This window comes from Elgaria multicarinata, chromosome 3 (genome assembly GCF_023053635.1).
Source record: "Elgaria multicarinata webbii isolate HBS135686 ecotype San Diego chromosome 3, rElgMul1.1.pri, whole genome shotgun sequence".
Classification (NCBI taxonomy): domain Eukaryota; kingdom Metazoa; phylum Chordata; class Lepidosauria; order Squamata; family Anguidae; genus Elgaria; species Elgaria multicarinata.
The window spans coordinates 93,693,124-93,981,481 of NC_086173.1; the positions used below are offsets into that span (position 1 = coordinate 93,693,124).

General features: G+C 42.0%; 5 protein-coding genes across 9 annotated transcripts; 3 read left to right on the forward strand and 2 right to left on the reverse strand.

Moving 5' to 3' along the window:
* Positions 1–6,738: 6,738 nt before the first annotated feature.
* MED7 (mediator complex subunit 7) lies at positions 6,739–8,791 on the reverse strand. Of its 2 annotated transcripts, none has more exons than XM_063123330.1 (2): positions 8,704–8,791; positions 6,739–7,692 (listed from the first exon to the last, which is right to left on the reverse strand). In XM_063123330.1, exon 2 carries the CDS (start codon positions 7,673–7,675, stop codon positions 6,983–6,985), a length of 693 nt encoding a protein of 230 aa, XP_062979400.1. In that variant the 5' UTR covers positions 7,676–7,692; positions 8,704–8,791; the 3' UTR covers positions 6,739–6,982. The 2 variants fall into 2 exon arrangements, with proteins under 2 accessions (XP_062979400.1, XP_062979398.1); XM_063123328.1 differs by having other exon boundaries at positions 8,655–8,770.
* Positions 8,792–23,271: 14,480 nt separating this feature from the next.
* Positions 23,272–59,676, forward strand: ITK (IL2 inducible T cell kinase). Of its 2 annotated transcripts, XM_063123332.1 has the most exons (18): positions 23,272–23,409; positions 37,550–37,654; positions 37,916–37,997; positions 39,215–39,343; positions 41,543–41,583; positions 42,248–42,283; positions 42,378–42,508; positions 42,858–42,923; positions 43,480–43,534; positions 45,334–45,413; positions 46,709–46,845; positions 47,150–47,224; positions 49,030–49,201; positions 52,085–52,301; positions 53,042–53,106; positions 54,791–54,909; positions 57,478–57,635; positions 59,605–59,676. In XM_063123332.1, the coding sequence occupies exons 1-18, from the start codon at positions 23,272–23,274 to the stop codon at positions 59,674–59,676; spliced, it is 1,878 nt and encodes a 625-aa protein (XP_062979402.1). The 2 variants fall into 2 exon arrangements, with proteins under 2 accessions (XP_062979402.1, XP_062979401.1); XM_063123331.1 differs by lacking the exon at positions 42,248–42,283 and having other exon boundaries at positions 42,357–42,508.
* Positions 59,677–78,779: 19,103 nt separating this feature from the next.
* CYFIP2 (cytoplasmic FMR1 interacting protein 2) lies at positions 78,780–146,880 on the forward strand. Of its 3 annotated transcripts, none has more exons than XM_063120918.1 (30): positions 78,780–78,916; positions 80,590–80,679; positions 80,808–80,885; positions 89,188–89,289; positions 90,615–90,796; positions 91,072–91,168; positions 91,755–91,883; positions 92,734–92,838; positions 99,353–99,444; positions 103,793–103,910; positions 105,744–105,863; positions 106,359–106,484; positions 108,208–108,374; positions 110,890–111,037; positions 112,276–112,429; positions 112,800–112,956; positions 114,614–114,710; positions 114,822–114,898; positions 116,782–116,890; positions 117,681–117,800; positions 119,000–119,199; positions 119,617–119,704; positions 123,040–123,183; positions 125,333–125,423; positions 127,911–128,041; positions 132,969–133,041; positions 133,460–133,554; positions 141,976–142,214; positions 142,772–142,919; positions 144,354–146,880. In XM_063120918.1, the coding sequence occupies exons 1-30, from the start codon at positions 78,800–78,802 to the stop codon at positions 144,519–144,521; spliced, it is 3,762 nt and encodes a 1,253-aa protein (XP_062976988.1). In that variant the 5' UTR covers positions 78,780–78,799; the 3' UTR covers positions 144,522–146,880. The 3 variants fall into 3 exon arrangements, with proteins under 3 accessions (XP_062976988.1, XP_062976989.1, XP_062976990.1); XM_063120919.1 differs by having other exon boundaries at positions 99,356–99,444; XM_063120920.1 differs by lacking the exons at positions 132,969–133,041; positions 133,460–133,554.
* A 22,798-nt stretch (positions 146,881–169,678) lies between these two features.
* Positions 169,679–191,650, forward strand: NIPAL4 (NIPA like domain containing 4). Its single transcript, XM_063123333.1, has 6 exons — positions 169,679–169,748; positions 182,612–182,860; positions 187,565–187,621; positions 189,261–189,351; positions 189,905–190,065; positions 190,885–191,650. The coding sequence occupies exons 1-6, from the start codon at positions 169,703–169,705 to the stop codon at positions 191,487–191,489; spliced, it is 1,209 nt and encodes a 402-aa protein (XP_062979403.1). The 5' UTR covers positions 169,679–169,702; the 3' UTR covers positions 191,490–191,650.
* A 9,667-nt stretch (positions 191,651–201,317) lies between these two features.
* ADAM19 (ADAM metallopeptidase domain 19) lies at positions 201,318–272,588 on the reverse strand. The gene is made up of 23 exons (XM_063121562.1): positions 272,464–272,588; positions 268,004–268,089; positions 261,733–261,803; positions 243,297–243,375; positions 240,948–241,024; positions 233,704–233,896; positions 231,000–231,065; positions 224,511–224,582; positions 223,630–223,796; positions 222,419–222,503; positions 221,094–221,233; positions 219,762–219,939; positions 218,652–218,741; positions 215,903–216,098; positions 213,928–214,036; positions 210,818–211,022; positions 210,257–210,334; positions 208,469–208,577; positions 206,635–206,779; positions 205,517–205,598; positions 204,744–204,959; positions 202,735–202,887; positions 201,318–201,440 (listed from the first exon to the last, which is right to left on the reverse strand). Exons 1-23 carry the CDS (start codon positions 272,555–272,557, stop codon positions 201,318–201,320), a joined length of 2,814 nt encoding a protein of 937 aa, XP_062977632.1. The 5' UTR covers positions 272,558–272,588.
* Between the last annotated feature and the right edge of the window lie 15,770 nt (positions 272,589–288,358).

Genomic DNA, 288,358 nt, shown 5'->3' on the forward strand with positions numbered 1-288,358 from the left:
TCTGGCTGGTTCTAGCTGAAACCCAGAATGGATTTGCTGTCCCACCAAACTCAGAGCCACCCGCCTCCACTAACAACCTCATATTATCATAGAATAGTAGAGCTGGAAGGGGCCTATAAGGCCACTGAGTCCAACCATTTCCTATACGTCAATGGGAGCTTCTGTTTCTGAAACATTTAGTATATTCTTTAGTAGGTGTTATAATGTGACAACACTTGAGATCTGATAGATGGTCTTATTTCATGATTCGCTGTAGAAAATCTTTACACATTTACTTCTCTGTGGGGGCAGGAGCAGTATGAGTAAGCGAGAATGCTGAGAAAGATTTTTTGTTGTTGTTGCTCTTTTTTTTAACCAAAAGAAGTGCTGTTTTCCAGAAGTGAAAGTGCACAATCCCATTAGAACAGGTGGGAAGCCCCTTAGTAGTTACCAGTTGTGGTCTGATGATATTGGCATATATTAGTTTCTGTGAAATAGGATGAAATAGGCATTCATCATAGCTGTACTCTGGTGATCTAGACTGTGCCTGATGATTATTTATATATAATATTTTATTTTAAATGTTGGACTCTGTTCCAAGAGTATGTTACTCATATCCTCACAGTTCTTGCTATCAACATTTTCTGTTGAGCGAGGATCAATGCTTCTTCTTGAATAAAACTGAGAGAAATATCATAGCTTATATCATATACCTTACACCATAGCACAGATTCTGGTTTTTTTTTTTTTTTTTCAAAACACAACAAACTTACAAACACAAAATAAATATATATATATATATATATAGAAAGATAAAAAACACACAACACATACAAAGTTAAGATAGATTTCCAATTTTCTCCACAGCAAAATAAGTGACCATATCTTCTCTTAATCTATAATTACAAAAATCAAAATTCCCCTTTCTTTTATCTTAAAAGTTTTCTTCTTAATCATTGAATCCACAGATGAACAAATCATTTTTTCTTGTCCCTGCAAAAGTCTAAAAGAGGTTTATATTCAGTTCCCATAGCACAAATTCTATAACAAGAGATCTCAGCGTAAAAGCTAGACTGCTACTACTACTGAACCTTTTCGTTAAAACTACATATTCTAGAAAACTAGAATGCAAGTGGGGGTTGCACTTTCCATATGTCTAGGGCCTCTTTAGACAGCATGCTAAGCCATGGTCACTCCATACTAGAGTGACCAGATACAAAAGAGTGACCAGATACAAAAGAGGGCAGGGCTCGTGCAGCTTTAACTGTTGTGATGAAAAGGGAATTTCACCAGGTGCTGCATTCATACAAATGACACATGCTGAAATTCCCTTTTCTATACAACTGATACAGAAGTCCTGTCGCCCTTTCCATATTGTCACCCTACTAGCATGTCAATAAGAATCATAGAATAGTAGAATTGGAAGAGCACTATAAGGCCATCAAGTCCAACCCCTGCTCAATTATTATTATTTTATTATTTAGAATATTTATATACCGCTCCTCATTGAAAAAAATTCGAAGCGGTGTACAAGGTAAAATGAAAATAAAAACAGAATAAAACAGTTAAAACAAAATTTTAAAAGAAGCAAAAAACCCAACAATACAGAAATCCAAGGCTGCATGTTAAAGAAAGGCTTCTTGGAATAAAGATGTTTTCAGGAGGCGCCGAAAAGAGTACAAAGTTGGAGCCTGTCTGACCTCCAGAGGCAGGGAATTCCACAGGAGGGGCGCCACCACGCTGAAGGCTCTTCCCTTGGTGGATTCCAATCGGAGGATGGATCTAGGTGGAACCACCAGGAGCAGGTGCTCAATGCTGTCCAGATGCATCTTGAATGCATCTAGAGTGGGAGAGCACACTACCTCCCTAGGTAATACTACTCTTACAGTCAGGAAGTTTTTCCTGATGTCCAACCAGAATCTGGCATCCTGTAACTTCAGCCCATTATTCAGTGTCCTGCACTCTTGAGATGATCAAAAAGAGATCCTGTCTCTCCTCTGTGTGGCAACCTTTCAAGTATTTGAAGAGTGCTATCATGTCTCCCCCGTTTCCTCTTCTCAAGGCTAAACATGCCCAGTTCTTTCAGTCGCTCCTCAGAGCTTTGTTTCCAGACACCTGATCATCCTTGTTGTCCTACTCTGAATCCCCTCCAGCTTGTCTGCATCCTTCTGGAAGTGTGGTGCCCAGAACTGGATGCAATACTCAAGATGATGCCTAACCAGTGCCAAATAGAAGGGAACCAGTACCTTCCACGATTTGGAAGCTATACTTCTACTAATGCATTTCAAGATAGTGTTTGCTTTTTTTGCAGCCACATCATATTGTTGGCTCATATTCAGCTTGTGATCTACAACAATTCCAAGATCCTTCTCACTTGTAGTACTGCTGAGCCAAGTATCCCCCATCTTGTAAGTATGCATTTGGTTTCTTTTTCCTATGTGTAGAACTTGGCATTTATCTCTATTAAATTTCATGCTGTTGCTTTCAGTCCAGCACTCCAGCCTATCAAGAGCACTTTGGAGTTTGTTTCTGTCTTCCAGGGTATTAGTTATCCCACCCAATTTTGTGTGATCTGCAAATGTGATAAGCATTCCCTGCACGTCCTCATCCAAATCACTAATTAAAATGTTGAAGTGCCCTTTTGCCTTAGTCACCATGGTTAAAGCCGTGGTTTCAAGTGTCTTCAGAACACAGCCTGGCTTTCTGGCTTAACCACCATGGTTAAAGAAGTGGTTTAAGGTGTCTTCTTAAGGCAGCTTCCTATGTTGCGATCTCTGTTATCCCAAAAATTGCTAAATTGTGGTTTTTCCAACCACAATCAGAAATGTTTTCATGGAGTCATTATTTCTTCAGTTCATCCACAACTTGTGTGCATGTTTTAAGAAGACTGGCAGCAACTTCTTGATCCCACTAACTTTATTCATTCTGGCCACTCTTCAGGTACACTCACATGTCCAAGTATCTCTCCATCACTCTGATATTTTCCTACTTATTTCCCTGATGCTTCACTTAACCTCAAAGCTGCCCTCTCTGTATGATCTTTTCTTCCATCAATTCATTTCTTGGTCCATTTTATCCCCACTTACCCCAGCCCCAAATTTCAAAAGATTACAAATGACAGGCTTTTTGTGGGTAGTGAGAAGGATGGCTTTAGTTACATAACTAAAGCAAGTATCACTCTTAAATTGTTTCATAGCTTTTCATTCTATAGTTTTGTTTTATAAGGCTGGCACCTGCCCTAAGCCCATATAGTTGTGTAGGAACTAAGCAAAAAATAAAATAGAATTATATCAACGGAGGAAATGCATGAAAAAACAAATTATGCAGTTGTTTACACGGGTTTGAACCTAAGACCCTGTTCAGACGACATACTAAACCACAGTAATTAACCATTTTGAGCTAAACATTATGGCTTAGCGTGTCATGTGAACCATTTGTTAGTCATGTGAACCATTCCTAACTATGGTGGCATAATCATGGTTTAAAGACGCTCACTAACCATTTGTTGCAAAGGGGTTAGCAGCTAACCATGGCTTAGCGTGTTGCATGAGCAGGCCCATAGGCTGTTATTTTCAGCCTAGTTTTACCAGGGAGCATGTTGTGACCTCATTACAACAGCTTCAGAGGCTGGTCTGCTACTGGGCACCATTCAAAGTACTGGTCATAACCTATAAAGCCCAATACAACCAGATTGCATTCTCCTGTATGAATCTGCCTAGCTTTTATGATCTTCTAGGGAGGCCCTTCGTTCACCTTCACGATCATCAGAGGCATGTTTGGTGGGGATACGAGAGAGAACCTTCTTAGTGGTAGCTCCCAGATCCTGGAACTTCCTGCCAAGGAAAGCTAGGCTGGCAGTATCTTTATTATTATTATATTTATTTATATCCCATCTTTTGTCTAATGCTGGGCCTCAAGGCGGCATTACAAAATTTAAAACCTATACATTTAAAACCTGTAAATACAAATATACAAAGTTTAAAATATATAACAAATATTCCAATATTAAAACATTTAAACTGACAGTTTTAAAAGTCCTTTGCACAGAGGACTCAATTATTCGCCAAAGGCCTGCTGGAACAAAAAAGTCTTTGCCTGCCTCCTAAAGCACATCAAGGAGGGAGCCAGTCTAGCTTCCCTGGGAAGAGTGTTCCAGAGCACTGAAGCAGCCACCGAGAAGGTGGCTTCCTTGTTCCCTATCAGTTGGCAAATAGATTTTTATTCAGGCAAACCTTTGTTAGATGCTTTATTGTTGAAGGGAGTTTTGCCACATTGGATGCCGTTTATTTCTTTTACTGCTGTTTTTATATTTTTATCTAGTGATCGGACCTGGCTTTGCACAGGTTAGAAGAGCCCTTCAAGCAAACTTGCAGAGCTGCCAGAGTTGGACATATTATGTCTGCCCCATGAGTAAAACCATGTCTGCTAGAGATGGCACTTGTCATGGTGCACTCCCATATAGCCCCCAAAGGGAGGAGTCTGTGCACTCCATCCCCTGAGCAGCGCTGCCCCATAGCAGGGAGGAAGTGGCAGGCGTATAACCTACTAATCTCCCCTGGTGTCAAACTATATGCACTGTAAAGCCATGTATTTGTTAAGGAAGTCTCCCCCAGTGGCAGAATATGTTAATGCACACTTCAACCACATGAACATATTTAAATGAATTGAAATGAGTGCTTTTTAAAAACAAAATAATCTTAAGCATACCCATAGGGTCCCCTTATTATGCATGCAAAATATGAGGTAACAACATTTCAGTGTCTTGGCACTATGCATTGATTGATGAGCAAATGCCCTCTTCTTAAACAGTCACTTATTTTTATATTTTAATCAAAGTTCTGTTTTTATCTGTTTTATTATTCTTAGAACTATTTTTGGAGGAAAGGCAGGATACAAATTAAATAAAAAAAATACCACTGTAATATTGCCATTGACAGCAGACAGGAATAAACTTGATATATAAAACTGTTTTACTCATGTCCCTAATAAACGATTATGTGAATGCTTACTAAATATGAAATTTCACATGAGGTCAGCAGCATCTCACGGTAAAACCATAGGAAGCACATTTCTTGGAAGTCTTTACTAATAAATGTATTCTCACATCCCTATGAAAAAATCATTATAATTTGCTGGAGAAATGCTGCCCTCTTTTGCCACCTAATGCAAAAAACATTGTGGCCGTAACATCTGCAAGCATGAATGAACCTTTAATGTCACAAGAATGGCAATTAAGAAACTTGCCATGCACTGATGCTTGTAGAAATGTTTGTTTAATGCTTGCACTCTCCTAATTCATTTCTGACATAAAGAAACAATAGTTTATAAATTAATGATTACTCAAAACACAGCATTAGACACAGATCTACCCAAACCAACATAGAGGAGGAGAAAAAGGCTAGAAAATAGGCACAAGAGTAATTTAAGTCTAATGACAAAATTACATAGGAAATCTTTAGGCAAAGGGTCCGTAGACATTTACTGCTTTTACTGGTACTCACTGCCGTTCTTTCCCCATTCACTAAAGTAGCACCATTCACAAATGTCTACAACTGGAGCTATAAGATTGCCATCCACACTTAGCTGCTGGTTTAACTTCCCAGGTCCCTCTTGCCAGTGTCTTTTCTTGATTGTATCAATGTGGGCTTTGTAGTAGTGCTTACTCTTGTACAAGTTAGGACATCCAATTTTCACTCATGATTCCATGCATCTCGTGCAGGCCTCTACAAAGCTGAGCATTGAAGCACCCTCCAAAACAGTATATGATATGCCACAAAGGGTTGCAGTAGGTAGTAGTGTGCAATGAAAGATCGATACACCACCTTGTTTGAACATAAGTGCTTTCCACTAGTACAGAGCCACCACTGCCTACACACCACTGGAATAAAGCTTGTTAAGGGTGCAGTCCTCTGCATGTTTAGATAGAAAAAATCCTGCATGCCCCAGCGAGCCATGGACTTTTTTTTTCTGTTTGCGCCTGTTGAGATAACAGTAAGCCAATGCAAAGCAGGAGGAGCAGTGGAGGCAATCTTTGTTTCTGCTGTCCTCCTGCCCTGCATTTCAGCTAGATGGACTTTTGTACCTTTGCAACCTCGGAGAGGCAGCCGGAGCAGTTCTTTCCATGCCAGCTGTGAGGTGAAGCATGAAGGGGCAGGCAGCTCGGATTCCTGGCTCCGAGGTCAAAGCAGTGTCTCTGACCTTGGATCCAGGAATCCAAACTATCCTATACCCCCCCTCTGCCCCAGACTCTGTCTAGGGGCCATAGGATTGCTCCCTAAGCCAACATTCTATTCCAAGAGCAATCCAAGCAGGGAAACAATTGCTTCATAACACAATAGAACGTCAGATAGTAGGGTCCATTCTGAAAGATGCAAGGCTAGCCTGTTCAAGAGTTTTGTATCAAACAGAAGTGTTTTTAAGAAGTGCATTCATTTTAACAGATATGTTCAGGTATTAATACCTCTAAAAAAAGTTTTGTTATAAATACCAAAATCTTCATATGTGCAAAAGCAGTTAATTCAATTGATGATTTTTTTAATATAAAAACACATACCAAATCTTGGGATGCTTTTTTTAAACTTCTGTTCCATGTACATACCATTGTTGCAGTACTGTAGCATATTTCTTTTAGTTTGTATTTAACAATTAACAACATATGTTCAAATTTGTCAAAAAAACCTCCCCATATACATTCATAAAATCAGTAATAGTGGAATATGGGCAGTGCCCAATTACAAAGATGATGTTTTCTATACCAATAAAGCTGTCTATAACTTTTATGTTTCTTTAAAGCCAAGTCTACAAAAGTTAGTGCACAATGAAAAGCTACAAAAATAAACCATCAGAGTTTGACTCTTCCAGACTGCATTCCATGATTGCCTAAGTATCACTATCAAAAGGCATCATACAAGAAACACCCAACAAACTTTTTAGCATCAGTTTCATTTTCACTCTCAATAACTTTATTACAGTGACACAAAGAGAATCTCACAGGATCCTTTTTTTATGTCATTTCATCTATAATGCCACACATGTTAGCATCTTTTTCCAAAATTTGATCCTTCTTCATGCTAGAACTTGCTCTCTGCTGCTCATTCTGTCCAATGCAATTTATGCTGTCCTCAACGTCCATGGGTTCAGCTTTTACCCTCATCCCACCATCTGAGTGAGGCAAATCATCAGGCAGAGAGGCCAGACAGTTCTGGATCATTTCAATAACTCGCTCTAAATGCTTCTGGAATCTCTCAGCGGTTTCGAGACGCTGGCGTTTTTGCACTTCCATCATGACTCTCAATGTTTCTCTGGCTTGATGGGGCCGATATTCATTTATGAGATGATGCACATGAACAAACAACAGCTTTAAGTCTTCCAGTTTTTCTTCCCGCCTTATGTTGCCTGGGCTTCTAATCAATATATCCAAGAGGTCCAAGAAGTTGATCAGGATAGACATGTTGAGTTTCCTTAGTTCTTTCTTATGGTCAAACTGCATGGGATGCAATCGTTCAATGCCTTGGCTTTCCAATGGTCGAATAATTAAATCATCACATTGGAACTGGTTTCCAAACATCATATAGCTGTCTTTAATAGGTGGCGGAGGCTTGGGGGCCACACCTTTCCGAATGTTTTCATCAGTATATTCTTTAATATATTGCATTGGAGGTGGAGGGAGTGCACTCACTTGCTGAGGTTCACCCATTGTTGCAGATCAAGTTACTAGAATAAAAAGTCAAAATGAAGACTTAGAATTTTAGATTTAAAATAAATATAAACGTGACAGTACCATTTTTAACACCAGTGATTAGGCAGTAAAGTATTTATGAATTAGAAGAGACCTGGTTCTTTTTTCCTTTCAGGCCAGGTATACAAGACAAATGATGAAGACATTACTAGAAAATGTTGGGAACTGATTTGTCAGGCTGTTTTTTAAACCCACATTACAGAGGACGTAAAGGCACAATCCTTTGCATATTTAGACAGAAAAAATGCTAGAAGTCGTAGGATATTTTTCCTGTCTAAATATACATAGGATTGTGCCCAAAAGTAAATTATTCAGCAAAATTATACTTTGGGTCAGTACCTAAAATACCTAATTATTTTATTTTTTAAAAAAAGCAGACTTGGATAGCACCTTGACACAATTATCCATATCATTTACAGCAAAGTTGGGAACACACAATACAATCCTAGTGGATCCATGGGACTGCAGCCTGAATTGTTCACAAAAGCGCAGGCTATCCAGCATACACAGATTCGTTACACTTTGCTCTTACTTCCTCTCCTCCCGAAAAAACATCAAATTACACGTTACTTTAAAGGCATCTCTAACAGCACAGGTGTGTAGGAGGTCCTTAACCCGCCCACCCCTGCAGTCCCGATCCGATTCAGAGCCTACGATTTCCACTGACCCCTAAAAAGGATGCTTTAAGGAGCTGGGCCTGTCGCTGCTATATGAGAGGGAGCAGAGTGTGTGCTGCTCCTTGCGACTGAAAATATTCTTTTTCAGAAAGGCTTATTTCCGACACCTTACAGGTATGTCCCTGTGACGAAATGAGCCGTGTTCGTAAGAGGCGCAGGCAGGCAAGCAGGGACTTCTGAGTTTGAACGCACATGGAGAAGGGAGTCAATAATAGCCCTGGGCAGGCTTAGATTCCCTGAGCGGGAAACCTGCTGCTTACCTGACTCTGCGCACCCAGGCGGAGAAAGCGATCAGTGAACAGCTCTCACCTGAGCGAGATCAATGAACAGGCTCTCGCCGCAGCCACCACCACTTCCCTCCGTTCCTCCTCCTCCTCCTTCTTCTTCTTCTTCTTCTCCTCCCCCTGCCTCCCCTCCACTACCGGCATGGAGCCACTTCCGGCGCGTCTCGCTCAGGCGCCCCGTCTCCTATTGGCTTACCCACGGAGACGCTGGGCAGTAAGAACGGAAGAGACGGGGAGGGAAGGAAGCAATCATAGACTCCACCAAAGGCATAGAACCGCCTTGCTTTTTGATTGGTTGCTCTCGGTGTCAGTCAGTAGTTCTTTTAGTTTTCGACCGCCCTCTCGTCAGGGTCCTTCCTCAGCGTCAGGCCGACTTGGCTTTAAGTCTACGGAGAAAGTCTCCGCTGTAGATATTGAAAACGTCGGCAATTCCTTTGTCTGCCGCGGGCGGGAGCGGGAAACGGATGCCATGCGGGCAGGATTTCTCCCCCTCCCCTCTGCAATTTTTGTTTTCTCTAGAGGGGTAAAAGTGACAGGAGCTCATAGGAGTCCATGGAAAAATCCAGGAGTTGATTGTACTTCAAAGACAGTCCTTCATACCTTCTCAAACAAAATGTCATGCCCTCGGCAAAATGTCTGTTCATGGCTGTTTAACCGCAAAACAAAAAGCCGGGCCCCCCCCACCCTAAATTAGACAGTTAATTTCTGATCTGTAAAAACTCAAATGTTAGATTTGTACTTACATATGTTGGTGTGTATGGCTCTTGGGGTGGAACAGGTAGTTGACTCTGCCCTTTGAGACACTATTTTAAAGATGGTGTAAAGGCAGGAAATGAACAAATTAGAATGGGCCCTTTATTTAAACAAACAAAAACATGCCAAAAGCAACGGCATGTATTAGAGACACCAGGAAAAAGGATTGAAACCCTTGCAATATAATAATAATAATAATAATAATAATAATAATAATAATAATAATAATTATTATTCATAATGCCCAGAGCCCATCTGGAACCAAAAGGAATGGTCCAGATCATCAACCTCCAAGTGACTCAAACTAACCAAGGCAGGATCTACACTACTGCTTTAAAATGGTTTATAACAGTAGTGACAACTGTTGGGGCCCAGGACACACTTCATAGTTTTCAAAACGTTTTCAAAGTGTTATATCCTCTTGTAGGTCTGGCCTACACATCACTATGTAGGAGTGATGCAATCAACCACAGAAACCATGTTCTAGTACCTGTTCCAGGCAATAGTATATTCTGGAAAACGTTCCAGAATGCCAACTTCCAAGTGAGCCAAATGAACCAAATTTGGTAATCATACATAACTGGCTGGGAGGCAGTGGCATTGCCAGGCCAATGAGATAGAAATCTGCATTAAACCTGCATGTGCTAATTTATATGCAAATTTGGAAATAATTACTTGGATTTATTTAAATTTTAAAGGTGGCAAAACCAGTCAATTAATTTCTCATCCAAATAATTTCAAACAAAATAAATTCTTCAATTAATTCCCCGCCCCTTGCCCAGATCATCCCAAAGCAATGGAAAACTCCCCCACCCCCAAGTCTAATGGTCTTTCAGGGAAAGGGCTGGGGTGGGGGTTGCAGCATGTGCGAAGGGAGAGTTAACCCTTCCCTCCCCAGCTTCAATCCCCCTTGAAAATTGCCTCCTGCACAGCAATTAAGCTGAAGGGAAACAATTTCCATTGGGACCAATGGACATACAGAGTTCTTTGCATTGATTGGGGCCCCTGGGAAATAGATTTGGGGCTGGAGTCCCATCAGCCCAGGTCTAGCAATGCCCCTAATTGGAGGGATACTAGAAGCCATGAAATGTCCACAATGCCTGGAACACCAACTGTCAAGCCACATAACCATATTAACCAAACACACATGACTGTATGGGAGTGATGCAATGAGCCACAAAACATCCATAAAAACCACATTCTGATATCTGTTCTGGGTAATTGTGAACCACCAGAGAGCTTTGCTTATTGGTATAGAAATGAAATAAATAAATAATAAAATACACACTATTATGGGGAAATGGTCGGCAATGCCAATTTCCCAGCTGGTCAAACTGAATTCAGCTGAAATGTTAAGCCACAAAACATCCTCAGAAACCACATTCCAGTATCTGTTGCACATAATAATATTCTGGAAAAATTATCTGGATTGCCAATTTACCAGGTGGTGAAACCAATCAAATTTATATGTTGGACTAGACTCAAAATTATCCATGATTTTAAATAAAGTTGTTCTGGGCAATGGGCAGTTTAACAGGTCATAAACAGCTGTTTTCTATGCATCCTCATCATAAAAATTGACATGCTGTGTTGAATCAAACTGGAATAAATAGTCTAAAATGTTCAGTTTTAAAGCCTTCCAAACAATTAAACTTACCACTATCCCACTTATATACACAGGAAAAGATTCGAGCTACATGCTGTAATTGTTTTCAGTAGTAAATTGAATAATAATTATGACTTCAGTTATTTTAACAATAATAGACAAATTTCATTTGATGGTGTCATATTTTACACTAAGAGTTAAAGGCACGTTTCTGTAATTTTTTAGACGGTTATACTATTGTAATGGGCATTAAGGATGGCTTTTCATTGTAATAATGAGTGGTAGTGTTTGTTTATGGCTTATTGCTACACTCCCATCTAGTCACGTGTGACTGGTGAATTTGATTGGTTTCCCTCACTTGGAAGCTGGCATTCCAGACATTTTCCAGAGTATGGACTGTTGCTGGAATGCGTACTGGAACACAGTTGCTGTGGATGTTTTCTGGCTGATTGCATCCTTCCCATACAGTCATGTGTAGCTGGTGAATTTGTTTTCTTTTGCTCACTTAGAAGATGCCATTCCAGACTATTTCCCCTAGATATTGTTTATTGCCTGGACAGGTACTGCGATGTTGGCATTTGGAACATTCTGTTCTATTCTGGATGGGTTCTGGGCATTATAGGGTTAATAATATAATATTGCAAAGGTTTCAGTCCTACAATATTGTTCTCAAGTGTCTTTAGCATACACCATTGATTTTAGCATCATTATTTTTTAAAACAAAGGAGTTGTTTCAGCCAACCCTATTGCATCTTTTACACAGTCTCATCATTTTGTACATGGTTCTGGCTGCACCACTATTTTGCATCTTGGCTGTGGTTGGTGGACCTCAGGGTTTTAGTAAAAATGGGGTGGTCATCATAACAATCTACACTTGTTTAAATACCCTCTTCTACATAACTATTACAATTTTGGGAAACTTGCCGACTTTTGCATATGAGACCTTATGCAAAAGAAAAAGTGACCATGGCTGGATCTACACTACTGTTTTAAAATGTTTATTATTATTATTATTATTATTATTATTATTTATTGCATTTTTATACCGCCCAATAGCCGAAGCTCCCTGGGCGGTTCACAAAAACTAAAACAATTCAAAGTATAAAACAAACAGTATAAAAACATGATATAAAGATTAAAACATACCATACATGATTAAAACACCCTGAAAACATCCTAAAATTTCACTGGATAGGCCTGCCGGAATAGATCAGTCTTTATTGCTTTTTTAAATTCTAAAAAACTGTCAAGTTGACAAATCTCCTCAGGCAGGCCATTCCACAGTCTGGGAGCAGGAAGAAAAGGTCCTCTGGGTAACAGTTGTTAATCTAGTTTTTGCTAGCTGAAGTGGATTCTTCCCGGAGGACCTGAGTATGTGGGGCGGATTGAACTGGAGAAGGCGATCCCGCAGGTAGCCTGGACCCAAACCATGTAGGGCTTTAAAGATAATAACCAACTCCAAAGACAGCTTTCAAACCGTTTTCAAAGTGTCATATTCTGTTTGGTGTAGATCTGGCCCCAGTAGGGCCAGCCTAAGACATTTTGTTGTTTGATGAAGGATAAGACTTTCCATATGCAAATAAGGAAAAACATTGCTTGCAGCCCTGAAGGTGTGAGAGGTGGGTTTTTCTGACGTAGTGAATCTATGAATTAGAACCAGGGTCTCTAAGGGCTACGTCTACATGCTATCCACCGTATCACACTCATTTTATGAAGTATTCCTTATTATATAACATCACATCACTATAGAAAATAAGTCATTCTCTATATCTAACACAATAGAAATGTGATCATAAATTGAAGAGAAATGTGTAATCCAGCAGTATAATAAAAGTAGGGACATGTTTCAAGATGTACAGCTCTTTTCCAAAGGAGTATATAGTGCCAGATGTTTCTACAAGAAAAAGAAATTCTGATAGGAGCTACTGTCTTAAGTTAAGTATGATAGAATAATATTTGTCTTTATGCTATGCTGTCCTTAAACAATAGGGAGCAGCAGTGATCTTGGTTTGAGAGGAAGAGTCTTTCTATTGGTTTTGTGCAATGAAATTGTGTAGAAAGCACCGAACATATCATTTGGTTTGAAAATATGGTACAAAGTCTCAATGGAGGTATACTTTCACACTCTGAAAGGAAGTGGATGGTGTTTGGGTTTTTTTACAAAGTGAGGATGATTTAGCTCTGCAAAATGGCTGGGAGAAGGTAGAGAAACCTATCCCAAGTCCACTTCTTGGATCAAATTAGCAACTCTCCAGGGCTGCTTTGAGATAAGCAAAAGACTTTAGGAGATCCAATCATGGATTTCCCACATCACATAGCTTAGTCTTTTGTCTTAACTTTGAAACAACTTTTTTTTAACTATCAGTCATCTTTGCATGCAATTCAGAAAGAAAAGCCGTCTTAACCTTTACTGTTCATGAGAAATTCTGCACATTTTTGTTTTTCCACATCTGGGGGACTTAGTGGATAATGATGATGATAAATCACAACTATCTCATATAAGAATATTTATTTATTTATTTTATTACATTTATATAACGCCCCATAGCCGAAGCTCTCTGGGTGGTTTACAAAGATTACAGTACTGTAAGGCTTATTACTAGAGATCTGTCAGACCAATTTTGCTCATTATTATTTTATACTGAAGCTTGACCAGTGTAGATGTGCAGACAATTTTGAAACTTCAAAAAGGTCCAAAGCTTAAGTTTTAATAGCAATTTATTTCCTCCATGCCAAACAGGCAGGGCAATACTTCTGTTGCGGCCAGTGTGGCATGAAGGCAGACCCCTGTTAGGCTGTCGCCACCAGCAAGAAGGGGGAAGGGGATAAAGGCAGCCAAATGGAGTATGCGAGGCAGAGAGTGGGCTACGCTGCATGCGAATTTCATTTTCATTCACACTGGTGTAGTTTATGAGGTACCTGGGTGGGGTACAGGTTCAACTGGTGGCAGTAGAAGGGAAGGCAAAGGTTTAGGGTGCTGAGCTGAGCTGCAGTGGGGCCTGAAGAAAGGTCACATCACAGACACAGGATCAGGAATCACACTTGTAAGGGCAGATTTGGTGAGGGAGAGAAATATTTTACCTCACAAAACTGTGCAGAATAGAGGAATAAGTGGAAAACCTGTGGAAATTCCCTTGGCCAGAGAGAAGATATCATGGAGGGGCCAAGAGGGAGAGTTTACAGTAGGGTTGAGTAAAGAACAGGAGGAACCTGACATTCTGGGACATGATGTTATGGGGGTGGGAGCTGAGGAAACATTCATAGTTACTAGAAGCCAGACAAAATCAACATAAGTGACTGAAAATAAGGCTTCAGATACAGCAGGCTCAGAACCAGAAGGCAGGCAGGCTGAAGAGCAGCAAGACCAGGTTTCCAAGGCAACCACAGAGTTGGGAGGGGTTGCTGTAGCTCCCAGGGAAGAGACACCAATTTCTGACCCTAGTGAGTATAAACAGGAACTGCAGGCAGACACTAGCCTAGAGCCTGTTAGAAACCAAGCACAGCATTCTGTGTTACCCTTTAACAACGCAGTTAGGGAACAGATAGTGTGGGAGCATGACCTCCTATACCACAGGTGTGGACCCAAAAACTCACAGGCTGGCAAGGAAGCCATAAAACAACTTGTGGTCCCCCTGAAATTTAGTCATGGCCTCCTGAAAGTGGCGCATGACATCCCATGTTCGGGGCAACTGGGCATTAAAAAGACGTGGAAAAGGATGACTGCCCATTTTTATTGGCCCAGGATGTCACATGAAGTTACCCAATACTGCCTATCCTGTCCAATATGCCAGAGAGTGGAGGAAAGGGTTGCAAAACAAAAGCTCCTCTGAATCCCTTGCCCATTATAGGAGAGGCGTTTCATAGGGTGGGCATGGATATTATAGGCCCATTCTCCAGACCCTCAAACAAGGGTGGTAGTAGATTATACCACTAGGTACCCAGATGCCAAACCCCTAAGAACTGTAGAGGCACAAGCTGTGGCTGAAGGTGTGTTGAAGATTTTCTTGAAGTTAGGCTTTCCGCATGAAACCTTGACAGATCAGGGCAGCATGTTTATGGGGGTGGTCATTCAGGGCCTTTGGAGGTGCTGTGGTGTGAAACACTTGTAAACCACCACCTACCACCTAGTCACCAATAGCCTGACTGAGCAATTCAATGGGGTAGTAAAGGCTACAATCAAAGCCTATGTGCAGGAACACCCAAATAATTAGTATGATTATTTGGGGTGTTTCCTGTTCGCATACAGGGAGGTTCTTCAAGGATCCACCAGCTTTTCCCCATTTGAGTTAATGTTTGGGAGAAAAGTAAGGGGGCCTTTAGAATTGTTGAGAAGCTCTTGGGAAGGGGAGCTAGCCTAAAAGAAAACATCAGTGGTGGACTACGTGCTACTTTTTATTATTTATTTATTTATTTATTTATTTATTTATTTATTGCATTTTTATACCGCCCAATAACCACAGCTCCCTGGGCTGTTCACAAAAACTAGGTTAGGCTTCTGGGAGAAGCTCGAATCCATGATGAGGGTATTGCAGACCAATCTTAGCGTGGCTCAAAAGCAGCAGAGCCACTGGTACGACCAGCATGCTAGAGAAAGGTCCTATGAAGTTGGACATGTGCTTATGGCTTACATCCCCCAGCTAAAGAACAAACTACAAGCCAGTTGGGAGGGGCCTTACATTGTCCGAGAAGATTTTCTTGAATTACATCATTTTCTCAGACCACACCAAGAAAACCAAATGGTCCATGAAAAACATGCTCAAGCCCTACCAGGTCAGGGAGGAAAGAGTCTTGCAAGTGACACTGTCTCCCAAGAAAGAGGGCTTATGTATACCTGACTTGCTAGGAGACAGCAAAGCAGAGGGAGGGCTGGACCAGACTGCATGGAGTGATAGGGTAGTGGAGCCAATAAAAGTTGCTATCCTGACCATCTTGCACCAACATGAAGGGGTATTCATCAACAAGCCTGGGAAAAACAGCTTGTTTAGGCATGCCATCAACACAGGAGATCATGCCCCAATTTGATGCACACCTTACAGAGCCAACGGCAAGGTGTTAGAAACAATGAGGAGGGAGGTGCAAGAAATGTTAGAAATGGGGGTGATCAAGGAGTCTAACAGTCCATGGGTGTCCAGGGTGGTGCTGGTCCCCAAGAAGGATGGGAGCATACACTTCTGCATAGAGTATAGGCCCATCAATAAAGTAACTATACCGAAGAGCTTTCCGATGCCAATGGTGGATGACATGGTAGAGTTGCTAGGATCAGCCACCATCTTATCTACCCCAGACCTCTGCAAGGGGTTTTGGCAAATGGAAGTAGAGGAAGCTATAAGACCGCTTTTGTGACACCAGAGGGGCTGTATGAGTTCACCATGTTGCCTTTTGTGTTAAGGAACTCTCTACTCTTCTTCCAGAGACTGATGAACTCTGTGCTCTCTGGAATGTCAGACTTTGCGATGGCTTACATTGATGATGTAGCCATATTTAGCAGAACGGTGCCTGATCACCTAGAGTACCTCACCAAAGTCCTGAGAGCAATAGAGAAGGCAGGCATGACCATCAAAGCCAGTAAGTATCAATTTGGACTGTCAGAAGTTACCTACCTAGGCTATAGGGTAGGCAGTGGGAAGATCTCACCTCTATGGGACAAAGTAGAGGTGATCAGGAATTGGCCTGTCAGAGCCTTCCTGGGGATCATTGGGTACTATTGGAGGTTTCTGGAGAGGTGCAGAGACTTGGCTGCACCACTGCACAAGTTGACCACTGCACGAATTGAAAGCATGAGCCAGTGCCAGAGGGCTTTCGAGCAATTAAAGGAGGTACTATCCAACAGCCCCATCCGAATTGCTCCTGATTTTGAACAGCCCTTCATCTTGGCCACAGATGCATCAGAGATCGGGCTGGGAGCGGCGCTGCTACAGGAGAGGGATAGGACCAAACACCCCATTGCCTTCCTAAGCCAGAAGCTGACCCTCTGGGGAAAAGAACTATTCATTCATCCAGAAAGAGTCCCTCGCTATTGTATGGGCACTAAACAAGTTGAGGCCATCTGTTTAGGGCTGGAGGTTTATTGTCATCATAGATCATCAGGCACCAATGTAGATGGAAACCATGCGCAACACCACGCTGCACAGGTGGTCATGGACTCTACAGGAGTTCCAGGTCACCTATCAATTTATCAAAGGAAAGGACAATGTGATCGCACACAGCCTTTCCAGGGAAGGAGGAGAAACCAGCGGTATGGACTTACCAGGATGAATGAATAACACAGGGACAGTCTCCCTATGATGTCGCAAGGACTCTGCATACAACCAGGAACACCTGCCCTTAAACTTTGGACACTGTGTATGCCACCTGGGACTCAAGAGGCATACTCCGCTCAATATTAAGGGGTGGGGGGAGATGTGATGTTTATTTATTTATTTTTATTTATTATTTATTTATTTATTGCATTTTTATACCGCCCAACAGCCGAAGCTCCCTGGGCAGTTCACCAAAACCAAAACCATTCAAAGTATAAAACAAACAGTATAAAAATATGATATAAAATACACGTTAAAAAGTGATTTATAACATACCACACATGATTAAAACATCTTTAAAACATCCTTAAAACATTCTAAAATTTTGCTGTATTATGCTTATTTATGTAATGTAAGTATTAAAAATATTTTAGGAATGTCTATTGCTTTAAAGAATGTTAAATGATTATAAATGTATTCACTGTGTTTATATTGCAGGGACCAGGATGTGAGAGTGAGTGCTGATTGGCTGGTAGTTGGAATGGCTGGATTGGTAGACAGCAGGGAATGGGAGGAGTTAGCTGAGTGTGTGTGGCTATATTGAAGCGCTGTGCGAGTGAGAGATGGTTTTGGGGTTTAGGTCTGTCAGAGTACTTGAGGAAGGAACAACGTGGTTTATTATTTTGGTGGATTAGATTGAGGGAGGAGTGCTAGAGTGGACTAGAGAAGAGAGAGTAGGCAGGGTAACAATTAAAGTTATATTTGGAGCTGTTTTAAAAGCATTGAACTGAAACCATTACTCCTTGTGCCTATTGTAAACATTACACTTTTCACGGAGGAAACTAATATGCTTTTACAACTAAAACTTACTCCTTGTTAATAAACATTAGTTTTAATTCACACTGGTGTAGTTTATAAGGTACTTGGGTGGGGTACAGCTTCAATTGGTGGCAGCGGAAGGGAAGGCAAAGGTTTAGGGTGCTGAGCCGGGCTGCTGTGGGGCCTGAAGAGAGGGTGCTTCACAGGGACAGCACGCAGCAGCTACACCCTTTTTGATAAACCCTCTGGAGCTGGGACCTTGGATTCAAGTAAAAGAACAAAGGAGCAGGAAGGGGATGTACCACGGGATTCTCTATGCATGAGCCACATGTGCGTTATTCATGAGCCCTTCTGTGGTGTGGAGATTGAGGGGCAAAAAAGCAGGAAAAGAACAGGACTACTTGCATCCATGGTGACATGGGTTTTACACTAGTATCCAAGAGGATATCTCCAAGCTGTTTATAGCATTAAAGTTTAAAATATGAGATGTCCAGAGTTTAAATATTTATAAATAAGATTATTTTAGGTGCTACCTAGTTAATGAGTAGTTAATGCATAGTAATCTATCCAGCAGAATCATGGAATCATAAAATTGTTGAGTTGGAAGGGACTGCAAGGATCATCTAGTCCAACCCTCTGCAATGTGCAGGGAAACTAATTAAATCATCCATGAGAGGTTGCTATCCAAACTCTTTAAAAACCTCCAGACCCACAACCTCCATAGGTAGACTGTTCCACTGCTGTACAGATCTTACTACCAAGAGGTTTTTCCTTATATTGAATCAGAATCTAGGTAGCTGTAACTTATACCCATTATTTCGGGTCCTAATTTCTGTGGCCATGGAAAATAGTTCTTGACCATCCTCCCTGTGCCACCCTTTTATGTACCTGAGCACTGCTAACATGTCTTCCCTCAGTCTTCTTTTCTCCAGACTTAACATCCCAAGTTCCTTTAGCCTGTCCTCATAGGGCATGTCCACAAGAACTTGTATCACCTTTGTTACCCTCCTCTGAACCTTTCTAACCTTTCAATGAGCTTCTTGAAATGTGGTGCCCAGAATTGTACACAATACGCCAGGTAGGCAGTCATTTTTATTTATTTTTAAATTTTGACAATATTTTATTTCTCTGCACATAAAAAGCATAATCAAAATATTTGCAGCAAAATAATGATACTTTAGAATTTTTGGTAAAACAGAGTATTTTACCAATTATGGTTTAAATTATAGCTATGTGTCACTCATAATCTACAGACTTAATGCTATAGATAAAGCAATCATAAACATAGCAGCAGGAATATATAAACAGCAGGGGGACATAGGTCAGGCATCAAGTTTCATGGAGCCCTGACATATACCATACAGTACAGTATATAAGCTCCATCACACCTAGGAAGAACACTGGCTACTGTCGCTTCTCCGTCGTTGCTCAGTTACTTCCTGTTTGAAAACAGGAAATAAACAAGGAGCATGGGGCTCATTCAGTCCAGTGCTTCTCCCACACACAGCAGGAGAGAGCAGCAACCATACTTTTTTCTGATTTTAATTGTGGCGCAAGGAAAGCCAGAAGGGGTGGAAGGTGCACAAGAAGCAGACAATGTCATGTGAGGGACCTCCGAGAAATCCATAAGTGCCCAGTAATGAGCATGCAATAAAAAGCTCATCAGATGGAGCTCTACGACTCTATACAGTTAATTTGGAGAGCCTAAGAGATACAAGGGCACTTCACAACCCTTCACCATTTGGTGCTGGTAATTACAGTAGGTTCGACAGGGAAGGCAAAGGATAAGTATGCACTGGGCACACCAGGGGATCTCCATGTGATCAGTAAGTAGGAACGGAAGTGGTGAGAATTTGTACAGTTTGAGCATCAGAGACATTCCTGCCATTAGTGTTGCTAGCAAGAAATTCATTTCTGCACTACTTTTACTTGCAAGAGCACCAGCTGAAATAGTGACTGGAGGCCATCGATTCCAGTGAAAGGCTGAATAGAGCCCCTACAAACACCATTCTCTTTCTCCAACAAATGAAACCTCAAATGAAATATACACGAAGAAGACAAAATGAACACACAGTAAATAGGGATGGATATGAGAAGGTATGGGAATGAGGGAGGCACACAACTGGACGCATTCACATTCACTCAAGCAGCCCATAAAATGCAGGCAAAATGCAGTCCATAAAATGTAGCTGTGTACAATCACTATCTAAAATGATGAGCAATACCACATTTGATTTTAGCTCACTCCCTCTTCCCAGTGTTAATCTACAACACTTTGACTGATTGTGAGGATGGACATGATTGGACTTGGGGGTAATTTATGGTTTTCATTCTGTATAAGCATTTGTAATCTAAGTGAACATTGTTGTTTATTTGTTCAGTCGTTTCTGACTCTTCGTGACTTCATGGACCAGCCCACGCCAGAGCTTTCTGTAGGCCGTTGCCACCCCTAGCTCCCCCAAGGTCAAGTCTGTCACCTCCAGAATATCATCCATCCATCTTGCCCTTGGTCGGACCCTCTTCCTTTTGCCTTCCACTTTCCCTAGCATCAGCCTCTTCTCCAGGGTATCCTGTCTTCTCATTATGTGGCCAAAGTACTTCAGTTTTGCCTTTAATACCATTCCCTCAAGTGAACAGTCTGGCTTTATTTCCTGGAGTATGGACTGGTTTGATATATATTTTTCACAACTAAGTGCCAAAATCAACAGAATGTTAGGCACACCTACGTCTTCTGGAAACAAATGGCCTCAAGAACATGTAAATGTGGGCTGATTAAAAATCCAAACAGCAACAATATATAAACCCACCAAAAATTAATAAAGCTTTTGAATTCACCAGAGCTCTTCTTCAGGCTGGATGTAAAGCATCAAAACAAAGCATGTTGAAAGAGCTGTAATGGAATAGAATGAAAAGTCTAGCTCCGCAGTTTGTAGTATGGAGAAGGTATTGTGAAGATTTAATTAGGTAGAACATACCTGCTGCAATAAATACAATAAATAGAATAAAATAGGAATAGAATAAAACCTTACATTGCAGCAAGCAACTTGAAAAGCTGCTGTGTCAAAGAACAATGCTTATTTTGCCTTTGAAAATATTAAGCCGAGCAATTATTTGGACTTGTCTCTAGCTCTAACTAAAAATCACAGGTCACATGTAAGGCAGAGAGCACAAGTGAAGAAAAAAAATTAGGCAGAGATTAATTTGATGGTAAGAATACATGTTATTTTCTCCATTGACAATGCTGTTTCCCACATCATTAGAAGGATGTCTTGGCAAAGATTTTAACAATCCATTTTAGCCAACTAGAGATTCTCAGATTCTCTCTTAGATGGGTATATACAGAATACTGAATGGAACCATCCAGGATTGGAATCTGAGAATATCTACATGGCTAAAATGGATGGCCAAAATCTGGGTATCAGATATCCTTGTCAACCCATTTAGTCCATTAGAAAAATTAAAGCTGAAAAGCAACAGTGGCATAATACCTGAAGAAGAATTCTGATAGACTTGAAAATCTGTTCACTTGTTTTGTGTTTTGTTTTTAGTTCATCCTGACTTTCAAGTTCACCATGATTCTTCTTCATCAAAAAACACAAACCCAAGCAGGTGACTTGGAGAGAAAGGGTTGTTATTTACTGTCCTTTTTGCTTATCATTTACTATATTGGGGAGGTTAGGAATATGGTGAAAGCATTAGAGTGGACTTTACTTGATCATTTCCTCATTAAAGCTAAACCTGTTATTTAAAAAAATTGAAAACGAAATCTTTGAAAGAAAAAAAAGTAGCAGATGATAAACAAAGAAATGGCCTGTCTCAATGAAATGTGAGAAGCTGTATGATATGCAGCCCAATCCTACGATCAGTCATAAGTAAATCTAACTAGATTTCGGGGACAATCCTATGCATGTTTAGACAGAAAAAGTCCTACAACTCCCAGCATTCCCCAGCCAGCCATGGGGAAAGCTGACTGGGGAATGTTGGGAGTTATACGGCTTTTTTTCTTTCTAAACATGCATAGGATTGCACCCTTACTGAGCTTACTCCTGGGTAATTGTCTCTCTGGGTGTTACTTGGTTCTCACAATGTAAAATGCTGGTCTGCTCATAAATAAGGACACAATATAAAAGATCTTAATACATCTTTTTTAAAAAATAAATAAACAAAACCCCACAATCCTCATCTTTATTAATTTATATAATGGATGAAATGGTGATGACTCCCCCACCCACTTTTTTTTTTTTGCCTCAGGATGAGATTTCAGCCTCTGCATTGGAACAGTATAAATGTCTTATACTTGTACATTTCATTTCTGTCTTCATCATTGTACTAGAGGTGTCTAAGAAACTTTAATTCACTGGATGAATCAGGCCAACCCTTAATTGGCTTTGTCTGCTTAAATAAGGAAAATGGATGGAAGACCTACTTTCTAGAGTGGGCAAACTTCAGACTTGTGAAATCTATTTTGGTGTTTACTAGAACCATGAGACCCACCAACCAGAGCCCGCTGCAAAAGACATACACTGAATTCTGAGTCCAGGAATTTATTTTGACAATCAGAACTCAACTGAGTTCATAGTTCTTTCACACATAAATCTATCCCTGGTCACACACACACCTGGCCCCACACAAGTGGGGATGGATGGAGAATCATCTTCTTGTTGTTATTGTTAGACAATGGGACTTAGAAATCTTTGCCGATCTACTTCAGATCACCCAGATATTTACCAGCAGACCCTGATCTACATTCTGTCCAGACTAGAGGGTACTCCATCAGACAAATGTTTGCATTTATGATGCATTCATTTATTAGATAAATGATAAGTAAATGTTCTTCAACTTTTTATTATAATCAGGTGATTGGTTATAATTTCAAATTTCTTTTTCTTACTCATTTTTTTCCCTTCATAAGAACATTTGCCATCTACCTTAATGCAGTGTGCATTGTTCATAGAACAGTGTTTGAAAGGATGTGGTTATGGTTTTTTACATCAGAAAGGAAGCTAGCTGAACGCCACTGTCTGGATGACAGATGGAAAGATAAAGCACCTACGCTGCTTTTTGCGAAAGTCCACCGTGCCTGTCTCCTGACTTCTCTTTCTGGGCTCATGTGTGGAGTTCTGGTACCAAGGCAGGTGCCTTTCCGTCCTGGGATAGGACCATTGCTTGTTGAACAATGAACAACAGTGTTCTACTTCAAGAAGAGCTGATCAAAAAGTCCCAGCAAAAGAGAAGGACCTCTCCCTCCAACTTTAAAGTTCGATTCTTTGTTTTAACGAAATCAAGGCTGGCATATTTTGAACATCGCTCTGGGGTATGTGTACTATCTCCTATGTCTTTTTCAAAGTGCCTTATCAAATGATAAAGAAGAGTAAGGGAAAAACTGAGCAGAATGCTGTCTCTGGCCCTTTCTACACCATACAAGTGTAGAGGGGTGGGTGATCCCGGACTTACCTCCTTCCGGGATCATCCCTCGTGTACAAACGGCTAGCGTGATGTCCAGGATGGAAGGAGGGACGTCGTGTGAGTGGAGGCGGCCATTTTTTAAAAAAAGGTTACAGGAGCTGGAGTGCACTCGACCTTCAGCGAAAGGTAAGTGGGGGGGAATCGCTCCTGCTCCCTCACCCACCCCCTATTCCTCCTGGCCCAACTCCTTCCCTCTACTGATCCCCGCTACTCGCGGGGAGGAGGAATGAAGCTGGGACGGGCAAGCCACACACCTCCCACGGTCTCGGGATGATCCCGAGACCGCAGGAGGAATTGGGTTTTCCCAGGGATTATTTATCCCGGGGGAAATGTGTGCTCGTCCCTCCCCGCTCCCAAGAGTCCCTGTGAGTCATTTGGATGTGCAGGGACTCAGCCGTGACCAGCCCGCATTTTCAGGCTGGTGTAGAAACAGCCTCTCTTTGAGCCAAAGTAGACATTACTTTAAATTTGTAACTACAAGCTGCAACTTTTTTTTCATTTTTACTCTTAAAAGTTTGGATCTTAAAAGCCACTCAACCCCCATGTTAGGGTCCCAATCTAGATTGGGGGGCCTACACCCAATCTAGAGTAAAGATGAAAAAAGACATATCTCATAGATACAGATTTAAAATAATATCTGTTTTGGCCCTTTGTCATCAAGCTGAGCATTTCTGGTATTAATTTTTCTAAAACCAAGATTTAGCCTTTGACTACTTTTATTAATTTCTACATGCAATGTGCTTTATAGCCCCTGACTCATTTATTATCACAGCTGTCCTATGAAGGGGTTAGGCTATGGGATAGTGTGTTTCCCGTGGCTACCCAGTGAGCTTTATGTCTGAATAAATCTTTTCCTATGTGCAAGCCAATCCTTTATCCCATGTATTCTAGGGACATAGAAGTTCAAAAATGCTTGCTCCTTTGCAAGAGAACTATTTCAGGGCAGTCATAACTGGTAGTAACACAACTCTGCATTCTTTGTCCACTTTTGTATGTCTTTGGTTTATAAATGCCAAGAACGCTGGGCAGATTGAGGTGTATATGAAAATATTGACTCTCGGTGGTTTGGTACATGAGCTGAGGGTTTTCAAGGACAGTCTTTTAACTACAAGCTGCAAGCTTTAACAGGGCCCTTTATCTTCTGCGCCTTTGAAGGAAAGGAAATTAGCCTAGTCCTACAGAACCATACAGGACATCTTAAACACACTTACACTTCATACATGCACATAACCACCCCATTATTTAATCTCGAATAGAATCTGTCCCATGAACCTCTTTCAAATAAAGTCTCATTGTTCAGATAGTACTATTGTTTCAGGGAGTTGGATATCCTCAGAAGGGATCAGTATGGTTAGTGCTGAAATAAATAAATAAGTAAATAATTCAACTAGCCTATATTTATTTATAGTTTCTGCTAAGGGAGGTCCTATTGGCCATCTTCCTATATGTAGGGCTTCCACCATCTGCTAAACTTTTCTTTTTTTGTTTTATTTTGTTGAGGAGTTTGATGGTCATTGTTGAACTGCATTGCGTCCTAATGCAATGGCTGTTTCCTCACTGCTGCTTCAATATTGTGTGTTTCGGGGGGGTTCTGAAATGGTTTTGCTCTTGTTTTAATTCATATGTTGCTTTGAGCACCCTTGGAAAACCTTTGGAAAAACTTTGTAGATAGGTAGTTCAAGCACAAACATTTATAATAAAGTTGCTAAGATTGTATTGTTGTGCTATATCTTTACCACAGACATAGGTAAATTTCTGTAAAGGCTGTTGCCCCTTACATATCCAGCTGAAGCAGGAGAAAACGGTCTGTTCCATCTGCCCTTCTCCCTCATCCGCTGAACAACTTGCTTAGAGATCTGTTCACCACAGTAGGCATGGGGTGGTGGTCATGGTGGTGTATGACAGGATCTTGGGAAGAGTGTGCAGATGCAGTGCTTGCTCCAGGTTTTGGGGGGGTTCAAAGATAACACATTATTCAGGACCTAAGATAAAATAGTTAAGAGCAGAGACACCACACTGACAACAAAGGTCCGCATAGTTAAAGCAATGGTATTCCCCATAGTAACCTATGGCTGCGAGAGCTGGACCATAAGGAAAGCTGAGCGAAGGAGGATAGATGCTTTTGAACTGTGGTATTGGAGAAAAATTCTGAGAGTGCCTTGGACTGCAAGAAGATCAAACCAGTCCATACTCCAGGAAATAAAGCCAGACTGCTCACTTGAGGGAATGGTATTAAAGGCAAAACTGAAGTACTTTGGCCACATAATGAGAAGACAGGATACCCTGGAGATGCTAGGGAAAGTGGAAGGCAAAAGGAAGAGGATACCCTGGAGAAGATGCTGATGCTAGGGAAAGTGGAAGGCAAAAGGAAGAGGGGCCGACCAAGGGCAAGATGGATGGATGATATTCTGGAGGTGACAGACTTGACCTTGGGGGAGCTAGGGGTGGCGACGGCCAACAGAAAACTCTGGCGTGGGCTGGTCCATGAAGTCACGAAGAGTCGGAAGCGACTGAACGAATAATCAACAACAGGCTTATGCCTACAACTCCCAGCATGCCTTGGGTGGGAGGGAAGATTATCAGGCTTTGGGAGCCATCACCTGGAAGTGGCTCACCATCCTGGGCCTGAAGGGAGAGCACCTGGGTTGGCTGCCTCAGTTATTAGGCCCCATCAGGGGCAGATGTGAAGGAGGTCGCAGCTCTGAGCAAAAGGCATTCTAGGAGTTGTAGTTTTTGTTTTCTGTGGGGACAAGGAAAGTCATGACGACTACTTCCAGGCATTGAGAGTGAGAGAGAGAGAAAAGAAACTAATTTAATTTGTTTTGAAGTTACCTCATAGACCTAGGACAAGCCTACCTTGCAGGGTTGTCGTGAAGGTAAGACAGGGAGGAATGATTTTAATTTGTTAAGAGGCTAACTCACAGGACGAGCACGGGCCTGTTACTTTAAGATGCTTACTTCACAGACAAATAGCATATTTCTTTGATTCTAAGACACACTTTTTTCCCATATAAACATCTCTAAAAACGGGGTGCATCTTAGAATCGAGGGTCATTTATTATTTCTTAGAATCAAAGCTTTTTTCTGTTGGTGGTACTGAAATTAGTGTGTGTCTTACAATCGATGGTCTCTTAGAATTGAAGAAATACGGTATATCTTAGGGGACCGGAGCAAAGCTGGGTAGAAACTTGAAATTTGGCATGCTGATAGGTCTGGCTGTACCAGAAAAATCTAAAAACATGACATTTGGATTTTAAATATTTTAAATGTTTTTAAAGAATTTAATAAAAAACTGTTTATTAATTAAAAACTGAGGCTTATGCCTACAACTCCCTGCGCCAGCCAAGGCATGATGGGAGGTGTAGGCTTTTCAGGTAAAACAAAAAATGTGGTTTATCACGAAGCTTTAATTTAAAATACAGTTCTTATTAACACAATTTTCTTTTTATTCTAACAAAACAATTTACTAACTCAACCAAACTAAAAAAAACCAACCAACCTAAAGATGAATAAATTGCATAGAAATTTATTATATATTAATTAAACGTTATAAACATTATTCACGGACCCAAGCAACACTGGGCATATGTAGGAATACCTGCGATGTTTACAAATGGAAGATGATATTGTCTAGGTCCCCTCCCCCCATAACATTCTGTGAAGCATCTAGGGCAGTGGTTCCCAATCTTTTTCAGGTAACTGCCCCCTTGGTTCCACAAACTCATGCCCAGTGCCCCCTACCCTACCCAATTAATTGAATATTTATTCAAAATCCAATTTTTTTTAGTTTATTCAATTAAACATAATTGATGAACTTGATCCAGTGATAATATCTTTTCAAAGTCTAATAGTCATTTAGCAGGAATATTAGATATCACATTTAGTAACTAGGGTAGAGTACCTCTATTATGTAAATTCTTAATGTGATGAATGGGCTTGATGAAGTGATACCTGTTTCACAAAGTCTGGTTTGAAGTCACTTAACATGAGTCTTAAATCACCATATTTAGTAATCTGGAGTTGATTTCTTTGCTTGGAGAGAAGTAGGCAGACCACACTAAAACCACATTCCACCAAATATGATGTTGAAAATGCAACCAGGAGCTTCTGAACCACTCTCCATAGTGCTAGATAGCAATCAGAAATCTCCTTCTGTAACCAAAACTCCTGGTACAATTTCTTAAACTTTGACTTCAGCTCAATGTCATTTTGTAGCTCAATTGGCCCCTTTAAATGGAAAGCACCTGCTGCAGGCTTGCCGAGGGAGGGAGGGAAAAGAGAGCAAACGCCTCTGTTTTGCAGCCGGCATGGCAGGGCACACCAAGCAGGGTATGTCTCTTCATTAGCGTTTTGGTGCTTTTGAAACATTTCAATTCACCATTAAAAGGACTCTTCTTAAACGGTATTAATATATGTGTGGATTCTTCCCCTATATGGTTTGGGACCAAACTACCTTCTCCCATAAAAATGTCCCTGGGTTTTAAGACCTTCTGGAGAGGTGCTTCTCAGAAAAGACCACCTCGAGTGCCCCCCTGCCGCCCCTTTGCCTCTTAGCGCCCCCTGCCGCCCTCTTGCCTCTTAACGCCCCCCTATGCAATCCCACCGCCCCCAAGGGGGCGGTACCGCCCACTTTGGGAACCACTGATCTAGGGTTTCCAAGCTCCAACCTGGAGGACCAGCGTGGTACTCATGGGTAATGAGTAAGTTCGTGGCATTGGCACCTGCCATCCAACTGTCCAAAGGCCCTTTTGCCATCTTTATCTCCTGTCCGTTTTACAGCAGGAAGGACAGAATGTTGGACATGTATTACTGGGCCAGCGAAGTGAGATGCAGCAATGCTGACTTCTCTTTCACTGCCTCTGAGCTCTGAAAAGAGCAGGAAGAAACCCCAGCATCACAGTACTTTGATTATGTAGCTAGTAACTATGACTTTCTATTTTACTTTAAAGTAAGCATGGGGCAGGAGGCTAATGTAGATTGGGAACACCGTTGGGGTTAAAGTGTTAAAGCCCCCTACTCCCCCTTGCGAGGGACCTGATGTAGATCATGATGTAGGGGTCCTTGCACTTACTTTGGAATGAGAAAGAGCAAGTATGTCTTCATTGTAATGTGTAGTTTGGCTCAGAGTCTCTGAATTAAGATCTCACTATCCCCTGCACAAATTTTAACCTAGGTTCAGGGAAATGTGCAATGGAAGATTCAGTAAGATTTTCTTAAAGAAAAGCTATGTATAACATAAATCATATGGGGTTGACTATAGAAAAATTGTGAAGCAAAAGTGGAATCTTCCATCAGGGTCTTGAAATGAGCACATCTCTGAAAACGTTATGAAGCTATGAGCCCCATAGTAGAAAACATACAGTATATTTTCCTTTATGTTCCTAGTTGTAACTTCAGAAGGCAGGGAATGATTTAGGATCAAACCACATATTACAACAAAATACACATTTTAGAAAGCATGATTAAACTTATTTTCTGCCGCTGATTTTGATGCTGTATTTAGATTTTATGGATTGACCTTTCATGACTCTCTTATTGTAATCTGCTCCAAGAACTTTTATTAGTGTTATAAAACAAACAAACTGTTACATTGGCCAGCCCTGCTCTGGAATGTGCTTTTGATCCAGGTCCTCGCCGAAATCCCCTGCCCAGCTGCTTTTTGCTCCAAAAGGTCGGAAACTGTGCCATGGTGAAGCACACCTTCCCCAGCAGAATTGTTCTGGTCCAATTTGGGATGCATACACACCCATGCCATGACTGTCTTTGAGTTAAATTGTTGGGAGACCCTACCATAGAAGTCCTGCATCTTGTCTATTTTGGCCCTTAGGCAATGGAAACCTACTCTGTTTTGCTTTTGATAAAAGTTATTTATGTTTATAAGGGGCTCTGCACCAAATAGCATCTTTTTATCCATACATTTAACCTTTTTTCTGTATGTATGATATATGTCATATATAGATGTGCATCTATTTGAATTACTGTGCATTATCTGTAAATATAAGGACCACTTACCCACTTTTTGACATGGAGTAAAGACGGATAAATGATACAGTAAATAAAATGAAGCTTGATCCTATGTTTACTTTGATATAAGTTTCAGATGTGATATATAGTTCTATGATTCTTTGAGGAGCTGCAACAGAGGGGGAAAATACATCAAGCTTTCCCTGCCCCTGCACTAGTGTTCCATTTAAAATTGCAACCTCAATGGTTGCATTGTGTAAAAAACAATCCTCCCAAAGGATCACGGAAGTACACATAATATGTAGTTGTGCCCTAAGAATAAAACATCCGAAAGAGATTAAAGTTGGCTTATGTATGTCCATTTCTGAATTGGCTTTTTTGTTATAATGAGGACCGTGCTTGCCTTTTCCAGCTGCACAAGTGCAAAATCTGAAGTGTAGAATTCATCATCCTGAGAATCTCAGCTTTCATTTTATTATACAGTAAAGCTTCTAGACCTCATGATCATGAAAAGAAATTTGAATTGATATGGGCAATGATTTAACTAATATCAGAAGACAAAAAGTGGTGGCTGGTCGGTGGGGGTGGGGGGAGCTCTAGATTTCTGTCAGGTGGGTCAGGCTTTGAGCAACCAGCATATGAAGTAGAATAAATAATGCAAAATAAGCAAATACATAATCTGTTAATTTGCATAATTTATATGGTGGCAGAATTAAGTATTTCTTGATACACATACACTGGGTTACCATACAATCCAATAACTGATCTGTCTGAGGATAAGGAAATGAGATGCTGGTGTGTCTTCCTACAAACATGGGCATGGCCAGGATTTATTTATTTTTTTATTTTTTTACTATGAGAGGAAAGTGATTCACTCACTAACAGCCTGAGTTTAGGGTAGCTAAAGACCCACTTGCTCCCATGTGAACTGGCCCAGTAGCTGAGATCTCTGTCAGACACCTTTCTTTGGGTACTCTTGCCTGCTAAGGTTACATGGGCGGCTCTCAGTTTGGGGACCACGGAGGCATTGCCAAAAAAGAAAAGAAGAAAACATCACCAAAAAAGAGGACAAAAGAAGATGCTGATTTGCCTAAAAAATGGCATATGCTGAATTATATGAATAGTTGCAAATTTAGAAGTAAATATTATAATTTAAATAGAAACGCAGTACATCTCACCGTAGCGCAGAATCTGTGCCTAGGTGACCTGCATTCCTGCCTGTTTAGCCTGCTGTCCACATGCTAAGTACTGATGGGCAACAATTCTTAAGATTGTTTATCTCCAAAGCAGAATTGAACAGGGCAGCCTTTCAGAATGAGGACATTTAGCCAGGTTAGGATTAGGATCTGTTCTGCAGTTCTGCCACAACTGTGCACTCCTTCCCCAGGGAGATCACCTTCAGCAAGGTTTTTTTGGTCTTTTATTTCAGTGTGCTTGTCAGTTGGATTCATTTAGTTAATATGGCGGTACCATATATCTGAACTCTTGCTCTTATGGCTCTGCTTTTTTATTTTGCATGACTTACTTGGGTGGCTGTTATATATTTTGTAATTTGTACTTTTAGATTTTATTTTTTATAGTATTTGTTAAACTGCAATCTGGAATGCAATTTTTTACAGAATGGCAGCACACGTCTTTTTTAAAATCAAAAAATAAACTGAAAAGGCATATTTTGCTGGTGCATTTGTAGTCTTTGCTCATGGACAATCTCTTGTTGTCGGTCAGATCTCTGGAATATGCATAGTTATCACACATACGTCAGTATATGTGAGATCAGACTATAAGCCAAAAAGAGTTTTGTCTCTAGTTGTAATTTGCCTGCTATAATAAGGAAACTGATTATAAGATGCTGGCGGACTTACGTGGAGAGGGAAGCTTGAAAACACATATCTATTATGAGCGCTTTACTTCATGGTAAGATGGCCCCTCATTGTGCACTGTATAATGAATTTCCAAAGACACAGGCCCTTATTGTTGCTAGATTTTCTGGGGTTCATTCTTCCCCTGATGTATGTACAAACCTTTCATTAATGTTAATGGAAATTACGTACTAAACACAAGAAAGAGCTTTCTGTGCCAGGGATGCGAATTATAGTTAAACATGATGGCAAAACTTGCCTTTAAGAAGATTGAAGCTCTGGTAATGTTGGGTGTGATGATATAGTTCTTCTGTGATAAACAGCTTTATTTTTTTTCTCTCCTTCCTTTTAAAAAGCGGATATATGAATACAATATAACAATAGTGTGAACTGCCTTGGAGAAGCAGGGGTTGGGTTTTTGTTACAATATTCCAAAGAAACTTGGTTCCAAATGTTAAGCATGGCAGATTATGTTCATACAGTGTAAAAGCATGTAAAACCAGAACAAAAGCTTCCTTTTTAAAACTTTTTTTTTAATAAGTATCTTCCTGGGCTTCAGCCACACCTGGTCATTCTTTGTTGGAATCTTATTTTGGAGTTTTCTTCGGAACACTTGTGCACTAGGTCTGATGTTTCTTCAGCATAATGCTTTGAAGCAGCAACAGCTGCCATATAAAAGGAAATATAAAAGAGCAAAGCACAATGGTAGAGACAATAGTGAACAGTGCGGATTGCTCAGAGACAGAGAGCAGCTGATTCTGACACTGCTATTTATTGCCGATGCTGATCCACAGTTGTTAAAAGGCTGCCTACGTTGAGTCTTGTGTGGAATTAGATGCTATAAGATGCTACAAGAGACTCTCAGATGCTGACATTCCATGTGACTTTGCTTTCTCTTCCTTGAAATATGTACTTCAACACAACATGTAGCATGATGCCATTCAAGATGCAGTTTCCAATCCCCACCACCCAGTTATATGGGGCAGAGAGATACCTAGCCTGATGACATCTGACACATGTTGTACTGTAGTACACCCTTATGAAAAAGAGACATGGAACAGTAGTAACAGCAGTTTCATGGGTTTTTTTTATTATGTCTACTTAAAATTCTCAATTCTTTTTGTCAGTGTTCTCATGTATTGTAAGATCATGTCAATGTAGCAAGATAGCATGCCAATGTTGAAACTACAAGTATGATAAGCAGAATACCATCCCAACTCTTGTGCAAGTTTCTGGTGAGACATATGCCATGCTGGAAAATATACGCGAGGAAAAGTCAAATGGAATGGGGAACAATATGCTAAATGTTACGTACTAACATGAATAATGTAAAATATAACAAACTTTCTTATGGAATTATTGGTGTATTTTTCCACATACCGGGGGGGAATTATTATTATTATTATTTATTTATATAGCACCATCAATGTACATGGTGCTGTACAGAGTAAAACAGTAAATAGCAAGACCCTGCCGCATAGGCTTTCAATCTAATAAAATCATAGTAAAACAATAAGGAGGGGAAGAGAATGCAAACAGGCACAGGGTAGGGTAAGCAGGCACAGGGTAGGGTAAAACTAACAGTATAAAGTCCGCACAACATCAAGTTTTAAAAGCTTTAGGAAAAAGAAAAGTTTTTAGCTGAGCTTTAAAAGCTGCGATTGAACTTGTAGCTCTCAAATGTTCTGGAAGAGCGTTCCAGGCATAAGGGGCAGCAGAAGAAAATGGATGAATTGAATCCATCTGTGAATGGATGCTAGAATGAACGACAATACACAATCTACAAAACATTCATGGGACAGATTTCACAAAAACTGGACATTCCTAGTCATGGCTGTGCCCAAAGCAAGAAAAAGGACATTCCTAGAAATACCATTTTGCCTAATGTCACTATAAGATTATTTTAAAAAATGGATCCAAATGAGGTGTTTAGAAATAATGAAACATTATCCACACAATTCTGAATCCTTTCCTCCTTGGACCAGATTCCTACCATTATTTTTGCTTCTTTCCTCAAAAATCCAACTCCATTTTAATTGCTTTTTAATGAACTTCAAAATTGGCATATAACGGTACTTCAAAATTGGCGTATAATGGTATTGGTGTGTTCCGAGTTTGGAATGCTTTCCTATGGGAGGTGCACCTGGTGCTAAAATCTTTTTATTTGCCCAGGCATTTTAACATTTAAATCTAAACTTGTTTATGTGTTTTACTTATAAAACTTCTATACATTTAATAGATTAACATCCCTCAAATCTTACACCCCTAGACAGTCCCTGGGGGACATTGGATATTTCAGTTTCCTGACTCCGAGCTCAGAGACAGGAAACTGCCCTTCACCCCCTCACAGCCGGCACAGAAAGAACCACATTGGCTGCTGCTATGAGCTCACAAACCTGAGCTAGGGGGTAAAAGGGGTCATTCCCAGGGAAGGGGAGGAAATTAAGGATGTGGGGTTATGTCTCAATGGGACCCAACAGTTGTCAGTGCACTTCAATACCACTATAAAGCAGTAGTGTGGCTCCTGCCTTTTATATACTGCTTTCATAGCGCTTTCATAGTGCAATATCCTGCTTGGTGTCGATTAGACCTATGTGTGCTTCCAGACAAGCCCTTTATCACACCATCCCCATGTTACATTCAGAATTTTACTGGGAGTCCAGTTATTGTCATGCACTTGTATTCTTCCTATGATTTCCCATGTCTTATTCCATCTTCTTTCTTGCCACAGAAAATCTGATAGGACTTAAGAGATGGAAGAGAAGCACAATGCCTTCCAATGGTTAGCACTGGAAGCACTCTAGCACATACATATTATTAGAATATCTTATTTAAAATATTATATTATAATTTAGACTATATCAGAGCAATCCTAATTCCAATGAGCCTGGAATTAGGATTGCTCTGAAATTGCAGCTTTACACTGTTCTACAAACCTGCTTGTTGTGTCATTTGCCCAAATGTGCTATTATCAGATGGTTTGTGTATATGGGATACGGACTCCATTATAGACTTTACAAGCCAGTAATGTGCAGGTGCAGCATGCTTTTTTTAATTTGTGTTGCCTTCTTTGTTTCACTAAGATATACTTCACATAAAATGTGTACCTTGTGGCTTTTCAGTGCTAAAACCGCTGTGTGTGAGGAAGACTGACAGCCCTTGCTACTGTTGCAGCTCCTCTGTGGCTATGCATTGTTTGAAGCAAAACAGATGCCTAGAAAAAGGAGGGCAATCAATATTTGGCTCAGTGTCGTACAGCCTGAACTCAAGACCTGTTGCTCTTGTAAATTAGACCTTAGACTAGACTGCGGCGAGCACTGAAGTGTTGCAGGCAATAGCATCAGGGCCACCAGGCTGCAACTCATAGCACACTTATTTCAGATTAGTGTCAGAATGCACATTGACTTGAAGATGATGCCATTAGGAAATTTTGAGACATTATCTGCAGACAATGGGTTATTTATTTATTTAAAACATTTGCATCCCGCCTTATATCATTAAGATCTCAGGGTGGCGTACAGATAAAAGCATACAGTATAAAACAATAAATATGCACAGTTAAAAACAATTTATACCATGAACCAAGTTAAATCAATATATAATTTAAAAGTATTTGTGTGTTGTGTGAGTATATGTGACAGAGAGAAAGAGAGAGAGAGACCGTGTGTGAAGGGGAGGGGGATTCCAGGCCCCGCCCACCAACAGTATGTTTCGTCCCACCTCCCAAACTCCTGTCCACCACAGCATATGTCCCTATGAGGTAAAAAGGTTACCCACCTATGTTTTATATTGTAAACCTTTATTCCTTTATACTGTAAACTTTACAAAAAGTCCACTGAGTTTTCTAAACTTGAAAAATGGGAAATATCATTTAAGTGTATAGTTGATTCCATTCAATAAAGTAGCCTCCTCTATCCCTCAGGTGTTGTTGCCTGAACTTAAAGTTAGTGACATAATGTAAGAAACTAATGCGTTCTGCAAGACTGACATTAATTACCAATGACAGCCTTCATTTGTCTCACTGAATTTGAACACTTAACTTTTACTTAAATATATTTACTCCTTCTCCTGGGTTGAACCATTTCATAGAACTATGAAAGTTTGTGATAGTTTATGTGAGGGGAATGAGAATGGAAGAGACAAAATAGGAACGGGGAGGAGCCCTGAGGATGTCATGGAAGAGGGAAATGAGTGCAGAAAAAGAGAGAGAGATTTCTAGGGGCATGTCTACATGAATGGTTTCCTACTCCGAATCCATCCTAGTTAATAGGATCACTAGATACAAAAGAGGGCAGGGCTCCTGCAGCTTTAACTATTGTGATGAAGAGGGAATTTCACCAGGTACTGCATACATATAAATGACACCTGCTGAAATTCCCTTTTCTATACACCCGTTAAAGATACAGGAGGCTTGTCCTCCTTTTCATAGGGTCACCCTATCCATGCTAACAAGGGTCTCCAGGCAGTGTCAGAACATCTGTGCCTTGGAAGGGTGCTGGTAGCAGAGAGAGGACAAAGCTGCTGACAGTCTCCTTGTCTGCATTCCTGATAACTTTTACACAGTGCAACAGCTATGTAATTTCAAACCTTGGACCCAATTTCAAACTTTGGACCATTACAGACCCCCTTTGGATGGCCTTGTATATTACTTAATTTGTGAAGCACATACAGCCAAGATTTCTCTCTGCCACGCCCTCCAGAACTGCCATTTCATGCTTTACAATCACTCCTACATTCCTGAAACGTAAGAAGAAGAAGAAGAAGAAGAAGAAGAAGAAGAAGAAGAACAACAACAACAACAACAACAACAACAACAACAACAACAACAATTTATAATTCTGATTTAATAAGGAAAAAAACACTGATCACCCCTGTACAGCACCATGTACCTAATGGTGCTAAATAAATAAATAAATAAATAAAAATAGTTTTGCATTGTAAACTCACTTAAAGCACAGCACCATCATGACGTCAGGAATAAAGAGCGTCATCACACGGGGTGGGAGGCGGAATCACATTTGCTTACCTTCGCTTCTCCACCCACACGTTTGTTCCTCATTACTTCCTCTTTTGAAAAAGGAAGTAAACAACGTGCACGTGTCCCATTCAGTGGGCCGTTTTGATCCTGCTACTTCTGCACACAGCAGGAGACAGCGGCAACTTACAGCATTAAAAATAAGTCAGACTTGCTGTGGTGTTTTTGTGGCACGAAGAAGGCTAGAAGAGGCAGGAGGCATGCAAGAGGCAGACAACATTGTGAGAGGGACCTGTGAAAATCTGAATGCCCAGTAACGAGTGTGAAATAAAATGCTCATCTGAAGGAGCTCAAAATGGACTTTGCTTCTGTTGCCCTTTCTCTGAATGATCATTTGAGGGGTGCCCTGGGCTGTGGGGCTCTGGCCTTTTGCCTCAAGGTCCAACCCTAACTGTGCCAGTGCTTTTGATTACAGTAGTGAGAAATAACCACATCTAAAATCTATTTCAAATTAGATGCATCGTTAAACAGGACCTTGATCTTGTCTTCTAAAAAATTAAAGCAGGCGGCAGAGGAGAGGATTTTTGCCAGCAATGCAGTGCACAGGGGAAGTTTGATCCTTTTCTTCTCAACTACAATACTAATGAAAATAATCCCCCACTCCACCCAAAGCCTCTATGAGCCCCAGGGGGGGAAATGGAAAAAGACCCAACCATTACTTTACTTCCAAAGCATGTTCAGAAGCATTCAAACAGAGGCACTAGTCATAGTCAATAGTAGCATTTTTCCCCCAAACATGAATGTATTTCCTCATAGATCCAGCATTTGTAGCTGCTAGTTGATCGATTGGCGCTTCATTGAATCTGCATGGGAAAATGAGAAAAGAAATAATTGTATAGCTCAGGAAATAAAGCAATTGAGTGTTTAGAAGTTTAATTAAACATTTCCTCAGGGATCTTTCTCTCTCTCTCTCCCTATTATGTCTTTTAATTTGTTTCATACTGAAAAATCATAACATGCCTAATATGGATTTGCTTAGCCTTACCACTGTTCTTTTCAGACTAAAGGCATCATTATCGTGCCTGGTGCTGTAATATTAGCATTAAAGCAGGCACTACCTACCTACTTAATTATATAAATGTTTAACCATCATTAACTGGATTCTGTATGTGTGTGTTTTTATTTTGTAGAAAAAAAGAATTCTAAAGGGCTCTATTGAATTGTCCAAGATCAAATGCGTAGAAATGGTGAAAAGTGACATCACTATTCCATGTCACTATAAATATCCTTTCCAGGTAAGTGAATGTCAGTCTCATAAACAACATAAGGCATAGGGCTTATGCATGTTCAAATATCGCATAACTTAATTATACACCAATAAGTTAATATTGATAATATGCACATTTTCAATGTTATATTGGATCGTTTATTTATACTGCAGTTAATACACCCAACCCAGATTTTGATTTCTAGCAATGCAACAGATAATCTACATACAAAATGAGCAATTCCTATTTGGCCTGAATTTATTTTAACCCTTTTTTCCCCTGCCATAGATTTTTCATGACAGCTATGTGCTGTATGTGTTTGCTCCCAGCCAAGCAAGCTGTCAGAAATGGGTGTTGACTCTGAAAGAAGGTAACTGATATATTTATATATTATTTATATTTATTGATTGATTGCATTTATATACCGCCCCATAGCTGAAGCTGATCGCAGTAGAATCCCTCAAATCAATACATAATTCCAAGATCCGTGCATTTGTGGCACCTTAAAAGACTAACAAATATAGTGTTGCATCAGCTTTCATAGGTCAAAGCTCACATCCACTGATTTCATATCAGTGCAAACCTATGACACTTCCCCAGGGAGTAAATTCCATAGGACTCCATGGAACTTATTTCCCAGTAGTTGTACATAGGATTGCACTGTTGAAGTTCTTTTTGGGCCCCTCTCTTGCTCTTGGTATACGTGTATGAAAGACAGAAATGCAGCCTTAAATACACTTTTAACATATTTTAAATTAATTGGTGGCCATGCAGAAAGGTGAAATCACATTTCATTCTTCATGCTATTTTTGTGTCACCTTTGAGCAGATGCATGTGGTGGAAGAATTCTGGACTGTATCACTTCAACCCAGCTGCCTATGGGAAGCCCACAAGCAGGACATGAGTGCAATAGCAGCTTCCTGCTCATATTCCCCAGGAACCAGTATACAGAGGCGTACCACTTCTGATGCTGGAGGCAATATATTGCTCCCATGACTAGTAGCCAATGATAGCCTTAGTCTCCAAGAAGGTGTCTAAATTGTTTTTAGATTATGCTTTATATTATATTTTTAAGCTTTTGTAAACCACCCGGAGAACTCTGGCTATTGGGTGGCATAGAAAATAATAATAATAATAATAATAATAATAATAATAATAATAATAATAATAATGCCTTTTGTTCAGCCATTCAAATTGGCGATCATCACTACACCACATCACTAAATCTTGTGGTAGAAAATGCCATAGTTTACCTATGCTCCGTGCTGTGTGAAGAAATGCTCCCTTTTGTCTGTCCTCAATCTCTCCCGCCCCACCCCCAATTCATTGGATGATCCTGGGTTCTAGTATTATGAAAAAGGGAGAGATATAAACCAGTGTGCAGTTCTGCATGTAGAGTGTATGGCCAAGTGGAACACATGCTTCTATCACACCTTCTCCATTCAATTCCCAATCATTGGAAGTTTATATAAATTTTGGAGGGTCTGTAATAAGTGTTTTCATCATAACTTTACCTAACTGTAAAGGTTGTTGCCATATGCTGGGGGTATTTAACACAATCTTCATTTTTCCATCCAACTTTTTCAGAAACTAGGAACAACAACAATTTGGTGACAAAGTTTCACCCAAATTTTTGGATGGACGGACGATGGAGATGTTGCTCTCAAGCAGAAAAGCTGGCAACCGGCTGTGTGGAATATGTTCCAGCCAAGACTGGTATGTCATTAATTCTGGATGTCCTAATCCCCCTTGAATCAGTACTTAATGAATGGTTTAGCCTGGTGTAAGATGCCAAACATGTTCCTACCTCTGGTAGTAGATATCCAGAAATCTCTAAATATTAATTCAGTATATTCCCTAAAAAGACAGGAGTGGGAGAGAAGTTCAGCAATACCTGTCTTTTAAATTCCATAATGCAGGGATAGGCAACTGGTAGCCTTCCAGCTGTATGAGATGGGTTGATGGGAGTTGTAGGCCAAAATATCTGAAGTTACCCACTCCTGCCCTAATGTTTAATATTGCGACTTAAGAACATAAAAAGAGCCATATTGGATCAGACCAAGGGTCCATGTAGTCCAGCATTCTGTTCACACAGTGGCCAATTGGCTGTTGACCAGGAATCCATAATCAGCACCCTCCCACCCATGTTCCCCAGCAACTGGTATATATAGGGGTTACTGCCTGGGGGTAGCACTTGACTGGGGTCTTTGGCTTGGCTCACTTGTGCTCACTTGCACTCACTTGGTTCACTCAGTGTACAGTTTGAATCTCTAGCATAGATTTATTAATTGGCCTTGAGATTAGAAATTCTTAGCCTCAGTACTGCACATTTATAAATCTGGCAATTGACTACATGCTTTATTCCTCAATAATATTCTGCACAGGTGTGGGTTATACACCCATATGACTTGACATGCAGGTTGAATCCAGATTTAGTCATACTTTGAGTAAACCCATTGTCACCAATGTGATTTTTGTTATGTCTAACTTCAGTCCCATTGATTTCAGTGGGTCTGATTAAAGTATGGCTAAGTCTGGATCCAACCCAGTTTCTATGCATCTAGGCTTACTTTGCTCTGCTTGCACTTTTAGTTCTTGCTTTGTGCTCATTTGTAATCTGGATGATGTTAGATTGATAGTAATTTGTATTGGGTAGCTGGGGATTTGTGAGCACATGCAAGAGTGTGCATCCTAAATAAACAGAACAAGTTTTGTGGACTCCTTCCACTTACTACTGGAGTTCACTCTTGTGCGCACCAAATTCCACCCCTTCACTGCTAGGCCTGCTGTACTCGTGGGTACGTTAGACTGTGCCCCTTCCCGTGGCTTCATTCACTAGTACACAAGGCTCTGCCCTAGATGCAACAAGCTCCACCCATTTGCTGCTGAGTCCTGCCTCTGGATATAACTTTTAACCGCTCTGGACCCCACCTGTGGGCTCTACTGCATTCGGAGTTGAATAAATACCAAGCCGGTTACCTGAATTTTGTCTATCAAGAACTGGCAGTGCTACTATGAAGACAATGTGCCTCATGCAGGGAAGGATCGGGCCCTACATATCTTCCTCATAACAACACTGTATTATTATTATTATTATTAATAATAATAATAATAATAATAATAATAGTAGTAGTAATAATTTATTATTTCTTACCCGCGTCTCCATTCTGCTCAAGGCGGGGAACAACAGTAAATATAAAATACATAAAACTGTTTAAAACATCCTAAAATCCCACTAAAGAGTAAGGAAATTAGGTCCAAAGAAGCCCAGGTTTGAGTAACAGAATAGCTGGTGGCATAAGTATTTCTAATTTTGGAATGGTCGAATATGAATCTCACAAACAGAATTTGCAGATCTACTTGGAATTGATTCAAGTGAGTATTAGCTGGAGGTCAGGCAGGCTCCAACCTTGTACTCCTTTCGGCGCCTCCTGAAAACATCTTTATTCCAAGAAGCCTTTCCTTAATATGCAGCCTTGAATCTCTGTTTTTTGCTTCTTTTAAATTTTGTTTTAACTGTTTTATTTTGTTTTTTCATTTTATCTTGTACACCGCTCTGAAATTTTTCAATGGGGAGCGGTATATAAATATTCTAAATAATAAATAAATAAATAAATAAATGATGGTTACAAAGCATTACTGCACAGTAGCTCTAATCACATTGAGAACTAGTTGCTTGCAGTGTCTGCCAATATGGTTAAGTAATGATTATTATTTCGTCCCTTTCCTTTCTCAAACTCTGAGCCATTGAAGATGTGACCAGTGACTACGGCAAACATCCAGTTCTCCCTGTGAAAATATAGCCATCCTTTGGTTATTTGAAAACATCCAGATTCGTAGAACACCTATCATTTCCTCAACTGTTCTTTGTGCTTTGGCTCATATGTAATATTGTTTTTATTTATCTGTTTTCAGTCTCCAAGAAACCTCTTCCTCCAACTCCAGGGAATAACGGGGTAAGGACAGAAAAATGTGTAGTGCACAAGGGATGAGACATAACATTGCCAATATTCAAAACAAGGAGGCTGAAGCTCAGTTTTAAAATTTGATTTCAATTTTTACATTTCAAATATTATTGAATGGCTGCATAATTTTTGTTATATAGTTTCACTTTTATAGCATGTCTCTTCAAATATTTCTATAATATTTGCGTGTTTTCAGAAGAGCAGGTATACGTTATGGGGGTTTTTTACTTAATTTTTTTATATAGTGATTTGTTTTGGGTGGTGGCAGTGGGTGGGTTTAACAGCCTTTCGGAAAAAATGTAGTAATGGATTGTATCCAATGTGAGTCCAACAAGTATCATTTATTCCAATGGGTCTACTCTTAATTGGACAAACATTGGATACAACGCATGGATCCAGAATTGGATATTATCACATGATACTTTTTTCCCTTTACAGGTTTTGAGTGTAGTATTTCATAATATGGCAACTAAATAACAAATTTGTTTAAATAATATATGTGGTTTATTCACTCAATTCTACAAATACTATATATACATGAACAGTGGGCTACTATGTGTAATCCCACTGCACATATGATGTAATGCAAGAGGTTGCATATATAAATATATGCATAATTCTGGCAATCTTTTAACCTTAAAAGAGGGGTAGAAAGATTTCAGAAATCTGGCACTCGTTTATACATCCAGATGTATTTGTTGTAGTTCATTTCGTGTTTTTAATGTGTTTTGTTAAAAAAAATGTTTTTTGCTTCTTCTGAACAGAAATTATTTATTGACTCCAAGGAAACTCCAGTAATTGCCATTTATGACTACAGTGCCCAGAATCCCCAAGAGCTGCCATTACGGTGCAATGAAGAATATTATGTTATTGACAGCTCTGAAGTCCACTGGTGGTTGGTTCAGGATAAAAATGGGTAGGTATCACCTAGAAAGAAGCATCCAATTTCTTTGAATGTTTCTTCTATTTTTAATTACAGCTCTTAGTAAGTTAATAGCAACACAGTTTTCTCAAAGTCTATTGTGTCTTACTTTGCTATTTCCTCTAGAAATATTCTTGGGCTATTGTGCAATACATGAAGAATGCAATCCAACATAGATTTAAGCATTTACATATATGCTGAAATCACATGTTGGAGTCCTTTTGTAAACCCAACTTGAAAATTTACCCTCTGAATCCTCTGTTATTGTAAAGAAAGTTTAATCCGCACTTGTTTATGCCTGAATTTCTAATATTCTAATGTCAAGGTGTCTTATTTTGAACAGCCATGAAGGATATGTGCCAAGCAGCTATGTGGTAGAAAAATCACCAGAAAATCTGCAAATATATGAGTAAGATGTTTTTGTTTCTTTGAATGCAACATTATCATTACCAAAGCACGAGGCTTGATGCAAGATCCATTAATTATGTGGCTTTTAAATCAGCAAATGGAGGTGTAAACTCGTTCAAATTTCATTTCATGAAATAAATCAGCATTACCGAGCTAATGGCAAAATGTTAAGTGGTCAAGGGCAGAAAACTATTTCAAGCAATATTTAGTCTGATGAATGTCCTTCACTGTAGAGAGCATATAAAGGCAATGGCCATCCTAAGCCCCTTTTCATTTGACAGATATAGTTATAGCCACGCAGTTACTTTATGCACTGAACATTCAGAATCCTGTTTATTTGTGATGGCACATTAATTCTGAGTTGCTTAGTATATTCTTTCCAAATTAGCATTTATCACTACTTGTGGGGCCAGTTCCATTTTATGTGTAGTGTTCTTTTTTACTTTACTGTTCAGAGTAGGAAGATGTAGGTAGCCCTAATAAGGCTAAAGTGGAGGGTTTTAAAACTATAGCTGGCTAGCCAAACATACAATGCTAAGACTCTTTGGTCATTGCAGATGGTACAACAAGAGCATCAGCAGAAACAAGGCAGAAGCACTGCTCAAAGAAGAGGTAAGGCAGATCCACTTAGGTGGCAGTCCTCTTTTATTTTACATGGTCAGATCCCGCTCCGCCCGCCCCCCCCCCCCAGTGCTTCATTGACTTTGAACATATTGGAAGATGAAGTCAATGGGCAAATGAATTGAGCATTTCAAAAGCCACAACTATCCAAACTTATGTCACTTCTTTGCGCTAATCCCTTCTCAACCATGAAGCTGTCTGAGTAACCTTGTGCTTTCTGCCTGACCTGCATCACATGATGGTTGAGGAGATCAAGTCTGAGCATAACCACTACTACCTGACAATGCCCTGAATTTCTTTGGAGAAACATTGACGTTGAAATAGGAAATACCTATCTAGCACAGAGCAGGATGAAATTAAATGTCTTGCGCCAATCACGCACTTTGAAGATTTGCTCTTTCCCTTCTTTCTAAGATGTGTTCCTTTTAGCCAGTTCCAGTCCACAGTGGGGGCATCTTTATGCTCAGCACAAGAGGGGGTGGAGATATGAAGGAGGGAAGTGGTGGCATGGCTGTAGCTACTTGGTTTCTGGATTCTGTGTTGCTGGGTCACTGCTCGTTAGGTCAAACTTTCTGGGTGTTTAGCCTGGTCCTGGCTGGTTTGGGGTGAGGCCAATGATCACTTGATGCAGAAAAGGCTGTAGGACTTCTCTCTGCTGGTTCACTCACAGGCCACAAAAGGAATGTTCAGTGTTCTTGCTTCCTTCCTTCCTTCCCTTCCACTTTGGGGTATTATTATTGGCCTGTGTGTTGTGTGTTTTATTGCTTTGCTGTAGATTCTCATTGGCCCCTGACTGATGGAGTCAAGTAGGAGTTTTATCTGGCTCCCTACTGGCCATTGGGACCTGGGGGTAGGGGTTGCTTTCCTCATAGTAAACAATGTATGTATTGTATATTGTTTTTAGGCTGCCTCTGAGGGCATAATCCTCACAAGGCTGCTTACATAATAATAAAACACCAGAAAAATGCACTAGATTTGTAACAATCGTAAAAGAGCAGCATAAAACCAATATATAAGCCGGGTAATTCCACATATTATTTTTTAAAAAACCCAGCTGCTTCCAAGTCTAGTCTAATGAGTGTATCAAAACACTAAAACATTTTCCAATCTGGTTGTTAATTTCATACCAGCAACTCTAAAAGACTTATAGAAGGCAAGTTGAAACAGGTAATTTTAAAAAGTCTTGAAATGAGATGTATCATTTCAGATAACAATCGTGTGGTATCATATTGACTTCTACCTCTGTCATGGCTTTATTTGTTAAAAGCGGATTTCATGCGTGGGCAGAGACCATAATCTGAACCCTGCACACCTCTATGATGGGAGTGGGGGAGGTCCTTAAAAAGCCTTGCAGGGACAGGGCTCTTGGGTCAGGTTACTTTTGGTGACTGGCATGACATCTACACCTCCCTAGGTGAGTGGTTGCAGATGATCATAGAAGTCCACATCATCTGCCAGCAAGTCTTTTGAGGATCTTCAAGTAGCAGATGGGCTGTCAGATCCTCAGTGTGGATCTACTCTTGTGTTGCCAAATTCTTGGAAGTGTCACTGATAAAACTGGCCTGTTTAAAACCCGTTTTGGCGTTTGTTCTTGTCCTTCTTCACTCCTGCTTGCTTACCACCTCAGGCATAAATTCAGATATGAACTCACTGCCTTATTTATTATCACATGCAAGTAACCTGGAAGGGATTTAGGGGTTTCAGACTTTAAAAGTCCTCTTTGTACAAATGTAGCCTATGCAGTAATAACTTTATTCTGATAGGTTCTGCTCTCTTCTATCTCTTTGCAGAGCAAGGAAGGGGCCTTCATGGTGAGAGATTCGAGGCAACCCGGCACATATACAGTCTCTGTCTTCACAAAAGCTTTAAGGTAATTACAACCTTAGCCGGCATTTGCATTGATTCATTTATTTGAGAGGATATTTCAACATCTGTGTCATAAAAGTTTGCCATACATGGCAAGTTTCTGCACTTCTCTCCCCCTCCCAAAACATGCAGGTGAATTGTACATTTTTGTAAAAATTAGAGCATCAGTTAAAATATTCTTACATTTCGATTTTCAGCATGAACAAAGCAAACAACAACAACAAAAAGCCCATGCAGGATGTTGCAGTTTGAAAAATGCATACATTAATTTACTTGACACATTGCGCAAAGTATATATTTGAAAAATGGTAATTATACATCAGTTTGACCTAAATTCACATAATTTTAATTGGACTTCAAATACCAAACAAATGTACTCTGTGAGATTTACATTCAAGTAATTCATTTAGAATTGGATTATAAACCAGAAGACCAAGGTGTATGTATCTGTATTAAAATGCATTACCAGTTTTCCTTGCTAGCTTATACAGACCTTACTTTATTAAAGAGATTTCTAACAGAGACCACCCATCCTGCCAAAACTACTAACTTCCCTGGGCTTCTAATTCCCCCCCCCCCTTAGAAACACTTTCATTTCTGCCCATGTCTTCCCAGTAAAAAAAAAAAGATGCATATAAAATCCTCTTTATTATTTGATCTGATGTAGCAATAACTTTGCATGCCTTGAGAAAAAGATAAATAACTGCAGGGTGGATAGAGGAAGGGTTGTAGTAGATATAAGAGTCTGGGAATCTTTTTCTTACATTAGTAATGTGCAGATTCCTAGTAGTTAGAGGTATGAGATATTTGATGAGTGGGGCAGACTCTTATATCAACGTAGGTGATCACGTAGCTCAGACTTCCGACAGGGTTGTTTCATGCAACGTCTGGAGAAACACTGATTCCCACATGCTGAAATGGAGGAGAGCTGAAAAGAAGTGAAGCAACTAGCAAGGCTGGACAGGGTGGGGGCCTATCAAACTTTTAAATAATTAAAAAAGGTATGAAACATATCTCATCCCAGAGTTCCCAAAACTGTTAAGTTTCTAATAACTGTTTCAAGAGACCACAATGTTTTTATTACTTTTTGAAATACAAAGGCTGCAAGAGTCAAATAATATTATTTCATTTTCTCCAGAGGCGCTATAACCAGGATGTCCCCAAAGTTTTATCAATGCTTGGTAGTTTACACCTCAATCTACACTTGCTTGGAGTTTTAGCTGCCTCTGTTTTTGAAAACAACAATTGCATTCTCTCTCTCTCTCTCTCTCTCTCTCTCTCTCTCTCTCTCTCTCTCAGCAATGACAATAACCCAGTTATAAAACATTATCACATCAAGGAGACAAGCGACAGCCCCAAGAGGTATTACCTGGCAGAGAAGCATGTTTTTGACACTGTCCCAGAACTGATCAATTATCACCAGCACAACGCAGGAGGTATGTCCAGGCAGGAAAGGCAAGAACAAGAGGGAGGCCATTTTGAAATAATATTGTGCATATTTAGACAGAAAAAAGGCCTACAGTTCCTAGCATGCTCCCGCCAGCGTTGCTGCCTGGAGGGATACTGGAAGTTATAGGACTTTTTCAGTGACAAAAACATGGATGGTTATTTCAAATCAGTGTGTGAAATGTGGCCCTAATCTACCACCTTGATCTCTGTGCACTCTTGGCTCCCTTCCTACAATGGGCACTCCCTTCTGCCTCTTTCCTTCAGCCCTATATATTCTTCTCCGCAATGCAGGTCTTGTTACACGTTTGCGGTATGCTGTTTCCTCCTGGAGAGAAAAGTCCCCTATAACTGCTGGGTTAAGCTATGGTAAGCAGACCTGAATTGACTGTGTTCATTATTCAGTTATATTCATTTCACTTACATGATAGGTTCAATTGTCTAAATCAGGGGTGGGCTGAAGGTAGATCTCCAGATGTTTTGGACTTCAACGCCCAAAAGCCTTTGCCAGCATGGTCAGGAATGCGTTGAAGTCCACAAGTCTGGAGATCTCCTTTCTACCTACCCCTGGTCTAAATTACTGCAGGGGCAATTCAATTACCTCTGGCACTAAAGTAACTTCAAACAAAGAAGCACACACCAACAGATGGATCAAATCACAGAGATATAGCTGTGATTTGCAGCAAGTGTTTTATAGGATCTTAAAGACTAACAAATGTACTGTGGCATAAGCTTCCACACCTGACCATGAAGGCTCTGGCAGTCTTTAAGGTGGCACAAAACTCTTTGTGTTGTATCCAATGCTAGTTCTACTTAGAGTAGACTCATTGAAATAGGATAGACCCTTTGTTGTTTTCAGCAATGATTGGGATCATAGAATACTCCCTTCAGAGTACAAGACATAGAATTATAGATTAGGAAGAGACCAAAAAACATCCACCCATTGGCCTTTTACAAATAAATTCCTAGGACCTCAGTGTTTGAGAAGATTTGGAGGGCAGCCATTTTCATAGTATCATCAAATTGTTGAGTTGGAAGGGATCACAAGGATCATCTAGACCAACCCTCTGCAATGTGCAGGAAAACTAATTAAACCATCCATGAGAGGTGGCTGTCCAGCCTCTTCTTAAAAACCTCCAGAGATGGAGAACCCACAACTTCCGTAGGTAGACTGTTGTACAGATCCTACCATCAGGACGTTCCCCCTGATATTTAATTGGAATCTAGGTAGCCATTATTTTGGGTCCTAATTTCTGTGGCCAAGGAAAATAGATCTGGACCATCTTCCCTGTGGCAAGCTTTTAAATTACTCAGTCTAGCTAAAGATAATAACATAGACAAAAGCATCTTAATAACTTGACCAAAGGAAGTTTCTTCCCAATTCCTTAAGCTCAGTTCCATGTGCCAGCAGCAAACACATTTGTTTAAACCTAGTTTGCTCCAGACATATGTGTGTTAGGAGAGGGGGAATCCAGTTTTTAGATCAAGGTGAAGCTTGATCTAAAATTCAAGGTGAAGCTTGAATTCTCTCCACCATTTACTTCCTGTAACCTCTCCCTCAGGTGCTTTTTTCCCATCTGGGCTCCCATCTGGTTTCAGAACGCAACTAGGGAGAAACTGGGAGAGAGGTTTCAGGGTGGTAAACCACAGGTGAGAGGAGAATTTAGCACCCACCACTATCGCTCTAAAATTGGACCTCCGCTATATGTGCTTGGTGCAGACCTAAGTTTCAACAGGTGTATCTGTGGCCATCATCTGTAATTTGAACTTGTCTACTTAAAACACCCACCACTGAAGTCATGTTACACAGCCATTTCTGAAAAGTCACATGGCATAACAACGCTAGTAGTAGTAGGGGTTCAATCATCTCAAAATGTTCTGTATCCTAGCATTTCTGAAGCGGAATAACGACACCTTCGAAGGCAGGGGGGGCAGAGTAAATATTGTGACAGAGTGCTAGATTGGAAAGTGATGAATTACTATCTGAAACTAAACACATCCCATTACTATCATTAGTATGAGGATTACAAAATTAAATTTTAAATAAAATCACCCAGAATGTTTAAAATAATCGTCATAGCTGGGGTATACTGTAAGAGGCCCTCCGCTGCACGCTTTTTCTGTCATAAAGTAATAGCCAGGTTTTGATGTCTTCTTCTGCTGCCTCTTCCTAGGAAAATGGATGATAAATCCTCAAGAGCTGACATTTGAGCAGGAGATTGGTATTGGTCAGTTTGGGGTGGTGCATCTTGGCTACTGGCTTGACAGGATGAAAGTGGCCATCAAGACCATTCGCCCAGGAGAAATGTCAGAAGAAGACTTTATTGAGGAGGCCCAAGTCATGATGTAAGCAAAACAAATTACCTGCCAACGTCAATAACTTTCTGTGAAGTCTGGAGTTCAGAGCAATGTTGAGTGAACCTAATGTTACATAAAGAGGAAGCACATCATCTTGTACATGAAGTTGAATGTTAAGCAGAATCATGGATTTTGATCCTTTAGTGTGGCATAGCTAATGTAAGCTTTTGGATAATTAAAACACTGTTCCAGTTTTTTCCTTCCTCCATAGCAGAGTTAACTGTTGTCTGGAGCTGCCCCTTTCCAGCATGTAACTCCTCTGCTGAGGGAACTGCACTGGCTGCCTATTCGCTACCGGGCCAGGTTTAAGGTTCTTGTACTTGTGTACAAAGCCCTAAACAACTTGGGACCAGGATACCTGAGAGAGCGCCTTCTCCCTTACCAACCTGCCCGGTCACTGAAGTCATCCGAGGGCCTGCTCCTGGTGGTTCCACCTAGATCCATCCTCCGATTGGAATCTACCAGGGGAAGAGCCTTCAGCGTGGTGGCGCCCCTCCTGTGGAATTCCCTGCCTCTGGAGGTCAGGCAGGCTCCAACCTTGTACTCCTTTCAGCGTCTCCTGAAAACATCTTTATTCCAAGAAGCCTTTCTTTAACATGCAGCCTTGGATTTCTGTGTTGTTGTTTTTTGCTTCTTTTTAAATTTTGTTTTAACTGTTTTATTCTGTTTTTATTTTCATTTTTACCTTGTGCACCGCTCCGAAATTTTTCAATGGGGAGCGGTATATAAATATTCTAAATAAATAAATAATAAATAAACTGTTGTGCTTCAAAGGCAAACTGGAAAGCTGTAGTATATAATGAGTTCCATCACACTAGTGATTTATCACACTCTCACCATGCCTGGTATGTGTTTTTCAGTGTGGTACTCACATGCCATCGTCCCTGTCCTGCGCTCATCTTGCCTCTTCCATTCCCTTTTCTGTCTTATGTTGGAGCAGGGAAAATCTGTTTCCCCCCCGCTCCGTATGCAATAGAGCCACTCCTCCATCCCGTGTATTGCTGATCTTGCGCTATATTGGACCATCCTGTTTTTTGTTGGGGGCGTGTGTGTCAAAGGGTGGTCTCGCTGACAAAAGAGGAGGGTGGCATGGTTCTCCACTCAACTATGAAGGGGAAAGGAAAGAGAGTACCGAAACACCCCACAGAGAAGGTGAGTGAGACCGCCGCCCACGTCTGGGACTCGGTCTCATTCAGCTCTATGGTTCTTACTCCTGTGTAGGCATGTCTAGGTTTCCTGACCATAACACTGCCGGCTTCCCATTGCTATGCCAACGTTGACCACAAACTTCTCCAAAAACTAATTGTAATACTTTTCTTCACTTATATTGTTTAATATGATCTTAAGGGAAAGCATAGTGTGCTGCTTTACCGCAATTATGCAGTTTCAGGCTGCTGTACTATTGTATTTACACAGAAATATATATATATATATATATATATATATATATATATATATATATATATATTTAAAATTAACTGCAGGGGGAAGGAGAACATAGTGGGTGGGGCGAGAGATTTTGCCAGCATGGTAGCAATACAGGTGAATTTTGCTATAATTTTGAAATACTATATTTCTAGTCCTCATGGTCAGCAATGAAACACAAAGAAATCACATGATCACAAAGAAATGTGACCTCAACATTTCTAAAAGGATTCAGAATTCATAAAAGAACTCATAATTTAAATGGGCCAATAATTTGAATGGGCAATTCGCGATAATTGGGCAGTTCACAATTAAATTAAATTATTGTGAACTGTCCAGAAAGCCTTGCCTATTGGGCAGTATAAAAATGTAATAAATAAATGAAAATAAAGAGGTTAGCTTGCCCTAGATGATAAAAAGAAAAATCTTGTTCATTTTGTTTTCATTGTGACAGCTGATACTACATAAACCCCTCTTGAAAAATGAGAAAATGTTGATTTTGATGTGACTGGTTTTGATATTACTCAAACGAAATGTACAACTTGAAAATCATAATTACGCAATGCGTTGGATCCAGCATCTGCCTTCCACTTGTGGAAGGTCCCTCCACCCATTTTGGAGGGATCCCCCACATACCATAGCTCAACCCATTCAGCAGAGTCGCCTGGCTCTCTGTAGAATTTTCAGAGAACTGAGGGGTGGGCAGAAGGTAAATTGGATCTAATGGTTGATCTCTAGATGATTTATAGAAGATTGGCAAGTATTTCTGACTCCCAGTTGCTTAATATTAGCAGCAATAAAACGATTCCCCACTGCCCTAAATTATAGTTCTGAAATAAAGAAAGTTTGGGGTAGATTTGTGTGTGAAAGGACATTGAGCTCCATTCAATTTTGGTACACACAATGCTACTGATGCTACTGGCTCAAAATTCTAAGTATATATCTTTTGCACTAGGTGGATCTCAGGGTGCTCATAAAAAGCAAAGAAGCTCCTGCAAGCATCTGCCCATCCCTCTTCTGGCTCCTTCAACCGAGATCCCATGTTTACTTTTAGAGAGGTTTAGGTAATACATTTTCCTGGACAAGATTTGTTGAGGAAACTGTATGAGCACAGTGTTCTTCAGTTTTTAATCTAATTTCACCCAGGCTCTAGGCTTTAGCAGAAAATAGAAAAAGGGTCAATGAAATTTTGTTTATATGTCCAAGCAGTGGAGAATTGATTTTAGTTTTCCAGAGATGCACACAGAGGTGATAGAAGTGTAACAGAACATTCTCCAGGACTCACACTTTCTCTTCTTTAATTTGTTTATATGCCCTTCCTGTGTCTGGCTTTCTTAACTTCATATTCATTTTCTTGCTCTTTTCTTCAATTTCCTGTGGAATTTGCCCATATATCAGTTTTTGCAAAGGACTCGACAACACTGATTTCACGTTCTCTATCAACAGGAAGCTGTCTCATCCCAAATTAGTCCAGCTGCATGGGATATGCATGCAACAAGCTCCCATGTGTCTAGTGTTCGAGTTCATGGAGTATGGATGTCTGTCTGATTACCTAAAGGGCCAGCGGGGGAGCTTCTCAAAGGAAGACCTCCTGGGAATGTGCCAAGACGTGTGTGAAGGAATGGCTTATCTGGAGCAGGCGTCTGTCATCCACAGAGACCTGGTATGTCTGGGTTATGTCTGTGTCACATGTAAATAAATCAGTAGCTCCTAAAGGGAGTAGAACATGAAATGATTGCCACATGCAATCCTTAATTTTGAATAATTTGGGCTGCACCAGATATTCTGCCATTTCACTGTTTGGGCCAAAAGTAATGATTGTGGGGCCTGATATAGATGTTTCTAGGAAACTCATTCAGTTCTGAGAATATTTACCTTTTTGGGCTATTTCTTTTTTCTTTGGGTTATCACTATTATTATTTTTCTTTGGGTTATTACTTCTTTTTTCCTTCCTGGATTAACATGGATTAATCTAATTAGAGATCACTCACTGAATGGGATAATGTCTCATCACTATGAAGCCAATCATATTTAGCTATATGATGACAGCAGTGAGGGAAAACAGAATCACTTGAAAGGGAGGTCAAAATTCCATGGAACAATTCATGATCCAGCCAATCAGGAATCATGCAGTGAACAGGATGATCTCATTATGCTACCTAGCCAATTAGATTAGGCTATATGATGATGTCACTGAAGACAGATGAAACCAATTGAGAAAGAGAGAGAGTGTGCACGATTGTGAAAAGTAAATAGTCAAATATTTTTACAACTGCAGTTGAAAAATTGTCTAAAGGCTAGGATGCACTGTTATTTTTCAATATGGCTCAAAATGTTCCTGAAAAACAGTGAGTAGTTTCTGCTTAGCCCGGCTAATATCCTCCTTCTATCCCTTCTCCATAGGCTGCTCGAAATTGTTTGGTTGGAGAATTCCAAGTTGTCAAAGTGTCTGATTTTGGAATGTCACGGTAATTTGAATCTTGTATGCATAACTAGCCATTTATTTGATGGGTGGAAATCCACTGATGTTGTTCCTTCCTTTTGAAGTGCATCCAACATCAAGCCTATTGTAGTGGCAAAACCTACGTTTGGTCTGGACTGGAGCTCATCTCTGCTCCATTTTTGCTACAACTTCCTCTAACTCCTCCCTCCCTCGACAATCATTTTAAAGAAAAATGAAGGAATCATTCTCCATAGTTTAGCAACACACTGATTTCTTTTGCCCCACTGTCATCTCGAATCAAACATGTTTTGAAGCACTGTGAAAATCTATAAAAGCTGTAAGCTGAGACAATAATGGGATGCCTGTGAATACTATAGGCAATGACACCTCTATCATATCACATTCAACCTTCTGGGAAAAACACATACCCTATCATTTGTAAATCACTACCCTGCCTAGTATCATCTGCTATTTTCCAGGCATAATTTCATCAGTCACTAGCTAAACATGCTCCTGGTGGTTCCACGTGGACCTGTGGCCTGATTGGAATCCACAAGGAGAAGAGCCTTTAGTGTAGTGGCCCCTTCTCTGTGGAACTCTCTGCACCTGGAGGTCAGGCAGGCACCAACACTAGGCTGCTTCTGGCACCTCCTGAAAACATCTCTGTTTTGAGAAGCGTTCCGCAACTGCCAAGCCACTGTTTTTTATGGCTTCTTTGTTTTTAAATTGAATAATTTTAATTTGCTTTTTAAATCTTCTTTCTTTTACTGTTTATATCTATGTACACTGCTCTAGAATCTGTGTTAAATAATTGAGCAGTATATAAATGTTGTAAATAAATAAGTTGTAAATAAGTTGTAAATAAGTTCCAGTTGTACTCTCTAGCCCACCCAAATTCTTTCCCCTGACATAAACATTCTGAAGTTCCTGCTTTTCTAAATACAGTTAACAAGAGGTGAAGGAAAACTAGTACTCATAATGCCTGTGAATATCTTGACTATAGCAGAATTACAATAAGCAGTCTATTTGATTACAACTAATACTGCAGTACTGGTCATAGTACGAAGCCAGTTAAGTAGTAATATCACTGTTGCAATTGTTAACTTTCTTCATGACATGGTATCGGGGGCCATAGACCACGTAAAGCTCCATCTGACAAGCGATTTATTGCACGTTCATTACTGGGCACTCACGGAGTTTTCTTAGGTCCCTCACATGACATTGTCTGCCTCCCACACACTTTCTGTCCCTTCTGGCCCCTCATTAAGTCCGATGTTTTTTTTTTTAAATTCGGAATTGCTGCTCTCTCCTACTGTGTGCAGGAGAAGCAGCACCATTAGAACAGTGGACTGAACGGACCTCATGTTCATTGTGTATTTCCTCTTTTGAAAGAGGAAGTAACTGAGGAACGAAAACACGGGTGGAGAAGCGAAGGTAGGGAGCGCGTTAGCCCCCGGTGTGATGGAGCTTTTAGCCTGGTTTCTCATCTTGATAGATCTTACCAGTGTTAGTGGACCATGGCTACAAGGAGCCAGTTCATATTGTGTGAGCGTAGGAGACAGTAACAAATTCATGCTTCTATGATGTTCTGAGAAATGAATTTTATGCATGTGATCTGCCACTGAACTACAGTCTTTCCCCATGTACAGTAGCATCTGTGAAATGTGACACTGGAATTATGTGGCCTTAAGCATATTTGTCTGTTCTAGGTATGTTCTTGACGATCAATATACCAGCTCCATGGGCACCAAATTCCCCATCAGGTGGTCAGCACCGGAGGTTTTCTCCTACAGCCGGTATAGCACCAAATCTGATGTCTGGTCATTTGGTAAGAGTCTTTAATCTGAAAATTCCCATTCTCATAATCACTTTGAGTGTTATGCTTCAAGAACTTTTCCTTATACTGTTAGTTTTACCCTACCCAGTGCCTGTTTACCCTACCCTGTGCCTGTTTGCTTTCTCTTCCCCTCCTTATTGTTTTATTATGGTTTTATTAGAATGTAAACCTATGCGGCAGGGTCTCTCTATTTACTGTTTTACTCTGTACAGCACCATGTACATTGATGGTGCTATATAAATAAATAAATAAATAATAAGATAAGACGTTCTGGTCACTTTTGACATATCATTTTTGAATGAGAACACAGGAAGCGCCATGGTGGATCAGACCAAGGGTCCATTTAGTCCAGCATTCTGTTCATACAGTGCCCAAACAGATGTTGACCAGGAATGCATAAGAAGGACAAAAGATTTATTTATTTATTTATTTATTTATTTATTTATTACATTTCTATACCGCCCAATAGCCGGAGCTCTCTGGGCGGTTCACAAAAATTAAAAACATTCAAAGTATAAAACAACAGTATAAAACCATAATATAAAATACAATATAAAAGCTCAACCAGATAAAAACAGCAGCAATGCAAAATTACAAATTTAAAACACCAAGTTAAAATTTATTTATAGACTGTTAAAATGCTGGGAGAATAAAAAGGTCTTCACCTGGTGTCTAATAGCATATAATGTAGGTGCCAAGCGAACCTCCTTAGGGAGCTCATTTCACAGCCGGGGTGCCACAGCAGAGAAGGCCCTCCTCCTGGTAGCCACCTGCCTCACTTCCTTTGGCAGGGGCTCGTGGAAAAGGACCCCTGAGGATGACCTTAGGGTCCGGGCAGGTACATATGGGAGGAGGCGTTCCTTCAGATAACCTGGCCCCAAGCCGTTTAGGGCTTTAAATGTTAATACCAGCACTTTGAATCAGGCCTGGACCTGGACTGGCAGCCAATGAAGCTGGAAAAGGAGTGGCGTAATGTGGTCTCGTCGGCCAGTCCCTGTTAGTAAACGTGCTGCCCTGTTTTGTACCAGCTGAAGCTTCCGGACCGTTTTCAAAGGCAGCCCCACGTATAACACATTTCAGTAATCCAAATGAGAGGTTATCAGAGCATGGATAACTGTAGCTAGGCTATCTCTGTCCAGATAAGGGTGCAGTTGGTATATCAGCCTAAGCTGATAAAAGGTGCTCTTTGCCACTGAGTTCACCTGTGCCTCAAGTGACAGTTCTGGATCCAAGAGCACCCCCAAACTACGGTCCCGATCCTTTAGGGAGAGTGCAACCCCATCCAGGACAGGGCAAACATCACCTCGCCAGACAGATGAACCACCCGCTGACAGTACCTCCGTCTTGTCTGGATTGAGTCTCAGTGTGTTAGCCCTCATCCAGTCCATTACCGTGCCCAGGCACTGGTTCAGAACAGTCACTGCCTCACCTGGGTTTGATGAAAAGGAAAGGTACAGCTGGGTATCATCCAATAGGATTTACAAACCTATTGGAAACTACTCTTTTTAATGCCAAGTATTTTAAGCCATATTTGGTTTAATAGTTCCCATAGACAGAAGGAAATTTGCAGACACCAGCACTGTCCGTGATTTTTTATCGCTCCACGTAACATGGTTTGCATCTGCCATGGCATCATGCTTCTGGTGAGTTTTTATGTTTTGCTATTCGCCATTGTTCCTATTTTCTACTCGGTTATTAAACAACCATACTATGAGCTGGATCTAAATATCCCAGCCATGAGAACTAGCCTGCATGTATGAGTGAGTAACTCAAACTCAGTTTAATATTTTAGTTTATCCAACCATAAAGGCTCCTGGAAGAAATTCTCCTAAATGTATAAATGCTTTTAAAATGCATGAATCACAAAGATGTTTCTTGGCCTCAGACCACCATTGAATATGGCAGACGTGAATATGGAATTGACCCAGAGACAGAATAGCTTTTCATTTTGCATACAATTTTTGATTGCAATTAATACTTCTGTCAAAGAAAAATATTTGTTTGACTGAACTAAAATGTTTGATTTTTTCTTCATTTTAAATTAATCGATGCTGGTTTGGGGGGTTGTTTACAGTCATATAGAACAACATTTTAAAACGTTTGGTGCAAAGTTTTGCTTTAGTCCAAACTCAATCATGTCAGGGGTGGTGGGTTGTTGTTTTTTAAGAATTTTGGTCTGGTTGTTTTGAAAGCAACCAGTTAGCAGGCACTTCTTGATTACAGTGAAAAAGTAACCCTAAGATACAGAAAGTTTCAATATTCACATGAGATCATTGTGGCAAATCAATGGTAAAGTTTGGAATAATATTTTCTGGCTCTCATGTAATTGTAGTACAACGATTAATGTACAGGAAGAGGCAAATATACAGTGTACTGATAATCAGGGAACTGGTACAGTATTACAATAGGAAGCTCATTCAATCCCAATTGAAAAATATTTCTATGGTAGATAATGGATTAGGAAATGGGACATGAAGGCATCTATGGGAGAAAGGTAGATTAGGACATTAAAAGGGCTATGCTAGCTTTATATATCGCATGTTCCTTGTTTTATTTCAGGAGTATTGATGTGGGAGATATTCAGTGAAGGCAAGATGCCCTATGAGAGCAAGACCAATGGAGAAGTTGTGGAAGAAATCAGTGCTGGTGCCCGTCTGTATAAACCCAGACTAGCCTCCAATGCTCTTTACAAACTCATGAGACATTGCTGGAATGAGGTTAGTGCTGTAACACGTGCCATTTACTTCATGCAAGGAGATATACATCTACCTTGTATCAAAGGATCCAAAGCAGCGCTGACGTAATCTTAGGAAAGGTGTAGGGAAATTAAATTGACTCCAAAAGATTTCAATATTCTAAGAAAAATGACCTGCAGATTTAGAATGTGTAATTGATCAAATATTTGAAAAGGTGCAAGGATTGTTTGCGATGTGACTTTCACTGAAGCTTAATTTCAGAGGATGTCAGACTATGGACTACTGAAAATTGGGCAGGTGTTCTAGTGACAGTGTACTGTTATAATTCAGTCTGTGGACGCCTTACACAGGGATTCTGAGGGCCAAAACAAGAATTAGTTTAAATGTGTGCCCAATACATTTATGCCTTCTTTTTAATTTTACTCTAGAGTATATGCAGGGGCCTGATTCAGATCATAAAAGCCCCCTACCTCCAACAGTAGGGTCTCAATCTGGACCACGGCCCTTGCATCTACTCTACAGTAAAAATGGGAGAGAAACGTAGCTGCTAGACACACATGGGAAGTATGTCTGTGCTGATCCTGAAGCAGAGTGTGTTTGTGAGCAGTGGTGGGAGGGGGGCATATGGAAATAGTGGCCAGGAGGAGCTGGCCTCAGGCAATCTGTAATCCCTAAACCTACCCAGAGTCTTGTTGTTTGGGGAACAATTCATGGCCCATCAAAGAAGAAAACTGGATTTCTGATTAGTCCCTAAGGCCAAACTCTCAAACACGTTGGAGTCCAATCCTTCTGCTCTACCCACACACCAATTACCCAAGAGCCCTTCAATTCCCTCTATTTCAGACCTTTTCTACACAATGTATCTAGTTTCGGTTTTCTTGCAGAATTGAGATCCAAGCACTACACGAAGAACGTTTCCTTTTCTGCATTTCTGCTACATCAACTCAGGTGGCACTGTGGTAGAGTTGTTGTTGTTTATTCGTTCAGTCGCTTCCGACAATTCGTGACTTCATGTACACAAGTTTAAAAAAAGCATTTCCTTTCAGTTTCCCCATTAAATTCCACAGTCTTTGGACCAAGGTAGATCTCAGATGTTCCTGCCTCTGGGTGCACATTCTCCCAATCAGCTTGTTCTTCTGCCCCTTCTGATATGCAGTATTCCAAGATGCTCTAGGCTTCTAATTTGAGGGATCTGGCAGAAGTGTTAGCAAGAATGCGAGTCTGGAATCACAGAACCCAAGGGACAGAGGAATTTGTTGAACTTGCACCCTTCTCAGGTTGCAGGGTGTAAGAAATGGCAATAGAAAGTACATACATGACTTCATCTTTTTTCCACACTTCCAAGTATTGTGCAAAGGAGTAATTCACACATCAGCCCCCTTGTAGCTGTAACAGCAAAAGGAGCATAAGCACCTCCTCATGCTCTCCTTTTTTCAAGGAAAATGCCAAAATGCTATGGGCAATAGAGGACAGGAGGAAATGGAGAGAGCGGTAAGCAGGAGAAGAATATAGAATTACTCAATTGGACATTCTTTGGCTTAGTTATAATAAGGTATTGGGACTATATATAATGTTATCACATACTTGGTTAAGTATCAAGTGTCTGTTCTCTCTTTCTAGAGTCAGTCTGCCAATTTTCCTGTTTTTCCCAGTCAGCAGGGTAGGCACAGTAGAGATCAATTTACACAATCATTTTTGACACTGATTGTGGTGACTTTGGCCCATCATTTGTCTATGAATAAACGTTATGCTTCAGAATGTTCCTCCTTATATTTATATTTGAACCTGTGAAAAAGTATGCTCCATGACAGCGTTAAATATTTGTCTTGTAATGTAGGACCACATTCAAAAGAAAGCATTCTCTCAGATTTCTCATCTCATGGTGACTTCGCCCATCATATTTTCATTCAGCCCTTTATATCCTCATGAGAGGAACTTCCTTTGCTTCACAAAATAGTATTTAATCCCCCTCCCTGCTTTTTCCCTTCAGAAGCAAGACGACAGACCACCCTTCTCTATCCTGCTCTACCAGCTCAATGAACTCTCTGAAACTGATCTTTAACGAAAGCTTTAGAGGACTCTGAGAAGATGTGAAAAGCATGCCCAGTCTTATATAAGCATTGGACAGATGTACCCATCACTGAGATATTTTAGAGATAGCCCACCTGGGACAATAATTGCAAAAGGAAACCTGCCTCTCTCTTAAAATTGGGGAAATGAATAATGCAAGATGCTTTCAAGATTGCATCTAATAACCTGGCAAGCTATTCGTTGAAGATCCAGGGGCCTGTCTTACATTTGACATGACGACAGTGATGACAGTGGTGGTGATGACAGCAACAGAAGCATTTAGGATGAAGAGATCTGCCACTGCTTTACAGAGGAGAAATGGTCTCTTTATTGAAGAAAGTGTCCACATGAAGGGGAACTAAAATATATGACTTTGACCCTCCAAATGTGCTTGATGCTGAAAGAGAATAAGACAGCTATTTGTAAACAAATATTGTTGATGGCAGATTTAAAGCACAATCTTCTTAAAAGTCAATTATATGGATTAGCAGATTACATAGGGCACCACAGGAACAAGAGGGACCAGTCACTGCACCATTACTTTGGGAAACCTTATAACCTCTACTGAATGTCGTAGGTTGTTGACCTCCCCTTGTTGTATGACCTCCCCTTTCCCTGCTGTGCCGCACACTGGGTTCAAATGACATGTCAACCCCATTATTTCCCATGTTGTAGTGCAGGGAATAATGCAAATGGCGGTCACTGTGCATGCAGGGAGCAGCCACGCTGGTTTGTTCCCTTGCTGTGATCATCTGAACCCAGACAATGCATTAAAAGACCAGGGGCAGGATAGACAATTCTGAACCTCGTCAGAGTTTGCTGGAGGGAAAAGCAATTATACATATAAGGTCTGGCAACGCACCTGTGTATAGCATTCTCAAGAAAAGCAGCTGTGGAGAGCTTCTTATTGGCTTAGGATCCATTAATGTGGTAATGGAAACAATTGCAATTGAATCCCTTTGTATATGCACTTATATGCAAGGTGGGGTGCACCACACATTTAAAAAAGTGGACGTAAAGAGAACATGCAAATCCACCGCAACTGAGCATTAATTCGGGAGTCAGAATTAAGAACCTTTTACCTTCTGTGTTGCCTTCTGAAGACAAATCAGAATATTTAAATATTGACATGGTTACATATTGCTTTGTATGAACTAAATATTAGTCATTTATCGGAAAATGTATTCTTTAAGACTGTATTTCAAAAATAAGTTGTTGGGAAACTTCATTAATCTAGAGTACGATACTTAAGCAAGAATCAGGATTTGTGATAAAACATTCAGTGTCAAAGGGAAGATCTGGAAAAGACACCAACATTTTAAACTTTAACTCAGGTTATTTTTGTCTCTTGAGCATTACTTGGATGCCCGTGTAAAAATGATATTGGTAAAAGACTGGAAACTATGTAAATATTGAACTGGCTGATTCTTTTTCTCTGTGCCAAAAATAAGGAACTAGTGTTTTGTTTTTCATTTCACTTCTTGTATTTGTTTCTCTATATTACAGGATACTTTTTTTTGAAAGGAGCACCTGTTATAGTCTCCTCTTTTAGTTCATTATTTTTGTTTTCAAATGCCCTTACCCTGGAGGTATTCACGTAGAGACTAGACTACCATCTTGCAGGGATGCTTTCAAGTGGTTTCCTGCACTGAGTAGGGGGTTGGACTAAATGGCCTAAATGGGCTCTTCCAATTCTATGATTTGATGTATCCTGCTTGTAAATTCTAAGTCGACAGCTGATTGACCAATGTGCTATCAGAGTGCTGAACCAGATGGACCATTGGTCTGATCCAGCAGGGCTCTTTATGTTCTTATGTGTATCCCATTGTAGCGCAATGTGTTTGTCAAGGTGAATCATCCTAGAGGCTAAGATCAAAGGAATCTGATGGAAAGGTGAAATTATCTGATCTATCTAAAATCTGCCCATTTACAGATGTGTGTATGTCCTTTAGACGACGATGCCTGCCTTCCTCTCCTTCAGCTTGTTTTTTCGTCGCAGAATAGACCCCTTTTAATCCAACTTTTTTTTTAAAAAAAAAATGTGCTGCGATCTGCTGTGTGCAGGAAAAGTGGCATGATAAAAACAGCCCCTGAATGGGCCACATGGTCTTTGTTTACTTCCTCTTTCCCTTCCAGGCAGAAAGAGGAAGTAATAAGGGACAAAAGCAGGAGCGGAGAAGCAACAGTAAGGAAAAGCGATTTCCCCCCCATGTGATGACACTCTATATTTTTTACCCTAAGACTAAACTGAGGCATTTGTTTAGCCTACAAAGTTGTGGACACAACTTTGTATTATCTCTCAAAGACCCATGCATTCTTTTCTGAAATCTTTCTTTGACATGGTACTGCTGTAGTGGATCAGCCACACTGTTAATCAAGCTTCTTTGCATTTAGGTTCAGCCTGGCCATTCAGCAGAGTGAGGTGACCGCCTCAGGTGGGAAATGTTGAGGGCAGCAAATTGTCATTTATTTATTTATTTTTAAAAAATGGCATACGTGTACAACATTGGAATTTCTACCTCAGGAATGGAAATATCTCAAAGTGGCTCTGTTCCCATTAGTTCATTCCTAATGACCAGATAGATCATGGCCATTCCGCACACCCCAGATCTTGACATGCTTCCTTGCCAGCGTATTTGGCAGTGATAGCACAATACCATGTTTATCAAAAAGGACCTTTACATCAAGATTATAGAAAGTCCTGCCAAAGTCCTCAACAGGCAGTGCAAACGTATTTATTCTAGTGCACTTGGGTGATTCCTTTGAAATTTGGATTGGATTTAATGGCATCACTGTTTTGTGCTTTGTAAGTTATTATTACTGTGATTATATTTTATATTGTATTTGCATTTTATATATTCTGTTATCTACTTTGAGCATTTTAAAAATGCTAAACTAATATATATATATATATATATATATATATATATATATATTGTTGTTGTTCTTAAGCCAGGAAATGAATGAATAATAAAATAAATATATAATACTTATAGGAGATAACAAAAATATTAATAGATTATCAATTGTTCGACAGTAGCCTTAAAGAGCAATGTCTCAGTAATCTTTCATGTAACTACTATCTTTATACAATGTTTCAATGAACATATCTGAATTTAGTAAGTCTTCCACCGTATATAAAGAGCATTTTATTGTAAAGGAGCATGTTGACTGGTGGTCCTAAAATAAGAACTTAAAAACAACAAGAACATGATCCAGCAAGACATCTGTGGGTTTAAGATGCCCTCTGTGTGTGTTGTTAGTGTAAAAGTCCATAAACTACTAGGACACACTGGATTAAGGCCCAAACTGAATTCTTTGGAAGAACGAATTAACTCCAGAGTAATATTTGATCAATCTGAGCTAATAATCACATTTTGAGGGATCTTAATAGTTTCTCGTACTCTGAAAGGTTTAAATAATAATCACATCCCGCTCATAACTATTTCGAATGTATAGACAGCAGCTTCTTTGAGATCAGAAACCCACTGAGCTTAATTACAATTAACTTTTGTAATCCAGCGAGAGAACGGTTGTTATAGGGTAAATTAAAATAAATAAGTAAATGCTTACTACACACTTACTTAGTCGTTGGACAATTTCATATTTATGCTATAGCAAGCTATAGGAAATTTAAGAAATCTATACACTGGTTGAACACAATTTATGTACTGAATAGTCTTCCTGCAGGAAAGCACTTGTATTCAAAATATGTTGGGAAATTTGGAAACCAGCTTGTTAATAAAATCATTTTTATACCCTTTGTGTTTGTCTTCTCTTTAGCCCTCTTTCATACAGCCCTCTTTTTACTTCCATAACTTTCATAGCCTACATTGAAGATTTGTTTGTTTGTTTGTAAACCACTTCAAGATTTGTTTAAGATGAGAAGCGATATATTATTATTATTATTTATTTATATAGCGCCATCAATGTACATGGTGCTGTACAGAGTAAAACAATAAAATAGCAAAACCCTGCCGCATAGGCTTACATTCTAATAAAATCATAATAAAACAATAGGAAGGGGAAGAGAATGCACCAAACAGGCACAGGGTAGAGTAAAACTAACAGTATAATTATTATTATTATTATTATTATTATTATTATTTATATAATTTTTCTAGCTCTACCTGGAGATACTAAGGATCGAACCTGGGACCTTCTGCCTGCAAAGTATGTGCTCTATCACTGAGCTATGGTCTTGAATGGTAGCCTTGAAAGATCATGAGGTGTTGCTTAGGAATGTCAGTACAATTTGTTGTAATTCATTCTTAAAGGCTTCCAAAATACTCATGGCTCCCATCAGGCAAATGCATGTGTATGTGTTTCACTTCATACAAGGGGAATAGAATGCAACCCCATTACAGTTAATAGGATTATTCATCTGCATAAAGACAAACCTGTAAATCTTTTCAAGGTTAGATTTAATTCTCTTTCCCCAGGGTGCTGTAATGTGAGATTTAAATTGCCATAAAGCCTGACTCTGCAAGAGGCAAAAAATAGTAGCAGTATTAATATTTCACTATATCCACAGAATTGCAGGGCCAAAAGAGTCTGTGACGATAGGGCATTCACTTCATCTCTACTACAGATAGTTTGCTTCCAAATATATAACAAACCAGAAGAATACAGCCAGTAACCATTCAGGTTTCAAAGTGCCACACAAGCAAGAAAGCAAAGGTATAATGGACAATAAAGCTACCAATGGCTAATAGTAATAATGACTATAAATTTTCAAATCCTTCCCAAATCTGGTACCTTCTAGATGTTTTGGACATCAACCCCTAGCAACCCCAGCTGTCAGAGCCAATGATCAAGAATGCTGGGAGTTGTCGTCCAAAACATCTGGAGGACACCAGGTTGGGGAAAGCTGTATTACTCCAGTATGCCTCTGAATACTGCTTGCTGGGGAATACAAGCAGAAGGGTGCTGTAACTGTGCTCATGTCCTGCTTGTGGACTGTCCATCAGTTTCTGGTGAACAGAATGCTGAGCTAGACAGGCTGTGTGTCTGATTCAGCACAAGTCATAAAGAAGAACTAGAGAAATCTGGTGGATATTTTTGTTGTTGTTGTTGTGTTGAACAACCACAGATGGTTTAAGTCAGTAAACTGTAATACATTGCAAGCAAAAGCAGTGTGATGCTTTCTAAGAGACAATGTAGAGCTCTAAATGCACAGTGTTCTGTCTCCTTTTTAGCCCTTTCCAGGCATTCTTCATCCCTTGTTGAAGGAATGCACGAGGAGACCACATGTAGAACCTCCATGGTTACAGGAGGCTCTTCCGTTCCGACTGTCACACTCAATGCATAATGGGCAACAGAAACACGCTAGGAGGGGGCGGGGCTGGAGCACTCCTCTTCTCACGCATTCATTCATCACAGGATTAAGAATGCCTGAAGAGGGCTTCCAGCCAATGTACACCCTTCTAAAGCTGGGATTTCCAAAGCTGGGCCTGTGGGTACCAATGTGCTCATGGGCACCTCTTTTGGTACCTACCAAGTGCTCCTCCTGATTTTTATTTTATTTCTTAAGATTTTTTTATTATTATTACTTGGGAGGTTGGCATGCATGCTGCAATGCAAAGTGCTGCCCCCCCCCCCCAGTTCCATCTTTAGTTAGATTCAAATGAATAGTTTTGTATTTCATTGCTCAGATCCCACTTCTGCTTTGTATTTAGATTTTTGGACAAGTTACTCTGTTTTTAGTCTCACCACTTGCCTCTTGGAAAATGAGTGATTTGTGACAGGCCATGTCACCCCCCCCCCCCGGTAACCATTTTATACATGAGCAAGCCTTCCCCCTCCCATGGGAGCCATTTTGTAAGAGTACCTTCAACATAATCTCAACTTTCCAAATTCGGTCCGCTATTTTAAAGACGACTTTAAAGTCTAGACCCACTTCTTTAGCAAGGGTAATAGCTTATAGAACCCTATAGAAGGGTTTCCAATTTTTTTTACTCTACTAGCACATTCATGGGCACAATGATGGTCTTTCAGGGACCTGGATCCCAAGCCATTTAGGGCTTCACTGCAAGCCTAGCAATCTAGCAAACGTATTTTGGACTAACTATAATTTTCAACTTGTCTTCAAAGGCAAACCCACATACAACCCAATATATTACCCCACATACAGGTTGTCAGGGAGTGAATAACCATAGCTGTCTCTATCCAGGAAGGCCCCCAGTGGTGAACTAAGCTTCAACTTTTACAATGAGTAACTTGGATTCCTCCCTATAGTTTATTATTACATACTTGATTTCATGTAGCACCAAAGGGAAATTGTATGTTATATTATAATTATATTAGATTATTACATTATATCATATTAAAAGAGGAATGAACATTTACCCATTTTAGGAAGAAAAGTCAGCTCATCTTTCAAATGTAAAATGTATACAAAATTGTATAACTCCTCCTCCCCATCAGAAATTCCATCCATCTATTATTGGGCATCTCTTGGGGTGGGTGGGAAGTCAGCTCATCTTTCAAAGGTAAAATATATACAAGTTTGTACAATCCATCCCCACCAATCACAAATTCCATCCATCTATTATTGGTGGTGGTGGTGAGTCTTAAGGCTTGATGCTCTACTCCACGGAGGCGAATCAAAAACAGTCCCTGTCTGATTAACAGGTGCAGTTGCTTGTCGGGGAGGGAATAGCTGCATTGTGGGGTGGGGGGAGTGCATAGGGGGGTGGGAATAGGTTTCTCTCTCCCCGGTGGGCGGGGATGGTGATGAGTTCAGCAGAAGAGCTCAGGAAGTGCACGGGCTGCAGCCATTTCCTGCTCTTTGTGTGTGTGTGTTGTGTGTGTCTGTGTGTCCGTGTATGTATGTGTGTGCGCGCGTGCGCGCGTGACACAAATAGATTCAGGCAGCAGCGGGGAGGGGAGGGAGGCAGCAGCGCCGACTGTAGCGGCGGCGGAGGTGGAGACTGCCGGGCGGCGGCGGCGGCGGCAGCAGCGCCTCAGCATCTTTGCCTCCTTCATTGCCTGCCTGCTGCTGCTGCATCCCGCACTGAGGCCAGCCGCAGAGGCCGCCAGCAGCAGCAGCAGCAGCAGCATCCTCGCCGCCAGTGCCAGGTAAGAGGGGAGGATTTCCCCGCTCTTCTGGTCCAGGGACCCTCCTGGACATAATGGCACTGCGCTCGCCGTCTGGCTGGGGAGCCACCATCGAGCACGAGGCGGAGGGGCCGTGATTGCGGCTGAAGGGGGCGCGGGGTGGGATTGCTTCTTGGAGGCTTCTTTAGCCCGGGAGCTGTCTGTAGCCGCGCTGGAGAGAGAGAGGAGAAGAGAAGGGGGGAGGTCGGGCTGGTGCTGAAAACGGAGCAGCAAAAGGACGCAGGTGCGATTCGGTGGCTCCTTCTTCCCTAGCGACAGAAGCCGGGAGCTCTCTGCCTCCCGCCCCCGCTCCGGTTCCTTCATGCATCCGCTGCCAGCCTCCCCAGCTTCGGCCGACCGCGAGGAGGGCCTTTGGCTCTTTTGAGGGAGAGGAGGGCTGCCCGGGAAGGCTCCCTGGGTGCAAGTTAGGAAGCTGAATGTGACAGCTTTGCTGAGAAGGGCGGCTCGCGGCATGAGATTGCAAAGCCCTGCCATGATACAGACCGTTCTGCAACAGGCTTCTAGCCAGACCCCGGGCGTTTTCCCCCTTTTCGGCTTGGGGTCGCCATCTGCAAAGAAAGAGGCAAGAAGGGGATGGGAAGCAGAAAGTAGGTGCAGGTGCTGCTGTCATTCTTTTGCCAAGAAACGGCCCAGCTTGGCCCCCAAGGAAGGGTTTTACAAGAGATATCCCAGAATGCTTAGAGCTACCTGTGATATTCGAGGCCTCCTTGTTTATTATAATGCACCAAGTAACTACCATGTGATCGAGCTTTACTGGTATATATTTTTTGTGAATGAAAATCTGCGGGAAAGGAAATACCTATTCGATCTTTCTTAAGTAGCAGATTGGGTTTAATTAAGCAATGGCTTTGAGGATCAATTCCAAGCCACCCCTGTGACAGTTGTCCAGTAATTTAGTCTTTAGATATATGGGTTGTTGTTTTTTGAGTTGGAAAATAGAAGGTGTGGTGCATAGATCTGGGTGTGGGAGGTGAATGGAAAATGCTCAAAGGGAAATTGCTTGGATTCAGAGTAAGCATGCAAATTGTCAAAACAGAAATATAGGGGGGGAAAGATGACAGAGTGGCAGAGATGAAAGCATGAATAGATCACCAAAGTAAAAATATTTTCTGCAAGACATACTGAAAGAAAGAAAGAAAAAGGTTAGAACCAATGAGAATTATGGACTTGAACCTTGAGAAATTTAGAGGTATGACAACCTACTCAAAATATGCTTTGGATTGAGCAAAAACAAAACAAGCCCGATCTTTCAGTTCCTTCCTCTTCCATATCTACATTCTATCCTTGAGAATGCATTAAAACAACACTATACAGAAGTATTTGTCTGAGTCATACTTTTGAACCCACAAGGTGTGAGTAGGTTGGAAATGGGTTAGCTTGTTTGTAGTGCCAAAAAAGTCCCAAATGACAGAAGATAAATGGGTTTTGCAGACAACCGCTCCATAAGTCACAGCTGAGATCTGTGCAAAAAAAATGAGAGGAGGACAAATTGAAGTGGCTGCATTTTGGTGGGGATTCTCTGGGTTCTTTTTAATGTGTGCCCTGTAGAAGTTAAATTTAAACAAACAAAGAACCCAGAACTTGGATTTACAGACAAGAATGATACTGCTGGTTAGTGATGCAGCAGGGGCCCCTGACCCATCTGTTGCTGTCATTGTGGTGGTTGGAGCTGAAGGATTTCACATCACAAGAATTTCAAGTAATAAAGTGGAAGTGGTCTGTTGACTACAGGAAATGGAAAGAAAGACATGCATTTATCAGGTGTTATTTGTTTCGTTAGAGGAAAAACTGGACCTTTGTGCATATAGAGGATTTTTGGTTGGTGAAATGTATGGTATCAGCTGAGTCCAGCTATTTTTCTTTGTTCAACACAACACTTCTCAAAGTGGGAGATGCACTTCTCCAAGGAAGTGGCCAAGGAAATTGCCCTTACCAACTAACCACACACCTCTAAATTAATGTCATGGAAGTCTCCTGCTATATTAATTGGAAGCTTACAAATGTGTGCATTTGTGTTTATCATGTAGGCCAGCCTTCCCCAACCTGGCAACCTCCAGATGTTTTGGGCTTCAATTCCCATCAGCTCCAGACAGCATGGCCAATGGTCAGGATTTCTGGGAGTTGTATCCCAAAACATTTGGAGGATACCAGGTTGGGAAGCCACCATTTTTCTTGGAGATCTGTTTTGCTTTCTTAGGATCCCTCCCATTTTTCCCCACCCACTTTTCTTTGTTTTTAGCCTCTTATTTTATTTATCTAAATATTTTACCCCATCTTTTGGCCCAGGCCAACCCCCAAGGCTGCTTATAATAATGCAAAAACAATAAAATAGAGGACTTGTGGAATAGCCCTGCTTCCCCATTTCATTTCCCTCAGCACAGCCTGCAGGAATGGCTGCTGCTAGAGACAGTTGTGAAGGAGGGTTTATTTGTATCCACCATTGGGAGGCTCACTGTGCCAAATTTTGAGGCATTGCGTTGTTATTATAATTGATTTATCCAGCACCATCAGTGTGAATGGCACTTTACAGAATACAAGGACAAGTCTCTTCCATGAGGAGCTTATAATCTAATGCTTGAAAGGGAACAGAGGGAGAGAATAACACTTATCTTTTTTTTCAGTTGTAATGCTAAAGTATGTTTTAACATTGTGTGCATGAACTTTGGTCTAGTGCTCACACTTTTCCTCCTGCATGGCGACAAGGAAAAAAATCAGAAGGTTTTGGTTCTGTTTTCAATTAACTAAGATTTATTGTGTCTGAATCTAGATCTGTGGTTAAACTACGGTTTAGGGAAACAATCCATGATTGTAAACCATGGTTTGATGTTGGCTTTCCTCCCTAAACTATAGTTAAGACAAACCACTGTTTATTTGTGTTTACATATAATGAGTAACTATGGTTAATTGGAAATGGAAGTGAAAGCTTCCATTTTCTTGCTCATGGCTGTGCTAGAGAGGAGAAGGGAGAGTGAGCTCACGAGCCCAAGGCTTGTTTACATCATGCATTGTATTCAAATGCAGCCATTGCAATTTCACATACTTATATTAGATAGGTATGCTCTATTTTTTTCATTATGAGAAATCATCAAGCTTTGTAGACAACAACAATGGGAGAGATTTTCAAGTAATTGGGCTAATGTTTAATTACCTAAGTGTGCCATTATAAATAATGGTTTTATTATCATATGAAATATGGTGCTTCAATTGTATACCTTCCATGTTCCAACAACCAAAATTATGACTATAATAACTCACCAATTAAAACAACAGGTGTTTCTAAAATGCTACTTGGATCCTCTTGCTACAAAGGCATATGTCTATCTGACAACCTGCCCATGTGTTGCGATATTCTTGGGAGGCTCTTTCCTATGTATCCCTGCTCGGAGAAGAATCCTATGTGACAAGGGAGAGTCTTTTCTATAAACTGTTACTAACATTGCAATCCTTTTGTCACCAAGATAAAACTTTTTTCTTTGCCCAGGCATTTTAATGTCAGTCAGCTTGAATATTTTACCTGACTCTAAACTATTTGAGGACAATGCTGTTGTTTTATTGGTGTGACTATTTCATCTGACTAGTTACGATCATCTGACTAGTTACGATCACGTTTTTTAAAATATTTTAATTAACAAATAAATGAAATCCTAAATGGCAGCGTATGGTGGGAATGAATATTATCTCAGATAGAATTAAGAGCATCAAAAGTAATATCAAAAATGTTAAAGAGAAGGCAACTTTAGGCGCATTGTAGATCAGCATACAGTTGCCCTCCATGAGTAGCCCCCTCCTTATGTGTTTATTCAGTACAGGACACCTGAACAGAGGTCAAATGTGCATAGGATTGTAGCCAAAGTGAGATCATTGTCAATTTAAATTCTATTAATTTGGAATACATAGTATGTAAGAAGTTCTATACATTATTCCGAATGCACACACTTTGTGAGTTTCATTGGGAATTCAGAATTTAATTAAGTTTATTTCACTAGGGCCTGTTTAATTGCTTGTGACTTTTAAAAAATCCATGTAATGTACAGCATCCAATTTCATTTTCTGCTACTTAATTTTGCCAGATCAGAAATTACCTAAGCAAACAACACAGTTCCAAAATGGTAAATATCAAAGATAAAATTGAGATGTTGATGATTGAGAAAGTGAAAATAGTTATGCAGACTTTGAAATGGATATTTCTTGTCACCAGCAAAGAAAGACTCCGGCTACAGCTAGACCTACGGTTTATCCTGGGATCATCCAGGGTTCACCCCTGCCTGAGCACTGGATCCCCTGTGTGTCACCTAGATGAACAGGTTTGACCCCTGGACGATCCAGGGATAAACCTTAGGTCTAGCTGTGGCCTCCGTTTAGAAGATCTTGTAAAAAACACTTGTTTAAACCCTTAATACAGCACCAGCTGCACTGGTTATCAGTGTGTTTGTGAACCCAATTTAAAGTACTCGTTTTTACCTTTAAACCCTTATGCGGTTTGGGACCCAATTACTTGAAGGGCCACCTTCACTGATATCAGCCTGCCTGAACTTTAAGATCAACAAGAGAGGGCCTTTTTATTTGCCCAACTTTGAGAGCAGTTAGGTGACTGAATACACGAGTCAGGGCCTTTTCTGCATTGGCCCCACACTTCTGGGATGGCACCCCACCAGACCTCATCATTGCAGGTTTTTAAGAAAGCCCTGAAAACTTACTCCTTTATTTTGGCCTTCCCCTGATTATATTTTATTGGACTGGGTTGTAGCTGTAATTGCTTGTTGTAGGTTTTGTTTTATGCTGGTGTTAGTTGTTAATTAGAATATTTGCTGTTTTTATTATTGGATTGGTTTTTGTTATGTGAATTTTTGGGAAGGATCCTGAAAGATGCCCAAGAAATATTTTAAATCAATCAATCTCAAACATACTGAGGCTGTAATCCTATGCAGACTTACCTGGAGTAAGCCCCATAGAACACAGTGGTACTTATTTCTGATTAAAAATGCATAGGATTGTACTATGAGTATATGAATTAAAACCTGCAATTCATTCTTTTATCTTTTGTTTCCTTACTGGTTGTATCCCATCTTTCCATATTATGTTCAAGGTGGTTAATAAAACCAAGGTTCCAAAAAGGAATGTCTAAAAATCAATACAAAATATAAAAAAATGAGGGCTGGTACTTCTCTCTACTGTTGCCAAGGTTACCACTGTTAAAAAAAAAAATCTCTGAAACAACCTTGTATGTTAGCAAACAGGATATTCGCCTCCACTAACACATTATTTAGCAGATGTGGAGGAGGATTACATTTGCTTAGTATGAAGACATGTATCCCTTCTTCCTATCTGATTGCCCAGTTCACTTGGCATGAAGAACCATGGGGGAATTGTAATCTCTTCTCCTCCCATTTGTTCCCCTCTTGTGGCCATGACAATTTTGAATGTGAAAGTATATCGTCCAAAGCCTGTGTCAATACTGGGCCTTGGGCAGCCAGGAGCTCAAGGAACTAGAGTACAAGCTCTCACTCTAGCAAAATGGGCCTGAAGGCATGGCAGAATTTGCAGGAGAACTAGGCAAGACTGGAGACTAGGGCCTTAGCTAGACCTACCTGTTAGCACGAGATGGAGGAGGGAAGATCTCGTGATGTGTTTATCACGAGATCTCTCCTCCGTTTACATGCAATGGGTGACGACCTCAGAAGGAGAGGCATTGCGCCCACCATTTTTTTATTAAAAGGCCAGCAGTACACAAACGCTCATGCAAAAGGTTAGTATTTTTTTTAATTTAAGTTATTTTCCCCGCTCCCCCCAATCCTTATCTCGGGATTGTCCCTGTGCGTGACGCACAGGGGCTCCTGGGATCAGGCAGGGATGATCCCTCCCTTGCCCCAGGATCTCGCCCCCCCTTTAGCCCTGGTTTTTCCATGGTCTCGGGCTGAACCCGAGGCCGCGTAACGTGTGGCCGGGCCCCGAGGGTTGACCCTGCTCCTCGCGATCACCCCGGGATTTCGCCCCATATAGCTATGGCCTAGGAATAGGTAAGAAAACTAAGCAGCTACATAAGCTAAGCAGAGAAGGCTGGTTGCTGCCCAGGCAAAGGCCCAAGACTGACCTTGAAGCTAGGCCAGGCGAGGCAAGTGGGGAAACCAATGGGCAGCCTGGGTGGGTGCTGTGCGTCCTGGAACTGGGAAGATAATCAAGCTGTTTCAGACTTCCTAGTGTAACCTTCAGTGCTCAATGCAAGAGCTGTAAAATACTTAGCAGGAGGCCCCTGATTCTAGTCATGGCTGCCCTTGACAAGCTGGCGAATGAAATGCCCTAAAAGGGGAAATCGGTAACAAGTGTGTTTTGGGATTACTATTCTGGTCCCATAATTCTGGGTGGTTTGAGAGAGGTGAGGCGTGGTTCCCCCACCCTCTTATCTATGGTCTACCACTCCCACCCTTCTTCCTTTTTGATAACAAGTACAGGAAAAGGTAGGATGCTGTTGGTGTCCCAACAACATTTCCTTTGGCAGCTGATAGGTATATTTTGCTCATACTTATGATAGATGCTCAGGTTGGGAAGGAGCATACTTTCGGTCAGAACTGCTGATTATACATGGCTTTTAGAGCAGAGGTTTGCACTGTGTTTTGACTCACTTGCTTCAGTTATCTGAAACTAGTTTCTGACATGCTTCAGTTATCTAAAACTAGTTTCTTTGTAGGTATCGTTTTATGGTATCCTGTGGTTCTCATTTTGTGGTACCCTATGGTCTGAATTGCATAACATTGCAATCCAGACCATGGGTAGGTGGATAAAAACTGTAAAATTGCACCACAGTTGCTATTTTGCATTGTTTATTTGGCTTCTGCTAGTCATTTTCACTTTGACTCATGCTCCTGCACCTCTCCAATGTTTTTTTTAAAATTCCACAGGTGTTGCCCACACACTGTCAATGCCTTTCCCAACCTTTTGTATCCTAGGAAACAAGAAATGTGATTGTCAGGATGCTGAATTGCACATCAGTACCAAATTCAGCATTTGCATGACATGGTCATGGAATTACAGGATCTGCACAGCTCTGGACAATGCCATTCCATTGCTTGATTTGTTTGGTTGTTTGTTAGTTGAATAATTTTATTCAACTAACAAATACTAATAATATTGTAATATTATCATTGTTGGTTGTTACTATTGATATTATATTATATTATATTATATTATATTATATTATATTACACTGTCCTGGGATTCCATGTGGATGAAGGGCAGTCTATAACATTTTAAATAAAATAAAATATATAAGGGGCTCTTGTCACAAATTCATCCCCTGTTGAAGACGGAGCTGTCCTAGGTTGATATCTGAAACACATGGTCCTTGTTAAACATGGTAGAGGAGCTATTCTGTTGATCCCCAGAGGACAGTGATTGCACATTTATGTAAACAATTGCCCAGGCCGGTTGTGTAGCTTGTCTATGTTCATCAGAGAGCAAGTTCATTTCAGAGAGCAAAAGGTCAGCCTAGCGTAGCACAGATTTTATTGAGGGAGTTGCTGATTTAGCCAGTTTTGTGATGTCTTGAAATATTTAAATACTCTTCTCTGGCCTGAGTGGAGAAAGGAAAACATTGCATGGAAAATATTGTTTTAAAAGGAAAAACAAGACTCCAGAGTTATTTGTTTTTTAGAGATCGTGGTGGTTGTGCTTCATGTAATTTAAAGCATACGGTTTCCCGTGTGAAAGATAAAAATTATATTTTTGCAAAAATCCTCCTTTCAAGCTTGTTGAGATAACTCCACCTCTAGTATTGTTACACGTTGAGAGTTCGGTGTTGCAACGGTTGCTTCTCATACATGACAACGCAGGAAGTGTTGCACCTATACATGAACCACAAAGAATACTGTTTATTTCCCCCCATCCTGTGCTGCTCCCTTTTAAGCACCCGCTTCAGTCAACCCTGTCAACCTTGCCTGATATAAGCCCAGGAGGCACAGATGGCTTCTGTTGGCTAATACCCCATGCTGACCTTTTGATCACTGACCCAGTGACCCCATTGCCATATCATTGAAAAAGAAGGGCTCTCTTTGGCTTGGGCTGGTTGTGAGGATGAAGATAACATTAAGTAGCAGATGGTTTTGGCTTACATGAGAAAGCTTGGTAGATCCACCATTGGAGCAACAAAATTGCTCTTTAGAAATCATGAATTGGGGAGGAACGGACAAGAGATTAGTGTAAACTTTCTCATGTAATCAGTAGAAAGCAAACAAGTAGCTGCCAATATTTCCTTTCTGGCAGCACACCTGTGCCTTGAACATCTGCCTGATGGGAAGAAATTTAGTGGGAAGAATTTTTTCTGGTGTGAAAATCACATAAAGCTTCCTCTGGCCAGGTGTAGCTACTAAAGGCACAGGGACTCAGCTGCTGGGGGCGGGATGTTTGCAACCCTAATGTATGTACAGTATGTATGTACATTTTGTTTCACCATTATTTCATTTAATTTTTTTTTAAAAATAATATTTTTGTCTGTTTATAACAAAGGTATCTGAACTCGAGTCCCAGTGTGCTGTTTGAGAAAAAAAAGTTCATATTCCCCCATTCTGATATCCCAGTTAAACTTTTCTAAAAGAAGCAATATTTGAATGATAACTGTGGTGAACACCTATGGCTATCGACAAAGATTGCCAACTTCAGGCCTGCACTAGATTCCTTTGCTTTTAATAGCAGCTTCAAATAGAGGCTCAGTAAGTGAGGCTTTTCCAATCAAAGGAAGTAGTATCTCTAATCAGCCAGCAGCAGTGACAGGAGCAGCCATGTCTGCTGAACCTCTCACTGCCATGAATCTGTTAAAACACACATAAGTCTCCTTCATTCCACGAGTTGGCAACCTTTTTACTCCTGAACACATGCAGCATTTAGAAGATTCTGTGTCCGCTTTGTGCCTTCCCTGATTTGCAGCACAAGCACGGAATGAAATCTGTTATATTGGATGGAGTTTGCAATGAAGAGATCTCAGGCTTTTTTTTTTTTAAAGCAGCTTTCTAGCTCCATGATTATAAAGAAAAACTTGGGCATATATGTTTATTGATTCCCAGAAACCAAAGGGACTGTTAGAAATACTTTGAACATGATGTCAAATGTGGTCATAGGCAAGCACAAGTGAATGATGGCTTTTGTTTTCTGTGCTTGTTTGCATACTGTCAAAATTCCACAGATGAAAATGGGGATAGTCATGTTACACTTGTAATATTCCCTTTCTGAAACCAGTGGTCACTGTCTGGGGCAGTCTACTCCTTTTCTAAGCCTGCTGTAAATACTGTGTATGTATGTAAGTATTTATTACATTTTTATACCGCCCAATAGCCGAAGCTCTCTGGGTATTATCATCACAGATCAAGTACCATAAATAAATCCTTATCACCTCACGCATCACCTGAAAGACAAGGCTTTTCTAAAGAAGCATTTGGCACATTTATATGCAAGTCATATAAATGTGAACCAGCCCTCAAAGTAGCAGTAATGCATAGTATAAATATTTCACAGAATTACATTATGGGATGTAAACACATAATACAAGATTTCAGTGAGATAAACGAAGACTTGCTTCAGTATCTCTGAGGGAATATTATTGCAATGTGTCTATTCCTCAAGAGCATTGCTGCCCCTCCTTCCTTTAGGTTGCTATCAGGACAATGAAATTCAAGCTTTCCGGTTCTAGCAATGTATAAGAAATTTCAGATTAATTCCTTTAAAATGAAATAGGTAGGACCCATATGTCAGCTTTTGAGAAGTTTCTTGTTATAAATCCCTTTGACCAGGAAGCTTAGTCAGGCAGCTGCTTTGCCCTGACAGCTGTTTATCACACTTCTCCTAAGGACCATTTCAGAGTTACCTCATCTGATTTTTGTGTCCATCTGTTGTCTTTTCTGTACTTAGATTATAATCATAACGCCTCACTGAGTGTCATATGTTTCGATTTGCCACTGACCCACAAATACATCATGATAAATTGACATTCATAAGAATTCATGTACTTATATACCAAAACACACACATCTTCCTCTAAACATGGATGCCTTTGCATATCTTTTTTTTAAATTCTGTTTAGAAGGTTGTCTTTAAAAACTGCAGTAAATTTCCGTGTTCATATATAAAAAGCCCTCTGGGAACATGAGGGGAATCCTGCAGTTGCATTGTATGCTATGATCACAGCGTTTATGAACTCAGAAATAATAATAAGATGTTCAAGTAACTTGGGCATCCGTGCTATATTGATAGTGACCATACTGTGAATTGATAAAACTTATTATATACATATTAGAGAGAGACCTTTCATATGAATATCTTACTGAGCAATAAATGCACATGTATTTGCTGTGCAGAGACTGTACCCATTCCCTCAAGGTTGAGCTCCCTTTTATTTGCAGAGATAACTGTCTCTACCACTCTGCATATGGTTGTGAAAGTGTCATAGGCATCTGTTGGATATTTATTTCCTCAGCTGTGAGCTTTTATATGTAATGTAAGTCTGAGAGCCTCCTCAGTGGCTGGTCCCAGCCTGTGGGACTCGCTGCTAAGGGTGGCTCACTCTTTGCTGTTCATTCACTGGCAGGCAGATAAGTCTTTTTTTCCAAGCAGGCCTTTGGCGAATAAGTGGGGGCATGTCTATATGGGGCGATATCCCGGGGATTGCCCTGGGATCGTCCCTGTGCATCCACATGATGCACAGGGGATCCCGGGAGCAGGGAGGGATGATGCCTCCCTTTCCCTGGAAAATGGCCCTACACTTCCATCCCAATTTCCCCCGCGGTCTCAGGATGATCCCGAGACTGCGGGATGTGTGGCCCGCTATTGCGGTTTTGTCCAGGCACCTCGCAAGTAAACGTGAAGAGACAGGACCCGGGCATGGAGCTGTGCAAGCAATCCATGCCCAGTGGGGGTGGGGCTTTTTTAAAAAAACTTATTTAAAGTGATGGTGCGCTCCAGCTCCGGTTGCTTTTTTTTAAAAAAGGCTGCCATGATGTCCTCTTCCTCCTGGAATGTCGCGCGCCACGTGTAGACGAGAGGGGACATCTCATGATCATAAAATCGTGAGATCATACGCCTCCAACCCCCTCATCTAGCCATGCCCTGGGTCTGTTGGGTTGGGTGTTGTTTTTATTCTTTCATTATTGTGTTTTTAATTTTGCTTTTAATATATTTGTTTGATTATTGTTCTAATCAAGACTTAATTTATCTATGGTTGTAAGTCGCCTTGAGTGCCATTTTCTTGGTAGAAAGGTGAGGTACAAAGCAAATAAATAAACAATAAATAAATCATAATAATACCATTCTAGATACTCAGCATAATTTTTTTTCTAGATACCTGGTCATAAATTATCTCAAAGATTATCCTTAGAAAAACCTTCCTGGAGTTATTATCTAGTATTCCTATATAATAGATGTAGAATTAGGGCTGAGAGTGACTTGGGGTAAACCATTTGATCTTTCTGTGTTTCTCTTCTCCATAATTAACATTCTGTGAACAATAGGTTTCCTTCACCAAGAATATAGTAAGCATACCTTTGATGTATTTACTCATGCAAATGTTACCTTGATGCACCATAGAGGAAGTGACAATTTCATCTCATGAAAGGTTAGCAGAGGAGAACCCTAAGACATCCTCAGGTGGCTTCAGTGAGTTTGATCCTTCTTGTGGGGGATGCACTTCTGTATGTAAAGATAGTTTGCTCAGTTAAGGTAAATAACTACAAAAAGAGTATCTTAACACTGTTGGCTTTGGTCATGTGAACAATCATGCAGCCTGATCCACTGGGGCTTACTCTCAGGTAAGTGTGCATTCTATTGCACACTGAGGCTATGATCTAATCCATAGTTATAGCATGTTCAAGTCCTATTGCCTTTACCGGGTTATGTTTAACTGCATGTTGTCTAATTTGCTTCCGTTCATTCTGAATCGCTTTAATTTTTCTAGATTTGATTGTCTAACATAACCTTGTTTTATTTGGGTTTAGTGGTGAGACTAAAAGCTGAGAGCCATGACGACTCACGTAACACTGGAGGATGCTCTGTCCAATGTGGACCTGCTGGAGGAGCTGCCACTACCTGACCAGCAGCCATGCATCGAGCCACCTCCATCATCTATTATGTACCAGGTAAGCAGCTGCTCCTCAGGCATCATACCCCTAAAGGATGGCACAACTCGTTTCTGCAGTTCATGGTGTTTTGAAGACAAGCAGAAAGCACTGTCATTTGACAAAGATCCAGGACAATGAAAGCAAGAGGTAGAGAGCAAAGTGTGGGAGAAGGCAAGTGAAAGAAAAATACAGATTGTTGCAGCTGGGCCGGATCTACACTATTGCTTTAAAGTGCTTTATAACAGTTTTATAGCGCTTTAAAGCAGTTAAAGCGCTTTATAACTGTTATAAAGCACTTTAAAGCAGTAGTGTAGATCCGGCCCAGCAAGAGAACATGAATCATGGATGGGTCAGACGTATTGCTAAACCATAGTTTAGTGTTCTCAGAATATCTACCATTTAGTGTTCAGATGGCAGGCTAAAGTATGGTTAATCTAAAACAGAAGTATACGTTTCTGATCTTGTGAGCACTAGAAAAAGAAGGCAGCGGAATCCCTGGTTTATTGTAGACCAAGCTTATCAGTTCTCCTTTTTGTGTAGTGATTTTTTATTTATATAACATAAAGAAATCATTGACTTTTTATGGAAGTAGCATTTCTAAATTCAGCAGGGGAAAGGTAGTGGTAAAATATTTCGTAAACTTGTAAAGTGGCATAATCCTGTTAAGTTCCATCAAATGCATGTGGTGCAGTCAAGCTACACAATGTGGTTTTCTGCTAAAAGTGATCAGTGTTACACTGGTTGATATTATGTCACTGGCTTTTAATAACAAATCCTTTCCCTACTATGTGACATAGTTTTGCTTGCACAAAATGATGCATACAAATCAGAGATTTTGTCTCCCGTATTGGCCTTAATATTTATAACAGAGCAGGAAGCTGAGGCGTGGAGGAGGAAGAAAGATGAGGGAAAGTCTGTCCTTTGCCATACGTTCTTTCTGTTTTGACTGTTTAGGTAATAGAAGGTACCTACTTAAACTACTAACCCCCATTTGGGGTGGAAGAAGGCTTACAAGCAGATAGTATTCCAGTTCTTAATATAGTTTTCAGTATTTCTCTTTCATATATTTTTTTCTCACAAACATTCTATGGGAAGGTTTTGATTCTGAACACAGGGAAAGCAGTGAAACGTTTTTCTATATTACAGTTTCCATGCTTAGATTCATTGCCCATCCTTCAAAGAGGGTCCTGTTTATCCTGTGTTGTTGTTGAAACATAGATGTGCATTCTAGCCACACTAATTATCTAATAAGCATGAAATGCTTCAACTGTTTGTGTCAGCCACCACATTGTGACCCACCACATCATATGGTTTCTGAAAACCTCCCAGCATGGCTCCTTCCTCTTGGCATGAGGCAATACAAGGCAGCAATATTGAAACCACAGTTGGGCGATACCTTTATTAGAACCAACCAAACTGCCAGAAAAGAACACTTCATAAGGCTAGATCAGGGGTAGGCAACCAGTCGCCCTCCAGTTGTTTTGTACTACAACTCCCATCAGCCCAGCCAGCATGATCAATGATGAGGATCATGGGAATTGTAGTCCCAAACACCCTGAAGGCACTAGATTGCCTGCCCATGTATGTGCTTGATTTAGCAAATGGTAAGTGGAGCAGCCATGTATATAAAAATGTGTCAACTCTAATTCTAACTAAATTGTGTTAACCTTTGTCTCTTGATTTGTTCTCAGGCCAACTTTGACACCAATTTTGAAGACAGAAATGCTTTTGTTACTGGCATTGCCAGGTATATCGAACAAGCTACAGTGCACTCAAGCATGGTAAGTGTTACAAATGATACACAGCCAGCTTCACTAAAGTGGATCTGGTGTACACATTGATGAACTATAATTGGTTTTCTGTGTTGACCAGCCCTGTCATTCTGCCACAAGGTGTGTCTGTGTTTCAGAATGAAATGCTGGAGGAAGGGCATGAATATGCAGTGATGCTTTACACCTGGAGGAGCTGCTCCAGGGCCATTCCCCAGGTAAGAGGAACAGTTGGACACCAGAAATTACAGTCTGGTAGGAACAAGAAATGGGAATATTTAGGATGCTGATAGAGAACTCAGGCTAAGTTCTTTGAGTGGGGGTTCTGATTGAGCCCCTGGATGTTGCTGAGGATGCTTCAGGCTTCCTCTCCTCTCACTTGCAGAGTCTTCATGGAGTAGGTACTGGCAGAGCCCCCAAACCTCTGTGTGTGAGAGAGAGAGAGGGAGAGGGGTGGAGGAGAGAGAGAGAATATTTTGGGTGGCCAGATGGGGAACTGTTATTGGGTGAGGAGTTTGCAAGCTTTTATTGGGACCAAATCATTTTCTCAAGGTGTCTACTGTGGCTATAGTTCTGTCATGTTTAATAAACATGAATCTGCAATAGGACATTGTTACAAAGAAATCCGTAATCACTCAAATTTTACCAGCAGAAGCTCCAAGTAGCATGAAGGACCTAAGGAATAATGTTGCACTCAGAACTGTTAAAGATATTTATAGGCTTTTGTGATTAATTTTGACTCACCAAAATTTCAGAAGGGAGAAATCATTGACAAACAAGGAGAAGCAAGGTTAACAAAAACCATTTAAATCGCTTTTATATGGATAAATGGAGATGTTCATTCTAGGGAAAAGAAAAATGGAGCTATGTCTATATATAAGAACCAAATGCAGGATATCTAAGAAAGGACAATAAGTAATAAGGTTAAGCTGCAGCAGCATTGATACATGTTACATGAAATCAAACTCTTCCTAAGGCTCTGATCCTATTTATACTTGAGAGTAAATCCCATTAAACTCAATAGTACTTACTTGTGAGTAGAGCATGCTGTTTGCGTAAGTCTAGCAGTGAAACAAGTTGCCTGGAGAAGCTGTGGAATTAATTATAATTCTATATAAATACAGTATTTATAGATGACTTTCCGTAAGTGTTCAAAGCTCCTACTAATCCTATAGCAACCTTGTAAAGCAAGCTGGTAATATTATACCCATATTACATTTGGGTGGGGGGGACTGAAACAGAGAGATTGTGGTTTACTTAAGGCAACACAGTGGGGGCATGGCTGAGGTGAAATTTGAATCAGGAACATTCTGGCTCCCATCTCATGCTCTTAATCACTATAGTACAGCAGCTTCATACCAGATGTCCCCTGTATTCGCTTTCAGCTCTACTGATTCGACAAGACTGAATCTACTATAGTCTTATTGACAATTTCTTTATATTTTACGTTTCAAACTCAAATGACCCTTCTTCCCTGACGTTTGCTGTTTTGGTAGTCCTGTTAATTACAAATAAATTTCAGAAGAACTTTCAGTATGTGTTTTGCTTCATGCAGTATCAAGTTCAGAATCAATACCCTGTGCTAGTTTCGGATCATTCATAAAAATCCTTTCCAGAGTGAACTCAATATGATACCAGGTTGTTGTACGTGCAGCCTGAAGTCATTAAAATCCAGCAAATGGTTCTGATATTAGTGTCTTAAAAATGCAGTTCTCCTTAGGGTTATGTTCTGCTATTAGTCTCATGCGGCTGTGCTGCCTTAGCCTTTATAACTCCCAACTGAATATTTGCTTGCTTCCCATGAATTTTTGATCTTGTGCTCTAGTTTCTTCCTTTGATCACTGAAGCATGCTGCAGGCCAATTTTAATGGAGACCAAGTTAAAAGGCCACCGGAATATACTGGTGAAAGGAATAATGCTTAGGAGATTAACTTTTTCTTGTGCATCAATTCTTGAGGTTCTGACATGCAATTCTGTTGATCTGAGTAGCTGGCATGTATATGCCACCCTTCAGTTATCCACACTGAGGCTTTATCTGTCTTTATTTAATATTTTTACTTTTTCTACTCTACCTTTTCGGGCAATAAAACTGTCAACTTTTAAAACAATGAAACATTTAAAATAAAACAGTTGAACAAACATTATTAAAACAACAAGAGATAAAAACCATAAATAGGGGGCCAGCTATTTATTTATTTATTTATTATTACATTTATATCCAACCTTTTTTCCTCCAAGGAACCTAAGGTGGCATACATAATCCTCCCCCTCTCCATTTTATCTTCACAACAACAATTCTGTGAGGTAGATTGGGCTGAGAGTCTGTGACTGGCCCAAAGTCACCCAGTTAGCTTCCATAGCTGAGTGGGGACTAGAACCCGGATCTCCCAGTCCAACACTCTAACCACTACACTACACTATGAAGCTTGATGGAATAAAAAAGTCTTTAGGGATTGCTTAAAAGTGGCCACTGCCAAGCAGAGTTCTTAAGGGAGAAAAATCCACCATTGAAAAGGTCATGTCTCTGGCATTTTTGTGCTCTTGGCCTGCCAATCAGATTGGCCATAGTGGTGGGCTAGAAAGTAGGGTATTTGAGGACAAACTTAGAACCTGGGCAGGTTCATATGTGTATAGGCAGGCATACTGCCTGCGCAGGTATTAGAACGGGACGGTGTAAAAGCCGAAACGGAACGGAACAGGCCGGAACGACCCCATTATATTAAAAAACCATACCAAAAACAGTGACATGTGTTAGCAACACATGGGAACAATATTTTAAAACCATTCCAATATTATATCACTATTAACCCCAGAACTCCCAAAACAACATCCGGAACAGAATAGGATGGCCGGAATGGCCACTTCTGAACAAGCGATATCAACCAAACTCACCTGTCATGCATAACTCCATGGCAGGGATGCAACAAGCCACAAAACGTGCAAAGAAACTGCATTCCGAAAACCGTTCTGCGCACAGCGCATATTGCGCAGAACAGGTAGGGACAGCAGCTTCCAAGTGAAGTATGTTAACCAAACTCACCAGACACACATTACTAGGTGAGCCTGATGTAATAAGCTCCAAAAATTGTCCCCAAACCACGTTCAGATACCTGTTCCGGGCAAAAATGTGTATTGCGCAAAATGGGCCGTAACGGCAGCTTCCCAATGAGGTAAGTCAACCAAACTCATCAGACGCACATAACTAGGTGGGACAGATATAGAAAGCTACAAAAGTTGCCCGAAACCACGTTCAGATACCCGTTCCTGGCAAAAACGTGTATTGTGTAAAACAGGCCGTAATGGCAGCTTCCAAGTGAGGAAAGTCAACCAAACTTACCAGACGCACATAACTAGGTGGGACAGATGTAAAAAACTCCAAAAGTTGCCCCGAAACAGATACCCGTTCCGGGCAAAAACATGTATTGCGTACAACAGGCCGTAATGGCAGCTTCCAAGTGAGGTTGACTTACCTCACTTGGAAGCTGTCGTTACGGCCCGTTTTGCGCAATACGGACTTTTGCCCGGAACGGGTATCTGAACGTGGTTTCGGGGCAACTTTTGGAGTTTTCTATATTTGTCCCACCTTGTCATGTGTCTCTGGTGAGTTTGGTTGACTTACCTCATTGGGAAGCTGCTGTTACGGCCCATTTTGCGCAATACGCGTTTTTGCCCGGAACGGGTATCTGAACGTGGGTTCTGAGCAACTTTTGGAGCTTTTTACATCTGTCCCACCTAGTTATGGGCATCTGGTAAGTTTGGTTGACATACCTCACTTGGAAGCTGCCGTTACGGCCTGTTTTGCGCAATACGGACTTTTGCCCGGAACGGGTATCTGAACGGGCTTTCGGGGCAACTTTTACATCTGTCCCACCTAGTTATGTGCGTCTGGTGAGTTTGGTTGACTTACCTCACCTGGAAGCTGCCGTTACGGCCCATTTTGCCCAATACGGACTTTTGCCCGGAACAGGTATCTGAATGTGGTTTCGGGGCAACTTTTGGAGCTTTCTATATTTGTCTCACCTTGTCATGTGTGTCTGGTCAGTTTGGTTGAGTTTCCTCATTGGGAAGCTGCCATTACGGCCCGTTTTGTGCTATACGGACTTTTGCCCGGAACGGGTATCTGAACGTGGTTTGGGGACAATTTTTGGAGCTTATTATATCAGGCTCCCCTAGTAATGTGCGTCTGGTAAGTTTGGTTGACTTACGTCACTTGGAAGCTGCCGTTACGGCCCGTTTTGCGCAATACGGACTTTTGCCCGGAACGTGGTTTTGGGGCAACTTTTGGAGCTTTCTATATTTGTCTCACCTTGTCATGTGTCTCTGGTGAGTTTGGTTGACTTACCTCACTTGGAAGCTGCCCTTACGGCCCATTGTGCACAATACAGACTTTTGCCCTAAGCGGGTATCTGAACGTGGTTTCGGGGCAACTTTTGGAGCTTTATATATGTGTCTCACCTTGTCATGTGCGTCTGGTGAGTTTGGTTGACTTACCTCATTGGGAAGCTGCCGTTACGGCCCATTTTGCGCAATATGGACTTTTGCCCGGAATGGGTATCTGAACGTGGTATCGGGGCAACTTTTGGAGCTTCCTATATTTGTCCCACCTTGTCTTGTGCATCTGGTGAGTTTGGTTGACTTTCCTCATTGGGAAGCTGCTGTTACGGCCCATTTTGCGCAATACGCGTTTTTGCCTGGAACGGGTATCTGAACGTGGGTTCTGAGCAACTTTTGGAGCTTTTTACATCTGTCCCACCTAGTTATGGGCATCTGGTAAGTTTGGTTGACTTTCCTCACTTGGAAGCTGCCGTTACGGCCTGTTTTGCGCAATACGGACTTTTGCCCGGAACGGGTATATGAACGTGGTTTCGGGGCAACTTTTGGAGCTTTCTATATTTATCCCACCTAGTTATGTGAGTCTGGTGAGTTTGGTTGCCTTACCTCATTGGGAAGCTGCCGTTACGGCCCCGTTTTGTGCAATAGGTGTTTTTGCCCGGAACGGTATCTGAACGGGGTTTCGGGGCAACTTTTGGAGCTTTTTACATCTGTCCCACCTAGTTATGTGCGTCTGGTGAGTTTGGTTGACTTACCTCACCTGGAAGCTGCCGTTACGGCCCATTTTGCGCAATACGGACTTTTGCCCGGAACGGGTATCTGAATGTGGTTTCGGGGCAACTTTAGGAGCTTTCTATATTTGTCTCTCCTTGTCATGTGTGTCTGGTGAGTTTGGTTGACTTACCTCACTTGGAAGCTGCCGTTACGGCCCATTTTGCGCAATATGGACTTTTGCCCGGAACGGGTATCTGAACGTGGTTTCGGGGCAACTTTTGGAGCTTTCTATATTTGTCCCACCTTGTCATGTGCATCTGGTGAGTTTGGTTGACTTTCCTCATTGGGAAGTTGCCATTACGGCCCGTTTTGTGCTATACGGACTTTTGCCCAGAACGGGTATCTGAACGTGGTTTGGGGACAATTTTTGGAGCTTATTATATCAGGCTCACCTAGTAATGTGTGTCTGGTGAGTTTGGTTAACATACTTCACTTCGAAGCTGCTGTACCTGCCCGTTTTGCGCAATAAGCGCTGTGCGTGGAATGGTTTTCGGAACGCAGTTTCTTTGCACGTTTTGTGGCTTATTGCATCCCTGCCATGGAGTTATGCGTGACTGGTGAGTTTCATTGATATCACTTGTTCAGAAGTGGCCGTTCCGGCCATCCCATTCTGTTCCGGATGTTGTTTTGGGAGTTCTGGGGTTAATAGTGATATAATATTGGAATGGTTTTAGTCCTAAAATATTGTTCCCAAGTGTTGCTAACACATGCCACTGTTTTTGGTATGGTTTTTTAATGTAATGGGGTCGTTCCGGCCTGTTCCGTTCCGTTCCGGCTTTTACACCGTCCCTACTAGAAGCCACATAATATTCATTTAATATATGCAAAACAGTAGAAGGTATAAAACGTTCTAATAATTTGTTTTTATTAAATGAGGCATTTTTTCCTTTCTTTGAATGAAAATAATTGGGACACAATGTTTTTTATTTAAAATGTTCTGAAAGATAAATGTGCTTTTTACTTATTGCATTTTTATACCACCCAAAAGCTGAAGCTCTCTGAGCAGTTTACAAAAATTAAAACCACAAAAACCATTCAAAATATAAAACAACCAGTATAAAAGCATACTATAAAATACAATATAAAAACACAACCAGGATAAAATCAAGCAACAATGCAGAAATTTATTAAACAAAAAACCTACAGTTTACAAAACAATGTTAAGGCTCTAGTTCTCAACCAAGCACCAACCAAGTCAGTATGTCCCATGGTCAGAGCGGTCTAGCCCAGATGAAAGAGTGGCCTGAAGAGGTGTAGCCTGATTGCTCTCAGCAATTTCTTCAGGGCCTGAAGAGGTGTAGCCTGATTGCTCTCAGCAGCTGAGTGCTAGCTGCTGTTTTGGAAGAATGATTTTGAGTCAAGGTATAGACAGAGGCCCAGATTATTTGCCAAAGGCCTGCTGGAACAAAAAAGGTTTTGCCTGCCTACAAAAACACATCAAGAGCCAGTCTAGATGGCAATGATTAGAAAGAAAATACATGTGTACACTATGCAAAATACAGCACAGTTTAACTGTTTCTAAAGCTTATGAGAAAAACAGTGTGACTAGGCCGAAACTAATGTTGTAGGCTCAGAAGCACTTTGAAAGGTTTCAAAATTGTACTTAAAAACTTACTCTGGCCCAAACAAATTAAATGAAGTGTTTGAAGCTTTCAACTTCATAGCAGTATGGACCAAACTCTTAGAAAAAGGGAAAGGAACACTGTGTGTGTATGGGGGTGGGGGGGCAGGGGGATTAAAAGGAATGTAAAGCTACCTATTCCAAGGAGAAATCTGAAGACCAGGTTATCATGGATCCAGAGGAAGGCTGAAAGAGATCTCTGCTAAATTCTACACCCTGCTTCACCAGTGAGCAAAAAGCAAAGTGGCCCTGGGAAAAGATAGCCCCAAATACTCTCAAAGCCAAAGGAAAACATGTTCCAAAAGAGAAAAGAGAACTCTTCTTCTTTCAAAAGGGAGGCAAGAACCAGGCTGAGTCTATTTCTCAGAAAGCCAAGCCTACTTATGAACTAAAGATTCAATCCCATTCAGTTCCATAGTTTCCTTGTGGTGGGATCTGAAACCAGGCTGCTTAGTGGTTAAAGCAAAACCCAACAATCATAAGGAATAAATAAAAGATTCATATGAACGAAAAGGTAAAGGAAGCATGAGCAAAAGTGTAGTACTTATTTAAATATTTTTGTCCTACTTTTTGCAGGCTATAAAGACGCTTCAAAAAGTTGTTAACTGTAGGATTATTGTGCTGGAGAGGAAGTACTCAGTAACACTTCTCCTTCTGGCCGAGGTTCCAGACAGTTTTAATTAAAAAAGGCTACAATCCCCTACACACTTACTTGGCAGTAAGACCATTACACTCAATGGAAGTTACTTCTGAGAAGACACTGATGTTTCCCCTAAGAAAATGACTGTGCTAGAGGAGACAGGTGGCCATTTTATTTTCAGCATACATCTAGCTGAGGCAGGAGGGAACAGGAGAGCAGTGCTACTGAGCGCGTGTTGCGCTATGGTTGAAGCAGGCCTCTGTATTCACTCTAATAGGATGAATAAATATTCATTAAAAATCAACTGAAGGGAATTTAAAAAAAAGAAAAGCCATTCCACCAACTACAATGAAAGAGGAAGAAGACCCCACCACTGGATTAATGGGTAAGGGGCTCAATAGTCCAAATTTCATGTATAAAAAAATCACCTCCCTATATTTTCAGAACCATTTTGATTCAGAGATTTTTTATTCTTTTGTATTTTAAACTGACCTCCTTTCCTCAGTCTTTCACCAATCTTCTTGAAATTTTCAGGGTATGTAAAGCCAACATTTCTTTCTGGCACATGTAAATTTCAGCAAAATTCTACCAATTACTGCTTTACAATGATAGAATGCATAATCTACTGTCTGCTCTTAACTATGGGGACACAGTAGTGTCCCTGTAAATACAGATTACTAGAAAACAAAAGCTCTAGAAACCTACAAAACTAAATAAATAAATAAATAAGGAATGAACATTCATATTTACCCTATTTCTTCTATTCTAAGACGCACTTGTTTTCCCATATAAAGATCTCTAAAAATGGGGTGCATCTTAGAATCACGGGTGTGTCTTAGTTTTTTTTTTCTGTTGGTGGTACTGAAATTAGTGTGCGTCTTGCAATCAATGGCGTCTTACAATCGAAGAAATACGGTATATATGGGGCATCAGTCCATGGAAGCTGATGCCATAATAACATCTGTTAGTCTTTAATGTGTGCCACAGGAATCTTTGTTTTTGCTGCAACAGACTAACATGGCTTATCCCTCTAGAAATCATCTGACTCTGCGGCCCTCCTTATTATTGATTTTCTCTGTCATGTGTTTAAAAAAAAAAGTGAATGTTTGTCCATTAGAACTTCTAATGAAAATGGGTTGCTGTTGACCTTCAGGTAAAGTGTAATGAACAGCCAAATCGGGTCGAGATTTATGAGAAGACGGTGGAAGTGTTGGAGCCAGAGGTCACGAAGCTTATGAAGTTCATGTATTTTCAGGTATGTATTAATGAAGCTCCAAATTCCCTATGTTTCAGACATTATTGTTTCAGCACAAAAGATAGTCAAAGGCCCTTTCTATACCCAAGGGCCTTCGGGAAGGGAGTGGGGACCATCCCAGACTTACCTTCTTCTGGGATCATCCCTGGGCATCTAAACAGAAGTGCGATGTCCTGGAAGGGAAGGACATTGCGCCTGCCATTTTTTAAAAAACAACAACAGGAGCCGGAGTGCAATTGCGCTTCACCGAAAAGTAAGTTCATTTTTAAAAAAGGCCCAACCACACTCCCCCCTCCCAATGTCCTTGGACTCCCCCGGGCCCAGCTCCTTCCCTCTGCTGAACCCTGCTGCTCACGGGGAGGAGGGAAGAAGCCGGGACGGGTGCCCACACCGCCTGCGGTCCTTGGGATCATCCTGGGATTGCGGGGGGAAATGGGGGGAATGTGGTCCCAGAAATCCTGGGAAAATGGAGGGATTGTCCCTGCCTGTTCCTGGGATCCCCTGTGCAACACTTGGACGCACAGGGACAATCCAGGGATGTTCTCGGGGGAAAGGCAGGTGTAGAAAGGGCCAAAGTCAGAAGACATGAACCTACGTGATGAGAGCCTTTTGAGGCAGAAGATAGTATGACTAAATGTGACAAAGTTAAATGTAGCATCAGAAAGACTTTAAATTTAACAGCAATCATGGTGTGGTCTGCCCAAAGTACATAAACAAGGGTTACCAAATAGAGTAGTACTGTTGTGGTTATATTTGGCAGCCATTTTGTCCTTCACGTATGTCACATGCAGCCCTAACCACTAAGATATGGGTTTGTTTGTTTTCTTTTCTTATTTGAGACTGTTTATTGTCAGCATTCCTGAATTATTATTTTTTTTAAAAAAAATTAGAGATCTGTTATTTCTACCTGAAATGTTTTGTGAGGAACAAATAAAAGAGAACACTAATTTAAAAGATCCTCTTGATATTCTATTGTCACTTGCAATACACATACTCTTTTCCTCTAGCTCCTCTTGAAACATGGTTTTCAGTGGGTGAAACCACAGTGGTGCCTGCTGAGTAAGTAGGCCCTATTCAGAAATTTTTGCTATTTGAATTTCCTGGATGAAGAAACCTTAAAAGATCATGTTCTGAGATACTCATTTCAATATCCACTGACTATTGTGATGGGTAGAAACATGGCAATATCAAGGGTGGAGAAAGGGAGAGAAAAGTTTATTGGATCCCACGATTCTAATTAGAACCTAACTATTCCAAGAACAACTTGCTATAAGCTTTCCCCTTTTACCCAGCCTCTGACTTAACAGTCTCTTGCTGTCTTTTAGAGAAAGGCCATTGAACGATTCTGTAGCGAGGTGAAGCGTTTGTGTCATGCAGAGAGAAGGAAAGACTTTGTTTCTGAAGCATATCTACTGACATTGGGAAAATTTATCAACATGTTTGCTGTCCTAGATGAACTGAAGAACATGAAGTGTAGTGTCAAAAACGACCATTCTGCCTACAAAAGGTGAGATTGGTAAATGTCAGTGAACCTCTAGCTCTACCTTTATGAGAGGAGAAATTGTTGGAACCCTTGAAATGATGTCCTATGTTCTTCCTGAAATCTGTGAACATATTTAGCAGTTTCTAAATCCTTGTTCTCTTAACAATATATTTACAGTGAAGCAGAGATGTGTTAACTTTGTGGCATAGACTCCGTTTATAGGTCTCTGTTACATAGCCATAAGCCAGTAGAATATGTGGAAGTACTATTGACAAGATAAGACTTCTGTTGACTTTCAGAGCAGCCCAGTTTTTGAGGAAAATGGCTGATCCCCAGTCTATCCAGGAATCACAGAACCTATCTATGTTCCTAGCAAACCATAACAGGATCACACAGGTAAGATATTTTTCTCTTCACCATTTGTCCCACCTTGTGATCAATTAAAGTTACTATGCTTTGCTCTGTCGTATAACTTTTAATCCTTATTTTAGGACATAGACTACCTTTTTGAACACCATTAGAAGCATTTTACTTTGTTGATCTGTGTTTGGGGCTTTTGGTCCTACTGAAATGCAAGCTGTCTTTTCTAGGATTGTTAGCAACTTGACTATTTATGAATCACTGTGGGCGTTATGAAATAAACGCCTATGGCACTTGTATAACCATGTTCCACACAGCCTTCACAATAGCAGTGGGCATGTTAGACTAAGAATTGTGTTTCCCCAGCAATCAAATACTATGATTTGAAAGGGGGGAATGCAGTATCTTTGCAAAAAGACTGCAACACTGAGGTGAGATCTTTTTATTCTGTGCAATGAATAATGGTGCATGTACTGATTATATGGGAAGTCCCTGGGCAATACTTACCTAAATTAACTTCATGCCTATTACACTGAAGGAATAAAGCTTCACAGCCTTTCAAAACGTTTCTTTTATTCTTATTTTAATTTTTTGAGAGTCTTGTACGTTGTTGTTTTTAAAGTGCCTTCATCAGCAGCTGGAAGTCATCCCTGGTTATGAGGAGCTGTTGGCTGATATTGTCAACATCTGTGTGGATTACTACGAAAATAAGATGTATTTGACACCCAGTGAGAAGCACATGCTCTTAAAGGTAATGCCCACAACTGCTTCCAAGGATCAGTTATCTGCCTCTTGGATTTCCCCTCTTGTAAAATAAATGCCTTTGTGGCTGATCAGTTCATTTTTCTTGCACTTTTCCTCTTTCATTTTGTATTAGATTACATTTTTACCTTTCTGTGAAGAAACAGCCTCTTGTTTCCTAAACCAGGCTCTTAAATGTAAGGGGTATCCAGTCTTCTGCAAAGTCAACTTGATATCCCTTCTTTCCATATCTTGTATTTAACTATAAGGAAAATAGTAGAAGTATTAGCCTTTCATTCATCTGTGTCCTCCTTTTTGGGTTCACATATCATATTCATAGTGTATATGTGATTACCTAAGGACAACCTTCTCAAGGTCTTTAATATGTTAGGTAGGGGGAAAGCTGCAGCATTTTTCTGCAATTCCTCATCACTTACTTGCTGATATGTGGAAACAGCCTTCTTCATAGTCAGCAGACATGACTAGGAGAGAGATCATCGCTCAGTGGTAGGGCACATGTTTTGCATGCAGAAAGACTCCGTTCTAATATCTGACATCTCCAGTTAAAAAGGATTGATAGTAACAGTATCTCTCTCTGCTGAAGTCCCTGGATACTGCTGCCAGACAGAGTAGACAACATTGGAGTAAATGAACAAATAGTCTGACCTGGTTTAAGGCAGCTTCCTGTTGTTATTGGTGAATTTCAGAAGTAAAACTTGAATTGACAAGCCATAAATGGGCAAGCCTAGCTGTTGGATTAATTTCTTCTTCTAATTTTCCTAGAAGTAAAGATGTTCATATGTGATGCTTTCTTTACTGCTCCAAAGGTAACCTCTGGGATTATCTCATTTTTCTTTTAGGTGATGGGTTTCGGTCTCTATCTCATGGATGGAAATGTCAGTAACATTTACAAACTAGATGCCAAGAAGAGAATCAACCTTAGTAAAATTGATAAATTCTTCAAGGTCAGTTTCTGGCATTGCTTTGTTTTGGGATTATTTCCAAAGGAAACTAGGGTCACTTCGCTTGGATAACTGGAATAATACTTGAAGGATTGGCATGCTGGTATCAAACATGTTGTGGAAATTTTCTGAGTCTGAGACTACAGTAAGATTGATGGTGGCATATTTCAGCAGGTGCCATATTTGTGATATTGCTCAGCACTTTCTAAAGTTGCAGCCTCATCATGCCTCAGAATGGGACTCCCCTTACCATTTCCATCACTGTGATATTTCTGCTCATAATAACTGTTTTTGCGGGTTCAGTGCTTATGACCCTGTTCCACTTTTATAGCATGGCTACAATGTAAAATTTGGCTTCAACTGACCCCTTATTATGCTAAAGGTAGGCTGCAACTTCAGTCAAGTAGATTTTTTGAGTTGCACCTATTTTGTGTGCAAACAGCTAACATACTGAAAATCCATTTCTCAACTCATTTTGCATTGTCAATACTGCTTTCGTTAGGAAAGGCCATAGTTGGATGGTAGAGCACATGCTTTGCATGCAGAAGGTCCCAGGTTCAATCTTTTGCATCTCCAGGTAGGGATGGGAAAGATTCCAGTTTAAAACCCTTGATAACTACAGTATTGTGTAGACAATACTGAGCTGGGGTTGGTGAGTTCATTGTTTTGCCTGTTGATCTAACTTATGTACAAAATTATGCTGTGGAGAATGAGGATAGGGAGACATTTTTCTTCCTCTCCCATAATATCAGAATCTGGGGTCATCCCATGAAGCTGGTTGGTGGGAGATTCAGGACAGTTAAAAGAAAGTACTTCTTCACACAGCACATAGCTAACAATGGAATTTGCTGCCACAAGATGTAGTGAAGCCACCCATTTGGATGACTTTAAAAGGGTGTTGGATAAATTCCTTGAGGAGAAGCCTAGCAATGGCTATTAGTCCTGGTTGCTATGCGTTACCTCTGGTATCGGAGGCAGTACGCCTATATGCACCAGTTACTGGGGCAGGAGGGTGCAGTTGCACTTGTGTTCTGTTTGTGGGTTCCTGGTCGACAGCTGGTTGGCTGGACTAGATGGACCCTTGGTCTGATCCAGCAGGGCTCTTCTTATGTTCTCCTGTGAGCAGTAAAAGGACCAATGGTCTGACTCAGCATAAAGCAGTTTCCTCTTGCGCTTCAATGATGGATTGAAAAACCTTGGAATTATATGGCTACATGACTAGGTTACAGGGAAAATACTGAAGGAAAAAAAATATCACAGTATTCTACTGGATTGTTGAAAATTAAGTCTCTTGAATACATACTAAAGAGGCTTAATTTTCAATAATCCAGTAGAATATTGTGATTCTATCACTGTGCTTATTCAAGAGTATTTTTAACTACATGCTGCTCATAAAAGTTAGACCAGCTGGCAAGACAATGTACCCATCAAGTCCCAATTCCACTGATTAGGCATTGGAATCAAAATCATAGTGCTGTGTCACAAAAAGAAGGCAGGGACACGTGGAGAGGAGCTAAAAAAAACCACCTCTGTTATTCCGGCCAGATCTACACCAAGCAAGATATAACACTTTCAGAACGGTTTGAAAACAATATATAAAATGTGTCCTGGGCCCCAACAGTTGTCAACACCATTATAAACCATTTTAAAGCAGTAGTGTAGATCCTGCCTAACATAACCCAGCCATTAAGATCAAATTTTTGGGGTGCCAGTAGTGCCTAGGCAGCCAAAGTTTTGACCTCTGCTCAAAATACTTTAGCATTCCTTACTTGTCAAACAGTTCTTATCAGGGTGGATATTTGGCAAACTTCCACCTGCTGTGCTAGTGTGGACAGAACTAAGAGATATAAACTGGCAAAATTGATGACGAAGAAGCATGTATTAAACCCATTTCAGGCTGCCTGTGTTACTGAACTCCCCCTGAGTGGGCCCAGTGTCTTTTTGTAATTTTCTTTGTAACCTAGATTTAAGAACTCCTGAAGACCACTTCACACATGACAGGAAATATATGAGTTCTCATGGCTGTTTTCTCTGTGGTGAACATAGTAATGTCTGCAGGGGAGTCACATGTCTGAAAACATGTGGCAATACTGAGTCCAAGAATCTCAGCCAGTCACGATTTATGTTTACCACGTGTTTCCAAATATATGTTTCTGCCCTACCTCATAGCAGTTTCTTACCACAGAGTCACAAATGTGAACTTGATTTTTTTCAAAATACATGAAGGAATGTAGGTATTTTACACCTAGTATAATGCTATCTGCAGCGTGAATGGTCTTTCCGTTTTAAGTTATTCTGCTGGAATGAAGTTCAGTGATTCTACATAGATAAAACTTGTTTAATCTGTTAATTAAACCTATCACAAATTTGAGCTTTGGATACTTTTTCTGCAAAACATTCAAGTAACCTTTTAATAACTCTTAAGAGTTAATTCTGTGTTAACTCTCTGATTTCTCCTGAAGCTCAGATCATGAATGTATCTGTAAAAATAGTTATTCGGTGCTACGTAAGTATTGTACTGCCATCCCCCTACTCTGCTCTGTTGATTCTATTTTGGGACCATCTTCTTTCCCATCATTGGCCAAATTATATATGAGGGGTATAGATCTACCATGATTTATGCTTTGGTAAGTCCTGTTTATTTCAATACAACATGAGTTACTAGGTGCAAGACTATAATCTAGATAATTTTGCAATGACAAAACAAAGCAGTGATTAGGAGTGAATGCAGCAAAGAACAAACTCCTTTTGGTATTCACTTTGAGAGCTGGTTTTCTATTTCTATAAGATACCTTTATTGTTGACTTTAAGTTTTTTCAATCTATTCCACTCCATTCACTAGGTCTTAGACCAGGTTGAAACAGTTTTTAGAACATGTATATTAAAAAAAAATTAATGGTAGTATATAACCTTATTAAAAGCCAGCCCAAACTTGCAAGTGTTACAGTATTTCCAGGTAATAAGCTCAGACTTCAGTGTCTTTTGGTGCACTTTGTAAACAGCATTTCCTCCAAACCTTGAATGGGTCCCTAAACTTAATGTAGCTTAGAAGCTGGAAATTTTAATCCATCTTAAAAGAAAAAGAGAGAGGGGGGGTGGTTTGGGCTCTGAGTTTGACACCCTTACGTATGTTGTTCTTATATGAACACCGAAAGATGGAAAGCTGTTATCTATTTACCATTGATTGCAGGGTTAGGCCTGCTATCGGTTCTGTTTGCCTCTTTCTTAAAACAGTTTGCACACCGCTTCCCCCCCCCAACAATGGCTCTGGAATTTATTTATTACATTTATATCCCACCTTTTTTCCTCCAGTTAACCAAGGCGGTGTATATAATCCTCATTCTCTCCATTTTATCCTCTCAACAACCATGTGAGGTAAGTTGGGCTGAGAGTGTGTGACCGGCCCAACATCACCCAGTGAGCTTCCATGGCTGAGCTTCCAATGCCTCAGCAACATCATGTTGTTGAGGCATTGTAGAGGAACATGGCAGACCATCTGGCTGTTAACTACAGCTGCTCCACACCACTTAAAGCAGCAGGAAAACTTATTTTCTGTGAAGAAAAAAGAAGAGATTGCTGACACGATTTTACTGGTAAGCTCCCAACCTCCCCCAAATTCTCCAGAAAATATTCTGGTTTTCTCCTCCCATTTTCACCCACCCCGCAATCATCCTGAATTTGCTGCAGATGTTCACAGTGAAAGCTTCAGAACAGCGCTATGGGTACATGGCAATGCACAATTCCTGTGATCAAGGCAGCAGACAGGTTGTAAACCTTTGGACCCCCTTTCCCTTTAGCTGTCCCTTTAACAGCAGATCAATTTGCAGAACTGCCAAATGTATACACAAGGTTATGATACTAGCTTGCTGCTGTTAGCTAATTAAGGAAAGTCTTATCCATTATAAACTGTAACTTAAGTACTACATTTGAGCATCATTGCATCCCTTTAGCTGCACTCCATCTGTTGTGAAAATGTAACTGTCCATTCACCGATTGGACGAAGTAACCTAATCAGTTTGTGATAAGAGCTTTTGTTTATCAGTTTAGTCTTTCTCCCACCACCAAGTCCACCATTAAGGATTTGGACTAGCAAAGGGAGCAAACTTTCATTTAATGTATTGCAAAGATTTGGACCTTGCCATTCGTTGAAGCAATGGGCTGGTTCCAAAATGAATCCCAGAATGCACACACACGTGCCTGTGGGTGAAATCTACATGTTTCTCTTGTGTATGTTACTTTTCCCCTTGCACATAGATGACAGAGTGAATCCTGCATTTGCGAAAAGATAATATGGAAACTTATTTCTGTTAAAAGCTTGTGGCTTTAGCTGTAGTGCCTCAGAAATTAGAAGCACCAAAAACTAGAGTTATCAACATTGCAGTGTAAGCCCACTGGGTGCCTTGTCCACATTCTAATATTCTATATGTATGGATATGGCTGTATATCATTTTCTTCAGCTTCCTAATACAGATACTGCTGAAGCTTAAAGTTGTTGCTGGTTGTTTTTTTCTTAATGTGGGCATTTTCTTTGGTACATGCCTAACCATTTGCTCTATACAGTTGAAAGATACAGTCTTTCATCACTCAGTTCATAGTATGCCATTGGGATAGAGTATAAAGTGATGAAGCTGCAGCACCTGAGAGATACTGATGATTCAAACAAGTGAACCATGCCAAATATGTTAAGGAAAGTTGTAAAATACAAGTCAGAAATCAGTCCAGTCTGGAACAAAATTTCATCTTGAATATATGACTAAGCAGTGATTAAAAATAAATCTTTCAAATTCTGTTTCTCTTGTAAGGGTCATCATGGCTTCTCTGAATTCTAAGATTTGTGTTCCTCTCATGATTAGATGTGTGTCAATTTAATGTTGGTTTCATTCTTGGAAGAGCTGGCCCACCAGAAGTTGCTTGAAGCTGACATGTATCTAACCATCCTAAGGTCTTTGTCAATAAAATATGTGTATATATAGATACAGAGATATGTATATCCCTTACTGCCAGATGCTTCATGTCCAGTTATTGGTGAATTCATGTACTTGCTTTACTAGAACTTGTTACCTAACAAACTGTGCATTTCCCTCCTCATTGGCAGGCAACAATTTTCATTTTTCAGAGGTCTCAGTCTGATAGCTGAAGTAATAATATGAGCCTATTAGGCAGATAAAATTGTTGTGGTGGTTAAAAGGAAAGCATGAATTAAGTTCTGTATTTCCTCAGAAGAAGAGAAAAGAAACAATTGAACAATTGTCTTCCTGATTACAGAGTGTAACTTTTACAGAGTGTTGACATATGTTACTGGTGATGATAGCAGGAAGCACAACAGGAAGTTCCAGGTTAAGGAGATACTTTCTGTTACAGGGGTTTTGAATAGAGTGGCCGGATGCAAAAGAGGAGAGGGCTCACACACCTTTAATAGTTGTGCAGAAAAAGGAGCTCATCATGCAAGTACACCTGCTGTCATTCCCTCTTCTACACAACTATTAAAGATGCACACTTCTTTTCCTCTTTTGCATCTCGCCACCCTAGTTTAGAGCTACTGTTTCTGTTTTGGTGTGACAAGACACTTTGACCTATATTCATCTTAATTAGTCTATGTGGAACATGACTGCTCCCCACTATGTGTGCTTTGTGAGTGATTAGCACTGCAATATAGAGCACTGGTCATAGACACGCACATTGGGTGAACCACTGTCATTTCTCATACCGTGACACTTCATTTGTCATCAGCTGTCATTTGATGGCTGTTTCTTAGTGTGCTCCTATTTAGTAAGCTGAGTGAGTTTACCATATACCATACATGGGTATTTAGTTTTTTAATGCTCTCTAGGATTTGCTAACGTCTCGACCACATAGCAGCCTCATCAGAAGAAACGGTTGCCACGCAAAATGAAAGCCATGTCACCCCATGCTGACTTTACCAGGTCAAGAACTGTGTGAACCTGGTTTGAGTCATCCTCTAGGGTGACCATATGGAAAGGAGGACAGGGCTCCTGTATCTCTAACAGTTGTATAGAAAAGGGAATTTCAGAATAATAATAATAATAATAATAATAATAATAATAAGTGTTATTTGTATGTATGCAGCACCTGGTGAAATTCCCTATTCATCACAACAGTTAAAGCTGCCGGAGCCCTGCCCTCTTTTGTATTTGGTGATGCTAGGTAGGGCTCCTGCAGATGTCACTGTTGTGATGAAGAGAGGATTTCACCACCGGCTGAAATTCTCTTTTCTGTGCAATTGTTAAAGATACAGGAGCCCTGTCCTCCTTTCCATATGGTCACCCTATATTTCCTTTAGCTCCACCCCACCCCTTACATTTATCCAACTCATTTGGAAAAGCTCCTCATGCCCTTTGCTCACACAAGTGTTGTTGGGCCAACTGTTCCAGAACTTTATCTCCCTCTGGTGGTTAAATGCCCTGTCCCTCCCCACCCCCTGATCTCCTGAATTGCTCTCTCAGACCAAAGGGAACTTCTCTGCCTGATTTAAACCATCTTTTGTTTTTTCTTCCAGCAGCTGCAGGTGGTTCCTTTATTCGGCGATATGCAGATAGAGCTGGCCAGATACATTAAGACCAGTGCTCACTATGAGGAGAACAAATCCAAGTGAGTGCCTGCCATAATGTCTCTTGGCTTTGGTGTGTCCTGGTCAAGAGAGGAAGTTGCCGAGACATTTGCAACTCTCCTACTCTCGCGTGTGAGATCTGTGCATGGGTGCTTGTGAGCATGTGTCCATGCGATGATGTTACTGGGCATGGCTCCATAGGAGTGAGTGTTTCAGTGTAAGGTGTGTGTGGTTTCGTCATTTCTCATCTTTTCCTTACTGTACCTTGAATGACACTGATCAAAGATCCCAGTCCTATGCAGAGTTAGGCATGTCTAAGCCCATTGAAATTAATTAAATAGGCTGCTGTAGTCCCAGCTATTCTAGCTTCTCCTTGGTCTCCCAGCCTCCCAACAATCCTGGTGAAACAAAGTGGAAAGTTAAATCATGCAGAGAGAGTTCTTTTTAAACCTACATACCTGCACATTGCTTCATCTTTGAAATCACTTGCTTTGCAGCCTTAGTGATCTTTTCTGGGTTTGTCCCTGATTTGATCCAGTCCTCACACGTGTTAGTTTGTGACCTTAAGGTAAGCGAGTGCCTTAGTAACCCCAAGCTCTTTGAAATTGCCCAAGGAACAATTCAAGGGTTAATAACTGAAGAGAGAACATGGCGTCTTGCTCCACCTTTGAGATGGCAGCTTAGGCACAGAACGTGGACCTGCTCCTTTCCCAACCAGTCCCAAACTTGTGGTTTCTCTGCAAACCTCTTCCTGAAATGGCCACTCAAAGATGTGTCAGTGTGAGGACCAGCCGGGGCTTTGCTCCTTTAAGAGCCATCCACTCACATCTGACAAGTACCTTTTAGGCTCAGTGAAGCTCCCATTGGAGCTGCAACATACTGTATATTCCCTGGGAGTTCTCCCAGGTCACGCAGACCCTGTTCGAGATTTCTTCCCTGGAGTTTCCTACTTCCTGCTGCCTGCTACCTTGTGCTTGCTGCTTCCATCTGTTTCCACATCAGTCCTTCTTCATTGCTCAAGACCTCACCTAATCCTGCTGCCGCCTCCTGCCTGGATCCATCCTGCTTCACCCATCCTGCTTGAACCTGCATCCCATTTTGCTATCCTGCCCTAGCCTTTTGCTTGGACCCAGTCCTCCCTAGTTAGTACTCCATATCTATTCCTGCAAAGGCCTTCTCAATTACCCCCTGGCACTTACCAGTCAGACACACTTGCCGACTCCCTCTCTCTATGGAATAAACTACTCATAAATTGTAAACATGAAAATGTATGCCTTTGACGATACAAGGAGGTGACTGTGAGTGTACATCTGTGGTTTGTACTGAGAAAATATATGTACGTGTGACTGATTGCCAATATCTGAATGCCTGTGAGGATGTGTGTAGTACATGCAAAAGCGTATGACTGGCTGATGGGTGTCCATAAGTATGGGAGCAAGTGAGTGGTTGGGTATTTGCGAATCTAAGTGTTTATGTGTGAAAACCTTCACTGTGAATATGTTTGTGAATGTTCGTTCTGTGTCTGTACTTGTATGCTGAACTGTCTGTCCTTGTAAGCTTTTATGCTTGGGCGGCCATGAATGCAGGTGTGAATGCTAATGCTGGGAATGTGAATGAGGTGTTCCTGCTCTGGGTCGTTTTTATCCACATTTTTCAATAGGACATAAAATCCTCCAGAGCATGGACACAGCACTTTCTCTATCTATCCAGTCCGGGCTGCTTTTGAAGGGAAGATAGCTATGGGGCAATATTGTAACATATGAATTCTCAAACAGAGGGGGCTCTCAAGTGGGACAGCAGAGAAATATAGGGTGAAACCCACTGGTTCAAACTAGAATCTCTTTCAAGGGAAACAATGAAAGGGATTAAAATCGTATGTGGCGGTGTGTGTGTGCGGGGCACCAATTGAAAGTGAACATTGAGCACTATTGTATACGTACAACATGGCTTGGAGAGAATTGTCAGCCATTCCTCAACGAGTATCAGTTTAAATAGATATGTTGTTGAACGCTAAATTAAGGGTTCATTTGAAAATCTCCCAGATCATTTCACACACACAAGAAGATGCATGGATAGCCTCTCCAAGCAGTTGTGTTTCAAGCATCTATCCTCATGGTTACTTCCATGTGTGAATTGTAAAGGCTGCTGTTAATAGTGTTGCAAAGCTTGCTTAGAATAGTGGTCCAAATCTTTCAACTTGTATGTATTGGATAGCACCTTCAGTCTCTATTGCAATCGGTAAGCTGATGGAGTTCTGTGAGTTTTGTGAAGTGACCATAAATCCAGGCCAAGTCTCTGGAATTTATTTTGTGCCGCTGCATAGATTTAGATCAAGTCAAAGGCCTCAAGAAGTCAAAGGTCACAAGGTAATCACTTCTATAGGAAGTAATCACCTTTGCAGAAATCCAGGTTTCAGTGTAACTTGGTGAAGAAGTATCAAACTGTATATTTTCAAAACTTTCTGTGTTTTGTGATGGGGCCTCACTAATGGTTTTCCTCACCAGCATGAATGTGTGGCTTGTCTCTCACTAATCATCCTAAACTTCATGCATACTGCCAACTTCTGTTGGATCCTAACCTAAGCTAAATCCACAGATTTTAGGAAGCTGTTTAACAATGTATCTGTTTAATCCCAATTCTAATATTTTCAATACTTTCAATACTTAAAAAGTGAAATATGTCTTCTTATTGTCCTCACTTACTAACAATTCCTTTCTCATTCAGTTTTCAACCAAAGCAGGGTGTCTCCTGCGACTCTCTCCTTCCCTGGGGAACAGATTTTGGACTTTAAGTGGCTGCAAAAGAGTTTTCCTGTTTCCCTGCGCTTTCATGTCGTTCCCTTTACTATCCTCTCCCACCCTTGTGCCAAGATGCAATTAACTATGTTTTTCTTGTATGGCCTTTTAATTCTGTGTTATGAATTAGATTATATGTGGCAGGCTGGGCTAGCGCAGCAAAGTATCTGGGCATCCCTGTTAACCTGCCGATTCCTTTGGGACACTGAAAGGGTAAGAGTAACGTACTGGGATTGTGGATCATCTGGAGATACAATTGGACCTGATCCTCTACTGTCAACATAGTTAACAAAACTGCACCACCACATTGTAACCAAGGATTCCAAAAATGGGGTAAAAAAATATCCTGTGTCTTCATATGGTAATGGCGCAAAACAAGCAGTTGATTTTGAATAACAAAGCAGTTTGCATGGCACATAGCCAATATAGGTGCCATTGGCTGAAGGTTTTTTTGTCTAAAACATTTATATGACCCATTATTGTGAGTAATTCATAACCAAAGGAAAAGGAAGATGAATGGCTCAGTTCAGACATCACATGAAAACATGCTAAGGATGCTGAACTATTGGTTTTGCCAAACTATGGTCTGCTAGCAACCCAAAATCAGAAATCATAGTTAAAAGTGGGTTTACAAACCACTAGTGGGGCTAAATGTGATGCAAATCATAATTGCTCTGCCCTAGAGGCCTGTGCAGAATGGAAATGGAAATGCTGAGCACGTAGGCAGAAAAAAAAGCAGACCAGCAGGTTTGTTTGTACATTTGGAAACTCACACCATGGTTTGGGTTGTTAACTATGGTTAGTAAAAACCATGGTTTGGTGTGATGTTTAAATTGGGCCTGTTCAGACAACACTCTAAACCATGGTTAGGTTGCTAACCCTTTTGCAACAAATGGTTAGTGACGATGTTTAAACCATAGTTATGTAGCCACCATAGTTAGGAATGGTCCACACAACACGCTAAGCCATCATGTTTAGCTCAAAATTCTTAACCACTGTGGCTTAACGTGTCATCTGAACAGGGTGAATCAATAACTTGATTCCTTCCAAGTCTTATTTACGGATAGATACTGGTACTCTAAAGCTTTTTTTGGTGCCAGTTAGGTGCCTGAACAGACATCTTTGTTTTGTTTTTTATTCTGGACATATGACCTAGAGCTGAAATAAAATATTAAAGAGCCCCTTTCGTTCCCTGTTTTTGGTTTTAATGCTTTCTTTAAATGATAATTACTAAAAATCAGCCTTTTACTTCCATCATCCATTTATTGAGTAGATGATCATTTAGTTTGCTGCCTATGACAGTTAGTTAGTCCTGTTTTCCCCATGGCTGCAATATAAGTCCATTATAGGTATATAATAAGGTATGAAAGATGAGGCTACAGGATTGTCCTCAGTAAATGACTTAGAGTGTAACATCATATCAGCCAGATCTTTGCCTACAAGCACAGTTTGACATGTCTGTAACTGGGTGCGACAGCAAGCTAATGCTGGGTTAACAACATGCTTCTAGAGTGATGGAGCAAAGTTGTTTCGAGTAGTAGCTGTTGTTTCACTGCAATGACTGTTAACTTAAAGGCATTGGTTTTCTGCCCAGGTGGACGTGCACTCAGAGCAGCATCAGTCCCCAGTACAACATCTGCGAGCAGATGGTGCAGATCCGAGATGATCATATCCGCTTTATCTCTGAACTTGCTCGGTACAGCAACAGTGAGGTAAGCTTCCATGCAGAAGAAAAAAGCCCCAGCGCAATGCACAGGATGAGAGAGGAAGAACTGAGAAAATCTCAGATTGGTCATGAACTCAGTGGCGAAATCATGACCTTTCCATTTCTGATAACCTGCCCCTATGAGGATTAATTCAGTTGTCACTGTGAAGTGTGTGTGTGTGTGTGTGTGTGTGTGTGTGTGTGTGTGTGTGTGTATGCAACATTTATATACTGTTCCACATCTGGACAGATTCTGAAGTGGTGAACAATAACAAGTAAAATACTATATTTTAAATTTTGGTTTTAAAACAGAGTTCCAATAAAAACTGGCTGGTCAGTCAAGGAAGGCTTCTTGAAATATATATGTTTTGAGGCGCTGCTGAAAACAATACAACGTTGGTGCTTGCCTGACCGCCAGGGCCGGAATGTTCCACGGAAAGGAGGCCACCACTTCTCAATTAACTTCTCAGCAGGCTTATAATGCTTCAGAAGACCCTCAAAATTAAGCTCCGTGCAGGTGTTTGTTGTCTGTGAAGGCTCCACACACAAGCAGTGGGAGAGAGAGCAGGAGCAAGCATGTTAGCTCTGCCCCCTTCCATCATTGTTCTCCTCACTCTCCTCATGTTCAGGGCAAATGTCTGCAGTGAGGAGCCTTTTGTATTTATGCCAGCTCTCTGTGCGATGTGAAACCCTGATTTTCCAGGGTTCTACATTGCATGGGAAGGCTACATGGATTCAAAAGGTTCCCTCCTGAACACAAGGTGAGAGATGGGGAGAGCGGGCAAGGTTGGCAGGCTTGTCCCCGTTTCCCCTCATGTGTAGAGACAACACAGTGATACAAACTGTCACAAATAATGTTCCAAAACCAACTCAAATCAGTTTTTCTTCCTATTTTTATAAGATATATTAACATTATTGTCTTTAAATGCTGGATGAAACATACTGGGCCTTAAAGGACATGGTGCAGGTGCAAGATTTTTGCTCATCCTTTCCATACTGTGAAAGTTATACTGGTGAAAGGATTCTTGGGCCTAATCTACACCAAGCAGGATATAGCACCATGAAAGTGGTATATAAAAGGCAGGAGCCACACCAGGCAGGATATATGGTATGTGTCAATGGGTCCCAACAGTAGTCAGTTCACTTTAATACCAGTATAAAAGAGTAGTGTGGCTCCGGCCTTTTATGTACCACTTTCATACTGCTTTCATAGTGCAATATCCTGCTTGGTGTAGATTAGGGCACAGTCTCATGTCGAAGTTTTAATGCAGATGGAATGCTAAAGAATTTATTAAAAGGAAGACTCCTCATCTCATCTACATAGTCCATCCCCGTCTAACGGAAATCTCCCTGGCAATATAAACGTATTAATCAGTGTAACAAAATTGTTCCACAGTAGAGTCCCCAGCACTGCCCACCCCTTTTTCCCCATATATATATATATATATATATATATATATATATATAGTGTGTGTGTGTGTGTGTGCGTGCGTGCGTGCCTCTAGGCCTCCTTTTCTTCCATATAAAGCCATTAATTACTTTTGCCATTTTTTAAAGATATTGTCTGGGAGATGAATTGGAATGATCTGAAGCAGGAAATTAAGTTCGGGGAGTAATGTCATTTTGACAGCCCCAATCTATGTATCTTATCTCAACCATGTCTCTCCTTTTCTGGCACCCTTTTTCCCCCCAGTGCAGTCGTTTTCTTTTTTTCTTTACAAGTCTTTACGTTTTCTCAGTTAATGGAGACAGTAGCATTTGATAAAGATATGATTGTTTGAGATATTAAGCAACTACAGTAATGTGTCCCTCAGATAGATAGTTTTCTGATGTTCTCCAGGTTGTGACTGGCTCAGGGTTGGACAGCCAGAAATCAGATGAAGAATACAGGGAGCTTTTTGACCTAGCTTTGCGGGGACTGCAACTTCTGTCCAAGTGGAGCGCACATGTTATGGAAGTGGTAAGTATTGGCTATAGCCATACGTAGGTGCAAGGCGGGTGAGCATCCAAGATGAACACACAAAAAGGGAGAAGAGTTCAAGTTGCTGTAGAAAAAAAAAATTATTATTAAAAATGCCCGCTGTATTTTGGCCTCTTGCTTTCTGTTAGGCCTTCTTCAGGGGGTTGTAACAACATCTGCAGAAATTTATTACAATAAATTTGTCTACAGCATCCTGAGACTCTTCTCCCTTTTTGGATAGCCATACATAGACATCAGTAGTCTTGAAATGTTTTGGTTCACATTCAGCCTGAAGGCTGACCATAATCAAAGAATGTTTTATTGAGATATGCATGTATAAATATTAATTACCAGGCCAAAAACACTAGCAGTAAAAAGCAGAATTCCTACATATAGTGGAGGAATTGTGCGATCTTGAAATTATCCAACAAAAGTTTATCCAAAATAATAAAAGTTGGGGTCTGAATTATTTCTGCTTTTGTTTTCTCTGTTCAGTATTCTTGGAAGCTCGTTCATCCCACCGATAAATTCTGTAACAAAGATTGTCCAGGCACTGCTGAGGAATATGAGAGAGCCACACGATATAATTACACCAGTGAAGAAAAATTTGCATTTGTGGAGGTGGGTGGTCACATTGGCTCATTGTGTATAAAATATCAAGTGTCTCTTTAAAAGGATAATCAAAACACTAATGTGTGAGGTTCAGGAAATCTGGGGGCATGGCTAGACTAGGGTTTATCCCAGGGATCTCTCCAGGATCATCCCTGTGCATCCACATGACACACAGGGGATTCTGGGGGCAGGGAGGGATGATCCCTCCATTTCCCTGGGATATGGCCCTACAGTTTAATGCCATTTTTTCCTGTAGTCCCGGGCTCATCGTGTGGCTGGGCATCGCGGTTTTTCCCGGTTCCTTGCTGGGTGCAGGGCTTCTCAGGAGCTCCGTGCCCATCATGGGTGTGGTGGGGGGAGCGGGTTCCCCCACACACTTTACACTCTAAAGCAGTGATGGGCAACTTGTGGCCCTCCAGATGTTTTGGCCTACAACTCCCATCAGCCCAAGCCAGCATAGCCAAAAGTAAACAATCATGAGAGTTGTTGGCCAAAACATCCAGCAGGGCACAAGTTACCCACCCTTGGTCTAAGGACTTATATATCTGATAAAATAACATCAATGCAAACTGGACGCTACCAGTGTTATTTGCTTGCACAGTTTTTCTGATTATAGTTATTATTGCCAATGATATATCATTGGAAATGGCTGTGATCTGCTAGAAATAATCTTATCTGTGGAATAAATAGAATACAAAGAAGATTCCTTACCATCCCAGATCACAGTGAGCTGCGGGACAGCCATCAGTATCAACGATGTCTATATGCAACCCCTGGGTTCCGAGACAGTTGGCCACCAAATACCAGCTGCTGGGAGCAAAGCATCAGTGACTTCACATCATACTTGTAGCCTTCCCTGAGGCATCTCATTGGCCAGTCTAGGAAACAGGTTACTGGACTGGATGGACCTTTGCTCTGATTCAAATGGGTTCTTATCTTATCATATTTGTGCTCTGGTTAGGGAAAAGATACAGTGTCTCCCCTTCTTCCCAATAACATCTGCTTCCCAAATAAATTCAGAGAGTTTCATTAATTCGGATTCTTTGACAGGTTTGCCATGGACATCTATGATTAGTATCAAAGAACCATACAGTTCTTTATGGGACTTCAGACTTGTTTGTATTGGAATAACTGTCCTCATACTATGTGGGAAACTGTTTTTGAAACTGAGAATGGTTTCAAAAGTATTCTGTGATATGACTTTGGAGCTAGCTCCTCAAAGAAAGAAAAAAGCCACTGATTTACCACAGCCTGAGAAGCTCTTTAGATATGTCCTTATATGTGTGGAATCATAGAAGATAAATGTTTTCTTTATACAGTATATGAAATATCAGTTTTAATCTGGGTCACTTGTACTTCAATACAGGTGATAAATGCTATTAATTAATATGACTGGGAAATTCTCAGTCAGAGACCCCCTCAGGGGGCCATAGTTGTTGAATTAATATTTAAAAAGTATCCCAGATATTTTTATTTGATTTGAATGTATCAAGTTTTACCACAGAAACTTTTTTTTAAAATGGCTAAATAGTTTTGAAATGATATCTTCCACCGTTCCCCAGCCCAGCCCCTAAAATAAAATACCTTGTTTGCTGGAAAGGTGTAATTAATATGATTGTTAGGCAACCATCAAACAAACAAACTAATGTAACATGAAAGGAAAGTGTGTGTTTTCTTTACTACAAGAGGGCATAGAAGATCAATGTTCCTTTTTTCCTTTTTAATTATCCAGGTGATTGCTATGATAAAAGGTCTGCAAGTGCTCATGGGCCGCATGGAGAGTGTCTTCAACCAGGCCATCAGGAACACTATTTATGCTGCTCTGCAGGATTTTGCTCAGGTGACACTGAGAGAGCCACTGAGGCAAGCTGTCAGGAAGAAAAAGAATGTCCTAATCAGGTGAGGCCCCCTTCCCAAAGCAAAATTTCAGTCTGTCCTCTGAGAGAATGGAACTAGATGTTCCATTCAGCACAAGACCTCTGACAAAAACGGCAGCCCTGGACTGAGTTCCTCCAGAGTTCATCATGTGTAACATCATAATTTCCCCTCTGATGCTCCACGCCATTGGCGACTGCTGGTGAGGGTGGAGCAACACACAACTTAATGAGGTCATAAGAATGGTAACTGTGCTTGAACATTATGGGAGAAGGTGGAGAACTCAATATGGGTTTGCCATCATAGAATAGTGGAGTCCAAACCCCTGCTCATTGCATGTTTGGTGGTGGCAGTTATAACTCGTTTCCACGCTATGTATCTTTCAGCATTTGTGAGCAACCATGAGTCTGAACTGAGACCATGGGCATGGCTAGATGGGGCAATATTCCAGGGATCACCCCGGGATCATCCACATGACACACAGGGGACCCCGGGGGCAGGGAGGAATGATCCGTCCCTTTCCCCGGGATATCGCCCTACATTTTAATTGCGTTTTCCCCCGCGATCCTGGGCTGATCCCAGGACATGTGGTTAGACGTCCCGTTTTCACAAGTAACTGCAAGGAGCCGGACCCAGGCACGGAGCTCCTCAGGAGCTCTGTGCCCATCGGGAGTGGGTTGGGGGGGGAGCAGGAGGTTTGTTTTTTTTTAAACCTTACATTTTGCGCAGGAGCTGCTCCTGCACTCTTTTCTGATTTAAAAACAAAATGGCGGGCGTGACGTCCTCTTCTTTCTGGGACGCGCGCTGTGTGTAGATGAGGGGGACGATCTTGCGATCATAAAATTGCGAGATCATCGCCCTCAACCCCCCTCGTCTAGCCATACCCTATAACTAGATGTAAAAAAAATAAAAAATAAAAATTGAAGAAAGGCATGCATTCCAAAGCTTAGGGTGTTCCTAAATCTGAACACTATATGCGAACTTTTTAAAGTCCTCAGTGCACAGAGCTACTGCAGGTATATCCCAAGAGTTTGTGTGAAAACTCAGGACTTTTTTTCTCTTGGATTCATAGACAGACCCAAAATACCAGGACCATATCATAAACTGAGTGAGGTTTCAAAGTCATTAGCTTCACTCGCATCCAGTGCACAGAATCTGAAATGCCATTTCAGTAGCTCCAGCTATTGGGCGGAATAGAAATGTAATAAATAAATAAATAAATAATTTTCTGGATTGTGGGCATAGATCGTACAACCCTGAGAAGGTTGTATGGTTAACTTAACTCTACAACCCTCGTTTCAGTTTCCCTTCCTGGAAGCACTGATTCCATGTTTTTCTAAATGTCTGGTTCCAGAGTCAAATTGTTGTGCATGTTTCTATTTAGAAGTTACACCAATTACAGCTACAGTTCAGTTGTAGAGCTCATGTTTTGCATCCAGACAATCCCAGGTTCAGTCCCTGGCAACGCCTTTTTAAAAGGTCGCTGGGCTAGAAAAAAATTAGGTTGAAACTCTGGAAAGCTGCTGCAAAAGTAGGCAATGCTAGGCTTAGTGGAGCAGTGCTTTGGCTGTGTATATGGCTCCTTCATATATTCACAGTCCTTAAAAATCCATATTCATAAAATGAGCCTCCCAAGCAGCACTGGTATTTTTGGGCATTGGAAGTAAACTAAAGGAAAACATTTGTGCAAACAAGTTTGAGTTTGTTGTGTGTATACTTGTGCAAAGAACTAGGGCACAGAGATGATATGGAACACCTTCAAAGCATTACCCACCTCAATGCATTTTTTAAAATTATTTTTTATTTATATCCTGGTCTTCTTCCAATTCAGAGCAGCTTGCATATGGTTCCCAGGTGGTCTCCCACCTTTCAGATCATTCTCTGATCATTTATTGATCTATCGTTTACCTCAGTTATGTTTGAAGGGTCTCTCTCAGGATTGTCAGGGGAACTTGAGGAGTAGTTTGAAATTTCTTTTCTCTTGCTCATACTAATCCTGTTATTTTCAATTAGTTATCAGAAAGTTATATTTAAGGTATCTTTCTCGCTCCATTCCCCACCCCCATGTGTATATACATGTCATTCAAGACAACATCTCATACATATGACAAAAACATATGCCATGGATGGGGAACGTATAGCCTCTAGATGTTGGACTGCAACTCCCATCATCCCGCACCATTGACTATGCTGGCTAGTGCTCATGGGAGTTGCAGTCCAAAATATCTGGATGATGACATGCTCCCCACCCCTGGCTTATGCCATGATAAATGTGTTAGTCTTTAAGGTTCCACATTGTTTTTGTTGCAATAGATTAACAAAGCTACCCCTCTGAAATTTTTAATTATTATTGATGTTGGCATCATTATTTGTAACATGCCCTTACTTCAAAGAGCTTAGGACAACATACATGGGGTTATACAGTTTAATCCTTACAACAACCCTGTAAGGTAGGCCATGCTGAAGAGACAGTGACTTGCTGATGCCATCCAGTGAACTTCCAGTGAAGATTTTAATAAACTTTCTTTGTTCTTCCCAGCGTCCTTCAGGCAATTAGAAAGACCATTTGTGATTGGGAGGGAGGCCGTGAACCTCCAAATGACCCCTGTCTGAGGGGGGAAAAGGACCCCAAAGGCGGTTTTGATATTAAGGTCCCACGTCGAGCTGTAGGGCCTTCTAGCACACAGGTATGTACTTCCTTTCCTAGGGACACACATGTGTTATTTGTGTAAATGAAATGTTTATTATAGTCTGCTTTTGTACCGAAATACCTGGGCAAGTAGGACACTGCAATTTGCAGCTTTGTTTGCTGTGCTGGATATACTGCTAGTGGCTTGCAAGTCAGTCCTAAACACAGTGGCCCTGATACACAGAACGCCTTCTGTAACATTAGACCGCTTATCCATTCTTACCTGCGAAGAGCCTCCTTCCTCCTGCCGAGGAGATACCAGCCCGGACAGCTCAAAACAGGCTGGTCACATCTTACGTGGTTGGTTGATCTGGTTGATTGGGCTGTGATAGGGGCTATATATGTTTAGGGATATATATATATATTGCCCTCTCCACAGCAGTTCTTTGTCAGTGCAGGATTATATTAAAACAAGGCATCGTGGACAGAACCTTTTTTATTCTCATTGGAGTGGGGCTGTTTCTTGGAAGCAAATTTGGTTGAGATCCATCGGTCCTCCTTCAGCGTAATGCCTAGCTGTAGCCAGTTTTAAGGATCAACATGCCGGAGTTTCGCACAGGCTCGCTGCTTTCCATGCAGAGACAGAAGAAGAAGATGCATCCTAGCCACCTCTGCTGCCTAGGGCCAGATAACTTTGTATCACCAGCCTAGAATGCAATCAGGTCTCCATTTTTTTTAGTCAGCTATATTAGAGAAAATGACATAAATTGTGGCTGTTAGGGTGGATGGATGGATGATATTCTGGAGGTGACAGACTTGACCTTGGGGGAGCTAGGGGTGGCAACGGCCGACAGAAAGCTCTGGCGTGGGCTGGTCCATGAAGTCACGAAGAGTCGGAAGCGACTGAACAAATAAACAACAACAAAGGGTGGGATAGTAGCAGTGTTCATTTTTGGGGTGTGGGTGTGTCTTAAAGGTTTTGTTTATAGGTTTTGTAATGGAGATAAACTACAGATTTGTTCACCGTTGAGCAGTTATAGTTTTGAGCTATAGATGATGTGCTCGTAAAGGTTATTGAAATGTTAACAATCGTTTTTAGATATATGTTGTCCATGTGTGTGTTATTTGTTTGTATGTTTTCATGCAAATACTTTTTTGTACTTTGTATAATGCATTTTAAGGGTTTTTATTTTTTTGTGAGCCACCCAGAGAGCTTTGGCTATGGGGCAGTATAGAAATATAATAAATGAAATGAAATGAAAGGCTATAATAACAGTAGGGGACCTCTTCTTACAGCTCTACATGGTGAGAACAATGCTGGAATCCCTCATTGCAGACAAGAGTGGCTCAAAGAAAACTCTCAGGAGCAGCCTGGATGGACCAATAGTTCTGGCCATTGAAGAGTTCCACAAGCAGTCCTTCTTCTTCACTCATCTTCTCAACATAAGTGGTAAGTAGCAGTGGCCAGTTTGCTATGAATAGTACACGTCTGACATGAGTAACATATCAGGAATAACAGACACTGGGGCCAATTGTCATATATTAAGGGACTTTTAGATCTGGGTGTGATTTTTGTAAGAAGTGGCTAATACGGATGTTTTAACAGGTTCCTTGAATAATTTATGGTGATATTATTGCAAGAAAAACATATTTATTTATTTTATAGATAAAATTGTATAGAATTTGGTATTCTTCTATTGCAATTTGTAATCCATGATAATAAAAAAAAATTGCAGAAATGCCATTCTGTACAATAGGCTGTTTCATAAGCGTTGAACCTTTCTTGTTCTTGATGATGGGGAAATGTTATGTTTTTTCAGAAGCTCTTCAACAGTGCTGTGACTTATCGCAGCTTTGGTTCCGTGAATTTTTCCTGGAGTTGACGATGGGCCGTCGAATTCAGTTCCCTATCGAGATGTCTATGCCTTGGATTCTAACAGATCACATCCTGGAAACCAAAGAACCTTCTATGATGGAGTAAGAGCTCAATGAAATGGGGGTGTATCTATGGAAATATATGATCATGACTATTTTTGAGATAACATATTGAGGAAATTTGAGTTTATTCGAAGTCGGCATTCTAGCAAGTGAGAAGAAATGATCACTAGTGACCAAAATCAGGTTCTGATCTTTGCAAGGTATCTTTTTTCACTATGAGAAGGTGGGGTGGGGTGGGGACTGAAGAGTGTCTTAAACGATGAGTCAGAAATTTTGCTGACGTGGGATAATCTTCAGGTGTTATCTAAAACCTGTGTTCCTCTCTCTGGACTTTGGAGGGCATATGAAACAAGTGAGACAGGAAGTAATTTATCAACTGCCCAGAGAACATTTTGTTGATGAGGGGTATAGAAATGTTGCAAATAAATAAATACATTTATAACATTGGGGAGGTTCCATTACAATAGCTCTCACTACTTTTGTATCAGTGATATATTATCAAATTCAGTTTGTATGTATGAAGAAATTCTTTAATAGAGCCAAAGGGTAGTAAAATGCATGACCAATTGTGAATAAATGTTGATTTGTTTAATGTACAAAACCAAAATAGTTTCCTTCTCAGGTACACCCATGCAGATCATAATCTTCCATGCCACGGACAGTTCTCCTATGGTGTGTCTTTCATTTGCACCATTTTCTGCCACCACTGCCTCCCATTTACATCTCTTTCTGCCTCCAACACTGTTAAAAGCCTAAGTTCTTACTCATACTTTCCATAGATCTTTCCCCTTCTTCACACAGAAATGCTTTTGTGGGATACCTGAGCAAAAGAATCCCTACACTTCAGATTGGCTTTACTCCTAAATGACCAGGCGGAAAACTTAATTTACCTGCCCATGCATTAAAAAAAATCAGATAAGGCCCTCCTCCAAGTTCCATTGGAGGGAGAAGTACATCATGCAAGGAAAGGCCTTTTCTGTGGTGGTGCCCCAACTTTAGAGTATTCTTTCAAGGGTCCTTTCAGGGTCAAGTCAAAACGTTTTATTTGCCCATTTATTTATTACATGTCAATACTGCCCAATTGTCCAAGCTCTGTGGGCAGTTTACAGAGATTAAAACCTTTGAAATACTTTATAAAAACCATTTACATACAAGCATATAAACTAACAGTGAGACACATCTTTATCTCAAACAATTTTAAACAATCAACAATAAGAAAAAAATCAGGACATGATTAAAACCTCATCAATTGCTGCTAAATGCCTGAGAGAAGAGGAAGGTCTTAACCTGACACTGAAAAGATAATATTGTTGGCACCACACGGGCCTCATTGGGGAGATAATTCCATAATTGGGGGGGGGGACACCACTGAACAGGCCCTATCCCATGTTTCTGCCTTCCAAGCCTCTCTTGAAGGAGGCACCTGGACAAGGGCCTTAGATGCTGAACGCAGTGTGCAGGTAGGTTTGTGCTGGATTTGCCCAAGCATTTAGAATTGTTGTATTGTTTTAGCTTTCTGAATAGTTCTTCTTTATAGCCCCTTAGTTTCACTGTGATGGTGTTTAATTTTTATTGCTGTCTATTATTGGTTAAAGGTGCAATTTAGAAATGTTTTAAATAAATAAATAAATAAATGTTGTTTTAAAAAGAGCCTGAATGCCTGAACTTTATGCTGCGCCCATTTCCTTCATTGCAGGTATGTGCTATATCCACTGGACCTCTACAATGACAGTGCGTATTACGCTTTGACAAAGTTTAAAAAGCAGTTTCTCTATGATGAAATTGAAGCAGAGGTGAGTTACTTTCCTTTTTTTGTTTAGTTTTGTTAATAATTTGTTTTTAATTTCATAAACTTTTATGCATGCTTGTTCTAAAATCCACTCCTTTCACCCTTTTTCCGTCAGGTGAACTTGTGTTTTGATCAATTTGTGTACAAACTGGCGGACCAAATCTTTGCTTACTATAAAGCAATGGCTGGCAGGTATGAGACTTCTGTTGGGTTTTGGTGCTGTTGTCAAAACCTGCCTCTTCAGTCCAGCTAATGTCTGTCTTCCCTCAGCTGTTGTAATGACCTTTATGAGATCAGTTCTTGATCTGAAGTCCTGTGCAGGTGATGAGATCACAACAAGTAGACATTGCTGACAAATGAGAGGAGGACATCATTAGCACAGGTCCAAAATGATTGCTAATTGTAGTAATCCACACACTATGCTCTTGGCCTAGAATGATAGTATGGCATGTTGCTCTCTGGCCGAAATGTAATGTTTACCCACTCAATTCCCTGTGTATGTGGGAAAGAATGGAAAGGGGTGGCAGAAGGGGATTTAAAGCCTGGTTGATCATGCATTTGTGCCTACTATTGCCAGACTAGTGCTGTTTTACAGCTAAAGATTATTTCTTGGCTGAAAGGTGTTTCCTCAGCTCTGTGTCTAAAAGATATTTTGTACCAAAGGAAGCAAATTTCTATGTTATCAAAAGCCCAGATTCTGCTTTTAGAATATCTCATCTTTTCATGTACTCTGTGTAATTTATTAGCAGTTCACAATCCCCCTATGATGAATTTGTAAACTCATTTTGATTTCCCACTCACCAGGTGCTCCCTGCAGGGTCCCTTTTAGTCCCTGGTTCCACACATTTGCAAACTTTCCTGTACCATTATGCAACCAGGGATTCAAATCTTCAAATTTTACTGTTTACAATAATAATCATCATAAAAAACTAATTATCCTTCAAGCTCCCTTGGTTAGCATTGCATGGTAGAAATGATGGGAAGGATGTCAGGGAACCACTCATGAGATTGAGGAGTGGATGCAAGAACTGCATCAATGCTAATTTCCAACAAGCTGCTGGGCCTTCTCCATTTATTTATTTATTGCATTTCTCTACCGCCCAGTAGACGAAGCTCTCTGGGCAGTTCTCCATCCTCTTGCTGTGCCCCTTTATCCAATAACGCAAGTATAGAAATTTCTGCTGATGCAGGGATGAGTACATAAGAATCACTACAATAGTTGTGCAAATTTGAGAATCCCAAAGGCTATAATGCTGTAATATGGGTAGGGTCTGGGTCGCACATGGAGCATGCCTGCGTTTTCCAATAGGCCTGCACACAGGCTATTTTTAAGGTACTGGGTTATGGTGATCACTTTTGGCTTGAAATTAATACCAGTCTCATAATTCACCATGCTTGAGTTACCGTGAGAAGGGTGGAATGTTGTACGGGTTAGGACACAAAGCTCAAAAGCAGAATAGATCTGTTCACTTGCAGTCACTATTTCCTGTCATTAGCCAAAGATTATTATCTTCCCCATCCTGCTTCTCCAAGCAGTCATTATTTCCTCCAACCTGAATCCCTCCAGATGTTTTGGACTGCAACTCCCATAAGCCCCAGCCAGCATAGCCAATGGCCAGGGATTATGGGAGCTGTAGTCCAACAATATCTGGAGGGAAGGCTGCCTTATTGCACATATCTCCTTTCACAAGAAACATTGCTCATTTATGGAACTCACTACCATAAGATGTAGTGATGGCCACCAATTTGGATGGCCTTAAAACGGGGTTCGATATATTCCTGGAGGTGAAGGCTATAAATGGCTACTAGCCCTGATAGTTGTGTGCTATCTCCAGTATTCAAGGCAGTAAGCCTGTGTACACCAGTGGCTGGGGAACATGGGTGGGAGGGTGCTGTTGCACCATGTCCTGCCTTGTTGGTCCCTGGCCAACAGCTGGTTGGCCACTGGGTGAACAGAGTGCTGGACTAGCACTCTGTTCACCCAGAGCGTGGCACTTCTTATGTTCTTATAAAATTAATTGGGCCGGCCAGGAGGCATTCCAGAAAAGGTATTGACGAGTATTTTCCAATTGCAGCGTCTTACTGGATAAACGATTCCGGGCTGAATGTAAGAATTATGGAGTGATTATCCCTTACCCACCATCCAACCGCTATGAAACGTTGCTCAAACAGAGGCATGTCCAGGTACAACTTAGTGTCATCAGGATTCATTATTATTATTATTATTATTATTATTATTATTATTATTATTATTATTATTTCAATTTATACCCCACCTATATACAGAATACTCTAGGCGGCATTGTTTTATATGGGCCTGCCACTTGGGGTGGACTGTCTGTGGGTTTTTCTATGCAAGGCATCTGCACTGTTCATAAAGATGCACATGTGGAAGCCTTTATAATTTCCTGTAGCACAGCAAAAACTATATCTGTGGTTGCTTCAGCTCTGCTCCACTACATGGTGTGAAGCACCACATTTTTGGCACATAAATTGATCATGTGAATATGGTCAGTATCTTTAGTAAAACAACAGGCACTGGCAGAATGAACAGATATAGTTGGCATTTCTCATCAGTTCTTCTCACGTCCATGTCCACTTCAGTTCTTCTCATGGCATGTTTTCAAATATGGAAGTTTTCTTTCCCCCATCCCACCCACTTTCTCTTGCTTTTTTGCTTTGCTTCACATACATATGCCCTCAACCAGCAGTTTCTTACGGCTGCTGGGCTTTGCTGCATGCATATAATTTCTCCCTTACACACAGTTCACTACAGTGGAGGAAGCAGATCATCATGCATATTACTTTCTAAGCAAGGATCTGCTTCTTCCACTAAAATGAATGGGCTGACATTCTTAACTTCTTCTCTGTATAGACAAGTTAGCTAATACATTTGGGATCTAATTTGTTCTGGATTTGGGTTGACTTTTGAATCATCTCCTCATTTACTGTCTGCGTCTTGTGTCTTCCGCAGCTGCTGGGCCGGTCGATTGACCTAAACAGGCTGATCACCCAGCGTATCTCAGCTGCCATGTACAAATCACTAGACCAGGCCATCAGCCGCTTTGAGAGCGAGGATCTGACCTCCATTGTGGTAAGTATTGCCCTAAAGAGGGGAAACAGAAAGGAAAGGACTCCCTCCTACTGCATGGAAATTCTTATCACATGGGTATTACACACGATGTCGCTAACCACAAATATATTCTGTTCTCTTTCACCAAACTGTCCATGAAACTGTTTACTAATGTACTTGTTTACTATAGATTCAGTTCCCCTCGTGTCTATATCACAGGCAAAAATCACAAGGGTTTTTTGACAGTCTTACATACATTTGTTAATAATGACCCTTAACGGACTATCACTAGTCTTATTTGCAGATAGAAGATAAAGTGTCGGTAGTCTCCACATTTTGGTCATTCAGCATGAATAAAGATAATTTTTCTTGGCCCCCTCAAAGAGAGGGTGCGTAAATAATTGCACACCAGACTATTTTTTCCCAGCCTGCTGCCCTACAGGTGTTGTTGGACTTCCAACTTCCATCAGCCCCGGCCAGCATGGCCAGTGGTCAGGAATCCTGGGGGTTGTAGTCCAAAACATTTAGAGAACACTAGTATGAGGAAGGCTGTACCAGACCATGATGATTTTCAGGCAGTTCAGTCACTAGACAATTGCAGTGACAGCTAGTGTAACTTAATGATTAAGAGACTGCATTGTGGAAGTTCAGTCTTCAGTTTTGAACCCTGCTGAACTCTTGCCTTTGCCAGGAATTCAGTCAGGGGTCTTAGGAAAGATACTCTGTCTGTGTTTCCCCCTTCCCCTCTGATTTGCTCAGATAATGTATGTAAACAATATAAATGGAAGGTATACTGTGGTATGTTGGGGGTTGTTGTCAGTCCACAACCTTTTGAAAAGTCACTAAAATCAATGCAATAAAATTGCATTGTAAATCATCTTACAATGCAAACAGCATTATTGTCTGCTCACAGACATAAGCCCCATTGAGTTCAAAATGGCTTACTCCTAGATAAGTGTATATAGAGTTGCAGCCTTAATGATATTTTGATAGTAAAGATAATAGTCTGAAAAGATCATGATAAGAGAGGGACCTGTTTTCACCCACAGTAGGTATTCCTCTCCAAGTGTACCTGCTACCAATCTTAACTTTATAGTAAAGGTCACAACTGAGCATGTTCCGAATGCCTTAATGTCATGTTCCCACAGATATATGAGATGTTTCACTTGTGACCTTGATGATGCAGCCTGTCTTTTTGCTGCTGTTTTCTCTGGGTGCAGGAGCTTGAGTGGCTTTTGGAGATCAACCGTCTGACACATAGATTGCTGTGCAAGCACATGACCTTGGACAGTTTTGATGCCATGTTCCGAGAGGCCAATCACAACGTCTCAGCTCCTTATGGACGCATCACCCTGCATGTCTTCTGGGAGCTAAACTTTGACTTTTTACCTAATTACTGCTACAATGGGTCTACTAACAGGTAAGAAACAAATGTCAAAGTGGGGCCCATTGGACTCCTGCTGGAGAGCTATAGGTTTAAGTTCTGCTTGTTTGCTCTTTAACCTTCTGGATCAAAACCAAGTTGTAGTATGTAACGTATTTCATGCGACACAGTATTACAATTACAGCAGTTTTAGGCATATTTCATGAATTGGCCAGGTTTGGTGCATAATTGATCTTAGATTACAAAATGATGTCTAATCAAAATGCAGCTAGATTATAGAAAAGAGTCTAAATATAATTTATTATGAAGAACCATAAAGAAAACCTCCAAGCAACCAGTGGATTGTACCTATATTTTTGTCCGTAAAGCTGAGGGGACAGGGATGTTAAATGTACTACTCTCTGTCAATAGATTATGAAAAATCTATTTCCCTCTCATTTTCACAAAACCCAGATTTGTGCGGACAGCAATTCCATTCACCCAAGAACCCCAGAGGGATAAACCAGCTAACGTCCAGCCATATTACCTTTATGGGTCTAAGGTGAGTCAAGAAACAAACTTACCATTCAGAGCCCAGTTTGAAGGGAGTTGGTTTAAGCAAGTAGAATGTATAGAAGAATCACATATAACAAGTGATATAACTGGAACAGAAAGGTCCATGATCAAAACAAGAGAAGGAAGTATATGGTGGATTTTACTCGATGAATACTGATATTAGCAAGCAAACAGCTTCATTCTGGTTCCCTAGTATGAAAGTGCTTCTATGCTCCTACACCTGTACACATCTCTTTGCACTGTTGGAAATCCTGGTCACACAGAATGCTTGGAGGGAATGGGTGAAATTGGCTTTGTAAGTTGCCCACTGAATTCAGTGTGTCCAGTAAGTATGCAAAGAATTGCGGCCTGAGGCACCAGCAAGAAATTATCCTTATGACACTTAGTTGTGATCTAAAATCCACCCTTGAACAAGAGTCTCCTTTGCAGAACAGTCTGTTCTGACTGTTCCAGAGAAGAAAATGGGTTGACATCTGACTACCCATGCCACAACAAACCATGTTGAGTATTTTTTCTTGGTTGTAATATTGAAACAGCCTAATTCATATTCATACTGAAATACTGAAAACAGCACACAGCATCCCCAAACATATTGAAGACATGGTAGCCAGTTACTCTGTTTCACACCTCTAGCTGGGCTTTGAGCACCTTTTGTTTATTATTAATTTATAAAATGTATATCCTGGCTGTCTGCCAAAAATGGTTGCTCAAAGAGACTAACAATAGTAAAATACAGATTAAACCCAGAATCTCAATTAAAACATAAAAACAAATCAATTAAAAACAGGGCAATAAAAAGAGATAAACAGCACCCAACTTGTTTAAGTCAGCAAACCAGCCAACATGTAAAGGCCTGCTTGAATAAAAATGTCTGTGCCTGCCTGTGGAAGGACAATAGAGAGGATGCCAACCTAGCCTTCTGTGAAAAATAGTCTCAGAGCCTAGGAGCAACCACTAAGAAGGCCCTGTCTTGTGTCCCTGCAAATGTGCCTCCAATGTCTCTTATATGATTACTTCAAAAACTACCTAAATTAACCCAGATACACCACAGTAAATCTTTTTATTTAATTATTTTAAAAATAAGGCTTCTTTCTCTTAAATGTTTTCAAAAGGCAAATAAAACTTTACTGATGCAGCAGGTGAAACAAACAGAAGATTGAAAGCTCTTAGAGCAGTATTTTCTTCTATAAATCATGTAAAAATAGGTCAGCTGGCCAAAAATGGCCAAATGGTCATAATTTGTGAAAACTGTCTCACCTACACTTAGGTATATTAATGTCAGGGGAACCTACAAGGCAGTTGCTGTGCTTTGACATGTTACTTGGAACTGAATTTTAAGGACAATATTAGAAATTATGTTAAAGGTGTAGGAAGTGGCTACATCTTTTGGCCCTTTTTTTACTTTAGAGTAGTTGTAAGAACCACATTCTGCATTGGGACCCTAGCATAGGGGTGAGGATTGCCCCCCCCTTCTGCGTTATAGTGCCAAATAGTGATCTGGAAACTGGTTTAAATCCCCTTTCAAACCAGGCTTGCAAACTGGATTCAGATGTTTGACTCTTGTATGTTCTTCTGACCTATCCTGAGGCTTGTTTACAATATACATATCAAGCAGTGTCAGGGACAGTTGTATGTATGAGTGTCCACTGCGCATTCAGAGCTGCCCCCAAGGCTGCTGCGAACTAGGAAGCCTTTGCATGTTCTAGAGCTCTCTCTGTGCATCAGAGCATCGGTAGAGCTTTGAGTTGAGGTCAAGATGTAAAAGTATATTTCACTGGAGTCATCCAGTCTTACTATAGTTAATGGCCACAATCCAAAGAAGATACATGAACAGTAAGAAGAAATGGGTGTACAGGAAGAGCTTTGCTTGCTGTTCCTACCACTGCTAAAGAGACAAATTAAATTCTAAAGTAATGCATATCTGTTTGGCAGTAGAAATTGCTGTGGCATTAACAACAAAGCTCAGACTGCAGGCCTGGCCTGGCGTGCTTAGATCATTACTTTGGATTGTCACAGTGTATTTATGGTCCTATAAACAGAGATCATGCACTTGTTCTGTAGATGTTTGTAAAGAGAAATCTTTTTTTAATCATTTTTATTCCACTCTCTCTTTGCAATGACTAAAAAGTTACATTACTCAGAAATTTTGTTCTGTATGTTAGCCAAGGATTAGATCATTACTCGAGCTACGGACCTGTTGAAACCAAATGAAAAATGTCAGTTTCTTCATTTCGGAGAGGATTTCCATGTCTCTCAATACCACATCAGCAGTGATGTTCAGGCTATTCCACCACTGGCGTGGAGACCCATCACACAATTTGCAGGGTTGATGTTAAGTCAGTCTACAATATAGAGAAAGTGCAGTGTACAGCTGTCTCCACATGGGGGCCACAGTGAATAAATTGTCCCTTTGCGACTTTCTGTGTAGCTCAAATGCTTTCAATACTCCTCCACCGACTGTTACTTCACCAGTTTCTGTATATTTTATTTTCTTGACTTGAAAGCTGTTGTTGCCTGTTCCTGCGTCTTGTGTTAGTGTGGGTTAGAAAACCTAAATTCCCACTAGTGTGAGCTTGGCTTAAGTCTTAAGAAGGGTAAAGGTAAAGACGATTTTTAAAAGAAAAATAATGCTCCAGCGAAATCATTAATAAGAACTGCTTTCCCATAAATTTTATTTTAAAATCTTTATTTCTGATTTGGCTTTTCTATGCCTTCATTATAGGGCACTAATACTTAGATCATGTGTACCATGTAATTGATGAGTCGTTCTGTTTGACAAGACACCAGTGTACAATCATCATAACATGCCTAATATGCAAGTTGTGCTATGGAGATAAAGAGCAAATAATTAAACATTACCACCCTGCTCCAGTTTCTCACCAAGCCATGTATCACTTTCTTCATTTGAAAGCTGTTTGGAATACGTCTTCGCCCTGGTGCCTGGTGCCTTTAGGCATCGCTTGATGCAGTAAGCACTCAGGGACTTGTGGGCTCCGTTTCAATGATGCCCTTGTAAATGTGGATATTGACTGTGCAGTCCTAGACATAGCTTCTCAGAATTAAGATCCATTGAAGTTGGGGGCCTTTCCCCAGGTAAGTGCATATAGGACTGCAGCCTAAGAAAAATATTTCCAAACATGGCAAGGAAATACATGTTTTCCAAATAATACCACAAAGCTGCCTTCCCTGACTTCCTCATTCCTTGGTGCAGTTATGGCCATACTGATTTTTATGACTATACTGATTTTTCAGAGGCCCTGGTAATTTTTAAATATTTTTTTTAGATTGCCATAGTAACTGTTTTGCTCCTGTTTTTCCCAGCCACTGAACATTGCCTACAGCCACATCTATAGCTCGTACCGGAACTTTGTGGGGCCTCCACATTTCAAGACAATCTGCCGGCTCCTTGGATACCAAGGGATTGCTGTGGTGATGGAGGAACTGCTGAAGATCGTCAAGAGCCTGGTAACGGTGACATTTGAGATCAGGGATATAGCGCAGGCCAGGAAGTCAAACGACTTTCGCTGGAACATGATTTTTGAAATATATATTCTTTTAGAAATATATATTCTTTTAGAACATGCATTTAGAATATGTTTTCTATGGCATTTAGAAAAAACCTGCGTTGAAAATTACTTTGACATTTCAATGCCTCTTTTTGCTTGACATTAGTGTCTCTGTTGAAAATACTCTATTCTGGACTTTTATTGCATTGCGTTGCTTCTGCATATGAGAGCAAAATAAAGAAATCTGAAAATTCAAGACATTCCTATCTGCTCTACACATTTATAAAGTGTAATACCAATTTTATAGCAGTTTCATTGGCTGGCGTGGCTTTCCTCAAAGGATTTTGGAAACTGTCCTTTGGTGAAGATGCAAGGAATTCTGTTGGAGCAAACTTCCCCATCCTTCCCTCCAGATGATTTGGACTGCTACAATTCCCATGATCCCTGATGGCTGGGTCTGATAGGAGTTGTGGTCCAAAACATCTGGAAAGGAAGGCTGTGTTAGAGGTTCATGGCTCCCATCAGAGAGCTGTAGCTCCCAGAGTTCCCTGAAGTTTTGTTCAGAACCTCAGTTATGTAAAGTATCAGATCACCATGGCTATAATTCATTTTGATGTGCACATCTGCTGCTGGGATGTATCCACTTGTTAAGAGTAAGCAAACAAGCAAGCAAAAGTGTTTCACTTACTGAAATGTACAGAAGCTTTTAATAGGGCTGGTGCGTAAGTTTCAAGCTGTTTGCTAAACCCTGTATATCCACCCTTGCCAATTACCAGATATCTTTGAAAATGGATTTTCATTTGTGAAAATTTGTGATAGGGCATGGGGCTCGGATTTCAAAAGGCGGGGGATTTATATAGGGTTGCCATAAGAAAAGGAGGAAAGGTCTCTGTATCTTGAACAGTTGTATAGAAAAGGGAATTTCAGCAGGTGTCATTTGTATTCATGCAGCACCTGGTGACATTCCATCTTCATCACAACAATTAAAGCTGCAGGAGCTATACTAGAGTGACCAGATACAAAAGCAGGCAGGGGTCCTGCAGCTTTAACTGTTGTGATGACAAGGGAATTTCACCAGGTGCTGTATGCGTACAAATGACACCTGCTGAAATTCCCTTTTCTATACAACTGTTAAAGATACAGAAGCCCTGTCCTCCTTTTCATATGGTCACCCTATTTTTATATCCATTTTAGTGCACTTAAATTATTAATACTTCTATACTGGCTTTTAATGTATGTATTTTCTGCAACCCACCCCCAGCAATAAACTAGTAGCTCAGCTCACAAACTGAAAGGGGTCTCTTTTCAAGAGGCCAACCCTGGTCACCAGTCGTGACCATCTATTTTAATTCAGCAGGTGCCTCTGCTGATCATTAAAAGTACTCAGCAGCAGCAAGAAGAGTTGCAGCTTCCAGTTGGCGCCAAATGTCAGCACAACTGCAGTGTTCAGCTGCCCCCATCCCAGACTCTGCTTCGGAGGCATTCAGAAGCAATGGGAAATCTGAATGTCTCTAAATCCCAGCTCTTGATTTCCTCCTCCTCCCAAGCCTTGAACCCAGGAGAAGGATGGGAAATTGCTGCATATGAGTGTCTCCAAAGCTCAGAGACAAAATCCCACATGCCTGCATTTAAAAATAAATAAATTTTTAAAAACAAAATATGCATACAATAAGAACAGTACAGTATTATGTAGGACAATCAAAAAGGTGTCCTTTATCTGGTTTTTTGAAATAACATATATGCATTTTCACACTCAGTATATATGATACATTCTATGTTTCATATGCAAAATCCAAAAAAAACCAACCCAGTTATAAATATATATTCCCTATATATTCGTACATTTTATAAATGACGATCTGTGCAGTCCTATGCATGTCTACTCAGAAGCAAGTCCCACTGAGTCGGTATAGGATTGCAGCCTAAGTCAAGTTAGTGAAAAACAAAACTGAATGTTTGCAAATGTTCCTTTAATTCTGCAAACATTAAGAAAACATCTCCAATATTCTGCAAATGTGTCCCCTTCTTCATCTTTGTAAAACTGAACACACTTCCAGCTTTCAGTCCATCTTTTACAACTGACCTTTATCTTCCACTGTTTTCGCTAGTTGCAAGGGACCATCCTTCAGTATGTGAAAACCTTGATAGAGGTGATGCCGAAGATCTGCCGCCTGCCAAGGCACGAGTACGGATCTCCAGGTTGGTACTGGTATCACGTTATGACAGCCTTCCCCAGCCTGGCGTCCCTGCATTCCTAGCCATTGACCATGCTGGCTGGGGCTGATGGGAGTTGAAGTCCAAAACATGGAGGGCACCAAATTGGGAAAGGCTGTATTATGAGAGCATAAGACGCGCCATGGTGGATTAGACCAAGGTTCCATCTAGTCCATCATTCTGTTCACACAGCAGCCAGCCAGCTGTCGACAAGGAACCTACAAGAAGGACATGAGTGCAACAGCACCCTCCCACCCATGTTCCCCAGCAACTGGTGTACATAAGCAATACTGCCTCTGATACTGGAAGGAGCATATAGCCATCAGGAATAGACATGAGATGTCTAGCCTAGATGACTAGCCTTGATAGATATGAGATGTCTAGAGATGTTAATTCTTCCACTGTGAGCACCTTTATTTCTTTATGACATTTGTATATTCCCACCCAAGGGTGACTTGTGGGGTTTCCTGCTTTAGAGTAAGTTAGGCCAAGACTTGCCTAAGGCCACCCAGTGAACGTCAGAGCCGAACGGGGATTTGAATCCAGGTCTCCCTGGTTTAGGCACTACCATTTTTTTATTATTTATTATCCCACCCTGCTTCCAAGGAGCTCAGGGCAGTGTACATTGATTGGATTAACAGAATAACAGCCAACTATGGGCCATGCTACAGTACATTCAGCTATTTGTGGTCACCCCTGTGGTACAGCAGTCTCTGCACCTCTCAGCAGCCACCGCTGGGAGGCAAACCAGTTGAGTGAGCAGCAGCAGCACTCTGCGTTTGCCCAGTGTGGAGAGCCTGGGCTGCTTCGTAGGGCCAGCCTGCACTAAACGGAGCCTGGCGTTGCTACCTGAACCATTTATTCTCCCAGCAGGGACTGTCGTTACGAACAGGGGCACCATCCCGAGTCTACATCCATACCCTTCTCCCAGCTGCTGCAAAGAACCGTGTGCAACATCATTGTATGGATGTTGATGACAGAATTCTCAAAAAAAACCTGTTTAACGCACTGGCTCTTTGCTGGCTTTCGAGGAGATTTTCTATTTCAGCAGATCTTTTAAGGGTAGTTTTAAGTAACTTTGTTCGTTTTCTGTTTTCCTTGCAGCATTTATTGTAGTTTTAAATTGATTTGGCCAGCTTTTTGAATATTTGTTTTATTATTGGTCTTTATTTAGCTGTGTATGTTGCCTTGTTTGGGCCCATTCAGGTGGAGAAAATGGGAAAGAATGAAATAAATAAATGCTCTCCACTGGAGTTGGGTTTAATAATTGTGCCTATTATTCATTTTATTTTATTTAATTAATTTGTTAAATTCCTCAAATTAAATTTATCTAGGCGTTTTAGAATTTAAAACATAATAATGAAACAAATAAAATACCAATGAAAACAATCAATACAAAACTAATGAACATGCACTAGGAATCTGCAGAAGTGTTCATAATTTCTGGACACATTGTTCCTTTTTAGATACGAAAGTATTTGTTGTGCTGAAGCAGGAGTACAACAGTGCAACAGTACTAGGGACGTGTGAATCAGCAAAAGTCACATTTGTCAGAGTTCTTTGAATTCTACCTCAAAAGCTGATGTCCATCTCAGATTATGAGCTTCAGGTTTTTTCCCCATTTGCATAAAAATGCGTGCATATTACAGTGCACATTTTCCTAAATATACACCAAATACGCATTCCTAAATGTATACCTCAAAAATGTATGAATTTTTCTTCCCTTGGTTAACGTGTATAGTGTGCGTTTTCTCAAAAGTATTTTTAATGCACATTTTAAAAATGTATGCATGTTAGCAAATGCATTTTGGTGGGTCCACGAATCACATTGCAGGCTCAGAAATGTATGACCTTCGACCGCAGATTGTGTGGGAGCCTGCATTCAGATCTGAGAGGTATAAATTCAGTAAACTCTGGTCACTAGTGAACTGAAATGAATTTCTCATACATTCCCAAATAGCACAGATGTGGCCATAGACATCAAGGAGGGTTGAATTGAATGGAGAGCACATGAGGTAGCCACTCCAGGACTGCAACTATTTTATTTATTTATTTTATTTATTTATTTTATTTATTTATTTATTGCATTTCTATACCACCCAATAGCCGAAGCTCTCTGGGCGGTTTACAAATTTAGGAAAGGAAAGGAACCTGTCGTGCAAGCACTTGAGTCATTGCTGACTCCTAGAGGGACACCTGCTTTCGCTGACGTTTTCTTGGCAGACTTTGTAGCGGGGTGGTTTCCCATTGCCTTCCCCAGTCGCAGTTACCTTTCCCCCAGCTAGCTGGGTACTCATTTTACCGACCTTGGAAGGATGGAAGGCTGAGTCCTCGGAAGGATGGAAAGCTGAGTTGACCTGAGCCAAAGGCCTGAGTTGACAGCAACTTGCTCTTCTTACCTGGTAGTGTTCTTTTCTGTCATAACCATCCTTTAGATAATTTTCTTTCTCTCTCTTCCTTTCTTCTCCCAAGGAATTCTGGAGTTTTTCCATCACCAGCTGAAGGACATAATTGAGTATGCAGAGCTAAAGACTGATGTATTCCAGAGCCTGAGGGAAGTGGGTAATGCCATTCTTTTCTGCCTTCTCATAGAGCAGGCCCTGGTGAGTTAAAATGAATTCTTTTGAAAATTGGCAGGGCTAAGAAATACTTCAAACAAAGAAACAAAAATGAGCTGTCTGAGTTCAACAAGGCATTAATGTGGTTGCAATCTAAGAGAGTGGTGCCATTTAGATATGTATGATGCAGAGGATTTGGCATAAGCTGTAAAGCTCTGTAAATGAGAACAGAGTTTAACGAGGTGACACGATGCAGCCAGAATCTAAAAGTTGCTGCATGTGGCAATTATCCCAACGTGAAAGTGGTGCAGATTGTGGGTTGGTTGTACATCGAGGAGGGCTCTGTGTTTTGAATTTGGCTTGGAACAGGTTGCCATGAAGTTTCAGTGTAGATTGAGATGTGCTACATACAGACAGCGTAGAGATGCAATGGTGAAGGGAGGTTTGGGGTTGATATACATGGCATTTTGTGCAAGACAATTATGCACTCTGGAGCTAGTCCTAGCAATCCACATATATTCATGATCTCAGCCGTCATTAGTGCCCTGCCTGTGTTAATCCACGCCACTTCAGGTATGGCAGCAAAAGTGGTGTCAGTGCAGAATGTGTACTTTGCCTGACATTGATGTTCGAATCTCAAAAAGTTGCGCCTGTTTTCTCAAGGTACCCACTCTGTACTGCTTCTTGCACATCTGGTTTAGCACCCAACACCAAATGGAGGCGTAATCTACACCAAGCAGGGTATTGCATTATGAAAGCGGTACGAAAGCGGTATGTGTCTATGGGCCCCAACAGTTGTCGGTGCACTTCAATACCACTATAAAGTGGTCGTGTGGCTCCTGCCTTTTATATACTGCTTTCATAGTGCAATGTCCTGCTTGGTGTAGATCTGGCCTGAGAATGTGGGAAGCTGCTATCTTGTGTTTCCCATCTGCCATTAAAATGAAGAATGCTAGGATATTTGAACATATCATTGCTCTCTTGAATAGCGCCTTCTCCCATTGTGGTCCTTCTGATCTGCGTAATGTCAAACCTGTGCTTGATTGTGCGCAACGCCTTTTTCCTCTTACTTCATCCACTTAACTGCTTCTCATAGTAGTGACACATTATTAGTGTATTAGAGAGCCAATGTTCTCTTGCCGTAGCAGCAGGATGCCAATGGCAGCATGAAGGTGAGTCATATGCAGAGGGAAGGTATTTCAGGAAGGATGATAAGAAGAAATTATTTTGAATGTATGTGTAGAAGGTTATCTAATCATTCTCTCAGTTTTAAGCCATTCAGTGAAGATTTTGATTCTGCGTGTAAAATAATTAATTCCTTTGGACTTTCTGACATTCATAAAGCTACATAGTCAATGTGATACAAACTCAGTTACCAAGTACACTTGTATTATGATTTATTCATTTGTCCTCTTTGAGACTCTACTTATCTCCTACTTGTGACTCATGGGAGAACATTTTGACATGAGCTTATTTTGCTTATCTTCACGGTTGCAAAACAACAAATATTATTCTGGCTCGCAGGTCCAGAGCAGTAGACATTTTACCAGTACAAGTTAACTCCTGGTAGAATGGCCTTTGACGAAGGCCTTCAGAATTCATGATTTCCTGAACATCATAATGAAACTCAATTTCTAGTATAATTTTAAAAACACTTATCTCTCAATTTACTAATCTATTAACTTAATCAGGTGCTTGGAATATGCAACAGGGCACAGGCAGTTGATAAAAACCAAGGTATGGGTACACAAGGATGGCTTCCTCCTTGCCTGCTATGGAAGGAGAAGGGGCCCCACATGCTCGTGGAGTTCCTGCTACTGTAGCCAGCAATGAAAGCCTCCCTTCTATGTTTGACATTCTCAGGGTAAGATAGAATTGGACAAAAGCCCCAGTTCTAGTGTGGCCTTTCTTATGAAGTAAGAAGCACTTACATCTCATTAGGCAATTAACTGTTCATAAAAAATATTGCAGTAGAGTTGAAATGAGTAACTTCATGCCCATCTTCTAAGACGTTCATGAAGTTACTATTTGTAAACGGCTGAGGCTTGGATGAGGGACTGTGCACGTACTTTTGACACTATAAGGCATGGCTGGAGATTGGAGAATTGATCACAGCATTCCGAATGTGTCCTCACACAGATATATTGACACCTCCTCCTTTTGCAGTGTCTTGCCTCTTTGCATGCGGCCTGCAGCCATCATGGTTTACTTTGTTGCTCTACCGCCCTGTAGACTCATGCAGAATTTGCTGCCAACCATTACTCAAGTCTCCTCCAGCATTACTGCTTCCCAGGTCTTGCCTCTTTGTGTGTCTGCAGTTTAGATTAACTTTGGATATCTGTATGTGTTTTCAAGTTGCTTCTCATTCTGTGGTTCCTCTCTTGGCCTCTTCCAGCCCATTCCTAAGTATGGTTACTTGGAAATGTCCCCCTGCCTCTCCACCTGCCCTCTCCACAGTGGGGCTTTACTTCCAAAAAAAGTATGCTAAAGATATTCCTCTCTCCCCAGCGCCATTTCTAGGTCTTCCTGTTAGCATCAAAAGTAAATGCTTTACATAGAGTGATATAAAATAAAAAATATAAGATTATGTAAGACTTTTTTCATTCATACACATGCGGCTTACAACGACAGAACTACATGAGTCTCTCCCAGGTGTTGTGTGAACCTAGAAACAATTGCAATTAAGTTGTCAGGCTGCAATTTACATTCACAAGACTTGCTTCCAAGTAAGTGTATTTTATAAACAGACATTTATGTTCTCTTTGTTATGCATATACCATTGAATGACCCACAAGCCAGCTGTGTGTATCAAGATGACCCCCCCCTTTTTTTAAATAATTCTTACGCTCTTATGAGTCCTTTTTAATGAGTCTCCAAACTTAGTGTAGGTACAACCTGTAAAGGCACCCTGGACATTTCATCCACTTTTAGCGATAAGACATTGGGCCTATCTGCAACAGCTGTTTTTCCCAGGGAAGACCCTAGAACAGCCTTCCCCAACACAGCACCCTACAGATGTGTTAGAGTACAACAACCATCCTCCCCAGCTAGCATGGCCATCTGGAGGGCAACACGTTGGGGAAAGCCACCCTAGTACGTACCAGAAAGAGCTCATCATGCCAGATAGTGACCCTGATTAGGATCCCCCCTCTGGCCTTTGTACTGGGAAACTCAGTACCTACTTAAAATTCTCTGCAATGTTGTCCCCAGATACAGGAGGGACATTGGCTGCATCTAAGCCTGTAATTTCAAGCAGCAAGCTGGAGCGTTGACTTTTGAGCAAATACATTTGAATAAGTTACCACCACAGGCTGGAATCTGCACATTTGCATTCCTGTGTTGATCTTGATCCAGGTTAAGTGTCTATGAATCAACAGAGACCCAACAATGGGCAAACCGAGAAGTCAGATGAAGAGTGAGTAGGGGTAGCTACAGATAACCATGTTGCACAGCCTTGCAATGGCCATGCTGGATGGCGGAGGTGGTAATTGTAGTCCAACTCCTCTAGGGGGTACCAAGTTGGAGAAGGCTGATTTAGCACATGGCCACTTCCTATAAAGTTACTGCAGTGCATATGCAGTCATATGGTAAGTCAGTTGATAACTTCTAGATAGTCACTCAGTAACAGGTCCAGAGTATAAGCCACAGCTAAAAAACCAGACTCAGATGAATCTTGGGGCCAAACCAGGCTTCACGCAGGAGGTCTATGAACAAGATCTTCTGGATTGGCTTTGTTTGTTTAATTAAAAGCAGCAGTGAGAGGTGTGTGTAATTTGGACTACTGCTGTTGCACTGAGGCAAGAGGGTTAGCCAGTATGTTTTCCCCCATAACAGGCAAATAGTAGTTTTAGTGAGAGTCATTAGATCAAAATCTTCTTTCGCCCCCTCATGGCTGCTTTTGCATTTAAAAGCAACAATATGGGGATCTTTGAGCAGACGTTTTAATACCCTCTGGTTCTGCAAGACCTGGGATAACTCTCAGTGGAAGTGATTACGGAAGGCAGATGTAAACACAACAGTGCTTAAGAGTGCCCATCTTGAGTAGTGCCAGAAGCCTGCTTCTCAACCTGAGTTTCATGGAATGTATAGGGGCTTGAACCCTTATACAGTAGCGTCATATTGAATGGCCTGAGATTAAGTTCTTTCTTTCTTCACTGATGAGCCATCAGAAGGGGTGGAGGAGGCAACTCCTTGAGTGTTAGATGACCTAATTTAGTCTGTGAAAGATCTGAGTTGCCCCTCTTATATTAGGAGCTTTGTAAACTTAGCTTGACTTCAGAGAGGCTTTTGAAGAGGCCCATATTGGACTCTAGATGTGGTGGATTCAGGTTGCTTGAGACCTCCTAGACCAGGGGTGGATGAACTTTTGACCCTCCGGATGTTTTGGCCTACTACTTCCATCAGCCCTTTCCAATATAGCCAATGGTGAGGGATGATGGAGTTGAAAGCCCAAAAATCTAGAGGGCCACAACTTGCCAACCCCTGTCCTAGACAGAAGCAGGCACTAACAGAAGGGTCTTGGGGTCAGGTTACATTATTAAGCTTGCATGTTCACTGTAGTGATTTTAGAAGTGGAGACTACTCCTGTAATCATTTGCAGTACATAATAACATTGTGTCACACAAGGTAGAAGGAGCTTGTGTTAATAGTGAGCAGGACTTGTTTGGAATCAGAGTTCAGCACCGGAGTTTGTACAGCGAAGCGGACAGGCTATCCAGCCTCGCCTTAGATTCTGTAGATAGATGACGTCAAGAACCACTGCGAAACTCCAGATTTTACAGAAAATGAAGCAATCTTGGATGATTCAAAGGGCATTTTCTTCCAATTCTGTCATCCTAGAAATTGGGATATATTTGAATACGTCCTCTCGAGGCAAATAAATTAATATGCCCTTCCCAAGCCGACAGACAGCTGAACCATCAGTCCCATAGGGAATTTTTAACACCTTTTATCTTTCTTCCTCCTGCCTCAGTCCCAGGAAGAAGTGTGTGATTTGCTGCATGCTGCTCCCTTCCAAAATATTTTGCCCAGGGTCTACATCAAAGGTAAGGAGTGAAGAGATGGAGAGATGTCAGTCATTATTCCCAGAGATGTGTAACACCTATGAAGTTGCATATATATATTATATATATATTTGCGATCAATAAGTTTCAAAGAGCCTTAGGACTAGCCAGTGATTCATTGACCTCAGCTTACCAGGGGGCTCACTGAACATTTCACATGAAGTGGTCACGTTGCATAACCTTACAAAAAAAAGCAAAACCTTTGCTTTTAAAACAAGACCCTTTTACAAGTGTGCTGGTGCCGTGGCTGTAATCACAGTCCCTTCTTCACAATGCATTACATTGTTTCTCTTCTGTCACACCGGTCCCAGAGATGGATAATGGTTGGGAGGTGACTCTGAAATGCTAGATTTTTTTTCTTTTTGCTTTCTCATTTCACTGTTTGCTGCTCGCTTAACAGAAGGAGAACGCTTGGAGGTACGCATGAAGCGTCTCGAAGCCAAATATGCCCCACTTCACCTGGTTCCCTTAATAGAGAGGCTGGGAACACCACAGGTAAGGATGACATTAAAACCCATGTTGAGTGGGTGACCCAAAATTTCACATCAGGAGCTCTCCACAGTTGTCCCTGAGCCACAATAAGTCGTTCCAGTTGTTGCTTGGATTTCAATTCTACATTGTGTAGTTTGTCCACAGTTACTTCATTGTTACCAAGCAAAATTAGATTATCTTTACTGAGGCTCTGTATGTAGTGTGTGCAATGGTGTCCCGTTATCCCCCTGCTCACTAAAGCAAGATAAAAAGGAATCAGTTTGTGCATAATTGTCCTGATACTGTCACCAGAGTACTTCATCTGGATTTTACCCACAAAGATGTTGAAGCCTTCCCAGTTCAAAGCCACCACAAAATCACAAACGTGGCAGCCATGATTAAAATCCTTTGTCTTGCCACCATCTCAAGGAAAAGGACCCAGATGATCATTATGACAAGTTTTCCACTCCCTCACATGGTCACACTTGCCATATGAATTGTGGTGATGAGATTGTGAGTTTCTCCACCCCCTAATGAAATAAGTAGCCGAGGTCTAAGGTACTTCTGGATGTGTTCTCCTTTCCATTATGCATTGTGTTTGAAAGCCAATTGGATTTGAACATTGTCCTGGTATGCATATAATGCTCTGCCAGGATTAGTGTCCCATGGATAAGTTTCTGCAAGCCTGAGTGAAGCCCTAGGCTCTACTCCCACCTCCTGCATGGCTGAGAGGAGGAATTAACCAGGATTCAGTTTCTATGGCTAGTCATTACATATGAAGCAGGAATTGTGGTTTAAGACAGACTCTGGTCTACTAAATAATCACTTTTTTAGTTGGCTTTAGTTGGCTTGTTGACTAGAGCTTGTTTCAAACCATGTTTTTGGCTCATATGTTTGTGTTTGCAGCGGCTCATCCCTGTAGCACTAAACCATAGTTTAGGGTTACATGCAAACAGGGCTATGTGGCAAGAAACTTTTGTTTGCTGCCAAGTTTAAATTCAACAGGGAGCTGCAAACAATCCTGATTCCCTGATGCGGGTACTACTATAATACCCATGGTCTGGGATAGATGGTTTGGCTTCACGTCAGGCTGATGACTTTCATTGCTTTACAACTTCAGGTTTTCTAAACTGCTGAAATGGTGGCACCATTCAAAAAACAGGATGCTGTCACTGAGTTTCGCGGTTGTGGGGGAAACATTGGGGGAATGGCAGTTTTAGCACTATAGAGAACCAAAGCTGGCCATTTAGCTGGTTTGCAAGGTAAATGTGACCTTTTTAGTGCCTTGTAGTCACTGTGGAGCACTGAAAGGGTTAGCTTGAACACAAGCTCAGTGTAATCCTTGTAGCACTCTGGAGTGGGTTGTCACTGAATTTCAGCAGCAAACCACTTGGAAACAATTATTTTTATAGGGCACCCCTTGGACTGTGCAACGTCCTGTAGAATGTATGTAGCCTGCCAGGGAAGCCGGGAGAGAAGGAGGCAGGACAAAATGGACCCAGACCTCCTGTAGTTGCCAACCTCTGCTCTAAGTAGATAATTTAAAAAAAATCATTACCCATCAACCTTCTGTAGATGGGGCAAACATTCCATATAAGACGCAATATAGAAACAATATAATCAATGAAACAATTTACATATTTCCTATTAAATCATTTTTACATGATAAATTCATTCTGAACTTTATTTTGTTGGGGACAAGATAAAGCAAGGTTGCTTGAAGTGCAGAAGAGGATTGCAATGTGATTATTTAAAGGTGTTCCTCTCTCTTCAAATTCAAAGAGACTGTTTTGATAATATTCATCTATGCGCTTGTGTGTTTTTGTGTATGTAAGGCTTAGCTATCTGTCTGTCTGACAGTCCATCCACAATCTGGAGTCTATTCGCTTGTCCTATTAGTCTCTGATCAATTCGTGAGGGAGATTAGAAAATAGAGCAACAACTGAGGCAAATTTGAGCATTCCTAGTTCTCCCATTTATTTCAGTGAGAGATATGTAACAATGTGCTTAACTCTTCAATTGAAGTCAATGACCCCGTTCAGACAACACACTAAACTACAGTGGTTAAGCATTTTTAGCTAAACATTATGGCTTGGTATGTTGTGTGAACTATTTCTAACCATGGTGGCTACATAACCATGGTTTAAACATGCTCACTAAACATTTACTGCAAAAGAGTTAGCAGCCTAACTATGGCTTAAGATGTTGTCTAAACAGGCTCAATGGCAGGCAAGAGGGCTTAACTTCGGGTCAAACACAATGTGATGTGGGAGATCTGTGATCAAGATCTCCCATGGTTGGTTGGTTTTTTGCTTTTAATTCATTAGCAGTCTTGCATACCTATGCTGAAGACTGGAGAACTGTCTTCAGCACCAAGGGAGAAAATGTTTAGACCTTTTGTAGTTCCCTGATTTAAATGCCCCCCCCCCCCCAGGTTTAAAGCTGCAGGTATCTCTATATTTTCCCACAGGGCTCATGGCAGCTTGGGAAGGGGGGAGGTTAACACACACACTCCTCCCCAAGTGCTACATCTGTGATCTTCAAAACAGTTGCAGGGCGCTGACAATCAATTAACAACAACTCAGTTGCAGGAGAACCCTGATCAAACATTTCCCTCATCATACCTTAGGTTTTAGGCTGTATTTTAGGGATGTATTTTGTTCACCCGTTGTTGTTGTTGTTGTTGTTGTTGTTGTTTCTTTATTAGACTTACATCCTGGTTTTCCTTCGGAAAACTCAGACCAGCTTATATGAGGCTCTGTGGTCTTCCATCTAATAACTTCCACTTCAATAAAGCTGCAGCACCAGACACTCCCATGCCATCTACTGGGAACCAGTATAAGAATATTTCTGATCCTAATACACAGAAATACTTTCAGATACTTTTAAGTACTTAGTTATGGAAGCTACTACAAGTGTCCAAAAGATACTACAATCTTCCAGAAGCCTCTCTCTGCAAATAGATCTATAAATCAAGTAATGTCATGTGATGCAATTTTGTGTTCTTATGTGCATGGTGCTTAGCTAATTATTAGGGATGGGCTTTGGTTTCAGCCCAATCTAGAACTGAATCAGGCTGATTCGGACAGATTTGGGAGATGTCCAAAGTGGACCAAATCTGAACAGTGCTGAAGATTGAGGATTCAGAGGGACACATACACAGAAAACATGTCTCCAAAAATTGATACATTTTCCCCCATTCTCAAGATATGAAGAAAACACCAGGGTGGGGAGTAGGAGTAGGAAGTATAGTTTTGTGACTGACAGCTCTAGCCGAATGGTTTTAGCAGGGCTTTTCAATCCCAGGGCTATGGGAAAGGGATGTCGAAGTAATATATGGCAGGTCTAAACCAGTGTTTGGTGCTCTTTGCTAGTTCTTTTTCCCAGGAGCAGGAACATTAAAAGAGTTTTGCTGGAGCCTGCAACACCCGGAAGGATGTAGCATTGGATGCTTATCTGGAAAATATTGGATGTTCTGGTCCTTCTGCCTCTGCCACAGTATGCTTCACATCCATCATAACTCTGAAGGAGTTGCACCCATTCTTCTGAAATTTTGCAGGTTTCTTGCCTAGGGAAACTGTAAAGCAAAGATGCTGAGCCTCTGGACCACAGGCCTAATTTGGCCTGCAGAGCGTCCACATCCAGCCCATAACTAGCTCTCAACACAGAGAAAGGCAAAATGAGCAGGGCGTGGGATGATAACATCAGTGGACGTACCTGTACCCACCAACATCATCTGGCCTGCAAAACACCTGGTGGGGGGCAATTTGGCCTCCCACCAAATTTGCATCTGCAAGGCTGCTTTTGCATAATGCTCCTTTGCATCTATTGATCTGAAACTTTGCAGGGTTGTTCCCCTCATAAGGGACAACATTCCGTGCAAATTTCACCAAATTCTGCCAAGAAATAAAAACATTATTGGCAGTTTCCTTTTTAAAAATAAAAATGTTAAAGGCATATAATACCAAAAAAACCAAAAAAAACTGCACTCCTGTGCATTACTTTTGACGGGAATATTCTCCTCATAATTGGCTTCTACTCCTGCATATTTCATCTAGGTCTGACAAAGAGGAGGGGAAATACAGGCATAAAGCTGTGGATTTCTGAATCAGCATTTGGAGCCAAATCTAAACTGGCAGCCTCTGAATCAGTCCGAGCCAAATCAGGCTGGTTTTCTAAATCATCAAATCGGGGTCTGAACCGAAGCTTGTAATTGGTGCACTAATTATTCATCCATATTTCTGAGTCTATAAGCTCCTGGATAAAATCTATTTTATTATAAATCTATTATAATAATAATCTATTAAATCTATTTTGTTCATAAAGGAAACTAAACAGACAATCCAGGCAATAGATTCAGCAGTATGGACAGACACAGTTAAGCATTACAGAAAAACACAAAAATTATAAGATACCTGATTTGACAAAAGTTACTCTCACTGATGAACACTGTAATTAATTAACAAAGTAAAGAGTGTAGCCCTATTTTTCACCAAGCCTGATGTCTGAAAACAGAAGTATGCAGTGAGCAAGCAATAAAAGGCAAATGGTAAAACAGGAAGTAAAAAAAGATCATGTTTATAATATTTTCCTAAAGAGCTAAGCATCTGCACAGCATTTTTCTTTCTAGACCATCATATATGGACATTGCTGATGATCAGCTCGCATATATACTTGTCCCAACAGTCCTCATCCTGTGCTGAAGAAATGTCCGGGTGGAAAGATGCTGCCATTGGACCGCCACATGTGCACTCGCCTCACAGGTTATGCACACTGGCAGCTCCCACTCCTTCACCATGGGGAGGGCATCATGGTTGGGCTGGATATGGAGATGAACAAGCCTAGAGTGAGATGCATACAGATGCTCTTCACTTCTTCATAGGTACAGGAGTCTTGGAGCTTGTTGCTCTGCACCCAGTTACTCAAGTTTAATAGGACAAGTTAGTTGCTCTAGGCCAACAGATTTGGGGGAGGGGTCCCTTTCCCTTTCACTTCTAGTTTAATTGGCCAATTTGAGAGCTACCAGTGTTTCCCATGACAGGGCAGATGTAAGCATGAAAGGCAGACACACATGTCTCAGTACTTGGGCATATATGCCATCAGAAACAAAACCTATCTTTACATTTTACATGTTCACTGTAAGGTAAACCAGTGGAACACCAGTGGCTAAGGTTTATGCCACTGAGGATATTCACTCAGAAATTCTGTTACTAATTTTTGGAAATATTTGAAGTTTACAAATCTAGAACCTGAAAAGTTTTTCTACAATAACTTGACTTTCTTCCCTTTGCATTTGCTGTCAGTTCAATATTAATTCCTTTTCTTCTCTATTAGAATGTCCTTGTAACCTTAGCTAGCAATGGTAGAACTCCTAAATTCAATATTTATCAACTGAAATAGGTTTTGGTTATAGTTAAGACAGGATCTTATCTCTGAAGCTTTTTAAAAACTTTGAGAGATATTGATACTAGCTGATGGGGCCTGCATTTAATGTATTAGAGAAACTTGTGGCAGAAAAGAAGAAGCTAAAACTAATAATGTCAGATTTCTGGCCATGACATTGCCGGTGAAAGGAAACATTGTGAAATTTAACAATGCATACAAGTAAAGTGGCATGTGTTGTGCATACCTGTTCACTTCAGGGCAAGCTTCCTACATTAACCAGGATGGAAGGCTTTGAGATAAAGAAAACAAACAGTCTTGTGGCATTTAAGTCTAACAAATTTATATTGCATAAGCTTTTATTGGCAATGTCCACAAAAGCTAATGCCAGAATAAATTGCTAATCTTTAAGGTGCCGCAAGACTCTTTTTTGTTTTTGCTGTAACATGCTAATAATACAGCCACCCTCCTGGAAATGGTTACAGTTGTCATAAAGAAAGACATATTATCTGAGGATTTGCTTCACAAATGGAACTCATTGCCAGGCAGAGATTTCAGTGCTGAGGTCAGTATTGTGTACACATTCCCAATCCGCTTGTACAAAACTGCCCCTGCAGTGAATGGGGAAGTCCTGCTCACATGGGAGCTCTGTATGATTGACCATAGAGCCAGAACCTCTAAAGTGCCTCCATCTGGGCACTACAGGAGGTCATTTAGGAAAAAGTGATTTGCCATGTCTGTCATGTATAGATGGAGGAACGTACTGAACAGTTTAGCCAGAAAATAGCCTGCTCCCAGGGGAAATTATTATCTTTATTGGTTTGATGCCAAACTGAACCTTCTTCCATTACGGGAGTATAGATCTTACAGGAGTGCAGTCACTTGAGGGCATGAATGAAAGGAGGGATGGACTTCTTTAGAAATCCTATTTGGAAACCTTGAGAAAATTCACTCAAGCTTCCAACGGATGAGTATAAGAATTTAATTCACTTGTTTTGTCTTGAAATTTGTTACTCCCTTTTAAGTTTTCTTCTTGTTCAAGAGGTGCCTTGACAAGGTTGTCATTAGTCAAGAAGGACTGCAGAAGATTATCCTAGAAGCTCATTACACCTCCCCCATTGCCACAGCTGCCATTTGAGGAATGTGGTGTATTTATGTAGCTTTTAAAACAGCAACAACAACAACAAAGTTTTAAAGAAGTTGCCAGCCAGGAGAGATGATAACAGTAGAATGGGTACTGCAAATCTTGAATTCAGAAATGGCCTTTTGCTCAATATCTGACTGGTATGATTCCTTGAATTAATAAGTACAGATGCCAGTTATTTTGATGAACCTTATTTATCTACACTGTCAAACCTACATTTGACTACCACTTTTATAGATCCCTGCTGCCCAGTCATATGCATAATTACTCCCACCGAGTTCAGTGGGATTTTCCCTAGAGTAAGTATATATAAGATTTCAACCTAAGAGTCTTTAATATGCAAGAAGTTTGCATCTTTGAAAATACAAAAAGTAATCCTGTATTTTCACATCCATAAATGATTTCCAGTATGTGATTTATCTGCATGTATTGTTTTACTCCTGGGAAAAGGTTCACTAGAATCACACTTTTCTATATGGCCTCCCAGTTTTATTCTGTGAAGGAATAACAAATACGTCACTCCACTTGATCCATCTCAAGAAACCAGTATTGAAACAATTCCACATTACATGCTAGATTTCCAGCTTTAGTTCACCATAAGGAATGGTGGATGAATCCTTAATTGGGAGCGTTGGCATTCTTAATGTAAAGATACACAAAGCTGGAGTAACACAATGAGTTGATTGCGCTGATTTTGGTGCTGCAGCATCCTCTGCAACATGAATGGGCCAAATCCATCCTGCTGTGCTCTCTGTTGGTTGCAACTACATCATCAAACGTTAAGGTTGAGATGACATAGCTGTATGGTGGCTGAAATGCCTTTAGCTGTTTCCTGTGCGGCCCCATCTCATCCTGCCATCCTGCCTCCCATTCCTGTGCTGCGTATTTGTATTCTCATCATATTATTTACTGTTCTACATCAAATGAAAGTGTAACAACTTAATGAGTGCAATTCTCCAGGCAGTGGTCCCATGTAACCCTCATTCATTTCAACGTGCAAAAGAGTTATACTCTAAACACGTTGCCCTATTTATATTGTACAATGTGTGTGGGAGGAGTTCTTAGCAGTGAATTCTACAAAACTGAGTGAGTGGAAGAATTGATCATTTTAACATTTTTCTTCAAAGTTACCTTTTGATGCTCTAACACACAAATTGGACAGAAATCCATTTTCCGATTTATTTATTTTTTAGTCAGTCCTGAATTTCTAGCCAATATAACTAAAATGTGTATGGAAAAAATACTGGAACCCTACCATACTTTTTCATGATTTTCTCTTTAGTATCTGTCTAATTGTAAGGTTTTCATAGGAATTTGCATTCCTGATTATGAGAGTTAAAACTTCTATATTTAACCATAAACATTAGATCATCCTAAACAGCAGATAACAAATTACTAGTATGGATGTGCAGATTTGGATTAATAATTCACAATAACCAGTTGTTATTAACAACACTCTAACAAATAGGCACGTAAAAGACATGATCATATGTAAACTACATTGTGCAGCAGTTCAGCCTTCACTACAAATACTGCAATAACAAAGCACCACTGCAGAGCAGTACTTGCAGGCGAGAATTAAGTATGCAGAAACAACACAATGTGCAGGAAATCCTGAAGATAAAAAAAAAAATCCTGGCAGAGAAGCACATTTCAGCTTCCCTCTTCCATTATGCTATTGCTTTCCAAAGGTATCCTTGAATATTTGGATAAAGTAAGGATACTTTGGACAACTTCCTCCTAATCTAAATAATAAAGTAGCTCAATGTTCTCAGGCACAAACTTTAGTTGGATTTTAATTAAGGGCAAGGTATCTCCTACATTAAATACATTACCAAGTGCAAAACATGGGGAGGGGAGGAAAGGTTGATTCTAAAAGGAAGTGACATCTTTGTTGTTGGCCTTCTCTTCCTCCTCAGCAAATCGCCATCGCCCGTGAAGGAGACTTGCTGACCAAGGAGAGGCTGTGCTGTGGCCTGTCCATGTTTGAGGTCATCCTGACACGCATTCGGAGCTATCTTCAAGACCCCATCTGGCGTGGGCCTCCCCCGACCAATGGCGTCATGCATGTTGATGAGTGTGTTGAGTTCCATCGGCTTTGGAGCGCCATGCAGTTTGTATACTGCATTCCTGTGGGAACCAATGAATTCACTGCTGAGTGAGTTGGCCTGTTGAATTCTAATTAACTTGTATTAAAGGGTCTTCACAGCCAGAAAAGCTGTAGTAAATCTACGAATGCTTCCATACTCAAGATTTGGTTCTTCATGGCTGAATGTGGGCCGCTTTACTAGCTACTAGACTCTCTGCCTCTGGTGACAGTCTTACATCTTGGGGGTAGTTGTTGAATCAGGAAGGGGCTCTAGGATTCCCTAGCCAAGTACTTTATCCTCTAAATGACTCTGGCCTATTTGGTCAGAGAACACAGGTGTGCACTGGCTTTCATTGTCCTAGCACAACCTTCCCATATGTGTTGGACTCCCATCATCGCACAGCCAATGGGGTGCAGGATGATGGGAGTTATAGTCCAAGGTAACTTGAGGTTGCCACATAGGGGAATGCTGTACTAACTTCTGAGGACATTTACTCATATACTCTTATTTGCTATTACTTTATCTCAGAATCAAACAGCCAGGAATTCAGAGAACAAGCAACTCAATGATATCACGTTGGCTAATCATTCTCTAAATAATGTCTACCCTGCCACTTTCCCTCTAGGCAATGTTTTGGAGATGGTTTGAACTGGGCTGGCTGTTCAGTCATAGTTCTCTTGGGGCAGCAGCGTCGCTTCGATCTTTTTGACTTCTGTTACCACCTGTTAAAGGTGCAGAGGCAGGATGGAAAGGACGAAATAATAAAGAACGTGGTAAGTATGGAGGTGAACATAGGAACATAGGAAGCTGCCTTAGCAGGTCAGACAGTGTCGATCTAGCCCAGTATTGTCTACTGTGGCTATAAGAGCTCTCTGGAGTTTTAGGCAGATGTCTTTCACATTACATCACCTGAAGTTTTCTTATATTGCATCTGACTAAAGCCCCATCTAGCTCAGTATTGGGTACACTGAGTGGTAGCAAAGGCTCTCCAGGGTTCCGGTCAGCGGTCATTTCCATCTTTACCTGGAAATGCCAGAGTTTGAACATGGGACCTTCTGCATGTAAAGCATGTGCTCTATCACTAAGATATGGTACCACTCCTAGAACAGACCCTCGCTTTCCCTAAATACAGCAGATTTTCTTAATGATCAGCAATACACATCTAGAGTTGCTAGGATTCTGTGGATGAAGACTGTGTAGATGAGAGAAGGGGAACATCTGTAGCCCTCCAGATGCTGTTGGACTCAAACTCCTATCAGCACCAGCCAGGATGGCCAATGGGCAGGGATCGTGGGAGTTGTAGTTCAACAGAATCTGGAGGGTACTAGGCTCCCCATGGTGGGGGTAGAGGAGATCAATCAGCTGGCATAACAGTGAATGACAGTTCCTATGTGACTACAGAGAGTAGGATCATGAATGATGTGGATCTCCTAAATGCACACAAGGCAGATGCAAGCTGTGATGGCCTTAATGAGAAACCTAGGATGTACTAGGAAGACTCAGCTGGGAAACAGTTTCTGTCTCTGGGCATTCAGGAAAAGGAAAAGGATTAGGAAAAGGAAAAGGATTTGAGTGAGGCGATGACCTCTTCCCATTCTTCTGAAATTTGGAGGAAGGCGTAGTTCCCAACAGCCGGCGGGGGTGGAGGGTTGAGGAGATGAAACAAGGTTACCCTGTCCCCAGTGCCTTGGTCACAAAACATAAGGGGCATACATTACGAGATGATTGCTCAACAAGTATAGTGTTGCCAGTGCTTCAAAGCAGTGTGCTATATAACATTCACTTTGTCTAAATACTTGACCCTACTTATTTGTCAAGTCAAAAAGTTGGCTTTCTCAAGCTCCTTTGCTCACCCCTAGTCTATGTATTTCCACAATGTGTGGCTGTCCAGGTGTTTTGGCCTGCAACTGCCATCAGCCCTAGCCAGCATAGCCAATGATAAGGGCTGATGTAGGCCAAATCATCTGGAGGGCCACAAGATGCCCATTCCTGGCATAAACTGAGGCTATAGACATGCTTGAATTACATTTTTTGCTGCCAATAGATATTTAGGGGGTAAGAAGTAGGTAAAATATATCAGAGCATTTACCTGAGGGAACTATAGCAGCTGTTCTTTGTGTCTTCTTTCAGCAGCAGGCTAGCTGTAGAAATGGAGGTCAATCATTTCATCCCACCTTGTCTTGTTTGTATTTTCTTTTCATTTCCAGCCGCTTAAGAAAATGGCTGATAGGATCAGGAAGTACCAGATTCTGAACAATGAGATATTTGCCATCCTGAACAAGTACATGAAGTCAGTGGAAACAGACAGCTCTACGGTTGAACATGTGCGTTGCTTCCAGCCCCCCATCCACCAATCCTTAGCCACCACCTGTTAAGTGATCAGTGTTGGGAATGCAATGTGAGTGTTTGTGTTTTTCCATCTGAAATTGGTGAAGAAGAAAAAGAAGAGGTGACTAGAGCCCAACAAAGACCTGGAAGGGAAAACCGAAGAACACAGGTCTGGCAACAGTGCAGACTTGGATGGACCCGCTATACAAAGATGCATTTTTCCTAGAAGGCCCAGTTTGAAAGCATGTTATTCTGTACCTTTCTGATTGGTTTTACCCATAGCTTTGAAAATGTGGTGAGGAGCAAAATGTGGTTTTTCCCCTTTCATTTTTTCTACTTTCATCATGGCCCAGAACCACCCAGTCAAGCACAAAACTCCATGGACTTAACAAGAGTCATTGTTTTGGGGGTTCCAGATAAAGCAGCCAGTGTTTCAAAGTGTTGCTAATCTTCTGCTCGGTGAGGAAGAACAACCTTCCTGCTTTGATATAAAACATTGTCTTCATTATCTGAGTGTTTTTAAACACTCCGAAATAATGTGTGTGTCCCTTCACAGATGGTGAGGAAATGTTTGATGGAACCAAGCAAAGAAAATCATGTTCCTTTGTCATCATTGTCCATCTAGGAATAGACTGTTTTGTCACTGCCATGCCTCCTTATGCCTTCCTACACTTATTTAATCTTGCTAAGTCAAATTCATGATGTCTGAGGTTATTTAAGCAGTGGGATATTGACAAGAGAGTCTTCAGATTTTGTGTTGACCGTCATTGCTTTGATGGCCTTACAAAGTCTTGAACCATTTCTTGTTAACTATAGTTTCACCTGAGCTAATGTGTGTTTCTCAGGTTTTAGCATAAACAGCCAGGAGAAGAGTCAAAAATTGTAATGGCCCGGAGCCTTGATTAAGTTGTCAGGTCAAGACACCAGTAAATTATTTTCAAAATGTGGTTCATGCATTTAACTCAACATCTTTTTTTTCCCTTTGGAATACATTCAGTAGAATAATGAGATCAACCAGTTTGCTTCTATATTCTGGGGAAATACATGACATTTGGTAATTAGTTCAAGACTACATATCCAAGCTTCTGTAAAGTGGAAACAAGATACACCAGATGTGACATTGTCCTTGCTTTGTAATAGGTAGCAGCTTATTTTCCATTAAACAGAAGTTTAAAAGCTCCCTGTCATCATTTAGAACAAAGGAAAAAGGTAAACGTAAGAACAAATCATAGAGTTGTGGATGCAAGTAGACTCAAATGTCACTTTCTTGCAACTCCTTACACCAGATTAGACCTCCTCCTGCAAATACACCTCAAAGAGATTAGCCCATATAGTTTAGTATATTACCCAAAGGAGGCAGAAATAAGTAAAATACCCCACACAAGAGATAAGGGGCAAGTTTAGAAAAGACCAAGCACTTCAAGCAAAGAAGCCATGCAAAAATGCTACAGAGAAATGGAACTAAGAAATACGTCACCACCCTCTTGGACCTGGTGAGAAAATCTTCCCAGGTCTAAATAGGATGTGAAATTAGACCCAGTTTAGCACATGTTTGCCCAAGGTGGTTACCCAAATATAACCCTGTGTCATGTCATAAAGATAGTTACAATCTTAAGAGAATAATTTATTTTTGAGTCTGTTCAGCTGCCATTCATCATGAATGTTTCCCTCCCTATGGTGACTATTTAGGGAGAGAGATTTTAGAATGGCAGTCCTCTAATATTTTGATTGTTCTCATTTCATTCTCTGCAAGGAAAGGACAGTGTCCTATTTCCTTTCTTATTTGCTGTACAGATTTCAAAATTAAGCATTAAGAAATATTTAAAATTCAATCAGTGTTCCTCGTTAGACATTAAAGGCAAGGGCACAATGCAACAGAAAGCTCTCCTGTGTAGGCCGCAATAAAATGAATGGGAGTGGTGCATCACTGTGGTGCTGTTCATTTCATGAGGGCTTGTTCAGGAGAACTTCCTGGTAGATTGTGCCCAATACCATGTTAAAGTTAAGCCTGCTGCAGTTCTGATGGGGGTGTTGTCCTGATTATTTACCCTGATAAAAGTAAAGATAGGGCCTCTTAGCATCAGGACAAATCGCAGAACATCCAACAATTGCTCCAGCTTTCCTCAAACTTGTTATTCCTTATCCTGGCCAAGGCAGCTTTCACCCATTTAAATTTTTGATGTTTTAATCTGTGGCCTTCCTTCCTCATCTCACCATGAAGCCGGTGTTTAATTGCTGGTGTTTGTTCATCACCACACGACAAGGACAGCTGCTGTTATGAAGCCAGAGACTACGAACACTCATGACGGAGCACATGAAGTAGAAACACCTTCATGTCTCCACTTGAAGAAGAATGTTCTGTCTCAAGGACCATGTAATTATTAGCAGCACCATGTAATTATTAGCCCAAAGTATATTCCCTTTTACAAATTCCTTTTCTTTTCATTTTAAAAAAAACCTTACATCTGTTTTTACAGTAACTGATGAAATATTCCTCTATAGAACAGGGTAAGCATATCTGCCACTTATGGGTCCTGACGTACTGTGCTGTAAAATACTTCTTGTACACTCTAATATGGAATGAAAGGAAAGCTCAGAAAACATCTGAAGACTTACTCAGGCAGGAACAATAAGCAAAGGGTCTTAGAGTGTGAACAGGAAAGAATTCTCTCTTATCAAATCCCACCCTAAATTTCTATTGAAACAGTTGGAGTACTTCAGGATTTTTGTGTTACCAGTGTTGCTTTAACTTCATTATCTTTATATGCCCTAGTAGCTGTTGATTTACAAAAAAAAGTTACAAAGCTGGACCAAAAATTCCAGGGTCATATTCTGAATCCATCTAATGAGATAGACAAGTCCACTGCTCTTCATTTCTTCTGGTGAGTAGTTACCAATTTTTTTAGCATGGTAACTACTCACCCAAGCAAGAGACCACAGGTCTAAACTTTGAGGAAACTACAAAAATCCAGAACAAATGCCACCTGAAGCACTTGCTGTAGAATCAATGTTACATTTTGCGTCTTGTGTTCAGTAGAGGAGTCAGCAAGGCAATCATAACTCTAATAATTCTATGAAATGGATTTGTTGAGATATACTTTAATGACACATTTTCACACTGTTACTACGCAGGGGTCCTCAATTACACCATACTGAGGTTGATGTTATTTGTGAGGAAATTCCTAAATGTTATCTACAGAAGTGAAAGGTAAGATAGAGTTTTGCTCAGGGTAATAATCCTAATCATTGAATGTGGGAAAATTCAGGGTAAGTTTAATGTATTTCTTAGAGGATTTTTAAAAGAATATATGTCCAACATCGGTCCCTCTACAGGGAAGTTTTTGCTCTAGGATTTTTGTCGACTGAATTCTTTACTGCGGCTTCATAGTGGCCTTTATTGAACATTTTTTACGGGATAGTTCTGGCTGCTCCCTGTTTGAACTACACAATAAAGGTGCTGTCAGGGAGTGAGCTGAAGGACCCAAGTATTCCCCCATGCCCAAATTGTGTGCCGAGACACACTAGAGTTCCACAACAACACTGCTCACGTGCCACTAGAAACATCTTAAATAGTCCTGGAAGTCCAGAGTGCCCCACACAGAAAGGAGGCTGCTGATGCATCTCTGTATGATCCACTGTTTTTCTCTAGCCTTCCAATCGGCATTCATTGCAAGAGGACATCTCTGTCGCTTCTTTGATTGAGCATGCATGGATCATTCTATCAGTCCCTGTGCAGACATACAGCATAAATTCTTGCCCTCAGAGAGTGCCCAGAACAATGACTCATACAGAGACTCAGGGTAGAGATCCCCTGAGGGCAGGTAACCCTTATTCTTACACACTCAAAAAGTATCCCTTTGGGCAATGCAAGTGTGAAGTGCTATTCCCATGTTAATTCAGAAAAAAAATGGTGTTCCTCACTAACCAGAAGTTTGGGAAACATTGATCTAAGTACAAAGCCTGGATCAGTGAGCCATAACTTATTCCCGGTGAGTGGGGGAAAGCAATGATTTGAATAGGCTAACAACAGGAACAGGAAGGGTTAAACAGCCCCCCATGCACCACTGCTTTCCCACTCTTAATTGCAGCCTCTCAGGCTGCTTTTTAGTAAAAAGCAAATGTTCAGGTGGGCAGGCAGAAAGAAATATGCAACTGCATATACTATGTAGTTTATTCTTAGTGGGATCTAGGAAATCATAAAGATATGTACCATAAGAGAAGTTCTGGAGCAGTCTTACAAGGAAAAATCAATCCTGAGAGCAGAGTCCAGAGTTCTTCAGCAACAACAATGTAAAGCCATGGTCCCTTTTGGCACATAAACATTCTGGTCTGCTATCAGTTTGGCTTTAGTGACTTGGCATAAAAAAATGAACAAACTCTTATGCACTTCAGCCATGATCCCTTTCCCAACAGCACTTGTCAGAGGTATCAATGATCATATTAATTCCTCTACTCCTCTGTATTACTCTGGTTTTAACTGATATTTGTTGGAGGATTTTTTTTTTTTAAAGAAAGTGTTTAAAGAAAAACTTTGCATAATTCTTCCAAATGTACCATATTTGTATGAAGAATCATCCAGGACTTTTTGTACAACAAATTTACATTTATTTATGGTGCAGTATATTTACAGTAGTGATCAACTATGGTGTCTGAATTATTGAATCATATTTGCTATGCAGCGGAAAATGATATATATATATATATTGTTTTGTATGTTTGGTTCTTTCATCAACAGAAGTTTTTCATTTCCATTCAAAATGCTTCTGTAATGTTAAGACACCTTGTGTGTGGTGACATGATGACCTGTATTGCAACTTCCAACAATGTGTACAGCAAAGCTGGGATGAATCTTGTTAACAAGGAAACAAATAAAAATTAAATCATAAATGGTGTGAACAAAGGGGCTGTAGCACATGTGCTTGCATTGGTTTGGGATAAGAGTTGAATCAACCTGAATTGGGACCATTCAAGTCTCATTGGTGCTGCAAATTGAATTGGGGATTCAAATCTTCTGTGGCCCTAGCTAGACTTAAGGATTATCCCAGGCAAATGGAGGGGTTGTCTCTGCCTGCTCCCGGTATCCCCTGTGTGTCATTTGGATGTACAGAGATGATCCTGGGACGATCCTGGAATATAGGCCTGGTCTAGCCATGGCCTGTGTTGCTTTGCCCTGTTTCATCCAGTTGCCACAATACCGCCAATTTCATGTTAGTGCCACTAACTTCTTAATGGGCTTGGGTTGTTGGATTCTAAATGGTGGTAAGAACACATTATTATTATTATTATTATTATTATTATTATTATTTATTTATATAGCACCATCAATGTACATGGTGCTGTACAGAGTAAAACAGTAAATAGCAAGACTCTGCCGCATAGGCTTACAATCTAATAAAATCATAGTAAAACAATAAGGAGGGGAAGAGAATGCAAACACAGTGGTGGCATCGTAACATTAATTTAAACAATGGCAGCAATGGAAGACAGCAGATAGGGAATGCCATCACCACCAAACTTTCCTAATGCTCGGAGATCCAGGCCTCTGGGCACAGACTAAAGGCATAATCTAGGTATCTTTTCACAGATATTTATACAACTTGAACCATGGGTAACCATTTGCTTGGACAAAAGTATCCAGATACCACCAGTACTTAGGAAATGGTACTGTATGACTAGTTATCACTGGCGTTATAATACAACTGGTATTAGCTCCTGTAAGAGAATGCAACCATGACAAGTATCTCTGCTAGTCACTGGTGGTGGCCCAATGATGGTAAATTACTCTTTGTTGAATTTTTCTGACTGCTGATTTACATTACTGTGAATGTCAGAAACTGGAGATCAACATTAATTTCTTCTTCGTGGTCTCTGTGCATCACACCCATGGGCTCTGCGCCTGCGCGAGCTCGGCTTCGGAACTTTCAAAGCTTAAGATAATTTTAGGCGGGAACCCTCCCCCACGCTGCACTGCGCATGTCTACTGGGTTCCCGCCTACCGTTTCAGTTTCTTTTTGACCGCCATTGTGGCAGCTTGTTCTTCGGGACTTCTCCTCACTCAAACGCTTTTTCACTAAAAAAAAAAAAAAAGTTATTATAGTTAGATTTTTCCTGTTTATAGTTAAATAGTTTAGATAGTTGATAGCGCACGAATTGCGCGTTCTCCGCGCCGCGTGAGGCGCGTATGGCCCTTAAGGCCCCATTTAGAAAATGTGTTAAGTGCGCAGCAAAACTGCTGCCAACGGATGGCCACTCCCTGTGCTTGATCTGTCTGGGAGAGCAACATATTCCTGAATCCTGCCATCACTGTATGGCATTTACAAGACAAACTAGGAAACATCGTGCTGATCGTCTCCGCGCGGTTCTTTGGGAAAAAACCCTCCTCGCAATAGACGGCGCTTTGGCCCCTACAACCGCAATGGATTCCGCACCAACTCACTCATCGACTCAGAAGAGTCAAACGCCAGCACAACGCTTGGATTCTCCAACTCCAGGCCCCTCTCTGTCGTTGGCTACAGCAAAAAAGATTTCGAAGAAGGCCCGTACGCCAAAGCATGGTGAATCGCATAAAAAGAAGAGAAAACGCACCTCAGGGGAGTCAATCACTCTTGAGCCCATTAGGATCAGTGCAATGCTACCACCCCCTCCGCCTCCAGCGTTCAATTCACTGGCTCCCTCTCGCACCGAGCCCCCGCCACCAAGTGAGGCTTCCGTGCCGGCGTCGACATCGAGGCATACACTATCGATGTCGGAGGGTGAAATACGTGACCCTACTCCGCCAATATGCGGGGAGTCAGGGCAATTACCGGCTCAGAGCTCAGACTATAGATCCCCTCGATCTCGTCTGCAGACTCTATCCCCGAGGCATGCTCCTCGTTCCCATGGACGTCAACGCTCAAGAGACAGGTCTCGCTCCCCACGATCGGTCCGATCAGACTCGGACAGGGAGTCTACCTGGTCAGCCCCCAGACCATATTATGGTTGGGGCGATTGGAATTACTTCAGACCACCGGACTACCACTACTATTATGACTGGCAGGGCTATCCCCCTCGGTATCATCGCGAGGGACAATTTATGCCGCCGCCACCAATCTCCCGGTCGGTACAGCACTCGGTATCGATGACCGCCCCCCCGGCTGCTCCGAGCATAAACCCGGAAGCGCCGAACGTAGGCATACAAACAACCTCCGAACTCCGCAGGCCTCAATCACATATTCCCACCCATACCGTGGGAGCAGGGGATCGAGAGTCTTCTTGCTCTCCGGACGAGGATTACCAATCAGACACGCTGTCAATCTCGTCGATAACCCCTTCCACCCCGTCTCCCGAAGGAGCGGTAGCAACCGGGGAATCCTCATCCCCACCGGACGATAGAGGGCACTTTACCGAAAATGTCCAAAGGATGGCACAGTCTCTAGGCTTAGAGACCCATCAGACTATAGAACATGTTAAAGACCCTGTTTTTGATGCAGTCCATTCAGAAATGCCGACCTCAGTAGCGATACCCTTTTTGCCTACCCTTCTGCAAACGGCCAAGCTATCATGGAAAAACCCGTCGTCTATGCCGCCAACAGCTAAGAGACTTGAGAATATGTAGAGTCCAGGAACCAGGGGTGGAATTTCTTTTTTCTCACCCACCGCCGAACTCTGTGATTGTAGAAGCTTCCCAGGGTAGGTCGCAAAGAGTTCACTCCTCCCCTGTGGATAAGGAAGGTCGCAGGTTGGACTTGCTAGGCAGGCGTTTATACTCTTCTACCGCCTTGGGATTAAAAGTGGCAAACTATCAGGCAGTAATGGCAAGGTACCAGCTTTTTCTTTGGGAAAAGATGGGATCCCTGGCCGACCACCTCCCAGAAGAGCACAGAGAACTTGCCCAAGTCATCCAGGCGGAAGCCCAAAGAATGGCTAGGCAGCAAATAAATACTGCCCGTCACCAAACTGACTGTAATTCAAAGGCGATGGTGGGAGCAATTGCTCTGCGCCGCCACGCCTGGTTACGCTCCGCAGGTTTATCCCAGGAGGCTCGTAAAAGAATCGAGGACCTCCCCTTTGACGGGGAAGGACTCTTTAACAGCAAAACCGATGAAACCATGGACACTATCCAGAAGGCGAAAAACACAGCGCGCAAAATGGGAATCTCCCAGCCACAATCCAACTTTAGGCAGCGCAAATGGTACAGGAGCCCACCATCTCAGCAGTTTCGCCGCTCTGCAGACCGCTCCGACAGACAACAACCTACCAATTGGCAACAGAGACGATACTCTCAACCTTTTCAAAGATTTCAGGCCCCGAGGAAAAGGGGGGAACCCAGCAAAAAACAGCGTCTTTGACTCCCATTTGATGTTCCTCAGTTTAGACGCCAACGAACAACTCCCCCCTCTCCTGTCTCCGCATTACCTTACCTGGGAGTCCATTACCACAGACAACTGGGTCCTTTCCATAGTAAGCCGAGGTTACCGTATCGAATTCGAAGATCTCCCTCCTTTTCTGGGACTCAAAACAATGACTCCTTCGCCCACCCTGTGCGAAGAAGTGCTGACTCTACTTCAAAAAGGCGCCATTCGCCCGCTCTCTCCACAGGAGGCTCAAGGAGGATTCTACTCCAGATATTTCGCGGTCCCAAAAAAGGACGGAGGCCTCCGCCCGATATTGGACTTAAGGGGGGTAAACATGTACATCGCGCCTCGGAAGTTCAGAATGGCAACCCTGGCATCAATCTTGCCTCTGCTCCTGCGAGGATACTGGTTCACAACGATAGACCTCCGCGATGCCTACTTCCACGTCGCAATTCACCCCTCAAGTCAAAAATACCTCTGGTTTGCCATCGGACACCACTACTTCCAATTCCGCGTTCTCCCCTTCGGGTTGGCTTCGGCCCCGAGAGTATTTTCAAAAGTCATGGCTCCCGTCTGCGCCCACCTCAGGCTCATGGGTGTCCAGGTGCACCCATATCTGGACGATTGGCTATTGGTGGCCAAATCGGAACACCAACTTCGATCAGACCTATCACAAGCCCTGAGCCTCTTACAACGACTAGGACTCCGCGTGAATACCAAAAAATCGGTGTTGCGCCCCACAAGGACGATTCGTTTTATAGGCGCGAGACTGGATTCGATGGCAGCCAAAGCTTTCCTACCACGAGACCGAGCCAACATAATTGCAACGCTGGCATCTCGAACCGCATCACATCCCAAAGCACGAGCTTTCACCATCCAAAGACTCTTAGGGCTTATGGCATCCACCACAACAGTGGTCAAGCTAGCACGCCTCAGGATGTGAACACTGCAGAATTGGTTCATACGTCATTTCAACCTCAACAGGGACCCAAGATGCACTTGGTTACACCTTCCCCCATCGGTAATCAGATCCCTACTGTGGTGGAAAAGCAGCAGAAACCTCCTAGATGGCATACCGTTCAGCCCTCCCCAACCGTCCAGGCTGATCACGACGGACGCGTCGTTGAGGGGATGGGGAGCCTACTGCCAAGCCGACCACATTCGACCCCTGATAACCCAAGGCATATGGACAGCCCAACAGCGCAAACTCCACATAAACTCTTTCGAACTTCTAGCCGTGTCCAAAGCATTAAAAGCCTTCGAAACAGTACTGTTAAACCGCTGTATTCAGATACTATCGGACAACATGACCACGGTGTATTATATAAACAAACAAGGGGGCACCCGATCTCTCAAGCTTCTCAACCTAACGATCGTGACCCTCAATTGGTGTGCTTCCCGGAACATCGACATTGTAGCGATACACATAGCTGGCAAAGAAAACGCTTTCGCCGACGACCTCAGCCGCGTCTACAATCCCTCTCACGAATGGGAACTGAAGGATTCTGTCTTGCACAGCCTCTTCGAGATCTGGGGAACCCCAGAAATAGATGTGTTTGCCACTCAGGACAATACGAAATGCCACCATTTTTGCAGCCGAGCGGGACGGGAAACGTCATCCCTCGGCGATGCCTTTGCATTTCACTGGGAGAAACCGATGCTCTACCTTTTCCCCCCATTCCCTCTACTAACGAAGGTCACGGCGAAGGTACTGTCCGACAAAATGAACGGGATCGTTATCACCCCCTGGTGGCCGAGACAACAATGGTTCTCGATACTCATGCGGGAATCGAAGGGACAATACCGCCACCTTCCTTCGATACCAGATCTGATAACCCGAGAGCGGGGAGCGATCCACCATCCAGATCTCCACACGCTGAAACTTACAGCGTGGAGGGTATCCAAAGAGGCCATTTGATTTTATCATCACCCTTGCGAAAGATAATTGAAGCAGCTCGCAAGCCGGCCACTCTAAAATCCTATGCTGCAAAGTGGAAACGCTTTGAATCTTTCGCTAAGAACCAACTATTTGATCCTTATAAACCTTCAATTCCACAGATCCTCAAGTTCCTCCTGTCTCTACACCTCAAAGGACTCAAGGCTTCGTCAATCCGAGTCTATTTAGCCGCTATTTCGGCAACTGTTACGAAGCATGACTTCTCCTATGAGAATTCTCGATGCTCCCTCTTTTCGCATGCGTTAGTTAAAGGTTTTTTCAAAGGGCTAAAAAATGTTAACCCTCCTGTTCGTAATTTGTTACCACAATGGAACTTATCTCTTGTGTTACATGCTTCGACTAAGCCTCCGTTCGAGCCCCTAGCTACAGTTGATTTACGGCTGCTCACGTTCAAAGTTGTATTTTTGGTCGCAATCACCTCTGCTCGTAGAGCAGGAGAGCTCTGCGCCCTTAGAGTTGATTATCCCTACTTAGTATTTCACAGGGACAAAGTTGTGTTGCATACTGATCCTTCCTTCCTACCAAAGGTAGTGTCCGATTTTCATGTAAATCAACCCATTACTCTACCAGCTTTTTTCCCAACACCTACTTCTGCAATTGAAAGGTCTCTCCACTCACTGGATGCACGTAGAGCTCTGGCTTTTTATAAAGCCAGGACAGAAACATTCAGACAGACTGAACGCCTTTTTATATGCTATGGAGGACCTCGGCGAGGACACCCTGTTTCATCCCAGAGGCTAGCTTCCTGGGTAGTTCAAACCATCCGCCTGGCGTATGAAGCCTCGCATGCGGAACTACCACAGAGGATAACGGCCCACTCGACTCGAGCAATGGCCACATCAGTTGCCTTCTCCAGAGGAGTATCTATACTTGACCTCTGCAAAGCGGCAACATGGTCGACACCATCGACATTCGTCCGACACTACAGACTGGACGTCAGGGCCAGACAAGACTGCTCGTTCGGCCGCCTCATTCTCTCCGAAGTACTACAATAGAACACCGACCCTCCACCTGGTGAGTAAGCTTGTTATTCGCCCATGGGTGTGATGCACAGAGACCACGAAGAAGAAAGGCAGGTTGCTTACCTGTAACTGGAGTTCTTCGAGTGGTCATCTGTGCATTCACACAACCCACCCACCATCCCCTCTCGGTGTTAAGTATAATTTCTTTATATGTCTTTCTATTGAATAGGCCACAATGTGGTCAATGAAATGTTAAAACTGAAACGGTAGGCGGGAACCCAGTAGACATGCGCAGTGCAGCGTGGGGGAGGGTTCCCGCCTAAAATTATCTTAAGCTTTGAAAGTTCCGAAGCCGAGCTCGCGCAGGCGCAGAGCCCATGGGTGTGATGCACAGATGACCACTCGAAGAACTCCAGTTACAGGTAAGCAACCTGCCTTAACAAACACTCTTATCCCTGCACTGCTCATTATTAACATTGTTCAGAAAAGACAGCTCCAGTAATCTCCACTTTCTGAGCAGCACAGTAACTTTTTTTAAAAAAAATAAAAATAAAAATTGTGTGCTTTATTTATTATGTTCTTATATCACACAGTCTGTACCCAGAAGTCTGTATCAGGATCATTATATGTGTATTTTGTGTATGTGCATATATTTGTGCAGCCCCGAAGTAGCATCAAATATGTAAGGATTGTACACCCCTAACCTAAAGGCCTGCTGGAGCTCAACAGTCCAATGTCAAGAATACCTAATAGGGAAAATGCTGGGCTTTCACATACTCTTGGCCAGATGGACCATGGAGCAAGTCAGTAGATTTGGAGTTTTGTAAGAAACAAGGCATTCCTAAGAGCTGGCAAAATGTATGGCTTCAAGAGCAGTCCTACAAACAATTAGGTGTACTAAATGGTCTGTGAAATTAGAAAATCATAAATGATAGTCATTAGATCCCTGTTTTCCGGGAAGCAGTGCAACTAGTATATCAAACCTTTTTGGCCTCTGGTGCCCCACAGAGTTTTCTCTTGTCCCCCATGTTGGGAGAGATCATTTGGAGCTTTGGTGTAAAGTGCCACCAATATAGTGATGATAGCCAGTTCAATTGCTTTTTGTCATCTAACACCAAGGAAGCAATCTAAGCTCTCGAATGTTTCCTACCTTTGATAATGGGCTGGATGTGAGTGGATAAGAAGAGATTAAACCCAGACAAAATGGAGGTGGTGTTGGTTACTAGAAAGCCTGACTTCTTGGGTATTGGGATTCAATGGCTGGGTTCAGACAACGTGATAACCAACAGTGGTTTAAATAGTCAATGTTTATTTAACCCACTGAGGGTTATCATGTTGTGTGTTGGGAGTTTTTTAATGAAGGTTGGTTATTTGGCCGAAATAGATGAAAAGAAGGGAGAAACAGGTTTTCAGGATGCAAAGGATTTATTGGTACAAAGCCCAACGTGTTTCAGCCTGTGTCTTTTCAAAAGGTCTTCTTCAGGGGGGTGTAAACATTAAAAGAACATTTAAAAACATAATACACAGGAACACATAATTATAAAGTTAAATTGACATATTGCCTCAAGGGCCTATGTACATGTGTACGTTTTAAAAGATTTTTTTTTTATTGCATAGGGCCACTAGAGCCTGTATGACTATGTATAAATAAAACCATATGACTAATTATATATCCAAGTGTAATATATCATTGCTTACTTGTAAGAAGAAGTCTTCAGATTTTCCTCTAACACTGGGTTGTGTCATCTGATACTCGTTGGCTGAAATAACCAACACTGAGCAGAGTTGGCTATTTGAACCACCATTGGTTATTGTGTTATGTGGAGGGCACCGTTGGTTATTTCATCAGCCACAGAGTCGCAAAGCAAGAATGGTCAAAATGGTGGCTGCCGCTCTAGTCCAGCTGACAGGATAGATTTTGGTAGCAATGGCTGATGGGATACTAACAGGAGGATTGGAGGCGGGAGAGGGGGGATGAATGACTCAACTCAGCTTGGACAAATCATGAACACAATGCTGATCCTAATCCACACCACGGTTGATTATTATCATGTTGCGTGGGGATACCCCCTAGATGAACAATTGTCAAGTTGATTTTCCCCACTGTTGACTATCGTGTTGTCTGAAAGCAGCCAACCTGACCTAGAAGGGGTTGCACTCCCCCTAAAGGATTGGGTCTGTAGGGTCTGTTCTTTTTAATTGGTTTAATATTTTATTGTTTTAAATTGTTGTACACTGCCTTGGTGACTTTTTAGCAGATAAGGCAGTATCTAAATAAATAAATCAATAAATGAAAATCCCCCCCTTTTTTTTTTAACGGGGGCATTGCTGTGAGCATTCTCAAGTAGAAAATTGACCAAGGAGATTCGAAGAAGCTAATTCTTCAGGGCAAAAGAAAAACCTGCTCAAAAGATGGACTCACCTTTCTAAGAGCACATAGACCACCCACGATCATAATATGGATTTGAGAAGTATTCAGATCTGCAAACTACTCCATTCATCCTAAAGGTTCTAATTTCAAATCCCTTCAGTATACTTAGGGCATTTTGAGGAGTCAGGGTAGAAGAGCTTCTAATTAAATTCCACTTCAAAAGCAGTCCATTTCAAAACCATGGTGACTTAGTATGACCACACCCATTTAATTTCTATGCACTGTTCTCATAATCTAGCACTATTTAACAGTATCTACTCTCAGGTATATAGGGTTCGCCAGGTGTACTCGATTTAGTAACCAGGAAAAGATGCTCTAGTCAGCTGAAGGGAGAATTAAGATGAATAAGAGCTGAAAGCTACAGTCAGGGCCGGTGCTACCATAGAGGCCACTCAGGCGGCCGCTTACAGTGCCAAGGTAAGGGGGGCGCCAAACACCGCACCCTGAAGCCGCTCTCCCACAGTGGCTCTGAGAGGGCGACTTCCAGGTACACTGTTCCAAAACCTCCCGCCCGCCCCAGCGTCCTGGCTTTGCTGCGGCTAGGCGCCCACCCAGCCGCAGCAAAGCCAGGACGCTGGGGTGGGTGGGTGGCTTCAGAACGGCACGCCCGGAAATCGCTCTCCTAGAATGGCTTCTGGCTGGGCGCACCGTTCCAAAGCCGCCCGCCTGCCGCCCCCCACCCCCACCCCAGCATCCTGGCTTCACTTCAGCTGGGCGGGCGAAATGGCTCCTCGCGCCCAGGTATGCTGGGGTGGGTGTGGGGTGGGTGGGTGAAAGCTCACCTGCCTAGGGCGCAAAATAGTCTGACACCAGTCCTGGCTACAGTAGGGAATCTGTGCCTATTGGTGGGATAGTGAAGCAATGCAGTAAGTCCGCATAGCTTTTCTTGCACCATTAGCATCGTTTAAACCCCTAAAATGTGCCTCCCTTTTCTGTCATAAGTGTAATATTTGCAACTGTAGTTATCTTATTCTCCTCATACTATTTTGAAAAGGATGTTGGTGTATTCCATAAATTGTCCCCTCAAGGAGCTATTAAATTGTTTTAAATTATTGTTTTAAAGCCTTTAAAACCACTTTTAAAACATTTTTCTGTTTTTATCACTGTTTTATTGTATTTAATTTTATTGTGTATGTCGCCCAGAGAGTTTGGGCTATAGGGTGACTCATAAAATGAAATAACAATAATAGTAATAGTAATAATTTCAGATTAAACAGTTCTGAGCTCCTTTTTGCATTACGCTTGTCAAACAGTATATAACTCTTAGAAGTCAATCATGTGTAAGCATATGCCTGCAATATGTTGCCTACGGGATAATAAATGACAGGACAACAGTCTCTGTAGTCCAGAAATGAAGCAGTAAATTTTTTAAAAAGGATAGTACTTTCAGTCCTTTAGTAATCATACCATAACTCATGGCCAGGCAGTAAATAAATTCATCTCCCATCATACTCCATGGGAGCCAATTCATTTTTCTGCTGCCATTTCCAGCATTAATTTGTCACTGGCTTCAAGCTAAGGTGGTCACATGCCTCATAACCAGAATTCATTGCTGATCAAGTTTTAGTGCTTATAGTGCATGTTCTCTGCTCTGGGGCCAGTTACATACATTTATATATTTGAATAAATTAGGTTAATGTAACCGTATGCAAGCTTTTGTTTCACATAATTCTGCTTTGAGTTTCTGTCTCACGAAGTTACACCCACCGAAATGATATTATTTTTCTTCTTTGACAAGTCAGTTTATTCATCTCCCTCATTTTCAGTTTACCAGAACCACATAGCTGAAAGGAGGAAGGCCTTCAAATGCAATCTCCTGCTCCCTTCAAGCAGAAGTTCCTATCTTTAAAGATGGGAAGAGCACTTCTGCTTGCAATAAAAACAGATCACAGGCCAGCACCAGGGTTGTGCACGCTCTTAAGCCTATCAAAATAAATGGCTTTGACTCTGAATTCCTGCGAACGCTACTCATGGGACGCTCCCACTGGAGGAAGGGGGTAATTTCATGCATTCTTCTAAAAGGTTGTTCCTGTGTGTTGGGGACCCTCCATCCTGGTTTGTTCCGCAATCGGAAGGAGGACTTCCATTCACAAAGAGGAAAGCTTGTAACCAATCCAATACGTTCAAGCATCTCGCAATTGTATTGGATTGTGACTTCATTATCCCACTTTCGTACTTTGTGTCATCTCCTCTGTCTTTCTTTTACTATTTCTTGATTAACCACATTTTGGGTGAATATATAGGAAGAGGTCTTCAGACCAAAATCCTGCTTTAACAGAGCCCTGTTAATTCAAGAGAGATAATCTTTGTAAACTGCTCAGAGACCTTTGGCTATGTGGCGGAATGTAAATCATCATCATCATCATCATCATCATCATCATCTACAAACTCCCAGTGAATAGTCCAGCAAACCTAAGAAAATAATGTCTCCTTTGAAATAAAATTTAAACAACTAAGACCACTGCTATCAGGTTGGCATTGGAAATAAAGCTTTTAAAACTTGATTTTGTTCTGACTTTATACTGTTAGTTTTACCCTACCCAGTGCCTGTTTACCCTACCCTGTGCCTGTTTGCATTCTCTTCCCCTCCTTATTGTTTTATTATGATTTTATTAGAATGTAAGCCTATGCGGCAGGGTCTTGCTATTTACTGTTTTACTCTGTACAGCACCATGTACATTGATGGTGCTATATAAATAAATAAATAAATAAATAAATAAATAATAATAATAATAATAATAACCTTGTAGATAAATGAATTGGAAATGAAATGAGCTGCTGTGTTCCAGTCTTACAGAACCTGTTACCCATAGCCAGTGTTGCTTCAGTGAAATCTTAATTTGTTAGCTCAGATTTACAGTGGATGGGCCTGTCTCCTGATCAGCCAAATTTTTTAGTAATTCCCTGCCCACCTTCCCAAGCAGACTGTGTTTGCTATGTATCAACTGCATCAGAAATGCTCCCTCCCTTGATCTTGAAGGAGAGAAGCAGGAATAAACACTTCATTGCTTCAGGGAAGAGACATAAGGATTCTCCATTTCTTTGGCGAAACATCTTGGTTTCTAGGCCTAGGGGGATTCACCAAAACAAAGTGGATGTAGCAATTTAAAATGATATAGAATCAGCTTAAAATACTATTTATTGAATGCACTGATTGACATATATATATATATGTATGTATGTATCTTGATTTAAAAGTACAAAATAAGTCATAAAACCACCACAGCAGCAAAACAATGTAGAGTGGAAGTAAATGCAACACAGTAAACAGCTTAAGAAGTCATTACTAAAGCCCAGCAGCAGTTCACATCTACCTGATAGATATTTCAACTAGGGGTGTGCACGGACCCCCCACTCCGCTTCACTTTCAGATCTGCCATTTTCGGATCGGGCCGCTCCGCCCCGCCCCCACTCCACCTGTGCCCGCTCCGCTCGGAGCTCCGGATCCGGATCGGAGCTCCGTTCCCCCCCCCCCTATAGGGGGGGTTACCGGGCCCTGCCGCCATCGCCGCCCATGTGGTGACGGCGGCAGAGCCCGGTAAGGCACCAAGGGAGAGGGGGACCTTACCTGCCTCCGTCCGCAGTCCGTCACCGTCTTCAATTGAGCCCGCGGTTCCACCAGGAAGTCTGGGCCGCAAGCGGCCCAGACTTCCTGCTGGAACCACGGGCTCAATTGAAGACGCTGACGGACCGCGGACGGAGGCAGGTAAGGGAGAGGAGGGGGGGGGATTACCGGGCCCTGCCGCTGTCGCCGCATGGGCGACAGCGGCAGGGCCTGGTAAATCCCACTTACCTTTCCGGCAGAGCTCCGGATCGAGGCGAAGGATCCGCCTTCACCTCGATCCTCTTCGCCACGCTCCGCCAGCCCCCCAATCCTCTTCGCCTCCGCCTTAAGGGCAGGCGAAGCCCCCTGCTCCGCTCCTGCTTCTACGGTCCGATTAGAAGCGGAGCACATCCCTAATTTCAACAATGATTCCTGAGCTGTATAGTATATTTATTTATTTATTACATATTTATACTGCCCAACAGCCTAAGATCTGTGGGCAGTTTACAACTAAAACCATAAAATCCAGATTAAAACTTTAAAATCACATAAAACCAGTATAAATTACAGTCCAGGGAAGGCTTGCATAAAAAGATAAGTTTTTAGGAGGGAGTTTAAAAGTTACTACATTTTCCGCCTCCCGAACCGCACGAGGGAGGGGTTTCCAGAAGATGGGAGCCGCTACAGAGAAGGCCTGTTCATGGTGACATTCCCTTCGTGTTGAGATGACGAGCAGGGCCTCCTCTGAAGATCGTAAATGTTGCCTGGGTGTATATATAGCCAAAGAACATACCAGAAAGTGTTCTTGGGACATAAACTGTTAACCTACACTCCAGATTCTTGCAGTTACCTCAGACTCACAGCACCCTATTTGCAAACCAGTATTTCGAGTGTAACTGCATTGCTAAGAGACAAATGTTTTAGAAACATTTTATTGGAAGGGATAAGAAACAGGGTGGGCTGGGATGGTGGGTCTGTTTTTAAAAGGAGTCATTTGACAAATGGCTGCATTTCACCTGGGTTTAACTGCACATGCAACACAAATCCCCTTTCCCTTTAAAACTGTTACCAGAGGGTGAGGGAAATCTTGTTATGGTTTTCATTTCTTGAAACCACAAATTGCCTGAACCACAAATTACTATTGCATCAGTAATATGGTGAGGGAAGAACACCAGTCCATTTGTTTCCCCTGCTGGACAGATAAACACTGAATAGGTGCAACCTCTTTCCACCAGTAGAAGAGCTTAGCAGGGGAGGGGATGCGGTTCCACGAAAGGGGTTGAGCATCTTGAGTTAAAGGATGACAATTTCATGGGCAGCTGCATATCTTCCTCATTGCTAATAATTATTCATGCCTCAAACTAGTGGATTGTACCTAATTTATGGCTCACTCCAAAACATACTTGTCTAAATTTATATTCCAGTCTTTTCTTTGGAACTTATTTTCAAAATGGCTCATAGCCTAAGGTTGCAATCATAAACATACTTATTAAGATGAATTTAACACTATGGGCTTTACGTCTCAGTTGACGTTGAGCTGTAGATCTCACTGGTGTCATAGGACAAACCAGTCTAACTACAACTGTGTTATCTAAATAGGGCTACAGATCAGACTGTTTGACGTCCTTAGGCCTGAAGATTACATATCTGGACATAATGCATAACCGCTTATCGCTACAGGAGCAAGCCTGGGAACAGGAGCCTCCTGTCTTCACTGCTCTCCTCCTTTGGTATGGCCATGAGATCGGAAGCAAGGATCACAAAGCTTTACTCTTATCCTCCTAGCCTCCTAGTTATGGGATGCAAAAGAAAAGGCCTCTGTGCTGCTCCCGCCTCACAGGGATGGTTTGCATTACTGTTATTATTATTATTATTATTATTTATTTATTTATTTATTTATATAGCACCATCAATGTACATGGTGCTGTACAGATAACACAGTAAATAGCAAGACCCTGCCGCATAGGCTTACAATCTATTAAGTTGTAGTAAACAATAAAGAGGGAAGGAGAATGCAAACAGGCACAGGGAAGTGTAAACAGGCACCGGGTAGGGAGAAGCTAACAGTATAGAGTCAGAACAAACTCAATATTTGAAGGCTATAGGGAAAAGAAAAGTTTTTAGCTGAGTTTTAAAAGCAGTGATTGAGTTTGTAGTTCTCAAGTGTTCTGGAAGAGCGTTCCAGGCGTAAGGGGCAGCAGAAGAAAAAGGACGAAGCCGAGTAAGGGAAGTGGAGGTCCTTGGGCAGGCAAGAAGCATGGCATCAGAGGAGTGGAGAGCACGAGCGGGGCGATAGTGTGAGATGAGAGAGGAGAGATAGGCAGGAGCTAGACCGTGAAGAGCTTTGAAGGTCAGCAGGAGAAGTTTATATTGGATTCTGGAGTGAATTGGAAGCCAATGAAGAGATTGCAGAAGTGGAGTGACATGGTCAGAGCGGCGGGCCAAGAAGATGATCTTGGCGGCAGAGTGGTGGACAGAGACCAGCGGACTGATGTGAGACGAAGGAAGGCCAGAGAGAAGAAGGTTGCAGTAGTCCAACCGAGAGATAACCAGTGCGTGAACGAGAGTCTTGGCAGAAGAGACAGACAAAAATGGTCGAATCCTGGCAATATTATACAGGAAGAAACGACAGGATTTAGCTACTGCCTCGATGTGAGGAGTAAAGGAGAGCGAGGAGTCAAATATAAAGCCAAGACTACGAGCTTCCTTGACCGGAGTAAGTGTGACATCGTTGACAGTAAGAGAGAATGAGAGGTGAGGAGAAGGTTTAGGAGGAAAAACAAGCAATTCAGTCTTTGCCATGTTAAGTTTCAAACGACGATGAAGCAGCCAGGCTGAGATATCTGAAAGACATGCCGAGATACGATCGTGAACATCAGGAGAAAGTTCCGGAGATGAGAGATATAATTGTGTATCGTCGGCATACAGGTGATATTGGAGGCCGTGAGATTGAATAAGCTTACCCAAGGGCAGCATGTATAGAGAGAACAACAACGGGCCAAGCACCGAGCTTTGCGGAACCCCAACTGAAAGGGGAAAAGAGGAGGACGAGCTGCCGTTAGCCGACACGCTGAAAGAGCGACCCTCTGGATAGGAGGCGAACCAGTTATAGACAGAGCCACAGAGTCCAAGGTCATGGAGGGAATCTAAGAGAAGATCGTGATCAACCGTGTCAAAGGCTGCGGTTAGATCGAGGAGAATAAGAATGGAATAATGGCCTTTAGACTTGGCAGTAAGAAGATCATTGGTGATCTTGGTAAGGGCTGTTTCAGTGGAATGCAAAGGACGGAAGCCAGATTGAAAGGGATCCAGAGCAGAGTTATTAGAGAGAAAGTCAAGACAACGAGAGTAGACCAGACGTTCCAGGATCTTTGAGACAAAGGGCAAGAGAGAGACAGGTCGGTAGTTAGACAGGGATAGTCGATCAAGAGTGGGTTTTTTGAGAATGGGAGAGACTGTAGCATGTTTAAAAGCAGAAGGAAATGAACCAGAGTACAGAGAAGAATTAATGATGTGAAGCAAGGACGGGAGGATAGCGGGGATAAGATTAATAAAGACGCGAGAGGGAATCGGATCACGGGAACGAGTGGAAGGCTTCGACGAGCGCAGTATTTTAGACAGTTCATCAGCTGAGACCGAAGGGAATGCCGAGAGAGTTGCAGGAGGAACTGACAGGTGAGGGACAGGAGCTGGAAGCGGAGCAGAGCTGGCTAGATCGGAGCGTATAGTTTGGATTTTAGCATTGAAGAAAGAGGCAAAGTCATTGGCAGACAGAGAGGTGGGGAGAGATGGTGGATTAGGCTTCAGAAGAGAATTGAAGGACGCGAAGAGCCGCTGAGGGTGCTTAGCATTTGACTGGATCAACGTTGAGTAGTGCTGCTGTTTGGCCAGTGAAATGGCAGAAGAGAAAGAGGAGAGAACAAATTTGTAGTGGACAAAGTCCGCCCAGTCCTTGGTCTTACGCCACAGGCGTTCGGCTGCCCGGGAACAAGAGCGAAGGTAGCGGAGGAAAGAGGTGAGCCACGGTTGGGGTTGAGAGGGGCGAACTATCCGAGTTGTAGACTATCCTTGGTTCACTTCCTTGTGCCCCCAGAAATGTCTGCTGCCTGCCTGCCTTCCCCCCAGGGTGCTGCTGTGGTGGGGCATTTGCCGGGACTGACTCCCCCATACTAGATCTCTGCCTGGCTCTCTGTCCGCCTGTCCTCTTCCTCTGTGACCGCCTCGCAGGGATGGTTTGCAATGCGTTACTGCTGGCTTAGAAAGAAACAAGCCATCCTTGCCTCATTTCCTTATGCCCCCAGAAATGTCTGTTGCCTGCCTGCCTGCCTTCCCTCCCTCCTCCCCTGCCCGCCTCGCAGGGATAGTTTGTGTGTGTCTTGCTTTGACTCGGGATAAGTCCTTCCTGCGCTCACTTAGACTTTTTGAAGTTCCAAATCAATTTTTCAAGTGTGGAAGAAGATTCATATAGGTTTATCTACTCCCCAATTCATGGCATGTTGGGATTTCCTTTGAAATGGCCCCATTGAGCTGTCTGCAGCTTTAAATTCCTGAGATACTGGGGTGTCCCGTTTTCAAAAATTCCCAAAAAATCAGGGGAGGCTTGGATTGGCTTGAATCTTGGCATGCGTGTGTATACGTCCATGAGGTGTCATGGTGCCGAACTTGAGGTTTCTAACTTTAACAGAAAAAAAGTTGTAGAGTTTTTTGGATTTCAATGCAAGCCTATGGGGGGGAAAGCGGCGCTCCGATCCAGATCCGGAGCTTCGCAGCGAACCGGAGCGGACTATAGGCGGAGCGGAGCAGAACGGACCCAATCCGGAAGTTGCGGATCTGGAAGAGAAGCGGATCAGGGGGTCCGTGCACACCCCTAATAGTTAGCACATTCTAGACCCATGATTTCATATAATACACTGAAATACACATGTATAATTCCTGGAAAAAATATGTTGGGTGAATCCATGATCTGTAGTTCTGCAATAGCAAGAACTCTGCTCATTGAAAGTCTCCCTGCCCACTTTTTGATTGATTGACTGACAACAACAACATCCATACACATGGTTTGAGCTATTCTCTGCCATAGAATTGAGTAATATATAAGTCTATTTAGAAGTAAGTCCCATTGATTACAATGGGAATTCCTCCCAGGCAAATTTTTAGAATGTTTTTTAGGATGTTTTTAACAATGTATATTATGTTTCAATTCAGTTTTATGTATGTTATTGTTTATTGTTCCCCACCTTGAGCAAATTCCTTGCATGTGTATCTTTGGGCTAGTGACTGTCAACTGATTTTGTCCCTTGCTGTTCCAGTACTAATCTTTGCATATTTCCCATAATACACATTTTCCCCTTCAAAATTGTGGGCTCAGGTTTTTAACTAATACTATATGTGCAAAATTTCACTAGGCATTCACACACAGCTCTATATAAATTGATGCAGTGTGCCAAACCAGCAGGTCAACCTTGAAACAGGAGTGCTAAGTAGCCAGATTCAGGTATCCTAAAGTAGTTGTGTTTAACTTCTGTTTTAAGAAAAAGCGAATGACATTACCAAGAAGCCTGTGTTAAATGTGTGCATAGTGGCAGGGGCAAAGATTCAGGTAAAAAAGAGGCTCTATAACTTTGTTGATTTCTGCAGGAATCGAAATGTCCATGAAATATGTACATAAGCACATATTTTATTATCTACAACAACTTCTATTCATGCAGGATCTTGTTTGCTTTTAATTTTGACTCCAGCATTCTGTGGGAATAAAGCTCAACACTATTGCCTGCACCTTTCATTTCAGCATAATCAAATAATATTATAGAAGTATTGTACTTCACTGGAAATTTCTATGTTGGAAACTTCATTAGAATCATAGAACCATAGAATAGCAGAGTTGGAAGGGGCCTACAAGGCCATCGAGTCCTACCCCCTGCTCAATGCAGGAATCCACCCTAAAGCATCCCTGACAGATGGTTGTCCATCTGTCAGGTTGTTTAAATTAGAATTAGCAGAGCTCCTATTATTTAGTACTTTTCTGGAAATTATACCTCTGTTCTGAAAGTCCATATTTTTAGTCCTTCATCCCATATATGTGGGCACCGATTTATGTTTATATTACCCATGTGAGTGCTTATTTGGCAAAGGTACATATATTTAAACAGACATTTGCACAATCTTCACACATGATGATTCTTTTGTACACACTAAGAGCTCTTTCATACAGTCATGTCCATAGTGGATTACTCATGAGTCATGGCAGTTAGCCAAATGCATGATCTCGATTGATTGAATGATTGATTGACTTAAATCCACAATAAAAATAATAACTAACCCACATAAAAATAAGCAATATCACAATAAAACAATCTAAAAATCACATTTCATTTTTTATTAAAAATTAGACCACCTTTAACTGTAGAACCATCTCAGCGCAGCACACATAAGAGTAGATAAAATTGGCAGCCAGTTAAAAACATAATTAAAAAAAATACACATTACAACACAAAGCAGCAGCAGAGAAAAAATCAGCCTAGTAGGCCAAACCCGTTTAAATTAAAAGATTTGTGTTTGAGATGACTTTGCGTGATATGAAAGTTGTTTTGTGCTATTACATTTGTAATAACGGCCAATTCACACATGCAAATCACAACTTTAGATTGCTAGTGGCAAGTGTGCAGTCTTGTATTTGGGTGGAGAAAACATGTGTAAAGTGGCCCTGTGCATGTCTTATTTTAATTTGGTGTCTTTATATAACAGGGTCAGCCCTACTCACAAGTTAAAAGAAACCTTCAACTATTGCCCACACTTCAGGGTAGGAAGTAATGCCTTTTTCAAGATATACATATGACTTCCAAACAAGTTAGAGCTCTGCTTATTTTGAAATATTGGGAACAGTTTTGTGGTTGTTGTTTTTTTCAAATTAAGAGAATTTTTCATAACAATCTTTATTAGGCCACCACCACACAAAAGTGCAAACTTTTGAAATATCTAGGTCTCTTCATCAGACAAAATGCAGATGGGGGGCAATGGGGGGGGAGAGAAAAAATGACTTCACGGTGAAGGCCTTGTCTACATGTTCTTGTCTACAGACAATGGGACTTCACCATAAGAACATAAGAAGAGCCCTGCTGGATCAGACCAAGGGTCCATCTAGTCCAGCACTCTGTTCACACAGTGGCCAACCAGCCATCGGCCAGGGACCAACAAGGCAGGACATGGTGCAACAGCACCCTCCCGCCCATGTTCCCCAGCAAATGGTGCACATAGGCTTACTGTCTCAAATACTAGATATAGCACACAGCCATCAGGGCTAGTAGCCATTGATAGCCTTCACCTCCAGGAATTTATCCAACCCCTTTTAAAGCCATCCAAATTGGTGGCCATCACTACATCCCGTGGTAGGGAGTTCCATCAACAACTTGTGTTTTCCCCCCACTTTACACATTTTGGGGGGATCGTTTGAATGGCCTAATGAGGGTTTTACCCTAACATGGACTTGGGAACTTGCCTTATGGTCAACATGGCTACTTGTGTGCGTCCCATACACATCGGCCTCCGACACGTGGCGTCTAGTAATGGGACTTCTAGCCACAAGCAAGTGGATTTGCTTGGCTCCTTCCTGTGTCCATAGAGAGGTGGGAGGTCGAGTTAGCTGCAGCGTGCCTATTGAGCTCGTTTGAGAAAACGGGGAGGTGGAGAAGGGAGGAGCGAGGCGTGGTGTATCCGGCTGGTGCAGGTGCGATCCCAGTTGTGCTCGGGGCAACTTTCCAGCTCACCACAGGTTGGGGCGAGGCTGGTCTTCCTCCAGTTGGTGTCGAAAGAAGAAGAGAACCAGCAGGAGTCGAGGAGATTGGAGGCGGGGGTGGAGGCACACACACACGGGCAGACAGACAAACACACACACACACACACACACACACACACACACACAGAGGCCCCTGGCCGCTTCTCCTTGGCTTCTGCTGCTGCCCGGGGATGCGCTGATCTCCCTTGAGACTTAGGAGGAAGGATCATATGGAGCGACCCGAAGTGCTGTGGGTGAACACGAGCTGTGCCGACGGTGAGTGAAAGCACACGCTTTGCCCTCACCAGGTCGGGTTGGGAGGGCGAGGAGGGAGCCGGATGGGAGAGTCACCTTCTTCGCCTTCCATGCCCCACAGCTCGGTGGGAGTCCACCGGGCGTGGCAATGTGGCCCCAAGAAACTGGCCTCGGTCTTTCCCACGCTGCTGCCAGGCGAATTCAAACCGTACAGGCTGGTGACTCCGATTTCCGCGGGCTCTGAATCCTTTCTGGGTTCCAATCAGAAGCAAGCAGCCAGAACTCTAAAAGAGCTATCCGGGGTGCTGAACCCGTTTTGGGGCTAAGTATCATCACCTTGGATATCTCCTTTAGAGCCTTGGCTGGTTCTGTAAGAAACCCAGAATGGATTCAGAGCCCCACCGAAATCGGAGCCACCAGCCTCCACTGAATTCCACCCACCGGTTTCCCCCTTAAGCTCGCGGCTTGACCCTGGGCGGAGTTTGCCGGCAAACCCGCGTGACTATTTAGGGACCACTAGAAACTATGTCACGACCCCCCAGAGCTCAACTTCATAGAATTATAGAATTGAAAGGGGCCTATGAGGCCATCGAGTCCAACCCCCTTCGTCCTTCTGCTCCACGCCCCTTGGTCTGTAAGGCTCCGATGAGTCCCCTTCATATCCCGATGGTTTTGGGTTTTTGTTCTTGTGCTGGGAGATGGTGGTTAAGAAACAGGCGTTTTCTCCTTCATTTCTCGGGATTGCACACCTCGCCCTTCTTATCTCAGTTATCATCCCCTGCCCCTGCGTCGCAAATTATATATATGGTGGACAGAAGGCGATTGTGCAAAGTTAGCGCAGAGAGAGAGAGAGTTGCTGAGATCAACGGGGAGAAACTGGTTTTCCTTTCCTGCTACTTTGTTTGTGAACTGCGCACCTTCTACTCAGCTCTAGAAAATTTGCAGTGTATTCCGGGGGGTGGGATGGGGGGCAAGGAATTCGGCAAATGTTTTACAGAAACTGGCGTGGTGACCGAAAAAGTGCGTGTGAAGAATGGGCATGTGACATTTCATGTCGTGGTATTGTTTATGAAAGCAGGAGGGTTTCTCCCAAGATATGTCGTTACTGCTTTACAATGGTTTATAACAGTAGTGACAACTGTTTGGGCTCAGGATACACAATATATACAGTTTTCAAAACGTTTTCAAAGTGTTTTATCCTGCTTGGTGTAGATCTGGCTGTGTGGTCCTCTGGGGCAACTGTAGCAGTGACGGGAAGTGAGTGGACAAAGCGAAGAGCGTAGCCCAGTAGCTGGGGAACAGCCCAGCACTGAAGCAGTTAACTCAATTTTATCATAAGTCCTCACATAGAAGCTTGTCGGAATCTGGAAAAAGCTCTGTTGAAGGTGATATCCTGGCGTCTTATAGCAGCCATGATCAGCCAGAATAATTTCCCAATCTTAATTCTGTTTCTTGTTCTGCTGGGGATTGTGTGGAAGGACACAGGCTGTGTTTAAAGGGGCAGTGGAAGTTGATGTTGAGACCGTTCTGGGATGGTGACTTGTAAATTTCACAGACTGATGAGTTGCTGTTTAGATTACAGAATCTTTCCCCAACCTGGTGCTCTCCATGGGTTGGATCATTAGGATCCCATGGTGCTTTGAGTAGACCCATTGAAATCAATGTGGCAAGTATGTCACGACTAACTTAAGTCACATTGATTTCAGTGGGTCTGCTCTAAGTGTGACTAGATCTGATTTCAATTACAACTCCCATCATCCTGGACCGCTGGAGCCTACTGGCTGGGGCTGATGGGAGTTGTAGTCCAAAACATCTGAAGGACACCAAGTTTGGGAAGGCTGCATTAGACCATAAGTGTTTTCTAATCAGCCACTCACCTGTCCACTCCCAAACAAATGTGTGTGAGATAGTATCTTTCCCTGCCACTCTGTTGCCAATGAATTCCCCTAAACTTACTTAAATAAAGGCTTGTTGGAACAAAGGCAACAGTTGTTTTCATAATAAACTAGAGCCTACTTTGTCTTAGAAATTAAACTAAAGGCGCGATGGAATACATTTTTAGTCTTCATGGTGTCATAGGGTTTTTTGTTCTTTTTCCCTCTACACATCAAACATAGCATGGCTACAGTTGTGCTCTAATCTAAGCAGGTATAAGTGTAGGTTGGGGAGGCACCTTGAGAGAAGATTGTGTAGCTGGGCTATGGAATTATGAAGTAGCCAACTTTATTATCTGCTCAGAAATTAGGAAATAAGAAATGAGCAAGTTGTCTAGATGTACAGATAAAATGGCATGAATATATTTTTGGACGGAATGAAAAAGGATCCAGTAATAGACAGGACACCAGACTGCCTCTGGGCAATCAGTAGGCACTTGGAAGCCTGAGGTGCAGACACCTCTTTGAAACTGCTGCACCTGTACCTGGTTAGATTATCTTCGCTAATTATTGGCATGGGCATTGGCCCACAGGCTTCCAAGAAACAAAGAGGAGTAGGCTCAAGTCCAAAGAATGTGATTTATGGCAGTATGAAAGGAACATCAATAATAAAGAGGTATACGTAGGATTTTGGGTATCTATCTATAGCCTACTATAATTCCTTAGTTTAATTCATTTTCATTCATTTATGAGATTTCCATAACACCCAATATCCAAAGCTCTTGGGGGGGGGCAGGGTTAAAAAGATTAAAAGCCTTAAAAACACAATATTGTAATTATTATTATTTATTATTATTATTTATTTATATAGCACCATCAATGTACATGGTGCTGTACAGATTACACAGTAAATAGCAAGACCCTGCTGCATAGGCTTACAATCTAATAAAACCATTTACATACAAACACACACACACAAGAAATTTTAACAATCAACAATAATAAATCTGAGGACACTATTAAAAACTTTATAATGTACTTCCAAATGCCATAGAGTAGAGGAGATTCTTAACCTGACACCAAAAAAAGATGAAAATGTTGGTGCCAGGCAGTCCTCCCTGAGGAGATGGTTCCATAATCAGGGGGATACCACCAAGAAGGCCCTCTACTTTGTTACCTCCAAGCCTTCTTTGAAGGAGGACCTCAGATAATGAATATAGCATATGGGTAGGAGAGGCACTCCATCAGGTGTTGTGGTCTCAAGCCATGTAAGGCTTTATGGGTCAAAACCAACATCTTGAATTGGGCTCAGTCATGTACAGGCAACCTATCCCTTCAAAGGACTTTAGCGTTCTTTGAATTTCTCCTCACAGTATATAGCAGAACCTGAGCTAAAACAACAGCAGCAACAACCAACAGTGTGAGCATAACTGGCCTCCATTCTCACCCTTTTATCCATCTTTGCTGCATGGTCTTTGCTTTTGGGGATCTTGGTAGTATTGACAATCACTGGGGAAGGAAAAGGCTACTCCATGACATTGAGGCATTGTGCGTATGGTGAAGATAATTCACTTTTTGTTTTCAGGCTCACAAAGACTGGCCTGTATCAGGCAAAGTGCCAGGATCTAAACACCACGCCACATTTGCATGACTGTCTTTGCAGCTTAGCTGCAATTTTGTGCTTTTTAAAATCTAGCAGTAAGTAGATGTGACTGCCTTTTTTTCTCATTCTACATTTAAACAGCTCTAGCGAATGGAGCAAGTGCCATTTCCCTTTCAGTGTAGGGTTGCTACCATTTGTTCTTCTGGCAGGGTCCCTGACTGTGCTTTTAAGAGTTGTGTAATGATTGTTGGTCTATGCTGAGCATAACCAGTCTATATTAGTTATTCAGGAAGCCTCTGGCCAATTAAGATACTTAAAACAAGTCTTTGAAGATGAGTTCAGTTTTGTTTTGTACTAGCAAGAATTAGTAAGGGTAAAATATTTGGATCCATTTTTCATTTTTGTTATATATTCTCAATAAAGCATAACATCAAAATACAACATATTGCCTAAGATAATATATATGTGGGTGTTGTTGTTTTTTTAAAAAAACATTTATTGGCTTGGATCCAGCATCTTCATTCTGCCAGCAGAAGAATACTGTTGGTGGAACAGGACTTCTTCACATCTTCTTCTCCCTCCTTTGCCCCCTCCAAATCTGCTTCAGAAGGTTGGGGGACCCTGTGGAGAAACTGGGGGAGGAGAGGATATGGAAAACCAGTTCTGCCATCAGTCTTCCTCCGGTGGTGGAACACTAGTACTGGATCCAAACCATTAAATCCTTTTGAAATAAATGGCTAGGACCTAGAGATGCCTTGAGTTCTTGGAAAAGGCTTTCACTTGTGCAGAGCAGCCCTACTAATTGCACCATGCTGCTCTAGTTCCCTGTGACCCATCACCTGTTGTTCCAGGGGAGTGGCTTTGGGGGCGTGTTAGGGACTTATTGGGAGAGAAGCCAGGAAAACATCCCTGGACAAGGAGAGTGCTATCTCTGGAACCCACCTACTGTAATAGGTTTTCACCTCCACTCTGAAAGCCCAAAAGAGGGCGCCAAGCAAGTGTGTCCCTTCAGTAAATCCCATAGTCGAGGTGCAACCATTACAAATCATTCTCAAATCTAGATCTTGTAGCCACCCGCTAGACTTCAGAGAGTGAGGAAAGGCATTAGCAGCTGATAATGCATGTCTCCATGCCCCCATCTTGGCATCAGCGCTTTGGTGCCATGAAGTGCCTGGCTCCCGCACTTGCATTCCTTCCCAGCATCTGCACGGGAAAGAACACAAGTGCAAACTTACCCCACAGTGCGAGGGGGAAAAGGACTGAGGGAGCAGGAACGAAGCAGCCAGGGGCAGCCAGAAGGAGAGGGATGCTGGGTGCCCGAACCACCTCTCCTCCCTCTGACGTCCCTCTGGCTGCCCGTTCCTCCCCCCACTTTTTATTTTTTTATTTTAAAGAAGCCTGGGGCCTGTTCTTCTCCTCCCCCTCCCCCCCATTTTTAAAATTATTTTCCACAGGGCTCTCCTGAGGTCCGCCCCCTTCCCTGCCCAGCCCATGGCATCCAATCAGGAAGCGCCATGGGCTGTGACAAGCCTCCAATGCCAAAAAAGTTGGGGTAAGTGCCCAACTTTTTTTCAGCAGAGTTTCCAGGGTTTGCCCCCAGATGGCTTTGCAACGGCGGCTGCATCATGTAGATGATGTGCCGCTACTGCGAAGCCAACCCAGGGCAAACCCTTCATGTAGACATGCCCCCAGGTCATTAAAAGTGTTGCTTGCTGATTTCTGCAACCATGCTGCTGTTAAAGGCACAAGAACAGGCCAGGGCGTGTGTGTTTTTCTTATCAATTGGCAAGCTTGTAAAACAGATCACCTCCTCAGTTACTTCTCATACTTCATGTAGAAGACTAACTCAGAGTCAGTTAGGTGCAAAGCAGCTCAACTCTTAACTTGAGGTGCAAAGCAGCTCAACTCTTAAGACCCTGCTGCTAGTGTCATTTACTTTGCATAGTTCAGCCAATAAGAGCACCCGTCCTTTCTTTCTAGTGCTTCCCTCCCTTCTTTCTTCCTCCTGGCAATAGGTCCAGCCAATTCTTGCACTATGTATGGAGATCAATGTTTAGCCATCTTTATCCATGCCTCGCCCATTTGTATGTGGGTTGTGAGATTTCATTTAAACTTCTCAACCATTAGCAACTCTACATTTAGCTTCTCATTAAAGCAGGATGCTTGTCGCAATCAAAGGCTTTCTTAAAGAGCCTGCTGCAATACTCTTTTGTTTCTTAGCCTGCAATACTCCCCACCTCTCCTGGAATGTGATTAGATTAGTGTCTTAGGTGTGCCTGGAGTCTGGGAACCAGAAAGACTCATCAGTTTTCCCTGCCCACAATGGAAGACACACCTTAGTTGCAGATGCTGATTATATATTTATAATCTGATAAAACTTGATTTGCATTTGCATTACATCCAGTTAAAAATAAATTACATGTCCCGTCCTGTAAAGTGTGTGTGCGTGCACACATGCTGAGAGAGTGTATATGTTGTGTGATTGTTTTGCTTCCCCCACCCCACCCCCGGTGTTCGATGTAGCCTATTGATTGAGCTCCATTATTTGGTATTAGGGAGATTTTATTCTCTTGGTGTGAATATTATAGTCTTTAGCTTAGCTTGAGCCTCATGTGGAGAGTTTCGTGTGGAGAGTTTCTGCAGCTGAAACTCTCCCCATGGCCTGAGTTTGATCCCAGCGGAAGCTGGTTTCAGGCAGCTGGCTCGGGTTGACTCAGCCTTCCATCCTCCCGAGGTCAGTAAAATGAGTACCCAGTTAGCTGAGGGAAAGGTAATAACGGCCGGGGAAGGCAATGGCAAACCACCTCGCTATAAGGCCTGCCAAGAAAACGTCAGCGAAAGCTGGCATCCCTCCAAGAGTCAGTAATGACTCAGTGCTTCCACAAGAGGTTCCTTTTCTTTCCTTTAGCTTAGCTTATCCTACGTTTTTGACTTTCACGTACTTAACATTTTAATGACTCTCCAGGTGATATGTTTCACATTTTCAAAGGTAAACCAACAGTAGGGTGACCATATGAAAAGGAGGACAGGGCTCCTGTATTTTTAACAGTTGCATAGAAAGGGGAATTTCAGCAGGTGTCATTTGTATATATGGAGAATCTGGTGAAAATCCCTCTTCATCACAACAGTTAAAGGTGCAAGAGCTATAGTAGAGTGACCAGATTTAAAAGAGGGCAGTGCACCTGCAGCTTTAACTGTTGTGAAAAAGAGAAAATTTCACCAGGTTTTCCATATATACAAATGACACCTGCTGAAATTTCCTTTTCAATACAACTGTTAAAGATACAGGAGCCCTGTCCTCCTTTTCATATGGTCACCCTAACCAACAGGAGTTGGGGACTATCACACTGTTTCTGAAAGGATGGTTTTTTAATTTTGTATACTTTTTAATGTTTACCATTTTTAACTGTTGTAAACAGCCCAGAGAGCTTCGGCTGTGGGGCGGTATATAAATGTAATAAATAAATAAATAAAATAAATATATTACATTTAGTTCCATATCCAGTTGTCAAACATGATATATTTGCTGTTACAAAAAAAAAGTGGCAGGTCAATTATTATTATTATCCCTGATTGCAGATAAATCAGGTTTTTCCAGTTTTATGGTTTATGATGAATGACTTGTTAGTGAGGAAATACTAATTCAGACCACGTGTGTGAGACAGTTTGAGAATACTGGGTTGAATCTTTGTAAGGGATGTTGGAGAAATTCGCAACAAAGCCAAATGAGCTAGAATTTTTGTGAATCTGACCCATGGGTCTGTAGCGGACTGGATTTCCTCCTGTCGGGTGGATTCCAAAGACATCAGGCCATTTTTCAAACCTGCCAGCAGTGGTGACCCCTCTTCCAGGACCTCAGAAGTCAGAAATAGTAGGAGTGACCCATTTCAGAAACTTACATTGGGCCTGTTCAGACAACACACTAAGCCATTGTTAGGCCACTAACCCTTTGGCAACAAATAGTTAGTGAACAAATTTAAACTGTGGTTATGTAGTCTCCATGGTGAGGATGGTTCACATTACATGCTAAGCCATAATGTTTAGGTCAAAATACTTAACCACCGTGCCTTGGCATGTCATCTGAACAGGATCATTGCTTTAAATACCCTATTCAAAATATCAGACTTGATCATTGTGTACCCTAAAGTCATATTGGCTCCTGCACATATGACATTCCAGCCTATTCCATCTACCCATGCCTCCTGACTACCTGACTTGTTTGTTCCAAAGTGTTGATAACCCTTATTGTCCCCAGGATGTCCTCTAGACAGCTAAACCACAAATGCTTTGTCCCTTTTGTCCTTATTTTTTGACTACCGAGTCAGCAAATGTCTTGTCCTTGTACCTTCCTTTCTCGGTTCCTCTTCTTATGGACTTTCCCTATCTCTGCCATCTTATGCTGACTTCAGCTTTTTTGGTCAATCTTTTGCTGCAGATCTGTTATGTAATCTTTTGACCTATACTAATGGTTGCATGTCAACAATATTAGTGTGCTGATCTCTTATGGGATAAATAATGGGCGAGATCACATTACGCCAGTCCTTTTACAACTTCATTGGCTGCCAGTCCAGGTCCGGGCCCGATTCAAAGTACTGGTATTGACATTTAAAGCCCTAAACGGTTTGGGGCCAGGTTATTTGAAGGAACGCCTCCTCCCATATGTACCTACCCGGACCTTAAGATCATCTACAGGGGCCCTTCTCCGTGAGCCCCTGCCAAAGGAAGTGAGGCAGGTGGCTACTAGGAGGAGGGCTTTCTCCGCTGTGGCACCCCGGTTGTGGAATGAGCTCCCCAGAGAGGTCCGCCTGGCGCCTACACTGTACTCCTTTCGTCGCCAGCTGAAGACCTTTTTATTCACTCAGTATTTTAACACTTAATTTTAACTTAAATTTAAATTATACTGTTTTAACTCTGTATTTTAACCTTATATCAATTTTGCTGCGTGGTTTTATCCTGGTTGTGCTTTTTATATTGTATTTTGTATTTGTATTTTTAACTTGTTGGTTGTTTTATGATGGTTTTAATTTTTGTGAACCGCCCAGAGAGCTTCGGCTATTGGGCGGTATAAAAATGTAATAAATAAATAAATAAATAAATAAAATATATATGTATGTGACTATATTATATTAGTACCGCCATTCTGTTTCACAGGTTTCCAATCCAGTTGAGCATTTCTGTGGATGTGTAGGAAGCGGTTTTCATTTATTCCCTCCTCCTCCTGCTGTCCCAGTTTCCCCACCAAAAAAATCTGGAGGATTGGGGGATCCTCTCAAACAGTGATGGAGGTGGCACTTTCCCACAGACAGGAAAGAACCTGGATCCAACAGGGTAGGCCCTACCATTAGGTAGAATGAGGCAACTGCCTCAGGCAGCAGATTCTGAGTGACAGGAAAAGACAGCAAATTGTGAATGATTTGATTTATTATGATTGCATTTTTAATCCCAGGGAAAGGCACTTATGGGATTTTCTGCCTCAGGTACTAAACACCTTGACTTGGGGAGAGAGGGGCACCACTTGCTATTCTGCCTCAGCAGCCAAGTGTATTGCGCTGACCCTGGGTCCAAGCCAAAATGCATTTATACGATGCAACACTTCATAAGGCTGACTGCAGGAAATAAAGCCTTCTATAAACAAAGCATTCCAGATATAAAACTTTCACTTTTTGTCATAACATCCATGCCTTGTCATAGCAGACAAGTCTAAAGTGCAATCCCATTCCCCAATTATTATCGAAGAATTATAATCTGTTTTACTTTAATAATGCTTGCAGAGGGACATGAAATTCCTTTATCTCATCATCCTCACAAGTATCCTATGCATTAGATTCCTCTCAATTTCATGAACTAACCATAGGACAACCCAATCAAGTTTCTCTCTCCATTTTAAATTTTCTTAATAGTCTTACAATAATAATGGCCCTGTTCAGAAGACACCTTAAACCACGGTGGTTAAGGCTTCTTTGTTAACAACGAAGCCTTAACCACTGTGGTTTAAGGTGTCTTCTGAACAGGGCCAAAGTTGAGTCTAGGCTTGGATCCAGAATCATTGTCCTGCCAGTGGATTGCTGACAGAAAGGGACTTATGGGTCATTTCCTCCCCCACTTTAGTCCTCCATGTGCCCTCTAAATCTGCTTTGGAGGGTTGGGGGAATAAATTTGGAGGGTGTGCAGGCGGCTGCAGCAGAGAGGTGAGGACACAGAAAATTCTGTTCTAGCAACAGTATCCTTTCACTGGCAGACAACAATTCTGGATCCAACCCCCCTGGTTATTGTGTACCCATAATGCTTCAAGAGAGAGTTAAAAGCTCTTTATTCTGTTAAATCCCTTCAAATAGCTATATTACCAATAGGGTATCTTCTGGGATATATTGAACATATGTTCGGTTTGGTTAACCAAAAAAATGGCAAATAATTTTATTAGTACAGTCCGGAGTAAAATGGGAAATAAATGGGATAATTGGGAAGGTCTCAAACAGAGGATTGCTTCACAAGAGTATGGAATATAGCAAGGTAGTCAGATTTAGTTAGCAAACGGTATGCACACTTATCTGAGAGCAAGAGTTATTGATCTTGATACAGTTTACTTCAGAGTAGACACATGTAGGAGTTCAGTACGTTGTTAGAGAAGGTAGGAATTGAGTGAATAGAATTGGAATGGTTGATGTAAGTTGGGATCTGTTAATTATTGTAATGTTCACTTTTAATCATAAATTGAGTTTCTCGGCCTGCTTTTATTTTACAAGTATGTTGTACTTTTGTAATCTGATCTCAGTGAGGTCTTATTTTTTCCCTCCTAGTGGAGACTCTCTGCCCTTTAACATTTGCATGACAGGGAGAAACCCAACAGGTTCATCCTTCCCCATTCACTACCCTCCATTCTGGGAAAAGCTTATCTGACTCACTTTCTGACTGCTGTGCAGAGGTTAAGAGCACAGTGCTTCTGCCATACGAAAAGGTTGCAGCCCTCCTCATGCAGCTCTCCAAGATGGGCAAGGTTGCTGCCGTCACAATTCACCACAATCTGGTGAAGCTGACATGTTAGCTTTCCCTATAATGGCTGAGGCAGAAGCCTCTTTTTGATGCAGACCGCCCTGTCACCTCAGGACGGTCAGAGACACAAAGTCACATGGTGGGAAAAGATTAGCTTTCCTTGCCCAATTCATACCTGCGTGAGGGAAACTCTGTCACTGATTGATTGCCCTCTTCCTTGGGAATCCCCTGCCTGCATAGCTTGATGTACATTGGCCAGTTCAATCACTGCTGTTAGTCAAAGGGACCTCAAGCCAAACAGTATAAAATCTGGCGAAACAGCCCCCTTTGGATTATTATTATTATTATTATTATTATTATTATTATTATTATTATTTCAATTTATACCCCACCTATATACAGCATTCCCTAGTTGTCCCTCTCCATCCACCTTGACAAATGCAAGAAGTTCTAAAGAATGCCGACAAGGGCCCCTCATCTCGCGTATCTACTCGCTTACTCGGTATGGATTTTAGGCAGGCCAGAATTTCTAGTATAGGATTTGTTTTCTTGCTTTTATTATGTATACTCTCTACTTTTCCTTCTCCTCCCATGTGTTTACCTTTACTTTAATATGTTTTTGCAACTGGATTATTGGTTTGGATTGACTTCCTGTTTACAAGGGTTGATTGGTTCCTCCCCCCGCCCCCATTTGGGCTACACTTACTGATTGCCAAGAGGAAGAGAAGGAAAGATGGGCTAAGTACCAACCAGCAGAGCCGGTGACTTAGCCGGCTGTCTTCCTCCTCTTGATTAAACACTTAAAAGAGTAGAGGGAGTTGGACCACCTTCCAGGAGAACTATCTAATTCAGGACAGGTGTGGTGGGAAAATGGAGCAAGCTCTACTATAGCTGCTTTGAGCACCATTTTCATAGTAGAGAGGCAGTCTACAAATCAATTGATCAATCAGAATAGCTTGGCAAAGTGACTTACCTTGGAGGGCCGGCACTAGCCATGACCATTGTATAATCTTGACAGCCTCCACCTCCTTTTCTGACAGAGCTGGTTTTGCCTTAATGGTGAGAAATGGAAGAGATACTAATTCTGTTTCCCATCTCCTGCATAAAAAGAAAAGCTACACCTGTTGTTAAAAAGTTCTGTTACGAAAAGAGATTACAACTCTAAAGATGAGGCATTGGCCCCACTATCTGCTACGGCTTTTAATGTGATCTTTAAGCTTTTTCAGAATGATCTTCCAGTGATGTTAGAGTATTACTTCGGAATAAGTGGTCCAACTGCTCACTTCAGATCAATGGGACTACTCTTAATAACTAGGTTGGGTACTGCAGTGTTAGACCAAAGCTCATTAACTGCGCTACATAAGGATGCCACCCTTTTCTGGCGAAGCTCCTGTGCCTTTAACAGCTTCATGACAGTCAGAAAATCAACAGGTGAAGATTTCCCCCAATAGGACTGCAGTGCTGAGAAACCTTTTACCTGTTGAATTCAAGGCACAGGAGGTGACAACTCTGGCTGTACAAGGTGCCAAGTCTAGCCGTACATTAATTAAGGTGCTGGAAGATTATCTCACTCCCAGTACATAAAAATGGCCTGTTTTGAGCACAATTGACTGATGGCAGGGTGGATAAAATCAATGGTTTTTTAAAAAATATATATATTTAAAAAATGGATTTTTTAATAAAATGCTTTTTGAGGAAAAATCTATCTAAAGATAGTTTTCTACTTAAGATACATTATAGTCCAAAGGTGAAATAAGGATTAGTTTTTAATTATGTAGCATGAGGCTGTATATTCATGCAATGTTTAAATTTTTTGGTAAATGAATTCCATTAATCCATTCACAATGTCATGCTCTTCCAGAGTTTTTTGTAAGATTATTGGGCAATTTTTCTGTCTAGAAGATATTATCACAGATGCTTGTTCCTTTGCAAATCTATGTACACAGAATCAACCTCTTACCTTTTAAGTGCTAAGTTTCAAAAAATTCAATGAATAGAGTGCACTTTGGGGGGGGGAAGTCACATGATTAAATCGAGTCTTTCTGAGTCTTTCTTTCTTTCAAATCCACCCTGACTGATGGTCACCTGAATATACAAATTCATTATAGAACAACGGTCTGAAACAAGAAGCACTGGGATGACAATTGCATATTAAAGGTTTCTGGATGCCGTCCCTAACCTTGCCAAGTTTTAAAACACACAAGATTTTAATCTCACAGTCATAAAGAAATAACTGAACGTTGTTGTTGTTTTGTTTGTTTTTAATATGCAGAAATCAAAATGAAGACGAAAAGAATGCAAATAATTATATATTTTGAGGGATAGCATGTAAGATAGATGCAAGATGTTTATTACCCATCAAAGCCATCATTTCCCTTTCTCTCCCATCCCTGCCCCCAACCTTTTTATCTTCCCAGGTTCGTTGTTCACTTTGACTTGCCTGTCTCATCAGGCTGTCTGTCAGGTTGTTGGGAACGTCAGCTCAACAGCCTCTCCCCAGAAGAATCTCACTGTAAACACCAGCTGGATGGTGCAGATGGAAGACAAATATGGCTTCTTCATTGGCTTGGGCCTGGCCATCTTCTCCAGCTTCCTCATTGGAAGCAGCGTCATCCTCAAGAAGAAAGGACTGCGTCGACTTGTGGAGAAAGGAGGCACCAGGGCAGGTATGATATGATTTCATGGGTGAGCGTGGCAGGATAGAAGAAAGGTATTTTCTGGAAAAGCTATGGTGGTTATCTAAGTTATAGGGCTCTGGCATTTAGCCTTCTGGAATCTGCGTGTCAATTCATACAGAGAGTACAATTCATACACAGAGTACAACCCACATTTGTCACTGCGTGCATATTCACCACAAAGCTGCAGCCAATCATGGTTCCTTCTGAGTGCTCCTGTATCTACCATGTGTTTGCAAAGATGGGTTTGTCACTATCACATTTTTTCATTTTAAGGCATACACTTAAAACACATTCAGTGCTTGCCTAAAAATATAATGCCTGAAGTGGCCCTGAGGTTCACACTCTTTCGGAAGTTAGGAGTGGGAAAAAGGTTGATCAAGGAGAAGTGCCTGAAAGTTTGAACATTATCAATTCCATCTTTCCTGCTCATTATTACCTCTCTTATAGTGGGAAAATGTATGATACAAAGCAATAAGGGAGCAACCTGTTATATACAGGGGTGTCATTTGGGCTATGTAATATCAGTGCTTGGAGAACTGAGTTTGTTTTTCTTATAAATGATACTTTGAAGTAGAGGGCTCATCCACACATCCAAGGCATCAGTTCATGCTGCAGTCAAGCAATGAACATACATGTGTGGACCAGTTCAGCACTGATAATGCAACTCATAGGTCTTCAGCTGGTTGATCAGGACCAGCAACTGAATTCCAGCCTGACTTGAGGTGGGTTCAAAAAATTAAGAATTGGTTCCCCAAGTGCTAATAATAATAATAATAATAATAATAATAATAATAATAATAATAATCTGGATCGAGGCAGGGTACAACACAAATAAAAACACCATAATATAAAATACATACAACTAATTCAAATGTTTAAAACCATGTTTTGATGAAAGGCAGGTCCCAGGTCTGAAAAGACTGCTGACTGGCCCATCTCTTCTTAACCTTAGACCAGCCCTCAGGGTATGTTAGGCTACAACTCCCATGGGCCCTTTCTACACCTAAGGATTATCCCAGGCAAATGGAGGGGTCGTCCCTGCTTGCTCCCAGGATCCCGTTTGTGTCATTTGGATGCACAGGGATGATCCCAGGACGATCCCTGGCAAAAAGGCAGGTGTAGAAACTGCCATAATCACAAGGTGTCATGTGAGATGTGTTTTGCTAAACCCTTGCTCGCTCACCAGCCACAGTTGGACCATCTGCAGCAGGGTTAGTGGCGCTAACCTGGCTTAAAGGTTAGTGCTAACCCCAGAGAACCAGTTTTGCTAACCACAGAGCCTGACGTGTTGTCTGAACAGGCCTGGTGTGATCATTTGATATAGTAATCATCAGAAGGACCACAGAGCCATTTCTGACGCTCAGGAAGTCTTTTAAGTCAAATAATAATAATTGTCACAGGCTTCTCAATGGCTGTATTGTTTAATTTTACTCCTCTGCAAGAGCTGCAGTATCTACTTTTGAGGCAAACATGGCACAACTGGAGAAGATAGGACAAAAGTAACATTTGTGGAACATGGTCCAGTAATTCTTCCAAGGTTTTCTGTTTTTTCTTCCAAAAACAGTCAGCTCAAACTTCACTTTCCGCACAGCACATTCGTATCTCAGTGATTTGTATACAGCAAATACAGAACTGTATTCATATCCCAGTGATTTCTAAACCAGGAATACAGAACCTCAGACTCAGGGGCTAAATCCTCCAGGGTTTCCCAGCTGGCCACACTCTCTTTCCCCAACCAGTGAAAAAAATGCTGGTTTCCCTGTTTTTATGCATCTCCTCCCCACATTCTAAAAGATTGAAATGCCTCTTCTCTGGCTTAGTTATAGGCAGTATAAGCTTTCAGCTAAAATATGCTGGAATTTGGGTGTTTTGGCCCTGCCCCCTTTTTTCTTTGGCTCCACCACCGCTGGAATGCAACCTTCAAGAGCTTCTTGAAAATGGAATATGGCCCTCAGGCTGAAAGTGGCTCAACACCTTTGCTCTAAACCATTGGTGGGAATAGGACACTGGTGATTTCTTGAAGAGGTTGGATCTGACCGTGGAGTGCCCCTAAGGCTACACTACAGTTCCTGGACATGAGGAACAACCATTCTGTATTAGCCCTCGGAACAGCTTGTCATGTTACGGTGGTGGTCTTCAAGGAAAGTATAAGGTACTTCCTTGTAAGTGTTATTATGAAACTGGAATTTAGATCATACAGTGTCACCATCACATATTTGGGTTGTATCCATGCTGGGATTAGCACTGTATGATGTGTGGATGATGCAAATCTCACTTGTATAATTATCTAACACCCTTCAAAGTCATCTAAATTGGGGGCTATCGCTAAGTACTCCCTTTACAGTTGTCACATCTTATACTCTGCATGAAGGGGGTCCACATTACTTCGTACACAGAAATTCCTTCTATCTAGAAACTTTGTAATGTATGATTTGGCCCTTGATCTTGAAGTATTCACAACAGAATACCTATAGCTCAGTAGCAGAGCACAGGTTTCCATGGATAATACCCCATGTTCAGTTCCTTGCATTTCCAGTTATAAAGGGAATTAAAGTAACAAACCTGGGAAGTGCTTATCCCTGAAACTTTGGAGACATGCTCCTGGACACTATATACAGCACAGGAATGAATAGACTAATAGTCCAGTAATTCCTCCCTTTCTTCTAAGGTATTATTGTTCTGGAAACTTCTCAGTCAGGTCAATGGTAATGGCACCCCATAGCTTACCACACAATTCTTAAAGTAGAGCAGAGAACAGAATGTTACAGTAGCCCTTTTCAGAAGTATTCATCCCCATGTTTAATCAACGCATGGCAAGGGGCGATATGGGCTACCTGCAATGTCCCTGCCCCCACCACCAATCTTTCCATGCTGAGGCTAAAGGTCTGAAGGTGGAGGCAGTTTCATGCAATCAGCTAAACATGCTTCAAATCCTCCAGAACATCTGAAGAGGGCTAATAACAATTAGTGACTACAAACAAGAGTGTAAATATCCAAGTCCTGGACAAGAAGTTAAGGTGTGAAGGAAAAACTCAGCCATATAAGTGGGAGTGATGTGTCTCAGGGTGGTTGAGCATCAATCTGTGGAGTAGACCCAGACATGCTTTTCCAATCCTTTGACAGTCTTCACCACTGTTAGCCCATCATCTAGCCCGGTCAGTAGACAGCCAACAACAATATGGCTGTAGCTCAGTGACTGGGAAAGAATCCTACCTGAAACCCTGGAGAGCCATTGCTGCCAGTCAGTGTCAACAGTACTGGACTAGATGGACCAAGTGTTTGATCCTAGTATAAGGCAGCTTCCTATGTTTCTATGATATCGTGTGGATCTTGCTGCAGGAAAACAGTGGATGTTCACATGGGCCATTCAATACAAATTTGTTGCATTTTGTCTGAATTGCATTTGCCATGGCAGGCTGAAATTCAGTAGATGAATGATGGTAACGGACTTGTTTGTTATCTCTCACTCTCTTTGCCAATGATTGTCTTCATAGGACGTTTCACCTGGCGCATATATATGAATGGATTATGCAGTATTGTTTCATGTTTATATGAGGAGTGATTATTCTATTATATATTAGTAAGGACTGGGTTAGGAGGATGTAGTTATTCTGAATTTATTAATACTAGTGTCTTCTGAATGAATTCTTTTGTAAACCGCCCAGAGAGCTTCGGCGTGGTATATAAATTTAATAAATAAATAAATAAAGCCACAGAGCTCCATATTTCCTGATTGTGCAGAAAAAAAGGTGACCACATAGTTCTTAGCATTGGAAGATCAGTCAACAAGTCAGTGCAGATAGTAATTAGAAGCTTAAATGACAGATCACTATTACCATAATGCTAAACCATAGTTTAGTGCTTTAAGAGAAAGTCTCGGCTCATGTCGTCTCTTTCTTATCCTCTGGCTTCGTTATGAAGAAACCATCTGTTTCTACTTTTAATGTAACAAGCCAGGAACAAACCATGTTTAATGATCCTAGTTTGTTTGAACAAATCATAAGTGTAAATTAACTAACGTTTCCCACAGTATGGATTTAGTGACCCTGTTCAGATGACATGCTAAGCCATGGTATTCAAGCATTTTGAGGTAAACAATATGGCTTAGCATGCCATGTGAACCATGATATAGCATATCATGAGAACAGGATCAATGGTAACTCTGGTTAGTTTAAAAGCAGACATGAAAGCTTCTGATCTCCTCCTTGTGGCTACGCTAGAGGAGAAAAGGGAGAGGGGAGCACATGAGTTCGTAGCATTAAACCATGCAAAAAGATCCTTAGTATTTTCAAACTCAGTACAAAAGAATTGCATATCATAGAATCATAGAATAGCAGAGTTGGAAGGGGCCTACAAGGCCATCGAGTCCAACCCCCTGCTCAATGCAGGAATCCACCCTGAGGATGCAAGACAAATATATGCTCTTTAATTATTTTGATCAGGTAATATTGCCTTTTCATTCTCAGAAGGAATTGGAAAACTCCTGCCTCTATAACTTACCAAGGCTGAAAATAACTTCGTTATTGCTTATAGTTAAACTAATATTTTCCTAATAGAAGAGTTTGCTTTTCTTCTTCTTCATATTTCTAGTTCATCTAGGTATCTATCTGCTTTTCTGTTTTGTTTCATTGTTATTTATTTAAGTCTTTTTCTTTCATTAGTCTCTAAATATGTGTATCTTTTGCTTCCCAGGGGATGGAGGTCACGGCTACCTAAGGGATTGGCTGTGGTGGGCTGGTTTGCTCACTAGTAAGTATGATTACTCACACTAGCCTGGATTTGTACCTGTTTCAATGTTTAACCTTGATTGTCAGAAGAACATGGTCCCTATTTCCCTGTCCTCTAAGGGCTACTTCACACATTACAACTACCATGTTGAGATCACTTCCATAGGATGGTGAAATGCTAGCTGCAACATTTGAAGGCCTCCCTTCATTGTGGCATGGAACATCTCCAAGGGTGCTCCCAGACAAAGTTTTTATGGCACCATTACCCTGCCTTGTTAATAGCATCTTACCGGGGGGCATTCAGACGTTGTCACCTTCAGCATGTAACCTTCTCATATTTTCCTGCTGCTGCTTCTTGTCTTCTGTCTTACTGCAGATAATCCATTAAGAAAGGGAAAAGGAGAATAGCAGCAAAATGGCTTTACATGTTTAGTGTTAGAGCCCTATGTCTGGAAGCACCTTAACAGGTTAAGTTGAATCATGTGAAAACCTCTTTTTCAAAGGTTACTACCATCACTTGGAGCATGGAACCAGTTTTTCTGTAGCTTCCCTGTGAGGGCTGGAACGCATGGAGGGATCCTATGAGAGTGTTCATCAGTATAAATCATTCACTCCACTTGCTGATCAAAACCAACAAAAAGCCTTGTAGCACCGTTAAAAACAAGTAGATTTATTATGGGATGTTGTCTCCACCTGGTGCTTTACCCTATTTAAGTTTCAGGATAAGGTTATTTATTTCAGAAACAGATACAGGGGGCCACTCGGGAGCACTATTAATTAAAGTTCTTGGAAACTGTTGGGAAACTTGCCCACTTGCATACATAGTATAGAAATGGGATTCCCAAACTTTAGCAGGGATAAGATACTCCGGTCTAGCTGTTATATTTGGCCAAACCCTCGAAATGCCAAATTCCAACCTTCTAACAATACTGGCTGAAGTATACACAAAAGATGCCCCTGAGCTTGGAGGAGTGGTTTCAGAAATGGAGATGCGTAAAACTGGAGCACAAACAAACAATTCTACTATGCCAAATAGGAAGGTGGGCAGGAGATTGGCTAAGAAGAAAGGAGGCAGTAATTAAAAAAAGACCAAAAATGTAAAAAATGCTAACTCTGTAAGATATAAGAAAATGGAATTTAAGAAACTTTTTAAACTGCTTGACAAAAGTCCCAAGCAGAAAGCAGATTATGTTTCTGTGAACTAGGATCCACTTCAGTGCTACAAGACCCTTCGTTGGTTTCGCTGCAGCACACCAACGCCTCTGGATGTTGCTGATCAAAGGCGGTGACCGTTGTGCTTTACTACAGTTGAATTTGCAAAACATCTGGTACAACATTTTGCAAAATTGCATCAAACACACCTCTCCCTTGGATCTAGCTTTGGATCCATTGCAGAACTCAGGAGCTATTTGGTCAACAGCTTTCGATGTGGGCTCGCTGATGCTTACTGATCACATGATTCTAAAATGCTTTTTATCTTTTAAAGAGGACCAGGGACTGAACACCTCTCTTCTCTTGTTCTACAGACTTCAGTGCTCTTTTTCGGGAGGGGGTGGATTTTATGGCACTGAATGCAAACAAGCCTAACAAGAAGATCTGAACAGGAAAAATATTTATTGAAATTCACTTGTTCTTTGCTTTTCCTTTGTGTATTTGCTCAGTGGGTGGAGGAGAAGCCGCCAACTTTGCCGCATATGCTTTTGCACCTGCAACAATTGTTACACCACTCGGAGCACTGAGTGTGCTCATAAGGTGATTTCTTTCACATTTTACTCTGTTCTTCCCATATTTATTTTAGGTCTGAAAATCTCCAGGTGGCAGTAGCATGATTTGCCAGGCAAACAGAAAAATAGTTTGATAACATTCTCCTGCTATGAAAATAGACAGATATCGGCATCAGTCTTTTCATTTGCAGAGCAGAACTCGCATGTTACATTTTAACACTAGGATTAACACTCATTTACAAGTACAAATTTGAATTATTTTACATTTTCTGCCACTTTCAAGTAATAATAGTTTTCTTTTCATTGGATAATACCATTATCAAAGTGTGCTACCTCATATTAGTGCCATTTACTTGGGAGCTGAAGGCTTAATTTCTCCAAGAAAACACAATGCCAGATAATTGAGTCTTATTTTTGAGTATCCCAATACTGCGTATTCATCTGAAATCCCCCCACTTTCAAAGTTCTATAAATCTGCTTTTAATGGGACAGCCCTGCCATTTTAACTTTTACTTACTTTTCTGTAAATGTATTTTCTGCATCAAAGCAATTGAATTGAATTATATTTCTTCTCTACACAGTGCCATTTTGTCCTCCTATCTGCTCGGAGAACGGCTCAACTTACTGGGCAAACTTGGCTGCATGCTGAGCATTGTGGGTAGTACAGTACTTGTGATTCATGCGCCAGAGGAAGAAGAAGTCACCACTCTGGGTGAAATGTCCTCTAAACTGAAAGAGCCAGGTAAGAACCATGAGGCAGGGTAACATAGGGTTAAAGATGTCTCCATTTAACTTAAAAGTTGCATGGTGGTGATGTGGGGGCTGTCAAAAATTGCTTCCACAAGAGTGAGTCTCCAGTATGGCAGCCATCATACTTTTTACGTACTGTAATTTGGTTCTGTCACATGGAATGCCTCAACCCCAGTGCTGCTCTTTCCTGAGGGAGACTTCCCCTATGAAAAGATCTTGTGCCCCTTTGCCAATTTCCTTTTTTACTTTTGCACTTCCTTTTGAACTTCCCTTATGGGAGTTTAAATCAGAGTTTTGTGGTTCTGGGTGGATGGATCGGACCTCTTCTGACACACAAAGTCTGAGGGGGAAATGCAATTACATGTATCAGGTATGCACATATGTCTTTCTCTGGATCCTGCCCTTTTGAGTATGTGTGCTTACTTTCAGTTCTTTGTGCCAGTTCCTCTGGCAGGCTTAGAATCAGATATAGAATCAGAGAGTTGGAAGGGGCCTATAAGGCCATCGAGTGCAGGAATCCACCTTAAAGCATCCCTGACAGGTGGCTGTCCAGATGCCTCTCGGCCTCTAGTGTGGCATTCACAAGGCCACATTGTTCCATTTACATGAGTGGAAGGATGCCCATTGCTTACAACTAGAATCCAATTGGTTGATTGGTTGAAGTCCTTACATCTGTCTATTTATGGTGCATTTTGGCCTTGCTGCAGCCAACACATTCAGCACTAAAACCACACCTATGACTTGCATTCTGCATTGCATAAAGCCGCCATAACTTGACTGTCACTTGCTTTTGTTGTTGTTTTTCTTCCAGGTTTCCTTGTTTATGCTGGCATTCTCCTGGTGGCCTGCCTGGTTCTGATTTTTTTCCTCGCGCCACGTTATGGCCAGACCAATATTCTCATCTACCTCACCATCTGCTCTGTGATTGGGGCTTTCTCCGTCTCTTCGGTCAAAGGGCTTGGCATCGCCATCAAGGGCCTTTTCGCTCACTGGCCTGTTCTGCAGCACCCACTGATCTGGATTCTTGTCATCACTTTAGTGGCTTCTGTCACCACCCAGATCAACTACCTTAATAAGGCTCTGGACATTTTCAACACCTCCATGGTTTTCCCCATCTACTATGTGCTATTTACCACCATTGTCATCACCACTTCGGTCATCCTCTTCAAAGAGTGGGTCACCATGTCTGTCGTGGACATTATTGGAACAGTATGTGGATTCCTGACCATTATTTTAGGGGTGTTTTTACTCCATGCCTTCAAAGATATGGACATCAGTTTGAGGAACCTCCCACAAATACTTCAGAATAGTGACCAGGCCCCAGTAATTAAGGATGACAGGAACATTCTAATAGAGTTGGATAGTCCGGGAACCAAGGCTGATGGCAAACCCAAAGTTTTCATGATCTACAGTTGAAACCTAAAATAAACAATCCTGCAGCTGCAAAGACTGGGACTAAACTGTGTGTGTGCAAGAGTTTGCATTCAATGGAACATCACCATATGCACGTTCTGAAAATATCGAACACAATGAATGAGCTCCCTCTTGAATACAACGAACAAGCTTCCACACCACATTGCTGCTTAGGATCCCTTCTTTTCATCCTTTGGAATGGCATTGCACTTTCTGTAGTACTCTTTTGGAATTTTCATAGTTGACATAACCGTGCCTGTCTGAAACTCCGAGTTGTACACTGGCTCATATCAATGGCTGCAGTTGCTTCTAGGTTCCTCTATCAGATGATATTCCCCCTAAAAGCATGGACAAAGGCTGTATCTGGGCTCTTTTAGGCCAGGAATCGCATTAAAATGTGAACCTTCAAAGATTCACATTCAACCTTTTTCAACTCTGAAATCCTTTACTGAAAGTGTTATGGAAAAGAAAGTGTATTTTTTTTAATTTAAGAAACTACTTAAATCAGGAATAATGCTCCACAAGAACTCTTTTCCCAGACACGCTAGCTTTCTACTGTGCCAGAGAGTTCCTGAATTTGATTTGGGCGGGGAGGAATTTATTCATGTGGTTGTCTCATTGTTTTCCTAAGTGGTAGAATCCTGGTAGGGCTATACCATATGCTTTTTCAGCATGTGGAGATTTGCCTTTACAGTGCAATCCTATACATATCTACTCAAAAGTAAGTCCCACTAAAGTCAATGGCATTTACTTCCAGATAAATGGGTATAGGATTTCAGCTTCAGTACAATCTTAGGCATGTTTAGAGAGAAAAAAGTCCCACAACTGCCCCTTTTCTGTCTAAATAAGGATTGCTTCTAGTGTCTTTTTAGGCCTCCACTATTGTAAATCACTTCGTTTCAATTGGTGAGTGAACATGGTAATCATGCTGTTAGGTGTTGCTCTGATTCGTATTGGAGCAACCATCTTCCAGTGCCAGTGAATATCAAATGGTTAATTGTGATTGTGCTCTGTTTTCTTGCCCCAGAATGCCTGTGTAAATATACTTTGTGCCCATGCAAACTTGTGAAATACATTCCATGGCCATTAGTAAGCTTATGATAAAGCAAAGTGCTATTTGTATTTCGATTAGCCTCATCATTCTACCAAATGCCCCAAGGGTGTTTGACAACCATGTGGAGTGGCAGGCCTCTGCAGTGTTTTCTCATGTGGTGGTAGGAATGTTCCCAGTTTTCCCCATTTCCCATAACAAAACTAGTTGTGTGTGCTGGTGTTATGATCAACTACTTCTCCCCCAGCATTCTTGATTACATGCTTGTGTGCTCCGGCCTGTACCTACGTTATTCTGGAGCCCTGAACAAACCCACAAGGGGCCAATGCTGCAGCTTTTCCCCATGACAGATAGCATAATCTCTTGGGAAACTGGAGTCATACCACAATGTGGGTGTCTCCCATGTGTTCTTGGGCCATTTACATGATAGCATGAGAAGCAGAGGCACCGTGGCTTCCATGCCACTGAAATAATGGAAAAACCTGTCCTTGGTTTTTCTCTTGGTGCTCCTCCATGTTCATTCAGGGTTCTTCAACGAAGTACCAGAGCACCTGCAGTACCCCATTAGTTCTGCTCGGGGATCATGATATGCCACATTTTAACAGAGTAGCTAACTTAGTATGCAAAAAGTTCTATTCTTAATAAGATATGTGAGTTGGGACCATGTGTGTTTGTTTTTAGATACTGTCTTTAAGATGAGGATAAGGGATAATGCTTCCTAATATTAAGGAACTTCTAAGTTCTGTAGATGTCTGGGTGTGTAGTAGATCGTTATCTTTCTGTACAGCTCAGTTCCAGTTATGATCACAGCAGTGTAAACTGCAATGAAGGGTGTCAAGGTTGGCAGGATTTATGGTGTGATGACAGGTGAATGAGTCAGGATTCGCCTCCCATGATTCTCACTAGCTGCCCAAATGATGGCCCTCTTTCCTTGGTCAATGAAAGGCTCTTAGCCTGGATGACCAAAAAGTTGTAAAAAGTTCCATAACAGGCATATTGTCTTTGAAGGTGGGAAACGAAGTAAGATTACATGAGACAGGGCCAGACATTTCCAAAATCACAAGACTGTTGACCCAGGCAGGAAATGTTTAATTTCTTTGTTATTTTTAGATATGCTTTCTGGTTCATAACCTTTTATAAACCAGCCTGGTTTATTTTTCAAACTTCCTCCCCAAATGCTTCTAAATTAATGGGGCTTGGGTGCAAATCCACAAGAGCTAATGACCATAAACTTGAAAACTAGCTCCTATCCAGAGCCAGATTTAAGCTGGATCAACTGCTCTGGCAGAAGTGGATTCCCCCTCCAACCTGAAAATGCTACACAAAGAGTCACAAGACTCTGCTGAATGGGAGATCCCCAAAAATCAGGTGGTAGGACAAGCAGAGCCCTTTCTTTCGAGGAAGGCAGATCCTCGGCCAACTTCCTATGTTATGCTGCTGCTGCACAAGAGCAGAATGTAGTTTTGGGTTCAGGGTTCCAGTTCATTGAGAAACGTTAGTCTTTTGCTCTTGGGGGAGGGGGGAGCCCAAATCCCTATGCTATAGCAGCAGAGGCCACAACAGCACACAAGCCTTTTAAAAGCGCACCATTTTAAGATTATTTTTATTCCAGAAGGAAGTTCGTATTGCAAAGATAGGATATTGTATATATTGGTGACCTGCTAGTTTACTGGTTATGCAGTTTGGTTGCAATAAATTGATTCCTCTCTCCCTTTCCAAATTTCACTCTATATTAGATGTCATTCTTCTTGGCACTTATTTGGCCATTTCTTCACCTGCCTTTTTCCCCGGGATCGTCTCGGGATCATCCCTGTGCATGTAAATGACACACAGGGGATCCCGGGAGCAGGCAGGGACGATCCCTCCATTTGCCTGGGATAATCCTTAGGTGTAGAAAGGGCGTTTGACTCTTCTTTTCCAAAACAAAATGAGAAGTCTAATGTGTATCAGCTTTTGAACTTGTGTGCGTGTTTGATATTAGGTATGAAAGACTGATGTATTCCCAGTTCTAAATTGAGGTCCTTTGTTGATTTGGGAGATGAAAAAAACTAATGGCTTAAAACCAAGGTCACACAAGTGCTCTTTTACTTGAGCAATGAGATTTCCCCTTGCTCTCCTTTCTCCAGTCTTCTCCTGTGCTCCTTCCAGATCTGGTCTGGAGGTTCTCCCAGTCCTCAGGAGCAGATTTAGGGTGTGCAGGGGCAAACCATTTTGCTCTACTAGAGGACAGTTAGGGGTGGATAAGGCTTCTTGATATTTAGCTGGAATGGCTTCTAATGAGCTGCTTTTCTGTAAAGGAAAAGCTTATTGGTTCACTTCAGTGGCAAGACCAAACCCAGACACAGCAGCGTTAATGTGCTGATGTTTTCCTCCCAGGTCATGCACAACAATTTTTGGCACAAAGGAGCCATCAATGTAGCCAAACATAGGACAGGAAGTTTTTTCTGGAAAGTGGGCAGAGTCAGCTGGCTTAATCTTAACAGCAGTGTGATTTACACTTCAGCCATAGCAACATAAGACAGTCCTTGCTCTGCTGTAGTTTTTGTTTTCTAGCATGAAGAGTTTGGTGGGAAAGTTGGTCAATGAAGCTCTAGCGGGATTTTTAAAGTATAACCAAGTTCACCACAGCAGAACGAAAGCCTGATAGTATCAATGGTAAAACTCACCTTTGGCATGCATATTATCTTCTGCAGCTAACAAAAAACAACATATAGGTGGATAAGGGAGGAGATGGATCTTGCGAGAGCACAAACTGCAGATCAGAGAGCAAATGAAATTACCAGCCCAGCTGAGAGAGCATCTTCCAAAACACTACAATTAAAACTGTGTGGCGGCTCCTCATTGTCTACAAAGGCCTTTTAATACTCCTGGAATCTTTGTTACTGCTGAATGTACACAAGATCAATGTACACAAGATCAATGTAGCTTTGTGAATAATTTTGATGTACAACTGGGATTTGTCGCCCTAGTTTGATTATATGACATTTCAACACTGCTCATTTATACTTGGAGAGGGAGAATAAAGATCTTTTTATATAAACTTTTAAAGGTGGAGATTTGCTTTGTTTAAGTTTTGTTTGCTCCTTTGTATTGCTCTACATAATGGATGCAAGAAAGAAAAGCAACTGCTATTTCAGACTATGGCTTCAGTGCCCTCTGCTGGTAATGAAAAATTATTGGGATTATTTTACTTCTAATGGTTTTTTGTGGTTTTTTCCTTTCTTTTTTGGAGGGGGATTTGTTGCAACATAACCATAGCTCTTCACAAGGAGGAGGATCTGTCTAATAAGTAACACAGACAACAACTAGCAGTGATGCAAGCTCTCTCCCCTCCCCATCTTGCAAGAGCAAATCCAGTGGTTCCGCCCCAGCAATGATTTCATAAGTGATAATAGTAATAATAACCACAAAATTTATTAAATATAACTAGGCAAAAGGCACAACAAACTGCATTATTCAAGTATTTGCATAGATACACAGAGATCTTATTGTAAACCTGTGAGACATAAAATGGTGACACGTGATGCATAGGGTCTCCCAAAATCATAGCAATAAAAATTGCCCAGCACAATGCTGTGCATACTTACTTGGGAGCAGGTCCCACTGTGTTCAATGGGCCTCCCTCCTAAGAAGTATACATAGGATTGCAGCCACACCTACGTGTTTTTCTCCCAATCCATCCTTTTGACATACACAAAACAATACAAAATTATTTATGAAGTGCTTATCAATCTTGTTAAGGCCTGAGGTAAGGTTGCCAATTCCCAAACATGAAAAGGCTCCCTTTAGAAGAAGAAATTTGAGTATCCCCCATGACACAACAGCAATGGGCCTGTTCGGACAACACACTAAGCTGTGGTTATGCCGCTAACCCTTTTGCAGCAAATGGTTAGTGTGTGGGTTTAAACTGGTTATGTAGCCACTGTGGTTAGGAATGCTTCACACGACACACTAAGCCATAATGTTTAGCTCAAATGCTTAACCACTGTGGCTGTGTGTGTCATCTGAACAGGGTCAATGTGGCCTCCATCCTTCTTCTCTCCCATCTCTTGTAGCACACAAGGGCTTTAGCTTCAAACCACACCAGGTGGGGATGAAAGACACAGCTGTGTTTCTGCAGCATTGAAGAAGGGAAAGCAGAATGCTAATTTTTTCACTCTGGAACTTTTAAGGAAGCCCCTTTTGAGAATTGGTAACCCTATTAAGAAGTTATCCATTCATCTCTAAACATTTTCCATGGAACAGTAGCCAATTGTACTTTGAAGTATTCTGCACAGGCCAAAAACCAAGGAGTAATGAAACCTATGGCAAGAAGGCTCCGCATTTGCTTAAGGAAGTAGTTAAGAGCAGAACACATTGGTTGTCTTCACCGGCCACAGTTCTGAGTGGAGCATTTCTGATCACATTACACTGACAGTGCTTGAAGCCTAAACCTATAAGGACAGAAATCAGCACACATGGCTGCTACATTTTCTGGAGAGACACACTGTCCATCTTGAAGTAAATGGCTGCTGGTGTGGTTTAAAACACACACATGCTTAATACACATAACAATATTTTAAGTTAAACAGGACTTGAAATATCTTGAGTGTTAATCATAATTCAATTTCATATTTAGAACTGGTGTTGGAATTGATAGCAAGGAATAAGTACAACCTGACGATCATGGAAAGAAAACGAATTACTTATCCATGGTTGTAGATATTCAGGCCATGGCTAGACCAGGCCTATTTCCCGGGATCGTCCCAGGATCACAGGGGATCCTGGGAGCAGGCAGGGCGATCCCTCCATTTGCCTGGGATAATCCTTAAGTCTAGCTAAGGCCCCAGTAGACAAGAGTGTTATGTGTAAATAATAGGGTAAATCCTTGCCCTCCCCAAGCAGAGCAGGGAAGTCTGCAGGCGGATTCCATTTATTTTATTTATTTACTTTTTACATTTACGGCCTGCCCTTCACCTTCTGGTCTCAAGGCAGATTACATACATGGATTCCTGGTTATATGAGGGGGCGGGGCTTCTACTCACATTCAAGTGAACATGAATAGAGGCCTCCTGCAGTCCTCCCGGCTCAACATGGGACGGCTGAAGATGTTGAGGATACGCCTGGTGTGCATGACTTCCTCCCTCTTACACACATTAGTATACTTATTCAGGTATAATGCCTGAATACAGCTAATATGAACCTCTTATTCTGTAACATGAGAGCAATGTAGCTACGTAACTGAGATACCACTAAAATAATCACAAGGTTATTTAACCAGAAACTGTTGATGCACAACTTTGAAACAAGTTTCTAGCAACACTGTTTTAAGTTCCTAGTTGGCCTTGGGACTGTTAAAGTTGCATTTTGGGCAACTGGGCTATAATCACTCTGGCCCATCTTTAAAAAAAATGGATAACCAAGCCTAAAATAAAAGCTTGGGTTTTGTTTTTTTTAATATACACTTCAAAACCAATTTGTATTGCAACCAACAAAACACTCTCTCTGCATTAACAGCACCTAATAGGTTTTCTAAGTCAGGCTGTGGTTGTTTTGATTCAAGTCCTCTGTATTCAAGGTCAGGAGGGGGAGGAAACAGCTCCTCCTTATCTTTAGCACCAACATACTGCAAAGAAAACTGGAGAAAGATCCACCGAGCAAAGAAAATACCACAAAGACTTTAAACCTGAGAGAATATTTGTAAAGCCTCAGATCTGCTGCAGCTGCATAATTGGAACTCCAGTTTGTTTAAAGTGCAAAGACAGCTTGCACGGTGGTGCCGTTACTGGAAAGTTGGATTTTTAATCAGCTGCCCAATGGCAAAAGCACCATGTCTTAAGTTATATATTCTATTGATCCAACTGAGTTGTTTGGATGATTTGGTACTCACAGGTGAATTGGAACATGGACCCCAGAAAGGAGGCACAAAGCCGTCGAACTTTTGTTGAATGAGGTGACGTACAGCAAAACACTGTGGTAACAGCACAAAAACATAGTATAGTTTCCCCCTTATATTGAGATTAGGGAGTTTGCCTGCAGTACCTTGTCTGAGGGCTTGTTCACATCATAAATTTGCCAGAGTCTCTCTTTTTTACACCAACCCCAAATCAGAAAGATGCCAAGTGCATTTGACTGACACTGAGACTTAATGAAGGGTTATTTCCAAATTGCTCATCCATCATTGGGATTAACTCTGAATCAGGGTAAGGTACATCAGCAATAAGCCAAACCTTGCTGAACAACCAGGATCATGATTACAGAGAATAGTTATCCTGAGGTAAATTAATGGCGCAGATTTTGTGAGTGAACAAGCCCAGTCCAAATGAAAGATAAATACACAAAAACTTAAACTGAGTGTACAGATTATATAAATGAGATAGTACATGGCAGAACTAATCATTAAATGCAATTAATTATAGGAAAACCATATAAGTGTCTTGCTAATATTTGGTTGATTGGCAGGGTTTGGATCTTCCAAACAAGCACAAACCCAAAACTAGAATTATTTGCAGCCCAAATAATTACACTCATCCCCTTGTAATTCAATAACTTAGAATTTGAAAATAGAGGCTACTTCATGCATGATATCTTTTCCACATGGAGATCATGGGTTGGATCCAGGCTCTGCCTTCCACAGACAGAAGTCTGCTCACAGAAGGTGCCTTCACCCAACTGTTGGGGATCTCCCTCTCAATATCACAGCTCGCCCAACCTTCAGTGTAGCAGTTTCGGGGATGGAGAGGTTGTGACGGAGGGGTGGAGGCAGGGGTATCTGCATCTGGAAACCCAGTTGCATTTGCCTAAATCTCAATCTGGTCCATGTAGGGAAAAAAATATATATGCATCACAGTGCATGAAATCTGGCATAGGAATTTAGTACAAGGATCGGGCTTCGTCCTCAAAGAAAAATGTAAAATCTCTTGCACCATGCACCATACCTGATGGTTTATGAACTTCTTCTTACATGGATCTTATCTCAGAGCAGAAAAAGATGGTATGTAAGAAACATCTGTCAACAGACTTGAGTTTGTGATGGAGTGGTCCTCCTACAATTTCTGATGTGGTGTACACATCACCTATCACCTACCAGAGTGGGATCTGAAGCAAACACAGTGGTGACTAAAATGGCAGGGAAAGAGTTCATTGGACACCAATGTTGGGGCCCCAAAAATGCTAGGTCCATGGAAGCTGTCCTAGGGAACAGTATGCCACCCCCATTTTTTTTTTAAAAAAAATGGCTCCAGCATTCTGTACTGTTGGACATAATGTAGTTAAGATGCCAAATGCAAAACACGGCTGAGTAGACTTCGGAGGACTCTGGAAGTTGAGTACAGAGTAAGGACTCACTTTACTTATACCACTAGTGATTTCAAATCCTGAAAGCCATGTTCAGGGGGAAAAAACATTTTGAGCTAAGAAACTGATTGCTGGCTCCATAGAAGAACATCAGATTTCACAAGAGGGGGGGGAAAAACACAGCCTGGAAGATTTCTTAATAGAGGGTGGGGCAGGGGGAGGGAAGGAACTCTCCTTCTAAATTGGTATACAGCAAAATTCCACAAGTTTTGGCGACACTTCCATATGGTGGAAAGTACTTTGGAGGAGATCTCTTTCGCCATGAAATGGGGCATCCCAGAACTCCCTTCTTCATAGGACTCCTTATGGGCCTAGCAATGTATTTTGGTGTTCAGGGAAAGCTGAGAAGAATTCACTTTTGTTGAGACAATGAATTGCTGGGAGATAATCAAGGCCTCTCCCTCTCTCATTTCAGCATATTGCACTAGAATGTGTTGATGCTATTTAAAACAAGCAATTCCTGTCATGAAAAAAAAGCCCAAAGGCATAGCAGGTCACATGAACCTTGGTGTGCACAGATAAAATTCCCAGTCATTTCCTGGGGAGTTGCATCTACCCGTGCTGAGGACAGAAGATACTTATGCAAAAGCCGGCCCTGAAACTGCCCTCAGTTGTACAAGACTGGGGAGCGTAATGCGAGAGTTGAACATGGCCGGCATGTCTTCTTCTTGAAAAATCCCAGGTCAAGCTAGAAGGAATGGGTGGTGTAGATTTGAGGGTTGCAAGGTAAACTTCAGTGTCTAAACTTCAGGGTATTCGTTGATCCGGCATTCTTAATGGTTGAATTCTAGGAAAGAGGAAACTATTATGAGTACTTGAGCAATGGATGATTGATAACTCAGATAAGAGTAGCAAGAGAGGTTTCTTAAGTTTAGGTGGATCAATGGATAGGAAAAATGGGCCTGTTCAGACAACATGCTAAGCTATGGTTAGGCCGCCAACCCTTTTGCGGTAAATGGTTAGTGAACATGTTTAAACCATGGTTATGTAGCCACTATGGTTAGGAATTGTTTACACAATGCACTAAGCCATAATGTTTACCTCAAAATGCCTAACCACCGTGGCTTAACATGTCATTTCAAAAGGGCCAGTATCTCTTAGAAATAAACATTTTTAGTTTCTTGTAGCTATTTTCACTTTATATGACAGAGTTATATAACCTGGTCTCATATGTGTTTTCTCTGTAATAAGGTCCACTGAGTGCAATAAAACAAACTCCCAAATAAGTATTTTATTTTGCTTCATGAAGAGTTCTGCGTAACTCATAAGCTGGCACCCTTCAACACCAATTCCTGCTGCTCTTAATGCAGATTCAAAAGGCTTGAAACTAGCATGGCAACTACTGCCTACACCAAGTCCGTTGAACAGTAATTCTTTGCAAGCCTGTTCAAACATTACAAAACAGGCCAATGCAGTTACTCACGCCCCAATGAAACATGAAGCTATCATGGATTGAGTTCCATATGATATCTGAAAGCATTGTCTGACTTCTTGATCAAGATGATCCTGCTATCCTCTTGGGCCTGGGCAGTCACACTTCCTTGTTCTAGAACAACAGCCAGGCCCAGCTACGTTGTTGTGAAATCAACAGCGGATGAGCTACTCATATGAATATAAGAATGTATTTACTAAACCACAGCAAGATCCGTTTCATTTCATGCACGCTTTCCAGCATCAGGCAGACAGAGACCTCTGGGAGCTCAATGTGATGGCTGCCCTCTGTTTTTCCACAGCACCTGGAACTCAAAACTTTGGCTGTGGGCGCTCATTTTAGTCACGTAGTTAATTCTGTATTTCCCACTTCTCCAGCAGAACAGGCCATTGCTTGAAGATGATGCTGAACTAGAACATCTGACCCAGTCAGGGGTTTTGATCATACTACTCCAGTGCTTTGTCAGCTGCTCTGGCTCCCAATCTGTTTCTGAGTCCAGTTTAAAGTGCTGTTCTTAACCTTTAATCCCTTAAACAGCTTGCCACCAGGTTACATAAAACACTGCCTTCCCCCTATATGCCTCAAAGAAGATCTTCTGAGGCCCTGGCTCCACACATCCTGCCAAGTGAAGTGAGGCGGGAGGCTACTAGGGAAAGGGCCTTCTCGGTGCTGGCACCACGGCTCTGGAATACCCTCCTCAAAGAGATCCCCTTAACACCTTCTTTATAGTCTTTTTGGTGCCAGGTGAAGACCTTTTTATTCTTCCCGGCTTTGTAGTTGTGCAATCCTAAAATTGTAATTTTATTCCCCTGATTGTTCACAATGTACTTTCAGTTATACTGTGAAATTAGTTAGGTCCCTTCTCTGCTTGAATTTTTTACACTGCAATGGTTAGTGACATTCTAATACTGACTTTATCATTTTTCTTTGGAGGCCACCCAGAGAGCTATTGGTCGGCCAATTTAAAATACCGTAAATAAGGGAAATGATATTGCTACACAATACCTGAGAAAGTCATTTTGCTTCATGCTTCTCTATCTTTACATCATCATATATGCTGCCCCAACACTCTGGAACTCCCTTCCCAGGGAGGCTAGGCTGGCTCCCTCTGTGCTACAACTTTGGAGGCAGGCAAAAACATTTTTGTTTCTGCAGGCTTTTGGAACTATACTGGACCTGTGTTAACGTATTGGATTTTAGTGTATTTTAACCTGTTACAGTTTTTAATTTTTTAACATGTTTTTAATTTTACTGTAGATTTAATTCTATTTTAACTTTTGTAATTTATATTTATATGTTTTACTTGTACATGTTTTAATTTTGTAAACTGCCTTGAGTCCCAGTACTGAGGAAAAGGCGGGATGATGATGATGATGATGATGATGATGATGATGATGATGATGATAATAATAATAATAATAATGCCTCACCTCCATAAAATGCTGGTGTGCTCCCGTATTCCTTGCAGGACCGTGAAGTGGTGGTACTGGGGCTGTATTTAGCTTGGGAAGCCCAGCTCTGTTGCTTGCCGGAATCGGATTCGCAGGAAGAGCTTTCTGAGGTGGCCGTGGTCTGGAAGAATCCTAAGGCAAGAGAGTTAGATCTAGCAGGGCTCTTCTAACATTCTCATGGCGAGTCTATAAAAATGGTAGTGATCCAATGGCCAGGATGGACAAAATCCCAAATCCCCATTGTGATGTCAAGGATCCCAGAATGGAAATAAATGGCTGCTTATAAAGAGTTTATTTATTACTGACTTGTGGTAATGATTTATATGCTGCTTGTTCCCAGTTTCCTGTTGTATGAGCTACAGAAATATTATGCTTCAGAAATTGATAGTGCTGTATATTGTTTTATTATTATTATTATTTTGAAAAATTATATGTAAGTCAAAATGCTGGATTGCCGTTCATTTGCATCATTGGAAATGCAAGCCAAATTTACAATGGCCAATCATTTCACACAGCTTTGCCTGCTGTGTCACCCTCCGGATGTATTGGACTAAAAGACTTATCAGGACCAGGACGCCCACTGCACATGCTGCTCAAGTTGTGGGCCTCAGTTTCAAATGTGCTTTTCTATAAACTGTTGCACTTAATATGAAGATTCCTTTGATCATTTCTAATTTCTGCTGAAATATTTCTGATTTGCTAAAAAAAAAATAGTCACACTTTTGGTTTGCCTTTTAATAATCAACTGTGATCAAGTCTTGTAAGGATGCTGATGATGCTTTCCACGTACTGCGTGAGATTCCATCCAGAGAAGAACAGTGAAGGATCCAGAGCTTCTACTGACCAAAAGGCCAGCAAAATTGTTTTGTTTTAAATGTACCTAAGTTATCTAAAAGTTCTTTGGTGCTACATGAGTCCCTCCCTGGATGGTCCTGCAGTTTCAGCCTGACTGGTGTTCCACAAATATTTCATCAGACTCTTTAGAAAGGCCAGGACAGATGCCAATATTATTTGATTAGGGAAACTGGCACAAGGACTCTCCCTGCAGGGAAAGCAGTACCAGTGCAGCTTGTCCCAGCAATATCAGGGAAAAAGGAATATTTGAAGATGGCTATACAAGTGTTTATTTCAGTGCTGGCATACATGACTGGCAGGAGAGCAATACCTGCACTGCTTCTACCAAATGCATCTTTCAACATGAAAAGAGATCTGTTTGCATTAGCACACATTTACCAACATACACCAGTGGTAATGCTAAAATTAGTTAGTTATGTGCCTTCAAGTCGACTTCAACTTATGGGGACCCTATGAATCAGCAAACTGCAGTTGCATCTGTTGTAAACCACCCTATTCAGATCTTGTAACTTCAGCCTTAGCTAGACCTAGCAGTCTAGCGGGCCAAAAGGGTGAAGGTCTTGTGATATTTTTATTGTGAGATCTCCCCCTCTGTTCACACACAGAGAGAGGCGTTGTGCCCACCATTTTGTTTGTTTTTTCTTAAAGGGGAAGATGCTCACGAGCGCTCGTGCGCAAAAGGTAAGCTTTAAATATATATATATATTTCCCCCGCTCCCCCCCCCCATGGGCGCAGTGCTCCTGAGGAACTCTGCACCCCACGCATGGGTCCTGGCTCCTCGCAAGGAACTGCGAGGAACCAGGACAAACCGCGACACCCAGCCACACATTCCATGGTCTCGGGCTCAAGTGATCCCAGATCGCCCCGGGGTTTTGCCCCATCTAGCTAAGGCCTTCATGTCCATATCTTCCTTTATGGAATCAATCCATCTCCTGTTTGGTCTTCCTCTTTTCCTTCTACCTTCTGCTTTCCCTAGCATTACTGTTTTTTTCTAGTGAGTCATTTCTTCTCATTATAATGCTAAAAGCAGGCTGAAATTTGTCGGTCCATTTGTCGGTCCATCGGTCTCAGCAACCTATGCAAACAACTTCCCACTGATACAGAGGATCTCCACCTATCTCAAATTTCTTACCTGCGGAACAATGACTTTTGGAGCTGGCGGCGCAGGTCTGTTTGGTGGAGTTCGCCTTGGAAGATTCTTGACCTCGGTTTGATGCACTACAACGGGAGGTTTCTTTGTGTAGTTAGCGGGAAGCGCAGGTGGTGGTTGTACATGGATTTTGAGCTCAGGAGGTGGCTGGCAGTAAAGCACTTCAGGTTTTGGAGGGATATTTGGTATGCCAATAACCTACATGCAAACCACACAAATAGCAGGTAACATTTCTGAAACCATTGCTGTTTGTTTCTTCCTTACAGACTTCAAATAACGAAATATGGATGCTAACCATATATTTATCCACTGGCTGCACAACCTCAATTTTATTACCAAATGCCTTCCCCAACTCTCATCCCTGTGCATCCTTGTCTTTATTTATTTTAATAATTTCTACCCTATCACCTGGCTCTATAAAGCCCTCGGAGCAGCTTGCACCTAAAACATAAACAATATGAATTCATTGTTTCAACAATTATATGACAAATTTTAAATCCATAAAATAATGCTGGACTGAATGTTCACACACAAACATTTGCAGTGAGAAAACAATGCTTTGGAGAATCCCAAATGGTCCACGAAATAATTCCATTCATCCTGTATCCTTAAGTTGTGACAGGAGCAGCAGCCGTATAGCTAAAACATTCCTTTGGATCACATATTTTTTAATGCTAGGGAATGACCAGCATGGGTCAATCATTGAAGAAGATCAGGCATTAGATAACCCTGGAGGTGTAAGCCATTTCAAGTACCTTTCTATGTTCCTGTGGAGTTTTCAGCTTGAAGGCTGGGTTGGCGTGGCCATTGGCAACATTCGGAATGGGAGGAGGAGAGCTGTGTCAGAAGAACAAAAGGAATCAAGGATGACCAACCACGGCCATAGCTAGACCTAAGTTTTATCCCTGGATTGTCCAGGAGTCAAACCTGTTCATCTAGGTGACACACAGGGGATCCAGTGCTCAGGCAGGGGCAAACCCTGGATGATCCCAGGATAAACCTTAGGTCTAGCTGTGGCCCACGTCTGTGACTGCAGCTGCTTCTCAATGTATATATGAAATGAGTCCCTGTACAACTAAGCCCAAGGAATCCAAAGTAGACTAGAATCAGAAAGGGTCATTTCACACCTTCAAATAAGATATTTGGAAGAGGCCAATATACTGACTAAGTGCACTGCAATAATCCAGGCTCATTTATGGGCACTGATATTCTTGATAAACTAGACTAAATTTCCCAGCAGGAAGTGCCTGTATGATACACAGTGATTGAGTGAACTGGACGAGGGTAGAAATAATTGGCATTTTTGCACAAGAGGAAGAAATTAGTTATACTTTCTTCCCTTTTCAATGCCTAAATGTTTGTAGTTACAGAAATCTGTTTGTCAGTATATATATATTGCCCTTCCTCCAAGAAACCTGAGTGGCGTGCATGGGGGTCGCAGTTACTCTTTCATCTAGAGCTTTTTTAGATGAGGCTGTTTAATCAGGTGTTTCTCCAGTTTTGTCGCAGAATTTAGATCAGAGCTCTACATTAAATTATTTTCCTTTCTTGTCTTTCTGTATTTTCTGCTACATAACCTCTAGGTGGTGCTGTTGTATAGTGGAACAACACAACTACACTGGTGGTTGCACTTTGTTTTGTAATGCCCAAAACACAAGATTTCCTCCTCTAAACCACCCCGCTTTGGAAGTTCTTTTAGAAAACAGAGGCAAAACTGGAGGGTTACAATGTCAACTAAAGCACCTGTAAGCAGTCATGAATGACAAATGGCGATGACTCAGTAAAAAACTTGTCTAGAAAAACTCCCAGGCACTGGTCTATTGAGCTTCAGAAATGGAAATGCACCAATTACCACCACGCTATAAATATTCACCTGAACTGCTGGGTTTTCTTTGGAGTAAAGATAGTCTGTTTTTGTGGCACAAGCCTGGCTCTCCATTTATAGCAGCAAACAGCAGCTGCAATTGCAATCAAAAGCAAGATGGAAACCAAGACTCCTACTAGGATTGGAACAAGACCTAGCAGGGAAAAGAGCAAAAGCAACAAGGTTATTGGAGCCCTCCTTTACCATAATTCTTCCCCACCTATGGTGACCAGATGCAAGAAACCAGAGGACAGGACTCCTGTATTTTTAATAGTTGAGTAGAAGAGAAATTTTCAACAAGGGCTGCTAGTTATATCACGGCAGGATCTACACTATTCATTACACCGTTTTTTAAGTGCATTGTTGCGTCCTCCCTTGCTACGTTACAAAATGCAACTTGAGCCCAGTCAATCGAAATACCTTTTCTTCTATCGTTTTACCCCGGCACACTCTTCTTTAGAACGTTCTTCATTATGCTCATACCGGCTCTGAAGTAAACCTCCTTCTTCCGGTGACTCTGAGCTAGACCTGCCGGGATAAGCCGGCAGGGAGGCGGGGCGACGCGTAGGGACGAGGGAAGCCCTGCAGCGTCTTAAAGGGGCCACGTGCGCCCCGAAAGATAAGCAGTTTTTTAAAAAAATTAAGCCTCTGTCCCCTCTTTCACCGCCCTCCCTCCCCCTCCCCCTCCCCCTCGTCGCGTTGTGCCAGCTCTCCCTCCCCTAGAAAAGCCCTCACTTGTCCTAATCAGGAAGCAAAGACCATGGTCACAAGACATGACTTTGAAAGACGGCATTGAATACAACGAAAGGTTGGGGCACATTGTTAGTTTTAAAACGATTTTAACAGAAAGTGGAACGGTTTTAAAAGTCAGAAGAAACGTAACAACAACAGCATCACGTGACTGCTGACGTCATCTCTGCCAACTTGTTACGTTTCATCTAGACAAGTGTAGACGGGCTCCACGTCACATCTCTGCATAATTGAGGAAAACATCTGCTGAATTTCCTCTTCTGTCCAGCTTCTGGTATAGATCACAGAATCATAGAATAGTAGAGTTGGAAGGGGCCTATGAGGCCATCGAGTCCAACCCCCTCAATGAATACCTGACAGATGGTTGTCCAGCTGCCTCTTGAATGCCTCCAGTGTGGGAGAGCCCACAACCTCCCTAGGTAACTGATTCCATTGTCGTACTGCTCTAACCGTCAGGAAGATTTTCCTGATGTCCAGCCAGAATCTGACTTCCTGTAACTTCAGCCTGTTATTCCGGTCCTGCACTCTGGGATGATTGAGAAGAGATCCTGGCCTTCCTCTGTGTGACAACCTTTTAAGTATTTGAATAGTGCTATCATGTCTAACTAGATGCCTTGTCCTCCATCTGATCATAGAATCATAGAATAGCAGAGTTGGAAGGGGCCTACAAGGCCACCAAGTCCAACCCCCTGCTCAATGCAGGAATCCACCCTAAAGCATCCCTGACAGATGCTTGTCCAGCTGCCTCTTGAAGGCCTCTAATGTGGGAGAGCCCACAACCTCCCTAGGTAACTGATTCCATTGTTGTACTGCTCTAACAGTCAGGAAGTTTTTCCTGATGTCCAGCTGGATTCTGGCTTCCTTTAACTTGAGCCTGTTATTCTGTGTCCTGCACTCTGGGAGGATCGAGACGAGATCCTGGCCCTCCTCTGTGTGACAACCTTTTAAGTATTTGAAGAGTGCTATCATGTCTCCCCTCAATCTTCTTTTCTCCAGGCTAAACATGCCCAGTTCTGATGCTAATTCCCTGCCCCAATGACCCCCCTCCATTCAATTTTCCTTAATTTCCACAAACAACATAAATCACACCCACTTTCTGGAGGCATGGGGCCACTGTCCAGGCTTCCTCCATTCCCAGATTTATCGCAAAATGGAGGTCCCCATCCACTGAAACAGTGACAGTTCTGGTTGTTGTTGCAAACCTGTAGAGAGAACAATCAAGGAATTAACACCAGTGTTTCCTAGTTACCAGAAACACATGATCATTCTACAACACAGAAGCTTTGATAAGAAAGGAGCACTTGCACGTTTTACCAGCATCTGTTGGAGCTTAACCCTCCTAAAAATCTAGATCTATATGAAGAAAGTTTCCCTGATCATTAGTGCTCATACCAACCAGCCTCCCCAAGAAATGCAGTGTTTGAAAATTCTTGTCATTTCTATCATCCAAGTTCCAAAGGATATATTTCCACACTTCAAAAGTCTCTTGGGGTATATGTACATTCCTCAAGTTGGACCAAGACAACTCCCCACTATTTTTAACCTCCCAGCAGATATTTTCTGTAACACTGTCTAGCCACAACAGATGGGGATAACTTCTTCTCTGATGGAACACAGCTTAGGAAAAGCCAGATCATCCAACATTTGGTATCAAAGATCTACATAGCACTCAATAGTCTTTCCTTTTATGCCTAACAAATCCCCAAAGTCTTCAATTCAACATCTGTTTTAGCTTGTTGAAAGAGAACTACTTCAATACAAGTTCCTCAACATCCAACCACCTCTAACAGGTCAGTTGACGAAGTCCAGTGGAAGATCTGATAGTTTGTGGATGTTATTATAAAACATAGTCCAATAGGATTAGGACAATAAAACTGAAATCAATCGTGCTTTATGTATTGTTTCCCCCTTGTCTTTAATCCATCGCACATACATCAAAACATTTATGGCCCTAATGGTAACAATCCAAAGTTACCAACAATCCAAACTAAGTGGCAGATATGTCACCTCTGGATGAAGTTCTGCTAGCTTGTACTGACCACTGCAGAAGGTGGAGGGATTAAAAAGAAAGTTTAGTGGTGTATTTTGTTTTTAAAAGTTCCCTCCGGTTTGGTACAGTGGAGGGATAGGAAATTCCTATGCCGGCTCCATGCTAGCCTACGTGAGAGAACAAATCCTGGGGTCCTTCCAGAAAATGGAGGAGCTTTCAAACTGGTGGATCTAAAGCCAACTTGCCCTGCCCCCAGAATGCCTTCTTCAGGGCCTTCCATTGGCTACCATCCATGGGACCGTCACTGATTGAACAGTTATGCCTGCAGAACTGCAGGCATAATGGGGGCCTCCATAGCAGTGGAGGACTCTGTCCGTCTGGATCTCTCCTCTACCACTGGCAGCCAAATCCTAACTGCCTAATCCTAACCCCCATCCAGCAAACTAGCGCTGGGTGTTAGGACTGCCCTGTGACGCCTTTGAATTTACTTTAAGAGGACTTTCATACATTATACAAGAAAACACCTTTGAATCTACCATTTGATATCTATGTAATATATTAACGTTGTTAGTACAGGATAGAAAACAATAGAAGGGGGTGGGGGAAAGCCCTTTAAAGCCTGTTGCATGTTTTGGTCAATTTAGGCTTTACGTTAACCCTTCAACAAACCAAATTATGCAAGAACTGTTGGAAATCTCCCCCATAAGTGGATGCAATTGAACCGAAAGCTATTCTAAAGCTAAGCATTTCTCTGACAGGACATAATCTTTCTTTTTGCTTCCTGAATGTAAGTGTGTGTCTGTGTCTCGGGCAGGTGTGTGTATTACGCACACACATACACATATGCGCCACAGAGTGCCTGATTAAGAAGCCAGAAACCAAGATACCTACTCCATGCCCATTGCACTTCTTCCCACAGTCTCCAGTATCAAAAAACGAGGTGTTCCGACAGCTCCCCTCGAAGCAAACCTGTCAGAGAAAGACGTGCATTCATGATAACACTTGTGATATTGGGCAGGATACAAATGTGTTAATAAACAAACAAATAAGTGGTGGAAGAAGAGCAAGAGGTCATTGTTCTCCCGAGGAAAGGGTTCCCTGTTTTTGCTGGCATGAGGTTGAACAACAATGAACTAGCCTTCAGACATGGGTGGGTGGGCCACGGAGAGGGGAGAAACATATAATCAACCTCAAACCTGGCAGCAATGCCTTGTATTGGGGGTGGGAGCACTGCTCCCAGCCAGACAGAGCATAGCACTAAAGGTTAGGACATCCCCTCTTGGCCTGAGCTGCTTTCCAACAGTACAGCCCTCTTGTTCATTCTGACAAGAGACATATAGAACCTCCCAAAAGTATGTAGTGCTTGAGCACTTTGAAAACAGGTACACTGAGCTCTCTTCAAAGTGTAAATGTGGGTAACATGCAAGGCTGCAGCAGGCAGCCCACGCTTACATGACTGTCGCCGCACTTTGTTCCTGCCATCACAAGGCCTGGGTCTAACATATCCCCTTCGTCTTCTTCATTTCGGTATACGTGAGTCCCGCGGCAGTGGATCTGCCTTCCATCTAATGTGATAGTTGTGTCAATGGGAACAGCATTGGTCTCCAAAGACTTGGAAGCAGAACTTTGGCACTGTATCTTGCCGCACTTAGCATCTCTGTGAAGAGAAGAGTGGAGGGTATGTTAACCTGATCATTCTGGTTACACTTTCAGATTTCCTCACATCAAATGAGCTGTCATTTATGTCCTACAATAAGAGGAGACTTGAGGGGCTTATTGAGACTCAGAACTTCCCATGTGATCAGAAGCTGACCTCCATAAATCACGCTTATTAACCGCAAGAATACATTATGATGCTATGCCGTATCTTAGGCCCTTTCTACACCATACAGCATAGAGGGAGGGAGGAGGGTGATCCCGGACTTACCTGCTTCCAGGATCATCCCATAGTGTCTAAATGGAAGTGTGATGTCCCGGATGGGAGGAGGGATGTCGCACGCATCACAGCCGCCATTTTTTTTAAAGGAAAAGAAGCCACAGCACACTTCTCCAGCAAAAGGTAAGTTGTTGTTTTTTTTAAAAAAGGCCCACCCCTGCTCCCCACCCCACCCCCGATGTCCCTGGACTGCCCCAGGCCCAGCTCCTTCTCTCTGCTGACCCCCGTTACTTGTGGGGAGGAGGGAAGAAGCTGGGATGCTGGACACCCACTCCTCCCATGGTCTCAGGATGATCCTGAGACTGTGGGAAGAATCAGGTTTTCCCAGGGTTTTTTTTATCCCTGGGAAAACTCGTCCCCATCACCCCCTGCACCCCGGGAGTCCCTGTGCATCATTTAGACACACAGGGACTCAGCCGTGACCAGCCCGGACCAGCCTTAGGCTGCACACATGGACGATTCAGTTTATGCAGGATGTGGCTCTGCACTTCCTGATGCAGGTAGGTTTCTAGGAGCACACTATATAATGGATGGGTAACATGTGGGCCTTCACATTTTGTTGGGCTGCAACTCCCGTCAGCCCTAGCCAGCATAGCCAAGAAGTATGCTGGGAGTTGCAGTCTAAAAACCTACATTCCCCATCCCAGGTATATGTGCTCCAACACTAGCAGTAACTTCCCATTACTTTCTGGGAATAATGTTGATGTACAGAGCCCTTACTGGTGTAGGCCCTTTGTATCTCAGAGACTAAGGATTGTCTAGCAGGGAACCTTTAGGACTGCAGTCAGGGCCAGATCCTACACGTCATTGCGAAGGTGCTTCCGTGCGCCTTTTTTAAAGACGTAACCTAAAAGAAGCGCCTCTTTTTTTACTGTGTGTACTGTGAGCTAGGCAGCGCCGCCAACGGAAGAATCTCTACCCCATTCAAAGACGCTGCTCTGGCCGCTTCCCCCTCGCGTGTTCTTCCATTCAAATAATCCCCCCTCCCACCCGGCGGCTCTTCTGGCGCGTCGCGGCGGCGGCGGCTCCTCCTGCAAAACACTTTTCTCCCTCAGTGTGTTTGTATTTGCGTTTGCGTGCGCACGGCGGACGAGTTCAGCTCCTGCCTCTCGCTCTCCCCTGCGGTGACATCTCCCCGGGACTCTCTTCAGTGTGTGCTCGCGCACGCAAACGCAAATACAAACACACCGAGGGAGAAAAGTGTTTTGCAGGAGGAGCCGCCGCGACGCGCCAGAAGAGCCGCCGGGTGGGAGGGGGAATTATTCGAATGGAAGAACACGCGAGGGGGAAGCGACCAGAGCAGAGCAGCGTCTTTGAATGGGGTAGAGATTCTTCCGCAGGCGGCGCTGCCTAGCTCACAGTACACACAGTAAAGAAAGAGGCACTTCTTTTAGGTTACATCTTTTAAAAAGGCGCACGGAAGCGCCTTCGCAACGACGTGTAGATCTGGCTCAGGTCAAACTGAATGTGGCTTGAAGTGTGCTCTTACATTGCACGCTTGAAATCAGCCACATCTTTCTTTTCAAAAAGTGACTGGGGGGCGGGGGCAGCGGGGATTTGACTCTCTCCACCAGTGCTCTTTCCCCAGTGAAAACTGTATGCCAAAGCTGCTATTTGCCTCAGTTGTTAAAAAAAAATGTACAAGCTTTAGAGGGAGATTTTCAGGAGGAAAATGGTGCAGGAAGAAAGGGTTAAACCTCTTCCCTTTGATGCATTCCTGATCTGGATCAAGGATCCTCATGGCTGTTGTTGTTTTTAAGGTGGCAATCCCCATCATAGGATTTTAAAATGTGCTTAAAATCATGTCCAGTTTGACCCTCAGCTGCAACTAATGGGTGCAATTCCATCAGCTTCCCCCCAATTCCGCCTTGGGACCACCCTAGAATAACTCACTGATCAGCATTATGCTTTCAGGCTTCCTTGAGGGAAAGTGGGTTTCTCATGAGTAAACACACAAGCCTGCTGTGTCCTCCTCACTAGCAGATCTGTTGCAACCCCTCACCAGGTGCATACGATCCAAGGAGCAAATCTACTCATGAATAGGCACTCCTACTAGCCACTTTACATAGTAGGAGGAGTGCTTACTCATATGCCATTATTCTACTGTTCTTCTCACGTATGAGCTGCATAACCACAAAGAGCAGCAGGGGAATATTCTGAGCAGAGAGATTAGGAACAATTACTGGTTTTTTTCCTTCCCAGACCAGGGAACATGCCCCCAAAAGATGTAATATTTTATTCTATTATTACACTTATAGCCTGCCTTTTATCCTTTGGAAGGAACCCAAGGTAGCTTACATTACGTTCCTCATCCTCCATTTTATCCTCCCAACCAACCTGTGAGGTAGATTAGGCTGAGAGTCAAAGTCACCTAGTAAGCTTCATGGCTGAGCGGGATCTAGAACCTGGATCTCCCAAGATCTCCAACGCTCTAACCACTACACCACACTGGCAATGTATCAGGTAGCAATTTCATTTATTCAGCATAACAAAATTGCCAAGGGATCAACATTAATTTGTACCCAGTCACATTATAATTTAAATTTTATACTTAATTTTTCAGCCTTTCACTTGTGAGGACACAGAGGTATCCCATCCCCAACAGAATAGTTAGTCTGCTTTCTACCTTGTGTCGCATTTCCTGTATCTGCCATTGATATCCTTCCCACAGTTCCCATAGGAATCTCCAGCAGCGTTAACCCTCTCAAAACAGAGGTCGGGTGCTGGCCTCGCTCCTGTATGGAAGAGATTCATGTGACTGATATCTGTGGAAGATGGTAGCTTACCCAAATCTATCATCCCCCACCCCTTGCTTTCATCCATGGCACTGGATGTGAACCTAGGTGAGAAGAGCAACAACAACAACAACAACAAAAACTATCTCTCACTGGAAACTAAACCACCTAAGTCATCAATATCACTAGGCTCAGACCATGACATTTTTTCTGCCTGAGGCACCACTCCCACTCCACATACAGAAGCTGACTGGACTGGCAAGGAAGCAACATTAACTGAATTTTAACTTCAACACTGGCAATGGGATAGCATCCTCCACCAAACCTGAGACAGAAATCAACTTTAGCAGGCCCAGATACATGGCTCTGTCCTCTGATGAAGGGGAATGGCCAGGGGGCTCAGGAAGATCAATGTGCTGCCTGAGGTGGCTGTCTCACTCTGCCTAACAGTAGCTCTGAATATCATTCTTCCTGTGACAAGGTAGCATGACAATCAGTGAACTAATGTACACAGCAGAACTGCAAAATATACACACCAGGCCCATTGAGAAGACACCTTAAACCATGGCTTTAACCATGCTGGCTAGGCCAGAAAGCCAGGCTGTGTTTAGAAGACACTTTAAACCATGGCTTTAGCCATGGCAAATAAGGCTTTTTGCTTTATTCACCATGGTTAAAGTCATGGTTTAAAGTGTCTTCTAAACACGGCCCGGCTTTCTGGCTTAACCACCGTGGTTAAAGCCATGGGTTTAAGGTGTCTTCTGAATGAGGCCAGTGAGATCCACATGCTGCTTCCCGGGCAACTCATCTTGGCATAAAAATTTGTAATAAAAGAATGTCATATTGCTTTTTTAAAAAAGTGGTTCTAGCCTTAACAGCTGTGAAGATGAACTTCAGAGTGATTCTTCACTCTCAAAACATTAGAGACAAGATGAAAAAGAGGGGAGGGAACCCAGCCAGTTTATATTGTCAGTTAAAACAGTATTTTAAGATAATTTCATAACATTTAGAGGCCTGACTTGGGATTTGATATTAGATACCTTAGAACGGATAAAAATTCATCAATGAAACAGACTAGTGGAATGAATGGAATGATTTCTCTCAAAAAACAAAACAAATGACCACTAGTAGTGCATCCAGTTTATAATTTTTTATATAGATTTTTTAAAAAATATATCTAAAAAGTTTAATTTTAAAAAAAAGTTTATAGCTTTAAAATTTTTAAACATATACATATATAAACAGATTTTAAAATGTGAAATGTTTCAGTACAAAACCTGAGCTTCAGTAACAAACAGGAGTATGCTACAATATCCCTTATAAACAAAGCCAGAACCAATCAGGACCAGGGCAAACCTCGATGAGGGAACATGGATTAACGTTCAGCACTTGTATTCAACAGCTAATCAAGCCGCATTAATAAACATCATGGCTTGTTCCATCTCATCCTTTACATGGGAATCAGGTTTCAGCTTATCAATAAACATTGCCTCTTTAATCTTTCTTCTTTGGAGGCTCCGTTCCATTGCTAGCACAGAGATCTTCACTAACATTGCTCTACCAGCATGTTTCTCCCTCATATAAAGGGACCAAGGTCTAGCACACGTTTCATTATACTGAATATCAGCCAAGTGCTCCTAATATCACAGTCACTTCAGTGGATAGAGAGTTACATTCATGTCCCAACCTATCCCTTCTCCTTCTCCTGCATCATGTCACCGCTACAGCCCCCACAAGTGCAGTATAGGAACAATATGCTCCTTCCTTTCTCTAGACCCAAACATGCTCCTTCATTCCCCTAGACCTCTAGACCTACCCCCTCCTCCATTTTGTAGCAATTCCTTCTCAGAGAACAGCCCTCCTTACCATATCCCCACAGCTGCAAGCACTGCTGTTCGTAGGTCAGGCACATTCCGCTGTAACAATATGCTCTCCCATCTGCACACGGAGTGCCATCCATCTGGTAGAAGTTTGCTGGGCAGAACGGTGATTTGCCTGTGCAATATTCTGGCAGGTCACATGGTCTAGCTTGTTCCCGGCAAAGAGTTCCTGGTGAGATCAGCTAAGGAATTAAAATAGTTTAATAAAAAATCAATCAATCAATCAATAACATATAAAAGAAGCAGTTATTTCTGGATGGAACTCAGGTGAACACATCTTATTATTCAGAATAAGAAGAAACAGTTGCAGAAACAGTCCTTTTTCTCTTGAGTGATATCAACAGTTATGTGACACATAAAGTGGCTTTGTTTGCACTGGCAGCAAAAAAGATAAGGAAGAGAGAACTAGACAAAATTGCCATAAACTGCCATGGAGATTCAGACGGCTGAGTGAAAGCTGAGTTTTAGTTATGGTAAATTTCAAGTTATCTGTGTAATTTCAAGGTATTTGTATTACTGTATATATGTATGGATGCTTTCTTTTGATGTATTTGTCATGACCTTTGGTTAGTACAATAAACTTTGATTCTTTCTCCTTCCATTAAGTATCCCAGCCAATAAGCAACCATGTAATGATCAGAATGACATTTTAGCAAACCAATAACACCATCATTGAGGGCAAAAAAGCCAGCTGCAATGCTTCCTTGACTTGTCACATGATTGATTCCAATCCACTGGATCATCAGTTCCTCACAGTCTTCATGGGCAAACCTTTACCTTCATTCCACATAGTTTCCTAAGCATCACCAAAATGGAAAGAACTTTTCACCATTGCCAACAATGGGTTCCCCTTTTGTCTCACCTCTACCTGAAATAGTCCATCTCCCATCTCTCTTTGTCAAGTTCTTCTCCTTTTAAGTTGTTTCTTAAGACACTGCTTCAACAAAGCCTCCCCTGAAGCACTCTCTGAAGTGTTCTAGGGGCCTCCTAGTGATACTCTACCCTCCCTACTCATTATCCATGGCCCGACTTCTCCCACACAAGGGGAGAAGTCTCTGCCACTCAATGATAGAGGAACATGCAGTTTGTATTGCAAAAAGATCCCAGGTTCAATCTGCGACATCTCCAATGTTTAAGACAGCAGGGCCAGTAAAAGCATCTGCCTGAGATACTGAAGAGCTTCCTCAACAAGCTGGGGTTCTAGACAGATAGGGTAGGGGCCAGCTCCTTCTAGCTCTGAACATAAATCTTCAGTAGCACTTCCAGAGTCCTGGCTCCATAGTCACAGCCAATGTCCTGTCCATTAACCAAGCTGTTGGGTAGCACCAGGCCATCCCTACTGGCTCAGTGCAGTGTGACTGTTATTAGATTGTGCACCTACTGCTGACCCGTAGCATTTTCCTTGCGAAGTTCAGCACAGTGACAGGAAAGAAAGGGGTTTGCATTCACAAAATCACAAGGAAGCCTCTATGTACGCAAAACCCAAGAACACGATTGATTCTTCCCATCGCTGAGGATTTTTATCATTGCTGCTCGACATTGCTGTGTACATTGGTACCACGCCTGTATCTAGACAGCAATATGCAGCTGCTGCAATGTGGATTAAGACAATGCATGCTAAATCTATGTTGGCAGTGATGTGCAAAATGCTGAATCCCGCGTGTAAAGTGGCTGCACATGACCAGTAGGCCACAAGCATAGGACCAGCACACGCAGTAATTTTAAGCAACCACTGGGTGGCTTGTTATCATGAGAACTGGCCCTCAAGGGGAAGCATGAAAGGAGTTAACATACCAAGCTTATTTTAAGGACATTTTCCGAGGAAAGTTGAGATGTAAAGTGAGACTTAAACATCCATTGCCTGTATATATAACCACCCGGTCAATGTAGTTTGATCAGTCAGTAGGCTGGTAAAGGAATTTGTGTGTGCAGTATAGCGTAGAAGAGAAAGCTATGAGCCAAGATGCAAGACAGTTTAAGCCCCCTGGAGAACACAATCTGAGTTCCCAAGCACATGTTCTGTCTTTCCATGCAGAGGCACAGCACACAAAAAGAGACACTAATAAACTGGTAATACAATCAAGCAGGGAGGCTCAGCTCCAAACCCAGCAAGGCCCAGTTGCTGCCTTTGAAAGACAAGCTTTCTACTTGCAGTTGTTAACTCCCGTAATCGCAGGGCGGCACCAGCATAAGCCTAAACAGCTGACATGTGTGTGAGGCTCCCCAAAGATACAGTAGAGGGCAAAATAGGTGACTCTTTCATAGTCTTGCCTAAGTGTACAAACACCTGAAGATTTCAATCTACAGGGTGTCACAAAAGAGGCAGTAACAGAAGCTGTTTCAAGCAAAAACTGTCCAGGTAATAGCGAAATAGAAATGTGGCATCGTCAACTGTGAACAGGACCTGCATCTTTAGCCAGCCAGGTTGCCCTGGAGTAAACACAGAAAGGGAAAGTAGACTACTTCTGCATCTTTCTACAGGGAAGTCCAGGCATTTTGACACATGCACTCAGTTTACAATTGACAGTGTTGCACAGGTATTCTCTTCTATTTAGATGTGACCACTTTTTATCCTGTGGTTCCCAAAGAGAAGCGTGGATCAGCTCTCGCACTCACTAAATCTAACATCCAAATGGGCCCCAAATTGAATGAGGTCACCTGTCCCCACCCTCCTACTTCTCCTTTATCATCCTTTCTTTTCTTGCATTATGGAGAGAAGAACCAAGTCATCCCACCTTGCATTGGTGACAGCAGGTCCCATGAGCGCACTCAGCACCAGGCTTCAGAGAGCAATTAGCAGCATCGCAGCAAGGATTATTGCATTCCTGAGGGAGAGACAGAAGAAACAAGGCACATGCTGTGTTTACAGGGCAGATGTTCGGAAACAAGACATATGCTGTGTTTACAGGGCAGATGTTCGGAATCTAAAAACATCGGAAAGCATTTGGCTGTGGTTCGGGAGTGGGGAAGGGCTGTAAGACTAGCTGCACATGTTTTCTGTCTTCAACCCGAGCACAACAAAGACTCTGGAACACACCCCAAGCATTCTCTCTAGCCCTCATATCACTGCCGCTGCAATGTTCTTCTGGGCTGCCACAATGATCCAACTGCAGCAATTCTCAAATAAATTGGGATCAAAATACTATTTTCAGGTCAGAGTTTCTCATACAGCAGGATCTGCAATTGTATGTGAGGAGAACGACAAGTACTGGATCACTGTGGAACTGTTTTAGATATTCCATTCCTTTCCCTTTTATGTTATGATGGGCTGTGGCTATATGCAATACTGTTTGCATGTATGATCATTGTGAATCCAAAACCCACCCTTCTACATGGCTTTCTAGTGCAGGAGTGTTGAACTTCCAGCGTCTTCCAGATCACACCCACTTATGCAAACTGGCATGGCTTAACCTCAACAGCCTTGGGTGGGATGAATTTTGACTAAAGGTGCAATCCTATGCATGTTTGGACAGAAAAAAGTCCTACAACTCCCAGAATTCCCCAGCCAACCTAAGGACTTTTTTCCTGTCTAAACACACGTAGGACTATGCCCTTGAGGAATATCACAGTGCCCTAAAGGAATATCGAGGAGCTTTCATTGCCTATAAAGGAATAATTAACAAAATGGCAACAGTAAGGGGAAAATAAACTTTTTAAGCAGGGTCCAAAGATATAATCTAAAAAACCCAAAGCAGATCTCACATAGTTCCATTTTCTCATTCTCTGCCTACACTGCAATTTATATTTTAGTTTTTAATTCCAGTAAATGTTGTAGTACATAGGAGAAGGTTTTACTACAATCCCTTTGACCATGACATTTATGGAAATAACGAAAGAAGAGTTACCTCTGCTTCCCCGCAATCACACTCTTCCCCTTCTTCCAGATAACCATTTCCACATCTCTGCCCTCCATATAAGGTCTTGGTATCTGGCATATTGTAAAGGCACATCCCTCCACCAGACTGCAAGTACCGGTCCAGCTCCTTCCTATTACACCTGTTGAAAACCCTTGGAAATGGGTCCCTGTAAACAAGCGTGGGCAGAAGGACACATTATTGGAATTGATCCTCGAGTGACATATCACGGTGACTAGGGATGCTTCAGGAGGGGTCAGGCTCCGGGTTTTTGAGTGCCTTCAGGCAAGATGCTCCCAATGGTGAACCAGCAGGCTGCAATAGTGAAGAGAAAGAGCAATTCCAGGAGCCTCTTGCCAGTGGACCCCTGCTAGGGTGCAGGCTTTTGGCAGATGCCCAACCATGACCATCATCAGATGGGGGGACACACATTTCCATACCATCACTTCCCCCCAACCCCACCTCTATCCCACAATGCTTCCTCTTTCTTCACACGGGAAAAAAGTGGAAGTAAATCATGACCACATGGCCCATTCAGTGGCTGTTTTTATTGCGCTGCTTTTCCTGCAGACAGCAGAAAATGGCGGCACATTTCGTTTCAAAATAATAATAATAATAATAATAATAATAATAATAATAAGAAGAAGAAGAAGAAGAAGAAGAAGAAGAAGAAGAAGAAGATTATTTGCCGTGGTCTATTTTGTGATGAAAAAATGGCCAGAAGGAGCGGGAGATGCATGGGAGGCAGAAGACATCATCCTGCAAACATCTGTAAGTGGGCAGTAACAAGCATGCGATAAAACATTCGTCTGATGACACTCCATGTCTACTCTTGATGACAGTACTGCTTAAGGGTTTCATTCAGACTGCATTTTGAAGCAAGTGATCTGATTTGCACTTCCCAGACAAAGGGCTGCTTCTAACTAGCTTCACGGTGCTGCTCTGCCGTTCCTCCTCCCTGAAACCCCACAGGGAGCACAGGATTTCCGACAGTCATCCATGTACTGGAACCCACCCCTATCCTCTTCCCAGCTTCCAACAATCAATCAGTGGTCGCCATCCGCTCCGGAATGCCCTGGCCCAACACCGGAGGCAAACTCACACAGCAGAAGGGCCATGATGACCTCACTTTGAAGACAAAAGTCAGGGTAAATCCCTGATTTCTTTAAAGCACAACTTTGGCAAAAAGTTATAGAACTGACACAGTGCTGATTTGCAGCCACCACAGGGCTTTGAGGACGGATGGACAGCCCCTAAGTAAAACACAAAAATGGAGCTCAGTTTTTAGTATGTTCTAGTGAACCCAGTGGAGAGCCAACTCACCCTGTTGCAGCAGCCATGATGCAGCCTCCATCTATAGGACTGGCAGTGCAGCAGCCTGCTGAATCGTGGCTCATGCCAAAATTATGTCCCATCTCATGGGCCATAGTGGCAGCAACTCCAATGGCATTTTCAGAGTGATCCTGTTCAGGCACAACAGAATCAATGGTGAGAGTCAGCATATCACGTAGGAAAGTGAGAATGGAGGAGATGGGCTTATCAATCACAATGCCCAACATTATGTAGAATACTTAATTTAATTAATTAAATATGGTCATCTAAATGTGCCTTCAAGTCCCAAGTGAGCTTCTACATGGTTTAACAAGTATTGGATGAAGGAGATGACCTGATCCATTTTGTGGACTTAGAAGCAATTTGGAACAAGGACTCCATGTGGCAATTCTATAGATTTGGGTGCTATTGCATTCTCTTTCTCACCAATTTTTTGTCATTTGGAAGATTTTTTAAAACAACAACAACAACAACACAAAGGTATGTAATTCCATATTTTAAGGAACACATTCTATTAAAAATGTAAGAGCCATCTTGTCGGATCACACACATGGTTCATGGCTGGGGAATGCTGGAAGTTGTAGGACCTTTTTTTCTGTCTAAACATGCAATGGATTATGCCCTCAGCCTAGCAGTCCATTTCTGACAGTAGCCAGACACTTCTGGGATGAACCCCAGAAGCAGATCATGAAGGCCATACCCCTTGCCTATTATTTCTCCTCCCAACAAATAGTATGCAGAGGTACTGCCTCTGAACATGGAGGCTCCATTTAGCTATCATAACAAGTAGCTGCCAACAGACCTCCCTTCCATAAATTTATTTAACCCCCCTTTCTAAATCCATCAAAGACAGTGGTCATCATTGTGTCTTGTGACAGCAAATTCCATACTTACTTTTGTGTTGCATAGAGTACTGCTTTATCTTGGAAGTCTTGAATGTACTACCAACCAATTTGTGTATCTAGCAGCTATGTCTCCCCCCCCCCCCATTTTTAAATGTGTGTCTATTAGCATTATCTTGCCCCCTTTTACTCTAGAATAAGTACAGGGGCCCTATTCTGGAATGGGGCCCTAACATGGAGAGTGAAGGGGGCAGGGCTTTTAACATCTGGATCATCCCCATGGTGCCTACTTTAGAAGACAGAGCCACAAGACACACATTTAAAGCCATGTCTGCTTTGGCTTTCACTGGGGGGAACCTTGAGTCCTACTGACGGTAGCTGCAGCATGCACAAAGCATCACTCCCATTCATTTCAATGGCTTTTGAGCACAACAACTTCTTGGTGAGTTATGTTCCTGTATTAGAACAACTTACCATATTCACTCCTCCAGACTGATAGATAGAACACATGGCCTTCAAAGGTGCCAAGCCAATAGTAGTACCATGGAAGGACATCCCACTGAAACACATTAGGAGAGAGAATGAAATTGCAGATAAGAGTTAAATTACAAAGGCCTGAATGCTAAAGGATTCAGAGGAACCAGAGCCTTTTGTGTCCATCTGTGCAGAGGATAGAGAAACTCAGGATGGGCTCCCTCAGGGGAGCCACAGATGGCCATGTGCAGTTTTTCTTCCCATTCTAAAAGTCTTCCCTAATACTTGTAAGTACTTGTGTTCTGTGTATTTTGCCCTGCTCCTCACCCACCATTGCAATGGGGCCCCTAAGTAGCTTTCCAAAATGGAGTTTGATTCTTGAGTAAAGAACTCCCCACCCCTGATCTATGCATAAAGTTATGGGTTGTTTTTTTTAAAAAAAATCTATAAATAAAGCTCAAGACTGCTGTTTTCCCCTAAGGCTACATGCCAATGAGAATCTTTTATAGAAAATGGCATCACGGCATGAAAGTTATTCTTTCAAATGTAAGTTGAATTGCTCTTATTTAAAATGACAAGGGAAAAAAATGACAAGAAACAACGGTCTTGCAATTGGAATGCTCTTTACAATTTTGAAACCTACAAAAAGCACCTGTCCAGTGGAAGGTCATGGGGGACAGATATCATGGGGGACCATTCATGGGTCATCTGAATTCCCCCAAAGTCAGATACATAGGGTAAATAAATAGCTTCTGCTCAGTCCATTCCAAACACTGTGGCATTTAATCTCTATTAAATGCCCTGAGATCCACATGATGATCAGTCCCTTAGGAACCAGATCATCATCATCATCATGATGTAAAGATGCTTGTGTAAAATAAACACAGCAAATCAAGTGGAATGCATCATCAAAATGTCGCGTGACTGTGAATGATATACCAAGTAGAAGTGTGATATATAAAATAAAAAACAACAAACGAACAAACTTGTAGCATGAAGTATGGACACATTTCTACATGTCACTGATTCATGAACATTTGCCCCCCCCCCCCCCCAAATGTGCTTCCTGGTTTTGAGTCATAACTGCAGCTGATTCTACAGAAACATTAGAGGCATAATGAGTAGCAACACCTTCACAAAGAATAGTACAGGCTCACATCTTGTAAACATGGAGAGAGGGGGGCAATGTCATTCTTAGAAAAGCAACTCACGTGATCAGCTGGGCATTGTCATGCTTTTTATGCGTGAGCATTTTGCGCCTCCAAGAAAGAAAAGACCACAAGGTTGAATGTGGGTTCGCAGAGATGTCACACTTATTATGGTCATTCCAGACCTCAAGTCCAACCAGAGCAACCCGTATGTTCAAGGATTTGTAAAACTGAGATGTTGAGGGGGGAAAAGAGCTGGAGTTAGTCAACTGGCTCTGGTTCTACTATTTTTAATATGAGCTAAAGTTTAGAAATAACATGTTGCACCACTTTCTTCCTTATCCAGTTTGCCCTGGGAAGGAAATTGGCACAACCATATAGCAAAATGCTGACAGTGTTCTATAGCCCTGTTTTGATTTCTTAGATATGAACTAAGCTGAGACTGAGTTCTTAGAGACATTCTTAGAGTCAAACTAAGCACTACCTGCAAATGTCTGTAATTAGTCCCTGAAGGCTCTTTTATCTGGAACAGCAGCTTGGGTGGGTGGCGGTGGTGATGTGAGGCAGAGAAACAGCACAGAGGTGAGTGCTAGCATAAGCCAACATGTGTGCAACATAACTAGCATTTGCTACAGCAATGGGGGGAAAGTGGTGATTGTTGCCTGCCTACCATTCATCTGCTTCAAATGTTCTCTCAGCGGCTTTCCCCCATGCAACAGGTTTGTCCTCTGAAACATTTGGAAACCCACAGGGCGAAAGTGACGTGAGGGTGGGGCTGGGAGGATTTGGAATGATGGGAGGGGAAAAGGTTAGCCTTTTCTCCCCCAACCTGCTTTTCTCTGGAATAATAGTAGCTATCTGCATATAACATGCCATTAGGTCCTCAGCTTTTACACTTCTTAAGGATGTCCGTTTTCTTGTAAACCGTACGTAACTGGACTCACCTTATCTACATAATTGGCAGCCTCCACTAACTTGTTCTTGGTTGCTTGAAGGTCGTAATTATGCTTCTGAAACTAAAAGGGAGAAGAAAAGCAATTCAGAACCATACTGCAAAAGATCACTGCTGTGAAATGCATTCCTGTGGGGTTCTGGCCTGGCTCCCGTATGATGCTGCCCCCAGAAAGCTGACTACTGTTACTAGCCAACCAACAAGACTTGAAACATAACAACCCTGTTTAGACGACACACTAAGCCACAGTGGTTAAGCATTTTGAGCTAAACATTATGGCAGAGTGTGTTGGGTGAACCATGACTTAGCATGTTGTGTGAACCATTCCTAACCATGGTGGCTACATAGCCACAGTTTAAACATGCTCACTAACCATTTGCTGCAAAAGGGTTAGCGGCCTAACCATGGCTTAGCGTGGCCAACGTTTCAGTTTCACGTTATCCCATTAACATTTATAAGTCAAAGTTTTGGTTTAATAATATCACCCAACAAATCTTTTTCCTTGGCCTCTACCCCTCCAGCACATGCTTAAATGAAGTATTGTATTATTAATACTTAAATCATAAACCAGAATAAATAAAACTTGATATGTATATTGTATGATTTTGCTATACTGATTACTTCTTTTTGCATGACTTCGTTATATTGGTTATGGGTTTGTGTCATTTTCTTTTGTGTAAGTCGCTTTGACACTTCCTTGGTGGTGGGAAGCAAACTAAAATCTAATAAATGAATGAAATGAAAATTAAATGAATAATTCAGAGTAATCACATGCATTTTTTCTTGATCTGCTGATTTGATTATTTCATGATCCCAATTTTCTGAATGGTAGAAAGGTTAAAGTTTAGCCTTTATATGGGCAAGTGTTTTTTATTTAATACAGAACACTAAAGATCTAAGGGATCTTTATAATAATTTCTTTTATTTACAAATGGACAAGGTGAACAGACATTTTGGGGCTGCAACAGCAAGCACTCAGGCAGAATTGGCTTACACCATAGTATCAGAACAGCACTACAAATTCTAAAAAGAGCACTTAACATAGCAGATCCAGGATTGCTTCTTCTCAAACCCCCACAATTATGAAAAGAGGGCCATCTCCCCATACAACATTACACAACACTGTTGGAACATTATTCTGAACATGGAATCTGGAAGTTTTTGGCAGAGGTTATTTAGATTATCTTGATCCAAACAGCATGTTTTATAGAAACCAATATTTGTAATCCCTCTCCCTCATGCTCAGCCAGTTCCTTCGCCCCATACTAGCTTTATGGCAACTCATCCTGTCCTGATGTTCGCATACGATCTCAGTAATTTGCTGTGCAGGCCATAAATCATGACTATTGCAAGTGCAGATGTAGCTTCTGCTTTGCAGCCTCTGTGAAGGAAACACTGCAAAAAAATGTGTGTGCAATGCATGTCTTTTAGAACAGGGGTGCAGAACCTCAGGGCCAGAGGCCAAACCCAACCCTCTGGGGTTTCCCAGTAAGCCATGCCCTTTTCTACGACCATTATTATTATTATTATTTATTTATATAGCACCATCAATGTACATGGTGCTGTACAGATTACACAGTAAATAGCAAGACCCTGCCGCATAGGCTTACAATCTAATAAAGTTGTAGTAAACAATAAGGAGGGAAAGAGAATGCAAACAGGCACAGGGAAGTGTAAACAGGCACCGGGGTAGGGTGAGGCTAACAGTATAGAGTCAGAACAAACTCAATATTTAAAAGCTATTGTTTAGTGGTTTCCTGGCTTTTGCATGTTTTTCGTCCATTCTGAAATGCCTCTCCTAAGTCTTAGCTGCTTGCAGCAAGAGTGTTCAGCTACAATATGCTGGCATCTTCAATATTTTTGGTCCTGCCCCTTTTGGCCCATCCCACCACTTGAATGGCCCCCAAGTGCTTCTCTAAAATGGAATTTGGCCCTTGAGTTGAAACAGGTTTTGCCTCCTTGTTTTAAAATATATCTTCTACTGGAAGTATTAATGAAGTATCTGTTATCTGAGCATATTCATTAAACAAAAAAACTACGGTTTACAAAACAACGTTAAAGCTCTACAGTTTTCAACCAAGCACCAAAAAAAGCAGGGAAATTGGGAGCTAAGTCTCACAAGCCGTGTCCCTGTAAATATTGCTTTATCCAAGTAACAAGCAGCGCAGGAAGTGGGGGACTTGTGACCTTTCTGTTAGACTATGGCCTCAGCTAGACCAGGGGTTTTTACCGCGATGATCTCATGATTTTATGATCGTGAGATCATCGCACTGGTCTACACGCAGTGCACGACATTGTGGACGCCATTTTTTTTTTAAAGAAGGAGCGCACGAGCTCTCATGTGCAGAAAGTAAGCCTTGGTGCAGAGCTCCTGAGGAGCTCTGCGCCCCATGCATGGGTCCCTGCTCCTCGCGAGTAACTGTGAGGAGCCAGGACAAACCTTAATTTTATTTATTCATTTATTTATTTATTGCATTTATATACCGCCCCATAGCCAAAGCTCTCTGGGCAGTTCACAAAAGTTAAAAACATTAAACATTAAAAGAATACAAAATTTTAAACCATCAAAAACATAAAAACAATGGTATAAAAACAACAGTATCAATTTAAAAACAACAGTTCTGGGGGTTGTTAAAAAACAAACTTAGCGTTGTTAAATGCTGTTAAATGTCTGGGAGAAGAGAAAAGTCTTGACCTGGCACCTGAAAGATAACAGTGTTGGTGCCAGGCAAGCCTCATTGGGGAGATCATTCCACAGTCGGGGGGCCACCACCGAAAAGGTCCTCTCCCTTGTTGCCATCCTCCGAGCTTCCCTCGGAGTAGGCACTCGGAGGAGAACCTTAGATGTTGAGCGCAGTGTACAGGTAGATTCATGTCTGGATCAGCCCGAGACCGTGGAAAAAGCGGGCTCAAAGGGCAGGGTGAGATCCCGAGGCAAGGGAGGGATCATCCCTCTCTGATCCCAGGATCCCCTGTGCATCATGTGATCGCACAGGGACGATCCCAGAGATCGCCCCAGGATATTGCCCTGTCTAGCTATGGCCTATAACTCCCATCATGCCTGACTACTGGCCATAGTAGGGATGATGGGAGTGAGTCCAACAGCATATGGAATCCTACACTATTTGTGGGTTTGTGTGCTCTTTGAAAACAACAGCAAGAGTAACAACAACAACAACAACAACATATATTTCCTTTTTTTCTTAGGGTGAGATTGGGAAAACAAATCTGCCCATTTCTCTCTGAGGTCTCGAAACAAATACGTACATTTCATTTATCTAGCAAAAGAATATGGGAAATCAAACACAAGCATCTTCTACATTTTTCTCACTCTGGGCGCAGCTTCTTAGGAAGAGAGAAATGCAATGGTGTTTCTGCTCTAGTTTTACTTAGAATAAATTATAGCTCGTGTTGACGATGGTGGGAACATGTACTTTACATCAACTGCAAAATTACAAGTGGGAAAACAAGAGTCATATAAAGATCCAGTTCCCCCAGATAAATTATACGAGCAGCCGCCACATCTTTGAAGGAGAGTGGGCCAGGAAAAAAAAGCCATTAAAATAAAAGATGCCTGCATGACCTAACAGTCCTGGGAGCGATTAACAAGACATGGACCCAACAAGATCCAGGTCACTAATTAGAAACAGACTCCAGGCATATTCAGGCAGGATGTTTTTACATCTCTGTCAATTGCTTACATGGGCTACGTAAAATAAGCGAGTGGTCTCAACCACAATTTCAATCTTTACTAAATGTTTCAGGAGAAGGGCCAGTAGCTAAATGAATAGGAGTGGAGAATTATGATTGCAGTTCTGGGCTGAGGAACATTGCTAGGTTGGATTTGGAAAATGCACACAGCAGCTAAAAAGCCTGTTACAAAGGAGATCGAAATTGGAGTTTTGCTTTTTTATATTAAAAGCAGCCACAGACAATTCCAAATTTAACTGGAAGTCAGGAGAGGTTAACCACTTTCTCCCCGTGCCATTTTCCAAATCAAAAGCCAATGATACTGTCAAAGTTAATATTAGCTGTGGTGAAGAAAAATTAAATCAGGATACAGGATACCCCTATAACTACATCTAAGTAAAAATCAATCATTGGAAGGTTCAGGGCACAATCCTATGGACTGAGCCTTTGCTGCTTGGAAGCCCATTGGGCAGAAGGAGCAGCAGAGGCAATCTTCACCTCCCTGCCCTCTGGTCTGCTATATTTTCTCTACACTAGTTTTTCAGTCCACCTAGTGAGGATGCTTTGGAGGGGGAGGGAAGGAGGCTCAGGATAACTTGTATCCTGGCCTCTCCCATCTCCTCCTCTCCCCGCCTACCAGAATACCTGTTCTAGATTTTTAGAAAAAAACTGATTTTGCTTTTTGGGCTCCCTGGAAAGACTACTGAGTAAATGCTAATACACCTCTCTTAAAACAATGTAAAATGTCTTATTAGGAAATGCAAATGTCAAATGTTAATAATAGATAATTAAGAATCTGAAAATATAAATAAGTAAAAAGTAGTAATTGCATTAAAAGGAAGATAATGCAGAGAAACAAGCAGGTTCACAATGAATTCTGGGTAGCTGGCATAAAAAATAGTGGTAAAGTTAACCTGATGGTATCCAAAGAGAAAATGCTGAGTTAAAGTCCTACCACTTGGGCCACAAAGTTATTTGAGTAAAGAACAGGTGTGAGGTTGTATTATTCCATGTCAAACATGACTGAAAGTATTTGCTTATCAATAACTGCGCCCTTATCTGGACAGTGATAGCCTAGCTACAGTTATCCATGCTCTGATAACCTCTCGTTTGGATTACTGCAATGCGTTATACGTGGGGCTGCCTTTGAAAACAGTCCGGAAGCTTCAGCTGGTACAAAACAGGGCAGCCCGTTTACTAACAGGGACTGGCTGGCAAGATCACATTACGCCAGTCCTTTTACAACTTCATTGGCTGCCAGTCCAGGTTTAAAGCCCTAAACGGTTTGGGGCCAGGTTATTTGAAGGAACGCCTCCTCCCATATGTACCTACCCAGACCTTAAGATCATCTACAGGGGCCCTTCTCTGTGAGCCCCTGCCAAAGGAAGTGAGGCAGGTGGCTACTAGGAGGAGGGCTTTCTCCGCTGTGGCACCTCGGTTGTGGAATGAGCTCCCCAGAGAAGTCCGCCTGGCGCCTACATTGTACTCCATTCGTCGCCAGCTGAAAACCTTTTTATTCACTCAGTATTAAGTAACACTTAATTTTAACTTAAATTTAAATTATACTGTTTTAACTATGTATTTTAACCTTATATCAATTTTGCTGCGTGGTTTTATCCTGGTTGTGCTTTTCATACTGTATTTTGTATTTGTGTTTTTAACCTGTTGGTTGTTTTATGATGGTTTTAATTTTTGTGAACCGCCCAGAGAGCTTCGGCTATTGGGCGGTATAAAAATGTAATAAATAAATAAATAAGCAAAAAAAAATTAGCATACATATCAAAAAGCTTGATACACAGTTGTATAGAGTTTAAGTTTAATTGGCAAATTTTGAGTAAGGATTTAACTTCTCAAAGGTACAGTTCAAAATTGATCTTATGTAGAAAGGCATAAATTTAAGTCTTTTTATATGTTCTAATTTTAGAGGAATGTTTAGTAACAATTAAGACTGTGATCATTAATGTATGGGATAGTAGATAATATTAGGTATGAGGTAATTTCTACACAAAAATGTGTAAATATGGATTGATTTTAGAATGCAGTTGCTTGTTCCCTGGTCAGCTGTACAGACTATTCAGAATTGAATGGGGAACATGGTACTTAGAATGATATCTTTCCTTTTCACTCTATTAGGACTGGAAGTCTAAGAACAAGAAAAAATAATTTTAAAAAATCCTGTTAAGTTATTAAGACCTAAGAATCTTTAGCAAAGGTCTGTTTAACAACAAGAATGTTTTATGTCATTTTATATAGATTGTATTTTTATGTGATGCTACAAGTATATTTCTAATTTAAAAATGGATGAAAAAAAATCCTTTACTAATTCTTGTTACTAGAAAACCAAAATATAATCCACCTAAAACAATTTTTGATGTACAATATGTGTATTGATCAGCTATAGGTAGTTAACGGGCAGTCAAAGTCTTCCTAAATATGAAACAATAAATGGAAAACACTGAGCAAAGGCCAAATCCATAACATGCCCCCTTTCTTCCTCCTCCTCCTTAGTCACTTTCCCACTCTCGAAGAAGCATTACTTATTCTTTCCATGCTGACTGCAAGAGGAAGGAGCCTCGGATCGGATCTCCTACTTCCCCTTCTGGGGTCAGAGCACTACGTCTGACCTCAGAGGGGTTTCCTAAGCCATCCTATGATCTCTGGGACACTTGCCCAGTGCCTGTAAGATTGCTCTTTCCTTCACTGATCGCCTGTGTAATGTGTAGTTTGTCACTGCATGGTCTATCAATCCTGGGTTTGATTTTGATCTGATCTAAATACATGTTTCTCTTACCTCTGCATGATCAGCCACTAGTAGAAGCTCCACATATTTCATAGACTGTTGATCATCCCTCTTTACCTATGGCAGAAGCACAGAAATTGTATTTGTTCAACTGATTTATAAAGCTTCTTAAAATTAAAATTACACATTCTTTAAAAAGTACTCGTTTTGTTACATACATAAAGTTGTTATCTGCGTAGTGGTTTTAAGGCAAATGAGTACCAAAAATGAGTTTAACCTTGCATGGGAAGTTCTTCAAAATAAGCATAAATGTATTTTAAATTATATAATTTTTTCCAGGAATTGTTCTCTTACAGTTAATTCACCTCATTTACACCAAGAGACATGGGCCTCATTTACACCAAGCAGGATATTCCATTATGGAAGTGGTATATAAAAGGCAGGAGCCACACCAAGCAGGATATAGCACTATGAAAGCGGTATACAGTATGTCTCAATGGGCCCCAACAGTTGTCAGTGCACTTCAGTACCACTATAAAGCAGTAGTGTGGCTCCTGCCTTTTATATACTGCTTTCATACCCTGTGGAATATCCTGCTTGGTGTAAATGAGGCCCATGTCTCTTGGTGTAAATGAGGCCCATGTCTCTTCCTCATCTTAGTGCCACTCTCACTCATCTCACAGACACTTTGGGCTTTGCTAGACCTACCGGGTGTTCCGTCGTTGAGGAGCGGTGAAAGCGGATTTCCCCGTTCAGCCGTGACGCCTCATGATCCACACCTTCCTTAAATTTGTGGCGGAAGTTTGCACCGGTTGTGCTGCTGCCGCCTCGAGCACGGTTGCGCAGCCACACCGGCCTGATTTCCGTGGGTTTTTTTTCGCTCGCCGCACAGTTTGCGCAAGTCCGAAAGACCGCAAACAGTATAGGTCGCTTGCGCAGCCGTCAGCGATGCCACCACGGCACCGGCGCCGGTGGCGGCACCGGCAGTGGCAGTGCCAGCTGAAGTGCTGCTGCTGCTGCTGCTGCTGCGTACCAGCCCCCTCAGGCACCAGCGAGTGCCGGTGTTGAGGGTCAACATTGATGCGGTCACTTCCTGATGGGGGTCGTGGCGGGTGTAATATGACCTGAGGTCAGTCGTCTGCATGGGCACTCTGTGCCTACATCTCCCATCATGCCTCTGAAGTGTCAGTGGCGATGACCGCCTCTGTGCCCTCCCCCCCATCCCACGGACCCAACCCACATCTGGGCGTAGGCATGGCAGCAGCCCAGAAACAGCTGTGCCCTCTTCCAGCCGCGTACCCACACCAACAGGCACACAGCCCTTCATGCCTGGACCGTCCCCCTCAGTCCCCGCTAGCCTTGACATCTTCGGCGCAGCGTACAGCACCGCCATTATGCGGCCGCTATGGCTGCCCACCGCGAGGAGTCACCAACTTCCCATGACTGTGGGATGCCCGCCTTTCGGAAAAGTGACCCACGCAGAGGTTGAAGTAGAAAAAACAGGCGCACATCCCCCACCCATCCCCCACACACCCCCAGCAGCACACCAGCCACTTTTCCGTTCCTCCGTTCCTGCGCAAATTGTCACTGTGGGAATAATAAAAAAAAAGCCGCTCAGCTGCGCTGCCCCAGCTGGCGGACTGGGTGCAAATGGCGGAGGTGGCTTGACCGAAGCCGCTGGCCACTCCCCTTAGCATGCCTTTTCCTGACCAGTGCGGACCGCAGTGACCTCACATCTTCCCACACCTACTCCGAATTAGCGCGGGCCGGCAGGAAAAGGCGCACTAGAACTCACTTTTTTAAAGACGGGATAAAGAGGCTTCACCACAGGATAACGATGGATCCTGGTGAACGTCATCTGGAAGCCTCGACACGACTGCGGAAGGTAACGCGCGCTACACCCTCGTCTAGTAACGCCCATACTTAATGTTTTGTGGATTACATGAATTCTTCATTAGTTATCAATGAATTAATGAAGGCAACGAAAATAACTACTGAGCTACTCCCCTGTAAATGTCTCGTTACAAGTCTTTTAATTTTAAATCATATTTTTAAATTTCTCATATACTAAAAACATTAGTAAATGTTTCTGGTCTTCATAGCTTTAAGGTGACCATGTCATTCAGGCATAGCAGGTCAGAAATTAGAAGATGCATTGTTGTGACTCAGGGAAACAATTAAAAAACATGAGAACCTGATAGATTATCTTCTTGTTGACCTAATTGCTGGCCAACAGGTTGACAAAACTTTCTGTTTCAGTCTCAAAAGAAAACTAAACTAAGTAATGGAAAAAGGGGTTTGTATAGCAAAGAAGTTAAGATTATGTGGTTGAACTAAAAATCCACAGTTCCACTCAGAGATGAATTCTCTGGGTGGTCTTATGTAAGGTACTATTTCTCAGACTCAGCCATCTTATCTGTAATACAGGGATAATAAACCACCCTATCTTACAGGGCACTTGTAAGGATTATTAAAATAATGCATGAGCGTCATTTTGAATGCTTAAGAAGCTATATGAGTTCTTATTATTTTTGTAAACCTCTTAGGATTTTTAATTTTTTAAATCTTATAGGATATAAGATATAATGCTTTATGTGTGTATGTTCTGTGTTTTAGAATTTTAAATTTTGTATACTCGTTTTTATCTTAATTTTAGAATTTTTGTAAACCGCCCAGAGAGCCCCAGCTATGGGAGTGGTATATAAGTGCAATAAATAAATAAATAAATAAAATGGGATAATTTAGAAATACTCACTCTGTGATAATGTGGCTCAGTTCGGCCTGTCAACTCAGTCAGCCAATCCATGGTATTTGACCCCAAATGCTGGTTTCCACAGGTACCCCTCGGAAACTTGAGATGTTCAGACCTGTAGATTGAGTGTTGCTCCTGGCTATGAGGAAGTGGTTCCAAGATGTAACTGAGGTTGCTGCCTAGAACTATAAGGCCTCTGAAAGACAATAGCAATAAGACAGAAGCTGTGAAAGCCAAGTATTTTGATTACTCAAAAATTAAGTGAAGGCTGCCATCTTGCACCCATTCACCTCGGTTGAACTCAATGAGGCTTACTTCTGACCAGACACATATAGGATTGTACTGCGAGTTATCTTAGTACTTACATTAGAATGTAAGCCTGAGGGTAGGGACTGTCTTCTTTACTGATACATTGTAAGCCGCTCCGAGAGCCTTTTGGCTGAGGTGCGGGATAAAAATACTCTAAATAAATAAATAAATAAAATAAACCAATAACCACCTTGCTTTATCTATATTTTTCATTTTATGCTGATTTGGGTTCACTTTCATTACATGTTAGTTAATGGCGACTGTGGGAAGGGCCTTTCCACTCTGTTTCAGATCATGCACAGACTTCTGAAATATTCTAAAACATAAAATATCTCCAAAATGCCTTGGTGTTAGGAATTTCGAGGAGTAAACTGGCAGCTCCCCCTTCTTCAGCATGGCACTATAATATTCAAACCAAAGTCCAGATGTATCCTTTGAAAAGGCAGGCCCTCTTTTCCTAGGTTATACCTATGCTGAAAGTAGGAAGCCAGACATGTTGATTGGTACACTCAGTTGCATGAGCACTTGGGAAACCAACAAATACCAACATCATCAGTATGTCTGGACTGTGATGATTATACATGTAATGCCTCCGACTTCCTAAAACAGAGGTTCAGAATCTCTTTCAATCTGAGGGTCAAATTCCATTTGAGAGAAGCTCTTGGGGGCCACATTCTGGTAGTGGGTGGGGTCAAGGGCAAAAGGGGTGTGGCCAAAATACAAAAAATGTCGGCATACAAGTTCTTCACTAAGCCTTATGGGAGACTTTTCAACCGTTTAGAATGTGGAACAAACTGCACGAAAGCCAGGAAACAACCAAATGATTGGTGGTCAGCAGAAAGGGGGTAGAGCCAGGGGAAGTGGGCATGGCCATGCAGCGACCCCCAAAGGTCCAGACTGAAATAACAGGCAGGCTGAACTTGGCCCCTGGGACTGCGGTTCTGCACCCCTGCCCTTAAACAAGGAACTTGCAGGTGTGTCCTTATTGGCTATGAACAGGATTTGCTTACTTCTTTCCAGTGGATGCTATGGAAACTGAAGCCATAACAATGATCCACTTCTACTTTTTTTTAGGACTAACACACTTTCTCCTCACCAAGGCAATAATAATAATAATAATAATAATAATAATAATAATAATAATAATAATACTGCTATGACACAGCTGAACATTTTAGCATTTTTAAAAAGTATCAGAACATTTAAGCATATTTGGCTAAGGTCTAAGATCAAGGAAAGGATGGACAGTAAGAGACAATGGGGAGTTGTGAATATAGTGCATTTGGGATTTTAAGAAAAACGTTATTTGAAACTTAATTCCTCCCCACACACACACACAGATGGGGAAATACTTTATGGCAGGGGGAAATGACTCCAGCTTTTTAAAAGCTTCTATTCAAATACATTCAGCTGGCTGTCAGTGGAGGGTGCCCTTCCTCAAGGAAAGATTTGACAGGACAGTCAGGGATTCTTCTCTGGCTGAAGGATGGCTTTTGATACTAGTAGCAGTGGTCAGCAATACCACAGCCAAGTTCCTATCACGGGAGTGGAATGACTAGATCACAAATGGGTAGAGAAAGAATGTGTGTAGAAGGGTCAAGTTCTGCAGCCAACACCATTATCAGTCAACTGTGGCCTAAACTACGCTAAGCAGGATATTGCACTATGAAAGCAGTATATAAAAGGCAGGAGCCATACTACTGCTTCATAGCGGTATTGACGTGCACTGACAACTGTTGGGGCCCATTTACACATACTGTATACCGCTTTCATAGTGTCATATCCTGCTTGGTGAGGCTCCTGCCTTTTATATACTGCTTTCATAGCGCTTTCATAGCGCAATATCTTGCTTGGTGTAGATTAGGCCTGTGTCTATCATAGGCAGCACTTACCTGAACATGCAAGCAGGATGGGGCTGCACTGAGTAGCTCCGCCCCTGATGTTGCACATGCTGTTTAGCTCCTCCCACAGGCATCCATGCATACAGGATGAATGTCTGCAGAAGGGCTTCCATACAAGCCAGAACCTTGCACTATTTTTATTTTTAGCACAATACTTATATACCACTTAATATAATAAAATCCCTAAGGGGTTCACATATAAATATTTAAGCAACACATTTAAAATACACTATTAAAAACAACTTCAATTGCAGTAGCAGTACAAATCCTGTTTAAAATACGCTATTAAAAACAAGTCTAGCTACAATAACAATACCAAACAATGCAAGGAGCAAACAATGAAGCAGAAAATGATTAATTTCAATTAATTGGTGCAGAAATTAAGCACTATTATTTCTTCTGGCTCATGTGGAAGCTGTACGTGCAAAGGCGTCCTCCATTCAGGCCAGGGGTGGGCAACTTTGGTGGAATAGGATCTGCACTGGCCTCCCCAGAACCCCCCATGCAAGCTGCATCCCTCCCCCGCCACCACTGGAAGCAGCCACACTGCCACCCAAGGGCCCCCACTGTGTCTCTTGCTGCTGCCACCGTGGCCACCACAAATGCGGGGGCACTACCAGATTCCCAGTGACTCTCTTGGGAAACAAGGTGTAATGTTTCCCAGGAGAAAAACACCTTCCCCAGCCTGCTAGGAAACAAGGCATATGCTCCCTGCATCCTGTATTGATTATGCTTCAGGATGGTTTCTCAATCAGAGGCAGGATCTACACTACTGCTTTATAACGGTATTGAAGTGCACTGACTACTGTTGGGGCCATGACTCAAACCGCTTTCAAAGTGTTATATCCTGCTTGGTGTGTGGCAACAAGGAGGCCCAATAGGCCTAGCCAGTCCTCCATAGAAACTGACTGTGCACAGAAAAACATATTCCTCGTAATTTTCAGTGCACAAAGAAGTTCTTTGGCAGACATATATCAATGTGGAGATAGTCCCTGAAGGTAGAAGGTTTGAAAGCCACTCCCTTAAAAGAAGCCAAATTTGTTTGTTTGTTTGTTTGTTTGTTTTTTTGAGAGCATTTTACATAGTTCTGGTAAAAAAAAAATGTTTTGTTACTTTACTTCAATTCTAATAAGAAAAAGTTACCAAACCATTTTTTTCCAGTTTTCCTAGACCAAAATTAATCAAACTGTTGAAACTGGAAACTAGCAAAAATGCAAATGACATCAAGGCATAAGAATTTGGCAGGAAAATAGTAATTATATGTTAAAGTTTGAAATAAACAAGGGAAAGAGATGGCTTTTTCTGACACAAGTTTGACTTCAGCCCTCTTAGCCCATTAGAGTATTCTGCTTTCTGGAATAGTTTATAGGGGAAGAAAAAGGGAATTTATTACATTAAACAGAATAATCAAAAAGAAGTATAAAGGAAAAATGAGGAATACATATAAGAAACATTATGGTGTCACTTCGAATGCTATACAAAGGTATTGTCTAGGCAAGCTGTCCAAATTTTACAGATGATAAGTGTGCTATTTTAGTTTTGTGTTCTTTACTGGAGCAAGACTTTCTAAGCTACCAGGGCAGCACAACTTCAAGCAAACTGAGAACCATTATGAAATCTTACATGGTTGTTTGGACAGCTGCCCTTGAAAGCCCAAATTGTCACTTTACTCAGACACTTCTCTGCATTTTCAATAACAAATAAGAATTCTATGAGAGTTCAGCTACACAGACTGCTTTGTAGGCTGCTCACCAGATTGCTTCCAGTGGATTATGCTGAAAGTATTTGCAAAGAGAAATTGTGTAAAATGAGAGCGTTGTAACTCTGAGAGATGTTCAGAGTTTGGATGTCACTTTTCCAGGAAATTGAGAAATATGAATTGTAGCTATAGGAAACTGCACGTGTTTCCTAAAATGGAAATCTTAAGCAATTGTTGGAGCATAAGAAGTATGAAACATAAGCAGAGCTTTATGTGTGGGACTGCCCGATATATGTCTAAAAATATTGGTAAATGTTAGAAGGCTATTCATTTGCTAAGCCATTGCATCATCCCAACTGAAATCAGGGACTGTCTGCCCTGGTCTGGAGTCTGATGCAATCCAATTACAGTTTGTGACTTTGCCTAAATAAAATATGTAGGCAATTTTCAGGTTATGAGGACAGGGCAGGTGTGGTTGGGAACTGCCAGGCCAAGGGCCTACACCCCAGCAGGGTCTCACTGATAAAAGCCCCCTGGACTTGCTCCTCCTCTTCATCACTGCAACCTGCTTATTCTCCTGCCTCTTCCTCTGGCCCAAACAATGGTGGTGGGGAGGAGGTGAAGCAGCAGATGCCACTGCCTACTTGCTTCCTGGCTCTCCGCCTGTCAAGAAAGCAAGTGGGGGCAAGAATGAGGAAGAGGAGGCAGAGCAATAGCAGCTGGTGACCATGGTGATGAGAATGTAAATTCACTGAGGGGTGGGGCCCACTGAGTGTGTCTTGACCAAGGGTTCTCAAAAACCTAAAGCTGGCACTGTATGAGGATGCCAGTTCATACTGATGTGCTATAAGCCAAAATTGTGGCCAACATTTTCACTGATGTTTTCATATATTGCACCACTAATGTAATAAATGTGGGGTAATGATTAGTGCTGGGCTTTGGCCAAGAAGATCTGGGTTAAGATCCCTATTCAGCCATGAAGTCCCTTGAGCAAGTCACAGTCCCTGTTCAGAAGACACCTTAAACCATGGCTTTAGCTATGGTGACTAAGGCAAAAGTCTTATTCACCATGGTTAAAGCCATGGTTTAAGGTGTCCTCTGAACATGGCCCAGCTTTCTGGCTTATCCACCATGGTTAAAGCCATGCTTTAAGGTGTCTTCTGAATGGGGCTATACTCTCTCAGCCAAACCTACTCCACAGGGTTGTAGTGAGGTAACTCACATCCATTCATGCTATGAGCTCATTGGAAGTAGGGTGGCATATGCATTACTAATTATACTGTGGCCAGAATACATATTTTCAGTACATATTGGAGCGGCACTAGTCCATACCACTGTAACCATAGACTACAGAAAGTCTTGCTTTCCACAGAGGGAAATGATATAGCATAGCTTTAAGTGAATTGTTGTTGGAAAGATTGGGGACATTTTCTGTAATGGATTTATTATGAGCACACTGCAGAGAGGAAGAAGGAGCTGTAAGGGCAGACTACACCCTTCCCCACATGCTCATCCCTTTCCCCTCAAGAACCAAACAAACAAAAAAAAACATGTGCAAGTGTTTAGCTTCCATTTAGTTCCAGTAATTCCTAAAATGACTTACAAGTTAGAACAGTCTGAAGGATGCTGGCCAGCACGGGGAGCAACCCTACTCTAAATGAAAAGTCTGCTTCTAGATGGCCACTTGGCAGGCAGAAAAGAGCCGGAAAAACAGGGTTCAGGGGGATAAAAGTCGGTCAGGGTGCACCTGCGATGCTTCCTATTTTGTGTGGGCTGTTTGCATTATGTCAGCCATAAATGGCCAGGGTTTACTTTGTTTACACCAGACAGTTTGTTTACATTAAAAGTCACTCGAGGTTGTTGAGGGATTCTTTTTTTTAAAAAAATGAGCCAAAACTGTTTCCTGACTGGACAGAAGCCCAGCTTCGAATAAAGGTGACCACGTCCTGTTTATAAAAAAACCCAGTATCTTTAATTTATTGTTTTTGGAGGTCAAGTCCTCCTCATATGGAGTCAATGGTGCATATCTACACTACAGTCTCATAGCTAACCAGGAACATTGTAGAATGCTGTCCTCATGTGGCATAAACAGTAGAGGAGTACTTTGCAGAAAAAATGAGGTTTTGGCTAAAAATGTTGACGCCAAAAGATGTGAGGTGTGTGTGTGTGAAATGCAGATTGTTCTGAGAGCAAGGAATAAGACTTAAAGGAGGCAGGAAAGCAAGCATGAATGAAAAACTAAGATCCTGAAATCAGTGGAGGCTGGTGGCTTCGATGCCAGTGGGGTGGTGAATCCACTCCGGGTTTCAGTCAGAACCAGTCAGAACTCCAAAGAAGCTATTGAGCTTGGATAGCTACTTTAGAGTTCTGACTGGTTCTGACTGAAACCTGGACCGGATTCTCCGCCCCACTGGCATTGAAGCCACCAGCCTCCACTGGCTGATTGGGGAAGGAGTGTAGCTTGGTGGCAAAGCTGAAGCTTTGCAGGCAGAAGGTCCCAGGCTCTATCCCCAGCTTTTCCAGGTAGGGCTGGGAAAGTCCCCTGCCTGAAACCCCAGAGAGAAGCTGCCAGTCAATGTAGATGGTAGGGCCAAGGGACAATTTTGTTTGGTTTTCATTTTGATAAGGACTTTCCAGATTCACACTTCCCTAATTAATATGCAAACCTTTGGTTATCCCTTGGTATTGACTTCTAAAAATACTGCGATTAGTTCTTTAAATAAAAATGTGCATATTAGAAAGCATGCACAAAATTGCACATATCACTGAAAACAGTACAAAAGAGCATTCTATAAGAGAAAACAACGTACAAAAAATGTATATTAGGCAAATTTGCACACAAAAATGGGTATATGAAGAGAAATGTACATGGAAATGCTTACAAATTTTCATGGCGATTTTTTTTTCTTTAAAGTCACAAACTAAATGGGGAAATTGGACAGAAACAAACTGATTGTTTGGAAAAATGAGAAACTGAAATTAATAGATTCATCCATCTCTGGTAGACAACACTGAACCAGGCAGACCAATGGCCTGACTCAGTATAAGGCAGCTTCTTATGTTCCTATTGATAGTAAGTTGGAAAGAGCAACAAAGAGAAATTAGATTCCTAATTCCAAAAGTCTAGCGCTCTGCATCTGACTTCAGTCATGCAGGTACCTAGAACAATAACACCATTCCTCCATGAATTTGCCTCTTCCTTAAAAAAAAAAAAGTCATATAAGCTACTGCCCATGAACCCATCTTGAAATATTGACTTATGAAGCAATGAGAATGTCCCTCTGAATCCATAGAATTAAACTAATTTGAAATATTGTAAGGGAGAGCTTGGACCTTACCGTAGACCACTGCATGTACTGAGTGCCACACTTGAATCTGCCATGCCCCTCACGATACCATGGTAAAAGCAATGATTCTGGGAGGACAAAATGGAGATTGTGAAGGGAAGATAGCATTCCGTAAATTACTACTTCTTCTTTCCTACTGCCACCCTCACCCCATTTGGTTGAAACTGATTCAGTATTATGCAGGAAAAGGACAACAAAAGCCACCGTTCCAATCATGGCCTAGCTAATCCTTCAGGGATATGATCCTCTGTCAATAAACTATTCTCCTCAGATTAGTTATTTAGAACCCATTTTTTCTCTCATTCATTCTCATTCATTCCTTGTCTCTCTCTTCTACCCACACATACCAAATTTATTCTCGCATAAGAGAAGTCAAAGTATGATCACACTAATTCATGGGCATTTTACTTTTATTGCCAACAAACTCTATGGCAGGGATAGCCAACTTTTTGGGTCCATGGGCACATTTGGCAATTTGAGAAACTGTCTTGGGCATTACCAGAAAATGGATGCTGTCCAGGTGAAAGTATGCAGCCCCCCTGTCATTTTCATTTCTGAAGAATTTATCTGAGCCCTATATGTGGCCCAGAGGCATTCAAGGGGAAAGAAAATGGGAGGCAGTTAGAGGCCCTCATTTTGCTTTCCAATCCCAGCTGCCAGTAAGAAACAATGTTATTTTTTATAAAAAAATTAAAAAGTGGAAGAGGAAGGACACCTCAGTGAGTGTCAAGAAAGGTGCCTGAGGGTTCACTGGTGTGAGCAGATGCCACATTGCTTACTCCTGCTCTGTGGTGTTTTGATATCCTAAGACTGGTAGATGTGGCTAAAGCACTTTATTATAAACTTGGTTTCAGTGGAAATAGTTAGAGTGGACTTATTGAAATCAATGGGGTGTAATTTAGTTGTGACTAAACATGTCCCATTGGTTACAGTGGGTGTACTCTAAGTTTGGCTGGATCCATTCTTAGAGTACATCGCCATTTCTATCTGACAGCATGTTTCTAAAATTTTCTTGAAAGCAACCATATATTTAAGGTTCTGGTTCTTTGGGTATTCCCCACTCCCATGAATAGCCAATCTGGTATAATTAGAAAAGGAATGGAAAATAAAACTGCCAAGATCAACAACCCCCCCTTTATAGAAATCTATGGTGAGACCACACATATACGGAGGACAGTTCTGGTCACCGCACCTAAAAAAAGGGATACTGTACAGTTGGAAAAAGTGGGAAAAAATATCAAGGGGCTGGAGCAACTCCCCTATGAGGAAATGTTACAGCACCTGGGATTGTTTAGCTTAGAAAAATGGTGAATAAGAGGGGATAGGATAGAGGTGAACAAAATTACGCATGGTGTGGAGAAAGTGGATAAGGAGACATTTTTATCCCTTTCTCATAATACTAAAACCTGGAGTCATCCCTTGAAGCTGATTGGTGGAAGGTTCAGGACAGATAAAAGGAAGGACTTCTTTGTACAGCACATAGTTAAACTATAGAATTCACTACCACAAGACGTCGTGATGGCCAACAATTTGGATGGCTTTAAAAGGGGGTTGGATAAATTCCTGAAGAAGACTATCAATGGCTACTAGTAATGATAGCTATTATTACTTTTCAATTCTTTTACAAAGCCACATGGCATGAAGTTAAGAAAGACCTATTATCTGGGTTCCAGTCATTACAAATGGCAAGGAAGTGGGTTTTTCAACTCAACTGCCAATTAAATCCCATCATTGCCATCTTTATAAGGAAAATTTATGCTGGGAAGAAGAGAGGAAGAAATGATATCAAGAATAATGATCTCAGTTTTTATTAGCTTTCATTTTAAAATCATAAAATTAGTGCACTTTTGTGCCTTTTTAATGAAGTGCCCACTAGCCAAAGCATTTCCAATCAGTTAGTTCACGAGGAAGGTCTTGCAGGAGCCAGCTGGCATGAATTATCTTGATGAAGGACAAAGTAGAAGAAGAATTCAAATCCCACTATCCAGAGTGGACTACTCATGGATACTCATATAATTCTTCACATGGAGGTGCAAGTTCATACAGCCACCACTTTCAGGTAACCCCACTAGGTCTCACATCCAGCAATGGGGTGTCTCCAAGGGAACAGTGAGTGCTACCTTAAAATATTTCCCAGTACCCTATTTGCTCACCCAGCTTCTAGTTAGAGTATAATTGCACTTGGACTCCCTAATAATGCTCTTCACCGTTTGTTCCCCAAAAATAGTTTTTCTGACCTTGCCCCAGGCCTCACACCTTCTTACAGGCTCATGTGGAACCACCAGAATTATGCATGCAAGTTGTTTTGCCATTAGAGATGCACTACAAGGGAATACTTACTGTAGTATTCAAAGTGACAGTGTGGGGGACTCCACTCTTGGTATAATGAGTTTCAGTGTAGCCTGGTGCAAAGAGGTGCCTACCAGCAACAAAGAGAAAGGAGAGATGCCAGGGTGGGGTGGGGTGGAGAGGAGAGAGAATTATATTCTGAACATTTTTATTGAAATTATCCATGTGTATGAAAACATGCTGCCTTGACTAATCAAGGACATACCATACACGTACAGCAAGAGAGAGAGAGTCATACACACACACACACACACACACACACACACGCAATATCTCACTTGTCCGAGCACTCAGGCTATTGACTGATATGTCCCAGAGCCCTGTGGTTCAACAGTCACATGTGCCTCCCAATGGGATCCTGCCCTTTGACCTCTGCCACACACGTACTGCTCCCTTTGCCCAAAGTTTGTTGTGGTTCGAAAGAGAGCTGACATTTTGGTTGGAAAAATGATTTTCCAGCTTTCATCATCAATCAAATGGTACTGAAGCTTTTAAAAATTTAATGGACCAACATTTTGTTTTAAGATGGCGAGCACAATTTTACATGGTGAAAATCTGCTTGCTGCAGTGCTGAATCATGATGCAAAGTTTTGTTATATCGATCAAATGGTACTCTAGCAGTTAATCTGTAAAAGTTTTGATTGGTGCCATTTTGTTACAAGATGGTGGACAAAACTTTCACTATGTCTAAAAGCATCCAAGATAGAGGTAGCACAAATCCTAAAAGTTTCATAGCAATCAGATGTATAGTTTTCAAGTCCACTGAGGACATGCAAACACTTATTTATTTATATTTATTTATTTATTTATTAAACTTATATACCGCTCCCATAGCCAGGGCTCTCTGAGCGGTTTACAGAACTTCTGTTTATACACCTCTGGTGAACATATGTGGAATCTGGATTGGGCCTGAATAAAGTTGTATCAACAGAAAGTGTACTTTTTGATAGTTTTAATAATATATTGCTGAAATAAATGTCAATCTATGCCATAATATGGAGTCAAATAAACAAATACAGTAGGCTATGCAGGAGGTCTGACATTCATTGTCAAATTACCATTGGCGCTTCATCCTGCTCCATGAGGCATTATGAGACAGAAAGAAAAACGTATCTCTCTCTTTACCCCCCTTTCTGTTCATAAACACATAAACCTATATTAGAACAGGAACGGTGAGCACTCTGGCACCTTTTGGTGACTGGCATATCTGGAAGACCTGCTCCTAGCAAGCTGTGAGGCTCACATGTCAGGATACGGTTTGTCTTTGGAGACCCTCCTGCCGTATCTACTCTGAGCTGTGAGGCTTCGGGTGGGGGTGATGTGGGCTGGTCTCTCCACACTTGCAGAGTGTCATATAAGACAGGGGCAGGGTTTTCTCAACTCCTGGCTTTAGAGAATGCTCACCCATAAAGCCAGGCAAGTGGCCTGAGGAAGGACCCATTGATTCCCACACTTTGACATGCAGATCCAAGGAGGGGTGAACTACCCATATTATTCAAATAAACCCAAGTTCTGGTGTCTGTGCCTTTATTCTATGCTTTCTTCTCCACTTGCAAACACATAAACCTAGGTCATATCACCGGAGAGGGTCTAGGGTAAGCCACGAACACTCAGCCTTATATCTATCCTATAATAAGGGCACAATCCTATTCATGTTTAGACAGAAAAAAGTCCTACAACTGTCGGGGGGGATGCTGTGAGATGCAAGACTTTTATCTGTCTAAACATGCATAGAATTGCACCCTACATGACAGAAATTTGTAACGTTTTTTGTTCACTGAACGTGCTGTAGAGGTAATTAAAGTTAGTTGATGCCATTCTAATTCTTTTATCCTCACTGTACTGCACTCCAGCAAAACTAATTTTGCTTCTTTCTCCATTATTGCTGACACAGGTCACACAGCCTTGCTTCTGAAGACTACAGATAACCAAAAACACAGAGACATACAAACACCAACCTGCACTCTATTATCTCCTGCACTATCACAGTCTAGATATCATGGATCTTCAAGAAGCAATAACTGTCCATTCCCTATTGCATTAACTTCCATGAAGATGGCATAAGCAATGGGTGCTGGAGCCGGTGCCATCTCCAGCCCAATCTTTTGATTAAAAGAGGATGGTTCTTTTAATAGCAACTAAGTTACGATTTACGCCTCAGCAAATGTACAATACCATTAAGGGCACTATACGTTAAAAGAATATTGTTTATATTCCCTTAATTGTTTCTCTCTCACTCCATTTCCCCTCATTGTTTCCCGGCCTGTGATGCCATTCTTTAGATAATGAAAGAAACAGGAAATGTTGGTATTATTTACTGTAAACAAACAAAACTCCACAATGTGGTTTTTGCTCTGCCACTAATGTAAACGCAACCAAGACAGGCTCTTGAGGGTGGCAATACTGGACATTTGCCAGTGCCCCAAGACCAGCAGGGAGCCAATGATCACCTGAGCAGTGTTGCCATGCCTTGCCTCTCACAGCACTCTCCTTGTGAGTGCTGGAGCTAACACTGACTGTATGCTACGTTTAAGATATTAACAAATATAATACTCTGAATTCAAGATCCCACTTATGGCTGCAATCTTACGCATGCTTACCTAGGAGTAAGCCCTTGAAGACAGTCTAGAAACTTCAGTAATTGCAAAAGAATTGTACCAGCTTCACTGGCTCCCAGTTAATTTCTGAGCCGAATTCAAAGTGCTGGTGTTAACCTACAAAACCCTTCATGGCTTGGGGCATAGTATCTAATGGACTGTCTCTTCCCAAATGTTCCTGCCTGTGCCTTGAGATCATCATCCAAGGCCCTGCTTTGAGTGTCCCACACACATTGAGATTCAGTGGGTGGCTACATGTGAGCAGGCAGGCATTTTCTGCAGTGCCCCCAAATTGTAGAATGCTCTCCCTACAGAGGTCTGCCTGGTGCCTACTTTATTGTGATTATGCACTCCCAGTAGGATCAAAGTTTCTCATGACTTCTCTTCATTCCTCTTCAGCAAACAAGATAAAGTTTGTGAGAAAGTAATGTGAGTGACGAGTTCAGATCCCTCACCAGCTACTTTTATTTGCTGAGGACATGAAAATCAGTACATAGTACTGTTCAAGGATTTGCTGATTATTTCTTCTGCCATCACAAGTAATGGCACCAAAGAATAATAAAGCATAACAACTAACAATGAATGTAGTGTAAAACCAACCAAATCCACGATACCTGACAGCAAAGCAATGTTGATAGATCAGGCTTTATCCTGTAAGCCTCAGCACTTTTCATTTTGAAAAAGCCGTTCATGCATCATCCCTGATAGTTGCATTTTGCTTGCTTTGGTTTTTAATCTAATGTTATATCTGCACTGTTTCAGAAAGGAAATTGCTCCAGTTGATAAGGTTAACTACAAATGTGGAACTGTTTTTCAAGCTTCTGTGATCACTGAGGCGACTGGGGCCCTCTAGTTGGTTCACAGTAATGTTTTTCCACCTGGTCGTACGCAGTGCACATCACACAGAGAAAATAAGCACTGTCTGTGTGAACCAGCCCCAAAGAACAGGCATAGAGGCCAAAATAACTGAGGACCACATACAACTTGAGCCTAGGAATGTTTACACAGAGATAAGACCCATTGAATTCAATTGGACTTAATTTCACGTAAGCGTGTGTAGGGTGGCAACTTCTAATTTTTTCTTCCTCTGAACTAGCAAAAATATTTTAAAAATCAAGGAAAGGACTAAAGAATAAACATGGGAGCTATTGATAAGATTTTAGTGTAAAAAAATAAGATTTTCTAGGGCGATTATAAATTTAGAGTAGGGACAGATCTACACCTTGTGTCAAATCCTTATGTTCCCGTCATGGTAATGCTATATCGCTTTTGCACATTTATACTTCATAGGACACACAATGACATTTGTTGAGGTATTTTGGATCCTGGGAAATAAAAAGCAGGAAAGAACACTAGGAAAGCGGTATTTGGAATGTGTAATGTGCCCCAATAGTTATCAGTGCACTGCAGTAACACTATAAAGCTGCAGTGTAGATCTATCCTAGGTCTACAGCATGATTATATGCAGAATCGTGTTCAATGGGAATTACCCCCAAGTAACCATGCAGCTGAAATCTATATGTATTTGCTAGGAAGCAAATTCCACCAATGTCGCTTATTCTCAGATAAATGTACAGAGAGTAGAGATGTGAAAGCCCAGGGGGAAAATGGGGGAAAGGTTGGCTGGGACTAGAAAAAATAGGGGGAACTTCCTTCCCCTCAGATTTTTTTTGGGGGGATTTTGGTTCCCCCCCCCCACTCCCATTTTTCTCTGGGCCTTCACATCTCTAACAGAGAGTTGCTTCCTTAACCTAGAGGAATGAAATAGCCCACATAGCCCACTAAACCAGGGGTAGGCAACATGGTGCCTGGAGGCACTAGTACACCCTCAGAGACCTTTCTTGGCACCTGCAAAGGTACTTTATCCCTCTCACTATTCATTCATTTTTCTTACTGCTAGCTTGGATTGCTTCACAGCAATTGTTTAGCTTAGAAAAGAGGAAGCTAAGGGGAGACATGATAGAGGTGTACAAAATTATGCATGGTGTGGAGAATGCGAATAGGGAGACATTTTTCTCCCTCTCTCAAAATACTAGAACCCAGGGTCATCCCATGAAGTGGGAGATCCAGGACAAATAAAAGGAAGGACTTCTTCACACAGCGCATAGTTAAATTATGGAACTCACTACCTCAAGATGTGGTGATGGCCACCAATTTGGATGGCTTTAAAAGGGGGTTGGATAAATTCCTGGAGGCGAAGGCTATGAATGGCTACTAGCCCTGATGGTTGTGTGCTATCTCTAGTATTCAAGGCAGTAAGCCTGTGTGCACCAGTTGCTGGGGAACATGGGTGGGAGGGTGCTGTTGCACCGTGTCCTGCCTTGTTGGTCCCTGGCCGATGGCTGGTTGGCCACGGTGTGAACAGAGTGCTGGACCAGATGGACCCTTGGTCTGATCCAGCACGGCACTTCTTGTGTTATATTCAAAGTGAGGGCTTCTAACTGCTACCCATCTTTGTTCCCCATGAACGCTTCTGGGCCACACATGGGTCTCAGCGACATTCTTAGGAAATGAAGATGGCGGGTGGCTGCAGGCCCATGCTTTCACCCAGTCTGAGCCCATTTTTGTGATGATTCTCGGCCAGGACAGTTTCACAAACTGCCAAATGAGCCCCTAATGGTTGCCCAGCCCTGCACTAAAGAATTGCTTTGAAAGAAGAACTTGTGTAGATGCAGCTTGACTGCTGCCTACAGCCTTTACTGTCCTTCTACTGAAAGTGTTGACGCTAGCTCAAAGTGGACAGCTGTTGCCAGTTTTCATTAAGCTGAAAACTTCAGGAGCAGGGTCAGAGCCAAAGCGTGAGCAAGGCCCTGGCCCACAGCCATAATGTACAGATGTCTTAAGGGCTGCGCTTCCTCTCCAGCCCCATTCACAGCGCTCTTGGCTCTGCTCCACTCCATCAATGATACTATTGTTCCAAACAAAGCCTCCATCTTACAGCCATGGGGCTGATCAGTGAAAGCGCCTGCAGTCAACGGGGCTTCTATTTTGTGGCACCAAGCCCCATTTACAGGGCGAGGAGTGTCAAATGCTTTGTGAATGAGCTGATGGAAAAGGCTATCAATGGTTTGAAGAGACCATTATGTCATTAAATGGCAACATGGGAACAGAGACACTGAAACATACATGCACATCACAACTCCCTTGTCACGTGGCTGTTCTAGAGATTTCATCAGCTCCAACACAATTGACACTCCTATCAGAATGGAGGCAGAAGTCCATCCTTTCCCACATGCCTGCACAGCCAGAAGTGCACCTCTGAATTAGCGCCACCCCTTGACGTGTCATAAAAACAAGGAGGAGAAAACTTAACTGTAATGTAACTCACGGTAAGAAGAGGTATGCAGCACTGGGTATGGTAAGCGGAATATGCTACTGCTTTCTGGGCATGTTTATATTGTAAGCCTATGCGGCAGGGTCCTGCTATTTACTGTGTAATCTGTACAGCACCATGTACATTGATGGTGCTATATAAATAAATAATAATAATAATAATAATACTTTGTTATAACTGCTCTTGATCCATCCAAATCATCCCCACCCCCAGGTTTATAACAGTATCACCAGATGATATTCCAGGGCATCCTAGGCTAGAAAATGTTCAACAATAATCTTGTGGGTAATCAAGAAATAGCCTATGATTCAAAGAAATTACTCAGGTCACCAGCACTGAGTCACCCAACCTCAGAGAATTAGGCTTCTTCTTCTGAACTGCCAGAGAGAGAATCGAAAACTCAAATACACAAAATAATAATGTGTTTATTGCATAGCAGAAATGGCTTCAGAAATCTGAATTCAGAATTCAAAGGGCTGAATCAGGAGATTTGAGAGATTAATTACAGCTTCTGGTCTAATGCCTAAACCATGGTAATACCAGCTAAAGGCTCTCATTTTTGCAACATGGGCTGCTGCAGATGATAGTCTAAGGGCATGTCTAGACAATGGGATATCCCGGGGATCGCCCTGGGATCATCCCTGTGCATTCACATGACACAAAGGGAATCCCGGGAGCAGGCAGGGAAGATCCCTGCATTTCCCTGGGATATTGCCCTACACTTTTGTCCCATTTTTTCCCGTGGTCCCGGGATGATCCTGAGACCATGGGATGTGTGGGTGGCTGTCCCAGCTCCTCGCAAGTAGGGTGTGGTGGGGGGAGTGGGAGGGTTTATTTTTTTAAAATACCTTCTTCGCTGGAGTGCTCCTGCGCTCAATTTCGATTAAAAAAAAAATTGGCAGGCGTGACATCCTCTTCCTCCTGGGATGAGGACAGACTGAGGGGGAGGATCTCGTGATCAGCCTATCATGAGATCCTCCCCCTCCACCCCCCTGGTGTAGACATGTCCTAAGTTACCTACTTCTCTTAGCAAAAGTAAGAAAAAATGGTAAGGAAGAGTGAAAGCAGATGAAGTGTTGCCAAGCTGGCTAGCAGCTTCTGACATCTTGGCTTGCTCGGATAGCCCTACATGTGAATGGAATGCGCATGGAAGCAAGTAATTGCATGGGCTAGATCAGGAGCTGCCCCAACCCCAATGATTCTTAATGGTGCTCCATCTGTTATTGTGACATCCTCTTGATTAATCTGGAAATGTGTGAGTGTGCTTTACACTTACAAGCATCTATGGGCATGTCTTGGAAGACCACCTTGGGCCCTATGTTCACAGTCTTGAGTATGATGATGAAGAATATCAGAGAGCTTCAGCTATGGGGTGGTATATAAATGTAATAAATAATAATAATAATAATAATAATAATAATAATAATAATAATAATATCATCTGGGTTCTAGTGTCCAGTCAGCCATGGACGCTCACTGGGTGACTTTGGGTGAGTCACAGACTCTCAGCCTAACGTATCTCACAGGGTTGTTATCGTGAGGATAAAATGGAGAGGAGGAAGTTTATGTATGACACCTTGAGTGCCTTGGAAGAAAAAAGCCAAGACGTAAATGCAATAAATAAATAAAAACAATACAATAAAATAAAATAGTCAAACATTCATTAAAAGGCCTGTAGAAGAAACCCATAATGTTGAAAATCTCAGTGACTATCTAGATCTTAGAGTCTACTAGCTGCTGAAAAGCACCCGTTTTGTAGTAAGCTTTAAATGTAACCAAAAAAATGAACTCCTCAGATTCTTCTAGTGAACTCAACAAGTTAGCAGCATAATTTTAAAGAAACTTGTATTTTCTTTAGTAGATTGTGCATTTCCTCTGATAGGCAACTTCCATTTAAAGTTTTTAAAAATAATGTGTGTGTACAAATATTATTATCAATATCCTGTACCAACCGACAGATCTCTTTAAAAAGGTCGAAACAAAGTCAAAGGCACATGTGTCAAAGTCCCACTAACAGCCATACTTATCTTGAAACAATAATTCTGACCAAATGGCAAGAGAACGTGGAACTACAGGAAGAATTTATTTCCTCATGATGCTTTATATGCTGCCAATTTAGGATCCAAATCCCTCTCCCTATATTGCTATTCCTTATGACTGCTGCACAAATGCCTTCAAGTAAGTGATAATTTGACTTTGCTCTGGCAACGTTACTTCAATAACATGAAATCACCACTTGTTGCGAGAAACAAAACTGTCCCACCCATGCATTATGTGGCCAGCATAACAGTAATGATCAGAGAGCTACAATTTAATTTCCACTATCATGTGGGATTGGAAATGTTCAGACTCTATAAAATAATTAAAGCTGGAGGTTTTTAGCTGGCTTATGAATCCTGGAAGGTAATGTACATCCCACTTTCTTCATGATCCCCATGAGACAGATGAGAACATGTTTACCCACCAAGTCAGGAATGAGATGCAAGCCGGTAGCTCTTCGATGAATGGTTCAGGGTTATTTGTTTTTCCTTTGTAAGAAGCTTAGTGGTATTTGCAAACACTCATCTCTTTCCTTGGGTCAACAATATTTCAACAAAGCTGTCTCCAGGTGTCAGAATTGTAGAACAGGGTTGGGATTGGTAGGTAAGTACAAGGCAGACAAAGTCATAGCGGGAAAAACATGCAGAAGACAAGAGACTCTTCTCTCAAAAGTCCCGTGTTACACGCACAGACACAGCTCCAGGCTCTCTTCAAGGAGGATTTGGGATACCAGGTACACCATCCAAAAAGCATGCACATTTTAGAAGGTGTTTCTAGTATGCACTTGAATGGTATATGCATTTGGAAGGTACATACACCAACCTTCCCCAATCAGGTCCCTCCAAATGTTTTGGACTTCAACTCCCAGCAGCCCCATCCAGCATTAGGAATGCTGGGAACTGCAGTCCAAAACCCCTGGAGGGCCCCAAGTTAGGGAAGGCTGCCATACACCATCTATATCCAAAGGCATCCCCCGGCCAAATGCATATTAGATACATCGTCCGAACAATACACCATGCAAAGGCAATTTATGCTATGCAGTTCTCATCTCTGTTGCTCACTGAATCCCTCCCACCTTCTCAAGGCAACTCTAAGCATGAAGCAAAGTAAAGCAGTTTGTTCAGGAGAATGATAGAAGTTCCAGCCCAGCCCATTGCAAGGGCACCAGGCTACCTCTGTTGAGAAATATTGGCTTTAAGTTGTGATCATACGAAAGCTCTGTTTTGTCATATTTGACCAGCAACGGCCCTTCCATTTGTGCCAGCAACAATCAGTTGCTTTGCAGTCACTGAGCAAAATAAACAGGCATATGTGAGTTGGGACAATGTTGGAGAAGATCTACTTGCATGTGTATCTTTCAGGAAACCACCTTGCTGTTTGCTGGATCAGAGCTACGTTCAGAAGGCGCTGCTTGACACATTAAGGCCTTAGCTAGATCTACCTTATAGTCCACGACAGAGGGAAGATCTCACGTTGTGATAAACACAAGATCCCTCCTCCATTTACACATGAGGTGTGATGACCTCAGAAAGAGAGGCGTTGCACCCGCCATTTTTTTAAAAATTGAAAGGAACAGGAGCGCACCAACAGTCGTGCGCAAAGGTAAGAGGGTTTTTTAAAATTTAACTTAATTTCCCCACTCCTCCCACCCTACCCCCGATGGGTGCAGCGCTCCTCAGGAATCGCGCAGAGCCGGGTCAAGCTGCAGCAATGGACCACACATTCTGCGGTCTCAGGCTCAGCCTGGGACAGTGGAAAAAGCGGGCCCATAGTGTAGGGCGAGATCCCAGGGGATCTCACCCCATCTAGCCAAGGCCTAAGACTGAAAGCACCCTTTTGGGGGTATCTGAATGAAAAGTTTCTTTCATAAGCTTACTCAGCCCAGCCCTCAAGCTGAGGAAAGATGCTTGGTTATCTGAATAGATCTGATTAGGTGAATAGATCTTGCTGGTGCAAGAGACCTGGGTTCTGTTTACCCCACCACCCTACTGATAATGAAGAAAGCAGCTATTCTAAAGCTTTCCTACCAGGGGCATTTAAAGCAGAACTAAGCACACACACCCCAGCCCCTAAAACTCAAAGAACTACACTGTAAAGCTGTTGAGCCAAACAAACCGCATATCTCCCTGCAAGGTAAACAAAAAGAGGGCAGGGGAGAAGGGTGGAAGTACTCTTCCTGCCTAGGAAATTGTGCAATCTTTGGAGTCAAAGAAGAGATAATTTAGAGAGCATCATTTCCTTGTTTAGCCCTCTGACAATGAAATCATTATTTCAGGAGGAAGAGGAGCTAAAAATCTCCAGGTGCCAGATCTGTTTTCTTTTCTGACCATTCAGATACTCTTTGTGGGACCAGTGAGAAAAGGTCAAACCCTTCCATCATTTGTCAGCATTTAGTATCCCTGCATGTAGGAAGTTACCAGAGAATGAAACTGTGTAGCCACCCACAGTGCAGAACATCTTAACTATCCTTCCTACCTAGCACTAAAATGGACCTCTTAAACAAGCAGGAAACCAGATAAGGCAGGAAATGACCCAGATAAAACAGGAAGTGTCCTGGTGTCCAACAGCTAAGAATCTTCGGACCAGTGGGAAAAGGGCTTTCTTGTAAGCCCTGACACAAGGAAACTGTGCAGTGCATTTGGCAATGACACAATTTTGTTTTTCAAGATACAGTGAGTCCACGATTAGAAATCTGAATTGGGCTGGGAGCCAGGATTTTTTCTGTGTCAACTGGTATAGTCAACTGACCAATTACTGGATGTCTTAGCACAAGGAATTCTTCCCTGGCTGAAGTATAAATGACATTTCTAAACAAAGTTGTGTAGAAGCAGTGCCTCCGTTGACAAGCAAAATGTCTGGCTCATTCATTTAGGGCTAAATGAACACAGGTAACACAGGTAACACAGGAGAGCTATGACTGGATCTCGGTGCTTTGCTGAGATATAAGGGATTGCTGTTTTTCTTTCAGAGAATTGGCTGGGGAAAGTGTGTGTGTGTGGGGGGGTGAGGCGGTGTTTCACCCTATACACTGAGAGGAGGCATCCTGATCAAAATCAGTAGCAACAAGAGAGATAAATCTGGGCTCAAATAATTTTCTGTCCATTATTTACTGACAAAACCTGGATGTCAATATCTTCATTCAACTTTGGAAAATGGGCAAGGTGGGTGGGAAAGAGAAGGCTGGGTAGTTGGAAAGTTTATAGATGATCAACAATTAACCTCCGTTTCAAAAGGAGATACTCTCTAGCAGCAAGAATTTTCTTCTCCCCAGTGCATCGTCCCCTCTAGAAATTTGTCTCCAATTCTCCTGTGCAGATATCTGAGGTTCACCCAAAAAGGCCTATTCCTTAAACCTTGCAGTTAAAGATAGCTTATATCAATCCAGAGGGAGAGGCAGATAATAAATAAATAAAATTATTATTATTATTATTATTATTATTATATTATTATTATTATTTCAGCACATCTTCAAGACCTTGCCATCTTTAGTGAAAGGTGATCTCTATCTATCTATCTATCTATCTATCTATCTATCCATCCATCCATCTTTTCTTTCCAAAATGCATATTTTAAAACAATCTGTTTACAACTGAGCTTGGGCCAATGTTATTCTTAGATCCCTTCCATATATTTTGCTGTCCATCTGCCTTGGGGTTTCTGCTTCACAGCTGCAGAACCTAAGCATCTCAACAACTCATTTTATAAAAATAAATGGGACTGCACCGGTTGTTTGGGAATCCATTGAGAGATTATTTCTAATAGAGTAACTTCCCGTGGGATTAAATGTGGCTTGTATCCCTTCAATACTGGCAAAAACAATAGCCCAAACATAAACAAGTCTTAGTTCTAACATGCTCAATGTATCCTCAAAAGTTTAGAATCAGTGCTCAAGTCTGTGCTCAACGTATTGCAAAACACTAACAGTGAACTCAGTGGGGCTTGATTACTCCTAAGGAGACATGAATAGAATTGCACTGCATGGCTGAAATCCCATACCCACTTGCATAGGAGTGAGTCCTATTTGACTTATTTTTGAGTTCAGTATGAATGCACTGTAACAGTAAAGTCCAATATACACTTACTAGGTAAGAAGTCCCACTGAAGTCTGCAGATTTACTTCTAAGTCAGGGGTGGGGAACTCGTGGCCCTCCAGATGTTGTTGGATTCCAACTCCCACCAACTCCAACCAGTATAACTAGTGGCCAGGGATGATGGTACTTGTAGTCCAACAGGATCTGGAGAGCCACTGGTTCCACATGCCTGTCCTAAGTTCAAATTCAGGTTGTTAACCATGGAAATTTAAACTATTGCATTCAGTGATTTGCAAAAGACTTCATTTTTTTTATTGAGAATCTCAATAAAAGCCTGACCCTATGTTTACTTAGGAGCAACTTCCATACATTTCATCATAAGACTACAACTTAGCATACAAGCAGTCTATTACTATACCTCTAGTAGAAATGGACAAATCTGTCAATTTTAGTTTCTATCAGTTTCACCTTATTCCAACCTTAAGCCTGTTCCATCCTGTTTCTGCACCAACTCTGCACATGAAGATGTGTATGTATTTCCATGGGCATATCAACTAATATATGCATTTTGTATGCAATTTTCCCTAATACTATGCATTTTGTATTTCCCCATTTTTCTGACAATCTCTCCTAAGATGCACAGTTTTTGATTGGAGAACAGTATTGCCCAATTCGAATACCAAAGAATAATTGTGTTTCGGTTCATGTATTGGTTCGGGAATCAGGTAAGTTCACATTGCAATATGCACTAAACAAAATTCTCCTTGAGCGTTCTGACTGAAACCCAGAGCAGGTTGCCCACCGCACTGATCTAGGAGCCATCAGCTTCCACTGGTTGTGGGTCACATAACCTACCAGTTGAAGACCAACAGACTCAATTATCCTTTTTTATTTCAGACATAATCAGATATAAGCAGAATAAGACAATTATTTCTACTGGTATAGAACTAAGGTTCTATGTAAACGTTGGAACAAAAGTGAGATATTGCACTTACTATGTATCAAATAAAATTATATGATTCTGGTAAATTTTCTCCTGCAATTCCTTACAAAGTTGAATGGCTACGCGAGTCTGTTTGGATGAATGAGGGGCCTACGCAGGAAATAAACACAATATATGGGTTCCGTTTTGTTGAGAGCAGGCTACAGATGAAAATAGCACAGCATAGTTCCCAGGAGACACCTGGAGGTTATGTCATCATGCTCAGAGCTAAATCTACTGCTAATGTTTTGCTCAAGACTCTGTATCTGCCAATTTTGCTGCACCAATAGGTTTACCTTTGCGGTTCTGCACAATTACAAATTGCTGCTGAAAGTTTAAGAGCGAATGGGTAAAGGTCATGTTTACACAAGGATGCAGACCCAAAGTAACTCCAGGGAACCGACTGAAGGCTTTTCACAATAAAAGGATCCGTTTTGCAGCTAGAACTTGATTTAATAACAGGATTATCTGGCATGCATTTAACATTACTCCACGATTTCTCAAATGAACCGATGCATAAATATCTTTATTAGAGCAGGAATGAAAGCTGGATTTCATTGAGGTCAACAATGGCCCTGTTCAGAGCAATCTGGAGAAGGGTGGGTAGGCTAACCATGCTGCAGGGTGCTTAGCACTAACCACTCTGAGTGTTCCTGCCACATGTGCACAGAACCACAGGCTGCAGTGTAGTTACCCTAACCACCCTCTGCCTTGCCTAACCACCCTCCACCCTAACCACCCCTCTTGAGCATATGTAGCTTCTCCCTGCACTGCTGTGGGGTGCAGGAGTAGCTGCTCTTCTGAAACTGCTTGGAGAACCATGGGAAGAGGTTTTCGTGCCTGAAGGTGCTGAGGATGCCCTGAATGGTTGGAGGCAGGGATGCTCCTGCTTGGCCATCGGTAAGGCAGGTGGGGATGTTTTTGCTTTACGCGGCGGCTGCAGGTGGGAGCACAGAGTGCTCAAAGTTGCTGTCTTGATAACAACGACATGGGATCAAAAACATCTTTGTTCCCTATTAGGGATGTTGCAGGTATCTGATATGGGGGTGGGAACTCACAGACTCCCCCCTCCCCCGCAAATGCCCGAGGAGTGCCACACAGCTGTCCAACCCCTTAGCAAGCTGCCATTATGCTTAAAAATTGCAGTTCATTATTTTGTGTAAAAGGTCTTTCCAAGAAGCAGGTAAATAATATGAAATAATCAGTGAATATTAAAGACTGTTCCAGTACAAAATTTATCTGTGTAATAACCTCCCTGCAAAAAGAGGCAATTACTGGGCATTGCCCAAAAATGTTTAAAAGAAGCATTAGCTGTATTGCACTGCCAGCAGTTAGCTGAATTAGACAAACCCTTATTAAAGAGATATTGTGGTGTCCAATACACCTGAAGCAAACGTTTTTGCTTAATAAGACGCAGCCTAAGAACCACAGATGCAAAAGGTAGATCCCAAAGCACTGATCCACTGCTTAAGCATTTTGTGGTGGTGCCCACAGCATGATCTCCTAGAATTGCCAAAACAAGGAACCGTGTTACACGGGCTGTTGGGCAACATGGCTCCATTTCCGTATTCTGCTAGGGGGGGGGGGTTGCAGGGGAACAGTTAAGATGTCCTGTGCATTACAGCATTCAGATATGCTAATTCTGGACATCCAAATCTTGACAAAAACCCTGTGCACTCATGCCTCTGATTTCAACCAAGCAGAGGAAAATTCTTTTACAAACTACTCTTCAGTAGTATGTTTGTGTGTGTGTGTTTAATCAGTTGATACGTCCTATCCCAGAACTGCCTGCAACTCATTAAAGGCACTTGATCAAAGCAAAGTAGCAATATTCTTCTCTTCCTGACACACAGAATGGAATTGCTTCTGAGGGTCCAACTGCAGCTTATGTTAAATGATGGACTGTACAAAAGACCGGAAACCACAAACAATCCATGGTCAGAAAAAGGGTGTGTGACCATCTGGGGGATCTTGGAGGGGTGGATTTGGCCCATGATCCTGAGGTTCAACACCCCTGCTTTACACACACACACACACACACACACACACACAGAGAGAGAGAGAGAGAGAGAGAGAGAGAGAGAGAGAGAGATCAGCACGTACCATGTACTCTGTAGAAGCTGGTGGCTCCAAAGTCAGTGGAGCTGTGAATCCATTCTGTGTTTTAGTCAGAATTCTAATAGCTTTGTCCAAGCTGGGGATTGGATTCAGCATCTTGGATAGCTCCTTTAGAGCTATCCAAGTTCTGACTGAAACCCAATGCGGATTCACTGTCCCACTGACAGAAGTGCCATCAGCCTCCACTGCATGTACTGTGACCTTGACTGCCATGATAAGGCACTGGATAAAATTTTGAGAGGCTAAGCAAGCATCCAATGTGGTGCGCTATTAAATAAACAGAAATGGGAGAACAGTTTCTCACTTGGTGGCATAAGCAACTCTAGGACAGACCACAAGATAAGCCTTCATGAAAACCAGTTCTTGTTTGTAAATAGCAGGCAGGTGGCCCTAAAAGGGCAGCTTTTGCCCTCCTCTTTTCCTTACTTACACAATAATGATCCTAGATCTCACTCATTAGACCTGTGGGATGCTGAGGGACAAGAAGACGCTTAGTCCCCCAGGGATGCACAGGAGTAAGAACTGCGAGCCCTTACTTTATACATTATTGCAGAAGCAAGGGAAGGAAGGATGCAACTCGCTCTTCGTTATCTTTCTTCATTTCTCAGAAACAAACTGCACATTACCCCGAAGTTTGGTGCAACACAGCCTGGAGAGCACCTTGTTCTTTACAAATACATTCACAGGACGAGGAGCTTTGACACAGTGGGAGAGGAGACGGGAATGCTTCAACTTTCCCCTGTGCCCTGGATCCTGCACTCAGCTGCTGGTACAAGGTACCAGACCAGTTTGGGCAAGGTCAACGTGGAGCCTGATAGGCTGGCAGGGACAGAAGCAATTGGCAGGAGAGGAAGTTTCACAAGGACCAGCAACTGGCAGGTTAAATACTCCCTTCCCTCCTCCAAAGTAGCTTACCCCATCTGAGAGCACTTTGGAAGGGAAAATGGGCTGTTGCATGGTTATACACAGTTCCGGTATAATTTTGGAGTTCCTCAGCACCATATGTATAGAGACGAACATTCCAGCAACCCCAGTGCACGATCTCTCGCTGCCTGAGGCTGAAGAACGTCCAACCACTGCATCAAGCCCCTCTTCCCCATCACGTGTCCCCCTTCCACTTGCCACTGCATCGGCCCTATGCGGCACTGTGTCCTCAGAGAAGTGGCTGTGGTCCTCTTGTAAGATCTCACAGCGAGTTCTCACGAGAGCTCTGCAACTGTTTCTTATTGCCAACGTGGAGGTGGCAAAAGTAGGGGGCCGCACGGTGAGGAAAACAAAGGGTGGGCGGCTACTCCAGAGAGCCTCACCAGCCACTCGCTTCCTGCAGCAGATGCCACAGTGGGAGAGCTGGCAGGGCTCTCCAGAATACCTGCTGGACACAGTGGAGGAGTGGTGGTAGGCTCTCCAGGGGATGGGGGAGTGGCATAATTTGCCTCTCCTCCCACTCTGCCCCCTGATACAGGCGTCTCACTTAGCTTCATGGGAGGGCCGGCCTTGCCTTCCAGCCCTCATGATTGTGGTGAAAATCAGGGGGGGGGGATCTACACTACTGCTTTTAAAGCGCTTTAAAGCGCTTTGAAAACGTTTTGAAACCTGTATATGCAGTGTGTCCTGGGCCCCAACAGTTGTCAAAACTGTTATAAAGCGCTTTAAAGCAGTAGTGTAGATCCCCCCCCCTAGAGTAACTGTTTGCAGTATGCAAATGATATCTCTCTGTCTCTGTCTCTCTCTCTCCTTTTCATCAAATCCAGGTGAAGCAGTGGATGTTCTGAAGCAGTGCCTACGTGCAGTAATGGACTGGGTGAGGGCCATTAAACTGAGACACAATCCAGACAAGACAGAAATACTATTAGTGGGTTGTATATCTGCCTGGCTGAGTGGTGTTCAGCCTGTTCTGGAGGGGATTTCACTCCACCTAAAGGTTCGAGTTCATAGTTTGAATACGGCATTATTCAAACAGCTGGCCTCAGTAGCACGGGGCACCTTTTATCAGTTTAGGCTGATATATAAAATTATCTGGACAGAGAGAGTCTAGCTACAGTTATCCATGCTCTGGTAACCTCTCAAATAGATTACTGCAATGCATTATATGTGGGACTGTGTTTGAAAATGGTCTGGAAATTTAAACTGGTCCAAAATAGGGCAACGAGACTGTTTACAGGGAGTGGCCTATACAATCATGTTATGCCAGTGGTTTATGATCAGCACTGGCCGCCAGTCCATTTCCGGGCCCAATTTAAAGTGCTGCTATTAACCTAAAAAGCTTTAAATGACTTTGGGGCAATGCTATCCGAATTGCCATATATAGCTGCCTGGATCTTAAGAGCATTTATTTATTTATTTATTTATTTATTTATTTATTTCATTTCTATACCGCCCAATAGCCGAAGCTCTCTTCAGAAGCCCTCTGAGTGACCCCTCCACATGAGGTGAGAGGGCCTTTTCTGTGGTGGCACCCCAGTAGTGGAATACCCTCTGCAGAGAGGCTCACCTGGCATCTATGTTGTGGTCTTTTGAGGGTCATGTGAAGACCTTTTTATCTCCCAGTGTTTGAGTCATTTAGTTTTTTAAAACAATGTAAATGCTTTTTAGATCTTGCTCTGCTGCTGGCTTTTACTTTGCTTTTATTCTGTTGCTGTTTAAAACTTCTTTGGGGGTTTTGCATTATGTTTTCCTATTGCATAGCTTCAAGTTCTATTTTGTGAACTGCCTAGAGAGTTCCAACTATTCAGCAGTAAAGAAATGCAATTAGTAAATAAATAAAATATGGACTATAAGGGTCTAGAATGCAAGTACTGGATGAGAACTGAAAAATGCTGATGTTTCAACCTCAGGTCAGTCGCTGGATAGCTCAACATTGGGGTTAAACAACGTCAGAATTCTCTGTTTTATTTGGCTCAATGGCAGCAGCCAAGACTCACTTACATAGAATCAAATCTATCTTTTCCTGAAGTGCCTTTATCCCTCAATCCATGGATTTAAGGGTTCCATTTCTAGCCTCTGGGAACAGGACCAAACTGGAGTTTTCACGATAAGTATATGTATGACTTGCACAATGCTCTTTTGGAGGGTTGCCAAACTCTCAAATTTGGGACCTATGCCTCTGGACTGCTATACAGCTGGCGAACATCTTCAGCATAGCAGCAACAGATGCTACATTTGTTGAATCTTTCTGTGCTATACAACTAAAGGTCCGAGTTATTAAGAGTCTAAAATAACTGGAAGCCCCTGCTTGGCTCACACAATAGACTAAAACCAAGTCCTGACTGATGTATTTAAAAATACTTATACCCTAACTTTATATCATACAAGGCAGCTTACTTACTCATTCTTCTCAACATCCAAGATGTAGTTTCTTCCTTCAGCTGTTATCTTGATTTCTGCTCTGGGTGGATGCTGCATATAACACAGAATCCAACAGTTACTCACACAAACATACACCAGGCCAGATCACACAATCGTATCTCAGTTCAATAAGCCTAACAGAAAGTGTGGGTTAGCAGCAGGAGTGAACAAACTAGAACGCCTTTCATTTCCCATTTTGTCCAGAACAGGAGACTGAACAGTTTCGGAGCAAGCCAACTTCAAACCATGACTTCTTATCCTGGCTTGTTCCAAACCTGTTAACCAGGAATGAATGTTCAACTTGTGGCCTTCCAGATGTTTTGGCCTACAACTCCCACCATCACTCAACATTGGCTATGCTGGTTAGGGCTGATGGGAGCTGCAGGCCAAAGCATTTAGAGAGCTACAAGTTCCACGCCTCTGCTGGTAACCATAGTTTCCTGTTTGGATTGAAATAGGAAAGTATAGGAAAGATGGAAGACTTCCTGGTTTCTTTGTTCCTGCTATGAAGGGAGATATGGAGGGGCTCAGTTCACACCTCCAGGGCTGCCTTACCAGCATCAAGGTATCAAACAAAATTTCACAAAGATACCAGTTGGTTTATTTTACAGAGTCTTGAACCGTCATCTGCAGAGCAGTTAAAGCCCAATGCTATGCATGGTTCCTTACATGCAAAGCCAAATCAATGGGACTTAATCCCAGGTGAATATACATTGAGTGCCAGGTTTATCAATCCACAGTGCACTTTCAAACAGATTATAGAGGCACTATGGACATGGAGAGAAGTGTTGGAAAACACATTTCTAGAGCTAACAGTGATGAACCCTGGATTAAACTTCACCCCCTGCACTCCATGAGTTGATGGTAAAAGAGAAGCACAGTGTGACATTTATGAGTCAAAACTCTGCTAAAGCGGTCTGATTCAAAGAACAAGCAAAACTGAATAGTGGATTGCAATACATCGAAGTTTAAGAATCACTAGCTTATTAGTAAAGATGCCAACCCTGGCTAGATCTAAACTACTGCATTATAGCAATATTGAAGCACACTGATAACTGTTGGGGCACAATCCACATTCCATATATCACTTTCATAGTGTCATTTCCTGCTTTTTAATCCACATTTGTAATGATTTGGCACAAGGTGTAGATCTGACCCCTAATGCCATCCATCTAGTATTCTGAAATAATCGACACATTTGATATCTCCCAAAGCATCTTCCAAACCCCTCCATATCTCTAGTGATAGTGTTGGGTCTTAAACCCTTCCCCCCACTGCACTATTCAGTTATCATCAGGGGATTGTTAAGACATTTCTCAGTATCAAATGTTTGCATTTTTCAACATAATCGTTGCTCCTGTTACCACCAGAATTGCCACAAATCATCAAACTATCCTAACCCGCCTGTCCTGCTGATTAATGGTGGAATTATTCATCTATTTTAAAACTCTTGCCACCAAAGTGGCTTTCTCTTGCCCATTTTTCTTCTAATCTCAGCGAAGATGGACTACTTCATCAATCAGTCAGATCAATTCTCAAATATATTGCGGGTTTTTTTTTTTCCAATGGAGATATTCTTGGATGCAATAAATGTTTCCTCTTAGAGTAAAGGAATAAAAGAAAATACCCTGAATAATATCCCTTCGGTGAATCCATGTCAGATATTAGGAATCTGCACTTTTCAGAACAATACATGGACATGCGACATAGGTGACTCATGTACACTACAGCCTGTCTTACAAGAAAATTAAGATGTGAACAAGTTGTGGTGCTTCCTGGAACCAGGCCCTGAAGAAGAAAAAACAATCCTCTTTCTACAACTACGGATATTGCTCGGAAGGGAAGTTGGCTAATCATATTAATTGCTTGTGGTTGCCCAAGAAGGCTACCAGCACAGCCCAATTAGGGGAAGGCAAAAAATAAAATGCGAGGGGGGACGGTGTAAAAAGCCAGAACGGAACAACACCTTTATATGAATAAACCATGCCAAAAATAGTGGCATGCATTAGAAACACTTTGGACTAAAGTCCTTGCAATATGATATCACTATTAACCCCATAATGCCCAGAACAGATTATTGGAACGTGGCTTCCTAGAAGTTTTGAAGCTCATTATATCTATCCCATCTAGTTAGGTGTGACTGGTGAGTTTGGTTGAGTTGGCCATCTTAGAAGTTGCAGTTCCAGCCCTTTTTGCACAATGTAGACAATAGCCTGGAATGGGTATTGGGACGTGGTTTCCATGGAACTTTTGGTGCTTTTTATATCTGTCCCATCTAGTAATGTGCCCCTGGTGAGTTTAGTCAATTTGGCTCACTTGGAAGCTTTCATTCTGGCCTGTTTTGCACAATATGGACTATGGCCCAGAATGGGTTTCAGAACATGACTTCTGTGGACGGTTTGTGGCTTATTGCAGAAAGGCGGTCTGGTTGAAGAACTCATCTGACAGGACCCGTCTTGTTAAATTAGGTGGAAGGAGCAACCAATGAACTGGAGGGAAAAAGAGAAGAGGTGGGGTGGGGTGGAAGAGCAAACAAGCGAAAGACCATCCGGAGTAAAAAAATGAGGAGACAAAGCGGGGGGGGGGGGAATTACATGTGATGGGAGGAATCTATAGTTGCTTTGATTGTGCTTCTTGTGCTTCACACCTGCCTGGTGTTTCCAGAAGGTCAAAAATAAAGGGAAGACCACCACCAACAATGGAATTCTCTCTTCAGACAATTCTGCTGCATGCTTGTAGCTTTTCATTTTCTATAGGAAATAACTGTATTAGGACTGGAGAAATTCCAATGTTGGCCTGAGGCCTGGAGCAGGTGGAAGACTAACAGCAGTATTGACTGTATCCAACATCTGGTCCACACAATCAAGTTCCTGTATATACAAGCCGGGAAGCCTGAGCCAAAGTTGGGCTACAAATGGAGACAGCTGGCAGACATTTCCACCATAGTAGCTGCAGATTTTCCAGCTGTCATTGTCTCAAAAAAAAAAATGCTGTCACTGTGCGCAGGCCGATTTGCAGTCATGTTTCTTTGACACTGTTCAGACGACACGCTAAGCTACGGTGGTTAAGTATTTTGAGCTAAACATTATGGCTTATCGTGTCATCTGAACCATGACTTGGCATGTCATGTGAACCATTCCTAACCACGGTGGCTACATAAACATGGTTTAAACACACTCACTAACCATTTGTTACAAAAGGGTTAGTGGCCTAACCATGGCTTAGCGTGTCATCTAAACAGACCTCTTATGTGCTTACATGGTCAAGAAGGGGTTGTGGATGCTCAACTATGAGAAACCTTGTGAACAGCTTTGAATCCTTTTCAGAACCAGTGTGATCTACTCAAGAGTGAGGCATGGATTTGAATACCAGTTTGGCCAGGGATTAAACTTAGATGGCCTTAGGCAAATGACAGTCTCAACCTCACTATTGCAATGTGAATGATAGCAGCGTGCTCTACTGAATAATAAACTCTACTGAATAATAAACACTGATGACATCTTACTCTTCTTCCCATAGCCCTAGGCCTCATAGCAAAGACATTTTTTCACCAAAAGTTCCAAATGAGGCCAAATAGCTGCCATTTTATGAAGTGTTTTCACAAATGACCATAGTTAAATCTAAGAGTTGTAGCAAGAATAGGGTTAGGTCCATTTATATATCATTTTAAAAAAGGAGGGGGGAAGCCCATAATTTGCATAACATTTGCATATGTTAATTTACATGCATAAATCCAAATTTAGACAGTGTAGGCTGGTGGCTCCGATGTCAGTGGGGCTGTGAATCCACTTTGGGTTTCAGTCAGAACAAGTCAGAACACTAAAGGAGCTATCCAAGGTGCCAAACCCAATCCCCAAAGTAGGTCCAGCATCTTAACTATTTATTGCATTTTTATACTGCCCACCAGCCAAAGCTCTCTGGGCAGTGCACAATCAAAAACCATAAAATACAACAAGTATAGATAAATTTAAAAACATTAAAAGTTAAAAAAGCAATTTAAAAACCAGCTAAGTTAAAAAGCAGAGAAAGCCTGTGTGAAAAGGTATGTTTTCAGGAAGTGTTTAAAAGATGTTATGTTTTCTGCCTCCCAAACACATGAGGGAAGTTTTTCCAGAGTGTGGGTGCCACCACAGAGAAGGCCCGCTGCCAAGGTTCTTCATGGCGACATTCCATTCATCTCGGAATGGCCACCAAGACCTCCTCTGGGGATCGTAGTTGTCATCCAGGTGTATATAAAGGAAGGTGGTTTGCTAGGCATGCTGGTCCCACATTGTAGGATAACATCATAACCTTGTATGTGGCTCAATACCTAACAGGTAATAGTTCTTTTAATACAGGTTTTATGTGAGCAGAACTAGGTGTCCCCGTGAGCACCCTAGCTGCTGTGTTCTGCACTAGCTGCAGCTTCCGAACCACACACACACGGGCAGCCCCACATAGAGGGCATTACAGTAGTCTAGTCGTGAGGTTACCAGTGCACAAATGACCATGGCTTGGTTATCCCTATCCAGGAACAGGCGGAGTTGGCGTACCAACCAAAGTTGATAATGGGTGCTCCAGGCCACTGATGTCACCTGGGCCTCCAGTGACAAAGACAGATCCAGGAGCACCCCCAAACTATGGACCTGCTCATTCAGAGGGAGTGCAACCCCATCCGGAACAGGCAAACACCCCAATTCCCGGACCTGGGAGCCACCAACCCACAAGACCTCTGTCTTATCGAGATTCAGCTTCAGATTGTTGGCCCTCATCAAGCCATAACTGTATCCAAGCACTAGTTCAGAACGTGCACAGCGTCTCCCGATTCAGATATTACAAAGAAATAGAGCTGGGTGTCATCAGCATACTGGTGACACCTTGCCCCAAATCTCCTGATGACTGCTCCCAACGGCTATTAAATAACATTGGGGAAAGGATGGTGCCCTGTGGCATTCCACAGTTCAACTGCCATGGGGCAAAAGTACATTCCCCCAATCCTATTTTCTGGAACTGACCCTGCCTCCAACCCCCAACTCATGGAGGCGTTCCAGGAGGATACCATGGTCAATGGTATCAAAAGCTGCTGAGAGATCAAGGAATAGTAAGAGGGTCGCACTCCCCCTGTCTCTCTCCCGAAGATGGTTGTCCATCAGGGCAACCAAGTCCAATTCCATCCCCAAACCAGGCCTGAACCCAGACTGGAATGGATCCAGACCTTGGATAGCTCCCTTAGAGTTTTGATTGATTCTGACTGAAACCCAGAGTGGATTTACAGCCCCATTGACATTGGAGCCACCAGCTTCCACTGAATTTAGAGATACTAAAATTTAAATAGAAATAAAATACATCTCACCATGATGAGGAAGGTTGACAAGATGACCTGTGTGCCTGCTCAATCGACTGTCTGTTAACTCTTGATGGGCAACTGCAGGGCCCGTGCCTCTCTCCCTTCTTATGGTTATTCAAATTTAAACCGGATTTGGTCTGGGCAGCTCATCAAATAGAGGACACCTAAAATATAGAATTGTCCTCCAAGAGAGGCGGTAAGCCTTTCTTGGAGGAGAGAGGCTGGGGAACATGGGTGGGAGAGTGCTGTTGCACCACGTCCTGGCCGATGGCTGGTTGGCCCCTGTGTGAACAACATGCAGGAGTAGATGGACCCTTGGTCTGATCCAGCAGGGCTCTTATGTTTTTATGTTCTGTTCTGTAGAGGTCTGTCTTCTGTAAGCAAGACACCTGGCCACCCTAAGCAAGAGTTACCAAGAACAAAGTCACACAAAAGACACTTAAAATACACAAAAGACCAGCCAGTTCTCAGAACATTCTGCCTTTATAGTTTGTAAGACCTGCTGCACCTATGTCAGAACCACATTACAAAGTAGGTCAACATGCTACTGCCACCAGCAGATGCACTGGAACAAACTTTAGGATCCATCCCATTTCCAAAGACTGGATCTTCTGGAAGCACAGCAAAAATAAATAAATACTAGAACATTGAAATACCATGCTGGAATCTTTCTTTATCCCTAATGATCTTGTCTGGTACCAATTCAAAAGGCCACAAAATATCTTCACACACCTGCTCTTGTTTTGATCATGGGTGCAGGGGTTTATGACCTATGATATATCCAGCTCAGGCAGATTTTAAAGCTCCTTATCTGCCCGCTACCAACACTAAATCATTCCCACCAGTGATCAGCTGAAGAGGATAATGGTTATCTGAAAGGGATGAGAAAGCACAACTCTTTCCGGTCATTGGGTAAGCAGCCTACCTTATCACTGCCAGAGTTTCCATCCGCTCTCCACTGAGGTCTTATGATTTCATGGTGCACCTGGGAGTGGACTGTATTCTTTGTGCCTGGAGAAACATAAGCAACTGTTCAAAGCCCCAATATGAACTCTGGAAAAGGTCATCAGAGAAAAGCATCACAAAAGCCAGTAACATCTGGTTCATTTAGCCACCAGGGTATTCGTACTATCAATCAGCAACATCCTTTATTTCAAGACTGGAATCTTCAAACACTTTTCAAGTGTTCCATTTTCATTTTTGCAAGTGTAATCACTCAGCCACCATTTGCCAGAACAAATACACACACACATACACACATACAGGTGTGTTCGTTCATACACACACACACACACACACACACACACACCATCCATAGAACACCTTCTAAGAAAAGAAAGGGTGGAATAAATAATGCAGTATTGTTTATCCAGGAATCAGATAATAATCCAGAAAATCAGCAGAATAAAGTTCTGCCAGACTAAGGCTGAGCTGAATTTTTCCGTTGTGATCCCCCCCCCCCCCCCCGCCCCAAGATCCTCAGCTTTTTCACATCATTTCACTCAGATTCATTGCCCTCTTGGTTACTGCTTTGGCACATGCTTTCTTAAAAGAGAGTCCCTCTTCTTCCTGGCTATGAAGTCCAGCCAGTCAGGGGCCATGTGGCTAGCAAGAGGGCACCACAGCACCACAAAGCCAGTCAGATCCACCTATGTGATAGTAACACATCATCTAGTAAGGTCTAGTGGCTCCAATTTCAGTTGGACTGTGAATGCATTCTGGGTTTTAGTAAGAACCAGTCAGAACTCTAAAGGTACTATTCAAAGTTCTGAACCCTATCCCTCAAATAATTCAGTTCCGATTGAAACCCAGAATGGATTCACAGCCCCGCCAAAATCAGAGCCACCAACCTCTACTGACATCATAATCAAATCTGGCCCTAGCAGGACTGTAAAAGAACCAGAGGCCTGCTGTTACAAGTTTGCAATGTACTTTGAGCATACAGTTACTCAAATTTGCCATGAACTTGATGCTGTCTTTGGTACAATTCCTTTAAGGTATTTGGAGCACTATCCAGTCCAATTATCTGGGCTCACTTTCAGCTGATGCAGCTTGAGAATGTAGACAAACTGCTTGAAGAGGTGAATCTGGCTCCGAAAACTGTGGTTTCAAAAGGAGCTGGCTGAGATTCCACGGCTGTCTTGTGTTCAGCCTTTGAGGCAGGTGACTTGTTCTTTGCTATGCCTCCCATGGCAGCCACTTTGTGTTAGTGCCCAAGACAAATTATGAAATTGCCAATTGTGTTCATGAGCCCAAAATGTTTGCCTACCCCTGCCACAGATGAAGAGAATATACTGGAAGCCGTTATCCAGGCTCTGTGTTGCATGGAATGGTACCAAGTGTCCACTTATTGTAGGACTTATCCAGGGATAATGATGATGACTAGTGTGCACCTAGACACAAAATCTGCAGTTCCAAAGGAATGTTTGCATAATTCAAAATCCAGGTAATGCAAATGTTGTATTATATTTGCTCAATAAAGCTGCTGATAACAATGGGAAAAATAAAGTGAGCAGTCCAGGCTCCTCTAAAACCACAAACGCTGATCAAGCACCCCCTGGTTCTCCTCCCCCTGCCAAAGACACTTCCAGCAGACACCACTGCTACCCTCCACAGATGAAGATGCATGTTTCCAAGATGAAGGAAATCATTCTAGAATCTGGGGACCCTTTTGTTGATAATATTATGATAAGGGTAATGATGCCAGAAAACATCCAAAATGACATTCTTAACAGGGACTGCTGTGTTTGTGAATCTGTCCCTTGCCAGCCCATGTCACACCAATTGTACCTAGGATTTTTATATCCCTATCCCTCACTCCAAATAAAGTTTTGTTGGACTTCATTATGCCTCATGTGAAGCCTGCTCTTCTGCGTTAGTATTGTCAGATTCCCAGGTCTAAGGACTTTCTGCGATGTCAAAGAATTTGACTCTGAGCAACAACGCATGTGCGAGTGCACCTAGGAAAAGTTCGCCAGTGTGTTGTACTGGTGCCTGGTGTGTGGATACATTACACTCACATACGAAAAATAACTACCCTTTTTTCTAATTATATTTTCTTTGGTGTAAAAGCAACATTATCATCCATCATAAGCTTTGAAAGTGTTTATGATTCTGTGCTGACCCTTAAGAAGAACTTACGCTGCTGTGGATGTGGGAAATTCCACTTATTTGCTCTTGAAATTAAGAGTGCACCCCCATACACATCAAAACAAAAATAAGTTTCATTGAGCAAATGGGACTTACTCCCAGGTACGTGTGTACAGCAGTCTTCCCCCAACCTGTTGCCTGCCGGATGTGTTGGCCTACAACTTCCAGCAGCCCCAGCAAGTAAAGGAATTCTGGGAGTTGTAGTCCAACTCACCTGGTAGGCACCAGGTTGAGGAAGGATGGCATATAGGCAATGGAGGCTGGTGGATCTGATGTCAGAGGGGCGAAGAATCCGCTGTGGGTTTCAGTCAGAACCAACAGAATTCTAAAGAAGCCATCGACGTACCAAACCAAACCCCCCCAAAATAGGATTGCAATATAAGAGGCCCTAATCTTGTTTTAGCAAAACCAAATACAACAGTCATTGGTTGAGAAGAGGCTTAATCCAAACTTGCCAGCACATCAGTGACAACCACCCCTTTCAGAAAGAAGGCTCTTTTTGCCAACAAGTTGGAAACAGAGATGAACATAGGTTAATACCAACCAAGAACTTCCACCCCAGCCTACTGAGAACTCATGAAACCAGGATTCAGTGCCCAGTTGGTTTTTGATGCCAGGTCATGGAATGTGTGAATAAATAAATTTGTCTCCGAACATGTGAAAAGTGCTTTTTCCTCAACAATGATAAACTATAGCCTGTCCACATACACAGAGGACCATGGAGTAGAGCAGGTGGCATGATTCAAACCCCAATATTCCTTGCTTTAGGAGCCAAACACTGAACCCACTTTCTCTCATTATGTATTTATTACGCTTATATCATACTTTTCCTCCAAGTTGCTGAAGGCAGCATCTATTGAGACTCCATCCCCATTTTACAACCTCAAGATCCCTGCGAGGTAGGTAGATTAGGTTGAGAAATTGCAACTAGCTCCAGGTCAGCCAGTGAGCTTCATGTCTCAGTGAGAATTTGAACTTGTGTCTCACCAGTTCTAATCTCTACTCACTTGCCTGCCTGCCTGTCTCTTATGCATGGCATTATGATGGATAGAGTCAGTGGAAGTTGGTGGCTCCAATGTCAGTGGGGCTGTGAACCTAATTTGAGGATTGGGTTCAGAACCTTGGACAGCACCTTCAGAGTTCTGACTGGCTCTGACTGAAACCCAGAGCAGGTTCACAGCTGCACTGACATCTGAGCCACCAGCCTCCACTGGTACAGGGTTACAGTCTCAATGATTAGTCTACAATGAAAGGTTTCAGCATTCAGTCCAATTGTGGGTCTGCACCATTAATTACAGCTGCCATTCTGGTCCTGCTGACAATGACAATGTCTTGCTGACAATGGGAAAGTGGTGGGGGAGGGAATAGAGGGGGGGGGGAAAACATACTCCAGCTTTATTTCTGAAACACTCCCCTAGGCTGGGCACACCTGTTGAACATCCTTTCCCACACAAATATACTTCTGAATTCAAGCTCCTTTGCTAGCAGAACAACTGTAACAACACCCCCAAAAGAGGAAGCAACTATTATGCTCCCTCCCTTCTAGATCTATTCTACATCTGCTATTTATATGTGCATTCTCAGACATGTGTCTGTGTGTATTCTCTTATCAGAAATCTTATCATCTTCTTATCATCTTATGTCAATAATTAGAGGAAAGTCAACATCTAGGTTTATAATTGAATGGAAACCTCTTATTCACTTTTTGCGGGAATTAGAAAAAATGATTTGTTTATCTGTGGATTCAAAGAATAAGAAGAAAACTTTAAGATAATAGAAAGAGGGGGACTTTGTGGGGTTTTTTTTGTAATTATAGAGTAAGAGAAAACATTGTTACATATCTTTGCTGTGGAGAAAATCGGAAGCCCATTTTAAGCTTATATGTTTTGTTGTTGTTGTGATATTGGTTTTCTTGTATGTCTGTGTTTTTGAAACAATAAAACATTTAAACTGGAGGGGGGAAGAATGGTTTTAATTTTTGTGAACCGCCCAGAGAGCTCCAGCTATTGGGGGGTATAGAAATGCAATAAATAAAATAATAAAATAAAATAAATCTTCCTGCCCCCCCCACCTTCCCACAGCAAAACACTTGGTACCCCAAATACTATGTTTAAATGCTCCTAATATTTCCAGTCAAATTCCAATTCCTCAGACTGTGGCTACCTTTTCACCTGTTATGTCGACTTTTTTTTTTTTAATCGTCTTCTTTTGTCCTTCACAGATACAAACACTTACCTGTCCATGCCGTTTCCTCCGCTGGGAACTGCCTCAGCGAAAGCAAGACGATGGAAATGGAATAAATCAACTCTTTTTCTGCAACACCAAGCATGATCCCTCCCTCGGTTTGCTGGGAAGAGCGGTTTCAGAGAGCGGTCGCCTTCATAATGCCTTTTTGCGCGTGCTGCTGCTGCTGCTGCTGCATTTAGTTTTTTGCAAGGGTGTGTGTGTGGGGGGGTGTTCTTTGAGCCACTTTAATTCATATCGACAAAAGCTGATGCCAGAATCAACGGGCTAGTCCTTAAGGTGCCACAACTCTTTGTTGTTGTTGGTTTGCCGCAACAGACTAACGCGACCACCCCGCGCTGATTTCATTCATGCTCCTCCTGGGTGGCTCCTATCATATCCCGCCTATCGCGGAAGCCATCATATCCCCAGACAGATGTTGGCCGGTGACGTCGTGCAAGATTTGACATTGATCCTTTGAGAAGAACGCATCGCGGGAAGTGCTGAGCCACGCAATCCGTCCTGGCGTGTAGCTAGCCCGGCTCTCCAAATACAGAAGAGCCCGTTAGTCCTTGGGCGTCCAAAACTGCGGCGCGGTCATTTCCATCACGTGTAGGGTTTATTTCAGGAAGAGCCCCGCGGACCTAATCTTTTGATTTTGATCTTTTGATTTTGTCCGCTGGAAGGGATAAGCGCGCGCGGAGGGGATCGCCCACTGGATGGAATAAAGTCATGGGGTGGTGGCGGCGGCGGCGCATCTCCGCGGCCTCGAAGGAGGCGACTGCGCACCTCCAGCCGCAGCCTCGGGCAGCTTTCGCAGCTTACAAGCGCGGGAGCGCCCAACGCCAGGCGTCCCTCTGCAAAGCACGCCCTTCTCCCACCGCTCCATTCGCCCTCTGGTGGCTGCAACAGGAACGTGGCTCCGGCAGGGAAGCGAGATCCTGCCATCAGCCACGCGTGCACCTGCTGATGTCATGGCGTTTGCTGGCTTGCGAGGGTGATGATAGCCTGCCTTTCCTCTCTCAGTGGCGATCTGGAGGCAGTTTGTGATGCAAGGCGTACTAAAACAAATGATAGTACTTGCCCATAGGGAAACATAGGAGAATATACCTCCCCATAGGAAAATCATGCTTGCCCGTATTGCTCATAGGCAGGGCGGGCGCTACCATCAGGCTAACTAGGCAGCCGCCTAGGCCGCAGCCCTCAGAGGGGCTCAGTACTGCCCTTTAAAGGTCACAGTTTTATACAAATTAGCTGTTTTAAGAAAAAAACATAATAAAAGGGAAATATAATAGTTCAGAAACTCTTCTTGAACAGCTGAATCTAAGTTGGCAATTGGGTGGGTGGATGTGCAAGTACCCTATTTCTTCGATTCTAAGACACACTTTTCCCCCCATATAAACATCTCTAAAAATGGGGTGCGTCTTAGAATCGCGGGTGTGTCTTAGGGTTTTTTTTCTGTTGGTGGTACTGAAATTAATGTGCATCTTACAATCAATGGTGTCTTACAATCGAAGAAATACGGTAGCTCACCATGCCTAGGGCGCAAAATAGTCTGGCACTGGCCCTCTCCATAGGGAAAATATAGCTTCCCATAGGAAAATCATACTTTCCCGTAGGGAAACATAGGACAGTGTTTGCCCATAGGGAAACAAAGGATAGTACTTGCCTATAAGAAAACCATACTTGCCCATAGAGAAACTGCAAACGAACTACCAACATTTCTATTAAACCTTATCCTGGCTTCCAGAAACGGCCACTATGAAGACTGACTCTAGCCAGTAAGGGGAGTAGCACTATGCAGTCAAAGGTTGTGCAGTTCTGAGTCTGTTTTAAGATTTGCCTTGGACTGTTAATATGTTTCTGCCTCTTTTAAGAGAAACTAACTGGAACTCTGGGAAAACAAGGTGTAGTTGCCTATTTAAATCTCTGTTGAGCTGTTGGAGGAGCTGTTGTTTAATAAAACATTTAATTTGTTTCTATAACCCTGGCTTAGAGTGTAACACAATCAATGGGAAAACTGCACAGAGAACTGACTAGAGATTTCAGTCAGGTTTTGTATTTATATTTGTAGCTCAACCTTCCACGTTAAGAGCCCAGAGTAGCTAACAATTTACATTAATAAATCTAAATTTATTTATTTTCACCCAAGCCTTCCCCGACTGATTGTGTAGCCCAGTTTGTTCATTTTCTCTCTGACTGTGTTTTATGTTCTCTGATTTTAAATGTTTTAAACATTTTAATGGATTTGTATTTTAATACTTTATAATGTTTTGTATATTTAAATCTTTTAATCCCTTGTAAAACACTTGGAGATATCTCTTTTAAGATATAGTCAGCAGTCTATAAAATAAATAAGTAAATTATCGTCATCATTGTTTATTTATAAAGCACCATAACTATACATGGGACTGTACAGAGAACAAAACAATAAAACAATGTCCTGCCCAAATGGCTTACAATCTAAAAATGTCAACACAAAGTTCTAATAAAAATTCAAAAGGTTAAAATTGAAATTGGAAAAAAAAGGGGGGGTAAGGAAAGGACACAGGTAAAACCCAAATTTCAAAGAGAATACCAAAAGCTTTAGAAAAACGAACAGTTTTCAACTGAGCCTTAAAAACGGAAAGTGAAGGAGCAGTCTGCAGATGCTGATGCTACTACTGCTACTACTACTACTACTACGATACAAAACAAGACAACACAAAAAGGCAGTGTTGCATCCAGCTCCAGGTAAAAGGTTGAGCTAAGGCTGTACCAAAATCCATCCTCCAATTTCCTGAAAGTTCTTTTCTTCCATGAAAGAGGCTTCCATTTTTCTGTGTCATTCTCTGGGCATTTTCTCATTTATTTTGAATGCATGGTGTTTTTGACCTTAATCGCTGTGGTGGCCAAGGGTACTGTGTACGTATAGGGTTTTCCCCTCATTACACATCTCTCCATTGCTCTGCAGTTTCCCAGGCTGCCTGCACTTCCTGATCTGTAAAGGCCCTAAGGGAGGAATAAATTTCATATATTTAGTATTGAAATGCTAAGCGAGATAAGGCTTTACAGGACTCCGGATTTATACCGGTTTTGCCACAGCTTCCTCAGAAACTTGCTATAGTTACACCACTAATAAGGATGTGCCATGGGAAAATGCCATGTTTCCCTAGGGGCAAGCATGTTTCCCCTATGGGCAACCATTGTTTTACTATAGGAAGGCACTGTCTTATGTTTCCCTATAAGCAAGTATATTTTCCCTTGCTTATAGGTCAAGAATTATCCTATGTTTCCCTTTGGGCAAGTATGGTTTCCCTTTAGGCAAGTACTGCCCTATGTTTCCCTATGGGCAGGTATGATTTTCTTATGGGCAAGTACTGCCCCATGTTTCCCTATGGGCAAATCTGATTTCCCTATGGGCAAGTATTGTCGTTTGTTTTAGTATGTCCCCGTGATGCAAGTCCCATTAAACTCAATTGGGCTTACTACCTGTATAAGGGTTGCACACTAACACCTAAAAGACTAACACCTGTACTAAGGGTGTAGATAACAATGGGCCTTACTCCCAAGTAAGGGAGCATAGGATTGAAGCCTACCTTAGTAGCACTTGGTTTCCATTGAAATCAATGAGAAGTTATGTCATGACTTACTTTTCACATTGATTTCAAAGGAACCTGAGTGCAATCAATTTAGTCTGGATTGAACCAAATCTGTCTGGTAAACGTCCTCTGGTGTGGTACATACATGAAAAGGAGGATCATAACCTGAAACAAATCATACTCCCAGTTCCTTCTGACTTCTAATTCTGATTCAAAATCATGAGTAGGAAAGGGACCAATTGAAAGTTTGAAGGCCCCAGTCATAAGCATGGAATTGACTTCTATTGAAATCCATGGGGCTTGTTTTCATGTTATTACTATCTTTTTAAGATGAGAGGGGAAACATATTTAGCTGTTTTCTTTGAAAACTAGCTGTACCCGGCGTAACATACGCCGTTGTAGCATATCTTAAAGTTTATTAATTAAATATCATTGTGGGGGCACGGGCGGCTTGGAGGCCGCCAATACAGCACTGCCTGGCAGACCTGGGGGGGCAGGGAGGTTGGGGGGGAGCAGGTGTCCCCCTCTCTCTGGGGTTCCTGTCAGCCTTGGGCTGCCCGCCCAGCTTGCATGAGATTAGGCCGGGGCCTCAGCTCGCAGCAGGTGAGCGGCCTCCCACCCGGACACCAAGGGCCCCAGCCGTGCCTCGCTCATGCTCCGGACTGTGGCGCTGCCCCCTTCATGGGGGGAGGGAGCGAAGAGGCAGAAAGGGGAGTAGGATTACCTTGGAAAGCCCAGAGGAGTCAGGCGAGGGGCTTAGCAACCTGTATCAGCTGAAGCCTGTACGGAAACATACCTAAGCGTTTTATATATATAGATGTTTTTGTGAAAATCTCGGGAGACTTCAAAACAACAACCCAGTACTCCCCTCTTTATTTGCTGTTCAACCTCTTAAGAAGAATATTAATCTCTTTTTCTCCATAAAGACTTCTGCATTCCTATTGTGTAGACAAAGTGACATGAAAGCAACCAGGGGGGGAAACATTCAAAAGAGCAGCAGTTTCCACATAGTATCTATGGTATCTATTGACCATTTGAGTTGTCCCCAATAAATCAGAGAGGTGGGAAATAAAGAATTCATTTGGAGGGAAAGAACACAAGCAGAAAATACTGACTTTATTCCATTCTAAACTTCTTAATGTGCTGAGATTGTTGTAAAACATCAACACAGGAAAAATAAAAAGATGGTATTATCACCTATTACTGTGGTAATGAATTATCAGTAGGCTTAGCTTTACATTTAAGCTTCTGGATCCATTTTATTGAGGTTTTTTTAGGCTGGGATTTGGCATGGAAACTGTCTTGGTTGCTCTGTACGATGAGCTATGTTGGGAGTGACCTTATTGGTTCTTCTTGATCTTTTAGCAGCTTTTGATACCATTAACAATGGTAACCTTCTGGGGTGACTGTTTGAGCTTGGAGTGGGGAGTCTTGCATTGCAGTGGTTTCATTCCTATTTCAATGGTCGGATCCAGAAAGTGATGCTTGGGGGATCTTCCTTGGCTGCTTGGATTCTCCAGTATGGGGTTCCTCAGTGGTCAGCTTTGTCTCTCATGCTATTTAACACCTACATGAAAGCATAGGGCCATTGGGAGTTTTGTAGTGCGTTGTCATCAATATGCTGATGACATGAAGCTCTACTTCTCCTCTTCATATTCATCAGGTGAGGCTGTGGATGTGCTACATTGGTGCCTGGCTGTGACAATTGACTGGATGCGGTCTAATAAACTGAAGCTCAGTCCAGTCAAGACTGAGATGCTGTTAGTGATTTTTTTTTCTTCTGACTGGATGGAGAGTGCTCAACCTGTTTTAGATGGAGCTGCTCTCTCCCTGAAGGAGCAGGTTTGTAGCTTGGGGGTTATCCTGGAGTTACTGTTGTCACTTGAGACTCAGGTGGCCTCGGTGGCACGGAGTGCCTTCCACCATCTTCACTTGGTAGCCAAACTATGCCCCTATCTAGACAGGGATAATATGGCCTCACTAGTCTATGCTCTGGTAACCTCTGGGTTAGACTATTGCATTATTTCAACACATTCTGTGTAGAGCTGCCTTTGAAGCTGCCTGTGTAGAGCTGTCTTGTGCAAAGTGCACTGGCCATATTAATAGCAGGGGTCAAAAGATCTGAGCACATAATACCAATTCTGGCTGGCTTGCACTGGTTTCTTATATATTACTGTAACAGCCTGCCGGGACTCACCGGTAGGCTGTTACAGTAGTCATATTCCTTCCTGAAGACTCCCAAATGAGAGGCAGCAAGCAAAGGAGCCTGTATGTAAAGTTCAAAGGGAGCACTGTTTGGGAAGGGCTAGAGCTGATAAGGGCATCCCAACATAGCTGTGAGAGAATGAAGCCTCAGCAGCAGCAGTCAGCCAGGTCTCATTGAGGTGCTCCTATAAAGCTTGGGGAAGGAGCAGGTAGAGGGGGGATCTGGGGGAGCAAAAGTCGGGAAGACAGGCTGGTGAGAGTGGCTTGCAAGAAGGCAGACAGACCGACTCTACCAAGGTGGATAATGGAAGAGCGCCTTACCTTCAGCCAGCCACCCCACAAGGCTTCCTTTGCTGGGAGACTTGGACATTCCTGGCTGGCAACCCCAGCCTCAGACATATTCAAGCCTGGGTTTAGCATCTTTCTCTGAGGCACCTGAAGAACCCAACCGCTGCTTGGACAACCTCCTGTCAAGGAAAACTGGGAGCAGGTGCCAACTGAAAGGCCAGTACTTCCAAAGGGGAGACTGGGACATTTTTTTGTAATTTAAAGCCAGAACGGGAGGGAAGAAGGGGTAATTCTTGCTCTGATTTGGAAGTCTATGTGTTTGTTTTGCCTCAGTGCTGTAACTGGAGGCAAAGACTTACAAATAAAAGCTGCCTGCACTTATGGGTGGACTCTTGTGATTATGGAGGCTATGGAAAAGGGTGGGTTCAATGTACCCCTTTCAGAGGACCCATGCACAATTACCTAATTCAAGGTGTTAGTTTTAAACTATAAAGCCCTATATGTCTTGAGGCTGCAATAAGGTCACACACACCCTGTAGAGCTGGGAAAAGTACAGAAAGGGGCAACTGAAATTATCAAGGGACAGGAGCATCTTCCCTATGAGGGAAGGTTATACAGCTGGGATTGTTTAGTTTTGGGGGGGAAAGAGGATAAGGGGTGACAAGATAGAGGTGTACAAAATTATGCATGGTGTGGAGAATGTGGATAGGCTGCTTGAAGAAGTCACCACCTCTGAAGTTTTTTGAAAACTTGCCTGGGATTTGAGTCAATCCGTCTTGGAGGACAATTAAAAATACTTTGGGGGCAGAGAAACAATTTAAGAATGGCCTCTCCTCTTCTCCCATGGCACATCCTTATTAGTGGTGTAACTATAGCAAGTTTCTGAGGAAGCTGTGGCAAAACCGGTATAAAATCCGGACTCTTGGAAAGCCTTATCTTGCTCAGCATTTCAATACTAAATATATGAAACTGTTTCTGAATTTTTACGCTGTTATGAATATATGTAATAATTGATGTTATATGCACCTATCCTGTTGTGATTTCTTTCCTGCTTACGTATTATATCAGTCCTTTTACCCCATTGTTTCTGACTATTTCAGACTGTTGCGCAGTTGTGTGCTGTTTAGAATTGTCTTAGTTGGTTATTTGAAACTGCTGCCTATGTTTTGTGCTTCCAAATGTGGATAAGGATATATTTTTCTCCCTCTCCCATAATATTAGAACCTTGAGTTATCCTATGAAGCTGATTGGTGGGAAATGCAGGGCAGATAAAAGGAAGGACTTCTTCTCACAACACATAGTTAAACTGGAATTCACTATCATAGTTAAACTAGAATTCACATGAGAAGGCTATCATGGTTACTAGTCATGATGGCTATGTGCCACCTCCAGTATCAGAGGCAGTAAGCCTATATATACCAGTTGCTGGGGAACATGGGTGGGAAGGTGCTGTTGCTTGAGGTTCCTGCTTGGGGGGCCCTGGTCGACAGCTGGTTGACCACTCTGTGAGCAGAATGCTGGACTTGATGGACCCTTGATCTGATCTAGCATGGCTCTTCTTATGTTCCTGAAGATTTGGAGGATGGCAACAAGGGAAACGGCATTTTCAGTGATGGCTCCCCAGCTATAGGATTTCCTCCCCAATGAGGCCCACCTGATGCCAGCATTGCCATATTTTTATTGCCAGGTTAAGAGACGCAATGGGATATGGTGGATTGTTTAATGGTTATTACTGATGTTCTGTTTTATGGCACTCTTTCCCAATCTGGTGCCCTCCAGAGGTGCTGGACTACAACTCCCAGCATTCCTGATCATTGCCCATGCAGGCTGGGGCTGATGGGAATTGAAGTTCAAAACATCTGGAAGGCACCAGGTTGGGAAAGGTTGTATTTCTATAGATAATCATTCTAAATGTTTTAAATTGTGTATGTCTTCTGTTGTAAGCTGCCTGGAATCTGTTTTCGCTCTCTCTTTTTTGAGAAATCTATCTAAAGCAATTGAAATACTACTACTACTATTACTACTAGGAGTAATATATCATACATTGTACTTCTTGAAATTTCATGGTCATTTGGCAGGCTTGGCCCAAGGCAGGTCACCACCTGAAGCAGGATCTTCCCCTCTGCTGGATGTGCAGCTCCTGAAGTCAGAAAGACCTTACAGGCAGCACGTGGGCCTATGCTAAGGAAAGTAAGTCACCAGGGTTGGGACGTGCAGTGCAAATGGGGATAAGCAAGCTGCGGCAGGAAGGGTGTGGCGAGGTGGGGAGCATATGAGCGGACGACTGCTGCTTATTGGTCCTCCTGGCTGCCTGCATGGCTGGCCATGCAGGTGGCCAGCAAGACCAAGCAGTGGCAAATGCCGCTTTCCCCATCCTCCGCTACCTGCTGTGGTCGCTTCCTACTGCTTCATAGTAGAGCCAGCCCTGCCATTTGGCCACACTGTTTACAATTGTTTCCTCTATACTAATATGTAGCTTTATATCTAGCCATCTGAGTGCTATTTTTGGGCAGAAAGGCAGGATATAGAAATGCATTAAATAAATAAATATACTTGTACACTTCATGCACATACTAAATCTGATAGGCTTTCAGCCACACTAGGCTCTAGGTTGCTTGGGTAAAATAACATTCTTCTAGCAGCTTGTCAGTTATTCTTTTTAATGGAAAAGATCATGTGGAGCCTTGTGGTTTAGGCTTTGTGTCTCCAGCCGTTAGAGACATGATGAGCCAAGAATGTATATATTGTTGTAAACTTGCTCCTTGATTATGCAAAATGGAGCTTTAGTTTGCTAGGCTTTTGTGGAGCCTGGAACTTCATAGTGGACAATGTGGTCCTGATTATTTGTCTCTGATGGCCAACAGCTGCTCCAAACCACTAGAATGTGTGTAACACCCTATCTGCCAGCTGGGAGTGAGGAATGCCTGAGAGAAAACATATTTACTGTTTGAATGTGGTCTGGAGGGAGAAAAATAGTATCAGGGTTGGGTCCAGACAACTGCACTGGCAGAAGTAGACTTCTCCAGCCCCACCTTCCCATGGCAGCTTCTCCATCCTCCTGAAAATGCTATGCAGAGTTAGGAGCCCCTTCTGAATGGGGTAGTGTGGTGCGGAGAGAGAGGGATCCCTGAAGAGGAATTCAGTAAACAGGGCCCTTCCTCCTGGGGAAGGCAGATCCTAGATCCAACTCCTACTGTAGAACCTGTTGATAAGTTTCTGGTGGTGGCAGAAAGAAAGGATCCATTAGCCACCACCTTAGTAAGCTGGTTTAGGGTGCAATCCATGCATGTTTAGACAGAGAAAAGTTCTACAGCTTCCAGCATTTCCTGGCCAGTTATGCTGGTTGGGGAATGCTGGAAGTTGCAGGGCTTTTTTATTTGCAGTGTTTGCATTTTATAAGGTACTGATTTAAAACATTTAGGTTATTACAGCAACTTTCGATGTTCTGACTTCTTGTAATAATGTTTGCTTTTTTTAAGGGTTGTTTTTATTCAGGCTTATAATAGTAGTTTTTAATGCTATTTATGTTCCTTCATCTTGTCCTTATGCTTGCACATTTCCTTTCCTTTTCTCTTTTTTACAAAATACTGGGGTTTTTTTTGTTCATTTTTAATGTATTTTCTTATAGTATTTACAATGTTTTATTCATTGAAATTTATGTGTGAAGGTATCTTCTCCAGATTGCCCCTGATGATGATGGAGTTTTTGTCTCTGAAACCCGTTGGGATTAAATAACCAAGTTTCCCTTTGATACCTTTGAGAACACATTCTCTTTTTGCTTTCCCTGCATTATTGTTTTCCATCTGCTCAACCTGAACATTGTTCAATGTTCATAAATAAACCATTTATTATTAATTCTGCAGTAGTCTCTCCTCATAAGGAAAAACTATCTTGAAACTTGCTACATCTCAGAGAAGTAGGGACACAAAATACTATTATTCCCCCAAAATCTGAAAAAGTGCATATTGAATCGATTATTAATATTATATTATTGTTGTCGTATTTAAAATACTGCAAAAAAAGCGTGATACCCAAGAATTACAAAGTTAGATTACTAAGATGCATGTGATCAATTGGACTTTCCTCCAACCTTTACGTTTATTTTCCGTTACACCTGTGTATCCATCTGACAACAGAGCATCACACTAGTGGATTCTAGTCCACAAAAGCTTATGCCATAATACGTGTTAGTTTTTAAGTGCCACAAGACTCTGTTGTTTTTGCTGCAACAAACTAAGAGCTCCATCACACCTGAACGTTTGCCCTTGTATTATCTCCCTCCGTTTACTAACGTTTGAAAGCCTTACCTTTCATTCATCTTCACACCTCTCCTCGGAATCGGTTTCCCCCCACCCCGCATATCTCATTTGTACCTCCCCTTACAGTCTATTGGTTGTTTGCAGGGACACCACGCCCTGGTACGCCCCCTCTCTTTCATCAGCAATGCCACCACCCCTCAGAACTTCGGATTGAGTACGATGGGATAAAAATACACGTAGAGGGTCAAGTGCACTGCTGGAAAAAATGTTCCTTCCCCACACTTGGAAACCTCACAAAGGGGGGGGGGGAGAGGCGAGATCAGGGCAGGACATGGACGGCGTCATCTGAGTCCTTTGTATGCAACGCACCATGACAGCGGGCTATAACGCTGGTGTGATGGAGCTCTAACACAGCCACCCATCTGGAAAATGTTGAAGTGGAAGCATTAGGGTTTTCTCAGGCACATATCCTCCCATGAGATTCCATGAAATCCATGACCTCTTAAGTTGCTGATTGGAGATGCTCTCAAATATGTGTGTGCACCACGAAAGCAAAATCTTTCCCAAAACCCATCTTAACGCTTTTCAAATGACTGTCTGACTCCAGCCTCAAAAACCTCCTCCTTGATAAACACAGTAGGACTACCTGACAGGTGGTCTGACAAGCTGTCTCTCTGATTGCTGCCCCAGAGGGGAAGGCTATATCTTAGTGCGCAGTCCTATGGACTGTGCCCTCACTGCTCAGAAGCCCCTGAACTCAGAGGTTTCCAAAATTCCTATGCCCCGCCGGGCTGAAGCCAGGAGGGCAGGAAGAGTGGCGAAGGCAATCATTACCTCCCTGTTCTCTGCTTTCCGATATTTTTGCTAGACAGGCTTTTCGGTCCATCTAGCAACAGGAAGGTAGACTTTGGTTGAACCTTAGGAGAATTTTTGTGACAATAAGAATAACTCAACAGTGGAAACAATTACTTAGGTTGGTGGGGTGTTCCTCACTGGGAGTCTTCAAGCAGAGGCAGAACAGCCATCCATTGGTGGTGCTCTAATTCTAGATTTCCTACCTTGAACAGGGGATTGGACTAGAAGGCCTACAAAGCCTCCTCCAGCTCTAGGATTCTAAATAAGATAAATCAAGCATGTCAAGTGCATGGCTGTTGGATACTGTGGGCTCTTAAAGGTGTAAAGCCTGCTTTGTGCATGCATCTCACTACACTGTCCTATGCTGGCAAGGGATTGCTGAGATGGAGTCCAAAAATCTAGAGTAGGGGTGAGCAACTTGTGGCCCTCCAGATGTTTTGGCTTACAACTCCCATAGCCATCAATCCTAACCAAGATAAGCCAAGGGTGAAGGGAGTTATAGGCCAAAACATCTGGTAGGCCAAAACATTGGGAAGGCCACAAGTTGACCACCGCTAATCTAGAATGACAGAGCTGTGTGTCATCTGTGCAGAATTAGAACCCGATGAACCTCTTTCTAGACTTCTGCAGTGAAGAAATTGTATACAAAATAGGAATTGCAGGTATGGCTGTGTGCATGCACTGATTACAGAACAGCATCATCCAATGATTCAAAATGATGTATAATAGGCACCCTACCTTCCAAACAGAGTTGCCAACCAACCATTAAAAATACTTAATATTTGAATATTTGTTCCAGTCAAGTTGAAAGAAAAGCAATGGGCCAGGTATTTTAAATTCTGTGCATCTTAGGTAAATAGTGAGACTTTGCACTGGGCTCTCTACCCCTAAACCAGGCAAAAAACAATGGGATCCATCCTGAAGATTTTGCTCCTATGTGGCGGCTTCATCCAATTCACAGCATTTTGGCTTTCAAGAGTTGGTAATCCTACTCTTGAAATTCAAAAATTTACCATTTTATCAGATCACATTCAAAGCTGCCTAGAAGTAACACAAATATAGAAATATAATGTTCTCACCTTATATTTCTTTATCTGCACAGAAACAGTACTGTTTTGTAGAAGAACTAGTAGGTTATAAAAATAGACAGCATGCTATAATTGAACACATGTTTTATGGTAGTATTTTTATCATTAGATTCTGGTCATCTGAGCCTTGCTGTCTCATTTTCTATGCCACAGAAACCCTCCAGTATAAAAATATAATCTCTCACTCTGTGTGTGTGTGTGTGTGTGTGTGTGTATGTATGTGTATATATATATATATATATATATATATATATATATATATATATATATATCCCTTTAAAGTGTTCAGTTTCACAGAGAGAAGCCAAGAGGCTCCTAGTTTAGTGCCTTCCATGATAGTCTATCCTGTGAATGTAATTTTTCCTGCCTAACTGCATTGTGTGATGGCAGGAGGCTTAGGTGGGGTCATTTCTTGCTCATGTGGCACTTGGCAAAGGATAATATTGCTCTGTAAAACTACATTCCCAACTGTAGCAAAAGAAAAACTGGGGGAGAGGGGAAGCCACATTCATTTTGGTTTAACAGAAAGACAGCTTGATGACAAGGAAGGGCTGTTAAAGTAATAATATGGTTTCACAGAACAGCCTGGAGGTATATTAAACTTAAATCACAAGGATTTGTTTGGAGGGAGGGAGATAGTTGAATAAATCATCATGTCAAAAAATTCTAACCACTCTGGAAAATAGATTGATCTAAGAAAGAATATTTGCCTCTGTTACTCTCTGCTCAGGCAGAAAGGGTCAATATTCTTTCACAATTTGGGGGATATGTCCACATGATAGTTTCATGACAAGTGAGTCATGTGAGCTAGGACATGCCAGAGCTTATCCCCTGGAACCTTACCAGTGACTCACAACCAGCCTTCAGTGCAGGCTGGTGACCCCAATGTCAGTGGAGCTGTGATCTGCTTTGCGTTTCAGTCAGAACTCTAAAGCAGCTATCCAAGGTGCTGGCCTATTTTGGGGATATGGTTCATTACTTTGGATAGATCCTTAAGAGTTCTGACTGGTTCTGATTGAAACCCAGAATGGATTCACAGCCTTACCAAAATCATAGCCACCAGCCTCCAATACATGTATACATTATCCAAGGTTGAGAGCGTCATCAGATGGGGGGAAATCATGTTTCCTTACCGTTGCTTTCCTCCCTGCTTCTGTCCCACGATACTTCTTCTTTCTTCACACAGGGGAAGAAAGAGGAAGTTAACAATGATCATTCAGTGGCCATTTTTTATCGTGCTGCTATTTTGTAACAGAAAGAAGCCAAGAAGGAGTGGGAGACGTATGGGAGGCAGACATTGTTGTCAAAAGGACCCAAGAACATCCGTAAGTGGGGAATAACGAGCATGCGATAAAATCCTTGTCTGATGATGCTCTGAATGAACAGCTGATGCCTTAACTGACATGTCCCATGCCCTGTGTTGTCCTGGTTCAATATTGCCTTATGAAGCATCAAGCCTTACTGCTAGAAGAGGGCTGCCTCTCACTGTTTAACCCATCCTGCCAGCTACTGATGTAAGCAACAAACTGGTATGGTTCTAGTCACTGAAGGATTCCTCTAGCAAAGCAGTAAGCCTCAGATGCTTCGTTAAGGCAATACAGGCCCATCTTTGCTGTTCCCAGGCATCCCATCCCATCTGTATTTGGGCCTGAAAGAGCAAGGGAAAATGTGGGTGCATGGAGGGCAAGGTATAAGTTATCACAATTTGTGATGAGCACACTGGTTAAGGTAAGAGTCTTCACTTCCATCATCCTGGCTTTGTGGAGCTTGAGCCAACGCGACATAGCCTTAACTCTGGTCTTAAACTGACAGGATTTTATTTGTACACCCATGCAATTAGTGTCTGTTATAAATGTATTTTGCTGGTTCTGTACTACTTTAGGAATAGGCAAAATCTGCTTGATAACAGGGGCAAAAGAAAGTAAACATGACATGTAACACCACACATAGAAACCTAGGTTATGCTGTTTTCCACTCTTAAAAACTGTCTAAGAGCAGTAGCTCAGGGCATTCACATGAGACTGTAATCGTGCAATTGCCCTGCCTCAGTTACAGAATTGAATAGGAGGACCCAGATGACATTCCCTTCCACTCCCCTGTTTTCCCACCACTTCTTCTGTACTTTTTCTTACCACAGAAAGTTCATTATGAAGGAAAAGATGGAATAGCTGCATCTGAAACTGTGGAAAGCCACTGCTAGTCAGTGTAGACAATACTAAAGGCTAGCTGTACCAAAAGTCTGAATTGGAATAAGGCTTCTTATGTTCTTCCTATGCTAGGAAAAGCTTCATCTGATAGATTTCTATATTACATTGCTGTTAAATATACAGGTGCGGAGCCACTAACATTCTTGGTAACCTTAGCTTAGGGACTCCTCTTTAGCATGCTGGCCATTAAAAAACAAAACAAAACAAAACCTGCTTCACAAGAAGAGCAAACAGAATACATCTCATGAAAATAAGCAGGAGGAGGGAATATTTAATGGAATTGAGCCCCAGAGCTATGAAATGGGTTTATATTGTATTTTATATTATGGTTTTATACTGTTGTTTTATACTTTGAATGTTTTTAATTTTTGTGAACCGCCCAGAGAACTCCGGCTATTGGGCGGTATAGAAATGTAATAAATAAATAAATAAATAAATGGCCAGAACCAATCTCAAAAGGTATCTAATACCAAGCTAAATGAGGGCTTTTAAAAATGACCCTTTTTAATCACAGTTCAAACACACTGACAAATCATGGTATGGCATTATGTGTCAAAGCCTTGGGCTCTCATACTCTTGCTTCCTTCTTTTTCCTCTTACTCATTTCCTCATGATTCAGAGCGTCATCAGACGGGGGGAAATCATGTTTCCTTACCATCGCTTTCCTCCCTGCTTCTGTCCCACGATACTTCCTCTTCACACAGGGGAAGAAAGAGGAAGTAAACTATGTCCACGTGGCCCATTCAGTGGGCATTTTTATCGTGCAGCTTTTCCTTCACACAGCAGGAAATGGTGGAACATTTCATTTCAAAAACATACACACCAAAAATGGATTTACCGTGGTCTATTTTGTGATGGAACGAAGGCCAAAAAGAGCGGGAGTTGTGCAGGCGGCAAACAGCATCATCTTAAGAATGTGCGAAAAACCCAGTGGGCAGCGAGTGTGCGACAAAATGCTTGTCTGATGATGCTCTCACTCTTTTTTGGTTACATGCAAACCACAGTATGATCAGCACACTATGGTTTCACTTGCCCTGCAAACCAATATTGGAAATCAGGGTTGATCGTGGTTTCCAGTTCTCGTTTGCATGGCAAATACAAAGCAGTTTGCTGGTTCAGGTGAAACAACAAGCATTGGTTTCCCTCAAACCAAGTTACAGAAGGAATTGACACGTGTAAAAGGAGTAGAGAAGGGGAGCGTGTGAGCCCAAGGGTCCAGCCAGGGCTCATCCATAGCATAGTTTGCCATTATGTCTGAACCACCAGTCTGGATTTAATAAAACAGCAGTTAACCAATGTATGTTTCCTGCTAACCAGCACTGCAGATTGTAAAATGAGAGTGGGGCAGGAGAGATGGAAAAAGCCAGATGGAGAGAACAATCCAACAGCTGTTTTATACTTTAGAGACATAGTTATGTGGGAAA

Excerpts from the sequence above, each read along its gene's own strand:
- MED7 (XM_063123330.1), bottom strand. The coding sequence starts at position 7,675 with ATGGGTGAACCTCAGCAAGTGAGTGCACTCCCTCCACCTCCAATGCAA.
- ITK (XM_063123332.1), top strand. The coding sequence starts at position 23,272 with ATGAACAACAGTGTTCTACTTCAAGAAGAGCTGATCAAAAAGTCCCAG. Across the intron at positions 37,655-37,915 it reads ACTATAAATATCCTTTCCAG|ATTTTTCATGACAGCTATGT; the intron begins GTAAGTGAATGT and ends CCCCTGCCATAG. Across the intron at positions 42,509-42,857 it reads TTGGTTCAGGATAAAAATGG|CCATGAAGGATATGTGCCAA; the intron begins GTAGGTATCACC and ends TATTTTGAACAG.
- CYFIP2 (XM_063120918.1), top strand. The coding sequence starts at position 78,800 with ATGACGACTCACGTAACACTGGAGGATGCTCTGTCCAATGTGGACCTG. Across the intron at positions 80,886-89,187 it reads GCTCCAGGGCCATTCCCCAG|GTAAAGTGTAATGAACAGCC; the intron begins GTAAGAGGAACA and ends GTTGACCTTCAG. Across the intron at positions 99,445-103,792 it reads TATGAGGAGAACAAATCCAA|GTGGACGTGCACTCAGAGCA; the intron begins GTGAGTGCCTGC and ends TTTTCTGCCCAG.
- NIPAL4 (XM_063123333.1), top strand. The coding sequence starts at position 169,703 with ATGGAGCGACCCGAAGTGCTGTGGGTGAACACGAGCTGTGCCGACG. Across the intron at positions 169,749-182,611 it reads GAACACGAGCTGTGCCGACG|GTTCGTTGTTCACTTTGACT; the intron begins GTGAGTGAAAGC and ends TTATCTTCCCAG. Across the intron at positions 190,066-190,884 it reads CTCTAAACTGAAAGAGCCAG|GTTTCCTTGTTTATGCTGGC; the intron begins GTAAGAACCATG and ends TTTTTCTTCCAG.
- ADAM19 (XM_063121562.1), bottom strand. The coding sequence starts at position 272,557 with ATGCTTGGTGTTGCAGAAAAAGAGTTGATTTATTCCATTTCCATCGTC. Across the intron at positions 219,940-221,093 it reads ATCATGGCTGCTGCAACAGG|GGACCCATTTCCAAGGGTTT; the intron begins GTGAGTTGGCTC and ends GCTTGTTTACAG. Across the intron at positions 211,023-213,927 it reads TACAGGAAATGCGACACAAG|AGATGCTAAGTGCGGCAAGA; the intron begins GTAGAAAGCAGA and ends TTCTCTTCACAG.